The sequence below is a fragment of the Microtus oregoni genome, unplaced genomic scaffold (genome assembly GCF_018167655.1).
Source record: "Microtus oregoni isolate MIOR12 unplaced genomic scaffold, Mior012 000001F_ref0000356, whole genome shotgun sequence".
Taxonomy (NCBI): domain Eukaryota; kingdom Metazoa; phylum Chordata; class Mammalia; order Rodentia; family Cricetidae; genus Microtus; species Microtus oregoni.
In genome coordinates this window covers 91,566,580-91,836,470 of record NW_024543060.1, presented here as the reverse complement: position 1 = coordinate 91,836,470, position 269,891 = coordinate 91,566,580, and the positions used below count along the sequence as shown (strand labels likewise).

Sequence of the window (269,891 nt, the reverse complement as noted above, 5' to 3'; positions counted from 1 at the left end):
TGTCTGCCCTTCCTCTGGATGGAGAGGTAGCTTCTACCTCTCTCCCTTCTCCCCCCAATACCCTTTCTTCTCTTTCCCTCTTTCTCCACCCCCCCCATTAAAGTCAGCCTATACCCAAGCTCTTTCCACATAGCATATCTGTATGCCTCTAACTAGCCAGGAAAACTGCGCGGCCTTGGGTTGCCTGGGTCATGAATAACACTGGTGCATGGCTCTGCCAGTCTCTCCTACGCATTCCGCAAGCCAGCAGCCTGAGCTATGTGAGGATCCTGAACTCGGACCATTTTCCAACTTCCTGTGCCTGCTCCATTGCAGCACCCGTCCAGGTCAGCTTTCATGAACATTCATCTCTACTGATTCCCCGCGGCTGAGGACTGACATCTGGTTACCTGCCCAATCACTGACACTCTGTCCACAGAAGCCTGGAAAAACCCAGTTGGTCTCACCTCGCTCATGTTCTTGACCACATCACCCTCCATAACCCACTAAATAAATATCCAACCTCACTCTGCACGGTGAGCCTATCCACGTCTCTGTCTTGTACCTGCCCATTGCTCCCTGCCCAGAAGCAGCCACTTTCGGAGACCTGTGGCACGGTATCGTGGCGTATCCATTTGTCTGTCTCTCCTCGTGAAACTGGTGGCCCCATTGATGTCTCTCACCCACAACCAGCTCCCTGTCTTATACTTTGGGCCGCTGTAGCCAATCGCGGAACTGCATTGTCCCTCCCTGGACTGGCTGCTCTCCACACCCACTGCAATCTCAACCACAGGAACCCTCCTCTACTCTGGACTGAGATAATGAACACACGATGTAGGTTCGTTCTAACAGCCCAACTCTGGTACCTACTTTCACCTGTCCTGTGACTTGATTCCAGTCCGCTACGGGACCATTTTTGTCTCTTTCTACCAAGTACAACGGAGCCACCATTCTACCTCTGCAAGAGGTCACTGGAGTGGATAGACTGCTTAGACTACTTCCCCTTTTTGTTAGGTGAACAATCTTAAACAGTAAAAGACTGAGATCGTATATAACTACCTCGTCTTCCTTCATTAAAGCACTCCAATATTCAAACCAATCGTACAGCCTCAATATGTATACCTCATACCTATCATTTTACTTCCTGGGTAACACAGGTGAGTTTGCGAGAACTCCAGACCACATGCAGATGAAATCCACAAAAACAACACAGCACCCTGATGGAGGAAGGTCATTGGTTAAATAAAAAGAAACTGCTTGGCCCTCATTGGTTAGAAGATAGGTGGGAGGAGTAAACAGAACAGAACGCTGGGAGGAAGAGGAAGTGAGCTCAGACTCCACAGCTCTCCTCTCGGGAGCAGCCGCCTCAGGGAGACGCCATGCTCCCAGCTCCCAGGCAGACGCGCACGCGATGAAGCTCCGACCCAGGATGGACATAGGCTAGAATCTTCCCGGTAAGCGCACCTAGGGGCGCAACACAGATTAGAAATGAGCTAAATTAATATGTGAGAATTAGCCTAGAAGAGGCTAGATAGAAATGGGCCAAGCAGTGATTTAATGAATATAGTTCGTGTGTTGTTATTTCGGGCATAAGCTAGCCAGGCAGCCGGGGTGCTGGGGATGCAGCCCCGAAAATGGGCCAAGCAGTGATTTAATGAATATAGTTCGTATGTTGTTATTTCGGGCATAAGCTAGCCAGGCAGCCGGGGTGCTGGGGATGCAGCCCCGCCGCCCCTATTTACTACAGCACCCCTGGCCAAGAAGGAAGCAGTCCCTGACTAAATCCGCTTGACCTATAATAAACAAGGAAGAATTCTAGTTAGAAGTCAGTTTACAACCTGCCTCCCAGCAATTGTAGGAAGATGAAGCCCTGAGGCCGAGACGATCCAACCTGGATTCTGTCTGAAGGCCTAACAACAGGTATTGTCAGAGGTCATGATCGTGGCTACACAATGAGTGGTAATCATGCCACATCATCACACTGGTGAGGAAGGCTGGGTGCTGGGAGGCAGGTGTATATGGCTCTCCCCATTGCTGAGAAGCCTGGGTGCTGGGAGGCAGGTATATAAGGCTCTCCCCATTGCTGAGAAGGTTGGGTGCTGGGAGGCAGTTGTATAAGGCTCTCCCCATTGCAGAGGAAGCCTGGGTGCTGGGAGGCAGGTATATAAGGCTCTCCCCGTTGCTGAGAAGGCTGGGTGCTGGGAGGTAGGTATATAAGGCGATCCCCACTGCTGAACTGTAGTGAGCTGGACAGGATCGCCATTACAAGCCGACATCCTGTCTTGTTGGAAATAAACAACTCCATATCTGACTATGCCTTTGAGAGCTGCGCGTCCCCCCGCTTCCCCCATGCGCGGTGGATGAGGATCCTTGAGCCTATCCCGATGCGGTCTGGTGTCAGCTGTTGGTGGCAGCCAATCACGGGGCGACCCATGTGCCATTTCCCTATTTAAGCAGCTGCCTAAGAGCCCTTCCCCCCTTCGCTTCCTGCTGCCTCTCCCCTTCGCTCCCTGCCCCTCTGCTCCCTATTCCTCGTTTTCCCGCCCTCTCGTTCCATGCTCCCCATCAATCAAGGGCACTCCAGTAAAAGCGTGATCTGAGTGGAATCCTGGTGTGGTGGTCATTCTTCGTCGCTGGTCGAGAGGTCCGCCACACTGAACAAGTCTACTATTTGCCTTTCACTTGACTCCCGGTGTCTGCACTGGTAAATCTGAACTTTCTTACCCCTCCCCTGTAGGAGCTAACAGGACTGAGACTTCCGCCCTATGTTTAGAGTTTGGCTGACCAGGGTCCTTTTTATACATTGAGCCTGTAACTTTTGGCGTTTTTATTGATTCTTATCGAGCTCTAAATTTTTCTCTGCTCCCCTCCTTGCCTCCCCCCCTCAAGGTCCCCATGCTCCCAATTTACTCAGGAGCTCTTGTCTTCTTCTACTTCCCATGTAGATGAGATCTATCTAAGTCTCTCTGAATGTCCTCATTGTTGTCTAAGTTCTCTGGGATTATCATTTGTAGGCTGGTTTCCTTTGCTTTTTGTTTAAAAATCACTTATGAGTGAGTACATGTGATAATTGTCTTTCTGTGTCTGGGTTACCTCACACACAGGGGAGGACATCTCCATATTAACAGAAATGGAGGCACTCCAATTACCCCACTGGAAATTTAGGCCTCACCTACCATTGGTGGATGAGGAAGCCAAGAAGATTAAAAGTTCACCACTCACCAGGTCCATTCAAAAGACCTTAAATTGGAAATGAAGCAATTGTACCCTCAGAATTCCAACAATCATGGGGAACGGCTATTGTCATTCACGACCAGGAGAAGAGACACGGATCTCATCAGTGGGGCGGCCCACCTGCCCATCCATCCAGCTGAGATTGATTTTACTACAGAGGGTTGTGGCCATCCGAGCTACCCCTAGACCCAGGCTACCCCACACAGCTGGCTTCAAATAATCTCAGCAGGTCCTAGAAGATGGACCTCAGCTGCTTTGAAGGTGTTATTGAACAGAAGGGGCAAAAATTTTTGAACAGCAAGGAAAAGTAAGACTTAAGATTTCCCAAGATCAAATTCTTGATGAGGGACATTACACTGATCTCTAGGATCAGGCTCTTTATGATGAAAACATCTTGTCCCTATGTATCCCAGCAGCTTTAAATGCTTGAGACAGGATTCAGGAACAACAACAACAACAAAAAATATTAAATCATATATTAGACTTTAACAGGTTAAACCCTACAGGAGCTACGGCCCCATGCCTTACATATACAGGACGACACATTGCCTTAGGCCATCTATACCTGGTGTAAAGACAGCAGCTCCTTCTTAAATGAGGGAACCGAAAAGCAAGCTATACCATAATGCCAGAAACTGGGTGGTTGAGGCATAGCACTCCCCACCCACACCACTAACCAGCAGGCTGAGATAATAGCTCCCCCTGTACCTTAAATTGGCACAAGAAAATCTATGATGATGTTTTATTTCTATATTAATAATTAAAGCTTGACTGAGAAATCAGAGTGCAAAGACAGGCCCTAGATGCTAGGGAGTGGTAACACACACCTTTCACCCCAGGACACAGGAGACAGACAGAGATCAATCTTTCTGAGTTCAGGGTTACCCTAGGGTATGCAGTATCTATCCAGAAATACATCCAGGTGGTGCTGGCTCACACCTGTAATTACCATGTTTCAGAGTCACACACCTTTAATCCCAGCAGCAGGGAGGTGGAGACAGGCACAACACAGCTGAGCAAAGAGAGGAGAATAAAGGAGAAGACACAGGAGTCCGAGGTTTGGAGGAAACACAGAGCAGTCTCAGTCTGAAGACTTGTTAAGGTAGGATTGCCCATTTCAGTCTGAGGTAGAGTTAAGAACTAGTGCCTGGCTGCTTTTCTTTTTATTATTCATGCTACAAAAATCCCTAAGTGTTCACACAAACTCCAATTATGTTTTTTCACAGAAACCGGGTTTCTCTTTAACTTTGCAGCCTGTCCTAGAAACACCTCTAGTTGACCAGGCTGAACTTAAGTTCACAGAGATCCGACTGCAACTGCCTCTGGAGTGCTGGAATTAAACGCATGTACCACCAGCACCATGCCCAAATATGCTTTTCAAAGCCTCCTGTCCCATAATGCCATCAGGAAAGAGTGTGCGCTACCCGCAACAAAAGGAAGAGCCACGCCCAAAACAATTACAGCAGCAATCACCCTGCCCTCTCTTATTCCTTATTCAAACAGGAGCTACGGTCAATACCGTACAAACAGTTCATAGAACATTACCTGCGCCCCTCAGTACAGAACAGTTAGTTAACGCTCACGTTCATTTGTCTGCTATGAATTTAAAACAACAGACTGATTTACTGGATGAAGAAATACAAACCTTGCATTACCTAGTGAGAGCCAACAGTGATCATCATTCCAGTCTGTACCAAACATCCAGTATGTCCTTGTACAGCGTCCATTAAGAGACAGCCAATTGGAACCATGACATAAGAAGTTTATTAGACTGATGTGGCAACCTACAAATGACATCATTCAACTTAACTAGACATCAATTGAGCCACTGGGTTTGTCTACCACGTTCTTTGGCCAAGTGTGCAATCACATAAAATTCCTTAAACTTGTTGCATGGTGCCTTATGAAAGGGGTGGTGGGGGCCCTAATGCTTCTGCTTAAGTGTCTCCTACAACAACAACAAAAAAGGCAACCCTTCAAATACCAATGGCATTAGAGGACACAGGGCCAAAACATCCACAAGCGGTGGTCCATGAGTGGTTAATACAAATACAGGAGTCCACAGAGACCCTAAACCTCATAGTAAGTTGCTGCTTCATTTTGTGAGGACCTCCTGGGGACCTAAGCCTTGGAGTGCTAGAAATCAATGACAGGTAAGACCTGGCCTGGCAGGTCAACCTAAGACAGGCATAATCCAAAATGTTGATGGGCTTCCGAGGCGGAAACACAGCACGGCAAGGTAAGTCTACCAGGCCTCCAGTCAACATCAAAATGGTGAGACAAGGCAGAGCAACAGCCCAAGCACAAGCAAGTGCAGCAAACACGCAGGAATAAGCAGTTTGGGCAGCAGCATCCCATTAGTGAGCGACTTACATAGAAACCAAATGCGCACCAGCGTATTGACAACAGGCCAGCGGCGACGACCAGCTCTGAAAAGGACCAACCAACAATGTCCTCTGACATCCTAACTGGCCTTGCTCAACTGTAATAAGGAGCTTCTGCATTGAGATCTCCCGGAGTCTCTGTCATTGCTTCTCATCTCCGCACTCCCAGGACGGGGAGCAGTAACAGTGGGAAGCAACAAGTCACTATTGAGCTCCTTCTACGAGAGATTTTTCCCTCCAGTCACACAATGGTCCTAAATTCACCTAATTTCTCAAACCTTATGTAAAGTAGCAGCATTCCTTACGATTTTCACATCCCATACCACCCCAGTCTTAAAGAAAGAGAGAATGAACAAACAAAGAGCTGCTTAAAAAAACACCCCTGCTAAAACGTCACAGGAACTGTACCTTGACCGGGTAAAGTTCACACCTCTGGACCTTTTGGGGCATGATATGAGGTACTGTAAGTATAGATGGAAGGTAGATCTTTTAGTTCGATTTGGTTTCAAGCTTCCAGTGCAAACAGAGAACAGCAGATCTGTCCTTACTGGGAGTTTTATTCCCAAATAAACAAACCTTTGACATGCTCCATTGTGGACCGCATTAACACGCCTGTACTTTAGCGCCCACATGGACACAGTCCAGCTACTGCTGCTCCCTGCTGCAGAACCCCATGCCTTTGGCCTGCCCACCACCACAGTCCATGCCCACATGGCTCAGGTAAGCTACCTGCCAACCGCATGGATCCCATCCCCCATACCTTACCACAACCACACAACTTCCCGGAGCAGCACACAATCCCGAGGGTACTCTGGCCCGTATTCCATGAGGTCCATTATCGCCACCCAAGCAAGGATCTGTTGTTGAGGACCAGCTACCACCAGGCATGCTCAGATCAGGCCAAGCTCTAACCCCGGAAGCTCTAAGCCTGCATCTGGAACACAGGCTTGCGTGCCACCCTCTAATCCGCAAGTGATAGGATCTACCGGCCCTAGCTCTGTTAGTAACCTTGCGGCTCACAGGTGCAGGCAAGTTCTCGGTCCCCTGAGCTTTTGCCCAACCAAGCCTGCTCCATGTGAGAAAATACTGTTTTTAATAAAATTTGTTAGCACCTATTCTAGATGGTATAGATAATTCAGGTCTTGATCTGGGACCTCCCTTAGTGCAACAACTGTGACATCTGCTGGCCAACATCCTTATTACACCTTAACTCTCAACAACCACAAGAACCAGCCAGCCAAACTGCCTCCACCTGCTGGCCAATCAACTTTATTACACTGTCACAAATTTTCAGAAAACTACAACTCAAGCGCATTAGTTTAGTAACAAATACTAGATTTATTAAGGAATACATTTGAAATTGTAAACCAACCCCAAGGCAATTGCATAAAGTATCACCATCCAGAAATTTAACCTTTTCATTTCTACCATGGATGGATTTCTGGAAGAGCTGTATGACCTGCGTGGTACATATGCATTCATAGCCATAGTGTAAGCTAAAAGGGACAACAGGAGCAAGAAACCAACCAATCACTGAGCACCCTGACTAGGAACCCAGAGCCAGAAAAAGAAGCACATCCTGAATCTGAGACCTGAGCCAGGGGGGAAAAAAACGTCTTTATCCCTGAACCCAGGGCCAAAGAAACACGTCCTGATCCTAAAACCACTGGCAAATACACTTTATCCCGACAATCAGAGTCAGTGAAAGAAATATGTCCTGGTCCCAAGATTAGAATCAAAAGGCTAAAATGTACCAATGAAAGAAACAATTTGGCCATGAAATCAGAATCATATCTACCACTGACCAATTAAACTGACCAATCCTCAGTGGGGAAAAACTAACCAATCCGTCTTCTCCCTGGGAAAACTCTGCCCCTAAGAAGCCCTATATAAGCCTCTCTGTGTGTATAGCTGAAGGTTTCCTTTTAGAACCTTGACAGAGGCAGACACTCACTTAGATTCTGCCTTCCCAAATTAGCAAGTTTCTCAAGAGTTTCGGGTGATGATCTTCATTTGCCAGTGCAGAGTATCAGAACCTAGCTGGGACATCCCAATGCCCTATGTGCCAGCAACTTGCACACTGGAAATCACAATGACCCTCTGCATGCTTCTCCTCTATGCCATGCCACAGAGGTCCGGCCTCACCAACATCAACAAGTGAAACTGTGCCAGCCTTCGAACTACTCAGCCTTGCAGAGGATTGATGCTGCCCATACTTGGTATATCCCGTAACACTATCTGAGCCTAAGGTAAAGCTGCAGGTAGCGGTAACTCCATTACTTTTCTATTGGACACAGGAGCTACTTATCATGTTCTAGCATTTCACTTGGGCCTTACGTTCCTCTCACCAATTTCAGGTATGGTGGTAGACGGGACCCGTTCCTACCCACTTAAAACTTTGCCATTACCCTGCATTCTTGCAGGACAATTTTTCTCATTCTTTCTTACTGATGCCTGCTTGTCCAGCACCTGCCTTACTGGGTCGAGATATCCTTAGCTAACTCCTAGGTCTCCTGAACCTCAATGGACAGGACCTCACAGGACACCTACCCTCTCACCTCCCGTAAGGAACACGTGCCTTGCGTTGATGTGATGACAGTACCCAGGATTCCTTTCCATACACTCCTCTTGCTGAGTGCAGACCCACTAACACCCAGATCTCCCCTCCCCACGTGCCCCATGCCCAAAGGAAGAAGCCAGACTTGAGACAACGCCCCTTTTCCTAAGAGAGCTGCTGTGGAAGCCCATTCTGCTCCTTCAGCAAATAGCCCCTAAGATACCAGCCCACTTGGGCTTTAAAAAGCTGCAGTATGCTCCTTGCTCCTTCTCTTGCTTCTGACTCCGCTTTGCTAGACCATTCCTGTTCACTCAGAGGACTGCTGTCTAGGACAGTGAACTGGAAGCTTTACCCTTAAACAAACAACCCTTGTTGTTATTCTTTTGGCCCCTGCCCTAGCCACGCCCACTCCTTTTTAACCTCTGACCTCGCCCGCCATTGCTGTTTTCTCTCCCAGTGTACACACAGGGCTTTGCCTCTCTCCTCCTCGCTCTCCCTCCTTCTCTCCCTCTCTTTCTTTTCTCTCTCTCTCCCTTTTTCTCTTTCCCTCTTTCTTAATAAATGTTTATGGCTATTTTCTGTGTTTATATGTCTGTTACCGCCCGCCACCGCCAGCACGGCTCGTGCCCTCCCGCTGGTGGGAAGCTGTAGCCGCTTTTCTCATGGCGGGCTCCGCCAGCCCGCCCAGGTATATTTTTTAAGAATAACACTTGTATTAATCATAATTCCAAAATCGTGTGGGATTGTTTTGTGACTTATGCCTTCAGAGAGCCTAACTGTTAGTCAAGGTATCTCCTCAGTTTCCTGTCATCCCTTATACAATCAGACTGAAATGCAAGTCCTGGTCTCTGGCCTCCATCTTTAGAGCCCCCACCCCTCTGCCTGCCAAACCTTGAGCCTTCACCTGAGAAGGGGAAGGCAGACTTCCAAACCTTGACTACTCCCCCGGTCTATTTAAACTGCTCCCTGGAAAGTCCCTTTGTGGCGTCTTCTCCCCCGCCCCAGTGGTGGTATACGTGGCTTCCCTGTTACCCATTAAACCTGGATATCCTTTCATTGGGCTTGCTTGTGATTCGGCCTGATTGGGATTTTTGAGTCAGCCAAGAGCTGAAGTTATGAAAATTCTTAACAGGAGAACTTCAGTGAGAGACAGATACTTAATGATATTCCTCACAGGTCGAGCTGAGTGAGCGCTGCCCCCCAACAGATACTAGTACTTCTCAAGGGTCACCCTTCTAAATTTTCTTTTTAAACAAATGAATAGAGCATTATTCATGTTGGAAGTAAAAGCAAAAAGCTTTAGAATTTGAGTAAGAAGAGCACAAAGTCAGACTCAGTCACTTGAGACTTGTTCCTTGGTGGTCAAATCACACTACTACCCAGTAGCTGAGCTTCCTTATTCACAGCACTCAATGCTGGGAAAGGCAGTCCCAGTTGCCCCTAGGAATAGTCCCTGGCTTTGCAACACTGTTGAAGGATAGAGAGCAGGCAAGGCATGCTGTCATCTTAGTCTTGGCTCCCGTCTTTTCTTCTGGCTAGCTCAGGGCCGCCTCCTTTTGCTCCACCTAGATGTGAGGGACATGGAACCTGGTCTATTGTGACTCCAGGCAAAGTCCACATATTTGATTGCTCCGTTCTGGCTGCTGCTCGGCAAACCAACTCTACCTAAGTGACTCCATTTGGGGGCTTGGTTGTATTTCACTTTTTGACTCTAGGGTACAAGGGGTGAAATTGGCTTCCATTTCTGGTGACAGGCATCGTTGTTGTTCTTCTTCTGTTGTTGTTCTTCTTGAGAGTCGAAATGAGACACGAGGTGCAACGAACCCACGTGGAGAGGTTTATTGCGGGGAGGGTGGAGCGTGCCCGACAGTGAAGGGAGGAAAGGCGAGGGTGAACTAACGGCCTTTCGGCTTTTAAAGGGGATCCCCACGCACTGCACGCAGGGGCCTTTGTGTCAGACGCTGGGTGCGTGTGCTCCTGGGAAAAGTGGTCTTCTGGGTCTGGCTGGCGATGCCGTACTCTGCGCCTGCGCACAGGAGCTTCCTGGGGAATAGCAGGCATAGCAAAGATCTTCGCTGTCTTTCAAGTGGTGAGAGTCCTCCCTTGGGCTGGGAACGAGTGCTCGGTAACTGGTCTACAATTGGCAACTGGAGCATAGTGATTGCTTAATCTTCACATGAGGATCAAATCCCCCTTCCCCCCCAGTTTCTCTGTAGATCTGGAGCCTTCCTGGAACTCTCGGTAGACTAGGCCCGTCTTCAACTCACAGAAATCCACCTGCCTCTGCCTCCCTCACTGGTGGTACGAAAGGCTTGCCACCACCGCCAGGCCCTTTGGCTAAATTTTACTGTTGTGTAATTTAATGAATTCCAAATATGATCACTGGTCTCTATGACATCAGATGTGATGTCATTACTGACACGCGCTCTTTCCTCAGGTCTGCAGAGCCTCATCCCAGCTGTTTCTTCTGCTCTTCCGCTTCACCTCTTCCCTGGATCTTTCCCTTTTTTCACAGAAGCATTGGTAGATCTGCTTCTCTGTCATGCTAGATCCAAATGACAGTGAAAAACAGCCACGCACTGGGGGGCGTTTTCTTCATTGAAATTTTGCCCACAGAGTGTCCATGAACGGTGTGCTGACCGGCTTCTTGGGACTCAGCTCCTGGTTTTTCCGTTGGGCTTGTTTCTTTGGTTTCCCGTTTTCCTCCTGTCCTTCCCGCACTCTGCTCCTACTGCATCGTTCCCAGTGTTGTTGTAGGAGGTGTGTGACTGGTTTTTATTGATTTTTACTGAGCTCTAAATTTTTCTCTGCTCCCCTCCCTGCCTCTCCTCTCCCCCCACTCCCCTTCAATCCTCCCCCAAGGTCCCCATGCTCCCAATTTACTCAGGAGATCTATGTAAGTCTCTCTTAGTGTCCTCATTGTTGTCCAAGTTCTCTGGGATTGTGGCTTGTAGGCTGGGTTTCTCCATGTTTAAAAACCACCTATGAGTGAATACATGTGATAATTGTCTTTCTGTGTCTGGGTGATGTCACTCAAAATGTTTTCTATCTCCATCCATTTTCCTGCAAAATTCAAGATGTCATTTTTTTCTGCTGTGTAGTACCCCATTATGTAAATGTACCACAATTTCTTCATTCTTCAGCCAAGGGGCATTTAGGTTGTTTCCAGGTTCTGGCTATGTCAAGCAATGCTGCTGTGAACATAGTTGAGCTCATGTCCTTGTGGCATGATTGAGCATCCTTTGGATATATACCCCAAAGTGGCATTACTGGGTCTTGAAGGAGGGTATTTCCTAATTTCCTAAGAAATCGTCACACTGACATCCAAAGGGGTTTTACCAGCTTGCATTCCCACCAGCAATGCAGGAGTGTTCCCTTTTCCCCACAACCTCTCCAGCATAAGCTGTCATCAATGTTTTTGATCTTGGTCATTCTTACAGGTGTAAGACAGAATCTCAGTGTTGTTTTGATTTGTATTTCTCTGATGACTAAGGATGTTGAATATTCCCTTAAGTGTCTTTCAGCCATTTTAGATTATTCTGTTCAGAGTTCTCAGTTTAGGTCGGTACTCCATTTTTTTTATTCGATTATATGTTGTTTTGATGACCAATTTCTTGAGTCCTTTGTATATTTTGGGCCTGAGGAAGCAAGCTCCACGAGAGGAAAAGCCAGGTTGCTTTTTCTTTTTTAAAAAAAACAAGATTCCAATTTTTTGGTTTTGTGACCTTGTTGATGCTCATACTTGAATACACTTTCAGATCAGTCCTTGAATGCTTTTGGAAGTCCAAGGTCAGAAGGCTCCCAAAGATGATGTTCTCTCTGGAGAGTCCCCGAGGCCACATGAAGGTCCCCTTTCTAAACTTCAGCTAGGAACAACTGCAGAGTCTTGCAGACTCCATCATCCATTGGCTTTCAGAGGACACTGCAATCAACTGCTGTGCCCATAATTCCAGAACAATGAGCTTCACCCAAAAGCCATGCTGAACTCTACTGGACTGGGAATCCCATATGAAAGAGAATTATCTTTTTGTAAACTAAAAAACCCTCCTGTTGGGGAGACAACTTAGGTGCACCTGGACGAGGTCAGATGCACTGTCAAGATGCACCCCAGATAAGTACTGGCAATCGACAGACCAACTTTCACACTTCTTCCCCTTCCTCAACTCCTAGAACCTAAGAAAACTTTTCTCCCTTAAGTCAACTTTATCATCTGCTCTCGACATCTTGCCAGGTCCCACAGGGCCTGGACAGCGGAGTGAAAGAAACAGCCAACTATCTCAGCTTTCTCAGGGCCCCTAAGAAGGCAGAAATGGGTGTTCAGGGCTCGACACCCTCATTCCACCTCACCTGCTACTCAAAGTTCCTCACCTAATTATAACCCACAAAAGGGAGGAAGGCTATTGGTTAGAATTACGCTGTCCTGCGTGCTTGCAGATCTAGCAGAATGTCACCAGTCAAAATCACTCCCTACAAACAGATGATTTATAGCGTTTAAGGCACATTAGTGTGCCCAGGGGACACAGCTGAACCCACTGACAACATCTCCGCAGACAGGCGTTGTCAGCATTCAGGCAGCTACCCGGCCAGTCCAAGGTCCTACTGCCACTACGTCACTAACAGTCTGTTCGAATGCACTACATTACAGTGTAGTCTCTGAGTACGCACCTAGCCCTCATTAAAAGTGAGTTCCACCCGTTCCCCTGTACCTTTTCCACCACTCCTCCAAAGAGGCAGGAAGACCTCAGTGCCTCTCCCTTTCAACTCCCTCCCTATAAAAACAAAAAAAAAACAAAAAAAAAAACAAAAAAAAAACACCTTATATGTATACAGGGTTCTTCCTGCACACATGCCTTCAGGCCAGAAGAGGGCACCAGATCTCAATACCGATGGTTGTGAGCCGCCTTGTAGATGCTAGGAATTGAACTCAGGACCTCCGGAAGAGCAGTCAGTGCTTTTAACCTCTAAGTCATCTCTCCAGCCTCCTCCCTTTCCAACAATAAACCTCCAACAAGAGTTTTTTGTACAGTGTAATTTGTCCTCACAACATCTCATGAACAGCAGCAATGCTGAGACGGTCACTGAAGTTAAGTCTTAAATCAAGGGCAGTACACATGAGTTACTCACGAGGACCCACACAGAGAGGTACAGAAAGGGAACAGAAGAAGGCTTGCAGAGATTCACAGCCTTTTCTATCTGGGAAGGTGGAGCAAGGGTTGATGCTCTGTTGCTTCCTTAGCCTATCAGGTTTGTACCCCAGTACCTGATTACCAACCCACTGCCCATCAAAACAGCCCCAAACCATCACTGTAGCTAGCTGCCCCTTCTAAAAGCTCAATGCTGCAGACAGTGCTGTAGACAAACTGGTAAGGCATTCAACAGACAATGTGCTGAAGTTTAGGATGGTGATCTCTAAGTGTTCCCCTTAAATAAATAACCCTTTCATTATCCTAATTCTGAACTGGTTTGAGATTATTTTACAGCATCAAGTGGTGCGCAACGTTTCGTTTTAGAATCCCCCGGCTGTGCTGCCTGCAGCCAGCTTGGAGTGTGCCAAGCTTGGCGGCGAGCCCTTCCTCAGCAGGCCGTGGCCTGTGCATAGAGCCAGCAGTTCAATAGAGAATCTCACACAGCTGCCTTTCTTGCTTCTTGCTAAGAAGCAGCTGCAGATCACTGTATTTTCTCTTTACACACCTTGTATTGGCTTCAAGTCCCCATGCACTGTAATGTTTGCCTCCCGCAAGGACACAGCACAGACATTTGGGTGAGACGGGGCTTCCCTGGTCTGAGGCAGCCATTCAGCTGGTGGGTATCCCACCCACCACTTCCCTGAATTACCCACAGTGTGGCATGCAGCAAGCCTCAGGGAAATGAGCCGTTTAACCGTAACATTCAAGTTCTGTGACTTGACCAGACTGTTACGGTTTTCATCTCTTTAAGAGGCAACCCACGCCCACTCCCGGAGCCAACACCCCCCCCCCCCAGCCACCTTAGCTTCTCTGTGTTCCTTTCAGAGCACAAGTTCCCTGCAATCCCTATCTCTGTCCTCTTCTCTCTTCCCTTTCTCCCCCTGCCCCTCCTCTAAGTAGTAAATATCCAATTCTAGTCTGTATGATGTATCTGTCCATGTGCCTTCTGCCCACCACCTGCTCACACCCCCAGGCTCACTGGGACCACCCCGCCCGGGACCAGCCACCCATAGTCTCTGCCTGGGACTAGCTGCTCTGTGGGCCCGCTGCCTACTGCCGCCGGGGATCTTGCAGCATTTTTAACAGACTCTCACCATGTTCCTTCCCGTGCACAGGCGGGCCAGCTGGGGATACATGGAACCCGGGGGTCACCTGAGCGCCGACCTCGATGCACACCAGCAGCTCCGTTGGTGAGTTTTCCCCTTCCAGTCAGCTAAACCATTTCTCTGAACCCAAGGAACTGACACTGAGCTCCCAGCAATCCTATGGTGTTCCTACAAACGAGGGGGAGGGGATGGGAATCCGCTCCAACCACAGCCTTCACTGCTACAGTAAAGCCCTGTGCTGACATTCATCTCTAGTTGCTTTCCATACCTAAAAGTTTTAGGACAATCAAGGGTAGTGCTCCTGCGTTAGCTCCGCATACATGGAGCAGTGCTTTTTTACTGTGGAGCACTAAATCCTTGGCATTTTTATCTTTTCTATTTGCCCACTCCTAAGTGGTCCCTGCTATGAGAGCATCCAGGACTGACTCAAGCCTCTTGCTTCAAGTCACCCAGATGGGTGACAGTCGGCTTCATCAACACCCCGCCTGCAGAGAGAAGATCTCCTATAGGCCTTGCGGTGTTGCAGTTTTTGCAGGTTTTCGTGTTTTCAGCTATGGAATGAATATAAAGCCTCACACTATCAGCCACTGACCCGTGAGTGCTCTGCCAGTGTCCCACCGGCTCTGCTTTCCCTCAAACTATCGGTCACCAATCTGTAACGTTCTGCTGGTGTCCGCTGGTGCCACTTTCCCTTTTGCTGAGCAGCCCCTTCCCCACGCATGTCAAAATGCTCTTTTCCTCTCACTCCCCCAATCAAGTCCCCCTCCCTCGGCAGCCTAAAGAGCAATCAGGGTTCCTTGCCCTGTGGGAGGTCCAAGGACCACCCATCTCCATCTAGGTCTAGTAATGTGAGCATCCAAACTGTCTAGGCTCCCACAAAGCCAGAACATGTAGTAGGATCAAAAACCCAGTGCCATTGTTCTTGACTTCTCGGTAGTCCTCACTGTCCACGATGTTCAGCGAGTCCGGTTTTATCCCAGGCTTTTTCAGACCCTGCACTTCTGGCTTCTAAAGGCAGGCACAGGTGATTGGACCCTTGGTCACGCCCAGCGTGATCCACGTGTGATTCAACTAAAGCCCTTGTGTGCATGTGCAGGTCGCGTGTGACAGTCATGCCAACCCCCTGTGTGCATGCGCTAGGCGTGGGTCGCTCGTCATCAGTGTGTGACGTAGCCATGCTAACCCCCTGTACGCATGAGCCTGGCGTGGGTCGCCTGTCATCTGTGTCATCAGTGTGTGACAGACATACTAACCCCCTGTGCACATGTGCCAGGCGCGGGTCGTCCGTCATCAGCGCGTGACAGTCACGCCAACCCCAGCATTTAAAAGCTGGACACGCCACCTTTGCTCTCTCTGCACACCGTTTCCCAGGCGTGTGCACGTTCCCTCCTAATAAACTCCTAAGTGGGTTTTGTTCGCGTCCCGTGTTTTCTTCTCACCTGCATCTGATCATTTCACCCCCATCTTTCACCTAGGGCTCGGCACAGTGACGCTGCCTTTATTCCCAGCACTTAGAAAGCTAAGAGTGCGTGTGAGATCACGGCCAGCCCAGTCTACAGCTGACCCGAGATAAGCCTCAGCTACAGTGAAGGACCCTGTGCCCAGAAGTAATTAGGAAAGCAATGCACAGCAGACCGAAGACCTTCATTTAAAACCTGAGGCTGCTCCAGAAAAACACATCTCTTTAAGATGTTTAGTGTAGGGGCTGGAGAGATAGCTCAGTGGTTAAGAGCACTGACTGCTCTTCCAGAGTTCTTGAGTTCAATTCCCAGCAACCACATGGTGGCTCACAGCCATCTATGAGACCTGGCGCCCCCTTCTGGCATGCGGACACACATGGAAGGAATACTGTATAAATAAATAAATCTTAAAAGAAAAAGATGTTTAGTGTATGGAAGAACTTTCTAAACATTATTCCAGAAACACAAAAAACAGCCTTGATAACGGCAGGAACTACATGAAACTAAATTTTCTTTATATCAAAAGACATCAACAGCCCACAAAATGGGAGAAAATCTTTACCAAGTGTGGCGGACCTCTCGACCGGCGAGAAAGAACGACCACCATATCAGGATTCTACTCAGAACACGCTTTACTGGAGTGCCCTTCATTGATGGGGAGCAGGAAACGAGAGGGGGCAGGAAAACAAGGGGCAGTAAGCGAAGGGGCAGGGAGCTAATGGGAGAGACAGCATGAAGCGAAGGGGTGAAGGGCTCTTAGGCAGCTGCTTAAATAGGGAATTGGCACACGGGTCGCCCTGTGATTGGCTGCCACCAACAGTTGACACCAGACCGCATCGGGATAGGCTCAATGATCTTCATCCACCGCGCATGCGGGAAGCGGGTGACACGCAGCTCTCAAAGCCATAGCCAAATATGGAGTTGTTTATAACCAACAAGACAGGATGTTGGCGCCATCTTGTAATGGCGATCCTGTCCGGCTCACTACAACCAAGTATACTCAGAAGGCTAATATCTAGAACTTACAACTAAGACAAATTAAAAGCAATTCTGACAAACGAATGGGCTAATACAATGAGTTCTCTAAAGCGGAAACACACATCCCCCGAGTATTTTTTTGTAAAACGTTCAGGTGGGCAGTGGTGATGCACACCTTTAATCCCACCACCTAGGAGGCAGAGGCTGGTGGATCTGAGTTCCAGACCAGCCTAGTCTACAGAGTTCCAGGATAGTCAGAGCTACATAGAAACCCGTGCATGTGTCTACGGGGGGGGGGGGGGGGGGGGGGAGGATCATTATCCTAGCCACATCCATTATGGAAATCATGGAGGTATTTCAAAAAATTAAAACCAGATCTACCACAACCCAGCTCTACCACTCCTGGGTCTAGACCTAAAGGGCTCCATATACAGGAAACAGACATTTGTACATCGGTGTTTCTGCTTCCAAAGTAGCAAGGACATGTAACCAATCTAGTTGTCTATCAACAGTGAACAGATAACAAAAATGTGATAATATACACACATCAGAACACACTTTAGTTTTGAATAAAAAGAAAATAAAATTTGCAAAAAAATGGGCATAAAAGAAGAAAATCTTCCCATTTTCCCTCATGTAGAGATCCCAACCTATAATGTGTGAAGGGGAAGCCCCAGCCAATCACCTTGTTTGTAGGTCGGGTACCCCTTATGCCAATATTTACCTATAAATCTGGCAGGTCTGCTCCCCACCTTCTCTGTTTGCTGCTCTTCGCTGGAACCCTGGCTTTGTAAGCTCCCCCCCTTTTTTCCCCTTATTAAAGCGGAATATTTTAAATTAAAACTAGTCTGATTAATTCTATTTGCCGGTCGTTTACGCCCCTTCAAATATGACATAAGCAAACCGGTGCGGTCTTAAAAGTCAGTAATAACCAGTGGTGAGGACAGACAGATGGGACAAAAGGACAAGGGAGTGGAAAGGAGTTTGAAGGATAGGGCCACACAAGATCAGGGTACTGAGGGTGGGGAAGGTAAAGGACAGATTTATTCAAATATAGCAAGAACGATGTTAACTTAATACTTGAAAGCCTGTGGGTTTGTTGACAGACATAACTGACCTGACTGTCACTGAGAAGTCCCACAGCCCCTGTAGCAATGGATCACTCTGGAACGGGTCTACCTTCCCCCACTTCACCAGTTTCCAGCTGCCCATCCCTGCACAACCTGATGGGGAGGCGTCGTTAGGACACAAGGGGCCCAGGGTTTGTTTCCGTTTTCAGACAGGGACTTGGTGTGCAACCCAGGCTGACCTCCAATTCTCAGTCTCCTGCCTGAGGGTTAGGACTACAAGAATGTGCCAGCAAATGCTTTGAACAATTTTTAAGAAGTGTAATTTATTCATTTTTTGATAATTTCATACATGTAAACAATCCATCCTGCTCATCAGCACCCCAACGCCCCATCCACTCCCAACATAACCCCTTTCCCTCTGAAGCTTTGCATGAACTTAGACTCTTGTCAGACAGTTTAAATGACTGTGTGCCTAGTGCCCTGATATTTACCTTCGAGAACAGGTCCCTAGGGCCTACCCCTCCTCAACAGTTTTCAGTGGGCTTCATTTCACTGGCAGACAGGGGTATTAAGCCCAATATCCACAATACTGGAGCAACCCCTGGCCAAAGAGGGAAAGCCTGAAGCAGGTGGGTCCAGCAGGGTGCACTGAGAGTAAAATCAGCATATCCAACAGGGGATGTTGGAGGGCCTTTTGCCGAGTCTCTAAGGTGTCACAGAATCAGACTGCAGAAATGGCACGAATGCGTAAATGGCAGCCGACATTTAAATAAACACACCACGTGCACATAAATGGTGCTTCCAGCAACCACAAGGCTGTTGAATAAAAACTCCAATGGCAGGGGTGGTCTACCTTCCTAGCTGTTGCTTGCCAGAGAGATGGATCCCAGAGGTTCCCACACTAGACCTGGTGTGTAGCTAAGTGGTTATCTACCCATTGCTAATGACAACACAGGATATGCCTTCAGGAGACTAGAACACCAACCCAGGACTGAACCAGGATACACCGCATCCCCAGTGGTTAGCTGTCAACATCAGGGGGCACTGTTCAGGCCATACAGCCTCATTTGGCTATGGACCCCAAAAACCCCATTACCTGCTTATTACACAGGTAACAACAGCAGGTTCAGCTGTGGTGCCATCAGCACAAGTACAGTCAACAATCTTCCAGTTATATGTCCAGGCCCCTCCCCGTTAGAACGCTCATTAGGTCACGAACAGAAACGCACATCCAGAGACAGCCACCGCTTTGCTAAACAAAACATATACCCAATTACTGTGGCAGTTCAAGAGAGAACGGTCCTAGTTGGTGGATCTTTGCGGGCGGTGGTGGCGCACGCCTTTAATCCCAGGACTCGGGAGGCAGAGACAGGCGGATATTAGTGAGTTCGAGACCAGCCTGGTCTACAAGAGCTAGTTCCAGGACAGGCTCCAAGGCCAGAGAGAAACCCTGTCTCCAAAAAAAAAAAAAGAAAGATTAGGAGGTGGGGCTTCTTGGAAAAGGTGTGTCACTAGGGGTGAGCTTTTCAAGTTTCAAAAGCTCAGCCAGGCCCAGTCTCATTCTCTGCCTCCGGCTTGGGTAAGAGATGTGCTGCTACAGAGCTCTGCCTGCCACCCCTCCACCCCCCCCCACGAGGATCACAGACTCACCCTCTGAAACTGTCAGGAAGAAACCAACTGAAGTCTCGGTTTTACAAGTTGCCTTGGTCATGGCGCCTCTTCATAGAAATAGGAAAGTAAACTAAGACAATTATCCTCTGAGTATTTGTGCACTGGAGTCAGACTGTAGCTGCCTCTTCTTGCACCGGCGGCAGCCACTATAAACCATGGTGAGGACAAACGGACAACTGCACACATGACGGACTCTCTAGTCAAGTAGGTGTGCCACGGAACACGCTTCTTTCTGGGCATCATGAAACTGGACCGAAATGGGCATTATATGATCCTGATCCACTGTGCCCAGAAGTGGGACACTACTTCCAGTGGGTGCACAGTGGCTGCTTCCTTTAAGTTGAGAAAGGGCACCAGGTAAACAAACAGCAGTCATGTGTGGGGCTTTCTATTCCCATGCGAGGGGACACACCTAGAGCCACTCCTAGGCCCTCTCTGAGCTGTCAGTCACCTCCTATAACCTAGCTATCCCAGGTCAGCCGCTGACCACCCTCCACCTGTCTTTACAACATAGGCAATCCCTAAGGATGTTCCTGCCACCTTTCCTCTCTGAGATACAACTGTAACCAAGTACGCAGAGGGAAATGGATCGGCCTCCAACACGCCTTCCCTCTGTAATTATGCACAAGCTTCCCAAATACGGAGTCCAGCGTTTGTTGGGGAGCATGTCCAGTTTGAAAACTATACAATCTGTTCTGCACATGGTAAAAAAGAACGCTTTACTCTTTTACGCCTGTGCTGTGGCTCTGCAGCTTGGCACTCACCAAGGTGTGACGCCATTATCTGTCACAGGAATACCCAGTCCCTAAGCAAGGGCCCTATGCTGGCAATATAAGCAAAGCCCTGGCTAAGCTTATTACCAAACTCAGAACTACACCCATCAGATGTTTCTTCAGTCTAAAATTCTGGTAAATGGAAAAACACCACACAGCTGTGGTCAGGATGTGTGCAGTCACTGGATAACAGAGAACCCAATTAAGACACAATACTTGGTCATACAGGATGCTTTTGACCACTGGCTCAGGAGTGTGTGCCCTTCTGACAGCCTGGATCGCTTTCGGAGGAAGGCTCCACAATTGTCTGCTCCTGGTTTGGTACGGCAGCCCAATGGCTCAGTTCTCAGGGGAAATAGTATCTCTAAGGCTCAGGGACGAGAAAGGAAGAAGATGCATGAAAGCGCCAAGAGCTGGGGGGGGGGGAGGGAGGACTGGGTTCAGGGCTGATGCCCTAACCTGTCCTTACTGTGGAGGAGCAGCAGCTGCCAGAGGACCAACTAGAGACCCAGGGTCAGAGGAGGCATCAGCACAGAATGTCAAGCCACCTAGGTAGGTGAGAGCTGTAGCTATGCCCTCCAGGTAGCTAGGACCTGGTCCTACACTCAAGTCGCCTGGGGCAGGGGGGAGGGAGGGGGGGGGTAGGTATCTCCTCTTCTCACCTCGGGCACTAGTCCTCATAAATCAGTACCACTGAGTCAGAACAGCTACCCAAGTCACAGGAGAACTGGAGTCATTCTTTAGGCTGCGGCACCATTACAGTTTGAAGACAATGTTTACATGAATTCATACACCAACATATACACAGTGATATAGCAGGTATTTGTAAACACTAAACCTCTTCACGGCAAGAGCAAAGGTCAGTCTACCCTCACGGGATGTCAACCACATGCTGTCCATTACAGAACTTTAAAAGGCAGCTTTAGTTTTTGTGAATAAAATAAAATAAAAACACCTTCAATGGCAGGGGGCCATTATCCTGGGCTGGTCTCCAGTACCCGGTTCCTATATAACAAACTGGAACCTGCCTTGGTACACGAACAAACCAAACTCTAATTTGGAAGTGGGAATTTTGTAACCAATACCCTGATTTTAGCACGAACGAGCGTCAATGAGTCCCAGACCTCACAGTTCAGACCATACCAACGTGGGCAAATATCTGCATGTAGCCAACCCAGTGATTTCTTCCATATTTCCCTTCTCAGTTTCCAAGGGAACGACCCTCCCTGCAGTCTGAACACTTTCTATGTACAACACCCCCAAATTTGTGAATTTTCCTTTTTGACAGTTAAGGCGCCATAGGGACCTTGAAGCCCAGGACCCCGGGGGCCGCCCTCCCCACAGGTCGCAGGTGTGGCTCCTGCCTCTCTCCGTCCCTCTACCTCACTGCTTCTTCTTTTTACTTGCCGGGACTGTCTAGCACTTCAATCTTGCCTCTGCCACCTTCTGCACTCGGAAGCTTTATGTTGTCCACAGTGACTTCGGAGGGGGTGCAGTCTTCATCTTCGGACTCTGAGCTGTCCGCAGAGCTGTCAGGGGAGCTCTCTTCGGAGCTGTCCTCTTCCTTTGAATCTGACCGATTCATCTCGAATAAGGCCACATCCTGCAGAAAGTGTCAGGTTGAGAACTCTACTTCAGGGCAGTTCTGTAACATTCTCTATTAAAGTAGCAGGGTTGGCTCAGTGGATCAGGGTGCTTACTGATCTTCCAGAGGACCCAGTCCAGGTCCCAGCACCCATTACCAAGCTTCAGAAAATCTAACCCTTTCTTCTAGTTCTTCTGACCCTCACAGCCACGCACATTGGTAACAGACACACACACTGACATGCACACAAAAAATAGTAATTCTTAAATAAAAGCAGAAGAAATTACTAATATTTATTATAGATTCTTGAGCACGGATTGGGCTGTGAGCTTAACACCAACAGCTGGTAAACGCTTTCGGTGGCCAGAAGACATCAGAGCAAAGTCAGGGTTGGTTTGAAGGGTTTATTTTACTTATGTTGTTAAAAAGGCTCCTCCTGGCGGGAGAGATGGCTCAGCGCTTGAATGCACGAGCTGCTTTTTCAGAGGACCTGGGTTCAATTCCCAGCAACCATCTGGCTCACAACTGTCTTTAACTCCAGGGGATATCACACCCTCATACAGACATGCCGGGGAGACACCAAGGCACATGGAAAAAGAAGTCCCTCCTGCCTAGTACACACCCAACACCATTCTCAATAAAAACGGACTAGAGCAGTGGACCTCAGCCTTCCTAATGCTGTGACCTTTAATACAGTTCCTCGTGCTGTAGTGACCCCCAGCCATAAAACTATTTCATTTCTACTCCATAACTTTAGTTATGCTATTGTTAGAATCATAATGTAGGGGCTGGAAAAATGACTCAGAGGTTAATGTAACTGGCTGCTTATAGGTTCTGAATTCAAGTCCCAGCAATCACATGGTGGCTCACAATCACCTATAATGGGGAGGGGTCACAATATAAGTGTCTGTGTTTTCTGATGACCTTAAGCAGGTGGAGGCCCACAGATTGAGAACCACCAGGCATCCCATCAAACACCTCAGACTTAACAAGAGATAGGAACATTGGCCATGGTAACACAGCTACAATCCCAACCTCTAACCCCAGCAATGGGGAGACTGACAGAACAGTTTGAGGCCAACCTAGGCCTCAGGTAAGGCCTGGACACCCAACTCCACTCCCTCAAGAACACCCTACAGCTCCTGCATTAATTAATGAGATTTACATTTCTGAGCAAGGACCAGCAAATTATACCCAGCAGGCTGGATCCCACCTGCTCCCTGGTTCTGTCCAGCTCCTGAACTAAAAATGGTTCCAATGCCCCCAGAAAGTGGCTGAAAAGGGGAAAAATTTAAATACTGAATGAAATACAAAACTGTAGCCTACTGCAAGCTTCTGCCACCAGAGAGCCCCAGGCACAACTTCCTACCATGAAAAAAACACTCCCCTTGAACTTCGAGTCAAATGCATAGCCTCTTGCCTTAAAAAGGCTTTAGTGGCCATAACATACAATGTCCCGCTTTCTTGTTAATGTCAACAGCTGTGCCCGGCACTGAACAGCACGTGAAACAGGGCAACAAAGACAGCACAGCCTATGAGAAATGTTCGACAATTTAAAAACCACATTTTACTTTAGAGTAAAATTTCCCATTATCTTCCCCCATTTCGTGGCAAGTACACTAATCCCATCACGTGAGTCAACAGGGCAGTTACCATCTGTACGATGTTCCCGGATGTCCCCTCGGTGTTTTCAATATCGAAGCGATCCGCTGGAGCAACCGCCATTTCCTTCCGAAGCTTTTCATTGGCCTGGGCCAGCTGTGGGAGGAATGCCTGCACTTGGTCTAACACTAGAGAGCAAACACAGAATGCAGCCATGTTAGTCATGTCCAGACTCCACAACTCCTGGTGAACACTTCGGAGGAGAGCAGCAATGAACCCATCAACAATTCAGGCCCAGCTTCTGAGCTGCCTTGGGTGGGAGGGTCAGAGGGGTCAGTTCAGATGGCTGGGGACTGAACCAGGGCCTTGCTTTTGCCAGGCCAAGGGCTCTACCCACCAGTCACAGTCCCAGCCCCTCTTTGGGACTCCCAAAGCAGTAAGCCCGCACGACTCAGCAATTATTATTCAAATGTTCTGTTTCTCTTTCACCCTGAAATTATAAAATTCTAGAAGGTTGGCATTCCAACGAAGGGACTGAGAAAACAGGCAGAATGACCTAATGGATCTAAGAGCGCCTGATCCTCACAGTAAGGCTTACAGGGAGTTCAGGGCCAACCTGAGCAACATAGACCCTGAGTCGGAGAATTCTGCCAGGCGGTGGTGCTGCACACCTGTAATCCCTGCACTCAGGAGGCAGAGGCACAAAGATCTCAAGTTCAAGACGAGCCTGGTCTACAGACTGAGTTCCAGACCAGGCTGGGATTAAAGGTGTGCTCCACCACCGCCCGGTTTACTTATCTTAAGAGCCTTATGTCATTTAAGAAAATATTTTATTTTAGGAGGGAATGCTTCAGTTCTGAGGACACTTCTGTAACACAGGCTACACAAGCTGCATCAAAGCAAAACCGTTAACAATAGTGTTCCCCAGAACCGTATTTAATATGCCAGATCATGTGAACGGTAAGTGCTTTTCCAAACAAGTGAGTCTTGAGTACTGTTCAAGCTGGTCTCCAACATGCTACCATTCTCCTGCCTCAGCCTTCCCACTGCATCGCAGCCATCAACAGTACTTTCAGTTTCAAAAAGGAAAAAGAAATGTATTTTGAAAAAATCTTCAGGCAGATTACGATGAGAAATTTTACTCCTTAGACAAGGATTTACACAATACAAGACTTGCGGTGTCTGACTCTGTGGTCTGATATGAGCCACGACGTCCAATCCCATCAAATGTGAGTTAATTGGCCTAAACTGGGGGAGCGCCCCCTAGAGTGGAAAGGCTGTACTTACAAGGGCTCCTCTGCATCCGAACTGTTTGAACAGTAGAGGTCTTCCTGGGCTGGGGCTTAGAGCTGATGAGCAACTGGTCCCAGATACCTGAAAATACATACAATTGACACCATGAATGCAGCCAAGCCAGGAGTGCCACTCAGCCATGGATGAAGAATGAGAGGGGACCATCAGTAACAGCTCCTGGGACTGTCTTCAACCTGGACCATTCCAAACCCGGGGGTAGAAGGGACAAACACTCTACAACATTGTGATTCTTTACGTACAAACCAATTGTCCATCCCATACACTGACCGCTCAAGCCTTTTCACGCACAGAAAAATCTCTTTACTTTCTAAATCAAAAATCCCGTCACTCTCAATGGAGAGATGACCCGGGAGACTTGGAATGCTCCTTAAAGCTTAGTGCTTTGATTAGTGTTACGTTCGGAGCAAAGCCAGAGCTTGGGGTCAATAGCTTTGCTGTTCCCAGCCAGTGACTACCACCATGCCGGTTTTTTCCTACATAAAGCGGGGTCCTCAGGATACTTCCGCAGGCGTCGGGGATGCGGGGAGGCTTGAGCTGATTAATTTCTGACACTACCACTCTCTACACAAGCTTTGGGGATACTTCCGCAGGCGTCGGGGATGCGGGGAGGCTTGAGCTGGTTAATTTCTGACACTACCACTCTCTACACAAGCTTTGGCAATCAGGAGTGCAACTCCCTCAGATACACTTCGTTCTCAAAAGGTTCCCACGATACTTAATACGCAGACACAAGAACTTTTATGTTTTTATGTGTTCGTTAAAGTTCTATGGGTAGCCCCACCTGTTTGAAACAAAATGTGAAAACGGAGGCCTAAAGAAGGCTACTTTTATAAAAAGTCCCACTGCGGAGTAGGGATTTGAACCTACAATTTCCATTCCGTATCCCTCCGCCCGCTTCTGGATCCCAAATGCTGGATTTAGGTGTGAGCCCCCACGCCTGGCTGAACCCATGCTTTTCTCTTCTGTACCACACTATCTGAAATGCTGAGAGGATTTCACGCACACGCGTCTCCCTCCACCAAGGTGACAATGAGGAGGGCGCGCCTAAGACAAATATTAAAAATGGTACCTACCATCCTGGCCAAGCTATCCCAGGTCCTCCCTGTAGCATTCCCTAAGAACTACCCGGCCTGTATCACCGACAACCCCCAGCGACCCCTAACAGTGTTCCGGTCTCCTCGGAACACCCCCCCCCCCCGCCCCCGGGCCAAGTGTCCCCGCCCCCGGAGCAGCTCTGACTCCTCAGCATCCCCGCCCCCCAACATCCAGGGCTCTACAGTATCCCCGCCTACCGGCTACCCGGGAGCGCCCCGTGCTCCTCAGCATGCCCATCCGCCCCCCCTCAACGCCTCAGGCTTCTCAGTATCCAGGGCTCAGCAACAACTCCGGCCCCATAGCGTCCCGGGCTCCTAGGCATCCCTGGCCGCGGAGCCCCGGGCTCCACAGTACCCCGGCCTCCTAGACATCCCCGCCTCCCCGCGCCACGGAGCATTCCCGGTCCCCCGGAGCACCCCGGTCTCCCAGGCATCCCCGGCCTCCTAGGCACCCCTGGCCCCGGAGCGTCGCGGGCTCCACAATACCACGGCCTCCGGAGCGTCCCAGGCTCCGCAGCATCCCCGCCTCCGGAAACATTCCCGGTCCCCAAGAGCGCCCCGGCCCCACAGCGTCCCGGGCTCCTAGACATCCCCGGGCCCGGAGTGCCCCGGCCTCTTAGGCATCCCTGGCCCCGGAGCCCCGGGCTCCACAGTACCCCGCCCTCCGGAGCGTCCCGGGCCCCGCCAGCCCAGAGGTCCCTCCGCCGCCGCTCACCTCGCGAACCCGAGCTCCCCGCGGTCAACAGCTCCCTGGACACCGTGATCTGCGAGCGATCCCCAGAAGACGAAGAAGCTGCGGGAGCAGATACGCGCTCACCGTGCAGCTCCATGCTTGCAAGACAGCACGAGAGAAATAAACCCGGATGGAGAACGGCACGGGTCGAGGGGCGGGGGCGGGAGGCGGGGCCAAGGCGGCAATTGGCGGAAACCGGGAGTTGGGCGGGGACAGTGGGAGGAGCGGGGCGAGACCTCGTGCAGGAGGCGGGGCTGAAGCGTGGGCAGCTGGGGACCGGAAGCGGGGTGGGGGGAGGCAGCGTGGGCGGAGCGCCGGGGAAGCACGCGTGGGGCCTGATCCGCCCCCGCCGAGGGTCGGGCAAAAACAGTCTTCCTTGTTTTTGTTGGTAAAGACTCAGCCGCGCTCGGTTTAGCCCAACGAGGCCTTTGTCTTTCTATTTTTGTTGTTGTTTGGGGGGAGGTTTCTGTGGTCTTGAGTTTGCAGAAATCCCGCTTTAGTCTCCTAAGGCCAGAATTATGGGTGGGAGACACCACGCCCAGCTTCTCTATCCTGTTCTTAAACTATATATAATTTTGTCATCCTGGCCTAGGTTGATCTCAGACTAACCATTTTCCCGCTTCAGTTCCTGTGTGCTTAAATCTACCAGCGCTAATCATCATACTTGGTTTCAAATATTTGTAAAATGAAATCTTGCCAAGTTACTCAGGTTGGTCTGGTAATCAAGGTCCCCCTATGTCACTCAGCCTCTTAAATAGTTTAGATTACAGACCTGGACTAGCGGACCCAGCTAAATTTACTATAGAACTGCAAACACGAAGTTCAGCATCTCGAGTACAGTTTTTACATTTGCCATGCGACAAGCCTTTCGAGCATTTTCCATCTTGACGTCCTACAAGATTGTTCCAGGTGATAGTTAAATGGTAAAATATGAAGGGGACCCTGAGGTTGGTCTCCAGCTCCAAAACAATTTTTTTTTCTTTTTTCTTTTTTTTTTTTTTTTTGGTTTTTCGAGACAGGGTTTCTCTGTAGCTTTAGAGGTTGTCCTGGAACTAGCTCTTGTAGACCAGGCTGACCTTGAACTCACAGAGATTCACCTACCTCTGCCTCCCGAGCGTGTGGATTAAAGACGTGCGCCACCACCGCCCCGCACCAAAACAATTTTTAAGAAAGCTGAAACTGGTGGCACATACCTTTAATCCCAGCACTCGGGGAGGCAGAAGCAGGTGGATCTCTGAGTTCGAGGCCAGCCTGGTCTAAAGAGCAAGTTCCAGGGCCACACAGAGAAACCCTGTCTCAAAAAATCAAAAGAAAAAAAAGAAACTGAAACTAGACCCATTGAACACCAAACCCCTCATTCCTCCTTTCTTCCTGCCCCTGACACCGAGGCTCTCCTGTCTCTTTTCATAGAAACAGAATCGTAAGCCACTTGTTTTTGTGATTACTTTATTTCACTGAAAATAATACCTTTAAGGTTTACCAGAAAGGATTCCTTTCTATTTTGATGCTGAATAATATGTCATTGGATTACGTACCACATCTGCTTTTGTGGAGGAAGGGATTTGTTTGGGAGGACAGGGTCTCACTATATAGCCCAGGCTCTGTAGTTGAACCCCAGGCTATCCTCAAACATTCCCAAAGTGTTGAGATTACAGACAGGCTTTGTACCAGGACTAGTTCAACAGCACGCTTTCTTTGATCTTAGATACTTGAGTTCCTTCCACCTCATGGCTGCTGTGAACAAGGAGCTGCTGCAAATGTTGCTTCAACCTAAGAATAGTAACACAAACCTTTAGTCCCAGTACTCAGAAGGCTAGGAGGCCAGTGGTTCTTTGTGAGTTCAAGGCCAGCCTGGTCCACAGAGTAAGACATAAACCTGTAAGAACTACACAGTCAATCTATATTTCAAAACAACTTTGAGTGTTTGGGGGTCGGGGACCACATGCTATGACATGGGTGCGGAAGCCTGGACAACTTTAGGGGGTCAGTTCTTTCCTTCCACTTTCCTGATTCTATGAATCAAAAAATTATAACTGCAGACAACTTTACCTGATGAGCTATCAGTCAGCCCAGATAACACAAAATATGGTCCAAGGGCTTGAATACATATTTCTTCTTTTTTGAAAGTGCACGAGTTTTTTTCGTTGGACACGTCTTGCATTCAAAGTACCCTTCAGTGACATCTTTAGCCTGAGGTTATTTGCTACAGTCCTTTGTCACTCCAGAACTGCAACCAGTCGCTTGAACATTCGTCCTTGACCACAACTGAGCTCACACGCACCATACACACAGACACACGCAAGTCCAGGACCGTCTCCAAGCAGACTGAGGGACTGGAGACTATGTTATAGTCCCTGAAAGGAGCACACACAGGACAGGCTTCTAAGTGGGCCGTGGTGGCAGCTGCCTGACTGTGCTGCAGCAGAAGAGGCAGCAAGTGAGGCTGAGCCATCTGCCAAGAACTGCACCAGGAAAGTCGCGGCCATTCCCCTGCACCAGGAAAGTCGCGGCCACTCCCCTGCACAGCGACCTGTGATCCAGCTGGGAAGTGGAAAGGGGCAGGAGGAGCCAGGACTCTAGACCGAGCTGGCCTCAGACTTGTGTCAGCTCCCTGCTTCTGCCTCCTGGTTGCTTGGATTCCGGGCTCTTGCCACCAAGTAACCCAGGCTGGCCTCAAACTCACCCTGTAGCCAAAGATGTCCTGATACTCCTGTCTCTCCTCATCACAGCTGGTTTGTGTAGTTCTGGGGATCAAACAAACGCCTTGTGCGTGCATGCTAGGCACATACTCTGTCAATTAAGCTACATCCCCAAACACTGCATTTTTTTTTTAAGTCAAAACTATTGTAGTTATTTCCATACCTTTAAATTTTTTCTCCTGGGTTAAGTTTCTAGGATCTTGTCCTAGAACAACAATGCATCTAACACTAGCTTTTCAGCCTCTGCTCTAAAGTATTTTAAAAAATACATTCATGGGCTGGAGAGATGGCTCAGTGGTTAAGAGCATTGCCTGCTCTTCCAAAGGTCCTGAGTTCAATTCCCAGCAACCACATGGTGGCTCACAACCATCTGTAAGGAGGTCTGGCGCCCTCTTCTGGCCTTCAGGCATACACACAGACAGAATATTGTATACATAATAAATAAATAAATATTAAAAAAAAATACATTCAGAATTAGGACACTAGCTAGCCTGGCTTTCTGATAGAAATGTTTACTACAATGCAGACGCGTGTAAAGGATGGAACCGACCTCTAGGTGGAGACCCTTGTCTCCTCCTTAAAGGGTTAATCCAGGTGAGGACTAGGCTAGCTGACCCCTAGGAAGGTTGGTTCATCTTTGCTTTTCCTGTTCTGAATTCCCAGCCCCTAACATTGTCCTCACCAGCTGTGCTGCCTCGCGATGCCTGCAAGTCAGCCTGCCTTTCTTAGACCTATTTCTTCTAGTCTTTTTCAGATACTGACCAGAGGATGTTTTTCAGACTCCAGAACTAATTCTTAGGCTTCCTTATCTTTTACAAAGCTCTCCTCCACAGGGCACTTGGCTGCGTGCCTCTGTGTGACAGACCTCCGCAAGGCCTTATCTCAGGCCAACTGGGGTTTGTTCCTTCTCCGTTCTCCTCCTCCCATTGCAGGCTTAGGAGTTTGCCTGGAGTTTGCCTTTTAAACCTAATAAATTGTCCCCACGCTTTTGTTTGTGTCCATCGTTAAATTATTCTACTAACAAAACTAAGAACCCCAAGAAAGGTCCCTGATTTCTCAGGTATTCTATAACAGCTCTGCGGGGTTCCCCAAGGTTTCAGTAATGGTCCTTTCCTGGCCTTTAATTCTTCCACTGACAGAGAAGACGAAGCTGTTCCTGTGACTGTGGACAGCATCAATACAACACAGCAGAGCTCAAGAGGGGGCACAGTCGAGAGCTAAACTGTGGGAGAGGACCAGCTGAAACGCTTGTTCTCCCAGGTTGACAAACCATGTACAGCTTGTACCGTTTCCTCTCCTCGTCCTGCAGCTGCAATCTTCTTCCATCAATTTCCTGTTGAGAATGTTTTACAAGTTTACACATTCTGATTACAAATGGGGATAGGCGCTCCCAGGACCCTATCCAGGACAGAGAGGTCTTTGTTATCATAAAATAAATACGTTCATGTGGTCATAATAGCCGCTATTCCCTTTGAAATGGCCCAAACAGAACACTACACAGTGGGCACGAACTTCAGATGTATTTAGCAGAGAACATGGGAAGGACAAGGCCAGAGATGGCTGCAGGACCTGATGTGGACACAGCACATACACTTTGTACCTCTTTGCTTGCAGAAACTCGGCAGAATGCAGAGTACTGGCTAAGTCCCTGGTCTCCCATTCTTGTTTTTGCTGTTGTATTGCTATAATTTCTCTTATAGATAAGTTGTAAAAGCAATGCTATATACCTGTTATGCAGATTCCAAGACAAGTACATTCTGCCTCTCTCTTTTTTTAATTTTTCTTTTTTGGTTTTTCGAGACAGGGTTTCTCTGTAGCTTTGGAGCCTGTCCTGGCACTAGCTCTTGTAGACCAGGCTGGTCTCGAACTCACAAAGATCCGCCTGCCTCTGCCTCCCAAATGCTGGGATTAAAGGCTTGCGCCACCACCCTCCTGGCTTAATTTTTCTTTCTGGATGAGGCAGGAAGGGTACACTAGGGACTCAACAGGATTTTTTTTTTGTTAGATGGAATCTCACTGGTTGTCCTGGCTAGCCTTGAACTCACTACGTAGAGTTGCAGAATATTTTATAACACTGAGAACCCCAAGACTGAGTTATTTACTGAAAAAACCTGCTTCTAGCTGTGGTATGGCTCAACCCTAGCACATACCTTTAATCCAAGAGCTTTCTACTTGAATATTGTAAACAGGATTAAATGAAGCCAACCCCATAGGTTAAGAGGCAAAATAGCCAATCAGTTGACAGAAAAAAAAAAAAAAAACTATAGAGAGTAAGAAGTGCTGGGCCTGGTCGCACAGGTTTGCAATTCCAGTTACAGAGAAGCAGGGCCATTACCCAAAGTCTGTGTCCCAGCAAAAAACTCCACCAACGCAGCTTAAAGCATACAGTATGCAGTTAAATTCTTTTTTTAAATAAATATCTTTATTTATATTGTATGAATGTTTTGCCTGCAAGTATATCTGCTTGCCATGTGCCTAGTCCCTTAGAAGAGGGAATCAGATCACCTGAAACTGGATGTAAGCGGTTGTGAGCCACTTTGTGGGTGCTGGGAATTAAACCTATGTCCTCTGTGAGAGCAACCAGTGCTCTTAACCATTAGGCCATCTCTCCAGCCTCCTACAGTTAAATTCTACATTAAGTAATATCCAGGATGATGGTGTAAACCTGTAATCCAAAATACTTGAAGGTCAAAAAGACAGATTTTAAGTTTGAGGCCAGCTGGAGCCATCTAGCTCATTTTTTTTAATTAATAAATTATTCTGCTAGGAATAGAACCAGAATCAAAACCCAAATTGCAAATAAAAACAGAAGAATTCGGGCCAGACGGTGGTGGCGCACGCCATTAATCCCAGCACTCGGGAGGCAGAGGCAGGCGGATCTCTGTGAGTTCGAGGCCAGCCTGGTCTACAAGAGCTAGTTCCAGGACAGGAACCAAAAAGCTACGGAGAAACCCTGTCTCGAAAATAAAAAAAAAAAAAAGAATTCTAGATGTGTTCATTCATTCATTTCAAGTGGATAATTATAGAATATGCCCTTAGGGTTGGCAAAGTCAAGTGAGTATGAACTCCGAGAGGTGGACAAGTGGTAAATCTTCACAACTGGGTGGCTTTGGGTGCTATTGAAACATTAAGGAATGGTTACTGTGGAAACAACAAAGAGACACTCAGTCTGTCTGGTGGGTGTAGATCAGGGCAGATTTCTGGTAGAATGGAGTCTTCCTCATTAAAAAGAACAAGGAGCTTAAAGGCCTGGAGGCCAAGAACTCAGCGGTCCAGGTTGATAGAGATCTAACAGGGCAGAGCACCTTCTAAAGACACTGGGGGCAGGGACGGGGCAGGGACAGCTCAGAGACGCTCCCAGCTGCCAAACAGAAATGCCCCTGGCCACTCTGGGTGCTCTGGCAGCACTACAGGAGTTCATTTTGCTTTTCCCTGGATGTGTGTGCATGCATCTGTCTGTTTGCGGATGCAAGCATGGTGATGTGGGAGTCCCCTCCGTATGCTGTGAATACCTTAGTTAATAAAGGAACTGCTTTGGGTCTATAGAAGGGCTATAGGGGAACAGAGCTAGGTGGGTAAAACTAAACTGAATGCTGGGAGAAAGAAGGGTGGAGTCAGAGAGAAACCATGGAGCTGCCGCTGGAGACAGATGTGTTGAAACTTAGCTGGTAGGCCACAACCTTGTGGTGATGCACAGATTAATGGAGATGGATTAAATTGAGATGTAAGAGTTAGCCAATAAGAAGCTAGGGCTAATGAGCCAAGCAGTGATTTAAATAATACAGTTTCTGTGTGGTCATTTCGGGGCTAAGCGGTGGGAACCAACAAGCGGCGTGGGTGCCTCACAACCATGTAGTAGAGGTCAAAGGACAACCTTGGTGTTGGGTACCACCTTCTACCTGATCTGAGAGAGAGTCTCTTGTTCACCATTGTGGATGAAGGACTAGCTGGTCTTCGAGTCTGTGGGAGTTCTTCCTTCTCATCCCCCATCGTGAAGCAGGAGTGTTGGGAATACAAACACAAGCTACCATACCCAGCTTTGTGTGGGTTCTGGGGGAGCAGAACTCAAGTTCTCAGGCATGCAAAGCAACTGCTTTTGCCCCCAGGCCATCTCTCTAGCCCCTTTCCTTCCTTTCTTATGCCCCATTCCTAACATTTATCTTTCCATGAATATCGATGCTTCTTATTTCAATCTAATATTATGTCCTATTATAAGTCTTCATTGACTCCCGCCCCACCCCCAACTTCCAAAGGTTCTGAAGATGCTTCTGCTCCATACACTATGGCCTCTCAAATTTCCCTAGGCTTCATAGCTATAGGCATTGTATTGTGTGTTAAATTGTTTGTCTTCTCTGATATTAAGGCAGTAGTAAACTTGGAGTGTTTTTCATTGTATTTTTTTTCTTTTTTTTTTTTTTGTTTTGTTTTGTTTTTTTTTGGGGGGGGGCTGCTGGGGAAGAAGCCCAGGACCTCAAGCTCACTAAGCACCTGTTCTGTTAGCACTCTACATGCCAGTTCTAAATTCAGGAGGTTATTAATCTGTCCAAGGGATGTGGAGAATGAGAGTAAATACTCAATTTATTGTAGGTTCCAGCCATGACAAGTTCAATAACTTCTCAGTAGTTTTCCCTAAAGCAATACGTGGTTCCAAGAAAGACCACAAACTGGGACCACCCAGGCACCCAGGAACAGACCATCCTAAGGAAATTCCTAAAGTTCCAATCACCCTAGATAGGATCACCTGCCAGCACACACCCGGCGCCTTTCACCAGGACACTCCTGACAAACATCAGCCAATCTGGGGTCCTGCACCTTAGAAATCCCTCACCCCCCACCTTTGCTACTATGAAAACCCAACCCCAATTGAGCACTGGGCTCTCCAATCACTCCAATACGTTGGACACACGAAGAGTCTGAGTTTGCAAACTTGTATAAAAATAAAGACTCTTTGCTTTTTATATACAGGACTCGGTCTCCTACCTGGTTTTGGGGGAACTCCGTGATCTGGGCATAACACTTATAAAGTATGACTCAGAGCAGCACCTCTACTGCAAGACCAACGTGGCTGTCTCATTGGCTCTTATGAATCCCCAGATCCATCCCCCCTCTAGCCACAGAATTCTACTCTTCTAGGTACTCCCTTTATCGCCTTCCCCTCATTTCCATGAGCAAATCCTGTCTTTATGAGCAAATCCTGTCTTTCGCCTCTGCTCCCAGACAGACACATCCAGAGCCCAGCACCTCCTTCCCGTTTCCTGTTTGACCACCCAGGGCTGGGCCATTATCTCTTTCACCTGAGGAACCGTCTTAGGGGTTAGAGGTGGTCTGCCTGTGCTCCCCACAACAATCCCACTGAAACCAAACGGATAGTGGGCTACTTCTCAAATTCTTCCAGGGGCTCTTTCTCACTTCATTCTCGACACAAGATTGCAACCTGGTCTCTGTTTCTACCCCCGCCCCCAGCACCACGGCGTCTGCAGGTGGGACAATCATTCTAGACACAGGATTACACCCCTGTCTCTGTTTCTGCCCTTGCCCCCAGCACCAGCCGTCTGAGTGCTGGGCAATCATTCTAGACACAGGATTGCGCCCCCCGTCTCTGTACCCCCCCAGCACCACGCCCTCTGCAGGTGGGACAATCATTCTAGACACAGGATTGCGCCTCTGTTTCTACCCCTACCCCCAGCACCACGCCGTCTGCAGGCTGGGAAATCATCCTATCCTCCCAGTTACATCCCTAGCCTATTGACATCTCCGGAATACAATACATTCATTTCCGTCTCAGGACTTCTGTGTTTGCTGGATCTCCCCCCCCCCCCCGCCCCATACCATAACTGCTTTCCTAGTTCTTACTGCTCAAACTCTTAATTTTTCTCTGATTATATTATGATTACTATAAACTATGTGTATTCCGAATGAAACAAAGCCCCTCCTCCTATGATCTCCTCATCCCAACTCCAAAACTCTTCTTTTGGGGGTGGGGAGATGACAAGGTCTTACTGTGTAGTCCTGGAACTCACTCTGTAGACCAGGCTGGTCTGGAACTCCCAGAGATCCGCCTGCCTTCTGCACACCTGGTGGACTAATTTCTTTGCCATTATCACTATCCGGCTAGATATAATTAAAATTCATATTTCATCTATTGTGTGTGCATGGGTGTGGATGCGCCATAGAACATGCGTGGAGATCAGAGGACAGCTTGAAGGAGCTCTTTCTCTCTTTCTACCAAGTATGTCCTGCCTGGGGACCGAACTCAGGTTGTCAGACTTGGTGACAAGCATCTTTACTGGCCATCCCACAGGTAAATATTTTTTTATTTATTTGTTTATTATATATACAGTATTCTTCCTGCGGGCCTCATTACAGATGGTTGTGAGCCACCATGTGGTTGCTGGGAATTGAACTCAGGACCTTTGGAAGAGCAGGCAATGCTCTTAACCGCGAGCCATCTCTCCAGCCCCCCAGGTAAATATTTTTTGACTGTTTGCCTTTTCTCACTTGAACGGGAATCCTGGAAGATAGACACTGACTTGTTTTTCCATGAGTGAAGCCAGAGCTGTAGTCCTAGGGCAGAGGATGGAAAATCACATTTAATTAAGTACTTAATAAAGACCTGTAGATGGATGAATGATGGCGTGTGCTTGGCAAACAGGAGTCTTGTAGTACTAACCTGTTGTATACTTGTTGAACACTGTTGGGTCTTAAACCCTGGACAGATGACTAAATGAGATGCCCGTTAACATATCAAAGCAGATGCTGGCCACCAAGTTCATCCAGCATCCCCCAGTCCCTACCTGTGACAGGGTATGGCTGGCATACCCCGCCCCCTACCCTAAATGTATCCAGCCGAGGGGCTGGGCTGCCCTTCCCCCAGCTGCCCTTCACTATATAATCCAGCCATTTTGGTTACCTGGCCCTTTGGTCTACCTTTTACCCTCTTGACCCAGGCCAGCCTCTTGGTCCGCAGCTCCTTTCCACTCTTCTAGCATGGCCTGGGTCAGTGTGGCCATGTCTACTCTGGACTCTCCCAGACGTCCCTGCTTCTGATTATGTCTCCCTTTGTCTACAATAAACCTTCTCCTCTACCGAACCTAGGAGCAGTCATGTCCTTTACTTTTTTATTTCTTCTTCTTTTTTCCCCATTAATCTGGTGCCATAACCTGGGGGAGTATCATAAATGAGTTCCCTCCCAAGGAGCCCAGCCATTCCGAATCAAGCTGTTCATCTGACTCTCTGAGGGTGTGAACAGATCATTTGTTTCTGCTGGCTTCTGCCACCCAAGAGACTGGACTCCAGATTCTAGCGCCCGAAGCTTCTGCTTCCTTCCTCCTGTTTTCTAACCCTTTGTCTCAAGTCTGCTCCTTGAAAGCATCTCTCTGGGCTCTGGCCTGCTGCCCTCCTCGTGGGTACCACTGCCCTCCTCGTGGGTACCGCTGCCCTCCTTGTGGGTACTGCTGCCCTCCTCGTGGGTACCGCTGCCTTCCTCGTGGGTACCGTTACACTCTGTATGTTTCTCTGGCTCCTGCAGCCTGCTGCTCCTCAGATCTACTGTGCCCACGTGAGCATCTCCCTTTTCCCCAGCTCTCACCCCTCTTCTCTTCTGGATAAGTGTCACCCCAAGCCGCCTTGGCTTACTGCTACTACAAAAGCCACTTCAGTGTGCCAGAAAGCTCCTGTGATCCTCACCGGGCTCTGGTTACAAGGACAAGGAACGCTTTTCCTCTGTGATTTGGAACATTTTTCTCTCTGACAAGTTCCCCATTCTGCTTGGGGATGCCCTGAAATTCTTTTTCTTTTATTTCCATTTATTTATTTATTTATTTATTTTTTGGTTTTTCGAGACAGGGTTTCTCTGTGGCTTTGGAGCCTGTCCTGGAACTAGCTCTGTAGACCAGGCTGGCCTCGAAATCACAGAGATTTTTATTTCCCTTTACTTTTATTTTTTTAGATTTATTTATTATGTATTCAGTGTTCTGTCATGTAAGCCTATGCACCAGAAGAGGGCACCAAATGCCATTACAGATGGTTGTGGATCACCTTGTGGTTGCTGGGAATTGAACTCAGGACCTCTGGAAGAGCAGCCAGTGCTCTTAACCTCTGAGCCAACTCTCCAGTCCTACACCCCCCACCCCCCCCCCACCCCATGGAAATCTTGTCACAATAACACTTTATCCACTTCAGCTCTCCTCCAGGAGCTGTGTCAGGCCTACAGTAGCCTGGGACCCTTTTCCTTGCTTCCTCCCATTCTGAGCTCCTTGCTCTTCCTCTCTGGGTGCCTTCCTGCGCCCCATACATTCACGAGTTTCCTTACCTCTTCCCTCTAGAAACTGCAGGCCCACAACTTCTCAACTCTCTCCTAAAGCTTCTGCTGGCCCTTTAGAGCTTTTTTGATTCTCTCCTAACTCACCCCCTCCCACCTTTCCCCCATTCCCCTCCCCCCCAGGCAGCTTCTATTCTTAGCTCCCTCTTGGAGCTTTTAGAAGAATCTCCTCCACATTCTCTCTTCCCCTTCTGACTCAGGTTTTATTACTACATCTTGGCCTCAGTACAGACAGATTAGTGGCCCAAAACTGGCAGACTTGATTTCTGAGTTCTCACAAATCGTAACTCGGCACAAATGATCTCCAAATGTATTATACCTAAACTCACTCTGCTCTACACTCCCAAAGTCTCTTGTCGCTAAGATTCTGCTTCCTGCTGTTTGTTTGCTTCTCTGTGAAGCCCTGACTGTCCTGGAACTCACTCTGTAGACCAGGCTGGCCTCAAACTCAGAGATACACCTGCCTCTGCCTGGAATTAAAGGTGTGTGCCACCACCACCCAACATCAAAAAATCTCTTAAGACTATGTGTAAACTCTATCTCAGCATTTTCAAATTCTTTTGGGATGGTTTAAAATCTACAAAATCTGTAACAAAATTTGGATTTAAACTCATAACAAAAGGTTTATAATTAAAAATCTAAAACTGGGCGATAGTGGTGCACGCCTTTAATCCCAGCACTCAGGAGGCAGAGGCAGGCAGATCTTTGTGAGTTCGAGGCCAGCTTGGTCTACAAGAGCTAGTTCCAGGACAGGCTCCAAAGCTACAGAGAAACCCTCTCTTGAAAAATCAAAATAAATAAATAATAAAAATCTATACTTTTGTATATATGTGATTCAACTCTTGCCTGGAATACACTGTGTATATAACTTAGATTCTACTCCTGTTTAGGAAATCAGATGTTTTTAAATAGCAACCATGTGGCTTGCTGGCATCTTGGCTGACGACCTCATCAGTATGGAAGCAACCATGTGCCTGTCAGCCACCTTTACTAAAGGTTAAAGAGTGAGGGGATTCCGCAGGTGTCGGGCAGGGAAGTGAACTGCTCAAAGAGATGAGGATGAAAACCTTTTGCAGGTTGTCTTTATCAGTCTTGATCAGATTTGGGGGAGCCTAATACCAGGCAGTTTATTGTAGGCATATTTAAATTCAATATAATTTGGAAAAGGGTCTCCATGCAACAAATTTCCCATAATCCCAATTCCAGGTGTACAATAAGGCTTCAGGTACGACTACACAGAAACTCTTTTACAAAGTACATGTGACCATGAGGGTGGGCTCCACAGCTAAAAGACCTAGACTCTACTGTGGTCTCTGACGACAGCACAGAGGTCACAGAGGTCAGCAGGCCATAGAGGGTGGTGACAACTCCTCTAAGGATGGATAAATGTCTAGGGAGGGAAGAGTCTGGGATAATCAACTGGGGAATTAGGGTGAGGTCTGTCCCTTCAGATAGCAAAAAGGTCACCAGGTCCTTAACAATCTCCACTCTAGCTTTCTGGACAGTATACAGCAGGTATTTGATTTTATCTCCTCTATTGACATTAAAATTCCCGGTTCACTCCGTGCTTCGCTGTGAGCACAAGGCCCTCGTGCACTCTACAAAAAATGTGCCGTGTGACATCACCGTCTTTCTTTCTTTTCTTTTTTTTTTTTCAGTTTTTCGAGACAGGGTTTCTCTGTAGCTTTGGAACCTGTCCTGGAACTAGCTCTTGTAGACCAGGCTGGCCTTGAACTCACAGAGATCCGCCTGCCTCTGCCTCCGGAGTGCTGGGATTAAAGGCAGGTGCCACTACCACCCGGCTAGGAATTAAAACTTAAAATGTAAGTTTGTTTATCACATAAACTTCAGGGAGTCAAATTGGGTCCAACTCTCACAGGTCAAATGGACTCCAGATAAGAATTCCTGTTAGCCAAAAGCCTGCATTTCCTTACATACAGCCTATTCCTGAGGGTAGGATGGCTCTTCCTTTCCCTGGTCTTGGGACTCCCCTTCCCCAACTACCAGGCCCATGGGCTGAAACATTTCAAATGTACATGCAAGACAAAAAGTATCGGCTAACCTCCTTAACCACGTCTGTCCGTGGTCATCAGTCCCAGCAGCTTTCAGATCAACCACAGACTGTACCGGCCACATGCCAGTTCTCCGTGTTCCCACGGAATCTGCATCTTGGATGGCTCCAAAGTGTCTAGCCCCAGGAAGCCCAGCCTCACAAACTGCTCCAACACTGCCTGCACTTCCCTAGCCCAGTTAGTCCTGCAGAGCCTGGACAGCAAGCAAAGCAGCCTCCACTCCTCCCTCTCTCTTTCCAGCCTTGGCCAGCATTCTGGCTTTCTTGTACCCCCAACAACAACACCCTGGTGTCGGCAGGAAGCAGTTATAAAAGATGTCATCACCCCATACCCTTTATCATCAACAAGAAGGCTGGGATGTTAGGTCTCAAACTGCGGACAAATGGCTGAGATGGTCATTAACATATCAAAGCAGACACTGGCCACCAAGTTCTCCCAGCATCCCTCAGTCCCTACCTGTGACAGGTATGGCTGGTCCCTACCCTAAACTTCTCCAGCCCAGAGACTGGGCTGCCCTTCCCCATGCTGCCCTTACCTATATAATCCAGCCATTTTGGTTACCTGGCCCTTTCGGTCTACACTCTACTCTCTTGGCCCAGGCCATCCCTCTTGGTCAGGGGTTCCTCTCCCCTCCCCCTTTTCTAGCTATGGCCCAGCTCAGTCTGGCCGAGTCCACTCCAGACTCTCCCAGATGTCCCTGCCTCTGATTAGGCTCTCCTTTTCATCCACAGTAAACCTTCTCCACCTCATCTAGGAGCAATCATGTCCTTCCTTTTCTGATTTCTTTTTCTTAAATTGGGAGCATGGTCCCCAGCCCCTGGCCTGGGAGTTGCTTTGCTCTGGACTTCAAATTCCAGCATGCCCCGCCCCCAGGGAAGGGTCAGGACTACTCCCACAGGGTATTTAAGTGAGCTCCCAGAGGAGAAACACCTGGTTTTAGGGCTGCATGTGCTCCTTGGTGTCCTGTCTCCCCGCCATGTGCTCGGCCACTCGAGAGCATCTTAATAAAACGATGGGCATTTTGATTTTGTTTTATTCGACCTATTTGGGTTTCTTGTGCTGGCAGAACTGCCTTTTTCTTATCACTTTTTTCATTCAAACACCCACGTAAATACTCGAAAGCTCCAGGAACAGTAGTGATAATGGGGGCAGAAAGTTTGGGTCTTTTGCTGCACGAGCTGTGTGACGTTTGAATGATAGTGTTCCCTAATGTTTCTGCTTTGGGGGTATTTTGCATGGTTTGGGGATCACTCTCAAGTGGTTCACCCCAGTTCTTTGTGTGCAAATACATGGCAATGTGTGCACACGGAGGGCAGAGTCCAGCCTCAGGTGACATGTCTTGGACACCTTCCACTTTTTGCATGAGTCAGAGTCTCACGTTGGCTTGGAGCTTTGCCAAGTGAGCTGAACTGCCTGCCTGTTGAGCTTTTGGTGCTCTACCTATCTCTACCTCCCAGCTTACTGGCACTGGAGGCAGAAGTGCATGCTACAGGTATCCAGCTTTCTTTAAAAAAAAGAAAAAAGGAGGTTTACTTAATGTGATTGTATGTGTCTGAATGCTTGACCAACATGTATGTATGTGTACCACTGCCCAGCTTTTCACTTGGGTTCTGGGTATCCTGGCTCAGGTCCTGACACTTGGGTGGGAATCGTCGGGCCAGCTGGGCCGTCCGTTTCCCCTGCTGCACATTATAGTTCTAGACTCGGTGAGCATCAGAGCTATTCACAGACATTTCAGGGGAAGATCAAGAATTTGTCTTTCAACGCTGGGTGGTGCTGGCGCACGCCTTTAATCCCAGCACTCAGGAGGCAGAGGCAGGCGGATCTCTGTGAGTTCGAGGCCAGCCTGGTCTACAAGAGCTAGTTCCAGGATAGGCACCAAAGCTACAGCGAAACCTTGTCTTGAAAAACAAAAAACAAAACAAAACAAAAAAGAATATGTCTTTGAGCAAGCATTTACTCCTAACTCTTCTCTTTATAACATCATCTTCATAGGGTGGACAAAACAGTTTCTTCCCAGTATCTAATTCTGTGAGTCTCAGTGCTCCCTTGCTCAGGCCTTCTCTAAAGTTTAGAAGTCCGTCTTCACAGGCAAGTCCCCGTACCTGCCCTCTTTAAAGATTCTCCATCTCAGGCTGACTCTCTTCTGGGAGTTGAGCTCAGCAGATCACTAGCTAGTGTCATGAAGACTTTGAGTCCCAGGCTCACCATCCAAACACATATTCAACACTTGAACTTTAGTGACATTAAACTCAGCACACCCAAAGCAACTCAAATTGTCCTTCTGACTTCCTAGTGAACAAAAGTTCTCTGAAGAAGCTATCTCCAAAGTAACATTCCTGTAGAGGGCTTGGCCTTGGTTGCTAGAACGTCACAATTCCTGTGATTCCAAAGAGAAGCAACATTGTAAGTCAAAAGTCAAACTTATCTTGAGATGTCTTAGCCTTTTAATAGCCAATTATCTTTTTTTTTATTTTACTTTATGTGAATTGGTGTGAAGGTATCAGATCTCCTAGAACTGGAGTTACAGACAGTTGTAAGCTCCCATGTGGTTGCTGGGAACTGAACCCAGTTCTAGCCAGGGCTCTTAACTGCTGAGCCATCTCTCCAGCCCCAATAGCCACTGATCTTAATTCTGTATCTTATCTAACATTCTGAGTATGAAACTTTTCATGGGCCAGCCATTGTAGTTCTCATCTGTGATCCCTAGTATATGATACATATAGAAACCCTACCCCAAAACGACAAAACAAGGGGCTAAGGAGATGGCTCAGTAGGTCAATCGTGCTAAGCATGTGAAAGCAAAAGGACCCATGTTCAAATCCTCAGCACCCACATAGAAGCCAGCCAGCCATTGCAGCGTGTCCCTGTTGGGGTCCCAGGCTCTGAATCAATACAAGGTTCCCGAAAAGCAAGGTTTAATGCAGGGCAGCACAAAAGGGGGAGTGGGGAGGAGGGACTGATCAATCAGGGTCACAGAACAGACTTGGGAGTTGATCTGTGATCCCAAATGCCAGTTGAAGCAAGTATTTAAGCATAAAAAAAATCATAAATGGGGCTGTAGAGATGGCTCAGAGGTTAAGAGAACTGATTGCTATTCCGGAGGTCCTGAGTTCAATTCCTAGCAACCACATGGTGGCTCACACCCATCTATAATGAGATCTGGTGCCAAGAACATTATATACATAACAAATAAATTTAAAAGAATAGTAAACGTGTGTTGCCAAGTTTCAGTTACAATTTTTCACCCATCAGACTTCAAAGATTAGGGGTTTTCCTAAAGTGTTCCCTCCCTGTCAATCGACATACAATGCAAGCTTTTCAGTTCAACCAATCAGATTCATTTGTTCTTTCTGTTAGGAACAGCTGTAATGTTTCCAGAGAACCAAAGGTACACAATGGCTATTTCTATGGTCTAAGAAGAAGGTGGGTCAGCTACTGGAAAGATCCCGACTCCCCTAGGGCTTGGGAACCTTAACTTTCACCCTCCAGGTAAAATGGAGTCTGAAGTCAAAATGGCAGCAATTTGGACAAGGTGCTTTGGGTCTGTTCCCGACTTCCCAACATCCCAACACTCAGGCAGCATTTAGGACAGACAGATTTCAACCAGATCTCAACATCCCCCATGATTAGCTAGGTGTTTAGTTTACTTTCTGTTGCTATGGGGTGGGGGAACACAAATCAGCTAGGGAGGAACGGGCTTAATAGGCTGACAGATCTCAATCACAGTCCGCCATGGAGGAAATCCAGGGACTCAAACACAGTTGGGACCTGGGGACTGGGCCTGAAGCAGAGGCCATGGAAGAACCCTGCTTTCTCACTTGCTTCCCATCAATCAGGAAAATCCCTCACAGCTTTGTCAAGAGGCAAACCTGATGGAGACATCTTGAGATTCCCTCTCCTCGGATGACCATAGTTTGTGTCAGGGTGACCTAACACCCAACAACTAACAAGCATACCACGGTAGCCAGAACAGCAAGCTTCGGGTTGGTTCAGAGACCCCATCTCAGAAAACAGGCTGTGCCCACCCACACACTCAATCCATAAGAAAAATTAAATCATGGCATTTGTAGAAGGTGAATGCAACTCGAAATCAAGTGTTAACACAAAGTAAAATAGAACAAATCCTGTGTGCTTTAGCTCAAATGAGATCTGTATGGCACAGACGTGTGTGTACAAACATCTCAGACTCTACCACGGGGCTTAGCCGACCTCTACCCCCTGGCAGCTAACTCCACAGCTGGGAATGCTCTGAGATGACATCTGAGAGGGGTTTGCCTGCTGTGCTGGAGCCCAGAGCTCTGATGGTCCACATTTATTGGTAAATGCATTGCTTTGTGCGTTTCAGCTCCTTACTGACTACAGAAATGTATGTAACCCCTTCTAGGGTTGAACGTGTCATTTAGGGAAATGGATCTGTGCTCCCTAGGCCATGGTAACTCATAAAAATGGCCCTGTAGGCCCATAGGGAGTGGCACTATTAGGAGGTGTGGCCCTCTTGGAGCAAGTGTCATTGGGGGCGGGCTTTGGGGTCTCAGATGCTCAAACCATGCCCAATGTGATCTGGATGTAGAAATCTCCTGCACGCCTGCGTCCCGCCACGGCAATAATGGATTTAACCTCTGAAATGTAAGCAGCCTCACTTAAATGTTTTCCTTTATTAGAATTGTGGTGGTCATGGTGTCTCTTCACAGCAATAAAACCCTGACTTAAGACAGTAGTTAAAAAAAGACATCTGGAAATGCCAGAGAATCGCTGACTTTACCAAGGACAGAACGACAACCATTTACTTTGAGGGTTTTAATTGGCTTCTGAGTGTAAAATTGGGTCATGTGTCAGACCACCAAACCGAGTGGCACTCCAGCGGGGCCGGGGCTTAGGAAAGGGGAAACAAGAAGCCCTCCCCCTATAAGGCAGATGGGGAAACGACAGAAGAGTCGGCATTAGGTCGCCTTTGTCTGTGCCTAAGGGGTGAGGCCGAGGCGGCTTCATACAGCTGTTTCTGGGAAAGTGGAACCAACAGCTTCAGTTTGTGGTGAGTGACTCCATTTTGGGGTTTAGCACAGAACCGTAAACCAAAATAATGACTTCCTGTTTATGTCTACTCAGCGCCCATATTCTTCACAGTGATGCTTCCACTCCTGAAGGTATTTTAAATTTTTTCTGAACATTTAAAAATTTCATTTTAAATTATTGTATATGTGTGTGCAGGAGTTGGGTATGCGCTTGTGAGTGCAGATGCCTGTGGAAGCCAGAAGAGGGTTTTGGGTCCAGAGGAACTGCAGTTGCAGGTGTGTGTCGCGGGAGGGGCGGCTGTGGAGGTGGGTGCCCGGAACTGATCTTGCGTCCACTACAAGAGCAGTGTCCACTTTTAACAGCGAATCCATTTTCTAGCCTTAAATCCCGCCACCAACCAGTGCGCTAAAATCCCCAGGAAGCGTTCTAGAGCTGGCACAGCGGCACATACCTGTCATTCTGGAAGAGGAAGGGTTTGAGGCCAGGTTGGAGAATAGTGGTCTCCGCCTTTAATCCCAGTGTGGAGAGGCAGAGGCAGGGGGATCACTCTGAGGCCAGTCTGGGCTGCACAAGACTTTGTCGACTTTGGTTTTGTTTCCTTTTTTTTTTTTGGTTCGTTGAGACAGGGTTTCTCTGTGTAGCTTTGGAGCCTGTCCTGGAACTCTGTACACCAGGCTGGCCTCGAATGTGAGTTCGATTGAGGTCCGGCTGCCTCTGCCTCCCGAGTGCAACCATTTAAGACAAGGTCTCACTCTGTAACCCTGGCTTTCCTGGAACCTGCTAAATAGAGAAGACTGGACTTGAACTCGCTGAGAACCACCTGCTTCTGGGATAAAGGCGGGTGCCACCATACCCAAGCTTGAGTGAGGGAGGGCAGGAGAGGGAGGGAGGGAGGGAGGGAGGGAGGGAGAGAGAGAGAGAGAGAGAGAGAGAGAGAGACTCTGCAGATGGCCAAGAATCATTCAGAAGCCCCCTTAGGGGTCAAAGTTAAGTTCAAGGTCTGAGTTAACTCATTAGAAAAACAAGGATAAATCGGCCAGTGTTCACCGAAAAAGCCGCTAAAGCACCGCTGTCCCAATCCTGTGAAAGCTTCGGTTTGAGGCCATATAGTAGGCTCAGGATCAAACTGAGCAGCTTTCCCCTGTAGTATCCTGGGCTCAACACACCTTTGTGGGGTGGGGTGGGGTGGGGTGGGGTGGGAGTCCCACCAGCTGAGTCGCAATATAATATGTACCTAACAAACCCTCATTGAAACAGCTTCCGGTTTCCCATGGCAAATTCTGGCTCAAGTCTACCTCGACTACCAGACTCGAGCGTGGGCAAACCGAAAGGCTCGGTTGGGCAGCGCCTGTGCACTTGGCTCTGACCCCGCCAGGCGCTAGGAGGGCGTGACGCTGCCCTCACGTCTCCTCCCCGTCCTTTGGCCTCCGAGAATCGCGCAACGACTCCCACGTATTCGGTTGGATTTCGGTCGAATCCTGATCGGCAAGGAACGCGAACCGGACCCCAAGGAGGCCCCGGGGCGGACGAAGCGGTGAGCCGAGGATGCGCGGGTTGGGATGCAGCCCGGAGGATGCGCGGGGAAGCCTGAGCTAACGCTGCCAGAGGGATCCGAAGCGGGCGGACGGGCGGGCGAGCCGGCGGCGGGAGGGTGGCCGCCGGGGCGCGGTCGCGGATCCGGGTAGCCGCCGGGCGGCCACATCAGCGGCGCTCGGAGGGCTCGGCCGGCTGCGCGCGTGCGCAGGGCGGGGCGGGGCGCGCGAGAGGCCGCGGGCGTCGGGCGGCTGTCATCGGTGGCGAGGAGGCGCGGCGGGTCCACGGGGCTGGGCCGGGAGGACTGACTCCGGGGGCGTCGCCGCGCTGAGGCTCGGTGCGGGCGGCCGAGGAGGGAGCCGTAGCTAGGTGTCCGAAGGGCGGCTGTGCTGCCTGCCGGGCGCTAGAGCCCAGGCCGGCGGGACCCGAGGCCGCCCCGATTCTCCCAACCCTGCTCGCCGCTGCCCTCGGGCTCCGCGCCCGGCTCCGCAGGCCGCGGTGACCGGCGGCGCGCGCCCAGGGATGGAGGAAGGTGAGCTCGGATGCAGATGCTGGGAGGCGGCTATGCTCACCCCTGGAGCCTGCGGCGGGGCTCCGCAGCGTCCCACCCCGTTCTTGGTTATACGAAAGTACAATACGTTTCAATTTGAGAAGCCTCGGGGTCCATTTATGGCGAGAGCCTGCATGTTTGTATGTGTTACTTGCATTAGGTATATTACACCTATGTCTTCTTTTTTGTAAATGGGCATTTAGGTTGACCTATACATCAAGTGGCTTTTTCTAGATTTGCAAGTGCCACCACTATCCAGATTTTTTATTTTTATTTTTGTAATCTCCAAAAGAAACCCCGTACCTGTACCTGTTAGTTGCAATCCATACTCTCGCTATACCATTGGCAACCACTAGCCTTTCTGTTCCTATGCATTCACCCTTTGGGGACGCTAATGAAATCATACGGTATTTGTGGTTCCCCATCTCCTCCGTTTAAAGACAAGATTTTGGCTCTTCCCTTAAGGGGAGCAGTCTTGCTGTATAGTTCAGGCTAATCTGAATTTGCGGTCGTCTTGCCTCAACTTCCCAAGTGGTGAGATCACAGGCTTTTGCCACACCCAGCTAATGTGTATGTGTGTTTTGTCTGACTTCCTTCACTTAGCCTCATGTTTTCAAAGCTCGTTCATGTAGCTAGTGTGTGTGTGTCTGTTCTGTACTTTCTTGTAGTTGAATGAATATTTGGATGTGGTCACTACCAGTCCATTCACTAGTTAATGAAATTGCATGTTAAAACTTTTTTAGCCATTAGATATAATGCGGCTACAACATTTGTGGATGTGTGTTTTCAGTACCCCTGGATGCATACCTAGGCGTGGAGTTGCTCAGCGCTTAACTTTTTAAGGAAACTTTTAGGCTTTTATCAAAGCTGTTGCAGTGTTTTATACTCCCACCAAATACTGTGTGAGAGTTGCCATTGCCTTAAATTAACACTTGTCATTTTTGTTTATTTATTTTTTTTAGCCTCTGTAGTTGGTGTAATATCAGATTGTGGTTTTTTGTTTTTTGGGTTTTTTTTTTTCAAGTTAGGCTTTCTCTGTAGCTTTGGAGCCTGTCCTGGAACTAGCTCTTAGAGACTGGGCTGGCCTTGAACTCTGCTTTTAAAGGCGTGCCACGACTGCCTGGATGTACCTCATTGTGGTTTTAATTTGCTTTTCTTACCAGGAATTAAAACTATTTTTACTCCAGACAGTGGTGGTACCCGCCTTTAATCCCAGCACTTGGGAGGCAGAGGCAGGCAGATCTCTGTGAGTTTGAGGCCAGCCTGGTCTATGGAGAGAGTTCCAGGACAGCCAGAGCTGTTACACAGAGAAACCCTGTCTCGAAAAAAAGAAAAAAAGTCTTTCCTATGCTTACTGGCCAAGTGTGTATCTGTTTTGAAGAAATGTTTGATGAGATCCTTTGCCCCTAGTTTTGCTTTTTGTTCTTTTCTTTTTGTTGCCATGGTTGTGGCCAAGCCAGCCGCAATTAAATGTTTATTCATATATAGGAAAAAGTCTAGATTTTAGATTGGTACTGGTCAAACTTGTGTAAAAATCTACTAAGTGGTATGTGAATCTTTCAGAAAACGCTTTACCTGGTAATTCTTGGGCATTTTATTGTCCTTTTTTGTTTTTAGTTTTTGGCTTTCTTGAAAAAAGTCACAGGAGGTGTGGTACTGGGGTTCTGATGAGATTTTAATTGCTGTTTTCCTATATCCTGTGTTAATTTGAGAAAGTTTCACTTACTAACTACAAGTAATTTATGCTGAATAATGATCAAGTTATTCAAACAAAACTTCATGTGTGTCTCAGTCCAGTGAAATGTCTTTTTTCCACGTTCAGTCTGTATAGTTTCTTTTGCAATTATAATACATGTGAATGCTAGATAATTTGTTTGCTTTTCTTTTTTGGTTTTTTTTTTTTTTTTGGTTTTTTTTTGGTTTTTCGAGACAGGGTTTCTCTGTGGTTTTGGAGCCTGTCCTGGAACTAGCTCTGTAGACCAGGCTGGTTTCAAACTCAACAGAGATCCGCCTGCCTCTGTCTCCCGAGTGCTAGGATTAAAGGCGTGTGCCACCACCGCCCGACTTGTTTGCTTTTTTGAGGTAGAGTCTCTCTCATTCTGTTGAACAAGCTGGCCTTGAACATACAGCAATCCTCCTGCCTCTGCTTTCCAAGTGCTGGGATTCCAGGCGTGCACTGTCACACACCAGGTGAAACACACCGTGCCGGCCCGGAGGTTAAGAGCCACCTGGAACTGAAAGACCGTGCCTGTGCTTTCTGCATGGTCGATCCCTGAGTGTACAGATTCAGCCTCAGGTCTTCCTTTAAAAAATTCCTAAAAGAGATGACATTTCTCCAAACTCAAGTTCTTTTGTTTCCCAATTGCCGCTAAAGAAAAAAATTATTGAAACTTTCTGTAGGTGAAGAAGAAGTATATTCAAACCATTGTAGCCATGACAATGGGTTTGGCACTGAGGATTGGGATTAATCCTGAATGGGGTGTGGCTAAGCAGGAATTTGTAGGGAAAGAGCAGGGGCAGGGGCAGTGGATAGATTGGTAAGAGGAAGAGGGCCCAGCGAGGGGGACTCTGGGTAAGTCATCTTAAAGACAAGCCTGGGCTCTGGGACGCTGTGGTGAAGGATACTGTGGAGATGGACCCACCTCCATCTCGTACCTGGGGAGGGCTTTCTAATTAAACTGACTTGGCAAGGTTCTTTGCTAAGGACGAAATTTGTGAGCTGTCTGGGAGACTCAGGAAACTGAATAGTTTGGTTATGCAGGGATTCTGTTACTGCTGAAACAGATGCTACCCCATTTCAGGAACTTTCTAGAAAAGAAGGTTATAGATTTCTAAGGCGGAATAACGGAGAGCCACGGATGAGAAGGGCGTGAGGGACAGCCCGATCCTGTTCCTCAACCTATAACTTAGAGAGCAGATAATCTTTAACTGTTTTATGCTTCACTGCCTTTGGGAGGAACCAGCTGACAATGTCAATATGTAACCTCCATGTTTTCGCTTTGATTGACCTAACGAGCTTAACACTGGACGTATAAGCATCGATCTGTTATTGACTGTTCCCCACACGCCCAGTAGATGCTCCCCCCGCTGCTCCTTGCAGTTCCAATACCACTTGTTGAGAGAGGTTCTCCTTAGGCTGGGCATGGTGGTACATGCCTGTGACTTCAGCATTGGATCTCTGGTGAGTTTAAGGTCAGCCAGAGTTACCTAGTGAAACCTGTTACAAAGAAAACCCCCAAACCAAATTGTCTGGAAGTAGGTGGCAATGAAAACTGACAGGTTTGGGGGAATCGATCCCTGGTTGGTTTTGTTTTTGAGACAGGGTCTCTCTTATGTTACTCTGGCTATCTGGAACTGGGTGTGTAGACCAGGGCTCCTAGAACTCACTTTGTAGACCAGGCTGGCCTTGAACCCCCAAAGATTCACCTGCCTTCTTCCTAATGCTGGGATTAAAGGTACACACCACCACTTATACCTCAGCCCCCGGGAAATGATGGTCTGAGTTCACTTTTTATGTAGTGGACTTCTAGGGACCCTCTCATCTCTGTGAAATTACTGTAGTTAAGTTTATTTACCTTAAATATACATAAAAACGAATATAGATAATCTCTGTATACATGTATAATGTATGGTGTGTGTATAGATATGCATATAGGAATGGGTAGGATGGTCTATTTTGATTTTTAAATGTTTATATTTAAGAGTGTTTTGCTTGCAGGTGTGCATGCATCACACGCATGCCTGGTGCCTGCAGGGATGGATACCCTCGTGGTTGTGAGCAGCCACAAGGGTCCTCGGAAAGCTACTAACCACCAAGCCGTCTCTCTGGCTCCGTCTATTTTAATTTTAATGTGGGTGGATTTAGTCACATTCCTTTCTTCATGACCAGGTACTAAGGAAATAGGAACTTTGAGTTAAGGAGGGACAGAAGACTGTCATAGCCAGGCATGGAAAGCAGAGGCAGGAGGATCGCTCTGAATTTGAGGTCAGCCTGGTCTGTGTAGTGAGTTCAAGGATAGCCGGGCTATGTTAGAGAGATCCTGTCTCAAACAAGAAACAAGAAACAAAGAAAAGAAAATTAAAATTAGAGAAATAATGTTCTAGAGACTTGGATAAAACCTGCTGTATTTCAGGAATCATAGTTTGGAAGACGAAGAGAAAAGCAGGAATGAGTGGAAGATAAGATTGTAGTGACTCCAAAAAATTGTCCAGGTAGAGAAGTGGGAGGCCCTTCTTTCCTAATTCAGTTCTCGTTCTTTCTCCCAAGGGCTAGTCACTATTTTACTCTTTTCAATATATATTCTTTTTTTTTTTTTTTTTTTTTGGTTTTTCGAGACAGGGTTTCTCTGTGGTTTTGGAGCCTGTCCTGGAACTAGCTCTTGTAGACCAGGCTGATCTCGAACTCACAGAGATCCGCCTGCCTCTGCCTCCCAAGTGCTGGGATTAAAGGCGTGCGCCACCACCGCCCAGCTTTTAATATATATTCTTAAAGACTTATTTTTGACTAGGCTCAGAAATAGAAGATCCCAGTGAGACAGCCTATGTCTCCTGGTAATCTGTTCCTGGTGTTCGTTCTTATTCTGTCTCTGTCTCTGTCTCTGTCTCTGTCTCTGTCTCTCTCTCTCTCTTAATATAGGTTTTCTCTATGTAGCCCTGGCTGTCTTAGAACTCACTCTGTAGACCAGGCTGACCTCAAACTCACAGAGATCCACCTGCCTCTGCCCCCTGAGTGTGGTGGTATTAAAGCCGTACGCCGCCACTGCCTGGCTTTCCTTCATTCTCTTGGCCATAGTTTAGTGTATTCTTCAGCCTCCTCCTTGTTTTTCTCAGTGTGTTGTTTCTCCAGAGCAATATGTAAGTGTTTGTGTTGCAGGATACTGGAAGAAACAGAACCCCGAATCTTGGGTGCTGTGATCTAGGCTTCTTACTTTCTTTATTTAAGGGCTTCCTGACAACATATTGGCAGACATCTTCAGAGAGACAAAAAGACTTAGATCTTGCTGGCTCTTCTGAGACCCAACATAGAGGCGAAGTCCAGGAATATTCTTCTCTTCTTGCAATAACCAAGTTGAGAGTACTTACTTAGCTTGTCATCCACAATGCATCCTGGAATCCACTGTGCTTCCTCTCTTCAGTTCTCTTTGGTCTATAACAAGAACGCCCCCACTGAACAGCAGGTGCCCTCTACCATAGGTTGAGACACTTTGCTCAATGGGAAAACCTCATCTGTTGTTCCTGCCGCCGATACGGACCATATACCCCTAACACTCTTCCTAGCTATCCACCGCGACTTCTGTGGGTGCACGCTTCTCTCATAAAATGTACAAAGTTTGCGTTTCCTCACCCAACTCAGTGGGTTTCTAACGATTTTGTGGTTGGGAAGGAGGTAGGCATCTCAGTCAAGACGTGGGTGACTGCCTAGGAGGTGCCACGAGAAAGAGACTTCTTTGTGAGACAGCCTCTGTCTTCCTAGTGCCAGGACTAAGGGTGTGTGTGGCTGCGCAGAGTTTAGGCCTTCTTTCTCTCACTTCACTTCTTCACAGCGAGTTCTCCTAAGACCCGCAGTAAGTCTTGGGTTGCTGTCCTTCACAGTGGGGTTTTTCAGTATGCAACTTAGCCCTCTCTCTCGAGAACCTAGTGAAGTGGAGGTCAGGCCTGAGAGTGTGAAGCAGTGGTAATGTGTTTGCCCAGCTTGGAGGCGCAGGTCCCAGCACCTGGGATTGACCCCAGCTCTCCAGCAGCAGCACAAGCTGAGATCGAGCAGGGTATGGTGGAGATGCCTGCAGGTCCAGCTGCTCTGGAGGCTGAGGCTTAAGGTTCCTCAGTTCACCATCCCATCCAGGGAGAACAACTGAGATTGGGCTCAAGGAGTCAGATGAGACTTAAAATATGATAAAATATTTTAAGATTCATTTCTGGTAAAGCCAGACTAGAGAACTAAGCTTAAATCCACCCTTGGTTTCTTCTTCCTTTTTTTTTTTTTATTTTTGGTGTATATGTGTGTGTGGTTTGAGCATGTGCCGGTGTGGTTGTACAACAGGTGTCTTGCTCTGTTACTCGTTACCTTATATCCCTTGAGAGAGGGTCTCTCATTGAACCCCGGCATCAGCCAACTGAAGTGTTAGTCTAAATAATCTTAATCAATAAAGAATCAGGAGTCAAATATTGGGGGATAAACCTGGAAGGTCAGAGAACCAGAGGGGCAGCCACCAGTTGCTCCCTTCCTCTCTTGTTCCTCGATTCAAAAAAATGGCTGAGATCTTGTTTCCACCCCACCTTCTCACCTGTCTCCACTTCCCAAGTGCTGGGTTTAAGGTGTGCACCACCACCGTCTGGCTTCTGTAGCTAACTAGTGGCAAGCTCTGCCCTCTGATCTGCAGGCAAACTTTATTTGTCAGAACATAAAAAAATATCACACAATAGCCGGCAGGTAGCAAGCCCCGGCCATCATCCTCTCCTGTCTTCCACAGGGCTGGGGTTACAGGGACAGATGCGGCCACATCCGGCTTTTTGATGTGGGTGCCTGGTATTCAAACTCAGGGCCTCACACTTGTGTAAGAAATGAGTCCTCTTGCTCAGGGAGCTATTTCTCCAGCGCTGGGTCACATCTACTTACTCAGATGAAATTGTAGTGCCTGAAAAACTCCAGGAAGGAAAGCCCTGGGCTCTCCTGAGCTGAACTGATGGGTGGGAAGGAGGGGGAGGCAGGCAGACATCCCTCTCTGAGTTTGAGGCCAGCCAGCCAGTACAGGTTCCAGGCCAGTCAGGGCTACACTGACATTCTGTCTCCGTAAGTATGTAAAGCAGAAAACAAGACTAAGGTGTACACAGACACCACCAGACCCTAAGGGTTAAGGGGTGTTATGGGGGTTCAGTTAGCCTTCTGGAGGAATTCGGGTTTATCTTCGAGGAAATAGGATGGCACTGAATCTAATCAGGACCTGGCTGATGAGATTCCTGTCCAAAGATCTCTTTAGGTCCTTTGTCTTCCTCAACTCACCCGTCCACCTCCGATTTCTGGCTGGTGATCCAGGTCTTCCAGAATCCAGTTCCTATTGTTTTTGCCTCTGGAGCCCGTTTCATAAAGTTCCTGGTTTGCCTTCCCCTCTCTGATGCAAGATGGGGGAGGTCTGAGCACAGACTCACTTCTGCCTTCTCAGATGGCATCTGGTAACCAGTATAATGCCTGGCGCACAGTAGGGGCTGAACACTCATTTGTAAGTAGTCAGTGCCTGGCTCACAGTAGGGGCTGAACACATGTTTGTAAGTAGTCAGTGCCTGGCTCACAGTAGGGGCTGAGCACACGTTTGTAAGCAGTCAGTGCCTGGCGCACAGTAGGGACTGAGCACACGTTCAGTGCCTGGTGCACATGCTCACTGGGTTTCGTGTTAGACATTTATTACCCTCTTATGTGAAATATGCACAGTGAGCCTACTATGCTGGCTCATCTCTGTAAGTCCAGCACTTGGAGAGACTGAGGCAGGAGGCTTGTCATGAGTTTGAGGGCAGCCTGGGCTACAGAGCAAGACCTTTTCTCAAAAACAAACAAAACAAAGAGGGCCAGGAGATATCTCAACAACAGGTAAATTCCTTTACCACGATCTGACAACCTGAGTTAGATCCCCAGAACCCAACAGTGGCTAGAGAGAACCAACCCCTTGAAAGTAGCTCCCTGACCGCCACACACGTGATGTGATACACACGCATTCAGAGACATACATGCACATACACAGATATAAATATCAAAAAATAAAAATAAAAAAGCCATGGTACCAAAATGTGGCGTCACAGACCTATAATGCTGGCACAGAAGGCAGAGGAAGTAGAATTGCTCCAAACTCCAGGTTGGCCTTGTGTTCTCAGGAAGTTCCGAGCTAGCCTGGGCTACATGCTAAGATGCTGTCTCAAACAAACAAACAAATGTAAAGCAACAACAACAAAAGACATTTCCTAGTAGCAGGAACGGCTTTACTGTTTCTGGTTAGACTGTCTTGGACAAAATGGTTTTATTAGACTTTTTTTCTCTCAGATGAAATGCTAGGGTTAGAGCTGAATTCACTTCTTTAAAAGAACCAAAGTTTTCTCTTACAGTAAAACACAAGTAGAGAGAATGGGGGAAGGTGCTGGGTATGGCGAGCTCTCAGGCAGGCCCAGCCTTTGGAAGCAGGCAGAGCAGGAGTTCAGGCCAGCCTGGTAGACCCCAGAGCCTGTCTCAACACAACAGCAGCAATAGCAGACAATAATAAAAGCAGTAAGTCTGGATTTTTGCTTAGAGTGGGAAGACTGGAACAGGTTGCTGGCAGGAGCAGGCATTCTGAGTACTAACAAAAGCAGCTTTGTATAGAAGCTGGGGACAGAGAGTGAGGTGGGTTAAAGTGTATCAATCACCACAGTCAACCGAAGGGGTTTCCTTCTCACGGGTAGTGAAATGAGGGCGTTCATATGCCCCGCAGAACGTGTTGGGAAGAATCGGATGACATCAGTTTCTTCCCAGAGAACGTTTCTGCGGTCACAGGACTGTGACATCACAGAACTGGAGCGAGAAACCGTGCGGGAAGGAAGATTCCTTTGCTGTCTGGTCTGGGAACTGGGAAGAAGTTCTGAAGGCTTCATAAGAAGTAGAGAGATTTCAGTTCACACTCGGTATCGGTAGATTTTCGAGGCGTTGAAAGTTGGCCAGTTTTGTAAGTAAGTTTGATGGAGATATATTTCAGACTGTGCAGTCAGAATCAAACTTTCATAATATGCAAATGGCTTTAAAATAGTCATTGAACTAAATTGAAATGGTTAACATGTATGGATTTTGTTTTTGTTTTCTGAGACTGGGTTTCTCTGTAGCTTTGGAGCCTGTCCTGGAACTAACTCTTGTAGACCAGGCTGGCCTCGAACTCACAGAGATCCACCTTACTCTGCCTCCTGAGTGCTGGGATTAAAGGCGTGTGCCACCACCGACTAGCACATGTATAGATTTTTAATTGTGCTTATCTACGTGCGTATGCGCGTGTGTGTGGTGTGTGTAGTGTGTGTCTCCCCTGGGCACAAGTGGAGGAGCTGAGGACAACGTGCAGGAGTTGGTCCTCGCTTTACACCTTGTGGGCCTTGGCAGCCAGACTCAGTTCTTCGGGCACGGTGGCAAACGCCCTTACCCGCCGAGCCATCGCACTGGCCCGTGTAATTATCCTACAGCAATTCCAGACGTTGGAAAGTACTGTGCACAAACTTGCTCATTTTCTCTGCAGTGTAATTTAGTCAGGAGAGTCGGCTCCAGGGAAATGATTCATTCCAACGGGCCGGCCTTTGAAGGGGTTTGGACTGCTCCCCCTCCCCCATGGGTAAATGTTCTGAGCACTTAGATGTCGCCATGTTTTCCTTCTGGCTGGGAATTCCAGGTCATCTCTTGGTGGTGATGACCACTTAATGTTTGGTCCTGGGAACCTGTGACTTAGACCTCTCCATTCCCTGTGAGTGTCTGTCTGTCTGTCTGCCACTGTATCCCCCTTTCTCCTAGTCCTCCTCCTCACCCCCCCCCCCTCCGTTTCTTTGTGTCTTACCTGTTCCTTGAAGCTTTTAGTCTGTTTGGTGGGCACATGTGGTCAAGTCCCGGGGAATACATGGAATCTTGTATCAAAAGCTCATAGACTGGGAAAGAGCTGAGCTAACGGGTGTGGGGAGCAGGTACTGTAGTCTGCTTGCTGTGGCATGCACATCTGGGTTGTCAGGAAACATTCCTTCACTTATTGCTTAGTAGGAGATAATACCAAGGGAGTTCACCTAGGAACCCTTGGCCTATCTATCTGCTGGCTACAGGAGCACCCGGAACACCTGTACCGGCTTCCATGCCACCAGCTGACTGGTCAGAAAGCCCCGAATAGTCCACCGCCCTTATCTTACTAACCTGTTAACTATGGGAATATTACTTAGACCCTTGTGACTCAATTTCCCAAGTGTAAATTATGAATATATAGCAAGAGAATTTTGAGGCCAGCCTGGGAAATTTCCAAGATAGCCTGAGCTACACAGCAGGACCCTGTCTTAAAAGCATTTTTATAGTAATTTTAAAAATTATTCAAAAACTAAGTTAGAGATCTCTGTTGTGTAGCTTTCCTCCATTAGTGATATTTCCTTTCTAGAGCCCTGTGCACGCCGGGCGGTGGTGGTGCACGCCTTTAATCCCAGCACTCGGGAGGCAGAGGCAGGCGGATCTCTGTGAGTTCGAGACCAGCCTGGTCTACAAGAGCTAGTTCCAGGACAGGCTCCAAAACCACAGAGAAACCCTGTCTCGAAAAACCACAAAAAAATAAAATAAAATAAAATAAAATAAAATAAAACAGAGCCCTGTGCAGTGTAACTTCCAACCAGGGTAACTGAGGGGGAGAGCATGTGCTTTGTGTGTTCCTGTGTACACATCTCCAAACACTCAGCCAGTCTAAAAGACCGCTCTGGGTTCCTCAATGGCTCACATTGTTCAGTAGCTCCCCCACCTCCAGGTTTTTTTGTTTGTTTTTTTTAAGGCAGGGTTTGAATCCAGGACATGCTAGGCAAGTACTACATCCCCATTTTGTTTTTAGACACGTCTGGTCATGTTTCACAAGGTGACCGGAACTCGTACCCAGCCTGGGCTACCCACAAATTCGTGACCCTCCTGACTCGAACTGCTGGGTGCTGGGTGGTTCCAGGCTTGGGACTCAGTCCCAGTCAGAGCTGTACCTCCTGTCTCGCTTACAAACATGTTCTGGTAAAGGCTGGTCTGCATTCCCCGGATCTGCTCTCGTTTCTGCAATCTCTGGACCTGAGAGCAGGGTGCCAAGGGTAACGGTTGTCTCCACAGAGTCCACTCCCCCAGGAACAGTTTTCTTTTTCTGTAACTCTTTGTTTGCATCGCAGATAATCCGCGTGACAAACCAGGAAGACAGTGAAGAGTGCTAGGCTGTAGACTCGGGAGTAGATGTTTTAATATGTTCTTTGGCAGTTTCATACATGTATATACTGCTTCACGGTTGTTCTCACTCTCTCTCGGCCCCCTCCTTTCCCTGTCCACCTGGCCTCTTCCTTCCTAATCCTTTTCCTGCATTCATGTCTTTGTGTTTTGTCTGTGTCTCTCAGGGTTTGTCCAGGTGGGTCTGTGTGGCCATGGGACTGGAAATATCCCTTGGAGCTAAGGTGGGGGAGTTTGACAGTGAATGGGTACACAATCTAAGATGGTGGCTCCTCCTCCCAGAGCCTGTCCATCAGTAATAGCCCCTCCCCGCCTTCGACTGACTGTTGAGCCTGTCCTGTGCAGGCCCCGTTGTAAGGGAATGGTCTTACCTTCCATGTAGAGTTATACTGGGAACCCTTCCACTAAGGGTGCCGTATTTTTGTTTTCCTTGGCTTGTTTTGTTTTTATCTGTTTTCAACTGATAGGTAACTAAGAAATACTCAGCCTTGACCAAAGGTAGAGAAGAGATTTGATTGCCAGAGTGAAGATAAGAAACGCCAGGTCATTATTTCAATTTGATGCCAAGATAATTGAGTAACCAGACACCTGCTCCCTGTAATTGGCCTAATCAGCATGTAGACGTTCTAGTGAGTTTGAGCACTTGAGCTGGTGGCGGAGGGAAGGAAGGTATAGCTGCTGGGGTGGTGTGAGGTCTGGTCTCATTTCCCCCCCCCTCGGGGTGCCACTATGAAAGTGTCCCCGCTTGGGAAGGTGATGTTACTTGTCTGAGTTAGACCTGCCTCAGGGTAGGAGCCGTCCCATGTCCCTCACTCCACTACCTAAGGAGGTGAGGTACTTCCGCGCAGGGGGCTTGATCCCGTGGGAATCCTGCTTGTGTAGGATGGAAAATGAGAAGGGGCTCTCGGTGGGCTAGAAGTGCTGAGTAGGTGTTTGAACTACAAAGTGGCAGGCATAGTTGTATTTATTTTTTTCAGCTAGCCTAGATAACACTGGAATTCATCTAGACACTTTCAGACAGGTATATGTGACTCTCTATGGGACATTTTAAATCTTAAAATAGAGGATAAAAGCTTTACATGGAGCAAGTAATTTTTTCATAGACAGCTTCGTTTCTCATTTAAACTTTGTTATGTTGACTTTGTGTTCTCTCTTTCTCTCTCTCTCTTTCTCTCTGTCTCTCTGTCTCTGTCTCTCTTTCTCTCTCTCTCTCCCATTCTGTACTTTGACTTTTTGGCATCTTTTCTGTTCTTGGCCATTCAGGAAGCTTTTATTCTACCTCTCAGTTGAATTATACAATGAGTCAGTGCAGGTTTTAAGTTGGTTTCAGAAGTGGGTTTGCGCTGAATAAATATGAATGTGTGGGAGGGGGTTGGTATGTGATAAAGGCATATTAAGTGTGTGTTGGTATGGGTTACCAGTAACAACCGATTCTTACCGGACACTGGTGAACTGCTGTCTCTTAGTTTCTACCCATGTCTGCTCAGGGCTCTAAGAGCTGGAGAGATGGCGAGGAAATATGAGTCATGTTATTCTTAGGTATGCCATCTTGGCACCTTATAAGAACTATTGATTTTAAGTTTTTTTTTAAGTCAGTTTCACAGATGTATACAATACATACTATTGTTATTTATATTTGAGCCATTATCTGAACTGTAGCTCAGGTTGACTTGGAACTCATTTCTGTGGCCCAGACTGACCTCAAGCTTTTGGGCGATCTACTTGAGTACTGGGATTACAGGTGTAAGCCATCACACTTGGCTAAATGTTAGTTTTCAAAAAGTAGTATAGCTGGCCGAGGGAGCCAGAGGCAAGTGGATCTCTGTGAGTTCCAGGCCAACCAGGGCTAGATAGTGAGATCCCCATCTCAAAAATCAAAACAGGGCTGCAGAAGGCTCGGTTGTTAAGAGTGGGTGCTCCCTCCCAGAAGATCAGCTTTGGTTCCCATAACATACTTTGGGGGCTGGAGAGATGGCTCAGAGGTTAAGAACACTGGCTGCTCTTCCAGAGGTCCTGTGTTCAATTCCCAGCAACCACATGGTGGCTCATAACCATCTATAATGAGATCTGGTCCCTCTACTGGCCTGCAGGCACACATGCAGGCAGAACACTGTGTAAGTAATAAATAAATTGTAAAAAAGAAAGAAACTCTTAAGAACCCACATTGGATGGCTCGCAGGAGCTTATAATTCCTGATATCCTCTTCTGGTCTCTGTGGCACCCACACATCTAAAACACACACTCACACAGACACAAATACACATTTGAAAGGAAAGGAACAAAGGAAGGAAGAAAGAGAAAAAGAAGAAAGAAATCTAAAAGAAGAACAAAATGCAAACCAGCACCCAGCTACCCTAGGTTTCAGTAGCAAAACCTTGTATGTGGTTTCTAAGTAAAGTTTACTGTGTGTTTGTATGAGGTTCTAAGTGTGTAATAGTCTCTGAAACTGCAAGTAATTAGTGAACTTTACATGTCAGTTGCAAGAGTGGTTTTTTGGGGGCAGTTTTACAGAATACATGTAAGATATATCCTTTGGTTGTTTAAAAAGCAGTTCTCCAACTGCAAAACAGTTCTGCGATTCAGCTTCTGTTCTGTTACAAGCCTTGTTCCGGATAGTGTGTGAATCCTCATGACTGCTTGCTCATTTCTCTCTCTTTGGCGTTTTTAAGAGATGATTTGCCTATTTTTAATTTGTGTGCTTTGGTGTTTTGCATGCTTGTCAGAGTGATGGTGTCTGATGCCCTGCGGCTGGTGACAGACAGCTGTGAGCTGCCATGTGGGTGCTGAGAATTGAACCTGGCTCCTCTGGAAGAGCAGACAGTGCTCTTAACTGCTGAGCCACCTCTCCAACCCTCTTCATTTTGAGACAGGGTCTCCCTGTGTCATCCCAGCTGTCCTGGAACTCACTTTGTAGATCATGCTGGTCTTGAATTCACAGAAATCTGTCTCTCCCGCCCTAGTGTGAGGGTTAAAGGCTGTTGTCCACTGCACCCAGTCCTGCTTCTTTTATTAAAAACCCGCTTATATATAATTTAGATGATTCTTCACATTTGAGTTGGTTGTTTTGATGGGGCTAGATATAATCTAGCAGAGGGTGCTTGGTGGAGTGCTAATCACTCAGTCCTTCTCATTCTGGACACAGATGTATTTATCCTGTCAACATTTTCTTAGTAAATATGAGGTGGTTTAAGAGTTGATTGTGGCCGGGCGGTGGTGGCGCACGCCTTTAATCCCAGCACTCGGGAGGCAGAGGCAGGCGGATCTCTGTGAGTTCGAGGCCAGCCTGGTCTACAAGAGCTAGTTCCAGGACAGGAACCAAAAGCTACGGAGAAACCCTGTCTCGAAAAATCAAAAAAAAAAAAAAAGAGTTGATTGTGTTAGTTGATCTGTTGACTTCATTTATTTATTTTTGAGCTAGGGTTTTATAAGAAGCTTGAAGTTTAGGCTTGAAGTTTTAATCCTCTCCCTCCACCCGATACCGGGATTTCAGGCCCACCTGTCATCACCCCTCCCATCCTTTAAGAGGGGGAGTTTGCTATTTTGCCCATGATGGCCTTGAACTCTGGTCTGTCTCCACCAGAGTAACAGACCACAGGTGCACATCCTCAGCTTTCAACATGCTTAGATGTATCCGTGCTCCAAGTTCTAAGTATATGTACTTTTTATATTTTTGGTTGTGAGCCTTGCGTTTAATGGCTGAGCCATCTTTTCTTTTTAAAAAGTCTCTCTCTGTGTGTGTGTGTGTGGGGGGGGGGAGACAGAGAGACAGAGACAGAGAATGAGATTATGATCCTGAGAATCAAATTAGCTTCTCTGAGTCTCTGCATTCGAAAATTTCTATGAGATGTAGTAAAGATTTAGCACAAGAAGACTTTGTTGTCCCCACTGTTATTTCTTTGGACTTCAACACAGTTTTTACAGAGGTTTAGCTTGCCTTCCAGCTATGTCGAGCTTAAGGGCTGCAGACTTTGATGCTGTTTGACGATAGTCTGCCAGCATTGGCTGGCTGTTGAGTAGTGGCTGACTCAGTGCCTGAACCTCGTCAGGCTTCTGTCTGTGCAGTATCCAGAGTGCCAGAGTATTGTATGGTGGCCAGTTGCCCTTTCACTCCAAATTACCTAAGTCAAGCTTGTGAGTTCTTGGATGCAGTTTCGGTGGAAAGGTTCCAATTGACGCTAACGAAGTCAAGATTTTTCTTAGATGCCAGCTCTGTGTACTGTAGTGGCATTTCAATTGTATTTTAATGAATAAAGCTCACCTGGGGATCGAGAAAGTAAAAGAGCCCCACTGGCCAGCTTTTTAGAGTGTGTGTGTGTGTGTGTGTGTGTGTGTGTTTGTGGGTACATGGGTACCCTGTGTGGGCATGTAAGTGCGGATGCCCATGGGGGCTGGAAGCTAGAGGCCATTGTGTTCTCCCGAAGCTGTTATTACAGGCAGTTTGAGCTGCTTGATGTGGGCGTTGAGCAGAACACAGTTTTTATTGCACTCTAGAGGTAAACTTATATAAAGTTTATATTTAAACTTATTATAAAATCAGGCAGGACAGTGTTTGGGGGAATATTAATTCTTATATTTCTGAGTACTTGTAAATCAGCTTAATAAAATAATGATAGGGTAAAGTATATAAATTACTGTAGCTTTGTTTTTCACCTGTATTCATAGGGTAGCTGCTGACTCCGCCCCTCATTCTTTACACTTTTGCCTGGGAATAGATTTTTTTCTTGAGATGCAACAGCAAAAGAAAGTCATATATCTGCCCCATCGTTGTACATTTCTAACATGCCCCATCTGAGACAACAGGAAGAGCACATTTGGAATGGCAGAGAAAGCCTTCACACCGCCATGATGTTTGTTTTCCTACAGTTTCGGGGATCAGACCAAAGACCTTGTGCATGGTAGGCAAGCGCTCTACCACTGAGCTACACTCCACCCATTTCTTAAGACATCTTGCTAAATTGCCCAACCTTAGTCTTGAACCATTAGTACTCTTGTGTTGTATGATGTTTTACTCTTTTTTTTTTAAATTTATTTATTACGTATACAGTGTTCTGCCTGCTGCATGTTTTGCCCGCAGGCCAGAAGAGGGTACGAGATCTCATTGTGAGCCACCATGTGGTTGCTGGGAATAGAACTCAGGACCTCTGGAAGAACAGCCAGTGCTCTTAACCTCTGAGCCATCTCTCCAGCCCGATGTTTTACTCTTTTGGCTTTTGGGGTACCCAGCTCCCAAATAAATCACATACATGGAGGCTTATTCTTAGGAGTGCCCCGCCTTAGATTGGCTTGTTTCTTGCCAGGTTTACTTAAGTTATCCTGTTTACCTTTTCCCTCTGGGTTTTTAATCTTTCTTATTTCTGTATTTCTTACTTTCCTTCTTACTCCATGGCTGATTGAGTGGCTGGTCCCTGATCTTCTTTGTCTCCCCCCTCCTCCTCTCTCCTTTTATCCTCTCTGCCTGCCAGCCCCTCCTAGCCTTGTCCCTGCCTCATTATTGGTCGTTCAGCTCTTTATTAGGACCATCCGGTGTTTTAGACAAGTAAGGAATCACGGCTTCACAGAGATAAACAAAGCCAGCATACACAAAAGTAATACACCTAAAAATAATTTTCCCAACACTCTTGCCTCACCTCTTTAGTGCCTTGGATTACAGGTGTGGACTACCATACCCGTTCACAGGAAGTTCAAGTTGCCTTCTGTCTCATAATTGCCAGTGGGAGACTAAATGGATAGTTTTAACTATTACAAGTTTAAAAAAAATTGTATCCAGGCATAGTGGCATATGTCTTTAATCCTAGCACTCAGAAGGCAGAGGGAATCAGATTTATCTTTGTGAGTTTGAGGCCAGCCTGGTCTACAGAGTGAATTCCAGGACAGCGCAGGACAGCCAAGACACCCTGTCTTGAACCTCTCCCCCCAAAAAGTAAATATAAATGGGGCCCTCTGTGATAATGTTCACCTGTAATCCCAGTTTGGGAGGCAGAGGCAGGACAATTGCTGCAAGTTTAAAGTCAGCCTGGTCTATATGAAGAGTTCCAGGCCAGCCAGGGCTGTATAATGAGATACTGTTTGAAAAAGGAAAAACAAATAAAAATTATAAATAGTAAGTATGATATAATGGCTATTTTTCACTATCAGCTTTGCTTGGATTTGTAATCACCATGGAGACACATCTTGGGGTGTGGCTATGAAGACTTTTCCAGAAATGTTTAACTGAAGAGAGAAGATAAACCCAGCACATGGGGGCAGACTTTTGTGGATTGGGTCAAATTTAGTGAAAAAGGAAATCAGGCTGAGCACTAACTAGCACAATGTCTGCTTCCTGGCTGTGGCTACATGCGAGCACGCGCCTCAACTCCCGCCACTGTAGTGCGAGCACGCGCCTCAACTCCCTCCACTGTAGTGCGAGCACGCGCCTCAACTCCCGCCCCTGTAGTGTGAGCACGCGCCTCAACTCCCGCCACTGTAGTGTGAGCACGCGCCTCAACTCCTGCCACAGTAGTGCGAGCACGCGCCTCAACTCCCGCCCCTGTAGTGTGAGCACGCGCCTCAACTCCCGCCACTGTAGTGTGAGCACGCGCCTCAACTCCCGCCACTGTAGTGTGAGCACGCGCCTCAACTCCTGCCACTGTAGTGCGAGCACGCGCCTCAACTCCCGCCCCTGTAGTGCGAACACGCGCCTCAGCTCCTGCCACAGTAGTGCGAGCACGCGCCTCAACTCCCGCCACTGTAGTGCTAGCACGTGCCTCAACTCCCGCCACTATAGTGCGAGCACGCGCCTCAACTCCCGCCACAGTAGTGCGAGCACGCGCCTCAACTCCCGCCACTGTAGTGCGAGCACGTGCCTCAACTCCCGCCACTGTAGTGCGAGCACGCGCCTCAACTCCCGCCACAGTAGTGCGAGCACGCGCCTCAACTCCCGCCACTGTAGTGCGAGCACGTGCCTCAGCTCCCGCCCCTGTAGTGCGAGCACGCGCCTCAACTCCTGCCACTGTAGTGCTAGCACGTGCCTCAACTCCCGCCACTGTAGTGCGAGCACGCGCCTCAACTCCCGCCACAGTAGTGCGAGCACGCGCCTCAGCTCCCGCCACTGTAGTGCGAGCACGCGCCTCAACTCCCGCCCCTGTAGTGCGAGCACGCGCCTCAGCTCCTGCCACCGCCACCGCGTCGCCCAGACTGTGACAGACAGGCCCTTCCTCGCTTGAGCTGCTTCAGTCACGTGTGGAGGACCATGCTAACTGTTTTTTGGTCACTGTAATGTTTGCTGTTCTCTCCTCCCTGTGCACTAACCCGGGTGGGGGGGGGGGACTTTCTTGAAGCGGCATATTTTAGTAGGGTCTTTGAGGCAAAAGTTCTGGGTGTGGGGGGCTGTATGGTAGAAAGTACAGAAGGAGGGAACTTGTAAAGGGGATTGGATTGCAGGAGTCTGGGAATACAGTTCACCTGATAGATTGCTTACCTAGCATGGCCAAGGACCTGTGTTCGGTTCAGGAGAACACACAGGCACGCACACGCACGCGCGCGCACACACACACAGAGTGAGAGAGAGTGAGAGAGAGTGAGAGCGAGAGAGAGAGAGAGAGAGAGAGAGAGAGCGCTTAGAGTAGAATTTGGTTGGTCTAGGTCATCTAGAAAACCATTGCAGGAAGTCCAGTGGATAAGAATGATGAAATCAAAGGATTAAAAATGATGAATGGACTGGGCTTGGTGGTGTACACCTTTAATCCCAGCATGAATACCAGGCAGATCTCTGCGAGTATTAGGATAGCCTGGTCTACGTAGTGAGTTCCTGGCTAGCCTGGGCTACACAGTGATACTTTGTCTTAAGAAGAGGGGGAGGGGAAGGTTGAGTGAGGGACAGAAAAGGAGACAAAAAAGGAAGGAGGGAGAGAGAGAGAATGATTGATTGGTGTTATTTTGATTTGGGTCTTGAAAGGAAAGGGGGCAGCCAGGGCTCTTTGGGTGCTGCATAAAGGAAACTCCCCAAAACCAGTCCTTTAGACCCCACACAGTTAAGTACTTAGTGGTATTGTTAGAGGGCTAAGCAGGTAGTTGGTGTGCCATCAGGCAAGTTTAGTATGGCAGGACCCCTCTGAAAGCCAAGTTGATAAAGAGAAAATGGAAGGAACAGAATGCATTCCTGCGGAGTGGCCAGGACTGGCAGCCCAGGCCCCAAATACATGTCTTTTCCTTTTTGAAAAGAAACAGTGTTTACATTTGTCTATAATCTTATACAGGTACTAGACTTTTTCCATGATACCTGCTAAATTAAAAAAGATCCCTGATGGAGGAAGGTCATTGGTTAAATAAAAAGAAACTGCTTGGCTCTCATTGGTTAGAAGATAGGTGGGAGGAGTAAACAGAACAGAACGCTGGGAGGAAGAGGAAGTGAGCACAGATGCGTCAGAGAGACGCCATGCCCCGCTCCCGGGCAGACACACGCCATGAAGCTCCGACCCAGGATGGACTAGACTAGGATCTTCCCGGTAAGACCGGTTCTCACAGATTATTAGAGATGGGTTGATCGGGATATCAGAATTAGCCAGTAAGGGCTAGAGCTAAAGGGCCAAGCAGTGTTTAAAAGAATACAGTTTCCGTGTAATTATTTTGGGTAAAGCTAGCCATGGGGGCGGCCGGGTGCCGGGGATGCAGCCCCGCCGCTCATATTACTACAGATCCCCGTTTAACCATGTAGTTTCTAGTAAACAGGCTTTTTTTCTTTCTCTTTTATTTTATCTATTTTTTTGGGGGGGGGGATTCGAGACAGGGTCTGTCTGTGTAACAGCCCTAGCTGTCCTGGAACTCGCTCTTGTAGACCAGACTGGCCTCGAACTCACAGAGATCTGCCTGCCTCTGCCTCCCGAGTGCTGGGATTAAAGGCGTGCACCACCAGTTTCAGCTTTTAAAATATTTGGCGTTAATGCTGCAGTTCTCATGGAGTTTCCTGTAACCCTAACTGATCGATGTTTTTAACTTTCAAAACCTTTCATTTATCGTCATCATCATCATCGTTGCTGTTGTTACTATTGTTGTTGTTGCTTATGTTAGATCAGAGGACAGTTGTGGAGTTGATTCTCCCCTTTAACATCTATGTGGGTCCCGGGGGTTGACTTCAGTCTTCAGGGTTTGCAAGGCCGGGCCGTCACTGTCACCCTCAGCTGCCGAGTCATCTGACTGCCCCAGGAAGTGCTAAATTTCAGAAGAAACTGTTCTGGGCTTTGAGATTCAGATCTTTAGGAAGTGTTATTTTGAAGCTCTTGACGTTTGACTGGAGCCTTTAGTTTCTCAGTATGTGGGAGACGCTCTCCTAAAGGAAAGTAAGCAGCCATTTGGGGTCAGATCCCCTGAATCATTCCTCCTGGTGTGTGTGACCGCTGCCTTTATTCCATCAGCCCAAATGAATCATGGCTAGACCTACTGTCAGCGGAGATGAAGATGTGTCATCCTGACGAATGTCCCGGAAACCATGGCGACAGGTGGAGCTCATCATCCTCTCATAGGAAGGGAGCAATGTCTGGGTTTGTGGTAAGATCTGCCACAGCACCGCTCATACTGGAGATTAAAGAGATTGGAGTTTCACCTTGTGAGTCTGAGCCTTTGTCTACATGCACGTATGCACGCTGCGTGTGTGCCTGGCATCCGAGGATCCTCTGGGGCTGGCGTTCCAGGTGGTTGTGTGAGTAGCCCTGTTGGAACTGGGTTCTCTGCAAGAGCACCAAGTGCTGTCTGTTAACCATTGAGCCAGGTCTCTAGCCCCAAGCACCTTTGTAAGACATGGGCATGATTCAGAGAACTGTAGTAAATGCTCGTTAAGACCGTGAAACTTAAGCTCAGTAAGCAGTACCTGTGAAGGACCCCGGGCTTTATACCATTCCTCACACAGAACCATTCATTCTCTTGTGACTGAGTTGAATCCTCTCATGGATCTATCCATTGCATTCCTCTCCCCCCTTCCCCTTCCACTCCCTCCCTTTCTCCCCTCCTCCCTCCTTCTATTCTTCCCTCCCTCCTTCCCTCCCTCTCTTCTTCCCTCCTTTTCCCTCTCTCCTTCCCTGCCTTCCTCTCTCTCTCTTTCACTTCCTCTCTCCCTCCCTCCCCCCTCTTTTTTGTCATCTTGTCTTACACAGGGTCTCTTCAGGATATATGCTTAGGGTGGGATTCTTAAGTCGTGGGGCTGTAGGGTGTGTGCGCTGTTTCTGTTTTGGTAGATCATACCATGCTGTCTTCCACTGCTACCACCATTTCCACTTTGGCTGGTAGTGTGTGCGTGTTCTCTCTGTTTACACACTAGTTCACATTCATGCGTGGTCTCCAGGGTAGATCAGATTATCGAGTGTCTTAGAGCATCTCACACTTGATTGTGTATGCCAATCACCAGGGATATTAGCAAAAGTGCAGTTTCTGATTTATATCCCTCCCCCACTCCCTCAGCAGGGTTTCACTACCTATCTCCCGGCTGTCCTGGAGCTTACTCTGTAGACCAGCCTGGCCTCAAATTCAAGGAGATCTGCTGCCTTTGCCTCCAGAGTGCTGGGATTAGAGATGTGCGCCACCACATGGGGCTTCTCTCTACTTGAAGTCATCTGTATCTGTGCCTGGTTGTGCAGGCTCATGATCCCAGCCACTCTGGAGAATGAGGCAGGAGGATTACAAATTCAAGGTCTGCCCAGGCAACTGCGACTCTGCCTCAAAATGAAAAAGTAAAACCATGTGGGATGGAATCTCAGAGGGCGAGTGCTTACACAGCATGTACGAAGCCCTATGCTCAGCCCGCAGTGCCACAGAAACAAAAGCATTCAAATTGCCTGTAGTAGCTGAAATAGCATAAATGGCATACAGCCTAGTCACTGTTCTGTTGCTGTGAAGGACACCATGACCAAGGCAGCTCTATAAGAAAAGCATTTAATGGCGGGCTTGCTCACATTCCAGAGGGTTAGTCTGTTATTATCAGGGCAGGGCAGCATGGCAGCCCTCAGGCAGGCGTGGTGCTGGAGCAGCTGATCAGGCAAAGAGACACACTGGCCTGACATGGGCCTTTGAAATCTCAAAATTCATCCCACCAGTGACACACCTCCTCCAACAAGGCCAGTCCTACCCGCTGACAGCTCATCAGCTGGGGACTCAGCATCTAGATCTAGGCGCCTATACGGGCATTCTCATTCAGACAACCAGCGCATATATACTTTCTATGTCTTTTATATTGTTACGTTTAAGTGGCTAAGAGAATTTATTTATTTTGGTGCCGAAACTCGGAGACAAGCACAGTTTAATTCTGAGTCCTTGCCATAGCGATGGGAGCCATGGCTTCTCTTCTCTGGTTTGGATAGAAAGAGGTCTCGCTGTAACCTAGACTGCTGTCTGTCTTTGGTAATCCTCTGCTGTGGCCTGGCCTCCTTCATGCTGCGACCGCGGGACTGTACCGCTGTGTCCCACAGATGCCATCACTTCATTCCTTCACTGTATCTATTCACTGTAGAACTTCAGAGGCCGCCGAAGACCTCACACGGGCTTCCGTTACACGGAGCATAAAAAATAAAAACGCTTTTATCCAAGATAGCTTGCAAAATGTTTCTACATCTTGCTTGTTTTGTTTTTGATGCAGGATCTCACCTTGTAGTCCTGGCACACTTGGAACTCACTGTGTAGACCAGGCTGGCTTTAACCTCACAGAGACCGCCCTGCCTCTGCCTCCTGAGTGCTGTGGTTAAAGGTGTGCACCACCACATCTGGATTCTGCACTGTATTTTTATTTAAAAAAACAAAAAAAAAAACGCTTGTATGTCACAAAACCGATCTGTGTCCAACTCAGAGTATGGCTCCTGTGAGTGTATGAAAATCAGTATACGTGTAGTTAATCTAAGTTTTTAAATTTTATTTTTTTCATTGCAGATTGAATCCCTCTCTAGAACTTCTGAATGTTTCTTACCAGTGGGAGCGTTCCCTGTACAGCAAAGCCAATGGCTTAACTTCGGGGAGCGCTGGGACACCGTAGGCTCTGCTATGCTTGGTGGAACTTGAGTTTGGAGGACACAGGGCTTTCTGTGATGACAACATGACTCACAGCAAAGGAAGATCTGTCACCTGCAAGACAAGTGGCAGCCCCGACAGTGGAGGAGGTTTTGTCAATTGGACTTTAAATCTAAACACCATTCAGTCTGACAAGTTTTTGAACTTACTTCTAAGCATGGTGCCGGTCATCTACCAGAAGAACCAGGACGACAGGCATAAGAAAGCGAACGGCCTTTGGCAGGACGGGCTGTCGGGCGGAGCACAGACCTTCAGCAAGAGGTCAGAGCCACATCTGGACTACCACGAGTTCTCGGAGCAGGCCTTCCACGGCGGCGGCGGTGGGCATGCGCCAGCCAGCTGCAGCCCCAAGTACGACGACTACGCCAGCTATAGCTACTGCGACGGAAGGGAGGCTTCGGAAACCACCGCCATGCTGCAGGACGAAGATCTGTCCAGTGAGGGCGATGATGTTATTGTGGAAACAAACCGGAAGCTCCCGAAGGAGTCCAGCGGCGTCATGGCTCTGCAGATTCTCGTGCCGTTCTTGCTGGCCGGGTTTGGAACAGTTTCTGCCGGCATGGTTTTGGACATAGTACAGGTGAGTTTTCATCTTCAGTTCCTCACACTGTGTGTGTGCCCGCGCTCGTGTGTGCCAGAGGCCAACCGTGGGTGTCTTCCTGTGGCGGGGTCTCTCAGTTCTCTCTGGAACTGATGGACTCAGCTGGCAGCCAGTGACGCTCTAGGGGTCCTGCCTCCCTCTGCCTCCTCATCATTGGGGTCATGTGCGTGCCACCGTGCTTGGCTCTCCGGGTTTTTAATTGATTGATTGATTCGTTACTTTGAAACAGGAATTTCCACATCACCTTGGCTCTTCTGGAATTCACTGTGTGGACCAGGCTGGCCTTGAACTCACAGAGATCCAGCTGCCTTTGACTCTGCCTCCCAAGTGCTGGGGTTAAAGGCTTGTGACATCATGTTCTTTTTTTAAAACATAGGTTCTGAGTGTTGAATCTGGGTCCTTATGCTTACTCACCCAAACCCTTCCTCTCCTCCCTTCTCCCCTCCCCTTCTTTCTCTTTTCCTTTCCTCCTCCATTTTCCCCTCTTTCAATAGAGTTTCACTCTACACCTTTGAGCTTGCAGTCTTTCCTGCCTTAGAGCCTCACCCGAGTGCTGGGATCACAGGTGTGCACACATCTGGCTTGACTTCACGTTTTCTCATTCAGATGCTTTGCATAGGATAACATCTTTGCAGTGCTGAGAGTGGACCATCACGTGTGGCAGGAGCCTGAGCTGTATCCCCAGCGGTCAAGCATTATCTTAGATTTGACGTATTCCTTGCAAATAAAGTAACTCTTTTACAAACCCCAAAATAAGCCAAGTAAAAGAAAAGCCCAGTCAGCAAGCAGTCTTTTGAAATAGTTTATTTTAAAAGAAAATTTCCATGTGCTCATTGAAATGTGTTCAAACAAGGTAGCACTAAAATAAGGACTAACTTCTGTTCCTCATCTCCACACCCACTGCTGCTCCTCTTTGTCATCACCCTCCCTCCTTCACCTCCTCCTCCTCTTCCACCTCTGCCCCTGCCTCCATTTGTGTGTGGTTCTGGAGATGGTGCCCACGGCCTCCTGTATGTCAGGCAGGTTCTCAGTCCCCCAGCTTACGTCCCCAGTCTGTTCCCAGTGCCCAAAACATTTTTTTTTTTTTGCGTTTGTATTATTGTATTTAAGACAGGGAAGCAAAGCCAGGCAGGGTGGTGCACGCCCTAATCCCTGTACTCAGGAGCCCAGCCTGGTCTACTTACTGAGTTTTAGGCCAACCAGGGCACAGGGTGAGACCCTGTCTCAGTGACAGAAAAGGAGAAGCAACGTTAGAAGCAGAAGCCCGGGGTCTTTAGAGATGTCCTCATTCTAAAGAGCGGCTGTTCCTCTTGTCCCCAGCACTGGGAGGTGTTCAGGAACGTGACAGAAGTGTTCATTCTAGTCCCTGCGCTGCTCGGCCTCAAAGGGAACCTGGAAATGACGTTGGCATCCCGACTATCCACCGCAGTAAGTTTTCCCCTGCGTCCCAGAGTGTGTGCCGCCTAGTCCTCCCTTAGGAGAGTCTGTGTGACAGGCGGGTTGCTTTCCTCCATCTGGTGAGTTTCTGGACCTCGGAGTTGTGGGAAATAGTTTTGACTGACACGGTGCCCTGAAAATTCTTGGGGTTCTCTCATGTGGGAATGCAGACCTGCCTTCCCTTATCAGCAAATGCTTGCCTCCGTCGGTGCCAGACCACACTGGCCGTGTTTATCAGTGTGTGATGCATTGTATGTGGGTGTGGTTGGTAGAGTCGAAATTAGAATCCTGTGTATGCTCTTCTCCAATCTGACCCATTAAAATATATACTGCTGACCTTTTCGTATCAGTTGATCAACATTAGATACTTTATTGGCTCTATTATTTTTAAAGATAGGTTCTCAGATTTGCTATGTAGACCAGGTTGGCCCTGAACTCACAAGAGATCCTCCTAGCTCTGCCTCCTAAGTGCTGGAATTAAAGGCGTGTGCCAACACACAGGGCTACATCTTTTTATAGTATATAACCCCACAATTTGATTTATCATCCACCGTTGAATCTATAAACATAGGGACCAGGGGAATGGCTAAGACGTTGAGAGCACTTCCTTGGGGGGACTAGGTTTCCGTTTCTACCGTAACTCCAGTTCCAGGAGATCCGATGCCCTCTTCTGGCCTCCAGGCACCAACCATGTGGTTTGCATACATGAGGCAAACACTTGAAAATAAAAAAGTATTTTTTTTTTTTTTTTTTAGATAAGTGTCACTCTGTAGCCCTGGCTGGCCTGGGATTCTTTATGTAGCCCAAACTGGTCTTAAGCTCAGAGATCTTCCTGCCTCTGGCTCCCAAGAGCTGGGATTGAAGATATGCACCAGCATTCCCGGCATGACAGTTAATATAAGTGAATGAGAGTGGACAGTCATCTGAAGTCAGAAGAAAGGTAGAGCAGACCAAGGTGTTAAACTGCTTTATCTAGTGGTCCACTTAAAGCTCAGCTGAGACTACCTGTTTGCCAAGCATGGCTTCACTTGGTACCTGAAGCGGGACGACCTGGACAAATCCCCGAAACAAGGGGTCATTGCTCTTAGCAACCTGCTGACCGCCATTGTGTTCTTCTGTAAAATCTCACTTGCTTGCCCGCCCCGCCTTGTGGTTTTAGTGTGTAAAATTGGGGGCCGGAGAGATGGCTCAGCTGTTAAAGGCTAGCTAGGCTCACAACCGAAAATACAAGAGATTACAGACTGGACCTGGGACCGGAGCCTTTCAGGAACTGTTCTGGCTTATTCCAGAGATTCCCCGTAGCAGATCATTTCAGCTACCAACGGGGGAGGGGAGAATTAGTGCAGGTCATGTGGTGAAGGCTGACTTGGGAGGGCGGCTTCAGATCACATCTGTGGAGATCACTGATCCCTACACGGAGCTCATCCTCCTGAGCAGGCGCTGTGTAAACTGGAAGCTAAACAAGGGCAGTGAGTCACACCAGGATCTGAGAGGAGGAGACCATTCTGCAAATGTCATTTAATCAGATCGATAATGGTTCCTTTTATTAAAAAATTTATGTATATGAATATTTTGCTTGACTGTACACGTGTGTGCCTAGTGCCCCCAGAGGTCTGAAGAGGGCCTCAGATTCCTTGGAACTGCCGTTGTAAATGATTGTGAGCAGCCGCATGGGTGCTGGGAATTTAACTGCTTTCTCTGCAAGCGCAGCAAGTGCTCCCAGTTGCTGAGACATCAGTCCCAATATCAGCTCTCCACACGACGCTGAGACATCCCTCCAGTCCCAATATCAGCTCTCCACACGACGCTGAGACATCCCTCCAGCCCCAATATCAGCTCTCCACACGACGCTGAGACATCCCTCCAGCCCCAATATCAGCTCTCCACACGACGCTGAGACATCCCTCCAGTCCCAATATCAGCTCTCCACACGACGCTGAGACATCCCTCCAGTCCCAATATCAGCTCTCCACACGACGCTGAGACATCCCTCCAGTCCCAATATCAGCTCTCCACACGACGCTGAGACATCCCTCCAGTCCCAATGCTCCCAGTTGCTGAGACATCCCTCCAGTCCCAATATCAGCTCTCCACACGACGCTGAGACATCCCTCCAGTCCCAATATCAGCTCTCCACACGACGCTGAGACATCCCTCCAGTCCCAATATCAGCTCTCCACACGACGCTGAGACATCCCTCCAGCCCCAATATCAGCTCTCCACACGACGCTGAGACATCCCTCCAGTCCCAATATCAGCTCTCCATATGACGCTGAGACATCCCTCCAGCCCCAATATCAGCTCTCCACACGACGCTGAGACATCCCTCCAGTCCCAATATCAGCTCTCCACACGACGCTGAGACATCCCTCCAGTCCCAATATCAGCTCTCCATACGACGCATTCTAATTAGGGATTTGCTGTTGTTTTGATTAGTTTTTCAGACAGGGTCTCTACTGCCTGACTGTCCTAGAACTCACTATGTAGAACTCGGAGAGATCGGCCTGCTTCTGGCCCCCGATTGCTGGGAGCAAAGGCTCTTGTCACCACCGCCTGGCAATTATTTTTCTCTTAAGATCTGAAAGTTCAACCTAACATTTAGAATTCATGATTTTCCTCTGGCGAGGCCACACCTCCTAATCTTCTAACCTTTTCAAATAGTGCCATTCCCTGGTGACTACGCATTCAAATATGAGTCTAAAAGCAAGACAAAAGAAACAAACAAACAGCAACAACAAAACCCCAGAGAGGTAGAGCTAGGCGTGGGGGTGGGTGGCTGCAAGCACTTAGGAGGCTGAAGCAGAAAGGACACGGATTTAAAGGTAGCCGGTGGCACATGACAAGTTCTAGTCCAGCTTGGGTGGCATCATCGGATCCTGTCTCGTGGTAACCAACCAGTCATGGTGGCACATGCCTTTAATACCAGCCCTTGGGCGACAGCTGCAGGTGGATTTTATGAGTTCAAAGCTAGCCTGGTCTACATAGATGTTCCAGGACAGCCATAGTGAGACCCTATCTCAAAAAAAGGAAGAAAAGAAGGAAAACCAGCCAACCTCTCCACACACCTCCTCACCACAATGATGATAGAAAACCAATATGTAAGAGGAACTGTACATTTATGTAAAAGGATTACTTGGACAGAAGGTCCTTAATCTTGTACTCTGTAAAACAGTGCTGGCATCGTAGAACTTGCTAATAGCCAGTCGCTGTTTGCAGAGATAGCAGTTATTTTTCTGGAAACTTCTGGAATAAAAAGTGTGCTTGGAAGAGGAGGAAAGAAGTGTGCTTCTTTCACGGTGTGAGATGATTAAAATCTGTTATTCCAGTTTTGAAAAGATTCTGACCTGGTACTGATACATGAGTATGAATTCATGCTTTTCCTTCCTCTTCTTTTACTCTGTGTTTGTATTTTCAAACCCAAGGTTTAAGGATCCGTTCTTTTCTCAAGTCATGATATGATATAATAAATACATTTAAAACTCTTAAGGTCAAAAAAAAAAATAAGTTACAGGGGCTGGGAAGATAGCCCAGCGGACAGAGTGGCTGCCTTGCAAGTGTGGGGATCTGTTGTGGTCCAGAACCTGATGCTTACAAAAGCCAGAGGTGGCGCTACATGGTTGTCATCCCAGTATTGGGGAGGCAGAGACAGGTGCAGGCCTGTGAGACAGCTGGGCTGGAAAACTAAGGGGAGGACCCCTGGGGTGCCCTCTGCACGAGCTTGTATGCACAATACAGATGTGCACCCGCACACACAAAAATCATGCATACACCGCACAACACTATTTTTAAAAACAATCGAATAATGAAATTCTGATAAATGGTTAAATTTTAAATTTACTACTTATTCATTACTCCAGTACCTTATTATTTAATCGTGACCTTGACTGACATGCTGAATTTCGGTGCAGCTGCTGGGTCACCTGGCACCCAGCTGGAATGTGTGTTTGTTGTATCCCCAGCCTTTGCTTTTAAGAAGGAAAAGCAAAAAGCATATGTGGGTTGTTTTCATTTTTAACTGTGGTTTTGAGGAAGACCATGAGGATTGCCTAGACCTGAGTCCAGGAGGCGTCTTCCAGGAGAAACTGAGGGAGAGGTCTTGGAAGCGTTGGAGGAGGAAGACTGTGTTACTGGAAGGGAGCAGAGAGGCGGCTCCTGTTTCACTTGAGCAAAGCGGACTTTGTTCTGATAAATACGGCTACGACCACAGGCATTGAAGCAACTTGGTCCCTTTGCCAGGAGTGACGTTTTGGTTCAGTTACCTCAGAGAAATTGATCGAGAAGTATTTGTTGTTCTTGAGCCTTGTCCAGCATTGTTTAGACTCATAATGGATTAGCTGTGCTGTTCTGTTTTAAATAGGCCCTGCTGTAGGGAATCCAGTTAAAAAAAGAATATATTTTAAATAAGATTTTCTGTCTTTAATCCACATGTTAATATTGTCTCATAAAGGTGAATCTAGTAGTCTCTTTGCGGGGTGGGTATCAAGGCAGTGTGCTGGCTAGTTTTATGTCGATTTGACATAAGCTAGAGTTATCTGAAAGAAGGGAACCTCTGTATGTGTGTGTGAGTGTCTGTGTGGAGGCGTGCCGTGTGTATGAGGCATGAGTATGTATTTGTATGTGTGTCTTTGTGGAGGCGTGCCGTGTGTATGTGGCATGTGTGTGTATGTGTCTGTGTGGAGGCATGCTGAGTGTATGTGGGTGTCCTTGGAAGCCAGAAGAGTGTGTCTTATTTGCCTGATGTGCGTGCTGGGAACTGAACTCTGATCTTCTATATCATGTGCTCCTAACTGCTGAGCCATCATCTCTCAGCCCAAGATGGGTGTTCCTTGTCTCTCTCTTTCTTTCCTTCTTTCTTTTTTTTCTTTTCTTTTTGAAACAGGTTTTCTCTGTGTAGGACTGGCTGTCCTGCAATTCTCTCTGTAAACCAATCAATCCTTGAACTCAGAGATCTGCCTTGGCCTCCCAAGTGCTAGGATTAAAGGCACGTGCCACCGCCACAGCCAGGCTAAAGTGGGTGTTTCTTAAAATAGGGTCTTTTAATGTCAGCACCAGCAGCCTGTTAGAAACATAAATTTTGGACCATTCCACAACCACTGAACCAATATAAACTAGTAATTTGTTTTAAAATAGACACTCTAGGGGGCTGGAGAGATGGCTCAGAGTTTAAGAGCACTGATTGTTCTTCCAGAGGTCCTGAGTTCAATTCCCAGCAACCACATGGTGGCTAACAACCACCTGCAATGAGATCTGCTGCCCTCTTCTGGTGTGCAGACGTACATGCAGACAGAATACTGTATACAAAATAAATAAATAAATAAATCTTTTTTAAAAATAGACTCTGGGGACTGGAGAGATGGAGCAGCTCTCACAAGCATTTGCTGTTCTTGCAGAGGACCTGAGTTAGATTCCCAGGGCCCTTATGGTGCTTTACAACTATATGGAACTCCAATTTCAGGGGAATATGACACCCTCCTCTGACTTCTTTGAGGGCTCATCTATGTGTGGACAGCAAAACCTTCACACATATAAAATAAATCTAACAAGTAAACTCCCCAGAGGTTTGTACGATGTACTGTTAAGGTCTGAGAAGCCTTGTGTTAAACGACACTGGAGTCCCTAGGGTTGGGGCCAGGTGAGAGAGGGGAAATCCTAGAAGACAAGGTTGGGGAGCTAGCTGTCCAGGGCCAGCCGACAGAAGGTCTTGTGGCCTGCTGTAAGGACTTTGGCTACACTGTAAGTTGGGGCCCACTGGAAGGAGTAATGTGACCTAACAGGTGCTGAGAGAGGGAAAGTTAGTCTTTCCCAGGGAGGAGGCTCCTAACTGGTTATTCAGTACCAAGTGGTCAGCCCTAGAAACACAGGCATCCAGGCAACACTGAAGGGATTTAGGGAGCTGTGTTTCCGTGTTTGTTTATTGAACCTTGTGTGCGCTGTATCACCTTTACTCACCCTTGTGCAGATTTTTAAAAAGCTTTAAAAATTTATTTATTTAGTGTATTGTTTGAGTGTAAGCATGCGCATACTGTGTGTGGGGGGGTTTGGGGGTGTGGGTATGTGTGCGTGTGTGTGTGGGGGGGTGGGTGGTGAGGACAACTTGCAGGAGTCGTCCCCCCTCCTCTTGTCTTCCACTGTGTGGCTTCTAGGAACTAGGCTTTGCCTGCCGTGTTGGACAGTGAGCGCCTTCACTGCTGAGCCATCCCACTGGCTCCAGATGTTTTTATAACATTTGAAAATCTTCCACGGCAGATGATGGATAATTAAAACCTAACTCAGTGTGATGTATTTACAAGTGTGTGTTTATGTATTGCTAATCATTTTTCCATTGCTTTCCAAACTACTACCTGACAAAACTTGGAAAATTTGGATGTATATATTTTTTTAAATCCTGAGTAGTTGAGAAAATTGTGTAGATTACACAGCAGTAGACTATGTGAAGACTAGCCTTATTTAGGACAGTGTTCTTCCATTTGCCAGAAAAAAATATATATGTGGAGGTATACCATCAAAATCTATGAACTGAATGCTAATAGTTATTGCTAATATTGTCATGATTCAAATATAGATTATGTACACTTGAACGATTTGTTTATATCCTCTTCTTTGGCAAGTGACTCTTTGAATTATATTTGTTTTGTGCTATGGAATTATGCACAAACAGCTCAAAATTATAGCATTATTTCTATTGGGCCTCAATTCAAATTTGGCATGGGAGGATGATAATTGATATAGTCATAACATCTGCCAGTAGATGGGTGACTGTAACTTGTTGTCTAAAACAGTTTTCCCATCTTGGCCAAGCCAGATAGCATGTTGGTGTAAGTTTGGAATTGTTCTGAACACAGGCTGTACACAGTAGATTTTTGTTTTGTTTTGTTTTATTTTGTTTTTTGACTTGACAAGACAAGGTTTTGCTGTAGCTTTGGGGCCTGTCCTGAAACTAGCTCTTTAGCTCTTGTAGACCCAGCAGGTCTCAAACTCACAGAGATTCGCCTGCCTCTGTTTCCTGAATGCTGGGATGAAAGGCGTGTGCCACCACTACCTCGCCTTGTTTTTGTTTTTTGAGACAGGGTTTCTCTCTGTAGCCCTGGCTGTCCTGGAACTCACTCTGTAGACTGGACTGACTTCAAACTCACAGAGATCCTCCATCTTCTTTCTCATGAGTACTGGGATCAAAACCATGTGCCATCAGCTCCTGGCACACATAGTAGGTTTGCTAAAGGTGTGTTTGTGCTTCAAGATTCGGGTTTAGCTTAAATAGAACCAATAACAGAGCGATGCTGATATTCCCCTCACCAGGTAAATGTTGGGAAGATGGACTCGCCCATTGAGAAGTGGAATCTGATCATTGGCAACCTGGCTTTAAAGCAGGTATGTGGCACATTTATTTATAGATCTTGGGGGTGAAATTCACTGTTTGTTTCATGATGCAAGAAAGCAATAACTTAGTACCCCAAAAAGTGATGGAATCAGTTGATGCCCATGGCCTTTGAAAGTCTTCTGTTTCTAGAAACTGGTCAACTTCTTCCAAGTTGTAAAAAAAGTTTACAAGTACACCATAGCTTAGTAGAAATATTTATATAAATATTTTAAGAATTCATTGTTTAAGTACTGTCTTAGTTACTGTCCTAATTGCTATGAAGAGGCATCATGACCACAACAACTCTTATAAAGTAAGCATTTAACTGGGGCTGCTTACAGTTTTAGAAGGTTAGTCCATGATCATCGTGGCTGGAGGCAGACAGGGATGGCACTTTAGCAGTAGCTGAGAACTTTGCATCCTGATCCAAAGGCAGAGACAGAGACTGGAACAGGCAAGGGCTTCTGAAACCTCAGTGTCCTTTCCCAGCTGACTCCCATCTCTAGCCCCGTCTTTATTATTTTCGAGACAGACTTCTGGTGTTGCTGAGGCTGGCCTTAAACTCAGAATCCTCCCGCTTCAGTTTCTGAGGCATGCCATCATGCCCTGCTCTTTGTGTTCCATTTGTATTAGTTTTAGTTTTTTGTTTTTGTGAGACAATGTCACTCTGTTTCTCAGTCTGATCTCAAACTCCCGGCTCTACAGGACACGGCATCTGCCTTCTCCAGGATTTCTAAGTATATTAGTTGCTTAATTATACTGAGCTTTTTTCTGGATATTGTGGTCACCCAGTTGTTTATGTTGATTTTCCCTAGTTAATGTTGCCATTGTTAATATTAGTAAATCCATTCCCTTACCAGTAACATATGGAATGAACCAGGAATTATAGAGCTATAGCTCTTGGTACTCTAAGGTGTGTCTTCTATAAGAGAAGTCCTAACTCTTCAGTAATGACTCCAGCCCCCACGAGTAACTCTTTAGCTCCTGTGAGCAGCCGGAGGATATACTAGTTTTAATGTTAGCTCAGCTAGGCTGTAAGAGTGAACACATGGTTGTGGAATGTAATTTCCTGCATTGTCTTTCAAGGATAAAAGAGTTCCTGAGATAGAGGCCTTTTCATGTCTGTGCAGTTGCCTCTAAGTTTGTAGGACTGGAACAAGAAAATCTGAGCCCTGACCTTGCCGCTAACATAAACCAGCTGTAGAGCCCTCGCTGATTTACACAACTGTTGTTGGCTTCAGTCTGTTTCTTCAGTGCTAGTATTTTGTTAGAAATGTCTAAGAACCTTTCAGCGTGACCATGTAGGAACCCAGGCAGGGTGGTAAAGACACTGGAAAATGGCTAGGGAGGGATGTCAGTCAATGGCAGACTACCTGCCTAACATGCAAGAAGTTTGTCCTACCCAGTAACAACAAGACAAAACCAAGACCTTCCAAATATTTATAAATCAATAGAGTGCTATAACAAATCAAGAAACTGAGAATCGTTGATTTAAACACTGAACACTCTGAAGCCGTGGCTGCCGTGAGTGGTCTGTTCAAGTCACCGTAACTGTCCCCACCTCAGCCTGCAGCACACTGTCCTCCCGTCATCTCTACCCTCCCTCGCCATCCTCTTTCCTGAAACTGTTGGTTAGTTAGGATGGTTGCCAGAGGTCCCCAGGAATTTGCCAATCCTAGTTGCTAAAATTCAATGCCTCTTTGGCTTCCTCCTCCAAGGATACATGATAAATGGGGGACTTGGGCAGAGCCATCATGATACCACAGGTGATCACCGGTGAGGTGGTGGTTGTTGGGACTGGTTGCCACAGACAGAAGGAAGAGGAGAAGATGGCGGCTGTGGGTTGGGTTTGGGGAATGGCGATTTTCTCCCTGAGCTCCACCAGCATTGCTTGTGACGGAGAAGATGAACATGGAGGTGCTGGTTAAGGGCAGACTAGAGGGCCTGAAGATGGCTCAGCAGTTAAGCGCTCAAGCCATTCTTCCAGAGAACTGGAGTGTGGGTCCCGGCACCCACATAGGGTGGCTCACAGCCATCTCTAACGTCAGCTCCAGGGGTTCTCTCAGCATCTGTGAAATTGAGGTCAGTCTGGTCTACAAAGTGAGTTCCAGGGCCACATTGTGAAACTGTCTCAACAACAACAACACAAACAAAAACAGTGTGGTCCTGAAGGCCACACGTGTTGACGCAGGTCAGGGCAATTTGAAAGCCCACTGTCTGAAGTGGTCTGAAGTGGAATTTACACCCTGGCAATGCTGCAGCAGGCACGGGCAGCCCGTATACGGCGGCTCTGTTGAACTTGTCCACATTGGGTTTCATGGTCTGAGTTGATGAAGCCGACTCACCAGGTCTCTTCCTCAAGAGGGCACCGGATATTAAAACTAAAATCCAGTAGCCTCTTTAAAATGAAGGTGGTTCAGTTGCCATACACGGCACTTCTTCGGACTATTTTGTATGCAGCGATTGACTAATGAAAATTTAATGTTTTAAAAATTACCCACCTGGATTTTACAAAAACCGCCTGTAGGTCCAGGCCACAGTGGTTGGATTCTTAGCAGCCGTGGCAGCGATCGTTCTGGGCTGGATTCCAGAAGGGAAGTATTACCTCAGCCATTCCATACTTCTGTGCTCCAGCAGCGTGGCTACCGCCTTCATTGCATCTCTTCTGCAGGGTGAGTGCAGCTCTAAGTGTCCGCTTGGCAGCTTTTGTCTTTTAATAAAAGGATCGACTTCCCAGGATACTGACTTTTTCTTTTAAATTCTATTTCTTTTACATCCTGTGTGCAGCCTCTCCGCATCATACTCCTCTCCTGTCCCTCTCCCCCATACCCCCACCCCCAGCCCCCAATCCCCTCCTTTTCTATCTCCATCCAGGAAAGGGCAGGTCTCCTATGGATATCAACAATACATGGCATATCAGGTTGCGGTAGGACTAAGTACCTCCCAGGTATGAAGGCTGGGCAAGGCGACCCAGTATGAGAAGTAGGGTCCCAAAAGCCAGTAAAAGCCCCTGTTCCATAAGAGGACCAAGCTACACAACTGTCACATATAAGCAGTGTGCATAGGTCAGTCCCATGCGGTCTTCCCCCTTGTTGGCTCACTACGAAGCCCTCTGAGCCCAGGTTAGCTGATTGTGTGAGCCTTCCCTTGGAGTCCTTGACCCCTCTGGCTCCTATGCTCCTCTCTCCTCCTCCTCTTCTGCAGGATTCCCAGACTCAGCCTGATGTTTGGCTGTGGGTCTCTACGTCCGCCTCCAGGATGTGTGACTGTTAAATATTTGTTCATGATGAAAATGACAGAAAATATCCACATAAGCTTTAAATAATCTTAGTTCAGATGTATTTTTATGTTACTACTTATTTATATTTATTTATTTATTTATTTATTTGGTTTTTCAAGACAGGGTTTCTTTGTGTAGCCCTGGCTCTGTAGACCAGGCTGGTCTCAAACTCACTGAGATCTACTTGCCTCTGCCTCCCAAGTGCTGGGATTAAAGCCGCGTGCCACCACCGCCCTATTTATTTAAATATTTATAAACACTGTAGAAAGCAGGCTTTTTGAGGTTGTTCCCTTTGCCAGACACCCTGGCTCAGTCTTCAGTCAGGCAGTCCAGTGTTCCCGTTTTCCCAAAGACTTAAGAAAGACCTTCCTGGAAACCACACAGGGGACTTTCCGGCCTGTCGCAAGAATTCCAGAAATTCTGTTTCAAAAGCAATCCCTCATCTAAATTCTTGGTGGAGAGTACTTCCTGCACTCCCAGAGGACCTGAGTTCAGTTCCCAGGAACCCCCTGAGGCAGCTCACAATTCCCTGTGACTACAGCCCAGGGTGAAGGGTGAACCCAACACCAGTGCCCGTGGGGGCAGCAGTGCTCACCCCTGTGTGTCCTCTCTCACCAGCGCACAAGTATAACCTAAGAAACACCAACCCAACAAAAACCCCAAAGGTTAAGTTTCTGTGACAATATAAATATAACCTTGTGCTGATGCTTAATGTAGCATATTTTGACTATATGTTAAAAAACAGAAGTTAAAAAACTTAACTGAGCTAAGTGCTAATGGTGCACACCTTTGAATCCAGCACTCGGGAAGCAGAGGCAGGCAGACCTCTGTGAGTTTGAGGCCAGCCTGGTCTACAGAATGAATTCCAGGACAACCAGGGCCATACAGGGAAATTCTGCCTCAATAGTCCCCCCCCAATAAAAAAATAACCTTTGAATTTGCAGGATTAGCTTCTTTATATTTATTGATATGATATGAGCACTATACTAGGCACCTCGTACGTTGTAGAATGTCGTCACTGAAGTTCAGTTGGTCTCTCTGTGTAGCCCTGGAACACTCTTTGTAGACCAGAATGGCTTCAAACTCACAGAGATCCCCGCCTTTGCCTCCCAAATGCTGTTTGTGATCAAAGGCATGAACCATCACGTCCAGATAACTCTCACTGCTGGCTTGTTTGATTTATTGATTTAGTTTGGTTTTTTTAAGACAGGGTTTCTCTGTGTAGCCCTGGATGCCCTAGAACACACTCTGTAGACCAGGCTGGCCTTGAACTCAGGGATCCGCCTGTCTCTGCCTCCTGAGTGCTGCAGTAAAGGTGTGAGCCACCACTGCCTGGCCATAACCCTTCTTTATTCTTCTCAATATTTAGTTATTTTTATTTTATGTGTATGAATGTCCTGCCTTCATGTATGTACGTGCAATACGAGCATGCCTGTGCTCGCGGAGGCTGTAAAAAGGAGTATCCCCAGAAACTTGAGATTCACAGGGCTGTACGTTACCATGTGGAGCAAGAACAGCCCAGTCTGCACTTAATAGTTGAGCAATCCAGCCATCAAAGAGCGTCAGTTTTTAGACCCATTCTTGCCATTTCCCCTTTTCTCTTAATGTTTTTGGTTTTTCTTTTATTTGATATATATGAGTGTATATTCTGCTTGCATGTATGTCTGGGTACCAGAGTGTCAGATGAGTGTTGAATTGAGCCCAGGTCCCCTCTGGGAACAAGTAAGTGCTCTTAACCCCTGCACACGCCATCTTCTTTTATACGTGGTTCCTGCTCTAAACTCTGGGGTTCAACACTTCACTGTAGACACCGTATATGGGTGTGTTTTGTTGGGGTGCATATAAGTAGGATTCTACGCTAGTGTTTTCATTCTTCACGGGTTAAAATAAAAACCTGCGGATATATATATGTATATATATATATATATATATGTTACATTTAAAGCATATGCCTCATTAAATTCAGAATTTTAGTTTTTTTCTGTAATTTTACAGTAAATGCCAAATGAGCCGATGATGTCTTCCGGGATCTCTTGCAGTTTGCTGAAGGTTTTGCCAAAGGGGATTTTGTTTTCTCTGTCAGTTATCTGAGCATTCCAGCCAGAACCGGTGTGCTGCTTCTCTGTCTGTGCGGGGTGTTTCAGTGTTTGGGGGATGGATTTCCTGAGTCAGCCTCCAGAGTAACGGGTGCTCTTTCTTCTAGGAATAATAATGGTCGGGGTTATCGTTGGCTCGAAGAAGACAGGCATAAACCCTGACAACGTGGCCACACCCATCGCTGCTAGTTTTGGTGATCTGATAACTCTCGCCATATTAGCGTGGATCAGTCAGGGTTTGTACTCCTGCCTGGGTGAGTTGACTTGAAGCTAAATGTGGAACTATTCGGTCATTAGAAAGTGATGCTAGGGCTGGAGAGATGGCTCAGTGGTTAAGAGCATTGCCTGCTCTTCCAAAGGTCCTGAGTTCAATTCCCAGCAACCACATGGTGACTCACAACCATCTGTAAGGAGGTCTGGCACCCTCTTCTGGCCTTCAGGCATACAGACAGAATATTGTATACATAATAAATAAATAAATATTTTTTAAAAAAGAAAGTGATGTTAGAATTAGTGATGAAGTTGACTAGAACACTGTAGCTTGTATATTTATTATGTGCTGTGGCTCTCGTGTGCTTTCTTCTCTTACTGAGTTCAGAACTCTTAAGAAAATGTTTATCCTCTGTAAATTCTTTCTTCCCCTTTCTGCCCCACTCCCACCCTTCCTTCTTGAGGCTGCTAATTCCTGTGCTCCCAGGATATCCTCAGATTTGCTATGTGGACAAATTTGCTCACCTTCAACTCCTCATCCTATTTCTGCCTCCTAATTCCACCTCCCAAGTATTTGGCTACAGGTGTGTGCTATACAACACCTAGGTATTCTTTGGAATTTCAGACAGGAAGTTGGAGGGTCATAGAAGTTATATATGCCCCCAGCTTTACACATTGCTACTATCGTAGTTTAATACAATCCTGCCATACTGCATGGGTTCTGTGCTTTCTTCTCATTGGATAGCCAGTTAGGAATCACACTGCACTGTTCAGTGTTTTGAATATGAGAATACAGAGTTATCATGGTCTTTGTGTGTCTGTATTTCCTTCCTTCCTTCCTATTTACCAATGAGTTATTTTTCCCACATCAAAACCCCATGCTAATAAATAGCTTCCAGACATTTAGAGACAAAACAAAAGACACATCTGAAAATTAGCTGACTGCTAGTGAAGTTTGAGTCATCTTGTGCGTGTTCCTGATGAGTCATGACGGGAAATGTGCAGAGTCCAGTGAGCTGTCCTAGCGGGAATAATGTGTTCTGGGCCCACAGCCAGTGGGCGTGAGCCTCACCTGTGGGCATGGGTTAAAGGCAGAACGTTGTGTTTTCATTTACATGTCAAGTGTGTGTGTGTGTGTTGTGTGTGTGTACATGTGTCAGATTTCCAGTTTAACAAAAACACAACTTTACTATAATAAAATTATTTACAAGGCCATCCCAAGGCAAATATTTATTCACAGATTGCTATGGGTTTTATTCAGCTTTATAGTCCGATTCTGAAGTTTGGAGAGGAACTTCAGATGTACTTTTGAACCAAATAGGCTTTAACCCATCAAATGCAGTAGCTCCGTGTGACTCCGGCAGCGGCATGAAAGGCCTCGTGTAGTACGGGACACTGCCTTGACTTTGGTTTGATGGGTGGCACAGACCGTGTGTGCTCAGATACATCTTTCCTCACTTGAAGACAGAGATTCATCGCCTGAACCAGTGCATGAGACAGTAGATGGGCTGGTGCCATAAACTGTCATTGAGCTCTCATTGGCTGTGGCTCTGTCACTCTTGGGGGTGCAGTGACGGTTGCTCGGGAGTGCTCAGTTCCCTCTCCTCTCACAGGAAGTGCAGAAAAGGGGAGTTCTTATTAAAGAAATGACCCTAAGTCTTGTCTAATTTTTGCTGCTGGGATAATACATTGATTCCTCTTTTTCCTTCTCTGAGTTATGCAGTTTAGACCCAGACACTAGAGTCGAGGAGTAAATGTTAGCTTATATCTGGTCTCGGAGAATGTGGTGTTTTCATTCTCTCACCCCGTTAAACTCACCACCCAAGCCACAGACAGACTTGTGAACAACTTGTCCTCCTTACCCCGAGGGCCAGGCTGTTCACTGTACTGGAGAAGGGAGGTAGTCTGGCCAGGTGTGGGAATGTGCACTCATCATCCCAGCGAGGAAGCTGAGGAAGGAGTACTGAGGATCTGGGGCCTGGATGTGAGACCCTGTCTCAAGACCGTCATCAATAGGAGGCCAGTAAGAACCCGAGCAAGGCTCCTGGTGCCCCTTTGACTAACTCTTGAAGTTCAAGTTTCTCCTGCTTTGAGGAGGCGATCAGAGAGAAGGGACACACACACACACACACACACACACACACACACACACGTCTACAAGAGGATGATTTCTTCTCAGCAGTATTAAGAGAACAGAAATGCTACAGATTAACTGGGTGGGTGTGGCGGTGCATGCCTGGAGTCCCAGCACCCACATGGCAGCTGTAACGTGATATGTGACAGCACAAGCGCCTGCGATTCCAGTCACGGGTGATCTGACGGCCTCGACTGGTCTCCCTGTGTCCCAGGGACGCACCTGGTGCACACACACTCGCAGATAAAGCCCCTATGCAGACAGAGCAACAACGGCTATGGTCCTCGTGTACTCTCCTCCAAAGCTTGCAATATTGGGAGTGTTCCGTGGTGCCGGGTTAAGGCTGGGTCTCGGGAGGGCCTCTGTATCTGAGACTGGCCCTCCAGCTCATGCTGCCTCCACTCCCTGAGTATTGGGATTATAGGCATGGACCCGCAATCTGACATTACCTGATTTGTTTTTTTGTTTGTTTGTTTGTTTGTTTTGTTGTTCTGTGGAGCCGAGGGTTGACCCCGAGACCTTGCACTGTGCCGCACTGGTACTGGGGTGAGGAGTAAGAGAAAACGCAGTCCCCTTAGCGTAGAACACAGTATTATTAAGTATTGTTTAGGATATTCCAGGCCTTCATTTGTCGTCTGAAAGTTGACTTTGCAAAGTTGGCTTTGCAATGCTTCAGACCCTTCTCATTTCATCTGTGTAATTGATGCCCCCAAGGGATTTTCTTTTTAAACGGGCTACCAGTTAATTCTGCAGTTAATTTAACAGCTTGCAGGTGTTCTGAAATGTCATTGTGTTTCTCTTGCCAAAGTGTCTGCATCCTGAGCACTAGGGGGCCTCAGAAGATCGGCAGTTAGGCACCTGGCCTTTTCATTCTGAATACAGAGATTAGAAGCAGGCACATTTCAGTTCTAAGATCCCGTTCATCTTGCTGAGAAGCCCGGTCCTTGGAAACACCGTTAATCCCTGTACTACCCTGGAAACACTAAGCAGCGTTTAGAGAAGAAAGGAGGATCTTTTTGGTAGCTGTAAACTTTGGCTAGAGAGGCCACGAACTCCGTGGCTCCAAGAAGCCGACACAGGGGAAAATTCCACGGGGTCAGTCCATGAAGAGGACACAGCAGTGGTAAATATGTACGTATCCAACGTCAGAGCTCCCAAATGTAGGAGAGTTATTAATGGGTTGGACAATGTACACAGTGGGGATTTCAGGACCTCACTTTGACAATGGGTAGCTCATCTGGACGGAAGTGCAGTAAAGAAATGCCGGACTTGAAGTGGACACTTGTTCACACCAGCCTGACAGTCTACAAAATGGTCCCCTCAACAGTCACGTGGTGTGCATTCTTCTCCTGCACATAGGTCATTTCCTAGAATAGACCCCACATTAAGCCATGTAACACATCCTAACAAGTTTAGGAATCGTGTCATGTTTATCGACGCCGTGATGGAGTAAAACTAGAAAGCAGTGGCAGAGGAAAAGTGGAAACTATGTAAATGTATAGAAGTTCAGTGGGACACCTCAAACTAGCGGTGGCTCAAAGAACTCAAATGGAAACATCTTAAGCCAGGTGAGAATGGAGGAACCATGTTCCAAAACCTACGGGATACTGCACAGGTAGTTCTAAGAAACCTCAGGGATGCCACACACGCAACTCTAAGGAGGACGCTCCCAGCTTATAGCTGTAACCACCTGTGTTATAGAAGATGTAAGCATCCTAAGGCTACACGGCAGGAAACTGGGGAAAGAACACACTAAACCCAAGCTCTGCAGGAGAGAAGTAAGGACGAGCATGGTTAAACCAAGCAGGAAAGCTATGGGACAAACCAGCAAGACGAAGGGTTGGTTTTTCTTAAATGAAAAAGACTGACAGCCGTCTTAGTTTTGACTAAGAAGAGAAAAGACTCTAAGTAAGACCAGAAAGGAAAGCACAGACATTGTAGTCGGTACCCCAGAATGGAAAGGATCCCGGGGGCTGTTAGGAAGAATTAGATGCTGAAAGCCTAGCCTCTGGGGAGTGGATACACTTTTATAAGCATCCACCCATGAAGCTGAGTCAGGAAGAAATAGAAGTCTTGGTGAGACAGGTAGACTGGAGTAGTAACTAAAAAGAAAACAGGTTTGCATGAGTGTGAAGCCAGCCTGGGCTAAAGTAGACCTTATTTCAACAACCCAAATACACACACAAATAAATGCTGAAAAAAATTAACCCCAGAAAGCAAATCCTTCCAGGAAGCATCCGGCAGAACACATCCAACCCTGTTTCATGAGGTTGGCATCTCAGCCTGATAGCAAAGCTGGAGACCTGGAAGAAATTATCGGCCAGGAACTCTGCTGGACAGAGCTGATGCCACCTCGGAAAACCAAGAGCAAACAGTGAAAAGTACATGAGAGAAACACGGCCTCTGTGGTGACGCAGGGCGAGAGCGCCCACTCTCAGTTCTGCTCAGCATCACACTAGAGGAACTAACGAGCAATAGAAACAAAAGGGGATCAAGGGAGTCCAAGGAAGGGTAGTTATCCCTGTCTGTAGATGACATGGTCCTATGTATGCTTCAGAAAAATGGGGATTCCACCAAAAGGGTTTTAAAACTACTAGAAAGGTTTCAGGATGTGGATCAACAGTGCAGAGCTCAGTTGTGCTTCTTTATATCAGTAAAGATTTGTGTGAGCTAGAGATATGCCTGTAATCCAAACACGGGGAAAGCTGAGGCAAGAGGACCTTGGGTTCAAATCCAGCCTGGGCTACATGCAAGCTCTAGGCCAACCGTGTTTCATTATGAGACCCTGTCAGTCAATCTGCCTGCTTATCCGTCCGTCCTTCCATCCATCCTTCATACATACATGCATGCATGTGCTTATCTAGCTGTGCTTATCCGAATTGCTATAGCACTTTATTGAGGTGGCCTTCATGACTTTGTGTTTGGTCAGTGATTACAGCTCTTTGTCTAAATACAATACTCCTCTCCCCCAGTTTTTAAAGCCTATTTAGTTCACTGCAGGACATCAGTGGATTAGGCAATAATTAGAGTACCTGTGACTGTACCTTTCTGTTTGAAATACAGAATTCTTGACAATACCGTGGTTTTTTATTTACTTATTTTTTGTAGTACTCTTGGTGCTATATACATAATAGATATTGAGTAAATACTGTCTTACAAAGTGCATTATTCCTTTTGAAAATGATGTAGCTAATGCGATTAGAATTTATTCAAGTGGCCCTCTAATGACTTTGGCATGGTGACTGCCTGAGAATATGATTGATTGTAGCAAAAGCATCCTCCCCACGAGGACTCAGGATTAGTGAAATAGCACAGGATCTTGGCTCAGTACAGAGTTCTGGGGATTAGTAACACTTCAGAAAAGTAAGAACGGAAAGATGGGGCAAGAAAGATCCGACGGAAAGAGAAGGCCGACTGTGGTTGTGAGCTCTGGTTTATGTGGTTGTGATGCGCTTTTGTGTGGTTTGCCTGTTAGAGAGCTAAGAGAAGTTGTACATGTTATATAGATATTTATTTAAAAACTGTCATCTTTCACATTTGACAGTTTTATTGTTATGTGTTCCGCCTGTATGCATAGAAAAACTTCCAGGGATTGGAAGTTTGGAGGGTCTGGTCTCAGAGGGTCCCAACATGGAGATGGGAGGATCTTCCCTGGTTGGTGATCTGGAACAGAGGCTGTCTTTCCTCAGGTTGCAGCTACATAAAGACTAAACACACTGCATCAGAATTGATCACCTAACTCTAAAAAAAAAACAAAACAAAACAAAAAAACAAAAAACAAAAAACAAAAAAAAACAAAATATGACCTTAAAAATTATACATCTGAGAACCCCCAATGATAAGTCATTGAAACTCGAGGTGAAATTTGACATTGTGTTGAATAGGAGGGCTGAGGACCCCGTGTGTGAGATGCCTGTGTTGAATAGGAGGACTGAGGACCCGTGTGTGACATCCTGTGTTGAATAGGAGGGCTGAGGACCGCATGTGTGAGATGCCTGTGTTGACTAGGAGGGCTGAGGACCCGTGTGTGGTATCCTGTGTTGAATAGGAGGGCTGAGGACCCCGTGTGTGACATCCTGTGTTGAATAGGAGGACTGAGGACTGCGTGTATGACATCCTGTGTTGAATAGGAGGGCTGAGGACCCGGGTGACATCCTGTGTTGAATAGGAGGGCTGAGGATCCGGGTGACATGCCTATGGAGACTGGCTGGAAGAGGGAATCGATCCCCTAGATCTGGAGTTCCAGATGGTTGTGAGCCACCATGTGGGTGCTGGGAATTAAACCTCAGTCCTCTGGAAGAGGAGCCAGTGCTCTTAAACCCTGAGCCATTTCTCCAGCCCTTTCATTTTCCTTTTTAAAGAAGTGAGTGTGTGTGTGTCTGTGTGTGTGTGTGTGTGTCTATGTGTGTGTGTGTGTGTCTATGTGTGTGTGTGTCTGTGTGTGTGTCTTTGTGTGTATGTGTCTATGTGTGTGTGTGTCTATGTGTGTGTGTGTCTATGTGTGTGTGTGTGTGTGTCTATGTGTGTGTGTCTATGTGTGTGTGTGTCTATGTGTGTGTGTCTGTGTGTGTGTGTGTCTATGTGTGTGTGTGTGTCTATGTGTGTGTGTGTCTGTGTGTGTGTGTGTGTCTATGTGTGTGTGTGTCTACGTGTGCCACAGTGCTCATGTGGAGCTTTCCTCCCAGTTGGCTCAGGATCCAGCTTATGTGTCAGGCTTGGCTGCAAGCCCTTTGTTCTGAACATTCCTGCCAGCCTGCTTTCTTTGGTGATGTCCTTTTGTGGCCTAGGCTGGCCTTGAACTTGTGATTATATGTGCACTACTACACCAAGAAAATCACCTTATTTATACATTTAGTTTGCTAGACTCGTAAAAAGTACTTTAGGTACTTGAAAAAAAATGATGAGAAAAGTGCCCTAATGTAAGATGTTGCAGAGATTGTCATGCCATCACACATTCCAAGCTTGGTTGGCTGCTGAGCACCGGGGGGCACAGGGCTGTTCCATGTCCAGGTCTGTTTTCCGTATGCTGCGCTGGACTTCATTATGTCGGCTGCTGACTGTGGCTTAGCTTGCGATCCGTGAGCCTGCTTCAGAGTTATGCTGGGGAAGAGTAGAGCAGACCTCGTTGCAAGGCCAGTGTCGTCCTCCTCAGATGGCCCTTTCTCCGCTCTCTGCTTGTGGCTCTCAGTGTTCAAGGGGCTTCTCCTCTGCTGTTGGGTTCTTCACGGCCCTGTGTCTGCAGGCTTTGTTAGGGTTTTTGCCTTAGTGGCCCATGTTCACGGAGTTCACTCTGCGCACACATGCTCGGCATTCACTTCCCAAGCTCCTCCTCTGCTTGTTTCCTCCCCTGCTCTGTCCTGTGGACTGGTGTCTCCCCAGCCTCCCTCTCTGGGCCTTTAGGAAGAAAGCTGAGGCAACTTGTCTCTGATCTTGCAGCGTCTTTTGTCTGGTGTTGGGAGATAGTTCACACAAAAGCACACGCACACACACACACCTTTCAGTCATTTCTGAAAACTCACGTAAAATTTTGTTTACAAATGGCGTGAATCATGCCTGTGACATGCTGGGCAGCCAAGCCTGCCGTCAGTAAGGAGGCGGAAAATGGAGGCCGGATGAACAGTTGTGACCCAGACGTGTGCCACAGAGAAGCACAGCAAGGCCTGGGCAGCTATCAAGTTGGCAACTGATGTTGGTTGTCCATCCTGGTGTCCTTGCTCTTCTGTGTAGGCTGTGTTGATATCTCATAATGAATGTTTGGGACATTAATGTTGTTCTTTAGGTTATATGAGCTGATAGTTTAAAAGAGTATCTGTGTAGCACAGGCTGGCCCTAACTGTGTGGTTCCCCATCTCCAGCCTCCTGATTGCTGGCTTAGGGGAAATGAGCCGCCATTCTTGGCATTGGGTTTTATTTACTGTTCTAAATCTTGGGTATATATAAAATGTTAGACACTTAATATGTTTAATAATAAACTTGATAAAAATGCTTCTTTTGTTATTCAGATTTTCTGTTGGAAAGAGGAAGGGCTGAAATGTCTTCTTTTCTTTATTCTAGAGACATATTATTACATTTCTCCATTAGTTTGTGCCTTTTTCTTGGCTCTGACACCTATCTGGGTTATAATAGCTGCCAAACACCCAGCTACCAGGACTGTGCTCCACTCTGGCTGGGAGCCCGTCATAACAGCCATGGTCATAAGCAGGTGAGTGCTGGCGGTGGGGGGCGGGAGCGCGACCATGGGTTAGCAGTGAGGCATCACTCACAGGAATCCCAGCAGGGTTACAGAATGGGGTATCCGTGACCCAGAATATCACTGTTACATTTCTGCTGCTGTGGAAAGATGTTCAGTCTGCACTGGATAACAAAGTCATCTGGGAAAGAGTAGGAACGTTTTGCAAAATGTGGTGAACTAAGAATCGTGTGCGAGCTTTGGATCTGGATAACACAGAGATCAGAATTCAGCACGGGAGACCCTTGCGAGGAGGTGGGGGGTGACAGCAGTGCCTCTGCTCGCGACACCAGCTTTCCCGAGCGTGGGAGGAAGATGTCTCTAAGAATTAGAAACCAGCTTTGTGGAGGTGATTGATGGCGACCTCGCGGGTTGGCTGTATCAGGAAGGGCTCCCCGTGGGCTGGCATTTGTGGAAGCTGTGAGATTTACATCTCATCTACCGCAGAAGTCAGAGCTAAGCCTGAAAATGAGAACTAGTGTCTCTGTGTGCCACTCACCAGCGAAGAAGTTACGGCGGGAACTGAACGGATCCCTAGGGCACAGAGGGTCTGGGCACGGGGCTAAGAACCACCGTCAGAGGGTGCCAGGACTTTCGGTCATCCTACGACAGCGTGTGGATCGTTTTGCTGTAGGGAGATTGCAATCCCTGGAAGATTTAGGCAGCAGGTGACCGTGGGTGACGGGACTGGCTGTGTCTTACGGTACATGAACCACAGACTGAAGGTGAACAATTAATAAAGGCTTAAACAAGCCTCCACGCTCCACCAAGATACTGAACGCGTGTGGTTTGCCACTTATTCTCTTAAAACCCCATCTCATTTCCCAGACTTCTCAAGCTCAGCTCTTTTCATCACTACAGCTCTCTGGTCATACGATTGTAATCCACCTAGTTTTAGAACCGCCCCTCCGATGCCTGCTTGCCTTAAAGATGGAAAGACGCTGTTTACGAACTAGCTCTTAAATTGCAAGAGTAGTAGATGACATGATGAAAAAATATGATGATGATCCAGCACTTAGGGGCTGACGACAGTGGGTTTCTAGGGGTTTGAGGCTAGCCTGGTCTACTAGCAAGCTCCAGGCCAGCCTAGGCCTATATAGTGAGACCCAGTCTCAAACAAAACAAAACAAAAGATACTCTGTGCAGAAGAATATGAAGGGACCATTCATCCCATTGTTTGAAGCGTTGAAGTAGTTGACAACGCCTTATAGGGCGTTCTTGTAGGTTAGTGAAGTTAACAAACTGTAACCTGGGAATTGTGACACATGCCTATTATCCCCGCTCTTGGGAGGCTGAGACAGGGGGATTGCTATAAGTTCAGGGCCATCTGGACTACATAGCAAGACCCTGTTCCCCAGACGGGGTGGGGGCAAGATATGTAAAACAAACAAACAAAAACTAATGCACTCACATTTTACCTGTTGGTTATGGTATTTATTATTGCTTTAGTGTGTAGACTGGGTGTGTACTGTATGTGCCCAGGTGTGCATCTGTGGAGGCCAGAAGTCAACACCGGGTTCAGGGGGTCTTCATCTGTCACACCCTATATTTGCTGTCTATCTTAGTTTTGAGACAGGCACTCACTGTACCTGGTGATTGCTGATTGATTGGTTGGCATGGCTAGTGAGCCCCTGAGATCCTTCTGTGTCTGCCTCCCACTGCAGAGATTTTACATAGGCTTTAAACTCAGGACTTTGTGTTTAAATAGCCAGTTCTCACCCACTGAGCGCCTCTCCTGCCTTCATGGCCATGTTTTATTTCCAGTTTTTTACTGATAACATTGATTTCTACTTTGAATATTCTTCTTTTTGCCTGATTTTTATATTGCATTAACATTGTACTGTACAAGGTGGGAGTGTCTGAATGTCAGAGCAACTGGAGACTCTTTTTCCATTTCTCTTCCCTGATCCATGGTTTTCTTTCTTTCAGCATTGGGGGCCTTATTCTGGACACAACTGTATCTGACCCGAACTTGGTTGGGATTGTCGTTTACACGCCAGTTATCAACGGTAAGCCCGGAAAGTACTGCCTCACGGTGACATCACCCTCAGGAGCCCACATGTCTTCCTACTCCTTCCATTTCTTCCTTCAAACTCAGATGTACCTCAGAGTGGAAACCTCTTCCCTGGTCTCAGTACATACAACCCTGTTTGGAAAAGAGCCGTTTCTCAGTCGTGTTTGTTCCGTGTTGGTTAGACAGGCGCTCCTGACGTGTGAGGCCAGTGCGACAGAATGCAGAATTCCGGTTCTAAGTTGGTATTATATTTGCTTTTGCTGGTTATCTTAGAAGAAGCAGAATTAGCCAGATTTGGCTCTCGGCTAAGTTCAGGCCACTCACTAAGAGCAGCCGCTCCACTGACACCTGGAAACCTGACCTCATCATTTTCTTGCCTTCACAATGGAAATTATAATCCTTATATTAAATATGTATAATACATACATTAAAGAATCATGTTAAAATAGTATGATTTTGTATGAAGCTCACTTAATAAGACAATTTAATTCACCTCTTCTGGTGAGCATGAAGTTGAGCTTTAGTATAGACTAGATCGACATAATTTAAAAAGTAATTCTACTTGGCATAATTAACTTCTTATTTCTGGGCATGGTAGCATACTCTTTTAATCCCTTGGGAGGCAGAGGCAGGTGGATATCTGTGAGTTCAGGGCCAGTTTGGTCTACAAAGTCAGTTCCAGGACAGCCAGGGCTTTTTACAGAGAAACCCTGTCTCTAAACGCCCCACCCCTACACACAAAGAATTGACTTTCTATATTTACATAAAAATTTATATAATGACATGTTCCGCAGAAGTCTAATTTTAGATCTAAAATTTCTACTGAATGTTGTAATTTTCGTCTACCTTTAGAATGTCAAAGACTTTTCCCATACAGATCTCTCTCCCAGCTGTCTGGTGCCACCATTTCCCTCCTGGCATCCGTCCTTAAAACCATGGAACCGTCTGATTCTTTCTACCTGGTTCTCCTCTTTGACTTAACATCACCAAACTGTCCACTGTCCCCTCATTCACTTGCGTGTACAGCGGCCTGTCTGTCCACGCAGGCTGAGGTTGTCGCGCTGAGGCCGTCCATCTGGATAAGGGAATACCTTTCCTGAGTTACTGCCTGCCCAGTGCAGCTGCCACGAATTTGCTAGCATTAAACTTACTGTTTGCAAGGAGAAAAAACAAGCCCACAATTTTCCAAATAACACAAGCTGTGTTTTGGGGTGCACCCAGACCTGGCCAGTTGGCTGCCTCCTTGAGTTGGGATTTGAGAGTCCCTCTTATGGGGGAGATAAAGTGTTTCAGGGGTGGGAGGGTTGGCGGTTGTACATTATTAGATGGATACAATGAGGAGGGAAGGGACAAGGACAAGATGTCCATCCAGTGGATAGGCTTGCAAACAGTGTGCTCCAGACCTGAGAAACGGAGCCTACTCTTGATCACACGTAGACACACAGGATGTCGGGGACTTACCCCTTAGCTAGGACTGAGCACAGTACAAACAGAGACTTCTTTTCAACTGTCTTAGCTGCAGGTATATTTTCTGCTTGGTCTCCCATTAACCTGCGAGGCATTTGCTCCTAGTTTGGTCACATTGTTCTTCCATAAGCATCGTCTGTGTCCTGTCAATCAGAAGGTGAGCTTCTCGGTGGCTTTCTCCTGTGTGTCACATCAAATCCAAATCCCAGTGTCTTTCAAGACTCTTAGATTACTGGACTCAGTGATCCGATCAGAGGTGCCAAGCTCTTACCATGCTTACTCTGATCCTCCCCACCAGAATAGCGACACTTTTCCTCGCACCTGCTCCTGCTCTCTTGAGTCCTTAGCTGGAAGTGTGGTCAGATTGACCCGGATTGGATAGGTAACATCACAGGGAAAGTAAATGACAAGGCTTCTGTGTGAGATGTTAGGAAGTGTGATTTGAGAAGTGAGTTCTGTGGTCAGTTAAATTCGGTCAACATTAAGTTAACAGAATTCTTGATGGCAGGATATTGTAGGCCGTCCTTGTGTTACCATCTTCTGCTGGAAGCATTGGAATGTCTGGATCTGACCTTCTTCCCAAGATCATGCATGATGAACCACAGAACTGGGGATTACATATTGTTTACTTACTTATTAATGGAGTTGAGGGATGAGCCTAGGACCTGGCATGGCTGTGGCACTCTGTCTCTGAGTTTACCCATATCTATTTCCTTTTTAAATATTGGATTAATTCTTTGAGAACATCACACAATTTTGATCATATCCTGTCCCTACTCCTGCCCCTGACTACTCCCAGGTCCCCTCTACGTCCCCCCACCCCCGCAACCTTCATGTTCTTTTTTTTTTTTTTAACAACTTATCACTTCTAGTTTGTGTTAGAGTGTAGGGCATCCACGGGAACACAGTCAGTTTACCAGGTTTAGTATTGTGGGCTAGCATCCATGAGTCTGCAGCAACCCGTCCAGGACCTTCCAGCTGGAAGTCGGTGTGATTCTTGTGGGTCTGCCTTGTGTTACTCGGCTTTTTCCCCTTGCAGCTTCGAATATTCTTTGTTCTTTATGTTTAGTGTTTTGATGATTATGTGGTAAAGGGACTTCCTTTTCTTTCCCATTTTCCTTTTGGAGCTCTGTCACCTTCTTGTACTTTGATAGTTAGGGAAATTTCCTTCTATGATTTTTGTTGAAAATATTTTCTGTGCCTGGATTTCTTATTCTGTTCCTTCATATTTATTCTTAAATTTGGTCTTTTCATGGTGTCCCAGATTTTCTGGATCTTTTATCTCTGGATTTTTTTAAAATTTAACATTTTCCTTAACTGAGATACCCATCTTTATCTTGTCTTCAGTGCCTGAGATTCTCTTCTGGCTCTTGCGTTCAGTTGGTGAGGCTTTAAGGCCTCTGAGGATCCTATTTGACTTCCTAAATTTTCCAGTTCCAGTTTCCCCTCAGTTTTGGCTTTCCTAAGAGATTCTATTTCTACTCCCACATCTTAAAACTATTTCCATCTCTATTTTGTTTGCATTTTCACAGACTTCACTAATGTATTTATTCACATCTCCTTTAAGGTCCTTGAACTTAAATGGCTATTTTTAAGTGCTTGGTTTTTGCTCCAGCTGTATGATTGTAATTCTTGGTGTTGATACCTGGTCTTGTCTTTTTGGTGTGGTTTTCTGTTCCTCAGTTTCTGTTGCCTTTTTGTGATCTTAGGACCATGTGGAGGCTGTGAATGGCCTGGTAGGGATGCTTCTGAGTCCCTGCCAGGTGTGGCTACTGGGGGACCCAGTTAGAACTCGTTGCTAGGTATTGGGGAGCTCAAAGGAAGGTATGGTGATGGGCTAGAAGGGCAGAGGAGGGAAGAAAGCTGGGTCTGTCCTGAGGATCTGCAGAGGGAATGGAGGAAGAGAGGGAAGACGGGCCCTGCAGGAGTTCTGCTATAGGACTGGGTGCAGGTGATCATCCCCGACCGGTGGACGGGTGAGGAGCTGGTCAGGGAAGGACGTGAGCCAGGCCATGGTGGTCTGGAGAACCGTGCAGCCTGACTGACTGGCAGCCAGGGAGCTTCTCTATTTGTACAGAATTCAGTAAGCAGGGATACGTTCATGTTGTTCTAAAACAGAGAACATGTCATTTTTGTCTTTGGACATGTGTTTCATTTCCTCTTGGTCATCAAGTAATAAACTGTGACAGAACAGAGTCATCATTTCCAATTGTTTCCCTTCAAGTTTTGACATCATTGATAAACAGAGTTATCATTTTTACCCATTAACCCCATAACCCGATTTTTAAGAATCTAGAGGCATATACAAGTCGTTCTCAGGCCGGTTGATTCTGTAGCTACAAGGACATTTGACCAAACCATCTTCAAGCCATCCTGGGCACGCTGCCATGTCCTAAGCAGTTTATTATTAACTCTTAATAGTCAGAGTGCCCAAGAAATATCCTCAGGCCAAAGCTGCTGCAGTTATAATCAAATTCTGGCATAATACAATGTTTATATTTTATACCTTTATAGAACACTTTTATTGTCTTTCTACATCATTCTTTGCCCATCAGTATAAGTCTCTGTGTCGGACAGAAGTAACTTCAGCTAATCTAACTTCCTTGCTGTGTAAGCCCTGTGATTGCCTGGGTGTACAGTGGGGAGGGGCGTGCCCTCTGATCTGTGGCCAGTTCCTCCAGTCCACCGAGTCTGGTTGACCTTTTCAAGTTCCCTTTGTTTTGGTTATCTCGTTCCTGAGTAAGTACAGGGACAGATGTTTCAAAAATGTCTCACGGCCCTGTAAAGAGAACTCTGGCGTAAGGAAGACCTTCAAGTAGATAAGGATAATTTCCCTAAAGTAGGGAGGGGGAGGAATAGTTTGCTCAGGACTGCCCTGGGAGAAGACATAAATGATTCAGAAGAAAATTTCTGCCAGTTCAACATTCCTAACTGGTACCAATATTGAAAGTCTCTCAAGAATGCCAGAGGTGGAGATGGAGACCACGGGTGGCACGGCGGCCATGTGGCTCAGCTTTGCTAGATCGTTGCCAAACAGCTGTGCTGGCTCTATGACATCCGCCATCCCCATCACATACGGCTGTGCCTACTGGACATGAGACAGAGAATTGGAACTGAAGGACGGGAAGGGGAGTGAAGATCGCCCCCGATTCCCAGAATGGCATGGCCAGCTGCCTTCCAGGCCGAGGGGGCTTCAGTGGGGCCAGGAGGGTTGTAGAAGAAGGGTGCACTTTGCCTTTTTATCCCGACATTTGGTCAGTAGTTTTCCTGAGGAGATCTCCATAAATTACTTCTCTGGCTGGTCCTTCACTCATTCCATTTATCCTGCCATCATGTAAACCTTTTTTAAAAAAGATTTATTTGTTATGTATACAGTGTTCTGCCTGCATGATTGCCTGCACACCAGAAGAGGCCACCAGATCGGATGGTGTGAGCCACCATGTGGTTGCTGGGAATTGAACTCAGGACCTCAGGAAGAGCAGCCAGTGCTATTAAGGGCTGAGCCATCTCTCCAGCCCTATCCTGTGATTATTTGCTATCAAAAATAATCTTGGCTGGTGAGATGGTTAGTGGAGGTAAGGCACTCGCCACCAAGACAGAGTACAATCCCCCAGGATCCACAAGGTAGGAGAGAACCACCTCCTATAAGTGGTCCCCTGACTCTTTCAGGCATGTCATAGCATGTACCTGTCACACACAGACAAAGTTAATAATAAGATATAATCATCATCATCTTCACAAACCAGATTGTGCCCATCACTCTAAGAACAGAGTTCCCTTTCTGTTTCCTGGAGAATGAAGCATCAGTTACTTAGCCCAACACACTGGCCACTGGGCCTGGTCTACCCAACACTCTGCCTCTCGGGGTCACCCCACCTCCCCGCCCACAATGAATGAAGTCCCCCTTGTTGAGTGGCTTGTGATCTCTCAGCCATGCGCCCCACTTTCACACCATGCTCTGGTTCTCCTTCGCGCATCTACAGTGCACTGACTGTTCCTCCAGACCCCCCCTCCGGACCCGCCCCCATCCAGATGCAATCGCAGCGGTGCACCTGCAAGGCGAGGGCCAGAGTTGTTCATCCCCTTTGTGTGCTCCCCCACGCCTTTAGCGATTGCGCAGCACCCCGTGTTTATTCTGAATGATGAGTTCTGTTTCCTCCAACCCTGAGTAATGGCCACAGTGTCGAGATCTGGCGATGGGTGAGTGAATAAATGTATGCGTTAAGGGGTAAATTTTCATTTTGCTGTAAACTACATGCCACTGAATCAGAGGAAATTATCATGTTAAATAACACAGCTTAGATCATAAAACAAATCCGTAGATGGTAGAGGGAACTGTTAAGGTATATTTAAGGAGAAAAATGGTTCCTTCAATTTATATAAAATTTTAGCAATGGTAGCAACACTTATTTCTGTCCTTAATAAGGCTCTTGTTTATAACTAGAGAAATGGCTTAGTATTAACTTCTCAGCTCTTCTGTGTGTTCTGCTCCCCGAACTCTTTATGTAGGAATCTCTAGGCAAAGCATCTTTAGATGTTAAGTGAGAGAGGTGAGGATTCAAGAGCGAATTATTTGCAGGCAGGAGAAAGAGCTGAGGGCCTGTGGCATGGCTCAGTGGGGAAAGGTACTTGCCACCGAGCCCGAAAACCTGAGTTCAATAAATCCTTTCCACGTAGCCTTGGAAAGACAGGCCAGCCATGCCGTGCTAGAACAAGTGAGAAAGATCCCTGAGGAGAGTCTGGTGGAGACAGGGCTAAGGGGTGTGGAGGGAGATGAAGGAGAAGGGACTTTCAGCTGACAGCCTCACTCGTCCTGAGCCGAATAGGTTTTCCCCAGGAGTGTTTCTCAACCTTTTCATGCCGTGGTGCATAAAGAAGAAAGCCATAATGCCGGGCAGATGCCTTGGGGTGAAGGAGCCACTTGTGGCCATAGTTCTAAGGATTTAGTGGGTTGTCTCAATGGTAGGTAACTCATTTCTACATGCTGGGTGGGATGTTCTCACTACGACAGTGTTCTTTAAGCTGGTTTGGTTTTTTCATTATCACTTTCTGAAGGAGCCATTTAAAATAATCTCCCCTAAAGATGGCTATATAAATAAACATTATGTGTATCTTCTTATATCTATTATATACATATTGCATAGTATAAAGTTATACATATTTACCACATGGTTATATTACATATATGTATAGAGAATATTTATACTGTATACATTAAGGAAATACAGTATTTCTCCCCTGCACTTGAACCTATTTCTGCCCTCATTAAAACATCATGAGCTAGGGTGGAAAATACAGAGAGAGACTCGGTCAGTTATTAGCCAGCTTCTGCACAGTGTACTCGTAAGAAGCAGTAAATAAAGGGGGGTGGGGAGTAGGAGTTAAATGTGCCTGCCCTTATCCAAATGAAAGGGGCTTTGCCTGCCCTTGAAGCAGATGAAAACGAGGGCGTGTCTCTCCATCCCTGTGCGTTTCTAGAAACTGAGGATGATCGCCTCTGAGCGCTGATGGGGGAGCCCTGGAGGGTGATCATGCGGACCCATGTGGAAGGTGCCGGATCACTGACCAGGCTAGGATTAGGAGCGTAGTTTGCTTTTTAAGGAAATGAACTTTTGTATTGGGTTCCTTTGAAAATGTACAAAAAAAAATCTTGATAGAATCTGAAATACAGCCCATGATGTGAGTGTGAAACATTTACTGGAAACAGCAAGAGCTGCAGAGGAGACCCTAGGCGAGCTGCTGATCATCCCATCTTAGCATCGGGTGTTTTACCATTCACGAGCTTCTCCTAGCGCTACACCTCACATCAGTCCCGCGGACACCGAGGAGTCTCACTGCTTAGTGTATTGACAGCCTGGTTCTCCTGATGTTTTTAATTTATACAAGACTATCTTTAGATGCTCTCTGCTAGCTTTAATAATGCAGTTAGTGTCGGTAGAACTTAAATAATTCAGAAGCTGCGTTAATAACAAGATCTTAAAAGCAACAGTGTCTAAAACAGTACCAAGGAAGCATTCTTTGACATCAAAGAAGCTATTCCAAGGTAATAACTTTGCCGGAATTAAAAACTATAATGGGCAACCCTGACAAGACCATGAAAAGCTGCTACTTTCCTAGTCTCTTCCCTAACAACATTGTATCCACTTCTGGAGAAGCAGCGCCAGTGCTTTCTAAAGTGACTGAGGAAGATGACGTCATTGCCATCCCTATGGTAACACGGAAGTGATAACGGTGCTTCTGTAGATTTCTACCCAGTCATCCGTGGCTCTAGAGAGAGCTACAAGTGATCATTAATAGGTCAGTCTCAGGAAAATCACCATGATGGTAATCGGCTGAAGCCCAATAGTGTATGCCGTCTATATCTGCACTGAAGCGTTCCATGTTTAATAAAACACTAGATGGAACATTACCCCAGAGAGTCCCCAGAGTGAAGGGGAGGAAACAGTTCCTGCGGTGTGTGCATTCTGTGGAAATAGCCGCTGTTTAAAAATGTTACCTGCAGTCTTCTGCACTGTATCAAATACGTTCTTACTGTTAGATTCTGCTGCATTTTGAGAGTGTGAGCAGAGGTCCATGAACGATCACAAGGCCCCCTGTTAATCAGTTTCTTCCTTTCTGCTCCCCAGAATCTCGGCGGCAGTGCTTCAGTTCTATAGGACAAATGCACCCCCACTTTCAGTTGCTGGGATGCATTAATTCGGTATCAGGGGAGTGAGTCACTGTCCTTGTGTTCGTGATATGTAGCACGTGTACAGTTCATGCTAGGTACGGGGTGCTCCACTTCCGCTGCTCGCTGTCAAAGGTGAGCTCTGACTAGGAAATTCCAGGCTTAAAAGCATAGTTGTTATAAGCTCCTGACAGACAAGTCCTTAGGCAGGGGCCGGGGCCAGAGCTCAGTGGGTGTCCTGTCGAACACCTGGATTCGACTTGCCCCTGAACCCATGTAAAAGCTGGGTGCCATAGAGTGTACCTTTGTTCTTGGCTCTCCTATAGCAGAGACAAGAGAATTCTTGGAAGATTGTAGCCAGCTAGCCTACAATGTGTTGAATACCATGATTTCACTAGATGCCAGACAGTCTCTCAACCTGTATTTTAGTTTTTGAGACAACATCTTTTTTGTTTGTTTGAGACAGAGTTTCTCTGTGTAGCCCAGGTTATCCTGGAACTTGCTTTGTATATCAGGCTAGCCTCAGACTCACAGAGATCCCCCTGCCTCTGCCTCCCAAGTGCTGGGATTAAAGGCTTGTGCCACCACAGCTCGGCGTGAATGTAATCTTATATATTCCCAGGCCCGCTGCTTAGCTGGAAGCTGCTAATATTAGCTTTCCCCACGCGCATTAACTCACCTGTTGCTGGTTCCTCCAAGTCATCTCCTCAACTGTCCAGAAGAGAGTCCATCTTCCAGCAGCAGCCCCAGCCATATCAGAAAGCAAGGAGCCCTGCTGTCCTGAGACACTGGGATTCCAGTGGGTGCAGATCTTAGCAGCCCTGCTGTCCTGAGACACTGGGGTTCCTGTGGGTGCAGATCTCAGCAGCCCTGCCATCCTGAGACACTGGGGTTCCAGTGGGTGCAGATCTTAGCAGCCCTGCCGTCCTGAGACACTGGGGTTCCATGGGTGCAGATCTTAGTTACTTCTGCCACTGTGACTAAGCACCATGACCAGGACAACTCATAAAAAAAAGTGTTTAACTTGGGACTTGCCTACAGTCTCAGAGGATGGGTCTGTGATCATTCAAACATTGATCCTTCTGTGGGGGGCCATTCCCCATTCAAACCCCCATAGTGACAGATCAGCAGAGGACTTCATCAAAGCTGCTGGCCCTTAGCACCTGGTTCGGAAACCCTCTGGGTGTCGCACACCGCGCCCCAGTGTCTGCGCTCTGTGCGCTATTACCCAGTCCGTGAGTTTCGGGCAAGGTTTAGAATACACAGACACACACAGCCAGAGAGACAGCAACATGGGTCATCCTTGAATTCCCCAAGAATGCCTCCCTTATTGTGTTCAGGGGCAGATTATATAGAGATAGCCATGCCCCAGCCAAACCCACCAGAAACCACTCTCCTGCCATCAGGAACTCCTGAAGGTCTCGTGCTCAGAGGAGCTGTAGGCACTCAGGTCAGGGGAAAACAAGTTGTTTACAAGAAATTCAGGATCTGGGGTCTCACTACTCCCAACATCTGGGAATGTTTTTTACTCCTTGTACCCAGAAGTCTCCCTCTCTAATACTCACATACTGCAGAATGACATTCCGGCCAAGGACTGACCTCCTGTGGTGACAGGACCAGTGTGAACGGCAGCCTTAGCCTGTGTAGTTGTTCACTTGCTGTGTAAGGAGAAGAAATGTAACGAGTTCAGCGGAGTGTGATCCCATCATATACCAGTGTAAGACTGTTCCGGTGGAGTCCCGATGAATTCATGTTATCATCCCAGTTCCAGCCCGGGAACTAGATAGACATTTCTTCAGAGAGGTTCACGTGGCCAGCAGCACCAGTCAGAGATACATAAAGCCACAGTGGCCCAGGATGTCCATCCAGAAAGAGTGGCTGTTGTCGGAGAGACGAAAGAAAATAGCAGTGAAGCTGTGGGAAGAGCCTTGTATTCTGTCGGTGTGAGCGTGAAGTAGTTCACACTCCGGAAAACAGTGTGAAGGGTTCTCAAAGCGGTAACGTGACCAAACGCTACAACAGTCCCGCTTCTGGGGACATTTCCAAAGGGAGTGAAATCAATACGTCGGAGACATTCGCACTTCCCTGTTTATTGAAACACTCCTCACAACAGCTGAGGAACGGAAGCAGTCTAAGCGTGTCAGTGGGTGAACGGATAAAGAAAATGCGTTAGAAACAAACAATGGGGCACTGTTGAGGGTCCGAGGAGAACAGAGTGGGGTCACTTGTGACGAAGTAAATGAAATGAGATTATTGTGTTGAAGGAAACAAGCAAACTACAGAAAGACAGGGCTTGTGGAATGCCAGTCAGAAGAATCCGAGACAGTTAACATCCTAGAATCTGACCGGAGTAGAATCGTGGTCCCCAGAAGCCGGGGAGAGCGGCAGTAGCGGGTGGGGAAGGCGCCAAGTCCCGCTAGAGTGGGAGGAAGCCCTGTGCGCTGTTGTACAGAGATGGCTGCACACAACATGTATTTCACAAAGCTAGGATAAGTCATCTCTAATGTTTCTGATTTTGTATTTGGTGTCAATATGATAAACATTTAAGATAAATACAGTTAAACGTTACAGCATGTATCACAGCGTCACGTGGTAACACCCTGGTGTCAGCAACCTTTCCCGTCTTATTATTGGTTGAAATGGGTCCGGCGTGTGCTTCCCAGGCTGATTTCGGCTCCAGTAGCCCTGCACCCCAGTCTCCAGACTGCAGCACTCGGCTCCAGCATGCACATGTTTCAGTCCTTCCAAACTCAGACGTGCTCTGTAGCCTGTGTTCTGTGTTCATGGGCAGCCAGCTTGCCGGTGCTTTGGAAGGTGGGTCAGGTGGTGCTGAGCATCACAGTGTTTTTAGGAATATTCCAGCTGCAGTGCTTCCCTGATGGAGGAAGGTCATTGGCTAATAAAGGCACTGCCCTGGCCCATTTTATTGGTTAGAGGATAGGTGGGAGGAGTAAACAGAACAAAATGCTGGGAGGAAGAGGAAGTGAGCAGAGAGTCTCGACAGCTCTGCTCTCCGGAGCAGACGCCTCAGCAGAGACGCCATGCCCTGCTCCCTGGCAGACACACGTGATGAAGCTCGGACCCCGGATGGACTAGGCTAGAATCTCCCCGGTAAGCGCACCTTGGGGTGCTACACACAGATGATTAGGAATGGGCTAAATTAATATGTGAGAATTAGCCTAGAAGAGAATGGGCCAGGCAGTGTTTGGAGGAATACAGTGTCCGTGTAATTATTTCGGGGCATAAGCTAGCCGAGCGGGCGGCTGGGGTGCTGGGGACGAGGCCCCGCCGCCCCTAATACTACACTTCCCTTGGACACTGAGCCTGCCTCTTCAGTTTTCTTTAGTATTATGTGTGTCCGGTATATATTTTTCATATTTTAATTCATCTGTGTTTCATCTTTTGTTGTGTGATATACACGTTCCCCCATGGATTCGTTAATGCGCCAACCACAGCTGTTTTAGAATCACTGTCAAAAGGTTTCAGTCCCTGGATCTGGGCGTGGCGACCTGTGCTCAGCGGCCCAGCGTTTGGGCGGTGTAGCAGGAGTTCAAGGCCATGGCAGGCTCAAAGCCAGTCTGAACTGCCAGAGACCCTGCCTCCTCCCACGGCAAATGATAATTATTATCCCAACACCCATAGCATCTCTGGGTCTGGTGTTGCTGACGTCCTAACTCCCACGATGTGCTGTTTTCTTTGTTGCCTTTTATTCCTAACTTGTAAAATTTTATTAAATGCTTGACACTGTATATAAAAGACCACTGGAAACAGGTAAATATTATTTGTGTCCAGACATGAGCAGATCTTTGTTTGTTTGAGGTTAGGGCAGTGCTTGCACTGTGCGTCCTCAGTATTCTTGTGTCGCTTTTCTTCATCAGCGGGCTCTTGGTGTGGCTGAGTGTGGATGGCGTGAAGTGGGCCTTGCCCTTCTCTTGTGGCAGCACGCTACTGGTCCCCCTCCTGCTGGTGTAGGCTAGGGTTCTCTTCCCTCATCTCCTCAGCACGCTACTGGTCCCCCTCCTGCTGGTGTAGGCTTGGGTTCTCTTCCCTCATTTCCTCAGCACGCTGCTGGTCTCCCTCCTGCTGGTGTAGGCTAGGGTTCTCTTCCCTCATCTCCTCAGCACGCTGCTGGTCCCCCTCCTGCTGGTGTAGGCTAGGGTTCTCTTCCCTCATCTCCTCAGCACACTACTGGTCCCCCTCCTGCTGGTGTAGGCTAGGGTTCTCTTCCCTCATTTCCTCAGCACGCTGCTGGTCTCCCTCCTGCTGGTGTAGGCTAGGGTTCTCTTCCCTCATCTCCTCAGCACGCTGCTGGTCCCCCTCCTGCTGGTGTAGGCTAGGGTTCTCTTCCCTCATTTCCTCAGCACGCTGCTGGTCTCCCTCCTGCTGGTGTAGGCTAGGGTTCTCTTCCCTCATCTCCTCAGCACGCTGCTGGTCCCCCTCCTGCTGGTGTAGGCTTGGGTTCTCTTCCCTCATCTCCTCCTTCGCTGTGCCTATGAAACACCTTTTGAAAACCTTTGAGGGTCACTAGCTCGCGAACCTGGAGCCCCTGTGTCTAGGACATCAGCTTCTATGGCTGTGCCGGCCCACGTGCAGGGTGTTTTCTCTTCCTCACTGACTGTGAGTGAAGAAAGGATTTGAGGGTCCCATCTCACCTCAACTCTACCGCCTCTGAGTCGCGGGGAGGCCGCTTCTAGGTTGAATGTGGGGCTTCCCCGAGTTATCTTATTCAGCTCCTCATTTGTTTTCTTTAGTGAGCTGAGAAAGTAGCAAGCCTGCCAATTTGAATAAATCCAGCTTATTTCTTCTCTCATTAAGGTGACAAACATGAATATTTTGTTACCTAGTTCTGTGAAGTGATTGCAAGAATGATTTTTATAAATTACCCATTCGGCTGTTCTTCCACCTCCGACAGCTAATCAGATTTGAAAATAATGAGGGTGATTTTTTTTTTATTATGATTTTCGGTTTATCTATCTGAAAAGAAACCAACACCTCAGGAAAAGTTTTGTTTCATCGGCAAGAACATGACTGGAGAAGGCTTGCTATGGTGGGACTGATGAGGAGGAAGGTCACCTGGTTGTTTTTCTCAATGTCTCAGGTATCGGTGGCAATTTGGTGGCCATTCAGGCCAGCAGGATTTCTACCTACCTCCATTTACACAGCATCCCCGGAGAGCTGCCCGAAGAGCCCACAGGGTGTTCCTACCCATTTAGGACGTTCTTTGGCTCAGGTAAGTGTCGGGTGGTTTGTGTGGGCTTTTGTCAGGAACTGCTTCCGGCTGAGATCTGGGGGCAGCATTTGCTGAGTTGATGGCTCTGTGAATGTTGTGCTGAGCTAACTCAGGAGACAGAGGCCTTCTGCCTCCCCAAGCCTGTGCATGCGTGCGTGCTTGCGTGTAGCTGGGGCCTTTGCACGCTTTATTCCTGTCTCTGTTGGTTAAGAAAAAGGAACCGTACTCTTCTATTTTTGGTTGGGCCCAACCTTTAACAGCTGAGCCGTCTCTCCAGCACTCGGGAGGCAGAGACAGGCTGATCCCTGATTTGAGGCCAGCCTGGTCTACAGAGCGAGTTCCAGGACAGCCAGAGATAGACAGAGAAACCCTGTCTCGTAAAAACAAAACAAAACAGAAAACAAAAAGGAAGGAAAGGAGAGAGAGAGAGAGAGAGAGAGAGAGAGAGAGGAGAACCATACAACTTGTGACTTAGGACAGACAGATCGACTTTCCTTTCTGTGTTGTTGCTTTTTGACCCTTTAAAATGTGGGTATTTGCTCTGAAACAGGACATTAGGAGGCAACCCAATGACGGGGAACAATACACAGTTTATATGAACAGATGTGACTGCCAGAAAGCTGCGGTCATTCTCTCACGTGTGTGGGTGCCCCACTGGTGTGCCCGGTGCTCTCAGAGGCCGCAGAGGACATCAGGTCCTCTGGAAGAGCAGCTGTGCCCCTAACCACTGAGCATCTCGGGCTCGGCCTTGCGTTATCAGTGATGGGACAGTTAAAGACGGCCTGCCTTTAGCGTCCCATTCTCCTTCTGTTTCCATGGTAGACACAAGCAAGGTTTGTTTTGTTTCTCTGTGTAGCCCTGGTTGTCCTGGAACTCACTCTGTAGTCCAGGCTGGCCCCAAACTCAGAGGTCCGCCTGCCTCTACCTCGCCAAGTGCTGGGATTAAAGGTATGCGCCACCATGCCTGGCTCAAAATAAGTTTTTAAACAGCTGCTTTTTTATTTGATTTTATAATTGCATCTAATAGTGGAATTCCCAAGAATTATGTGAATTGTAAATGAGATTTATTCTTAGCAGTTGAATTGCTGTAATATACTGTGAGCTATAGTAATGAGAACGTAACTTTCAATTTGTTGTTTTGGCTTTCTGAAATAGGGTCTCACAGTCTGGCGGGGGCCCGGGTGTGGGGGGCTTGAACTCAAGGTGCGGGTGCCTCAGCTTCCGTAGGTATTTGGGTCACAGACACCCAGGCTTGTCCTCTGACTTGGATTACCAGGCACAGTTTCTAGAATCACTTTATTTTTCCACCAGCACTGGGGCTTGAACCTTGTGAGTGCTAGACCAGCAACCTGCTGAGCCGCATCCCAGCAGTGACCTTCAGTGCAATCTTTAATGCTGTCTGCGATTCTCATGTAGGTGTGAACAATAAGTCTGCCCAAGTTCTTCTGCTCCTGGTGGTTCCTGGCCACTTGATTTTCCTGTACACGATTCACCTGATGAAGAGCGGCCACACCTCTCTGACTGTCGTCTTCGTTGTTGTGTATCTCCTTGCTGCTGTGCTACAGGTAAGAGGGACAAACCTCCTCAAATCTTAGGCTCGGATGGCTGGGAACCTGTGGTGATGGACTTCTACAGTGCATGGCGTAGTTAAAATCTCAGAACTTCTACAGCGCAGAGCGTAGTTAGAATCTCAGAACTTCTACAGCACACAGTGTAGTTAGAATCTCAGAACTTCTACAGCACACAGTGTAGTTAGAATCTCAGAACTTCTACAGCACACGGCATAGTTAGAATGGCCTCAAACAGTGATCCGCTGAGCTCTGCCTGTGCATACGGGGTCATGGTGGTGTTCAGCATGTTTGTGCATACGGGGTCACGGTGGTGTTCACTAAGTCTTTGTGTACAGGGTCATGTAATGTTCACTACATTATGTCTGTGCGTATGGGGTCACATAGTTTTCACTATGTCTGACACTTCATGGTCTTCATGGTTACCCGGCTTCCTTCAAACTTAAAAATTCTGTTTTGTTACCTATTTCCTTTTTAGATTTCTACTCCTCTTTCTGTGTTGTGTAGAAGACTTAATTTTAGAAATTTTCTTTTATGTAAACAAACCCCTTACTCATGCTTTTGTAAACAACTCTGATGAAGCACGTTAGTTCTCGCAGAAACATTGACACACACGCACACACACAAATACACACACGCTCTCGTGCAAACACATGCTTGCGCACTCTTGCACATGCGCACATTCACACTCACACCTGCACTCACGCTATCATGCACTCATATACACACCTGCACTCACGCTATCATGCACACATATACACACCTGCACTCATGCTATCATGCAGATACACACCTGCACTCATGCTATCATGCACGCACACAGATACACACCTGCACTCATGCTATCATGCAGATACACACCTGCACTCACGCTATCATGCACACAGATACACACCTGCACTCATGCTATCATGCAGATACACACCTGCACTCATGCTATTATGCAGATATACACCTGCACTCATGCTATCATGCACACAGATACACACCTGCACTCATGCTATCATGCACGCACACAGATACACACCTGCACTCATGCTATCATGCACACAGATACACACCTGCACTCACGCAATCATGCACGCACACAGATACACACCTGCACTCATGCTATCATGCACGCACACAGATACACACCTGCACTCAAGCAATCATGCACACAGATACACACCTGCACTCACGCTATCATGCACACATATACACACCTGCACTCACGCTATCATGCACACAGATACACACCTGCACTCATGCTATCATGCACGCACACAGATACACACCTGCACTCACGCTATCATGCACACAGATACACACCTGCACTCACGCTATCATGCACACAGATACACACCTGCACTCAAGCAATCATGCACACAGATACACACCTGCACTCACGCTATCATGCACGCACACAGATACACACCTGCACTCACGCTATCATGCACTCATATACACACCTGCACTCACGCTATCATGCACACATATACACACCTGCACTCATGCTATCATGCACACACACATATACACACTGCACTCACGCTATCATGAATGCACACATATACACACTTGCATATGCACACATTCACACTCACACTCACACATACACAGAAGGGGTGCTGACTGAAAATGGAAGGAGATTGGAGAAGTGGGACAGGGCGAGAGAGGAAGTGGATGGGATGTCTGTGACTATGAAAACACATTATGTCTATGTATGAAAATATAATGTAACCCATTAGTATGTATAATTAATATATGCCAATGAACAACATTTAAAGGTATGCTGCTATAATAAATATACACATTTTAAAAATTAAATAGCATCGAAAGGTTCTACTTCCTTAGATCTACTTCTCAGACCATCACTTTGAAATATTTTAGCTACTTTTTCTGCCATTATTTGTATGTTTTAAAGTAACATGCCTAAACTTCAAGTTTATAAGTCAGGGCTTTAGGGCCATTATAATCATATTTCATATATAGATTTTTCGAGACAGGGTTTCTCCGTAGCTTTTGATTCCTGTCCTGGAACTAGCTCTTGTAGACCAGGCTGGCCTTGAACTCACAGAGATCCGCCTGCCTCTGCCTCCCGAGTGCTGGGATTAAAGGCGTGTGCCACCAAGCCCGGCATATTTCCTATATATTTTAAGAATATGAATTTTCAGTAAATAACTAAGACTATTTTAATGTTTTTATTGTAAGGCAGATGGCTTTGCTCTGGCTGTATTTCCTTGGCATTAATAATTCTTTTTTTAACTTGGGTCTCTCCCCATAATCCCAGCCTTAGTGTTTCCTGCTGCCCAACCTCTCCCCCTCTGGCTTCTGGTTTAACTTCACAGACTTGGTGCCTCCTTCAGGAGTAGATTAAAATAAGGCCTGGGGTGGAGTTTGAGTTTGGCCTTCAGGGAACTGGAGGGGTGGGGCTGGGGAAGGTGGATGGGGAGTGAAGGCAGAAGAAGCCTCTGGCCTCTGGAGAGTCTGCTGTGTGCTACCCTGCTTTCCCAGGACTGCCCGTGTTCTGGGAGATCCGGTCTGTGCTGGGAAGCAGTGGCTTTCAAAGTGCAGATCCATCAGTGTTTATAGAAATAAAAATTAAAGCTTCTGTCTGCTGGATGTGTTTAAAGTATATTTTATTATCTTTATAATTGCTTGATAATAAACATTAGCACCGTATTTAGTAAGTGTGCTCAGATATTCTCTACAAGAGAGTAGCACAATGTGGGATCCTAGATTGCTGAGTTCATACACATAGTGAGAGAGGACGGAACCGTGCCAGGAGAGGAAAGGCGTGTATACACGCAATCCGAGGTGGTGGGCTGAGGGGAAGCCCAGGAAGGGCGGCTGGGTCATGGTCTCAAACAGTCACCACAATGCTTTCTCATCCTCCAATTTTACCACGCCACTATCAAGTTCTTATTTTTTATTTATTCAGTAAATCTTCATTTGAATCGATGAAGGGATGTCTCTTAAGTCCCGAGAGCAATGAATCCACGCACAGTTGAAGGGCTTGTGGCCTGACACTAACTGCTTGTGTGTGGCGTTCTCAGGCTGTTGGCCTGGGGACTCAGGTTTCCCCGTTAGTAGATGCGGCATTTATTCCCAGTGCTTTCGCTGTTGTGCGCGTGTATTGCTCAAGAGCTGGTCATCGTAGCGTTGACTGCTCTCCTCAGCCCTGAGGGAAGCACAGAAATCTGGCCTGACCTGCGGTTTCTAGAGCAGCTCCTGGGTATGGCTCTCCCCTGCTCTCAGGGATCATGGCTGCTTGTGTCCGCGTCTGTGCGCTGTGCTAGCCTGTGAGCAGAAGTCATTTTTCTGAGATAATTTACTAAACATTTTATTTAAAAAAGATTTTTATTTTATGTGCTTTGATGTTTTGCCTCCATGTCTGGGTGAGGGTGCCAGGTCCCCTAGAAGTGGATTTACACACAGTTGTGAGCTGCCGTGTGGGTGCAGGGAATTGAACCTGGGTCCTCTGGAAGAGCAGCCAGTGTTCTTAACTGCTGAGCCATCACTCCAGCCCCCCTTTACTATCTTTAATTATTATTTATTTGCTGTAATTATTTGAGGTAAGGAAATGAAATCATGACCTCGGGGGCCCAGGGCTGTCTTATTAACTATGTTTGCAAAAGTAGGGGGCCATTTGTGTTGTTGTTGACATCTTCAAAGTGTTGAGCTGTTCCTGAGGCTAGATGGCTTCGTGTCTCGGCACTGCCTGCCATTACCCAATGGGGCACGTCCGTCAAGCCGCTGGGGAGTGTTAGCCTGGGTCAGCGCAGTAGGCTTGCCTCTTCTTAGAAGCTAAGGACTGTAGCATAGCAGGGTCAGGGTCGCCTGCAGATACCAGAAGTCACGATCCAGCCCAGCTTCGATCTTTCACCGTTTATTCTACATATGCCTTTTAAAATTTTATAAATTATACTTATTTGCATGTGTGTGTGTGTCTGTGTATGTGTGTGTAGATCAAAGGAGTACTTACTTGCAAGAGTCCTCTCCTTCCTTCGAGAGCGAACTCAGTATGGAAGGCCCATGGCTGTATGTGTGTGAACACAGATGCACGTGTACCGTGTTGCACATGGGGGTCAGAAGGTCCTCTCGTGTTTGCCACAGCATATGCCGAAGTAGCGCTCCAGGGACCGCCCTGTCCCTGTCTCCTGGCTGTCTGTAGGAGCAAAGGGTTTGTAGCTGGCTTTGCGAGGGTTCTGGGGATCTGAACTCAGGTCCTCACACCTGCGTGGCAAGTGCTTTAACAAACGCTGAGGTCATCTCTCCAGACCTTCAGAAAAGATTTGTTTTTTTTCCAGTAGCCTTAGGGCACTGTCAATCTGAGGCCCTGTTAAAATATCCAGCCCAGATGTTCAGGGCACGTGGCTCATTCAGTTCCTTGAACGACCGTTTGTGGTTATGGATTTTTTTCTTAGGGATGATTTTTTTTTCTCTCCATGTAGTCAGACAAATGTCCGTCTTTGAGGACAGGTTTACTTCTTATGGAGGGAGTGAGTTTTAGTCTTCGAATCTTCTGTTAGATGACCCACCTGGGAAAGACTTTACCTTTACCTTCTGTTCCCTGTGCCCCGTGCTGCTCAAAAAATTAAATAAAGAGAAGACCGAGCATAAGTGATAAGCCATGGGGAGCAAGCCAGTGAGAGCCTCCCCCCCATGGCCTCTGCATCAGCTCCTGCCCCCAGTTCCTGCCCTTTGAGTTCCTGTCCTGACTTCAGTCAGCCATGAACACTGATATGGAAGTGTGCGCTGAAAAGACCCTTCCCTCCACAGAAACCAAAAACAAAAACCTAGAAGGCTCCTCAGGCTGCTGGAGAGGCCGAGAGCACCGATGCCTAGGTGTGGTTTGTGCCCAGTGAAGCATCCTGCTCAAGGCTGCTTAAGGCCAGGCACCTCAGCATGCCTGTGGCCCTCTCCCTCTGAGGCCTCTGAGGATTTTTGCCTGCTCAGTGATGCCTTTAAAAAGACACCGCCTTCCAAAATTTGCTGAGCATCTGCAGTTGGTCTTCATGGTTGAGGTGTTTGCAGTGTGGCTAAAATGTTAAGCTCCCGTCCCTTGTTTGGGAGGGGACATCTCTCTGAGGCTTGGGTCCGGTTGTGTCGTGTACTAATCCACAGAGAGAAACTTCTCTTTTCCCAGTCACCCCCAGGCTCTGTTCAGCAGAGCCGGGGTGGGATGGGAGAACAGTGTAGCCTTTGGAGTCTCACGGCCTCAGCTGGACCTCATTCTCAATCGGTGTCTGACCAGACAAGCCCCTTCAACCTTTTCTCCATTCAGGTTTCCCCTCTAGAGAAGTCTCTGATAACAGTTCTCACTGTCGTCCTTAGGAGCAAAGGATGCCGAATGTTAGCACTGCTCACCCCCAAACCCCACAAAAACAGCCAGATCAGAATGACGTTTTATCTGAAGATCAGAAGTAGACCGAATTCCCGCTGACCGATAACCTTGAATTACCCCAGACATTTAAATACTAGATCTCAGCAGCGTTTTCCATCCTGGAGACCGGACTAGAGGAGGCTGTCTTATACGGACATGGATTCAACCTTTGCAGAGCCTGGTTAGGAAGGACTGTGCTCATTTCTATTCCTGAGGTTTATTTGTGTCATGTTCCTAAACGTCCCTCCGCCAATGCAGTCATCCTTCCTCACACAACACACAAGGCTGCTCTTGGCAGGCACAGCACTAAAGAGACGCTAATGCATGCGAATGTTGGTCTGGCCCAGAGGAGCAGCCCGCCTAGAAAGTCAATAGCACCCAAAGCAAATAGATATTCTTGTGCTTGCGTATTTCTTTAAATTCCAGACAGTACGTTTATAACTTGCATAATTAACCAGGGCTACAAAGTTGCCTTCTGAGGAGGCATATTTACCCAGAGAAGTTATGCATATTTCATAGAGAGCCGATGATGTTAGGACACAGTGAACCCTTGCTTTGGCGTCTGGTGTGGAAAGCGTCTGTGTCTTGATCAGTAATTTAACTTTGAGGCAAAACACGTTGCAATAAGAAGACTCTGATACCATGATCCTCATAATTTACACCCAGAGGTCCAAGAAAACACTAATATGTCTTGATAACCTTAAGAAAAGAATTTTAAAAACGGAAACCTGTTTGAACATTGTGAGAACGCTTTTAAAAAGACACCATGCTAGAAGCTGGTTTGATTCTGTGGCCTGTGGTGCAGAGGAAATGGAAGGAGAATGTGGGGGAGAGAGCAAAGAGGGGGCGCAAAGACTGCTGTGCGTGACCACGTGGGACAGCAGGCTCCTTCCTCTGTGGTTCACAGCTGGGACACACAGCAAAGGCAAGACCACGCATTTTAGAGAGGCTTGGAGGTGAAATGTCACAGCGGTCACTGGTGTTAGGAGCCAGTGTGTGGGGGTGCTCACACGTGTGTTCCAAATTACCTTTACAATAAAAGCCACAGATTCTGAACTGACAGCGCTAGCGTTCATGGAAGACTTGAGGAGTCAGGCAGAGCTGTAGCTCTCTATAGCATCTCGTTCTGTGCTGCAGTGTATTTTCTGGGTTTGGAGGAGGTGCAAGGTGAGTGCCTTTTTGGAGCAGAGGCGTTGCTTCAAGACCAACCAGATCCTGCTACTGGGTCTAAAGCTTGTAGCACTCTGAGGCAGGACTGCAAACCGCTGGCTCTGGCAACTGGCCTGGGATCCTTGTACCTTTCTGCTTTGAGGCTTGTTTTGTTTTCTCAAATCAATAGAGACTCAGATTAATAAGGAATCGGCCAGAAGAATAAATTGAGATTCAAATCCAATGGTTTTCAGAGAGTTTCGTTATGTACCATAAATCAGGCCTTGAACTCACTCTGTGACCTGTGAACTCACAGCAATCCTTCTTTGTCTCTCAAGGGCTGAAATTACAAACCAAATTCCAAATCTTACAGTACATTAAGTTCAAGACTCTAATATTCTCTGCTCCCTACACACTCAAAACAGTGTCTGAATTAGCTTTATGTGGTTGCCAGGCAACCTTGGCCAGTGGAGCAGTAAGGAAAGTAAGCCTCACGCAGGGGTGCCAGGGCCCGGAGGTGCCATCTCTGGCACTTACCCCTGGGGATCTTACCTTTGGCACCTGTCTCTCAGATTTGGACAAGCCACGCTCCGTCCTGGTAAAGGGGCCAGAGCTAGAATGGCCGTCCTTGGCCATTTGAAACCCAAGGCAGAGAAGAAAACACCACGGACCACAGCTGGATGGAGGCGAGACGTTGCCTGTGACAAGTGGGCTGCTCCAGCATCTGGAGTCTAGGCTTCTCTTGTTAGGAAAGGATTACAGTCCTGTTAACTAGCTGCCTCTTCTCAAGCGTGCTTCTTGACCCGGACATATGCTGCTCCTCCCAGAAACAAGCAGCTCAGACCCTTGGCCGTGTTCAGGGCAGGGAGATGCAGCTGACAGTGGTCATGCCTGGTTCTCTCTTACAGGTGTTCACCCTGCTGTGGATCGCAGACTGGATGGTCCATCGCTTCTGGAGGAAAGGGAAGGACCCAGACAGTTTCTCCATCCCCTACCTGACGGCGCTGGGTGACCTGCTCGGGACAGCTCTGCTGGCCTTAAGTTTCCATTTTCTCTGGCTTATTGGAGACCGCGATGGCGACGTGGGGGACTAACGGGTCCTCGAAGCTGATGCAGGGCCACCCAGGAGGAGAACACAAGGCAGCCACTGCTGCCCCTCCCGTCCCCAAAGCTCTTCATCAGTCGTGTGACTTACGCCAGGGTCGTCTGCGGTTCACCCTGACTCCATACATGGCCTTAATGTACTTTTTAAGGAATTTGTGCTGGAACCACAGTGAACGGTATTTGTGCTGCTTTTTGTAGAATAAATAATTTGACACAGACATAGATACAAGCTCACACTCTAAAATTACTTAGGAAAGAATATAGGATGTTTACAATGAATCGTGTTGAAACCACAGACCTAGCAGACACGTACTTGACTCTTAAGTTACAGTGCAAGGTTAGAGGCCAGGGAGCTTTAGCCTTCTTTGTCCTAGAGCTGTGTCCCGCTACAAAGATACCGTGACCTGAAGGCACCAGCCCAGCTTCCCTGAGTGTTAACTGTGCCCTCCTCCGTGGGAGCTGAGGTTGCCAATCACCGAGTCCTAAGCTGATTGCATCCGTCCTGCGGAGCTAGCAACAGACTGACTTCTACTCTTGTTTAAAACTGCCCAGTGCCAATGTTCGTTTAATTTCCGTTCTCAGCAGGTAACCCCTGAGGTCGGGGAGAAGGGGCTCACCACGTTACCCCAGCAGGCCTTGGACTTGCAGTTCTCCTGCTTCGGTTCCGTCCGTCCTCCCGATTCTAAAGCACTGGGCCTTTGCTCTTTCGTGGGTTAAAAAGCTTTGATCTGATTTTTCAAAGGCAGTTTTTCAAAGGCAGGTCGTGGGGAATCAGCAGGCAGTAGTCATTGACTTCTCAGGCTTACAGAGTACTTTACTTTGTGTCTCATTAGAATCCAGTCGGCAGTATAGACATAGAGAGGCTCATAGGATCTGACACATGAGACATTTCCAAAGCAGAGACCAGAAATGTCAAGCACTTGCTGTATTGGTCCAGCACAGGCCTGTTTTCTAAATGGGCAATTTTTGTATTCATTTATCCTGTTTCCTTTTTTAAGACTTGGATGAGCAGGCTTTCACTGTGCAACTTGCATAACTGGAAGCTTGCTAGGTAGACCAGGCTGCCCTCAAACTCAAGAGATCTTCCTGCTTCTGAGTCCAAAATGCTGGGATTAAAGACACACACCACCACAACTAGATGAGATTTATTTGCAACTGTGTGTGCGTGTGCATGCGTGCACCCTGTAGGTCAGAGGTGGTTGTGAACACCTGATGTAAATACTAAAAACCAAACAAGTCTTTTGAAAAGACAATATGCATTCCTATCCTCTGATCCATCTCTCCAGCCCCTCAACAGCTAAGTGCTGAGCACCCAGCAATGTCATTTGCTGGGCATTGACAATACAGAACAGGCAGGCAGCCAGGGTCACCATCTTCTGGGCGTTGACAATACAGAACAGGCAGGCAGCCAGGGTCATCATCATGCAGAGTATCTCTCCAGCACAGGGTTTGCAAGACACCAAGAGATCAGTAGCAGATCTATATTCAAACTGATGGGGCCACGGGGGCTTCCGTCCTTTCTCCTCATTGAGCTGGAGTTACAGCCAGAAAACGACACAGAGGACGACCAGGATGAGAAGCAGCACACACAGGTGTGCCAGGGAGTAGTGTGACACTTCTCACCAGAACATTCCATCCCGGTTACGGGTCAGGTCGGCCCTGGTTACACAGGGGATTCTAAGACAGCCTGGGCTACATGGGGTCTGTCTCAAAAAAACAAAACACAAAAACAAAACAAAACAAAAAAACCCAAAACAACAACAAAAAAATTCCAGCAATTATTCCAACCTGGCAATCTCATGAGAATCTCACAAGGGCGCTCTACCACACTTAAAGAAGAAACAACACTAGAAATTTTTTTCCCATCAAGAGTCTAAGACGTTGGGGCTGGAGAGATGGCTCAGCGGTTAAGAGCATTGCCTGCTCTTCCAAAGGTCCTGAGTTCAATTCCCAGCAACCACGTTGTGGCTCACAACCTTCTGTAATAAGGTCTGGTGCCCTCTTCTGACCTGCAGGCATATACGCAGACAGAATATTGTATACATAATAAATAAAAAAAATAAATATTTTTTTTTAAAAAAGAGTCTAAGACGTTAAGGAAAACTCCAGAATGTCACTTTGCTCTTCATGAGTTAACCTTCAGGACTTGGATACACAGCACCGGGCTTGTATTGTGAGAATATAGTACTTGGGGACTTGACCTTTAAAGTCACAGTGAAAAGTGTCTGTGTGTGAGAGGACAAACCCATTTAACCCCTTCGGGGCCTCGGTTTCTCCTTCTGTAACATGGAAACATTGAAGACTTGCTTCCAGTGCAGCTGGAAAGAGCCAACCACACATCTGTCAATCGCTCATGACACCACGACACAAATATACACATAGAACACGTTACTGATAACACTGCTACTACTAATGGCGATGGTGTTTTGTGGATTGGGTAAAATACAGGTGGAAGAGATCAAGAAGATGAAGATTGGTGATCCGCTGGACAGATCTACAGACCACGGGCCCCAAAACCACAAAGCCCATCTAGAAAAGCTGCTGCAGTACTGTGAAACTGGGGTGAAGGAAGGGGCCACCCTGGTATACGGAGGACGACAGGTGCAGCGGTCAGGTAAGAATGTCTCTGGGGAAGTGCCTGGTGCCTGCCCCACCCCCAAAACCCAGAATGGATGGTAATGAACTATGCTTCAGTGCCTCCCCTGCAGAAGAGTGGTGTGTCTGTGTGCACACACACGTGTGCATGTGTGCTTATATGTGTATATGTGCAGTGTGTGCATGTGTGTGTGCGCGCACACGTGTGTGCATGTATGCTTATATGTGTATATGTGCAGTGTGTGCATGTGTGTGTGCGCGCACACGTGTGTGCGCGCACACGTGTGTGCATGTGTGCTTATATGTGTATATGTGCAGTGTGTGCATGTGTGTGTGTGCACACACGTGTGTGCATGTATGCTTATGGATACAGGTGTGGCATATGCGCCAGTGTGTGTATGTATGTGTGTGTATGTGCAGTGTGTGTATGTGTGTGTGCACATCCATGTGTGCCTATATGGGTGAATATGTATATGTGCAGTGTATGTATATACATGTGTATGTGTGTGTGCATATGGGTGCATATGCGTGTAGGTGCGGCATGTGTGTGCCTATGTGTGTGTATATGTGCAGCGTATGGATATACATGTGTGTGTGTACATGTGTTTGTGCACATGGGTGCATATGCGTGTAGGTGCAGTGTGTGTGTGTGTGCTTATGTGTGTGAATATGTTTCTGTGCAGCGTATGTATTTACATGTGTGTGTGTACGTGTTTGTGCACATGGGTGCATATGCGTGTAGGTGCAGTGTGTGCATGCAGGTTTCACCTGCTGTCAAGACGGGGCTTGATATGTTGATCTTCAAAACCAGACAAGTACTGTTTGGACGGTTACTGTACACAGGCTCTTTATTTTAAATAATGGCGAAAGCAAGGAAAATCAAAGTATTTATCCTGTGTTCCCTGGATGAGCTGAGTTTCCAGGAGCCTGAATAGGTGGTACAGGGACATTTCCAGAAAAGAACTGATGTAAATCAAAAGAATAAAAAAGCCGGGTGGTGGTGGCACATGCCTTTAATCCTAGCACTAGGCAGGCAGAGGCAGTCAGATCTCTGAGTGGTAGGCCAGCCTGGTCAACAGAGTGAGTTCTAGGACAGTCAGGGCTACATAGAAAAAAACCTCGTCTTGGGAGAAGGAAAAAAAAGACAGAGTAGAAAAATCACTGCTCTGCAATTCTCTAGATGAAAATCACTGATTCAGGGAGAAAATGGTGGTCCATGGAGACTGGAGTCCTTAGACCAAGGAACTGGGAGCTGGAGAGGGATAAGGCATCTACATCACTGCTGCTCCTGCAGAAGACCTGGGTTGATTCCCAGCACCTACATGGGAGCTCACAGCTGTGACTCCAGTTCCAGAGGACTTCTTGTCTCCGTGGGCACCGAGCGAGAGCACAGTGGGCACGCATGCAGGCGAACATATAATTATTTTTTAAAAAACTTACTGTTTTTATATGTATGTGTGTTGAACCTGTATGTGGGTCTGTGTATCACATGCTCGCTTGGTTATGTGTGTGTTGAGCCTGTATGTGGACCTGTGTATCACATGCTTGGTTATGTGTACGTGTGTTGATCCTGTATGTGGTTCTGTGTATCACATGCTTGCTTGGGGTCTGTGACAGTCAAGAGAGGGTCTCGATCTCCAGGGACTGCAGTTCCAGGTGCCTGTGAGTTGCCACGTGGGGCTGGGAATCAAACCCGGGTCTTCTGGAAGAGCAAGTGCTCTTCACCACTGAGCCATCTCACCAGGCCCCAGTTTTTTTTTTTTTTTAAAGGAATATACGATATAGAAAAACAAATATCACCTAACAAAGCAATGGCAAATTAAAAATTCTAAGATATTCAATGGTACAGCCAGGTAGGGCGGCATACACATTAACTCCAGCACTTGAGAACCTGAGGCAGGATGGAGGTTCAAAACACGCCAGTGGGGAAAAACAACTCAAAGGTGCTGAACTATGAATATATATTAAATACATACTCTTTTACATCCTTAAGCTTTCCACAATAGTCATGTAAAAAAATGAGCATCCAGAAAGGCCCCTGCTACACAGAAGACGGTTCTCTTCTCCTTTAGATAAGCCTGGGGTGGGGGCTGGACTACCTCAGTAAACTGGGGATGAAAACAACATCGTCTGTGGCTGATGCTTCTATTCTTCCTCCCAGGCTTCTTCATGGAACCAACTGTGTTCACAGACGTCGAGGACCACATGTACCTGGCCAAAGAGGAATCCTTCGGGCCTATCATGGTCATTTCTAAGTTTCCAAACGGGTGTGTTCCCTACGCATACTGTGTAACATGGGTTTCAGCGAGATGACTCCTCTGCCTGGTGCTGTCCCTAGAGCATGCAATCAATGGACGTGCAATTCTCCACCCTAAGAGTAAACCAACGGGTTAATAAGTTAGAAGCACCTAAGGGCTGGGAAATAGCTCACTGGATGAAGGGCTTCCTGGGCAAAGGGGAGGGCCGGAGTGCAGATCCTAGCACCCACTTACGAGGGAGGTGTGGCACCATGGCAGATGCAAACTCAGAACTGAGCAGAGAGAGGAACGTCATCCCACAAGCCAATCCAGCCTGACTGGTGAGCTACAGGTTTAATGAGAGACCCTGTCTCAAAAGCTAAGGAGACAGAGTAGCTGCGTTTGGGGAAGACAGGAGAGCTTTGAGGCTGGACAGTTCTGAAGAGGGGTGAACACAAGAAAAAAGGCTCCGAAAAATGGCAGAGGAAGCACACACATGATCCCTGCAGACTAAAAAAGATGATGCTAGTGAAATGGGAAGAGATACTCCCTGACCTGTGTGGAGAGTGGAATACTCTCCCTGCACATTTAATGGTGTTTTCTGCTTCTGGAAACATCTCACAGGGACATCGATGGAGTTCTGCGCCGAGCAAATAACACCGAATATGGTTTGGCCTCTGGGGTTTTCACCAGAGACATCAACAAGGCCATGTACGTGAGTGACAAGCTAGAGGCGGGAACGGTTTTCATCAACACCTACAACAAGACAGACGTGGCCGCCCCTTTCGGCGGAGTGAAGCAGTCCGGCTTTGGGAAGGACTTAGGTGAGTGTGGCTTATTTTGCTCCTGGACATTCACACTGCATCACACAGAAACATTATTTCCAGGCCACCGCACTCCCTTATTATTTTAAAGGGGATCTCCTACACAGCAGTTTACAAAGGACACTGGAATTCTAAAAACCATTAAGTACATTGTAAGACAACGACAACTGTTTGTTTCCGTGCATGGGTACGTGTGTCACGTCGCACATGTGCTCAGAGGAAAACTGTCCATGTTGGTTTCCTTTCACCCCATGGATCCTGGAGATTTAACACAGGCCATGGGGCTTGCTTGAGAAGGGCCTTTCCCTACTCAGAAATCTCTTGGGTCAATTGTTTTAGCTAAAACATGTTTTTAAATCTGACTTTCAGTATGAAGTTGGTTTTGTGGAACTCAGTGGAACCAAGACGACAGTCTGGGGGATCAAAGGAGCTCTGGGGTTGGTCCTCTCTGTGAGTCTTGCAGAGTCACGGAGATAAGCAGGGTCTCCTGGGCACGTAGGGCTTCTAGGCACAGAGAACACACGATGCTGGACTCAGTTCACGGTGAGCGATTGTCCTGCCATCTCTCAAGCCACAGCTCACTCTGGATGCTGAGGTAGTGCTGGGCCCTCGTGGAAGACTTTACCTGATGAGCACAACTGAGGAAACCCAGCAGGAAGCTGCTAGGATGCCATTGTTCCGATCAGGGGAACCAGGCCCAGAACAGGGGGATGAGGTGCCCAGTTCCACACAGACAGGCCAAGACAGAGAAGTAAAAGTCAGCCAGTCTGCCTGCAGATCTCACCTCCTACTCTGTAGTCCTCCATGGCTTAAAAATATCAAGTGTAAAAATACACCTTAGGAAGGGAGAGCATGGTATGGTGGTTCGTGCCGACAATCCAGCACTTAGGAGCACAGGAGACAAAAGGACCAGTTCAAGAGCATCGTTGGCCAAATAGCAAATTTGAAAGCAGCCTACGCTATGTGAATCTCAAAACACTCTGAAATAAAAATACTTGATTTGCTGAAACTTCCCTGCAAATTTGGCTCATTTAAGGCATTAGATTCTGTTTCCTAGAGATTTTTGACAATGTATTTATAGGAATAAAAAGTGGTTTGGGTCTAAGACACAGTTGCAGGTTTTCTTGGAAAGTTTTTGTCACAGAAGAAGCCAATTCTGTTTGTTCTCTGACAGTGTAACCTACAGCTAAAGGCTTGTTTGACTATAAAACAAAACAAAATTCCTCACGGTACCAACACGACTGAAGGCTCCTTGGCTCAATGTAGTCTCAATCTCGGCAATTGTGGGTTATACTTACCTAGGGGCTGTAAAATATCTGATCTGATTGCTCTGGAGAAGGCTGGGAACAAGTTTGCTCTAATGAGGGAACAAGTTTGGCAGCTCTCTCTCCAACAAGCAAAGGAAGCTGCACTTCCATTCCCCTCTCAGTGACTGCCCCCAAGCTTCCGTCCCTGTACTCAACTCTGCTTTATTTAATGCACCTGAACAAACAGCACCCTGGTCACAGGACCGCAAAACGAAGAAACAGTTCATAAAGCAGGGAACAGGAGGAAGGTTAGGGCTGAAGCTCACCAACCAACGCGCCAATCCCTGAAGGGCCTGGTAGGCTACTCTAGCCCTCACTACTCATAACAGTCTATGATCTGCTAGCATCCACACTGTGAGGACTGTTAGCCATGCCTAAGGTCAGGGTCTTGCCCTAACTTACTTCAAGGCTCTCGAACATCTCGTGTGAACCTGAGGAGCACAGGTCTAGGCCACAAGTTCTTACCCATCCTTGTGTGTGTTCTACTGCCTAATCTTCTCTTCCCCCAGGTGAGGAAGCCCTGAATGAATACCTCAAAACCAAAACAGTGACACTGGAGTATTAGAGCAACGCTAGCATCAGGAAGCCATTGACCAACAGTCGCTGATGAACAAGGAACGATCTGGGAGCCACAAAAATATACAGAAGGACCAAAGAAGACCAAAAAGAAGATTGCGCCACTTGTGCGGCCATTTGCCCGAGTATTGGGTCTCTTGGGGAGCATTTGCACAAGGACCTCAGTAAATTCCAGTACGCATCTTTCCTATCACAGAGTGTCTTACCTCCGTCAGGTTTTAACAACGTTGGTTATTGTTGGTATTTCTAAGTGTGGGAGTCTGCTATCTCTCGGGAAGAACTATTCTCTTCAAGGCCTTCCTTCCTCACTCAGCTATAATATATAGGACTTCTGGGTCTCTAATCCCTGAGCCATACATACAGGATACCAACAATTATTTCTTTACTTTTGCTATCAAAGAACAGGCTATCCCCATAGAATGTGATGGCTGTCCTTTTCATTCCCATAGTAAAGTGATCTTGGTGCCTTTGACTATTCTGTTGCCCATCATGACATGACAAATGAGCACCCAGGAAAACTTCCTCCAGAACTACCAGCCTGGTACAAAGTTAAGTTCTGAGGACACCAAAATTACTGACATTGTCTTTGGTTCTATAATTTAAACCCCAGTAAACATCTTTCTAAGCGAATTTTGGGAGGTAAACAGCGTGAGACAGCCAATCTTAGTCATAATAGACTGCCTTACTGTCTGGCTTGGAAAAAATGACCCACCTTCTCTGAGCTTTCTATGTCTTACTTGTAAAGAGGGGATCGCAGTGCCTTCTCACAGCTCTGCCTACAAGGACTCCGTGCAATAAGCAACGCCCCACCACGGTGCTTCACTTGAAATACTCAATTGAAGTCTTTCTTTCTGTCACTATTTTAGAAGTAGTAAGTTAACTGGCTGCACGAGGGAACTTCTTAGAAGGCTCACTAATCAGTGAAGCTAACTGGTGGGTAAATGAACTACCTACACTTCTCAGTCATCAGTGCTTGGATCCTCTTCCCGCCCATTCTCCTCACCTATGGCATGCGACAGTACATGCCAACACGTCACATACAGCACAATGCGACAACTGTCGTGCCGTAAAAAACGGTGCTCATTTGCAATAGTTCACGTCTGTAACGCCAGACTCAGGAGGCCAGGACAGGATGACCGCTGTCACTTGAGGTCATCTGGACTATGCAGAAAGCTCGAGGCCAGTCTGGGTATCAGAAACAGTAACAAAAGCCAGTCTTTAAAATGTCAATGGCATCAGGGAAAGCATCACCCTCTCCGTGGCTTTCCTCCTAGCTGCCTACTCACCTCCTCATGGGACACTCTTGAGTCCCACTCTTTTACCTGTTGGCTCTGCTGCTCGCTGGCTGTGGGATGTCAGGCAGGTTGGCGACCTCAAGTCTCTATGGCTTCATTTGGTGTATGAAAGACGGTGATGAACGAACGCCATGACTTACTTGGATAGTGATGGCCTGCATTTGCCCAGCATCTGCATGACATCATTGAAGAGCTGGCCGCTGCTCCTGTGTGGTGCTCACGTTGTATCCCGCTGTGACACGGGTTAAACTACTGCTTCTGACATGTAACCAGATGATGGGAGACTTCCTGGTCACAGAAGGTGGCCACATCAGTTAGCTTCACTTACATCTTTCTTTTGAAGTGCAACTTCAATGAACACTCCTTCTCCGGCATGGCAGACACTCCTGAGAAGTGCTCGCTCCTTAGAAGACTATACAGGGGTGTGTACGAATAACAGGAGAGGCAGAAAACGTTCCCAAGGAAAGACCCTAGCTTGACCAACGCAGCAAATACTGCCTTCCAGCACGTTTTATTACACTACATTCCATTATAGCAGTTAACCCATTCAATCTTGCCAGATGATGGTGAACGAAGCTGTTCTTTACCTGTGCCCATACACGACATCATCTTACAGAATATTGTGTCTCTGCTTCCTCCCCAGTTGTGGTCCTTTTCAAAGTCTGTCAGCCTTGAATCTCTCCTCAGAACCTAAAGGTTTGTTTAAAATAAAACTCAGTGTACTTACTACATCCCATGCACCTCAGTCCTCTGACTTCACCTCTGTTGACTTCTCTATGTTCTGTCTGTCCTGGATGCTCTGATGTTCCTGACACACCAAACCTGCCCACCTCGGGGCTGCTGAAGACATTGCTTCCTTATGCTACCACGGTGATGGTAATAGTTTTTTTTTTTAATATTTATTTATTATGCATACAATATTCTGTCTGTGTGTATGTTTAAAGGCCAGAAGAGGGCACCAGACCTCATTACAGATGGTTGTGAGCCACCATTTGCTGGGAATTGAACTCAGGACCTTTGGAAGAGCAGGCAGTGCTCTTAACCGCTGAGCCATCTCTCCAGCCCTGATGGTAATAGTTTTTGTTGGGGGGTGAGCACATGGCCCTCGACGTATAAATATCCTCTTAGAGCTGACTTTGACTTACCAGGTTGCTTCAATGAACGTGGAGCTGGGTAGAAAAGCAATTGAAAAGTCAGGCCTACAGCTGCACACCTCTGCCTCCTGCAGAACTCTTCTGGCTGGTCATAGCTCCCTGCCGCCGCAGACTGAGGTTTGGACAAGAATCGTGTTCCATGACAGCTCTTACCGCTCTGTCATCCTGTGCTTCCCTCTGTGTTCCTTCTAAAGTGCTCGGCACAACCCGGTCTGTACCAACCAGCTCAGTGCAGACAACCTCCGAGAAGAAGTGCCGGCTTTGTTCAGTGCTGTATCTCCTGTGCCTAAGATGTTGGAGAGCTCAAGAAACATCGGCTTTCCAGCTGAGGGGTCAGGTGACCTGCCTAAAACACACAGCTGTTGAGTATTTGTGCAGTGACCTCATGGTCTTAACCATGGGATTTTTACTCCTAATGCCTGCAATAGGGCATGGAGACTGGGGAGAGGAATACAAATAATGACTTCACAAACTAAAAATAAAAAACCACAAGAGCTTTTCCAGAAGTGGTTAGGATGAGGGGGAATGAGCCGAACCTGCTGCTCCATACTAACATCCCATGAGAGTGGGAGACAGGGGAAGCCAAGGGTTCACGGAGCAGCGGAAGGCAGGTGAGAATGGCTCATGGGAAGGGCACTATTACTGCTCTTGCGAGGACACTCTTAAAAATTCACTTCCGTATCAAATGATGTTTTTTTAGAAAAGACGCAATTTTCTTCCCAATCAGGTTCCAAAAACACAAAAGGAGCTAAGAGCGACTGAGAAGATAGGTAAGGTGGCTCATGCCTTTAATCCCAGCCCTTTAGGAGGCAGGGGTAGGCCTGGGCTAGTAGGGGCCGCAAGGTCAGCCAAGACTACACAGTGGGACCCTGACTCAAAGACAAAGAAAATTAAAAAAAAAGGGGGAGCATAGTGATTGTGAGGGATTTTCATCCTGACATACTCAAGTGAACCTTCAATAGTAATATAATCATGTGAAAACCACATGAAGCTCACTCAGCATCAGTTCCTTTTCACAGAAATGAACACACACCTGAGACTGCTGTGTTCACTGATACACTGGTCAATTGAACGTTAACTGATCACGTCCATTTTCAATCAGCGAGGCCATAATCACTCATGTCAATAAACACGTCTTTGTACGGTTTGGTGACTGTAATCCAAGGTGTCGACTCATTGTAAAATTGCTTGTGTGATGGATGTCACAACACATCCTACTGAGTAACTTGCTTTAGGAGCCAATGATATGGCTCTAGAGACAAAAGCTCTTGGTGTCAAACTTAACATCCTAAGTTCCAGCCCTGGAGTCCACATGACTGAGAAAGAGAACTGACTCCTACATGTTGACCTTCCTTTGACCTCTGCCCTGCACTTTGTATCTATACGCACAATGAAGAAATAATATTGTTTTATTTTCTGTTTTGTTTTTCGAGAAGGGTTTCTAGCTGTCCTGGAACTCACTCTGTAGACAAGGCTGGTCTTGAACTCTCAGAGATCCTCCTGCCTCCGCCTCCTGAATGCTGGGACTAAAGGTATGCGCCACCACAACCTGGCTAAGAAATATGATTTTTTAAAGAATTTGTGTCCTTAGGACTGGAGAGACAGAGGGACAAAGGTCTTGAGTTCAAGGCCACTAAAAAACACGTAATGCCACAAATACACAAATAAAAACTCGTGGCCAAAGTTACACTGACGAGGAAATTTCCTCAGAAGGCAAGTCTTGGGTCAAATACACAATGACCGTGTTTCCCAAGACGTCTGCTGCCGTTCACACAGGACCCAACAACTCGGCTTTTCCCGAGCGCTGCTCTATGCACCATGCCTAGAGACCCTAAGTTCTTACAGTACCTCTACAGGGGAACAGATCCCAGCTGACCGCTGGTAACAGTGGAGCGGCTGGGCTGGAATTGGGTCAGAGTTTGTGTTCATGGCATAGTGATGCCAAGGCCTGATGGCTCACGTTAAATGTGGAAACACTGCCGGCAGGGACAGTGAGGAAACGCAACCCACTGCCAGGCCGGGAGTCAGAGCAGCAGGTTGTCCTGTGCATGGCCACTCGAGGCAGCAACGTTTGACTTGCCCTCCTCTCCCTCCCTCCCTCTGTCACCTGCTGGGTCTCCCTGCCACCTCTTAGACAGTTCCAGGAAAGACCCTAAGACACTACAGTATCCCTGCACTTCCTGCTTGGAAGGTTCATCTCACACACCCTGTTCTGACACTAATGGACATGAAGGCTCTGTGACAAGATGGAGGGGAATCCACAGATGAGAGTCTCCTAGCAATGCGTTCTGTTTTCTTCAGAACTGTGAGTCAGGAAATGAACCAATGTTTAAGCTCAAGTAATTTATTGACACAAAATAGAAAGAAGAGTTTATTGACACGATATATTCCAAATAAAGGCTCTGTACCAGACACTGGGAGACACAGAGAGGGCCTCATAACAGCAGTGGACACACAGGGTACACTCCAATACAGCAATACACACAATATGCGGTCTGGTTACACAATTAAATTAACAATTGAACATGACAATTCGGTACAAAAGTCATTGACATGCTGTTTTCTAACTCCCTTTCCACAGACCACAGAACAGTTCAAAAAGCACTTTTAAAAAAACAGTGCAACCTTCCTTTATCCCAATCCTCCTGGAACCACAATTCTTAGTTAAGGGAGCCACTTTAGGGTGGGCAAGAGACTTGACCCTAGAGGGGCTCCCAGGTGCCCAAGCTGAGGTCCCCAGTTAGTTCCTTGGGCAGCTGAGGATAGGGAACCTGAAATGACGCTATCCTAGAGCAATACTAATGAATATTTTGCATATCATCATAGAACCTTCATCTGGTGATGGATGGAGATAGAGACAGAGACCCACACTGGAGCACTGGACTGAGCTCCCAAGGTCCCAATGAGGAGCAGAAGGAGGGAGAACATGAGCAAAGAAGTCGGGACCACAAGGGGTGCACCCACCGAGACAGTGGAGCTGATCTATTGGGAGCTCACCAAGGCCAGCTGGACTGTGACTGAAAAAGCATGGGTTAAAACTGGACTCTCTGAACATGGCGAACAATGAGGGCTGATGAGAAGCCAAGGACAATGACACTGAGTTTTGACCCTACTGCGTGTACTGGCTTTGTGGGAGCCCAGCCGGTTTGGATACTCACCTTCCTAGACCTGGATGGAGGGGGGAGGACCTAGGACTTACCACAGGGCAGGGAACCCTGATTGCTCTTTGGACTGGAGAGGGAGGAGGAGAGGAGTGGGAGGAGGGAGAGAAGGGTGGGAGGAGGGGGAGGGAAATGGGAGGCTGGGAGGAGGTGGAAACTTGTTTTTTTTTTTTTCTTCTCCTTTTCTCAATAAAAAAAAATCAAACATATAAAAAAATAAAAAAAAACAAAAAAACAGTGCAACAACCACCACACAGTAATATACACAAATATGAAATTAATAACTGAAGAAGGGTTTGTACACATGCGCACTGAAAGCACTTTGGGCAGTAACTAATACAGGATGGACTGGGGGAGAATGAGCCAGTCTCTTCTACCAAGTCCGTAAGAAATGCAAACAGCTTTTGAGCTGATGACACAGAAACTCACTGCAAACTAATGCTCCCCGATCTCCAAGACGCAGGATCTGGCTTTCATGTCCAAGTTCCTGTTTCCACTGATGTCTGATACATCATCGAGTAATGTGGACTTTCACATTTTCAAGTTTCGAACGTGTACCCTGGGTTTTCTAGACTTTTGAAGTCTCCTTCTGTGAAGTTTTACTTTTTTTCCTTTCTGATTTCAGACTTATATGGGGGGGGGGAGGTGATCTCAATTGTTATTTAAACCTGATAACAATTTAGTACTATGCCCTTATAATTTTATTCTTGTGCATTGAAAATCTTCAAGGTGTATATACACATCAAAAATTAAATACATACACATACATATATAAACATACATACATACGACTATGACCTTTGTATAACAGGATGTTAAATATAACGTTTTGGAAACAGCCTGTCCTGAAGAGTCCACTCACATTCACACTGACTTGGGGTAACATAGCCATCATAGCGAGTTTTCACTTTCCCTGACCCATGCACATGTGGGCAGCACTAACTGGACTCAACAGGCTACATATACACAAATACAAATGAAATGTTAGAGAAGGGAGGACGATCTGGGGTTGGATATAATCTAAATAATTTGTATACATGAAATTGTCAATGAATGAAAAATATTCTAAAGTTTCTTTATTGTTTCCCCCCTCATCTCTTACAAGACAGTACATTTAACTGGTGGACACCATTATTATGGAGGAAGCAGCCCAGGCAGGGTAACGGAACAGTGACAACCTAAGACACAAGCCCAGGCATACCTCGGCTAACAGGACAACAGAAGATCCTCTGCTGGACATACCACAGGCAAAGACCTGCAAATACGAACTGGAGAAACAATAGCAAATGTAGTAAGAGGAAAACATTAGCTCACACACAAAGGCAGGAAAAATCAGAGGAAGAAGCACCTCCACCTTCCTTCTTCCCTGGTTTGGACCCGGTGTCTGTGTTCTTCTACTGTTTAGAATGGGGGGTGTTTGTGGTTATTTCTTCTGAAACACTGGCTGCGACCGTGTATGCCCAGGGTAAGGGAGAGGACCACTGGAAAAAACCCACAAAACTACAAATCGAGCGATCAGAAGGGCACTTTTTAGTACAAGAGCTCCTAAGCAATTTTTCTCTACTCCAACCACCAAACCGCATTTTATCTTCATTAATAGAAGGCTACCATCTAGTGGTTTCTGGGCATGCAGAATGACCTTGGTAACTCTGAATGTCCGTGTCTTAGGTTTTCTATTGCTGTGAAGAGAAACCATGACCACGGTGACTTACACAGGAAAACTAAGTGGGACTGTCTTACAGTCTGGAGGTTCAGTCCATTACGAAGCATGGTAAGTGTGCAGGCATGAGATGCTGGAGAAAGAGCAGAGATCCACAGACACTGGAAGAGGAGAAAAACTGGACCGAGTGTGAGCATGTAAGACCTCAAAGCCCACACCCACAGAGACACACTTCCTCCAACAAGGGCACATGTCCTGATCGTACCACACCCTATGAGCCAGCTGTACAATATTTTCTGGTGGTTAACATTGTTTTAAGTCCTTGAATTACTGAATGACAGCAAAAACCATCTTTTGCTTGTGAGCCTCCAGTTTATGGAAATATACCGTCAGCTAATTTGACTAACATGGAATGAATGTTCCTTCCTGGAACATTGGGGCTATTCTTCAAAGTGTCTACTGTTGCAAAAAATTTTATTTGCCTCTGCTGATCATGAAAAAACAAGGTCACGAGACAAAGAGCTGATGCACTACTGTACAAACATCCTTCCATGCTCAGGATAACCAAGTTACCTTCAAGACATCTATTGCAAATGTTAAGCTCTTCTTAAAGACCTCCAAAACGTAATTTTACTTGGCTCATCCCAACATTCACCTGATCTACTGATGGGGAATCTTTGTCAACCAATTATCTCTAACAGGTGGGACCAAGCCAGGTGGCGGTGGTGCACGCCTTTAATCCCAGCACTCGGTAGGCAGATGTAGTCAAATCTCTGTGAATTCGAGGCCAACTTGGCCTACAGCAGCTGGCCGTAGGACAGGCTCTAAAGCTACAGAGAAACCTTGTGTTGAAAAACCACATACACAAAAAAAGAGGTGGGACTAAGGGTGTGGCTTTCTGAAACGCGGAGAAAAAAAACCAGCACTATGTACCATCTCTCTGTGTGGTCCCCTCGCCACACAGCTGAGCTTGGACTTCTCGCTCCTGTTTCATGAGTTTCCCCCTCATAATGAATAAAAATACAATTGTTTTATCTTTTAGCTAGCCTGGTTATTGCAAGGACCAAGATAATTCAACAGTTGGTGAGCAATGTGGGGCTTGGGTCTCCAGCTGACGTGAGGCTCTGCATGGTGCATTTAAAGACAGAATTGCTGTGTGGCGGCCCTGAATAGCGCTAGACGCGGACACATCTACAATCTATGCCACCAGCAACTGAGCGGCTGGCTTCTGGGTCCAGGTTTCCCGGCCCACCAGCTTCCCTGTCAGCATTGCTGCCTTGCTGTCCTTGTATGCCTGCTGACCAGTCAGGGACCTCCGCAGAGCGCATTCTCAGTGACTAACACTGAATAACTGTTTTTAGTCTGAGCATCTTTCAGTATTTACTGCTAAAACCAGGTTTGAGCCAGCCACGCGGCTTCAGCTGTGTCGTGACACCTACTGGCTGGTAACTGGTACTGGTTCGGGGGATAAGAGCACTAACTTCTCTGTCAGAAAGCCCGGCACAGACACTGCCCAACAGGTACCAGCCACAGTGGCCAGGGGGTGAGTCTCAGAGACGGCCATGGTGATGGTCTCAGGGAAGCGAGCCAGGCTCTGCAGAATCTCTGGACACGGGCGGGGAGTAGCGCCACACAGGCGCCGATGTCCTGGAAGGCCAGGTAGAAGCCCTTCCAGGTGAGCGGCCTCGCCGATGCGCTCCACCACGTTCAGCTTGACATTGCGAGCCTCAAAGTCGCTGCTGACTGTGATCTCATCTGGGGCTATGGTGTCGATCTTGGTGAACTGGTGCTTCTGGAAATTGGTGCCATAGTCCACATCCGACTCGGCGTAGTAGAGGTTGAAGGTCTCTTTACAGGAGCTGGCGCCTCCCGGGAAGCTGTTGCAGTCTCGCACAGTGAACTTGAGCTCAATGATTTGCCATAAGGGTGTGTGAGCCAGCCGAGTTCTCCTTCCATTGCTGTGAAGTCCAACAAAACAATTTCCTTTCCCTGTGTCGCTGTGACTGCCATCGCGCTACCCCACAGCAGCGCAAGGCAGAAGCCGGTTGCCCGGAGCTCCATGCCGCGCCTCTCGTTTCCCGCAATCTCTGCTCTACCGCTGGTCCGTTATGTGCCTCCTGGAAAAGACGTTTCTTCATCTTTCGATCTTGAGGGATTTTCTGGAGGCAAGAATCTACAAAGTTGTGATTATTTAATCAGACCAGTGATGCCGTTGGTATGGTTGCGTGATGGGACACTTGAGGTGGAGACGGTGGATCCGATGCTCTTGTTCTAGGATAACAGAACTATTAGACATCATTGTATGGTCTCCCTCCATCGTGTCAAGCTCACTCTTGTCATCCGAGGTATCTGGAAGACTGTTAACACTGCTGCTTTGGCTGCAGGCACTGATACACATACTGGGAATAGACTGATTACTTCCAACACTATTCACTGTTCCTGTTCTCCACAATGCTGCGGTTTTTCTCCGTTTATTGAAGCAGCTTCTTTGACCCTGGCCCGACTGCTGAGTCCTTCACGGGGACGTTGCTGCTGTGTTCTGCTCGGTGCCCACTTCAGTTTCGCAGGCCCCAGCTGAACCTGTTTGACACTTGGCGTGTAGTGTTTTCGCCATCTGGCACTTTTGAACTTTGCTCAGAGGGTAACACACTGGTGGATTCCTTTGGGGCAACAAGCTCAGTTTGGCTCTTGCAGGCCTCCTCAGTCCCTACTTTGAGGGGGGCTATTCCTTCCCCCTCAGAGCTGTGTGCTCAGCCTCTCCTTCGTCTTGACTTTCCGGGGAGACGACCTTTTGGTGGTGGGCTTGACTTGAGGGGGCGGTTCCATGACAGTGAGAAGCTCCCCCCTTTTTTGTTTTTTTGTTTGGGATGTATAATCTGCCCTAGACTAAAATGCCGCCCCGAGCTCACATTTCAAGAGAAGGTTGCGGTTTTACAAGCATTAGCCGCTTTGGAGAATGGCGATTCACCCCAAGTATAGTTATCTGTCCTAAAAGGCCAGTAGGTTTGTTCCTTGCATAGCCTTTGCACTCTCAGGGAGAAATTCTCCATTGCACTGAGGAAGGTATGCATTTTTTACTCTGAGTACTGCCTTTGCACCTCCCAGGAGTTTATTCCATTGCACGGGAGAAGGAGTACCAGGAGTTTTGGGCCTCCTTTGATCGGTCCTCGCATCATGAGGTGAGGAACTGAACGGGAGTAAGACCTTCTCACTGGCCTACAGAGAAAAACAGAAAGGGGGAACTGCTGGGAGCCGATTTGAATAGCTGCCATTACAAGATGGCATTTGGCCCCAGCCTTGCTTGATAGATAACTCCATATTAGGGTTGCAGTTCTTCCACCGGAAAACAGGGTGAGTTGTTGTGATCTAGCTGCCCACACTTCCCCTGACCGGCAGGGGAACATCCTGGTCTGTAATTGACAGGGATGTTCCCCTGCTTTCTTTCCTGCCAGTGGGTCTCCAGAAAAATAGTTAAAGTATCAAAGTATCAAAAGTTGCTAGGCAGACTCCCTATATAAGCAGCTATAGTTCAGAGCCCCTTGCCCCTTGCTTTCTGCTCTCCCTACAACCAAGAGGCTCCAATAAAGCGTGATTTGAGAAGAATCCTCGTCTGGTGGCTGTTCCTTCCTGCTGGTCAGGGAGCTCGCCGCAGTAACAGAAAGCAGAAAATTCCAGGGTCGCCTGGAAAAGGAAGCTGGTATTTCTGTTGTACCCCGAAGATTTTGGGTTGAGGCTTGGCCTGTTCATGAATCTAGCATAGCTCTCCAAGGTGTAGGCACTGAGCACGCTCCATTGCCAAGTTTGTATCTGCTCCCCTGGAAGGATGAGGGAGACATTCCAGCCTCTTTCAGCCGTACTTATTGCCTCACATCCTATTACCCCATGGAAGAGGAATGTGCTGGAAGGCATGGGGGCGATGCTCACCGCTCAGCTAGTGAGAAGTTGCTAGAAAAACCCAGTGATTTTTGCCACAACGAAGGCCTAGGGAGGAGATTACAGGGTATTCTCAACCTGTGACAGAAAAGACTCATGTGGCTCGCCAGTCAGGAAATCACGTGTGACTGGGGCATTTTTAGCAGGGGCCACTGCTAAGCAGCCTTCGACCAGTGCACCCACTCCTATCTCATGGCGGGGTGGTGGACCCGTCTAGGTTGAGCAGGGACTCTTCCTGAAGCTCGTCGCCAGTGCACTAACTGAACAATCCTTGCAGAAAACACCTGTCAACTACGTAGACTGCTCTCAGCCTTTAAGGCTACTCACCTTCCCCACGGACCCACAGGGCATTCTGGCGAGTGGGGCCCATACTCTGGGTACACTCGCAGGCTTCACCCTCCAACAGTAGTGGCTTCCCTAAGGCTCTCATTGTCCTTCTGTTTACAGCGGCCAAACTCAGTGTCCAGCAGTTTGGCAAGGAGCCTGATTTAATAGTGACAACTTTTAACAGCTCAACGACTATCCTGGCTTCAGCATAATGGTGATGATTAAACCACATCCCTCAGTGCTGCGATGAGTCATCTGACAACCATCCCCCCCGCCCCCCCCACCCCCAACCCCCGCCAACAAATACATTGACTCTTTCAGAATGCACCCTGTGATTGATACTAAAATTGTTAAGGCTCAACCTACACCAGGAGGACGGGTCGTTTTTATAGATGGGTCCTCCTCCAGGCCAAGCAGCCGTAGTGTCCCTTCCCACAGTACAAAAGGCTATAGTGGAGAGCAAATCTGCTCAGGTCACTGGTAGTAACATTAGAGTCAAAAAGTTAAGAAGTTCAGCAAAATAAAATACACTTTCCCAAGAAGTCAGAGTCATCTGGGCCCCTGACCAGATAAAGACCAATCCCTGAGCAGAATAAAACTAACAAGTCCTCCTCCCCCTGGGAAATCTCCACCCCTAAGAAGCCCTATAAATAAAGGCCTCTCTGGCCCTTCAGGTAAAGGCTGCCCTAAGGTCAACAGGGTACTGCAGTTCATCCATCTCTGGCAGAGGCAGCCACACTTCTGGACTCTTCCTTTCCAAATACATCTTTCTCCAAAGAGTCTTTGGTGATGGCCTTGATTCACCTGCCCAGCCCAGACTACAAGAACCTGGCTGGGACGTCCCTTAGGGGACTGAGCTAGGAAACCTTGCTGTGAAGCTCCTCAGGTGGCTTCAGAAAGGTGGAGCAGAACAGGAGAACTTGATAGGATGCTGGCGGGGGGTGGGGTGGGGGGGTGGGGGGTGAGGGTGTTTGAGCAAGGTGCAGAGTACAGCGTTGCCCGCTGGACCCAGAACTCCACTTTTCCCAGGAGCACACGCATCCAACGTCCAACGCAAAGGCCCCTGCAAGCAGGTGCAGGATGCATCGTTTGACTCACGTGCGTGGGGATCCCCTTTAAAAGCCGAAAAGCCGTTCATTCACTCTCTTTCCCCTTTCCTCCCTTCACTGTCGGACACGCTCCACCCACCCCGCAATAAAACCTCTCCATTTGGGTCCGTTGTACCTCGTGTCTCATTTCGACTCCGAAGAAGAACAACAACGGTAGAAGAAGAACACTTTGAACTTTTTATAGATGAAAAACAAGGGTTTGCAAAGGGGGCCCTCACTAAAAAATTGGGGCCCTGGAGGAGGCCTATAGAATACCGTTCTAAGAAACTGGATCCGGCGGCCTCAGGATGGCCCCCTTGTTTGAGGATGATAGCTGCCATAGCTATGCTCCTAAAGGACGCTGGAAAACCGACTCTGGGTCAGCCCCTCACCATTTTAGCCCCTCATTCGCCAGCCACCGAGACGCTGGCTCTCCAATGCCAGAATGACTCATTATCAGTCACTCCTGCTGGGTAAGGACAGGGTCCGCTTCAGCCCAGCAGTCATCTTGAATCCTGCCATGCTGCGCCCCACTCCGGATTGCCAACAAACCCTTGAGGAAATGCATGGAACCCGGCCAGACCTGACGGACCAACCCCTGAAAGGGGCTGACCTGACCTGGTACACCAACGAAAGCAGTTACCTGCTCAACGGAGAAAGGAAGGCCGGAGCAGCAATAGTGGACGGAAAGCAGTTAATCTGGGCCAGCGCCCTGCCACCCGGAACTTCAGGCTCAGCGGACAGAGCTCATAGCGCTCACCCAAGCCCTATAGCGGTCAGAAGGTAACGCACTCAATGTCTATACTGACAGCTGCTATGCTTTTGCCACCGCTCACGTTCATGGGGAAATATATCAGAGGAGGGAAGAGCCCTCTAACCTCAGAAGGACATTAAAAACAAGGCTGAGTTTTGTGGATGGAGGTGGGTGGTCCTTGGACGTCCCACAGGGCAGGGAACCCTGATTGCTCTTTGGGCTGATGAGGGAGGGGGCTTGATTGGGGGAGGGGGGTGGAAATGGCAGTCGGTGGCAGGGAAGAGATAGAAATCTTTAATAAATAAATAAATTAAAAAAAAACAAGGCTGAAATCTTGGCCCTGCTTAAAGCCTTGTTTCTCCCTAAGAGACTAAGTATTATACATTGCCCTGGACATCTGAAAGGGGAGACTGAGATAATGTTAAGAAGTTCTAGGAAGAAATCCTCCCACGGTATGGACTACCCAAGGTGCTTGGGACTGATAATTGTCCTGAGTTTATCTCCCAGATAAGTCAGTCAGTGGCCAAGTTACTGGGGATTGATTAGAAATTGCATTGTGCCTATAGACAGCAGAGCTCAGGGCAGGTAGAAAGAATGAAGAGAACAATCAAGGAGGTTTTAACTAAATTAATGCTCGAGACTGGCGCTAGGGACTGGGCACAGCTCCTACCCCTGGCACTGTATCGAGCCAGGAACACCCCCGGCACACATTAACTCCTTTTGAAATCTTATATAGATTTCAGCTATAGCCTTTTTTGATTCTGATATTGCTAATTATGCAACCTCCGCCACTTTGCAGGCTCACTTGCAAGCCCTCCAGCTGGTACAACAGGAGATCTGGAAGCCCTTAGCAGCAGCCTACAAAGACTCAGACCAGTCTCCTGCCCTCATGGTCTGTCTCCATTAGGGGCTATAGGAACCGCTGCTCATGCGGATGTGACTGCGGATGTGATGGGATAATTCCCTTTCCACTTCCTTAAAGACTTTCTACGTGGCATTCTGTAAGGAAATAAATCTGTTCCTACTTGACTTAGCTCCCCACTGTGTCCGAAACCTGGGGGCTGCATGGTGATACTTCCCCTCCTCAGTCAAAGTCAGTTGCGGGTGGCTGGCTCAATTTAATTTGTTTACAGACGGGCCCCTGCACCATTTCTCTAGGGCTGAGCTGTTCTCCTTAGGCTCTAGCCTCCAGAGCGGTCCTATCACAGTCCTAGCCTGCATAGCTGTGCTACTGCAGATTTAGGCTGCTGGGGGAAGCTATGTCAACCAATCACCTCTAAGTGGAACCTAGTTAAGGCATGGCTACCTGAGACCCATGAAGAAAATTGGGGTGGACCAGGTGCTCGTGTGCTCTAGGTGATTCCCACGGGACACGGCAGAACTCGGACTTCCCATTCTTGTGGTGTGAGTTTTCCCTTATAACAATCAAAAATATAATTGTTTATGTTTAAGTTGGCCTGGTTATTTCCCAAATTGAGGAAACAGTTAAGGTTGGCGCCCAGTTCTTGGGGCCACTTGAGTCTCTGGCAGCTCTGGCCAATGGCGGCTATGCCACGCTCATTCAGGCATAGAAATCTGGCATAGCGGTCATGACAGCTACCAGCCGACTTTAGGTCCATCCAGCCTTTTCTGCGCTCGCAAAAGCTCAGGCAATGCGGGTGGAGAGACGCGGAAAGCCGAGGCGGAAGAAGATGAGGAACTCACCAGCCGCTGCTGGCAGTGGTGGCTGAGGAGCATGCACTCAGCCCAGCTCCATCACTGTAGCTGCAGACAACCCCTCCCCCCGTCCTGAATGGGAAGCCTGTCTTCGTCTGCTGACTGTCCCGTGGGGCTGTTGAACATCGAACGACCCTCATGAAGCATAAAATATGTGATTTATACTAAACAAATTCTTGATTTAAGCATTTTTCAATGAAAGAAATGATTTCTGGAAGAACACTCTGACCCGAGCCCAATCCCAAGCCCAGTTCCTAGTCCCCTCCACCCACACAGGGAGCGTGTTTGCGTGCCAGGTATGGTTCGTGGCCTGAGAAAGAACATCTTGTCGTTTTTCCGAGACCTAACTGAAACAAACACCTGTGTCCCTCGCCTGATCCTAATGCCAATACGGTTTGAAATGTTGTGTCCAATCATTTTATAACCAGTACCCGATATGCTCAAGTTGTGGGGTTTTGCCCATTAAGACCTTACTGGAATTGCTGTTCGGGGTGCTCTGCCTCCTCAGAGATCAAAGACACCTGGTTTCACGATCGGTAATAAGCCCTCTTGCTTATTGCATCTGCTGACTGGTTAATCGAGTCGCTGGGCTTCTCTTCTCTGGAACTAAGACCTAGGAATTAGGGTCTTACATTTGAGGGCTCATCTGGGATTTCACAATCCCCCAGACTCAATACCAGACCCCAACAGGAGGAAAGTCCAGGGAGCAACAGGTTCATGCTGTCTATGGTCTAAAATTTGGTACAGGCTCTTTAGAAATTCGTGAAGCAGACTGACCAGTCCACAGGTTCTCCGAATTTCGATCTGGAGGGCACTCCGGTGGCTGGGGACAAGGAGACCATCCTCATCCCCGGACGCAGGGGTTTTGGCCTCCGCTCCCGTCTGGAACTTTACTTTTGGTTTGTCGCTGATTCCATGACGCAAGGCTTCTGGTCTGCATTCTGTGTCTGTTTTGTTAGTCTATTTGTGTTTGTTTGTTTCCCTCCGCTTTCTGTCACAGGGCAGGGACTAACTGGTAGGAAGTCGTGGGCCGAGGCAACAACCAGCGGTGGAGGTCAAAAACAAATATCAGACTCTTTGAAAGACCCCAACCCTAGTCTCTAGTCTCCATCGTAAGATGTTTTTGTGAACAACTAGGCCAGGGAAAAACAGGATATCTGTGGGCAGAACCTGTCTTGAGAATCCGGGACCTTCAAGGCAGTAGACCAAGGCCAACACCCCGGTGGGTCTGGGCAAGAATCTAGGACCTCCCAAGAACTAGGCCTGAGCCAGGACCTCTGCCAGCCTTGGCGTAAGTAAACCTGGGTCCTCCGAGGGAAAAGGCAGGTACCAGAGATCTCGGGGGGGGGGGGGGGGGGGCTGGCACAAGTCTGGGACCTCAGAGAGAGTAGTCCTGAGCCAGGACCTCTGTGGGTTTGGGCATTGGTCTGGGACCTGCAGGTCACAGTGTGAGTCTGGGACCTCTGAGGGAGTAAGCAGGTCCTCTGCCAGTCCGGATGCACCTGAGCCTGAGACCTTTGAGGCAGCAGACTGGAACCAGAAACCCTCCCAGGTCCAACTCCAACCCAGGGATTTCTGCAGGAGGGAATCCAGACCAGGATTTACATATACAGGTCAAAGCCGGTAACCATGAGGAATAACCATCTGAGCTTCAGATTTACTGGCACCTAGGAGATTATTCAACAGAATCTCAGCCATTATTTTGAGTGGGAAGAAGAAAGTAAAAAAAAAAAAGAAAAGAAAAGAAAAAAGGATCTCCTTAGTAAATTGGGAGCATGGGGACCTTGGGGAAGGCTTAAAGGGGGGAGGGAAGAGTCAGGGAGGGGAGGAGAGAAAAATTTAGAACTCAATAAATATCAATAAAAAAGTAAACGTTGAGCCATCTCTCCAAACCCATTTTTTTTTTAAATTAAACTGAGAGTGGCAGAGAGGCGCTGCAATCAGGAATAGGCTTTGGGGGACCGGCGCGGCGGCAGACGCATGAGACAGGGACGGGCGCGCAATAACAAGAGCAGATCGCCCCACTACAATTAAATCAAAGAGGTAGGCCTTTTGTAGGCGAGGTCACTGGCAAACGGGGAGCCTGGCCCTGATCCTGAAGACCCTACGGAGGGGTGAGAGGGTTCTTAGTCTGCAGCAGGAACCAGGAAACAGCGAGGGCAGTTGGTAAGCGGAACCCTTGGCCAGCAGGGAAACCTGATCCGGTTTTAAAAGACCCATTAGATAGAATCAATAGGAAGAGATGGGCAGGCGCCAAGGCAAGAATTCACCCAATAATCTAAATTAAACTGAGAGTTGCTGAGAAGCTTTCTGGCACTGAAGCTCCAATTTTATAGGACAAAGTGATATGGCTCAAAGGTAAAAAAAAATGTTTAATTGATTATGTCAAATATTATTTATAACAAAATATATATTATAATTGAAAAAATAAACAAGGCAATCCCATGCCATCGGGAATCGCTATGGGAAGCCTCTCGCAGGCCCCATGACAAATGTGGTCCAGTCATTGCCAGTTACTGTGGAGAATGTGTCTCGACAGGAAAATTAAAAACTCCAACGCCTGCTGTCAAAAGCACTAATGGTCTGAATGATGGGATAAATGTGGAGGATGAGTCAAGAACTCTGGTGAAGCCGGGCGATGGCACACGCCTTTAATCCCAGCACTCGGGAGGCAGAGGCAGGCGGATCTCTGTGAGTTCGAGACCAGCCTGGTCTACAGAGCTAGTTCCAGGACAGGCTCCAAAGCCACAGAGAAACCCTGTTTTTAAAAACAAAACAAAAAAAAAAAAACCTCTGGTGAGACAGAGGAAACATATATTCTGGCAGACTTCTATAAATGAAATTTTAATTGAAGGCTTATTAGACACAGGTGAGTATGTAAGTATCATTACTCCAGAATCTTGGCATCCAAATTGGGCTCTTCAGGAGGTAGATGTTCAGTTCCTGGGAATTGAAACCCTATCTCGTGTAAAACAAAGCACGAGATGGGCTGAATGCAAAGGGCCAGAAGGGCAATAGGAAAACTAAGGCCTTACATAGCCAATGTTACAGTGAATTTATGGGGTCGTGACCTATTGCAGCAATGGAATAGCCAGATTAACATTCTTGCAGCCCCCAAAACTTATGTTTCTGAGGAAAATATTAGAAGATATTACAGGCGACAGACACCAGCCATTTGGGCTGTATAAGAATACAGAGCAATTAATAACCCTTCAGATGTACCAACAGTCCTACCTTTAAAGTGGTTGACTGAGGAACCAAGACGGGTTAAGCAATGGCCCCTAGCTGAGGAAAACGTTGCAGGCTTGAAAGCAGCTGGTACAGAAGCGATTAGATGCTCGACATATAAAAAAATCTACGAGCCCTTGAAATTCTCCTATATTTGTTGTTAAGCAAACATCTAAAATACAATTCGTAAGCAATTTGATAAGTCTATAATTTACCATTATATGAATAACATTTTGTTACCTGATTCAAATACAGATACTTTACAAAGCATGCTTCAGCAGACTTATTTAACCATGGGAAAAGTTATTGACCCTCCCAGCACCAAGGTATTCCCATCTGTTCACAGTGGCATCTCATGCTCATCTCTGATTGGCTAGGTACAATCAGGAACTCGGAGAGCACAGTCACTACATCATAGACTCTGTGTGCCTGCAGTCATTGGCCACGTGTTACTGTGCTACCAGCAGGTGTCAAGCTGCTGTGCTGTCAATAGCCACCTTGCTGTTGAGCCCCTCGTGGTCTTTGGAAAATGTGACTCTGAGCATGTGGCCCAATGCACAGCCTCAAAAGTGCACAAGGCGGCTTCGGTGAAGGCTACAGGTGAGGGGACAAGGCGGTATGAATGCTCCTACAGAGGCTTCAGGGAAGAAGCATAGACACTATTGGGGGACGGAGCACTGCAGACTCAATGTGACCACCACTGTCAGCCCTAGCTGGACTGGACCAATACAATGCAGGAATCCTAAGAGCTTGACTAATCTGCCTTTGTAATAAGGCATGGACCAAATACCCCTTAGATAATCAGTCAAAATGTTATACAGAACCATTGCAACTCCTGCCAGCAGTCAGGTAATTAGCTTGATTCAAGAAATAATCCAAGATGCGGCACAGACGCATACTTATATTTTTTGATGGTCCAAGCTTGAAACAGTGAAGCCCACACTGAGAGCATATCGTTTCACTACAACTAATTCAAGTAGGTGTTTTGGTGGCTGGCCTGCAGAGTGGTAGGCCTTTTGTTGGCGAGATCCCTGGTGAACGGGGAGCTTGGTCCTGTTACTGTAGACCCTGCTGAGTGGTGAGAGGGATCTTGGCTCGTGGCAGGAGCCAGGAAACGGATCGGGGGCATTTTCTAAGCGGGGGCCCCTGTCCAGCAGGGAAATCTGATCCTGTTTTAGAAGACCCAATAGATAGCATCGGTAGGAGGAGATGGGCAGGCACCAAGGCAAGAACTCACCCAACAATCTGAAAAACAACATGAAAACACCAGAACTCAATGATCTTATAACAGAAGGACTTGAACACCCTAGCACAGAAGTGGAAAAAATTGACTTTATGAAAGCAATAGAGTCCCTCAAACAATATGTAAAAAAATGCCATTATAAAAATGGATGAGAAGTATAACAAGAAATAATCCAGCTAGCTAAATGATAAAACAATTGTATTTTTATTTATTATGAGGGGAAAACTCATGAAACAGGAACAAGCTCACCTGTGCCAAACGGTAATCACACAAAAAGAGCCCACCTAGACCTTGCACCCATTTTCTCTGGGTCCCAGAAAGCCGTAAGTTAAGCAATACCTTAACCTGGACCAACTTCTTAAAGATAATTGGCTAGCAAGGCATCCCCATGAAGGCACTATGTAAAGGTAAATCTGCTAGCCTGGCCTGGCACCTGGATACCCTGTTCCTCTAAAGACAAGGCATGCCTACTCCCAATCTCCAGCTTCAAGGAAAGGTAAGTGGATCTCCTGCCTCCTAGTCAGCCTACTTACTTTCTGTCTGCCCTTCCTCTGGATGGAGAGGTAGCTTCTACCTCTCTCCCTTCTCCCCCCAATACCCTTTCTTCTCTTTCCCTCTTTCTCCACCCCCCCCATTAAAGTCAGCCTATACCCAAGCTCTTTCCACATAGCATATCTGTATGCCTCTAACTAGCCAGGAAAACTGCGCGGCCTTGGGTTGCCTGGGTCATGAATAACACTGGTGCATGGCTCTGCCAGTCTCTCCTACGCATTCCGCAAGCCAGCAGCCTGAGCTATGTGAGGATCCTGAACTCGGACCATTTTCCAACTTCCTGTGCCTGCTCCATTGCAGCACCCGTCCAGGTCAGCTTTCATGAACATTCATCTCTACTGATTCCCCGCGGCTGAGGACTGACATCTGGTTACCTGCCCAATCACTGACACTCTGTCCACAGAAGCCTGGAAAAACCCAGTTGGTCTCACCTCGCTCATGTTCTTGACCACATCACCCTCCATAACCCACTAAATAAATATCCAACCTCACTCTGCACGGTGAGCCTATCCACGTCTCTGTCTTGTACCTGCCCATTGCTCCCTGCCCAGAAGCAGCCACTTTCGGAGACCTGTGGCACGGTATCGTGGCGTATCCATTTGTCTGTCTCTCCTCGTGAAACTGGTGGCCCCATTGATGTCTCTCACCCACAACCAGCTCCCTGTCTTATACTTTGGGCCGCTGTAGCCAATCGCGGAACTGCATTGTCCCTCCCTGGACTGGCTGCTCTCCACACCCACTGCAATCTCAACCACAGGAACCCTCCTCTACTCTGGACTGAGATAATGAACACACGATGTAGGTTCGTTCTAACAGCCCAACTCTGGTACCTACTTTCACCTGTCCTGTGACTTGATTCCAGTCCGCTACGGGACCATTTTTGTCTCTTTCTACCAAGTACAACGGAGCCACCATTCTACCTCTGCAAGAGGTCACTGGAGTGGATAGACTGCTTAGACTACTTCCCCTTTTTGTTAGGTGAACAATCTTAAACAGTAAAAGACTGAGATCGTATATAACTACCTCGTCTTCCTTCATTAAAGCACTCCAATATTCAAACCAATCGTACAGCCTCAATATGTATACCTCATACCTATCATTTTACTTCCTGGGTAACACAGGTGAGTTTGCGAGAACTCCAGACCACATGCAGATGAAATCCACAAAAACAACACAGCACCCTGATGGAGGAAGGTCATTGGTTAAATAAAAAGAAACTGCTTGGCCCTCATTGGTTAGAAGATAGGTGGGAGGAGTAAACAGAACAGAACGCTGGGAGGAAGAGGAAGTGAGCTCAGACTCCACAGCTCTCCTCTCGGGAGCAGCCGCCTCAGGGAGACGCCATGCTCCCAGCTCCCAGGCAGACGCGCACGCGATGAAGCTCCGACCCAGGATGGACATAGGCTAGAATCTTCCCGGTAAGCGCACCTAGGGGCGCAACACAGATTAGAAATGAGCTAAATTAATATGTGAGAATTAGCCTAGAAGAGGCTAGATAGAAATGGGCCAAGCAGTGATTTAATGAATATAGTTCGTGTGTTGTTATTTCGGGCATAAGCTAGCCAGGCAGCCGGGGTGCTGGGGATGCAGCCCCGAAAATGGGCCAAGCAGTGATTTAATGAATATAGTTCGTATGTTGTTATTTCGGGCATAAGCTAGCCAGGCAGCCGGGGTGCTGGGGATGCAGCCCCGCCGCCCCTATTTACTACAGCACCCCTGGCCAAGAAGGAAGCAGTCCCTGACTAAATCCGCTTGACCTATAATAAACAAGGAAGAATTCTAGTTAGAAGTCAGTTTACAACCTGCCTCCCAGCAATTGTAGGAAGATGAAGCCCTGAGGCCGAGACGATCCAACCTGGATTCTGTCTGAAGGCCTAACAACAGGTATTGTCAGAGGTCATGATCGTGGCTACACAATGAGTGGTAATCATGCCACATCATCACACTGGTGAGGAAGGCTGGGTGCTGGGAGGCAGGTGTATATGGCTCTCCCCATTGCTGAGAAGCCTGGGTGCTGGGAGGCAGGTATATAAGGCTCTCCCCATTGCTGAGAAGGTTGGGTGCTGGGAGGCAGTTGTATAAGGCTCTCCCCATTGCAGAGGAAGCCTGGGTGCTGGGAGGCAGGTATATAAGGCTCTCCCCGTTGCTGAGAAGGCTGGGTGCTGGGAGGTAGGTATATAAGGCGATCCCCACTGCTGAACTGTAGTGAGCTGGACAGGATCGCCATTACAAGCCGACATCCTGTCTTGTTGGAAATAAACAACTCCATATCTGACTATGCCTTTGAGAGCTGCGCGTCCCCCCGCTTCCCCCATGCGCGGTGGATGAGGATCCTTGAGCCTATCCCGATGCGGTCTGGTGTCAGCTGTTGGTGGCAGCCAATCACGGGGCGACCCATGTGCCATTTCCCTATTTAAGCAGCTGCCTAAGAGCCCTTCCCCCCTTCGCTTCCTGCTGCCTCTCCCCTTCGCTCCCTGCCCCTCTGCTCCCTATTCCTCGTTTTCCCGCCCTCTCGTTCCATGCTCCCCATCAATCAAGGGCACTCCAGTAAAAGCGTGATCTGAGTGGAATCCTGGTGTGGTGGTCATTCTTCGTCGCTGGTCGAGAGGTCCGCCACACTGAACAAGTCTACTATTTGCCTTTCACTTGACTCCCGGTGTCTGCACTGGTAAATCTGAACTTTCTTACCCCTCCCCTGTAGGAGCTAACAGGACTGAGACTTCCGCCCTATGTTTAGAGTTTGGCTGACCAGGGTCCTTTTTATACATTGAGCCTGTAACTTTTGGCGTTTTTATTGATTCTTATCGAGCTCTAAATTTTTCTCTGCTCCCCTCCTTGCCTCCCCCCCTCAAGGTCCCCATGCTCCCAATTTACTCAGGAGCTCTTGTCTTCTTCTACTTCCCATGTAGATGAGATCTATCTAAGTCTCTCTGAATGTCCTCATTGTTGTCTAAGTTCTCTGGGATTATCATTTGTAGGCTGGTTTCCTTTGCTTTTTGTTTAAAAATCACTTATGAGTGAGTACATGTGATAATTGTCTTTCTGTGTCTGGGTTACCTCACACACAGGGGAGGACATCTCCATATTAACAGAAATGGAGGCACTCCAATTACCCCACTGGAAATTTAGGCCTCACCTACCATTGGTGGATGAGGAAGCCAAGAAGATTAAAAGTTCACCACTCACCAGGTCCATTCAAAAGACCTTAAATTGGAAATGAAGCAATTGTACCCTCAGAATTCCAACAATCATGGGGAACGGCTATTGTCATTCACGACCAGGAGAAGAGACACGGATCTCATCAGTGGGGCGGCCCACCTGCCCATCCATCCAGCTGAGATTGATTTTACTACAGAGGGTTGTGGCCATCCGAGCTACCCCTAGACCCAGGCTACCCCACACAGCTGGCTTCAAATAATCTCAGCAGGTCCTAGAAGATGGACCTCAGCTGCTTTGAAGGTGTTATTGAACAGAAGGGGCAAAAATTTTTGAACAGCAAGGAAAAGTAAGACTTAAGATTTCCCAAGATCAAATTCTTGATGAGGGACATTACACTGATCTCTAGGATCAGGCTCTTTATGATGAAAACATCTTGTCCCTATGTATCCCAGCAGCTTTAAATGCTTGAGACAGGATTCAGGAACAACAACAACAACAAAAAATATTAAATCATATATTAGACTTTAACAGGTTAAACCCTACAGGAGCTACGGCCCCATGCCTTACATATACAGGACGACACATTGCCTTAGGCCATCTATACCTGGTGTAAAGACAGCAGCTCCTTCTTAAATGAGGGAACCGAAAAGCAAGCTATACCATAATGCCAGAAACTGGGTGGTTGAGGCATAGCACTCCCCACCCACACCACTAACCAGCAGGCTGAGATAATAGCTCCCCCTGTACCTTAAATTGGCACAAGAAAATCTATGATGATGTTTTATTTCTATATTAATAATTAAAGCTTGACTGAGAAATCAGAGTGCAAAGACAGGCCCTAGATGCTAGGGAGTGGTAACACACACCTTTCACCCCAGGACACAGGAGACAGACAGAGATCAATCTTTCTGAGTTCAGGGTTACCCTAGGGTATGCAGTATCTATCCAGAAATACATCCAGGTGGTGCTGGCTCACACCTGTAATTACCATGTTTCAGAGTCACACACCTTTAATCCCAGCAGCAGGGAGGTGGAGACAGGCACAACACAGCTGAGCAAAGAGAGGAGAATAAAGGAGAAGACACAGGAGTCCGAGGTTTGGAGGAAACACAGAGCAGTCTCAGTCTGAAGACTTGTTAAGGTAGGATTGCCCATTTCAGTCTGAGGTAGAGTTAAGAACTAGTGCCTGGCTGCTTTTCTTTTTATTATTCATGCTACAAAAATCCCTAAGTGTTCACACAAACTCCAATTATGTTTTTTCACAGAAACCGGGTTTCTCTTTAACTTTGCAGCCTGTCCTAGAAACACCTCTAGTTGACCAGGCTGAACTTAAGTTCACAGAGATCCGACTGCAACTGCCTCTGGAGTGCTGGAATTAAACGCATGTACCACCAGCACCATGCCCAAATATGCTTTTCAAAGCCTCCTGTCCCATAATGCCATCAGGAAAGAGTGTGCGCTACCCGCAACAAAAGGAAGAGCCACGCCCAAAACAATTACAGCAGCAATCACCCTGCCCTCTCTTATTCCTTATTCAAACAGGAGCTACGGTCAATACCGTACAAACAGTTCATAGAACATTACCTGCGCCCCTCAGTACAGAACAGTTAGTTAACGCTCACGTTCATTTGTCTGCTATGAATTTAAAACAACAGACTGATTTACTGGATGAAGAAATACAAACCTTGCATTACCTAGTGAGAGCCAACAGTGATCATCATTCCAGTCTGTACCAAACATCCAGTATGTCCTTGTACAGCGTCCATTAAGAGACAGCCAATTGGAACCATGACATAAGAAGTTTATTAGACTGATGTGGCAACCTACAAATGACATCATGCAACTTAACTAGACATCAATTGAGCCACTGGGTTTGTCTACCACGTTCTTTGGCCAAGTGTGCAATCACATAAAATTCCTTAAACTTGTTGCATGGTGCCTTATGAAAGGGGTGGTGGGGGCCCTAATGCTTCTGCTTAAGTGTCTCCTACAACAACAACAAAAAAGGCAACCCTTCAAATACCAATGGCATTAGAGGACACAGGGCCAAAACATCCACAAGAGGTGGTCCATGAGTGGTTAATACAAATACAGGAGTCCACAGAGACCCTAAACCTCATAGTAAGTTGCTGCTTCATTTTGTGAGGACCTCCTGGGGACCTAAGCCTTGGAGTGCTAGAAATCAATGACAGGTAAGACCTGGCTTGGCAGGTCAACCTAAGACAGGCATAATCCAAAATGTTGATGGGCTTCCGAGGCGGAAACACAGCACGGCAAGGTAAGTCTACCAGGCCTCCAGTCAACATCAAAATGGTGAGACAAGGCAGAGCAACAGCCCAAGCAGAAGCAAGTGCAGCAAACACGCAGGAATAAGCAGTTTGGGCAGCAGCATCCCGTTAGTGAGCGACTTACATAGAAACCAAATGCGCACCAGCGTATTGACAACAGGCCAGCGGCGACGACCAGCTCTGAAAAGGACCAACCAACAATGTCCTCTGACATCCTAACTGGCCTTGCTCAACTGTAATAAGGAGCTTCTGCATTGAGATCTCCCGGAGTCTCTGTCATTGCTTCTCATCTCCGCACTCCCAGGACGGGGAGCAGTAACAGTGGGAAGCAACAAATCACTATTGAGCTCCTTCTACGAGAGATTTTTCCCTCCAGTCAGACAACGGTCCTAAATTCACCTAATTTCTCAAACCTTATGTAAAGTAGCAGCATTCCTTACGATTTTCACATCCCATACCACCCCAGTCTTAAAGAAAGAGAGAATGAACAAACAAAGAGCTGCTTAAAAAACACCCCTGCTAAAACGTCACAGGAACTGTACCTTGACCGGGTAAAGTTCACACCTCTGGACCTTTTGGGGCATGATATGAGGTACTGTAAGTATAGATGGAAGGTAGATCTTTTAGTTCGATTTGGTTTCAAGCTTCCAGTGCAAACAGAGAACAGCAGATCTGTCCTTACTGGGAGTTTTATTCCCAAATAAACAAACCTTTGACATGCTCCATTGTGGACCGCATTAACACGTCTGTACTTTAGCGCCCACATGGACACAGTCCAGCTACTGCTGCTCCCTGCTGCAGAACCCCATGCCTTTGGCCTGCCCACCACCACAGTCCATGCCCACATGGCTCAGGTAAGCTACCTGCCAACCGCATGGATCCCATCCCCCATCATACCTTACCACAACCACACAACTTTCCGGAGCAGCACACAATCCCGAGGGTACTCTGGCCCGTATTCCATGAGGTCCATTATCGCCACCCAAGCAAGGATCTGTTGTTGAGGACCAGCTACCACCAGGCATGCTCAGATCAGGCCAAGCTCTAACCCCGGAAGCTCTAAGCCTGCATCTGGAACACAGGCTTGCGTGCCACCCTCTAATCCGCAAGTGATAGGATCTACCGGCCCTAGCTCTGTTAGTAACCTTGCGGCTCACAGGTGCAGGCAAGTTCTCGGTCCCCTGAGCTTTTGCCCAACCAAGCCTGCTCCATGTGAGAAAATACTGTTTTTAATAAAATTTGTTAGCACCTATTCTAGATGGTATAGATAATTCAGGTCTTGATCTGGGACCTCCCTTAGTGCAACAACTGTGACATCTGCTGGCCAACATCCTTATTACACCTTAACTCTCAACAACCACAAGAACCAGCCAGCCAAACTGCCTCCACCTGCTGGCCAATCAACTTTATTACACTGTCACAAATTTTCAGAAAACTACAACTCAAGCGCATTAGTTTAGTAACAAATACTAGATTTATTAAGGAATATATTTGAAATTGTAAACCAACCCCAAGGCAATTGCATAAAGTATCACCATCCAGAAATTTAACCTTTTCATTTCTACCATGGATGGATTTCTGGAAGAGCTGTATGACCTGCGTGGTACATATGCATTCATAGCCATAGTGTAAGCTAAAAGGGACAACAGGAGCAAGAAACCAACCAATCACTGAGCACCCTGACTAGGAACCCAGAGCCAGAAAAAGAAGCACATCCTGAATCTGAGACCTGAGCCAGGGGGGAAAAAAACGTCTTTATCCCTGAACCCAGGGCCAAAGAAACACGTCCTGATCCTAAAACCACTGGCAAATACACTTTATCCCGACAATCAGAGTCAGTGAAAGAAATATGTCCTGGTCCCAAGATTAGAATCAAAAGGCTAAAATGTACCAATGAAAGAAACAATTTGGCCATGAAATCAGAATCATATCTACCACTGACCAATTAAACTGACCAATCCTCAGTGGGGAAAAACTAACCAATCCGTCTTCTCCCTGGGAAAACTCTGCCCCTAAGAAGCCCTATATAAGCCTCTCTGTGTGTATAGCTGAAGGTTTCCTTTTAGAACCTTGACAGAGGCAGACACTCACTTAGATTCTGCCTTCCCAAATTAGCAAGTTTCTCAAGAGTTTCGGGTGATGATCTTCATTTGCCAGTGCAGAGTATCAGAACCTAGCTGGGACATCCCAATGCCCTATGTGCCAGCAACTTGCACACTGGAAATCACAATGACCCTCTGCATGCTTCTCCTCTATGCCATGCCACAGAGGTCCGGCCTCACCAACATCAACAAGTGAAACTGTGCCAGCCTTCGAACTACTCAGCCTTGCAGAGGATTGATGCTGCCCATACTTGGTATATCCCGTAACACTATCTGAGCCTAAGGTAAAGCTGCAGGTAGCGGTAACTCCATTACTTTTCTATTGGACACAGGAGCTACTTATCATGTTCTAGCATTTCACTTGGGCCTTACGTTCCTCTCACCAATTTCAGGTATGGTGGTAGACGGGACCCGTTCCTACCCACTTAAAACTTTGCCATTACCCTGCATTCTTGCAGGACAATTTTTCTCATTCTTTCTTACTGATGCCTGCTTGTCCAGCACCTGCCTTACTGGGTCGAGATATCCTTAGCTAACTCCTAGGTCTCCTGAACCTCAATGGACAGGACCTCACAGGACACCTACCCTCTCACCTCCCGTAAGGAACACGTGCCTTGCGTTGATGTGATGACAGTACCCAGGATTCCTTTCCATACACTCCTCTTGCTGAGTGCAGACCCACTAACACCCAGATCTCCCCTCCCCACGTGCCCCATGCCCAAAGGAAGAAGCCAGACTTGAGACAACGCCCCTTTTCCTAAGAGAGCTGCTGTGGAAGCCCATTCTGCTCCTTCAGCAAATAGCCCCTAAGATACCAGCCCACTTGGGCTTTAAAAAGCTGCAGTATGCTCCTTGCTCCTTCTCTTGCTTCTGACTCCGCTTTGCTAGACCATTCCTGTTCACTCAGAGGACTGCTGTCTAGGACAGTGAACTGGAAGCTTTACCCTTAAACAAACAACCCTTGTTGTTATTCTTTTGGCCCCTGCCCTAGCCACGCCCACTCCTTTTTAACCTCTGACCTCGCCCGCCATTGCTGTTTTCTCTCCCAGTGTACACACAGGGCTTTGCCTCTCTCCTCCTCGCTCTCCCTCCTTCTCTCCCTCTCTTTCTTTTCTCTCTCTCTCCCTTTTTCTCTTTCCCTCTTTCTTAATAAATGTTTATGGCTATTTTCTGTGTTTATATGTCTGTTACCGCCCGCCACCGCCAGCACGGCTCGTGCCCTCCCGCTGGTGGGAAGCTGTAGCCGCTTTTCTCATGGCGGGCTCCGCCAGCCCGCCCAGGTATATTTTTTAAGAATAACACTTGTATTAATCATAATTCCAAAATCGTGTGGGATTGTTTTGTGACTTATGCCTTCAGAGAGCCTAACTGTTAGTCAAGGTATCTCCTCAGTTTCCTGTCATCCCTTATACAATCAGACTGAAATGCAAGTCCTGGTCTCTGGCCTCCATCTTTAGAGCCCCCACCCCTCTGCCTGCCAAACCTTGAGCCTTCACCTGAGAAGGGGAAGGCAGACTTCCAAACCTTGACTACTCCCCCGGTCTATTTAAACTGCTCCCTGGAAAGTCCCTTTGTGGCGTCTTCTCCCCCGCCCCAGTGGTGGTATACGTGGCTTCCCTGTTACCCATTAAACCTGGATATCCTTTCATTGGGCTTGCTTGTGATTCGGCCTGATTGGGATTTTTGAGTCAGCCAAGAGCTGAAGTTATGAAAATTCTTAACAGGAGAACTTCAGTGAGAGACAGATACTTAATGATATTCCTCACAGGTCGAGCTGAGTGAGCGCTGCCCCCCAACAGATACTAGTACTTCTCAAGGGTCACCCTTCTAAATTTTCTTTTTAAACAAATGAATAGAGCATTATTCATGTTGGAAGTAAAAGCAAAAAGCTTTAGAATTTGAGTAAGAAGAGCACAAAGTCAGACTCAGTCACTTGAGACTTGTTCCTTGGTGGTCAAATCACACTACTACCCAGTAGCTGAGCTTCCTTATTCACAGCACTCAATGCTGGGAAAGACAGTCCCAGTTGCCCCTAGGAATAGTCCCTGGCTTTGCAACACTGTTGAAGGATAGAGAGCAGGCAAGGCATGCTGTCATCTTAGTCTTGGCTCCGGTCTTTTCTTCTGGCTAGCTCAGGGCCGCCTCCTTTTGCTCCACCTAGATGTGAGGGACATGGAACCTGGTCTATTGTGACTCCAGGCAAAGTCCACATATTTGATTGCTCCGTTCTGGCTGCTGCTCGGCAAACCAACTCTACCTAAGTGACTCCATTTGGGGGCTTGGTTGTATTTCACTTTTTGACTCTAGGGTACAAGGGGTGAAATTGGCTTCCATTTCTGGTTACAGGCATCGTTGTTGTTCTTCTTCTGTTGTTGTTCTTCTTGAGAGTCGAAATGAGACACGAGGTGCAACGAACCCACGTGGAGAGGTTTATTGCGGGGAGGGTGGAGCGTGCCCGACAGTGAAGGGAGGAAAGGCGAGGGTGAACTAACGGCCTTTCGGCTTTTAAAGGAGATCCCTGCGCACTGCACGCAGGGGCCTTTGTGTCAGACGCTGGGTGCGTGTGCTCCTGGGAAAAGTGATCTTCTGGGTCTGGCTGGCGATGCCGTACTCTGCGCCTGCGCACAGGAGCTTCCTGGGGAATAGCAGGCATAGCAAAGATCTTCGCTGTCTTTCAGGTGGTGAGAGTCCTCCCTTGGGCTGGGAACGAGTGCTCGGTAACTGGTCTACAATTGGCAACTGGAGCATAGTGATTGCTTAATCTTCACGTGAGGATCAAATCCCCCCCCCCCCCCAGTTTCTCTGTAGATCTGCAGCCTTCCTGGAACTCTCGGTAGACTAGGTCCGTCTTCAACTCACAGAAATCCACCTGCCTCTGCCTCCCTCACTGGTGGTACGAAAGGCTTGCCACCACCGCCAGGCCCTTTGGCTAAATTTTACTGTTGTGTAATTTAATGAATTCCAAATATGATCACTGGTCTCTATGACATCAGATGTGATGTCATTACTGACACGCGCTCTTTCCTCAGGTCTGCAGAGCCTCATCCCAGCTGTTTCTTCTGCTCTTCCGCTTCACCTCTTCCCTGGATCTTTCCCTTTTTTCACAGAAGCATTGGTAGATCTGCTTCTCTGTCATGCTAGATCCAAATGACAGTGAAAAACAGCCAAGCACTGGGGGGCGTTTTCTTCATTGAAATTTTGCCCACAGAGTGTCCATGAACGGTGTGCTGACCGGCTTCTTGGGACTCAGCTCCTGGTTTTTCCGTTGGGCTTGTTTCTTTGGTTTCCCGTTTTCCTCCTGTCCTTCCCGCACTCTGCTCCTACTGCATCGTTCCCAGTGTTGTTGTAGGAGGTGTGTGACTGGTTTTTATTGATTTTTACTGAGCTCTAAATTTTTCTCTGCTCCCCTCCCTGCCTCTCCTCTCCCCCCACTCCCCTTCAATCCTCCCCCAAGGTCCCCATGCTCCCAATTTACTCAGGAGATCTATGTAAGTCTCTCTTAGTGTCCTCATTGTTGTCCAAGTTCTCTGGGATTGTGGCTTGTAGGCTGGGTTTCTCCATGTTTAAAAACCACCTATGAGTGAATACATGTGATAATTGTCTTTCTGTGTCTGGGTGATGTCACTCAAAATGTTTTCTATCTCCATCCATTTTCCTGCAAAATTCAAGATGTCATTTTTTTCTGCTGTGTAGTACCCCATTATGTAAATGTACCACAATTTCTTCATTCTTCAGCCAAGGGGCATTTAGGTTGTTTCCAGGTTCTGGCTATGTCAAGCAATGCTGCTATGAACATAGTTGAGCACATGTCCTTGTGGCATGATTGAGCATCCTTTGGGTATATACCCAAAAGTGGCATTACTGGGTCTTGAAGGAGGGTATTTCCTAATTTCCTAAGAAATCGTCACACTGATATCCAAAGGGGTTTTACCAGCTTGCATTCCCACCAGCAATGCAGGAGTGTTCCCTTTTCCCCACAACCTCTCCAGCATAAGCTGTCATCAATGTTTTTGATCTTGGTCATTCTTACAGGTGTAAGACAGAATCTCAGTGTTGTTTTGATTTGTATTTCTCTGATGACTAAGGATGTTGAATATTCCCTTAAGTGTCTTTCAGCCATTTTAGATTATTCTGTTCAGAGTTCTCAGTTTAGGTCGGTACTCCATTTTTTTTATTCGATTATATGTTGTTTTGATGACCAATTTCTTGAGTCCTTTGTATATTTTGGGCCTGAGGAAGCAAGCTCCACGAGAGGAAAAGCCAGGTTGCTTTTTCTTTTTTAAAAAAAACAAGATTCCAATTTTTTGGTTTTGTGACCTTGTTGATGCTCATACTTGAATACACTTTCAGATCAGTCCTTGAATGCTTTTGGAAGTCCAAGGTCAGAAGGCTCCCAAAGATGATGTTCTCTCTGGAGAGTCCCCGAGGCCACATGAAGGTCCCCTTTCTAAACTTCAGCTAGGAACAACTGCAGAGTCTTGCAGACTCCATCATCCATTGGCTTTCAGAGGACACTGCAATCAACTGCTGTGCCCATAATTCCAGAACAATGAGCTTCACCCAAAAGCCATGCTGAACTCTACTGGACTGGGAATCCCATATGAAAGAGAATTATCTTTTTGTAAACTAAAAAACCCTCCTGTTGGGGAGACAACTTAGGTGCACCTGGACGAGGTCAGATGCACTGTCAAGATGCACCCCAGATAAGTACTGGCAATCGACAGACCAACTTTCACACTTCTTCCCCTTCCTCAACTCCTAGAACCTAAGAAAACTTTTCTCCCTTAAGTCAACTTTATCATCTGCTCTCGACATCTTGCCAGGTCCCACAGGGCCTGGACAGCGGAGTGAAAGAAACAGCCAACTATCTCAGCTTTCTCAGGGCCCCTAAGAAGGCAGAAATGGGTGTTCAGGGCTCGACACCCTCATTCCACCTCACCTGCTACTCAAAGTTCCTCACCTAATTATAACCCACAAAAGGGAGGAAGGCTATTGGTTAGAATTACGCTGTCCTGCGTGCTTGCAGATCTAGCAGAATGTCACCAGTCAAAATCACTCCCTACAAACAGATGATTTATAGCGTTTAAGGCACATTAGTGTGCTCAGGGGACACAGCTGAACCCACTGACAACATCTCCGCAGACAGGCGTTGTCAGCATTCAGGCAGCTACCCGGCCAGTCCAAGGTCCTACTGCCACTACGTCACTAACAGTCTGTTCGAATGCACTACATTACAGTGTAGTCTCTGAGTACGCACCTAGCCCTCATTAAAAGTGAGTTCCACCCGTTCCCCTGTACCTTTTCCACCACTCCTCCAAAGAGGCAGGAAGACCTCAGTGCCTCTCCCTTTCAACTCCCTCCCTATAAAAAAAAACAAAAACAAAAAAAAAAACAAAAAAAAAAACACCTTATATGTATACAGGGTTCTTCCTGCACACATGCCTTCAGGCCAGAAGAGGGCACCAGATCTCATTACTGATGGTTGTGAGCCGCCTTGTAGATGCTAGGAATTGAACTCAGGACCTCCGGAAGAGCAGTCAGTGATTTTAACCTCTAAGTCATCTCTCCAGCCTCCTCCCTTTCCAACAATAAACCTCCAACAAGAGTTTTTTGTACAGTGTAATTTGTCCTCACAACATCTCATGAACAGCAGCAATGCTGAGACGGTCACTGAAGTTAAGTCTTAAATCAAGGGCAGTACACATGAGTTACTCACGAGGACCCACACAGAGAGGTACAGAAAGGGAACAGAAGAAGGCTTGCAGAGATTCACAGCCTTTTCTATCTGGGAAGGTGGAGCAAGGGTTGATGCTCTGTTGCTTCCTTAGCCTATCAGGTTTGTACCCCAGTACCTGATTACCAACCCACTGCCCATCAAAACAGCCCCCAAACCATCACTGTAGCTAGCTGCCCCTTCTAAAAGCTCAATGCTGCAGACAGTGCTGTAGACAAACTGGTAAGGCATTCAACAGACAATGTGCTGAAGTTTAGGATGGTGATCTCTAAGTGTTCCCCTTAAATAAATAACCCTTTCATTATCCTAATTCTGAACTGGTTTGAGATTATTTTACAGCATCAAGTGGTGCCCAACGTTTCGTTTTAGAATCCCCCGGCTGTGCTGCCTGCAGCCAGCTTGGAGTGTGCCAAGCTTGGCGGCGAGCCCGCCCTTCCTCAGCAGGCCGTGGCCTGTGCATAGAGCCAGCAGTTCAATAGAGAATCTCACACAGCTGCCTTTCTTGCTAAGTAGCAGCTGCAGATCACTGTATTTTCTCTTTACACACCTTGTATTGGCTTCAAGTCCCCATGCACTGTAATGTTTGCCTCCCGCAAGGACACAGCACAGACATTTGGGTGAGACGGGGCTTCCCTGGTCTGAGGCAGCCATTCCGCTGGTGGGTATCCCACCCACCACTTCCCTGAATTACCCACAGTGTGGCCTGCAGCAAGCCTCAGGGAAATGAGCCGTTTAACCGTAACATTCAAGTTCTGTGACTTGACCAGACTGTTACTGTTTTCATCTCTTTAAGAGACAACCCCCTCCCCCCCCCCACCTTAGCTTCTCTGTGTTCCTTTCAGAGCACACGTTCCCTGCAATCCCTATCTCTGTCCTCTTCTCTCTTCCCTTTCTCCCCCTGCCCCTCCTCTAAGTAGTAAATATCCAATTCTAGTCTGTATGATGTATCTGTCCATGTGCCTTCTACCCACCACCTGCTCACACCCCCAGGCTCACTGGGACCACCCCGCCCGGGACCAGCCACCCATAGTCTCTGCCTGGGACTAGCTGCTCTGTGGGCCCGCTGCCTACTGCCGCCGGGGATCTTGCAGCATTTTTAACAGACTCTCTCCATGTTCCTTCCCGTGCACAGGCGGGCCAGCTGGGGACACATGGAACCCGGGGGTCACCTGAGCGCCGACCTCTATGCACACCAGCAGCTTCGTTGGTGAGTTTTCCCCTTCCAGTCAGCTAAACCATTTCTCTGAACCCAAGGAACTGACACTGAGCTCCCAGCAATCCTATGGTGTTCCTACAAACGAGGGGGAGGGGATGGGAATCCGCTCCAACCACAGCCTTCACTGCTACAGTAAAGCCCTGTGCTGACATTCATCTCTAGTTGCTTTCCATAGCAGGGTAGTGCTCCCACGTTAGCTTTCCATACCTAAAAGTTTTAGGACAATCAAGGGTAGTGCTCCTGCGTTAGCTCCGCAGACATGGAGCAGTGCTTTTTTACTGTGGGGCATGGAATCCTTGGCATTTTTATCTTTTCTATTTGCCCACTCCTAAGTGGTCCCCGCTATGAGAGCATCCAGGACTGACTCAAGCCTCTTGCTTCAAGTCACCCAGATGGGTGACAGTCGGCTTCATCAACACCCCGCCTGCAGAGAGAAGATCTCCTATAGGCCTTGCGGTGTTGCAGTTTTTGCAGGTTTTCGTGTTTTCAGCTATGGAATGAATATAAAGCCTCACACTATCAGCCACTGACCCGTGAGTGCTCTGCCAGTGTCCCACCGGCTCTGCTTTCCCTCAAACTATCGGTCACCAATCTGTAATGTTCTGCTGGTGTCCGCTGGTGCCACTTTCCCTTTTGCTGAGCAGCCCCTTCCCCACGCACGTCAAAATGCTCTTTTCCTCTCACTCCCCCAATCAAGTCCCCCTCCCTCGGCAGCCTAAAGAGCAATCAGGGTTCCTTGCCCTGTGGGAAGTCCAAGGACCACCCATCTCCATCTAGGTCTAGTAATGTGAGCATCCAAACTGTCTAGGCTCCCACAAAGCCAGTACGTGCAGTAGGATCAATAACCCATTGCCATTGTTCTTGACTTCAGTAGTCCTCACTGTCCACGATGTTCAGCGAGTCCGGTTTTATCCCAGGCTTTTTCAAACCCTGCACTTCTGGCTTCTAAAGGCAGGCACAGGTGATTGGACCCTTGGTCACGCCCAGCGTGATCCACGTGTGACTCAACTAAAGCCCTTGTGTGCATGTGCAGGTCGCGTGTGACAGTCATGCCAACCCCCTGTGTGCATGCGCTAGGCGTGGGTCGCTCGTCATCAGTGTCATCAGCGTGTGACAGACATGCTAACCCCCTGTGCACATGTGCCAGGCGTGGGTCGCTCGTCATCAGTGTGACGTAGCCATGCTAACCCCCTGTACGCATGAGCCTGGCGTGGGTCGCCTGTCATCTGTGTCATCAGTGTGTGACAGACATACTAACCCCCTGTGCACATGTGCCAGGCGCGGGTCGTCCATCATCAGCGCGTGACAGTCACGCCAACCCCAGCATTTAAAAGCTGGACACGCCACCTTTGCTCTCTCTGCACACCGTTTCCCAGGCGTGTGCACGTTCCCTCCTAATAAACTCCTAAGTGGGTTTTGTTCGCGTCCCGTGTTTTCTTCTCACCTGCATCTGATCATTTCACCCCCATCTTTCACCCAGGGCTCGGCACAGTGACGCTGCCTTTATTCCCAGCACTTAGAAAGCTAAGAGTGCGTGTGAGATCACGGCCAGCCCAGTCTACAGCTGACTCGAGATAAGCCTCAGCTACAGTGAAGGACCCTGTGCCCAGAAGTAATTAGGAAAGCAATGCACAGCAGACCGAAGACCTTCATTTAAAACCTGAGGCTGCTCCAGAAAAACACATCTCTTTAAGATGTTTAGTGTAGGGGCTGGAGAGATAGCTCAGTGGTTAAGAGCACTGACTGCTCTTCCAGAGTTCTTGAGTTCAATTCCCAGCAACCACATGGTGGCTCACAGCCATCTATGAGACCTGGCGCCCCCTTCTGGCATGCGGACACACATGGAAGGAATACTGTATAAATAAATAAATCTTAAAAGAAAAAGATGTTTAGTGTATGGAAGAACTTTCTAAACATTATTCCAGAAACACAAAAAACAGCCTTGATAACGGCAGGAACTACATGAAACTAAATTTTCTTTATATCAAAAGACATCAACAGCCCACAAAATGGGAGAAAATCTTTACCAAGTGTGGCGGACCTCTCGACTGGCGAGAAAGAACGACCACCATATCAGGATTCTACTCAGAACACGCTTTACTGGAGTGCCCTTCATTGATGGGGAGCAGGAAACGAGAGGGGGCAGGAAAACAAGGGGCAGTAAGCGAAGGGGCAGGGAGCTAAGGGGAGAGACAGCATGAAGCGAAGGGGTGAAGGGCTCTTAGGCAGCTGCTTAAATAGGGAAATGGCACATGGGTCGCCCCGTGATTGGCTGCCACCAACAGTTGACACCAGACTGCATCGGGATAGGCTCAATGATCTTCATCCACCGCGCATGCGGGAAGCGGGTGACACGCAGCTCTCAAAGCCATAGCCAAATATGGAGTTGTTTATAACCAACAAGACAGGATGTTGGCGCCATCTTGTAATGGCGATCCTGTCCGGCTCACTACAACCAAGTATACTCAGAAGGCTAATATCTAGAACTTACAACTAAGACAAATTAAAAGCAATTCTGACAAACGAATGGGCTAATACAATGAGTTCTCTAAAGCGGAAACACACGTCCCCCGAGTATTTTTTTGTAAAACGTTCAGGTGGGCAGTGGTGATGCACACCTTTAATCCCACCACCTAGGAGGCAGAGGCTGGTGGATCTGAGTTCCAGGATAGTCAGAGCTACATAGAAACCCGTGCATGTGTCTACGGGGGGGGGGGGGGGGGGGGGGATCATTATCCTAGCCACATCCATTATGGAAATCATGGAGGTATTTCAAAAAATTAAAACCAGATCTACCACGACCCAGCTCTACCACTCCTGGGTCTAGACCTAAAGGGCTCCATATACAGGAAACAGACATTTGTACATCGGTGTTTCTGCTTCCAAAGTAGCAAGGACATGTAACCAATCTAGTTGTCTATCAACAGTGAACAGATAACAAAAATGTGATAATATACACACATCAGAACACACTTTAGTTTTGAATAAAAAGAAAATAAAATTTGCAAAAAAATGGGCATAAAAGAAGAAAATCTTCCCATTTTCCCTCATGTAGAGATCCCAACCTATAATGTGTGAAGGGGAAGCCCCAGCCAATCACCTTGTTTGGAGGTCGAGTACCCCTTATGCCAATATTTACCTATAAATCTGGCAGGTCTGCTCCCCACCTTCTCTGTTTGCTGCTCTTCGCTGGAACCCTGGCTTTGTAAGCTCCCCCCCTTTTTTCCCCTTATTAAAGCGGAATATTTTAAATTAAAACTAGTCTGATTAATTCTATTTGCCGGTCGTTTACGCCCCTTCAAATACGACATAAGCAAACCGGTGCGGTCTTAAAAGTCAGTAATAACCAGTGGTGAGGACAGACAGATGGGACAAAAGGACAAGGGAGCGGAAAGGAGTTTGAAGGATAGGGCCACACAAGATCAGGGTACTGAGGGTGGGGAAGGTAGAGGACAGATTTATTCAAATATAGCAAGAACGATGTTAACTTAATACTTGAAAGCCTGTGGGTTTGTTGACAGACATAACTGACCTGACTGTCACTGAGAAGTCCCACAGCCCCTGTAGCAATGGATCACTCTGGAACGGGTCTACCTTCCCCCACTTCACCAGTTTCCAGCTGCCCATCCCTGCACAACCTGATGGGGAGGCGTCGTTAGGACACAAGGGGCCCAGGGTTTGTTTCCGTTTTCAGACAGGGACTTGGTGTGCAACCCAGGCTGACCTCCAATTCTCAGTCTCCTGCCTGAGGGTTAGGACTACAAGAATGTGCCAGCAAATGCTTTGAACAATTTTTAAGAAGTGTAATTTATTCATTTTTTGATAATTTCATACATGTAAACAATCCATCCTGCTCATCAGCACCCCAACGCCCCATCCACTCCCAACATAACCCCTTTCCCTCTGAAGCTTTGCATGAACTTAGACTCTTGTCAGACAGTTTAAATGACTGTGTGCCTAGTGCCCTGATATTTACCTTCGAGAACAGGTCCCTAGGGCCTACCCCTCCTCAACAGTTTTCAGTGGGCTTCATTTCACTGGCAGACAGGGGTATTAAGCCCAATATCCACAATACTGGAGCAACCCCTGGCCAAAGAGGGAAAGCCTGAAGCAGGTGGGTCCAGCAGGGTGCACTGAGAGTAAAATCAGCATATCCAACAGGGGATGTTGGAGGGCCTTTTGCCGAGTCTCTAAGGTGTCACAGAATCAGACTGCAGAAATGGCACGAATGCGTAAATGGCAGCCGACATTTAAATAAACACACCACGTGCACATAAATGGTGCTTCCAGCAACCACAAGGCTGTTGAATAAAAACTCCAATGGCAGGGGTGGTCTACCTTCCTAGCTGTTGCTTGCCAGAGAGATGGATCCCAGAGGTTCCCACACTAGACCTGGTGTGTAGCTAAGTGGTTATCTACCCATTGCTAATGACAACACAGGATATGCCTTCAGGAGACTAGAACACCAACCCAGGACTGAACCAGGATACACCGCATCCCCAGTGGTTAGCTGTCAACATCAGGGGGCACTGTTCAGGCCATACAGCCTCATTTGGCTATGGACCCCAAAAACCCCATTACCTGCTTATTACACAGGTAACAACAGCAGGTTCAGCTGTGGTGCCATCAGCACAAGTACAGTCAACAATCTTCCAGTTATATGTCCAGGCCCCTCCCCGTTAGAACGCTCATTAGGTCACGAACAGAAACGTACATCCAGAGACAGCCACCGCTTTGCTAAACAAAACATATACCCAATTACTGTGGCAGTTCAAGAGAGAACGGTCCTAGTTGGTGGATCTTTGCGGGCGGTGGTGGCGCACGCCTTTAATCCCAGGACTCGGGAGGCAGAGACAGGCGGATATTAGTGAGTTTGAGACCAGCCTGGTCTACAAGAGCTAGTTCCAGGACAGGCTCCAAGGCCAGAGAGAAACCCTGTCTCCAAAAAAAAAAAAAGAAAGATTAGGAGGTGGGGCTTCTTGGAAAAGGTGTGTCACTAGGGGTGCGCTTTTCAAGTTTCAAAAGCTCAGCCAGGCCCAGTCTCATTCTCTGCCTCCGGCTTGGGTAAGAGATGTGCTGCTACAGAGCTCTGCCTGCCACCCCTCCACCCCCCCCACGAGGATCACAGACTCACCCTCTGAAACTGTCAGGAAGAAACCAACTGAAGTCTCGGTTTTACAAGTTGCCTTGGTCATGGCGCCTCTTCATAGAAATAGGAAAGTAAACTAAGACAATTATCCTCTGAGTATTTGTGCACTGGAGTCAGACTGTAGCTGCCTCTTCTTGCACCGGCGGCAGCCACTATAAACCATGGTGAGGACAAATGGACAACTGCACACATGATGGACTCTCTAGTCAAGTAGGTGTGCCACGGAACACGCTTCTTTCTGGGCATCATGAAACTGGACCGAAATGGGCATTATATGATCCTGATCCACTGTGCCCAGAAGTGGGACACTACTTCCAGTGGGTGCAGTGGCTGCCTCCTTTAAGTTGAGAAAGGGCACCAGGTAAACAAACAGCAGTCATGTGTGGGGCTTTCTATTCCCATGCGAGGGGACACACCTAGAGCCACTCCTAGGCCCTCTCTGAGCTGTCAGTCACCTCCTATAACCTAGCTATCCCAGGCCAGCCGCTGACCACCGCCGAGTTCTAGAGAACCTTCCCCACCTGTCTTTACAACATAGGCAATCCCTAAGGATGTTCCTGCCACCTTTCCTCTGAGATACAACTGTAACCAAGTACGCAGAGGGAAATGGATCGGCCTCCAACACGCCTTCCCTCTGTAATTATGCACAAGCTTCCCAAATACCGAGTCCAGCGTTTGTTGGGGAGCATGTCCAGTTTGAAAACTATACAATCTGTTCTGCACATGGTAAAAAAGAACGCTTTACTCTTTTACGCCTGTGCTGTGGCTCTGCAGCTTGGCACTCACCAAGGTGTGACGCCATTATCTGTCACAGGAATACCCAGTCCCTAAGCAAGGGCCCTATGCTGGCAATATAAGCAAAGCCCTGGCTAAGCTTATTACCAAACTCAGAACTACACCCATCAGATGTTTCTTCAGTCTAAAATTCTGGTAAATGGAAAAACACCACACAGCTGTGGTCAGGATGTGTGCAGTCACTGGATAACAGAGAACCCAATTAAGACACAATACTTGGTCATACAGGATGCTTTTGACCACTGGCTCAGGAGTGTGTGCCCTTCTGACAGCCTGGATCGCTTTCGGAGGAAGGCTCCACAATTGTCTGCTCCTGGTTTGGTACGGCAGCCCAATGGCTCAGTTCTCAGGGGAAATAGTATCTCTAAGGCTCAGGGACGAGAAAGGAAGAAGATGCATGAAAGCGCCAAGAGCTGGGGGGGGGGGGGGGGGGGAGGACTGGGTTCAGGGCTGATGCCCTAACCTGTCCTTACTGTGGAGGAGCAGCAGCTGCCAGAGGACCAACTAGAGACCCAGGGTCAGAGGAGGCATCAGCACAGAATGTCAAGCCACCTAGGTAGGTGAGAGCTGTAGCTATGCCCTCCAGGTAGCTAGGACCTGGTCCTACACTCAAGTCGCCTGGGGCAGGGGGGAGGGAGGGGGGGGTAGGTATCTCCTCTTCTCACCTCGGGCACTAGTCCTCATAAATCAGTACCACTGAGTCAGAACAGCTACCCAAGTCACAGGAGAACTGGAGTCATTCTTTAGGCTGCGGCACCATTACAGTTTGAAGACAATGTTTACATGAATTCATACACCAACATATACACAGTGATATAGCAGGTATTTGTAAACACTAAACCTCTTCACGGCAAGAGCAAAGGTCAGTCTACCCTCACGGGATGTCAACCACATGCTGTCCATTACAGAACTTTAAAAGGCAGCTTTGGTTTTTGTGAATAAAATAAAATAAAAACACCTTCAATGGCAGGGGGCCATTATCCTGGGCTGGTCTCCAGTACCCGGTTCCTATATAACAAACTGGAACCTGCCTTGGTACACGAACAAACCAAACTCTAATTTGGAAGTGGGAATTTTGTAACCAATACCCTGATTTTAGCACGAACGAGCGTCAATGAGTCCCAGACCTCACAGTTCAGACCATACCAACGTGGGCAAATATCTGCATGTAGCCAACCCAGTGATTTCTTCCATATTTCCCTTCTCAGTTTCCAAGGGAACGACCCTCCCTGCAGTCTGAACACTTTCTATGTACAACACCCCCAAATTTGTGAATTTTCCTTTTTGACAGTTAAGGCGCCATAGGGACCTTGAAGCCCAGGACCCCGGGGGCCGCCCTCCCCACAGGTCGCAGGTGTGGCTCCTGCCTCTCTCGGTCCCTCTACCTCACTGCTTCTTCTTTTTACTTGCCGGACTGTCTAGCACTTCAATCTTGCCTCTGCCACCTTCTGCACTCGGAAGCTTTATGTTGTCCACAGTGACTTCGGAGGGGGTGCAGTCTTCATCTTCGGACTCTGAGCTGTCCGCAGAGCTGTCAGGGGAGCTCTCTTCGGAGCTGTCCTCTTCCTTTGAATCTGACCGATTCATCTCGAATAAGGCCACATCCTGCAGAAAGTGTCAGGTTGAGAACTCTACTTCAGGGCAGTTCTGTAACATTCTCTATTAAAGTAGCAGGGTTGGCTCAGTGGATCAGGGTGCTTACTGATCTTCCAGAGGACCCAGTCCAGGTCCCAGCACCCATTACCAAGCTTCAGAAAATCTAACCCTTTCTTCTAGTTCTTCTGACCCTCACAGCCACGCACATTGGTAACAGACACACACACTGACATGCACACAAAAAATAGTAATTCTTAAATAAAAGCAGAAGAAATTACTAATATTTATTATAGATTCTTGAGCACGGATTGGGCTGTGAGCTTAACACCAACAGCTGGTAAACGCTTTCGGTGGCCAGAAGACATCAGAGCAAAGTCAGGGTTGGTTTGAAGGGTTTATTTTACTTATGTTGTTAAAAAGGCTCCTCCTGGCGGGAGAGATGGCTCAGCGCTTGAATGCACGAGCTGCTTTTTCAGAGGACCTGGGTTCAATTCCCAGCAACCATCTGGCTCACAACTGTCTTTAACTCCAGGGGATATCACACCCTCATACAGACATGCCGGGGAGACACCAAGGCACATGGAAAAAGAAGTCCCTCCTGCCTAGTACACACCCAACACCATTCTCAATAAAAACGGACTAGAGCAGTGGACCTCAGCCTTCCTAATGCTGTGACCTTTAATACAGTTCCTCGTGCTGTAGTGACCCCCAGCCATAAAACTATTTCATTTCTACTCCATAACTTTAGTTATGCTATTGTTAGAATCATAATGTAGGGGCTGGAAAAATGACTCAGAGGTTAATGTAACTGGCTGCTTATAGGTTCTGAATTCAAGTCCCAGCAATCACATGGTGGCTCACAATCACCTATAATGGGGAGGGGTCACAATATAAGTGTCTGTGTTTTCTGATGACCTTAAGCAGGTGGAGGCCCACAGATTGAGAACCACCAGGCATCCCATCAAACACCTCAGACTTAACAAGAGATAGGAACATTGGCCATGGTAACACAGCTACAATCCCAACCTCTAACCCCAGCAATGGGGAGACTGACAGAACAGTTTGAGGCCAACCTAGGCCTCAGGTAAGGCCTGGACACCCAACTCCACTCCCTCAAGAACACCCTACAGCTCCTGCATTAATTAATGAGATTTACATTTCTGAGCAAGGACCAGCAAATTATACCCAGCAGGCTGGATCCCACCTGCTCCCTGGTTCTGTCCAGCTCCTGAACTAAAAATGGTTCCAATGCCCCCAGAAAGTGGCTGAAAAGGGGAAAAATTTAAATACTGAATGAAATACAAAATTGTAGCCTACTGCAAGCTTCTGCCACCAGAGAGCCCCAGGCACAACTTCCTACCATGAAAAAAACACTCCCCTTGAACTTCGAGTCAAATGCATAGCCTCTTGCCTTAAAAAGGCTTTAGTGGCCATAACATACAATGTCCCGCTTTCTTGTTAATGTCAACAGCTGTGCCCGGCACTGAACAGCACGTGAAACAGGGCAACAAAGACAGCACAGCCTATGAGAAATGTTCGACAATTTAAAAACCACATTTTACTTTAGAGTAAAATTTCCCATTATCTTCCCCCATTTCGTGGCAAGTACACTAATCCCATCACGTGAGTCAACAGGGCAGTTACCATCTGTACGATGTTCCCGGATGTCCCCTCGGTGTTTTCAATATCGAAGCGATCCGCTGGAGCAACCGCCATTTCCTTCCGAAGCTTTTCATTGGCCTGGGCCAGCTGTGGGAGGAATGCCTGCACTTGGTCTAACACTAGAGAGCAAACACAGAATGCAGCCATGTTAGTCCTGTCCAGACTCCACAACTCCTGGTGAACACTTCGGAGGAGAGCAGCAATGAACCCATCAACAATTCAGGCCCAGCTTCTGAGCTGCCTTGGGTGGGAGGGTCAGAGGGGTCAGTTCAGATGGCTGGGGACTGAACCAGGGCCTTGCTTTTGCCAGGCCAAGGGCTCTACCCACCAGTCACAGTCCCAGCCCCTCTTTGGGACTCCCAAAGCAGTAAGCCCGCACGACTCAGCAATTATTATTCAAATGTTCTGTTTCTCTTTCACCCTGAAATTATAAAATTCTAGAAGGTTGGCATTCCAACGAAGGGACTGAGAAAACAGGCAGAATGACCTAATGGATCTAAGAGCGCCTGATCCTCACAGTAAGGCTTACAGGGAGTTCAGGGCCAACCTGAGCAACATAGACCCTGAGTCGGAGAATTCTGCCAGGCGGTGGTGCTGCACACCTGTAATCCCTGCACTCAGGAGGCAGAGGCACAAAGATCTCAAATTCAAGACGAGTCTGGTCTACAGACTGAGTTCCAGACCAGGCTGGGATTAAAGGTGTGCTCCACCACCGCCCGGTTTACTTATCTTAAGAGCCTTATGTCATTTAAGAAAATATTTTATTTTAGGAGGGAATGCTTCAGTTCTGAGGACACTTCTGTAACACAGGCTACACAAGCTGCATCAAAGCAAAGCCGTTAACAATAGTGTTCCCCAGAACCGTATTTAATATGCCAGATCATGTGAACGGTAAGTGCTTTTCCAAACAAGTGAGTCTTGAGTACTGTTCAAGCTGGTCTCCAACATGCTACCATTCTCCTGCCTCAGCCTTCCCACTGCATCACAGCCATCAACAGTACTTTCAGTTTCAAAAAGGAAAAAGAAATGTATTTTGAAAAAATCTTCAGGCAGATTACAATGAGAAATTTTACTCCTTAGACAAGGATTTACACAATACAAGACTTGCGGTGTCTGACTCTGTGGTCTGATATGAGCCACGACGTCCAATCCCATCAAATGTGAGTTAATTGGCCTAAACTGGGGGAGCGCCCCCTAGAGTGGAAAGGCTGTACTTACAAGGGCTCCTCTGCATCCGAACTGTTTGAACAGTAGAGGTCTTCCTGGGCTGGGGCTTAGAGCTGATGAGCAACTGGTCCCAGATACCTGAAAATACATACAATTGACACCATGAATGCAGCCAAGCCAGGAGTGCCACTCAGCCACGGATGAAGAATGAGAGGGGACCATCAGTAACAGCTCCTGGGACTGTCTTCAACCTGGACCATTCCAAACCCGGGGGTAGAAGGGACAAACACTCTACAACATTGTGATTCTTTATGTACAAACCAATTGTCCATCCCATACACAGACCGCTCAAGCCTTTTCACGCACAGAAAAATCTCTTTACTTTCTAAATCAAAAATCCCGTCACTCTCAATGGAGAGATGACCCGGGAGACTTGGAATGCTCCTTAAAGCTTAGTGCTTTGATTAGTGTTACGTTCGGAGCAAAGCCAGAGCTTGGGGTCAATAGCTTTGCTGTTCCCAGCCAGTGACTACCACCATGCCGGTTTTTTCCTACATAAAGCGGGGTCCTCAGGATACTTCCGCAGGCGTCGGGGATGCGGGGAGGCTTGAGCTGATTAATTTCTGACACTACCACTCTCTACACAAGCTTTGGGGATACTTCCGCAGGCGTCGGGGATGCGGGGAGGCTTGAGCTGGTTAATTTCTGACACTACCACTCTCTACACAAGCTTTGGCAATCAGGAGTGCAACTCCCTCAGATACACTTCGTTCTCAAAAGGTTCCCACGATACTTAATACGCAGACACAAGAACTTTTATGTTTTTATGTGTTCGTTAAAGTTCTATGGGTAGCCCCACCTGTTTGAAACAAAATGTGAAAACGGAGGCCTAAAGAAGGCTACTTTTATAAAAAGTCCCACTGCGGAGTAGGGATTTGAACCTACAATTTCCATTCCGTATCCCTCCGCCCGCTTCTGGATCCCAAATGCTGGATTTAGGTGTGAGCCCCCACGCCTGGCTGAACCCATGCTTTTCTCTTCTGTACCACACTATCTGAAATGCTGAGAGGATTTCACGCACACGCGTCTCCCTCCACCAAGGTGACAATGAGGAGGGCGCGCCTAAGACAAATATTAAAAATGGTACCTACCATCCTGGCCAAGCTATCCCAGGTCCTCCCTGTAGCATTCCCTAAGAACTACCCGGCCTGTATCACCGACAACCCCCAGCGACCCCTAACAGTGTTCCGGTCTCCTCGGAACACCCCCCCCCCGCCCCCGGGCCAAGTGTCCCCGCCCCCGGAGCAGCTCTGACTCCTCAGCATCCCCGCCCCCCAACATCCAGGGCTCTACAGTATCCCCGCCTACCGGCTACCCGGGAGCGCCCCGTGCTCCTCAGCATGCCCATCCGCCCCCCCTCAACGCCTCAGGCTTCTCAGTATCCAGGGCTCAGCAACAACTCCGGCCCCATAGCGTCCCGGGCTCCTAGGCATCCCTGGCCGCGGAGCCCCGGGCTCCACAGTACCCCGGCCTCCTAGACATCCCCGCCTCCCCGCGCCACGGAGCATTCCCGGTCCCCCGGAGCACCCCGGTCTCCCAGGCATCCCCGGCCTCCTAGGCACCCCTGGCCCCGGAGCGTCGCGGGCTCCACAATACCACGGCCTCCGGAGCGTCCCAGGCTCCGCAGCATCCCCGCCTCCGGAAACATTCCCGGTCCCCAAGAGCGCCCCGGCCCCACAGCGTCCCGGGCTCCTAGGCATCCCCGGGCCCGGAGTGCCCCGGCCTCTTAGGCATCCCTGGCCCCGTAGCCCCGGGCTCCACAGTACCCCGCCCTCCGGAGCGTCCCGGGCCCCGCCAGCCCAGAGGTCCCTCCGCCGCCGCTCACCTCGCGAACCCGAGCTCTCCGCGGTCAACAGCTCCCTGGACACCGTGATCTGCGAACGATCCCCAGAAGACGACGAAGCTGCGGGAGCAGATACGCGCTCACCGTGCAGCTCCATGCTTGCAAGACAGCACGAGAGAAATAAACCCGGATGGAGAACGGCACGGGTCGAGGGGCGGGAGGCGGGGCCAAGGCGGCAATTGGCGGAAACCGGGAGTTGGGCGGGGACAGTGAGAGGAGCGGGGCGAGACCTCGTGCAGGAGGCGGGGCTGAAGCGTGGACGCTGGGGACCGGAAGCGGGGTGGGGGGAGGCAGCGTGGGCGGAGCGCCGGGGAAGCACGCGTGGGGCCTGATCCGCCCCCGCCGAGGGTCGGGCAAAAACAGTCTTCCTTGTTTTTGTTGGTAAAGACTCAGCCGCGCTCGGTTTAGCCCAACGAGGCCTTTGTCTTTCTATTTTTGTTGTTGTTTGGGGGGAGGTTTCTGTGGTCTTGAGTTTGCAGAAATCCCGCTTTAGTCTCCTAAGGCCAGAATTATGGGTGGGAGACACCACGCCCAGCTTCTCTATCCTGTTCTTAAACTATATATAATTTTGTCATCCTGGCCTAGGTTGATCTCAGACTAACCATTTTCCCGCTTCAGTTCCTGTGTGCTTAAATCTACCAGCGCTAATCATCATACTTGGTTTCAAATATTTGTAAAATGAAATCTTGCCAAGTTACTCAGGTTGGTCTGGTAATCAAGGTCCCCCTATGTCACTCAGCCTCTTAAATAGTTTAGATTACAGACCTGGACTAGCGGACCCAGCTAAATTTACTATAGAACTGCAAACACGAAGTTCAGCATCTCGAGTACAGTTTTTACATTTGCCATGCGACAAGCCTTTCGAGCATTTTCCATCTTGACGTCCTACAAGATTGTTCCAGGTGATAGTTAAATGGTAAAATATGAAGGGGACCCTGAGGTTGGTCTCCAGCTCCAAAACAATTTTTTTTTCTTTTTTCTTTTTTTTTTTTTTTGGTTTTTCGAGACAGGGTTTCTCTGTAGCTTTAGAGGTTGTCCTGGAACTAGCTCTTGTAGACCAGGCTGACCTTGAACTCACAGAGATTCACCTACCTCTGCCTCCCGAGCGTGTGGATTAAAGACGTGCGCCACCACCGCCCCGCACCAAAACAATTTTTAAGAAAGCTGAAACTGGTGGCACATACCTTTAATCCCAGCACTCGGGGAGGCAGAAGCAGGTGGATCTCTGAGTTCGAGGCCAGCCTGGTCTAAAGAGCAAGTTCCAGGGCCACACAGAGAAACCCTGTCTCAAAAAATCAAAAGAAAAAAAAGAAACTGAAACTAGACCCATTGAACACCAAACCCCTCATTCCTCCTTTCTTCCTGCCCCTGACACCGAGGCTCTCCTGTCTCTTTTCATAGAAACAGAATCGTAAGCCACTTGTTTTTGTGATTACTTTATTTCACTGAAAATAATACCTTTAAGGTTTACCAGAAAGGATTCCTTTCTATTTTGATGCTGAATAATATGTCATTGGATTACGTACCACATCTGCTTTTGTGGAGGAAGGGATTTGTTTGGGAGGACAGGGTCTCACTATATAGCCCAGGCTCTGTAGTTGAACCCCAGGCTATCCTCAAACATTCCCAAAGTGTTGAGATTACAGACAGGCTTTGTACCAGGACTAGTTCAACAGCACGCTTTCTTTGATCTTAGATACTTGAGTTCCTTCCACCTCATGGCTGCTGTGAACAAGGAGCTGCTGCAAATGTTGCTTCAACCTAAGAATAGTAACACAAACCTTTAGTCCCAGTACTCAGAAGGCTAGGAGGCCAGTGGTTCTTTGTGAGTTCAAGGCCAGCCTGGTCCACAGAGTAAGACATAAACCTGTAAGAACTACACAGTCAATCTATATTTCAAAACAACTTTGAGTGTTTGGGGGTCGGGGACCACATGCTATGACATGGGTGCGGAAGCCTGGACAACTTTAGGGGGTCAGTTCTTTCCTTCCACTTTCCTGATTCTATGAATCAAAAAATTATAACTGCAGACAACTTTACCTGATGAGCTATCAGTCAGCCCAGATAACACAAAATATGGTCCAAGGGCTTGAATACATATTTCTTCTTTTTTGAAAGTGCACGAGTTTTTTTCGTTGGACACGTCTTGCATTCAAAGTACCCTTCAGTGACATCTTTAGCCTGAGGTTATTTGCTACAGTCCTTTGTCACTCCAGAACTGCAACCAGTCGCTTGAACATTCGTCCTTGACCACAACTGAGCTCACACGCACCATACACACAGACACACGCAAGTCCAGGACCGTCTCCAAGCAGACTGAGGGACTGGAGACTATGTTATAGTCCCTGAAAGGAGCACACACAGGACAGGCTTCTAAGTGGGCCGTGGTGGCAGCTGCCTGACTGTGCTGCAGCAGAAGAGGCAGCAAGTGAGGCTGAGCCATCTGCCAAGAACTGCACCAGGAAAGTCGCGGCCATTCCCCTGCACCAGGAAAGTCGCGGCCACTCCCCTGCACAGCGACCTGTGATCCAGCTGGGAAGTGGAAAGGGGCAGGAGGAGCCAGGACTCTAGACCGAGCTGGCCTCAGACTTGTGTCAGCTCCCTGCTTCTGCCTCCTGGTTGCTTGGATTCCGGGCTCTTGCCACCAAGTAACCCAGGCTGGCCTCAAACTCACCCTGTAGCCAAAGATGTCCTGATACTCCTGTCTCTCCTCATCACAGCTGGTTTGTGTAGTTCTGGGGATCAAACAAACGCCTTGTGCGTGCATGCTAGGCACGTACTCTGTCAATTAAGCTACATCCCCAAACACTGCATTTTTTTTTTAAGTCAAAACTATTGTAGTTATTTCCATACCTTTAAATTTTTTTCTCCTGGGTTAAGTTTCTAGGATCTTGTCCTAGAACAACAATGCATCTAACACTAGCTTTTCAGCCTCTGCTCTAAAGTATTTTAAAAAATACATTCATGGGCTGGAGAGATGGCTCAGTGGTTAAGAGCATTGCCTGCTCTTCCAAAGGTCCTGAGTTCAATTCCCAGCAACCACATGGTGGCTCACAACCATCTGTAAGGAGGTCTGGCGCCCTCTTCTGGCCTTCAGGCATACACACAGACAGAATATTGTATACATAATAAATAAATAAATATTAAAAAAATACATTCAGAATTAGGACACTAGCTAGCCTGGCTTTCTGATAGAAATGTTTACTACAATGCAGACGCGTGTAAAGGATGGAACCGACCTCTAGGTGGAGACCCTTGTCTCCTCCTTAAAGGGTTAATCCAGGTGAGGAGTAGGCTAGCTGACCCCTAGGAAGGTTGGTTCATCTTTGCTTTTCCTGTTCTGAATTCCCAGCCCCTAACATTGTCCTCACCAGCTGTGCTGCCTCGCGATGCCTGCAAGTCAGCCTGCCTTTCTTAGACCTATTTCTTCTAGTCTTTTTCAGATACTGACCAGAGGATGTTTTTCAGACTCCAGAACTAATTCTTAGGCTTCCTTATCTTTTACAAAGCTCTCCTCCACAGGGCACTTGGCTGCGTGCCTCTGTGTGACAGACCTCCGCAAGGCCTTATCTCAGGCCAACTGGGGTTTGTTCCTTCTCCGTTCTCCTCCTCCCATTGCAGGCTTAGGAGTTTGCCTGGAGTTTGCCTTTTAAACCTAATAAATTGTCCCCACGCTTTTGTTTGTGTCCATCCTTAAATTATTCTACTAACAAAACTAAGAACCCCAAGAAAGGTCCCTGATTTCTCAGGTATTCTATAACAGCTCTGCGGGGTTCCCCAAGGTTTCAGTAATGGTCCTTTCCTGGCCTTTAATTCTTCCACTGACAGAGAAGACGAAGCTGTTCCTGTGACTGTGGACAGCATCAATACAACACAGCAGAGCTCAAGAGGGGGCACAGTCGAGAGCTAAACTGTGGGAGAGGACCAGCTGAAACGCTTGTTCTCCCAGGTTGACAAACCATGTACAGCTTGTACCGTTTCCTCTCCTCGTCCTGCAGCTGCAATCTTCTTCCATCAATTTCCTGTTGAGAATGTTTTACAAGTTTACACATTCTGATTACAAATGGGGATAGGCGCTCCCAGGACCCTATCCAGGACAGAGAGGTCTTTGTTATCATAAAATAAATACGTTCATGTGGTCATAATAGCCGCTATTCCCTTTGAAATGGCCCAAACAGAACACTACACAGTGGGCACGAACTTCAGATGTATTTAGCAGAGAACATGGGAAGGACAAGGCCAGAGATGGCTGCAGGACCTGATGTGGACACAGCACATACACTTTGTACCTCTTTGCTTGCAGAAACTCGGCAGAATGCAGAGTACTGGCTAAGTCCCTGGTCTCCCATTCTTGTTTTTGCTGTTGTATTGCTATAATTTCTCTTATAGATAAGTTGTAAAAGCAATGCTATATACCTGTTATGCAGATTCCAAGACAAGTACATTCTGCCTCTCTCTTTTTTTAATTTTTCTTTTTTGGTTTTTCGAGACAGGGTTTCTCTGTAGCTTTGGAGCCTGTCCTGGCACTAGCTCTTGTAGACCAGGCTGGTCTCGAACTCACAAAGATCCGCCTGCCTCTGCCTCCCAAATGCTGGGATTAAAGGCTTGCGCCACCACCCTCCTGGCTTAATTTTTCTTTCTGGATGAGGCAGGAAGGGTACACTAGGGACTCAACAGGATTTTTTTTTTGTTAGATGGAATCTCACTGGTTGTCCTGGCTAGCCTTGAACTCACTACGTAGAGTTGCAGAATATTTTATAACACTGAGAACCCCAAGACTGAGTTATTTACTGAAAAAACCTGCTTCTAGCTGTGGTATGGCTCAACCCTAGCACATACCTTTAATCCAAGAGCTTTCTACTTGAATATTGTAAACAGGATTAAATGAAGCCAACCCCATAGGTTAAGAGGCAAAATAGCCAATCAGTTGACAGAAAAAAAAAAAAAAAACTATAGAGAGTAAGAAGTGCTGGGCCTGGTCGCACAGGTTTGCAATTCCAGTTACAGAGAAGCAGGGCCATTACCCAAAGTCTGTGTCCCAGCAAAAAACTCCACCAACGCAGCTTAAAGCATACAGTATGCAGTTAAATTCTTTTTTTAAATAAATATCTTTATTTATATTGTATGAATGTTTTGCCTGCAAGTATATCTGCTTGCCATGTGCCTAGTCCCTTAGAAGAGGGAATCAGATCACCTGAAACTGGATGTAAGCGGTTGTGAGCCACTTTGTGGGTGCTGGGAATTAAACCTATGTCCTCTGTGAGAGCAACCAGTGCTCTTAACCATTAGGCCATCTCTCCAGCCTCCTACAGTTAAATTCTACATTAAGTAATATCCAGGATGATGGTGTAAACCTGTAATCCAAAATACTTGAAGGTCAAAAAGACAGATTTTAAGTTTGAGGCCAGCTGGAGCCATCTAGCTCATTTTTTTTAATTAATAAATTATTCTGCTAGGAATAGAACCAGAATCAAAACCCAAATTGCAAATAAAAACAGAAGAATTCGGGCCAGACGGTGGTGGCGCACGCCATTAATCCCAGCACTCGGGAGGCAGAGGCAGGCGGATCTCTGTGAGTTCGAGGCCAGCCTGGTCTACAAGAGCTAGTTCCAGGACAGGAACCAAAAAGCTACAGAGAAACCCTGTCTCGAAAATAAAAAAAAAAAAAAAAAAAAAAAAAAAAAGAATTCTAGATGTGTTCATTCATTCATTTCAAGTGGATAATTATAGAATATGCCCTTAGGGTTGGCAAAGTCAAGTGAGTATGAACTCCGAGAGGTGGACAAGTGGTAAATCTTCACAACTGGGTGGCTTTGGGTGCTATTGAAACATTAAGGAATGGTTACTGTGGAAACAACAAAGAGACACTCAGTCTGTCTGGTGGGTGTAGATCAGGGCAGATTTCTGGTAGAATGGAGTCTTCCTCATTAAAAAGAACAAGGAGCTTAAAGGCCTGGAGGCCAAGAACTCAGCGGTCCAGGTTGATAGAGATCTAACAGGGCAGAGCACCTTCTAAAGACACTGGGGGCAGGGACGGGGCAGGGACAGCTCAGAGACGCTCCCAGCTGCCAAACAGAAATGCCCCTGGCCACTCTGGGTGCTCTGGCAGCACTACAGGAGTTCATTTTGCTTTTCCCTGGATGTGTGTGCATGCATCTGTCTGTTTGCGGATGCAAGCATGGTGATGTGGGAGTCCCCTCCGTATGCTGTGAATACCTTAGTTAATAAAGGAACTGCTTTGGGTCTATAGAAGGGCTATAGGGGAACAGAGCTAGGTGGGTAAAACTAAACTGAATGCTGGGAGAAAGAAGGGTGGAGTCAGAGAGAAACCATGGAGCTGCCGCTGGAGACAGATGTGTTGAAACTTAGCTGGTAGGCCACAACCTTGTGGTGATGCACAGATTAATGGAGATGGATTAAATTGAGATGTAAGAGTTAGCCAATAAGAAGCTAGGGCTAATGAGCCAAGCAGTGATTTAAATAATACAGTTTCTGTGTGGTCATTTCGGGGCTAAGCGGTGGGAACCAACAAGCGGCGTGGGTGCCTCACAACCATGTAGTAGAGGTCAAAGGACAACCTTGGTGTTGGGTACCACCTTCTACCTGATCTGAGAGAGAGTCTCTTGTTCACCATTGTGGATGAAGGACTAGCTGGTCTTCGAGTCTGTGGGAGTTCTTCCTTCTCATCCCCCATCGTGAAGCAGGAGTGTTGGGAATACAAACACAAGCTACCATACCCAGCTTTGTGTGGGTTCTGGGGGAGCAGAACTCAAGTTCTCAGGCATGCAAAGCAACTGCTTTTGCCCCCAGGCCATCTCTCTAGCCCCTTTCCTTCCTTTCTTATGCCCCATTCCTAACATTTATCTTTCCATGAATATCGATGCTTCTTATTTCAATCTAATATTATGTCCTATTATAAGTCTTCATTGACTCCCGCCCCACCCCCAACTTCCAAAGGTTCTGAAGATGCTTCTGCTCCATACACTATGGCCTCTCAAATTTCCCTAGGCTTCATAGCTATAGGCATTGTATTGTGTGTTAAATTGTTTGTCTTCTCTGATATTAAGGCAGTAGTAAACTTGGAGTGTTTTTCATTGTATTTTTTTTCTTTTTTTTTTGTTTGTTTTGTTTTGTTTTTTTTGGGGGGGGGCTGCTGGGGAAGAAGCCCAGGACCTCAAGCTCACTAAGCACCTGTTCTGTTAGCACTCTACATGCCAGTTCTAAATTCAGGAGGTTATTAATCTGTCCAAGGGATGTGGAGAATGAGAGTAAATACTCAATTTATTGTAGGTTCCAGCCATGACAAGTTCAATAACTTCTCAGTAGTTTTCCCTAAAGCAATACGTGGTTCCAAGAAAGACCACAAACTGGGACCACCCAGGCACCCAGGAACAGACCATCCTAAGGAAATTCCTAAAGTTCCAATCACCCTAGATAGGATCACCTGCCAGCACACACCCGGCGCCTTTCACCAGGACACTCCTGACAAACATCAGCCAATCTGGGGTCCTGCACCTTAGAAATCCCTCACCCCCCACCTTTGCTACTATGAAAACCCAACCCCAATTGAGCACTGGGCTCTCCAATCACTCCAATACGTTGGACACACGAAGAGTCTGAGTTTGCAAACTTGTATAAAAATAAAGACTCTTTGCTTTTTATATACAGGACTCGGTCTCCTACCTGGTTTTGGGGGAACTCCGTGATCTGGGCATAACACTTATAAAGTATGACTCAGAGCAGCACCTCTACTGCAAGACCAACGTGGCTGTCTCATTGGCTCTTATGAATCCCCAGATCCATCCCCCCTCCAGCCACAGAATTCTACTCTTCTAGGTACTCCCTTTATCGCCTTCCCCTCATTTCCATGAGCAAATCCTGTCTTTATGAGCAAATCCTGTCTTTCGCCTCTGCTCCCAGACAGACACATCCAGAGCCCAGCACCTCCTTCCCGTTTCCTGTTTGACCACCCAGGGCTGGGCCATTATCTCTTTCACCTGAGGAACCGTCTTAGGGGTTAGAGGTGGTCTGCCTGTGCTCCCCACAACAATCCCACTGAAACCAAACGGATAGTGGGCTACTTCTCAAATTCTTCCAGGGGCTCTTTCTCACTTCATTCTCGACACAAGATTGCAACCTGGTCTCTGTTTCTACCCCCGCCCCCAGCACCACGGCGTCTGCAGGTGGGACAATCATTCTAGACACAGGATTACACCCCTGTCTCTGTTTCTGCCCTTGCCCCCAGCACCAGCCGTCTGAGTGCTGGGCAATCATTCTAGACACAGGATTGCGCCCCCCGTCTCTGTACCCCCCCAGCACCACGCCCTCTGCAGGTGGGACAATCATTCTAGACACAGGATTGCGCCTCTGTTTCTACCCCTACCCCCAGCACCACGCCGTCTGCAGGCTGGGAAATCATCCTATCCTCCCAGTTACATCCCTAGCCTATTGACATCTCCGGAATACAATACATTCATTTCCGTCTCAGGACTTCTGTGTTTGCTGGATCTCCCCCCCCCCCCCGCCCCATACCATAACTGCTTTCCTAGTTCTTACTGCTCAAACTCTTAATTTTTCTCTGATTATATTATGATTACTATAAACTATGTGTATTCCGAATGAAACAAAGCCCCTCCTCCTATGATCTCCTCATCCCAACTCCAAAACTCTTCTTTTGGGGGTGGGGAGATGACAAGGTCTTACTGTGTAGTCCTGGAACTCACTCTGTAGACCAGGCTGGTCTGGAACTCCCAGAGATCCGCCTGCCTTCTGCACACCTGGTGGACTAATTTCTTTGCCATTATCACTATCCGGCTAGATATAATTAAAATTCATATTTCATCTATTGTGTGTGCATGGGTGTGGATGCGCCATAGAACATGCGTGGAGATCAGAGGACAGCTTGAAGGAGCTCTTTCTCTCTTTCTACCAAGTATGTCCTGCCTGGGGACCGAACTCAGGTTGTCAGACTTGGTGACAAGCATCTTTACTGGCCATCCCACAGGTAAATATTTTTTTATTTATTTGTTTATTATATATACAGTATTCTTCCTGCGGGCCTCATTACAGATGGTTGTGAGCCACCATGTGGTTGCTGGGAATTGAACTCAGGACCTTTGGAAGAGCAGGCAATGCTCTTAACCGCGAGCCATCTCTCCAGCCCCCCAGGTAAATATTTTTTGACTGTTTGCCTTTTCTCACTTGAACGGGAATCCTGGAAGATAGACACTGACTTGTTTTTCCATGAGTGAAGCCAGAGCTGTAGTCCTAGGGCAGAGGATGGAAAATCACATTTAATTAAGTACTTAATAAAGACCTGTAGATGGATGAATGATGGCGTGTGCTTGGCAAACAGGAGTCTTGTAGTACTAACCTGTTGTATACTTGTTGAACACTGTTGGGTCTTAAACCCTGGACAGATGACTAAATGAGATGCCCGTTAACATATCAAAGCAGATGCTGGCCACCAAGTTCATCCAGCATCCCCCAGTCCCTACCTGTGACAGGGTATGGCTGGCATACCCCGCCCCCTACCCTAAATGTATCCAGCCGAGGGGCTGGGCTGCCCTTCCCCCAGCTGCCCTTCACTATATAATCCAGCCATTTTGGTTACCTGGCCCTTTGGTCTACCTTTTACCCTCTTGACCCAGGCCAGCCTCTTGGTCCGCAGCTCCTTTCCACTCTTCTAGCATGGCCTGGGTCAGTGTGGCCATGTCTACTCTGGACTCTCCCAGACGTCCCTGCTTCTGATTATGTCTCCCTTTGTCTACAATAAACCTTCTCCTCTACCGAACCTAGGAGCAGTCATGTCCTTTACTTTTTTATTTCTTCTTCTTTTTTCCCCATTAATCTGGTGCCATAACCTGGGGGAGTATCATAAATGAGTTCCCTCCCAAGGAGCCCAGCCATTCCGAATCAAGCTGTTCATCTGACTCTCTGAGGGTGTGAACAGATCATTTGTTTCTGCTGGCTTCTGCCACCCAAGAGACTGGACTCCAGATTCTAGCGCCCGAAGCTTCTGCTTCCTTCCTCCTGTTTTCTAACCCTTTGTCTCAAGTCTGCTCCTTGAAAGCATCTCTCTGGGCTCTGGCCTGCTGCCCTCCTCGTGGGTACCACTGCCCTCCTCGTGGGTACCGCTGCCCTCCTTGTGGGTACTGCTGCCCTCCTCGTGGGTACCGCTGCCTTCCTCGTGGGTACCGTTACACTCTGTATGTTTCTCTGGCTCCTGCAGCCTGCTGCTCCTCAGATCTACTGTGCCCACGTGAGCATCTCCCTTTTCCCCAGCTCTCACCCCTCTTCTCTTCTGGATAAGTGTCACCCCAAGCCGCCTTGGCTTACTGCTACTACAAAAGCCACTTCAGTGTGCCAGAAAGCTCCTGTGATCCTCACCGGGCTCTGGTTACAAGGACAAGGAACGCTTTTCCTCTGTGATTTGGAACATTTTTCTCTCTGACAAGTTCCCCATTCTGCTTGGGGATGCCCTGAAATTCTTTTTCTTTTATTTCCATTTATTTATTTATTTATTTATTTTTTGGTTTTTCGAGACAGGGTTTCTCTGTGGCTTTGGAGCCTGTCCTGGAACTAGCTCTGTAGACCAGGCTGGCCTCGAAATCACAGAGATTTTTATTTCCCTTTACTTTTATTTTTTTAGATTTATTTATTATGTATTCAGTGTTCTGTCATGTAAGCCTATGCACCAGAAGAGGGCACCAAATGCCATTACAGATGGTTGTGGATCACCTTGTGGTTGCTGGGAATTGAACTCAGGACCTCTGGAAGAGCAGCCAGTGCTCTTAACCTCTGAGCCAACTCTCCAGTCCTACACCCCCCACCCCCCCCCCCACCCCATGGAAATCTTGTCACAATAACACTTTATCCACTTCAGCTCTCCTCCAGGAGCTGTGTCAGGCCTACAGTAGCCTGGGACCCTTTTCCTTGCTTCCTCCCATTCTGAGCTCCTTGCTCTTCCTCTCTGGGTGCCTTCCTGCGCCCCATACATTCACGAGTTTCCTTACCTCTTCCCTCTAGAAACTGCAGGCCCACAACTTCTCAACTCTCTCCTAAAGCTTCTGCTGGCCCTTTAGAGCTTTTTTGATTCTCTCCTAACTCACCCCCTCCCACCTTTCCCCCATTCCCCTCCCCCCCAGGCAGCTTCTATTCTTAGCTCCCTCTTGGAGCTTTTAGAAGAATCTCCTCCACATTCTCTCTTCCCCTTCTGACTCAGGTTTTATTACTACATCTTGGCCTCAGTACAGACAGATTAGTGGCCCAAAACTGGCAGACTTGATTTCTGAGTTCTCACAAATCGTAACTCGGCACAAATGATCTCCAAATGTATTATACCTAAACTCACTCTGCTCTACACTCCCAAAGTCTCTTGTCGCTAAGATTCTGCTTCCTGCTGTTTGTTTGCTTCTCTGTGAAGCCCTGACTGTCCTGGAACTCACTCTGTAGACCAGGCTGGCCTCAAACTCAGAGATACACCTGCCTCTGCCTGGAATTAAAGGTGTGTGCCACCACCACCCAACATCAAAAAATCTCTTAAGACTATGTGTAAACTCTATCTCAGCATTTTCAAATTCTTTTGGGATGGTTTAAAATCTACAAAATCTGTAACAAAATTTGGATTTAAACTCATAACAAAAGGTTTATAATTAAAAATCTAAAACTGGGCGATAGTGGTGCACGCCTTTAATCCCAGCACTCAGGAGGCAGAGGCAGGCAGATCTTTGTGAGTTCGAGGCCAGCTTGGTCTACAAGAGCTAGTTCCAGGACAGGCTCCAAAGCTACAGAGAAACCCTCTCTTGAAAAATCAAAATAAATAAATAATAAAAATCTATACTTTTGTATATATGTGATTCAACTCTTGCCTGGAATACACTGTGTATATAACTTAGATTCTACTCCTGTTTAGGAAATCAGATGTTTTTAAATAGCAACCATGTGGCTTGCTGGCATCTTGGCTGACGACCTCATCAGTATGGAAGCAACCATGTGCCTGTCAGCCACCTTTACTAAAGGTTAAAGAGTGAGGGGATTCCGCAGGTGTCGGGCAGGGAAGTGAACTGCTCAAAGAGATGAGGATGAAAACCTTTTGCAGGTTGTCTTTATCAGTCTTGATCAGATTTGGGGGAGCCTAATACCAGGCAGTTTATTGTAGGCATATTTAAATTCAATATAATTTGGAAAAGGGTCTCCATGCAACAAATTTCCCATAATCCCAATTCCAGGTGTACAATAAGGCTTCAGGTACGACTACACAGAAACTCTTTTACAAAGTACATGTGACCATGAGGGTGGGCTCCACAGCTAAAAGACCTAGACTCTACTGTGGTCTCTGACGACAGCACAGAGGTCACAGAGGTCAGCAGGCCATAGAGGGTGGTGACAACTCCTCTAAGGATGGATAAATGTCTAGGGAGGGAAGAGTCTGGGATAATCAACTGGGGAATTAGGGTGAGGTCTGTCCCTTCAGATAGCAAAAAGGTCACCAGGTCCTTAACAATCTCCACTCTAGCTTTCTGGACAGTATACAGCAGGTATTTGATTTTATCTCCTCTATTGACATTAAAATTCCCGGTTCACTCCGTGCTTCTCTGTGAGCACAAGGCCCTCGTGCACTCTACAAAAAATGTGCCGTGTGACATCACCGTCTTTCTTTCTTTTCTTTTTTTTTTTTTTCGGTTTTTCGAGACAGGGTTTCTCTGTAGCTTTGGAACCTGTCCTGGAACTAGCTCTTGTAGACCAGGCTGGCCTTGAACTCACAGAGATCCGCCTGCCTCTGCCTCCGGAGTGCTGGGATTAAAGGCAGGTGCCACTACCACCCGGCTAGGAATTAAAACTTAAAATGTAAGTTTGTTTATCACATAAACTTCAGGGAGTCAAATTGGGTCCAACTCTCACAGGTCAAATGGACTCCAGATAAGAATTCCTGTTAGCCAAAAGCCTGCATTTCCTTACATACAGCCTATTCCTGAGGGTAGGATGGCTCTTCCTTTCCCTGGTCTTGGGACTCCCCTTCCCCAACTACCAGGCCCATGGGCTGAAACATTTCAAATGTACATGCAAGACAAAAAGTATCAGCTAACCTCCTTAACCACGTCTGTCCGTGGTCATCAGTCCCAGCAGCTTTCAGATCAACCACAGACTGTACCGGCCACATGCCAGTTCTCCGTGTTCCCACGGAATCTGCATCTTGGATGGCTCCAAAGTGTCTAGCCCCAGGAAGCCCAGCCTCACAAACTGCTCCAACACTGCCTGCACTTCCCTAGCCCAGTTAGTCCTGCAGAGCCTGGACAGCAAGCAAAGCAGCCTCCACTCCTCCCTCTTTCCAGCCTTGGCCAGCATTCTGGCTTTCTTGTACCCCCAACAACAACACCCTGGTGTCGGCAGGAAGCAGTTATAAAAGATGTCATCACCCCATACCCTTTATCATCAACAAGAAGGCTGGGATGTTAGGTCTCAAACTGCGGACAAATGGCTGAGATGGTCATTAACATATCAAAGCAGACACTGGCCACCAAGTTCTCCCAGCATCCCTCAGTCCCTACCTGTGACAGGTATGGCTGGTCCCTACCCTAAACTTCTCCAGCCCAGAGACTGGGCTGCCCTTCCCCATGCTGCCCTTACCTATATAATCCAGCCATTTTGGTTACCTGGCCCTTTCGGTCTACACTCTACTCTCTTGGCCCAGGCCATCCCTCTTGGTCAGGGGTTCCTCTCCCCTCCCCCTTTTCTAGCTATGGCCCAGCTCAGTCTGGCCGAGTCCACTCCAGACTCTCCCAGATGTCCCTGCCTCTGATTAGGCTCTCCTTTTCATCCACAGTAAACCTTCTCCACCTCATCTAGGAGCAATCATGTCCTTCCTTTTCTGATTTCTTTTTCTTAAATTGGGAGCATGGTCCCCAGCCCCTGGCCTGGGAGTTGCTTTGCTCTGGACTTCAAATTCCAGCATGCCCCGCCCCCAGGGAAGGGTCAGGACTACTCCCACAGGGTATTTAAGTGAGCTCCCAGAGGAGAAACACCTGGTTTTAGGGCTGCATGTGCTCCTTGGTGTCCTGTCTCCCCGCCATGTGCTCGGCCACTCGAGAGCATCTTAATAAAACGATGGGCATTTTGATTTTGTTTTATTCGACCTATTTGGGTTTCTTGTGCTGGCAGAACTGCCTTTTTCTTATCACTTTTTTCATTCAAACACCCACGTAAATACTCGAAAGCTCCAGGAACAGTAGTGATAATGGGGGCAGAAAGTTTGGGTCTTTTGCTGCACGAGCTGTGTGACGTTTGAATGATAGTGTTCCCTAATGTTTCTGCTTTGGGGGTATTTTGCATGGTTTGGGGATCACTCTCAAGTGGTTCACCCCAGTTCTTTGTGTGCAAATACATGGCAATGTGTGCACACGGAGGGCAGAGTCCAGCCTCAGGTGACATGTCTTGGACACCTTCCACTTTTTGCATGAGTCAGAGTCTCACGTTGGCTTGGAGCTTTGCCAAGTGAGCTGAACTGCCTGCCTGTTGAGCTTTTGGTGCTCTACCTATCTCTACCTCCCAGCTTACTGGCACTGGAGGCAGAAGTGCATGCTACAGGTATCCAGCTTTCTTTAAAAAAAAGAAAAAAGGAGGTTTACTTAATGTGATTGTATGTGTCTGAATGCTTGACCAACATGTATGTATGTGTACCACTGCCCAGCTTTTCACTTGGGTTCTGGGTATCCTGGCTCAGGTCCTGACACTTGGGTGGGAATCGTCGGGCCAGCTGGGCCGTCCGTTTCCCCTGCTGCACATTATAGTTCTAGACTCGGTGAGCATCAGAGCTATTCACAGACATTTCAGGGGAAGATCAAGAATTTGTCTTTCAACGCTGGGTGGTGCTGGCGCACGCCTTTAATCCCAGCACTCAGGAGGCAGAGGCAGGCGGATCTCTGTGAGTTCGAGGCCAGCCTGGTCTACAAGAGCTAGTTCCAGGATAGGCACCAAAGCTACAGCGAAACCTTGTCTTGAAAAACAAAAAACAAAACAAAACAAAACAAAAAAGAATATGTCTTTGAGCAAGCATTTACTCCTAACTCTTCTCTTTATAACATCATCTTCATAGGGTGGACAAAACAGTTTCTTCCCAGTATCTAATTCTGTGAGTCTCAGTGCTCCCTTGCTCAGGCCTTCTCTAAAGTTTAGAAGTCCGTCTTCACAGGCAAGTCCCCGTACCTGCCCTCTTTAAAGATTCTCCATCTCAGGCTGACTCTCTTCTGGGAGTTGAGCTCAGCAGATCACTAGCTAGTGTCATGAAGACTTTGAGTCCCAGGCTCACCATCCAAACACATATTCAACACTTGAACTTTAGTGACATTAAACTCAGCACACCCAAAGCAACTCAAATTGTCCTTCCGACTTCCTAGTGAACAAAAGTTCTCTGAAGAAGCTATCTCCAAAGTAACATTCCTGTAGAGGGCTTGGCCTTGGTTGCTAGAACGTCACAATTCCTGTGATTCCAAAGAGAAGCAACATTGTAAGTCAAAAGTCAAACTTATCTTGAGATGTCTTAGCCTTTTAATAGCCAATTATCTTTTTTTTTATTTTACTTTATGTGAATTGGTGTGAAGGTATCAGATCTCCTAGAACTGGAGTTACAGACAGTTGTAAGCTCCCATGTGGTTGCTGGGAACTGAACCCAGTTCTAGCCAGGGCTCTTAACTGCTGAGCCGTCTCTCCAGCCCCAATAGCCACTGATCTTAATTCTGTATCTTATCTAACATTCTGAGTATGAAACTTTTCATGGGCCAGCCATTGTAGTTCTCATCTGTGATCCCTAGTATATGATACATATAGAAACCCTACCCCAAAATGACAAAACAAGGGGCTAAGGAGATGGCTCAGTAGGTCAATCGTGCTAAGCATGTGAAAGCAAAAGGACCCATGTTCAAATCCTCAGCACCCACATAGAAGCCAGCCAGCCATTGCAGCGTGTCCCTGTTGGGGTCCCAGGCTCTGAATCAATACAAGGTTCCCGAAAAGCAAGGTTTAATGCAGGGCAGCACAAAAGGGGGAGTGGGGAGGAGGGACTGATCAATCAGGGTCACAGAACAGACTTGGGAGTTGATCTGTGATCCCAAATGCCAGTTGAAGCAAGTATTTAAGCATAAAAAAAATCATAAATGGGGCTGTAGAGATGGCTCAGAGGTTAAGAGAACTGATTGCTATTCCGGAGGTCCTGAGTTCAATTCCTAGCAACCACATGGTGGCTCACACCCATCTATAATGAGATCTGGTGCCAAGAACATTATATACATAACAAATAAATTTAAAAGAATAGTAAACGTGTGTTGCCAAGTTTCAGTTACAATTTTTCACCCATCAGACTTCAAAGATTAGGGGTTTTCCTAAAGTGTTCCCTCCCTGTCAATCGACATACAATGCAAGCTTTTCAGTTCAACCAATCAGATTCATTTGTTCTTTCTGTTAGGAACAGCTGTAATGTTTCCAGAGAACCAAAGGTACACAATGGCTATTTCTATGGTCTAAGAAGAAGGTGGGTCAGCTACTGGAAAGATCCCGACTCCCCTAGGGCTTGGGAACCTTAACTTTCACCCTCCAGGTAAAATGGAGTCTGAAGTCAAAATGGCAGCAATTTGGACAAGGTGCTTTGTGTCTGTTCCCGACTTCCCAACATCCCAACACTCAGGCAGCATTTAGGACAGACAGATTTCAACCAGATCTCAACATCCCCCATGATTAGCTAGGTGTTTAGTTTACTTTCTGTTGCTATGGGGTGGGGGAACACAAATCAGCTAGGGAGGAACGGGCTTAATAGGCTGACAGATCTCAATCACAGTCCGCCATGGAGGAAATCCAGGGACTCAAACACAGTTGGGACCTGGGGACTGGGCCTGAAGCAGAGGCCATGGAAGAACCCTGCTTTCTCACTTGCTTCCCATCAATCAGGAAAATCCCTCACAGCTTTGTCAAGAGGCAAACCTGATGGAGACATCTTGAGATTCCCTCTCCTCGGATGACCATAGTTTGTGTCAGGGTGACCTAACACCCAACAACTAACAAGCATACCACGGTAGCCAGAACAGCAAGCTTCGGGTTGGTTCAGAGACCCCATCTCAGAAAACAGGCTGTGCCCACCCACACACTCAATCCATAAGAAAAATTAAATCATGGCATTTGTAGAAGGTGAATGCAACTCGAAATCAAGTGTTAACACAAAGTAAAATAGAACAAATCCTGTGTGCTTTAGCTCAAATGAGATCTGTATGGCACAGACGTGTGTGTACAAACATCTCAGACTCTACCACGGGGCTTAGCCGACCTCTACCCCCTGGACAGCTAACTCCACAGCTGGGAATGCTCTGAGATGACATCTGAGAGGGGTTTGCCTGCTGTGCTGGAGCCCAGAGCTCTGATGGTCCACATTTATTGGTAAATGCATTGCTTTGTGCGTTTCAGCTCCTTACTGACTACAGAAATGTATGTAACCCCTTCTAGGGTTGAACGTGTCATTTAGGGAAATGGATCTGTGCTCCCTAGGCCATGGTAACTCATAAAAATGGCCCTGTAGGCCCATAGGGAGTGGCACTATTAGGAGGTGTGGCCCTCTTGGAGCAAGTGTCATTGGGGGCGGGCTTTGGGGTCTCAGATGCTCAAACCATGCCCAATGTGATCTGGATGTAGAAATCTCCTGCACGCCTGCGTCCCGCCACGGCAATAATGGATTTAACCTCTGAAATGTAAGCAGCCTCACTTAAATGTTTTCCTTTATTAGAATTGTGGTGGTCATGGTGTCTCTTCACAGCAATAAAACCCTGACTTAAGACAGTAGTTAAAAAAAGACATCTGGAAATGCCAGAGAATCGCTGACTTTACCAAGGACAGAACGACAACCATTTACTTTGAGGGTTTTAATTGGCTTCTGAGTGTAAAATTGGGTCATGTGTCAGACCACCAAACCGAGTGGCACTCCAGCGGGGCCGGGGCTTAGGAAAGGGGAAACAAGAAGCCCTCCCCCTATAAGGCAGATGGGGAAACGACAGAAGAGTCGGCATTAGGTCGCCTTTGTCTGTGCCTAAGGGGTGAGGCCGAGGCGGCTTCATACAGCTGTTTCTGGGAAAGTGGAACCAACAGCTTCAGTTTGTGGTGAGTGACTCCATTTTGGGGTTTAGCACAGAACCGTAAACCAAAATAATGACTTCCTGTTTATGTCTACTCAGCGCCCATATTCTTCACAGTGATGCTTCCACTCCTGAAGGTATTTTAAATTTTTTCTGAACATTTAAAAATTTCATTTTAAATTATTGTATATGTGTGTGCAGGAGTTGGGTATGCGCTTGTGAGTGCAGATGCCTGTGGAAGCCAGAAGAGGGTTTTGGGTCCAGAGGAACTGCAGTTGCAGGTGTGTGTCGCGGGAGGGGCGGCTGTGGAGGTGGGTGCCCGGAACTGATCTTGCGTCCACTACAAGAGCAGTGTCCACTTTTAACAGCGAATCCATTTTCTAGCCTTAAATCCCGCCACCAACCAGTGCGCTAAAATCCCCAGGAAGCGTTCTAGAGCTGGCACAGCGGCACATACCTGTCATTCTGGAAGAGGAAGGGTTTGAGGCCAGGTTGGAGAATAGTGGTCTCCGCCTTTAATCCCAGTGTGGAGAGGCAGAGGCAGGGGGATCACTCTGAGGCCAGTCTGGGCTGCACAAGACTTTGTCGACTTTGGTTTTGTTTCCTTTTTTTTTTTTGGTTCGTTGAGACAGGGTTTCTCTGTGTAGCTTTGGAGCCTGTCCTGGAACTCTGTACACCAGGCTGGCCTCGAATGTGAGTTCGATTGAGGTCCGGCTGCCTCTGCCTCCCGAGTGCAACCATTTAAGACAAGGTCTCACTCTGTAACCCTGGCTTTCCTGGAACCTGCTAAATAGAGAAGACTGGACTTGAACTCGCTGAGAACCACCTGCTTCTGGGATAAAGGCGGGTGCCACCATACCCAAGCTTGAGTGAGGGAGGGCAGGAGAGGGAGGGAGGGAGGGAGGGAGAGAGAGAGAGAGAGAGAGAGAGACTCTGCAGATGGCCAAGAATCATTCAGAAGCCCCCTTAGGGGTCAAAGTTAAGTTCAAGGTCTGAGTTAACTCATTAGAAAAACAAGGATAAATCGGCCAGTGTTCACCGAAAAAGCCGCTAAAGCACCGCTGTCCCAATCCTGTGAAAGCTTCGGTTTGAGGCCATATAGTAGGCTCAGGATCAAACTGAGCAGCTTTCCCCTGTAGTATCCTGGGCTCAACACACCTTTGTGGGGTGGGGTGGGGTGGGGTGGGGTGGGAGTCCCACCAGCTGAGTCGCAATATAATATGTACCTAACAAACCCTCATTGAAACAGCTTCCGGTTTCCCATGGCAAATTCTGGCTCAAGTCTACCTCGACTACCAGACTCGAGCGTGGGCAAACCGAAAGGCTCGGTTGGGCAGCGCCTGTGCACTTGGCTCTGACCCCGCCAGGCGCTAGGAGGGCGTGACGCTGCCCTCACGTCTCCTCCCCGTCCTTTGGCCTCCGAGAATCGCGCAACGACTCCCACGTATTCGGTTGGATTTCGGTCGAATCCTGATCGGCAAGGAACGCGAACCGGACCCCAAGGAGGCCCCGGGGCGGACGAAGCGGTGAGCCGAGGATGCGCGGGTTGGGATGCAGCCCGGAGGATGCGCGGGGAAGCCTGAGCTAACGCTGCCAGAGGGATCCGAAGCGGGCGGACGGGCGGGCGAGCCGGCGGCGGGAGGGTGGCCGCCGGGGCGCGGTCGCGGATCCGGGTAGCCGCCGGGCGGCCACATCAGCGGCGCTCGGAGGGCTCGGCCGGCTGCGCGCGTGCGCAGGGCGGGGCGGGGCGCGCGAGTGGCCGCGGGCGTCGGGCGGCTGTCATCGGTGGCGAGGAGGCGCGGCGGGTCCACGGGGCTGGGCCGGGAGGACTGACTCCGGGGGCGTCGCCGCGCTGAGGCTCGGTGCGGGCGGCCGAGGAGGGAGCCGTAGCTAGGTGTCCGAAGGGCGGCTGTGCTGCCTGCCGGGCGCTAGAGCCCAGGCCGGCGGGACCCGAGGCCGCCCCGATTCTCCCAACCCTGCTCGCCGCTGCCCTCGGGCTCCGCGCCCGGCTCCGCAGGCCGCGGTGACCGGTGGCGCGCGCCCAGGGATGGAGGAAGGTGAGCTCGGATGCAGATGCTGGGAGGCGGCTATGCTCACCCCTGGAGCCTGCGGCGGGGCTCCGCAGCGTCCCACCCCGTTCTTGGTTATACGAAAGTACAATACGTTTCAATTTGAGAAGCCTCGGGGTCCATTTATGGCGAGAGCCTGCATGTGTTACTTGCATTAGGTATATTACACCTATGTCTTCTTTTTTGTAAATGGGCATTTAGGTTGACCTATACATCAAGTGGCTTTTTCTAGATTTGCAAGTGCCACCACTATCCAGATTTTTTATTTTTATTTTTGTAATCTCCAAAAGAAACCCCGTACCTGTACCTGTTAGTTGCAATCCATACTCTCGCTATACCATTGGCAACCACTAGCCTTTCTGTTCCTATGCATTCACCCTTTGGGGACGCTAATGAAATCATACGGTATTTGTGGTTCCCCATCTCCTCCGTTTAAAGACAAGATTTTGGCTCTTCCCTTAAGGGGAGCAGTCTTGCTGTATAGTTCAGGCTAATCTGAATTTGCGGTCGTCTTGCCTCAACTTCCCAAGTGGTGAGATCACAGGCTTTTGCCACACCCAGCTAATGTGTATGTGTGTTTTGTCTGACTTCCTTCACTTAGCCTCATGTTTTCAAAGCTCGTTCATGTAGCTAGTGTGTGTGTGTCTGTTCTGTACTTTCTTGTAGTTGAATGAATATTTGGATGTGGTCACTACCAGTCCATTCACTAGTTAATGAAATTGCATGTTAAAACTTTTTTAGCCATTAGATATAATGCGGCTACAACATTTGTGGATGTGTGTTTTCAGTACCCCTGGATGCATACCTAGGCGTGGAGTTGCTCAGCGCTTAACTTTTTAAGGAAACTTTTAGGCTTTTATCAAAGCTGTTGCAGTGTTTTATACTCCCACCAAATACTGTGTGAGAGTTGCCATTGCCTTAAATTAACACTTGTCATTTTTGTTTATTTATTTTTTTTAGCCTCTGTAGTTGGTGTAATATCAGATTGTGGTTTTTTGGGTTTTTTTTTTTTTCAAGTTAGGCTTTCTCTGTAGCTTTGGAGCCTGTCCTGGAACTAGCTCTTAGAGACTGGGCTGGCCTTGAACTCTGCTTTTAAAGGCGTGCCACGACTGCCTGGATGTACCTCATTGTGGTTTTAATTTGCTTTTCTTACCAGGAATTAAAACTATTTTTACTCCAGACAGTGGTGGTACCCGCCTTTAATCCCAGCACTTGGGAGGCAGAGGCAGGCAGATCTCTGTGAGTTTGAGGCCAGCCTGGTCTATGGAGAGAGTTCCAGGACAGCCAGAGCTGTTACACAGAGAAACCCTGTCTCGAAAAAACGAAAAAAAGTCTTTCCTATGCTTACTGGCCAAGTGTGTATCTGTTTTGAAGAAATGTTTGATGAGATCCTTTGCCCCTAGTTTTGCTTTTTGTTCTTTTCTTTTTGTTGCCATGGTTGTGGCCAAGCCAGCCGCAATTAAATGTTTATTCATATATAGGAAAAAGTCTAGATTTTAGATTGGTACTGGTCAAACTTGTGTAAAAATCTACTAAGTGGTATGTGAATCTTTCAGAAAACGCTTTACCTGGTAATTCTTGGGCATTTTATTGTCCTTTTTTGTTTTTAGTTTTTGGCTTTCTTGAAAAAAGCCACAGGAGGTGTGGTACTGGGGTTCTGATGAGATTTTAATTGCTGTTTTCCTATATCCTGTGTTAATTTGAGAAAGTTTCACTTACTAACTACAAGTAATTTATGCTGAATAATGATCAAGTTATTCAAACAAAACTTCATGTGTGTCTCAGTCCAGTGAAATGTCTTTTTTCCACGTTCAGTCTGTATAGTTTCTTTTGCAATTATAATACATGTGAATGCTAGATAATTTGTTTGCTTTTCTTTTTTGGTTTTTTTTTTTTTTGGTTTTTTTTTGGTTTTTCGAGACAGGGTTTCTCTGTGGTTTTGGAGCCTGTCCTGGAACTAGCTCTGTAGACCAGGCTGGTTTCAAACTCAACAGAGATCCGCCTGCCTCTGTCTCCCGAGTGCTAGGATTAAAGGCGTGTGCCACCACCGCCCGACTTGTTTGCTTTTTTGAGGTAGAGTCTCTCTCATTCTGTTGAACAAGCTGGCCTTGAACATACAGCAATCCTCCTGCCTCTGCTTTCCAAGTGCTGGGATTCCAGGCGTGCACTGTCACACACCAGGTGAAACACACCGTGCCGGCCCGGAGGTTAAGAGCCACCTGGAACTGAAAGACCGTGCCTGTGCTTTCTGCATGGTCGATCCCTGAGTGTACAGATTCAGCCTCAGGTCTTCCTTTAAAAAATTCCTAAAAGAGATGACATTTCTCCAAACTCAAGTTCTTTTGTTTCCCAATTGCCGCTAAAGAAAAAAATTATTGAAACTTTCTGTAGGTGAAGAAGAAGTATATTCAAACCATTGTAGCCATGACAATGGGTTTGGCACTGAGGATTGGGATTAATCCTGAATGGGGTGTGGCTAAGCAGGAATTTGTAGGGAAAGAGCAGGGGCAGGGGCAGTGGATAGATTGGTAAGAGGAAGAGGGCCCAGCGAGGGGGACTCTGGGTAAGTCATCTTAAAGACAAGCCTGGGCTCTGGGACGCTGTGGTGAAGGATACTGTGGAGATGGACCCACCTCCATCTCGTACCTGGGGAGGGCTTTCTAATTAAACTGACTTGGCAAGGTTCTTTGCTAAGGACGAAATTTGTGAGCTGTCTGGGAGACTCAGGAAACTGAATAGTTTGGTTATGCAGGGATTCTGTTACTGCTGAAACAGATGCTACCCCATTTCAGGAACTTTCTAGAAAAGAAGGTTATAGATTTCTAAGGCGGAATAACGGAGAGCCACGGATGAGAAGGGCGTGAGGGACAGCCCGATCCTGTTCCTCAACCTATAACTTAGAGAGCAGATAATCTTTAACTGTTTTATGCTTCACTGCCTTTGGGAGGAACCAGCTGACAATGTCAATATGTAACCTCCATGTTTTCGCTTTGATTGACCTAACGAGCTTAACACTGGACGTATAAGCATCGATCTGTTATTGACTGTTCCCCACACGCCCAGTAGATGCTCCCCCCGCTGCTCCTTGCAGTTCCAATACCACTTGTTGAGAGAGGTTCTCCTTAGGCTGGGCATGGTGGTACATGCCTGTGACTTCAGCATTGGATCTCTGGTGAGTTTAAGGTCAGCCAGAGTTACCTAGTGAAACCTGTTACAAAGAAAACCCCCAAACCAAATTGTCTGGAAGTAGGTGGCAATGAAAACTGACAGGTTTGGGGGAATCGATCCCTGGTTGGTTTTGTTTTTGAGACAGGGTCTCTCTTATGTTACTCTGGCTATCTGGAACTGGGTGTGTAGACCAGGGCTCCTAGAACTCACTTTGTAGACCAGGCTGGCCTTGAACCCCCAAAGATTCACCTGCCTTCTTCCTAATGCTGGGATTAAAGGTACACACCACCACTTATACCTCAGCCCCCGGGAAATGATGGTCTGAGTTCACTTTTTATGTAGTGGACTTCTAGGGACCCTCTCATCTCTGTGAAATTACTGTAGTTAAGTTTATTTACCTTAAATATACATAAAAACGAATATAGATAATCTCTGTATACATGTATAATGTATGGTGTGTGTATAGATATGCATATAGGAATGGGTAGGATGGTCTATTTTGATTTTTAAATGTTTATATTTAAGAGTGTCTTGCTTGCAGGTGTGCATGCATCACACGCATGCCTGGTGCCTGCAGGGATGGATACCCTCGTGGTTGTGAGCAGCCACAAGGGTCCTCGGAAAGCTACTAACCACCAAGCCGTCTCTCTGGCTCCGTCTATTTTAATTTTAATGTGGGTGGATTTAGTCACATTCCTTTCTTCATGACCAGGTACTAAGGAAATAGGAACTTTGAGTTAAGGAGGGACAGAAGACTGTCATAGCCAGGCATGGAAAGCAGAGGCAGGAGGATCGCTCTGAATTTGAGGTCAGCCTGGTCTGTGTAGTGAGTTCAAGGATAGCCGGGCTATGTTAGAGAGATCCTGTCTCAAACAAGAAACAAGAAACAAAGAAAAGAAAATTAAAATTAGAGAAATAATGTTCTAGAGACTTGGATAAAACCTGCTGTATTTCAGGAATCATAGTTTGGAAGACGAAGAGAAAAGCAGGAATGAGTGGAAGATAAGATTGTAGTGACTCCAAAAAATTGTCCAGGTAGAGAAGTGGGAGGCCCTTCTTTCCTAATTCAGTTCTCGTTCTTTCTCCCAAGGGCTAGTCACTATTTTACTCTTTTCAATATATATTCTTTTTTTTTTTTTTTTTTTGGTTTTTCGAGACAGGGTTTCTCTGTGGTTTTGGAGCCTGTCCTGGAACTAGCTCTTGTAGACCAGGCTGATCTCGAACTCACAGAGATCCGCCTGCCTCTGCCTCCCAAGTGCTGGGATTAAAGGCGTGCGCCACCACCGCCCAGCTTTTAATATATATTCTTAAAGACTTATTTTTGACTAGGCTCAGAAATAGAAGATCCCAGTGAGACAGCCTATGTCTCCTGGTAATCTGTTCCTGGTGTTCGTTCTTATTCTGTCTCTGTCTCTGTCTCTGTCTCTGTCTCTGTCTCTCTCTTAATATAGGTTTTCTCTATGTAGCCCTGGCTGTCTTAGAACTCACTCTGTAGACCAGGCTGACCTCAAACTCACAGAGATCCACCTGCCTCTGCCCCCTGAGTGTGGTGGTATTAAAGCCGTACGCCGCCACTGCCTGGCTTTCCTTCATTCTCTTGGCCATAGTTTAGTGTATTCTTCAGCCTCCTCCTTGTTTTTCTCAGTGTGTTGTTTCTCCAGAGCAATATGTAAGTGTTTGTGTTGCAGGATACTGGAAGAAACAGAACCCCGAATCTTGGGTGCTGTGATCTAGGCTTCTTACTTTCTTTATTTAAGGGCTTCCTGACAACATATTGGCAGACATCTTCAGAGAGACAAAAAGACTTAGATCTTGCTGGCTCTTCTGAGACCCAACATAGAGGCGAAGTCCAGGAATATTCTTCTCTTCTTGCAATAACCAAGTTGAGAGTACTTACTTAGCTTGTCATCCACAATGCATCCTGGAATCCACTGTGCTTCCTCTCTTCAGTTCTCTTTGGTCTATAACAAGAACGCCCCCACTGAACAGCAGGTGCCCTCTACCATAGGTTGAGACACTTTGCTCAATGGGAAAACCTCATCTGTCGTTCCTGCCGCCGATACGGACCATATACCCCTAACACTCTTCCTAGCTATCCACCGCGACTTCTGTGGGTGCACGCTTCTCTCATAAAATGTACAAAGTTTGCGTTTCCTCACCCAACTCAGTGGGTTTCTAACGATTTTGTGGTTGGGAAGGAGGTAGGCATCTCAGTCAAGACGTGGGTGACTGCCTAGGAGGTGCCACGAGAAAGAGACTTCTTTGTGAGACAGCCTCTGTCTTCCTAGTGCCAGGACTAAGGGTGTGTGTGGCTGCGCAGAGTTTAGGCCTTCTTTCTCTCACTTCACTTCTTCACAGCGAGTTCTCCTAAGACCCGCAGTAAGTCTTGGGTTGCTGTCCTTCACAGTGGGGTTTTTCAGTATGCAACTTAGCCCTCTCTCTCGAGAACCTAGTGAAGTGGAGGTCAGGCCTGAGAGTGTGAAGCAGTGGTAATGTGTTTGCCCAGCTTGGAGGCGCAGGTCCCAGCACCTGGGATTGACCCCAGCTCTCCAGCAGCAGCACAAGCTGAGATCGAGCAGGGTATGGTGGAGATGCCTGCAGGTCCAGCTGCTCTGGAGGCTGAGGCTTAAGGTTCCTCAGTTCACCATCCCATCCAGGGAGAACAACTGAGATTGGGCTCAAGGAGTCAGATGAGACTTAAAATATGATAAAATATTTTAAGATTCATTTCTGGTAAAGCCAGACTAGAGAACTAAGCTTAAATCCACCCTTGGTTTCTTCTTCCTTTTTTTTTTTTTATTTTTGGTGTATATGTGTGTGTGGTTTGAGCATGTGCCGGTGTGGTTGTACAACAGGTGTCTTGCTCTGTTACTCGTTACCTTATATCCCTTGAGAGAGGGTCTCTCATTGAACCCCGGCATCAGCCAACTGAAGTGTTAGTCTAAATAATCTTAATCAATAAAGAATCAGGAGTCAAATATTGGGGGATAAACCTGGAAGGTCAGAGAACCAGAGGGGCAGCCACCAGTTGCTCCCTTCCTCTCTTGTTCCTCGATTCAAAAAAATGGCTGAGATCTTGTTTCCACCCCACCTTCTCACCTGTCTCCACTTCCCAAGTGCTGGGTTTAAGGTGTGCACCACCACCGTCTGGCTTCTGTAGCTAACTAGTGGCAAGCTCTGCCCTCTGATCTGCAGGCAAACTTTATTTGTCAGAACATAAAAAAATATCACACAATAGCCGGCAGGTAGCAAGCCCCGGCCATCATCCTCTCCTGTCTTCCACAGGGCTGGGGTTACAGGGACAGATGCGGCCACATCCGGCTTTTTGATGTGGGTGCCTGGTATTCAAACTCAGGGCCTCACACTTGTGTAAGAAATGAGTCCTCTTGCTCAGGGAGCTATTTCTCCAGCGCTGGGTCACATCTACTTACTCAGATGAAATTGTAGTGCCTGAAAAACTCCAGGAAGGAAAGCCCTGGGCTCTCCTGAGCTGAACTGATGGGTGGGAAGGAGGGGGAGGCAGGCAGACATCCCTCTCTGAGTTTGAGGCCAGCCAGCCAGTACAGGTTCCAGGCCAGTCAGGGCTACACTGACATTCTGTCTCCGTAAGTATGTAAAGCAGAAAACAAGACTAAGGTGTACACAGACACCACCAGACCCTAAGGGTTAAGGGGTGTTATGGGGGTTCAGTTAGCCTTCTGGAGGAATTCGGGTTTATCTTCGAGGAAATAGGATGGCACTGAATCTAATCAGGACCTGGCTGATGAGATTCCTGTCCAAAGATCTCTTTAGGTCCTTTGTCTTCCTCAACTCACCCGTCCACCTCCGATTTCTGGCTGGTGATCCAGGTCTTCCAGAATCCAGTTCCTATTGTTTTTGCCTCTGGAGCCCGTTTCATAAAGTTCCTGGTTTGCCTTCCCCTCTCTGATGCAAGATGGGGGAGGTCTGAGCACAGACTCACTTCTGCCTTCTCAGATGGCATCTGGTAACCAGTATAATGCCTGGCGCACAGTAGGGGCTGAACACTCATTTGTAAGTAGTCAGTGCCTGGCTCACAGTAGGGGCTGAACACATGTTTGTAAGTAGTCAGTGCCTGGCTCACAGTAGGGGCTGAGCACACGTTTGTAAGCAGTCAGTGCCTGGCGCACAGTAGGGACTGAGCACACGTTCAGTGCCTGGTGCACATGCTCACTGGGTTTCGTGTTAGACATTTATTACCCTCTTATGTGAAATATGCACAGTGAGCCTACTATGCTGGCTCATCTCTGTAAGTCCAGCACTTGGAGAGACTGAGGCAGGAGGCTTGTCATGAGTTTGAGGGCAGCCTGGGCTACAGAGCAAGACCTTTTCTCAAAAACAAACAAAACAAAGAGGGCCAGGAGATATCTCAACAACAGGTAAATTCCTTTACCACGATCTGACAACCTGAGTTAGATCCCCAGAACCCAACAGTGGCTAGAGAGAACCAACCCCTTGAAAGTAGCTCCCTGACCGCCACACACGTGATGTGATACACACGCATTCAGAGACATACATGCACATACACAGATATAAATATCAAAAAATAAAAATAAAAAAGCCATGGTACCAAAATGTGGCGTCACAGACCTATAATGCTGGCACAGAAGGCAGAGGAAGTAGAATTGCTCCAAACTCCAGGTTGGCCTTGTGTTCTCAGGAAGTTCCGAGCTAGCCTGGGCTACATGCTAAGATGCTGTCTCAAACAAACAAACAAATGTAAAGCAACAACAACAAAAGACATTTCCTAGTAGCAGGAACGGCTTTACTGTTTCTGGTTAGACTGTCTTGGACAAAATGGTTTTATTAGACTTTTTTTCTCTCAGATGAAATGCTAGGGTTAGAGCTGAATTCACTTCTTTAAAAGAACCAAAGTTTTCTCTTACAGTAAAACACAAGTAGAGAGAATGGGGGAAGGTGCTGGGTATGGCGAGCTCTCAGGCAGGCCCAGCCTTTGGAAGCAGGCAGAGCAGGAGTTCAGGCCAGCCTGGTAGACCCCAGAGCCTGTCTCAACACAACAGCAGCAATAGCAGACAATAATAAAAGCAGTAAGTCTGGATTTTTGCTTAGAGTGGGAAGACTGGAACAGGTTGCTGGCAGGAGCAGGCATTCTGAGTACTAACAAAAGCAGCTTTGTATAGAAGCTGGGGACAGAGAGTGAGGTGGGTTAAAGTGTATCAATCACCACAGTCAACCGAAGGGGTTTCCTTCTCACGGGTAGTGAAATGAGGGCGTTCATATGCCCCGCAGAACGTGTTGGGAAGAATCGGATGACATCAGTTTCTTCCCAGAGAACGTTTCTGCGGTCACAGGACTGTGACATCACAGAACTGGAGCGAGAAACCGTGCGGGAAGGAAGATTCCTTTGCTGTCTGGTCTGGGAACTGGGAAGAAGTTCTGAAGGCTTCATAAGAAGTAGAGAGATTTCAGTTCACACTCGGTATCGGTAGATTTTCGAGGCGTTGAAAGTTGGCCAGTTTTGTAAGTAAGTTTGATGGAGATATATTTCAGACTGTGCAGTCAGAATCAAACTTTCATAATATGCAAATGGCTTTAAAATAGTCATTGAACTAAATTGAAATGGTTAACATGTATGGATTTTGTTTTTGTTTTCTGAGACTGGGTTTCTCTGTAGCTTTGGAGCCTGTCCTGGAACTAACTCTTGTAGACCAGGCTGGCCTCGAACTCACAGAGATCCACCTTACTCTGCCTCCTGAGTGCTGGGATTAAAGGCGTGTGCCACCACCGACTAGCACATGTATAGATTTTTAATTGTGCTTATCTACGTGCGTATGCGCGTGTGTGTGGTGTGTGTAGTGTGTGTCTCCCCTGGGCACAAGTGGAGGAGCTGAGGACAACGTGCAGGAGTTGGTCCTCGCTTTACACCTTGTGGGCCTTGGCAGCCAGACTCAGTTCTTCGGGCACGGTGGCAAACGCCCTTACCCGCCGAGCCATCGCACTGGCCCGTGTAATTATCCTACAGCAATTCCAGACGTTGGAAAGTACTGTGCACAAACTTGCTCATTTTCTCTGCAGTGTAATTTAGTCAGGAGAGTCGGCTCCAGGGAAATGATTCATTCCAACGGGCCGGCCTTTGAAGGGGTTTGGACTGCTCCCCCTCCCCCATGGGTAAATGTTCTGAGCACTTAGATGTCGCCATGTTTTCCTTCTGGCTGGGAATTCCAGGTCATCTCTTGGTGGTGATGACCACTTAATGTTTGGTCCTGGGAACCTGTGACTTAGACCTCTCCATTCCCTGTGAGTGTCTGTCTGTCTGTCTGCCACTGTATCCCCCTTTCTCCTAGTCCTCCTCCTCACCCCCCCCCCCCCCCCCGTTTCTTTGTGTCTTACCTGTTCCTTGAAGCTTTTAGTCTGTTTGGTGGGCACATGTGGTCAAGTCCCGGGGAATACATGGAATCTTGTATCCAAAGCTCATAGACTGGGAAAGAGCTGAGCTAACGGGTGTGGGGAGCAGGTACTGTAGTCTGCCTGCTGTGGCATGCACATCTGGGTTGTCAGGAAACATTCCTTCACTTATTGCTTAGTAGGAGATAATACCAAGGGAGTTCACCTAGGAACCCTTGGCCTATCTATCTGCTGGCTACAGGACCCGGAACACCTGTACCGGCTTCCATGCCACCAGCTGACTGGTCAGAAAGCCCCAAATAGTCCACCGCCCTTACCTTACTAACCTGTTAACTATGGGAATATTACTTCGACCCTTGTGACTCAATTTCCCAAGTGTAAATTATGAATATATAGCAAGAGAATTTTGAGGCCAGCCTGGGAAATTTCCAAGATAGCCTGAGCTACACAGCAGGACCCTGTCTTAAAAGCATTTTTATAGTAATTTTAAAAATTATTCAAAAACTAAGTTAGAGATCTCTGTTGTGTAGCTTTCCTCCATTAGTGATATTTCCTTTCTAGAGCCCTGTGCACGCCGGGCGGTGGTGGTGCACGCCTTTAATCCCAGCACTCGGGAGGCAGAGGCAGGCGGATCTCTGTGAGTTCGAGACCAGCCTGGTCTACAAGAGCTAGTTCCAGGACAGGCTCCAAAACCACAGAGAAACCCTGTCTCGAAAAACCACAAAAAAATAAAATAAAATAAAATAAAATAAAATAAAATAAAATAAAATAAAACAGAGCCCTGTGCAGTGTAACTTCCAACCAGGGTAACTGAGGGGGAGAGCATGTGCTTTGTGTGTTCCTGTGTACACATCTCCAAACACTCAGCCAGTCTAAAAGACCGTTCTGGGTTCCTCAATGGCTCACATTGTTCAGTAGCTCCCCCACCTCCAGGTTTTTTTGTTTGTTTTTTTTAAGGCAGGGTTTGAATCCAGGACATGCTAGGCAAGTACTACATCCCCATTTTGTTTTTAGACACGTCTGGTCGGTCATGTTTCACAAGGTGACCGGAACTCGTACCCAGCCTGGGCTACCCACAAATTCGTGACCCTCCTGACTCGAACTGCTGGGTGCTGGGTGGTTCCAGGCTTGGGACTCAGTCCCAGTCAGAGCTGTACCTCCTGTCTCGCTTACAAACATGTTCTGGTAAAGGATGGTCTGCATTCCCCGGATCTGCTCTCGTTTCTGCAATCTCTGGGCCTGAGAGCAGGGTGCCAAGGGTAACGGTTGTCTCCGCAGAGTCCACTCCCCCAGGAACAGTTTTCTTTTTCTGTAACTCTTTGCATCGCAGATAATCCGCGTGACAAAACGGGAAGACAGTGAAGAGTGCTAGGCTGTAGACTCGGGAGTAGATGTTTTAATATGTTCTTTGGCAGTTTCATACATGTATATACTGCTTCACGGTTGTTCTCACTCTCTCTCGGCCCCCTCCTTTCCCTGTCCACCTGGCCTCTTCCTTCCTAATCCTTTTCCTGCATTCATGTCTTTGTGTTTTGTCTGTGTCTCTCAGGGTTTGTCCAGGTGGGTCTGTGTGGCCATGGGACTGGAAATATCCCTTGGAGCTAAGGTGGGGGAGTTTGACAGTGAATGGGTACACAATCTAAGATGGTGGCTCCTCCTCCCAGAGCCTGTCCATCAGTAATAGCCCCTCCCCCGCCTTCGACTGACTGTTGAGCCTGTCCTGTGCAGGCCCCGTTGTAAGGGAATGGTCTTACCTTCCATGTAGAGTTATACTGGGAACCCTTCCACCAAGGGTGCCGTATTTTTGTTTTCCTTGGCTTGTTTTGTTTTTATCTGTTTTCAACTGATAGGTAACTAAGAAATACTCAGCCTTGACCAAAGGTAGAGAAGAGATTTGATTGCCAGAGTGAAGATAAGAAACGCCAGGTCATTATTTCAATTTGATGCCAAGATAATTGAGTAACCAGACACCGGCTCCCTGTAATTGGCCTAATCAGCATGTAGATGTTCTAGTGAGTTTGAGCACTTGAGCTGGTGGCGGAGGGAAGGAAGGCATAGCTGCTGGGGTGGTGTGAGGTCTGGTCTCATTTCCCCCCCTCGGGGTGCCACTATGAAAGTGTCCCCGCTTGGGAAGGTGATGTTACTTGTCTGAGTTAGACCTGCCTCAGGGTAGGAGCCGTCCCATGTCCCTCACTCCACTACCTAAGGAGGTGAGGTACTTCCGCACAGGGGGCTTGATCCCGTGGGAATCCTGCTTGTGTAGGATGGAAAATGAGAAGGGGCTCTCGGTGGGCTAGAAGTGCTGAGTAGGTGTTTGAACTACAAAGTGGCAGGCATGATTGTATTTATTTTTTTCAGCTAGCCTAGATAACACTGGAATTCATCTAGACACTTTCAGACAGGTATCTGTGACTCTCTATGGAACATTTTAAATCTTAAAATAGAGGATAAAAGCTTTACATGGAGCAAGTAATTTTTTCATAGACAGCTTCGTTTCTCATTTAAACTTTGTTATGTTGACTTTGTGTTCTCTCTCTCTCTTTCTCTCTCTCTTTCTCTCTGTCTCTCTGTCTCTGTCTCTCTTTCTCTCTCTCCCCCATTCTGTACTTTGACTTTTTGGCATCTTTTCTGTTCTTGGCCATTCAGGAAGCTTTTATTCTACCTCTCAGTTGAATTATACAATGAGTCAGTGCAGGTTTTAAGTTGGTTTCAGAAGTGGGTTTGCGCTGAATAAATATGAATGTGTGGGAGGGGGTTGGTATGTGATAAAGGCATATTAAGTGTGTGTTGGTATGGGTTACCAGTAACAACCGATTCTTACCGGACACTGGTGAACTGCTGTCTCTTAGTTTCTACCCATGTCTGCTCAGGGCTCTAAGAGCTGGAGAGATGGCGAGGAAATATGAGTCATGTTATTCTTAGGTATGCCATCTTGGCACCTTATAAGAACTATTGATTTTAAGTTTTTTTTAAGTCAGTTTCACAGATGTATACAATACATACTATTGTTATTTATATTTGAGCCATTATCTGAACTGTAGCTCAGGTTGACTTGGAACTCATTTCTGTGGCCCAGACTGACCTCAAGCTTTTGGGCGATCTACTTGAGTACTGGGATTACAGGTGTAAGCCATCACACTTGGCTAAATGTTAGTTTTCAAAAAGTAGTATAGCTGGCCGAGGGAGCCAGAGGCAAGTGGATCTCTGTGAGTTCCAGGCCAACCAGGGCTAGATAGTGAGATCCCCATCTCAAAAATCAAAACAGGGCTGCAGAAGACTCGGTTGTTAAGAGTGGGTGCTCCCTCCCAGAAGATCAGCTTTGGTTCCCATAACATACTTTGGGGGCTGGAGAGATGGCTCAGAGGTTAAGAACACTGGCTGCTCTTCCAGAGGTCCTGTGTTCAATTCCCAGCAACCACATGGTGGCTCATAACCATCTATAATGAGATCTGGTCCCTCTACTGGCCTGCAGGCATACATGCAGGCAGAACACTGTGTAAGTAATAAATAAATTGTAAAAAAGAAAGAAACTCTTAAGAACCCACATTGGATGGCTCGCAGGAGCTTATAATTCCTGATATCCTCTTCTGGTCTCTGTGGCACCCACACATCTAAAACACACACTCACACAGACACAAATACACATTTGAAAGGAAAGGAACAAAGGAAGGAAGAAAGAGAAAAAGAAGAAAGAAATCTAAAAGAAGAACAAAATGCAAACCAGCACCCAGCTACCCTAGGTTTCAGTAGCAAAACCTTGTATGTGGTTTCTAAGTAAAGTTTACTGTGTGTTTGTATGAGGTTCTAAGTGTGTAATAGTCTCTGAAACTGCAAGTAATTAGTGAACTTTACATGTCAGTTGCAAGAGTGGTTTTTTGGGGGCAGTTTTACAGAATACATGTAAGATATATCCTATGGTTGTTTAAAAAGCAGTTCTCCAACTGCAAAACAGTTCTGCGATTCAGCTTCTGTTCTGTTACAAGCCTTGTTCCGGATAGTGTGTGAATCCTCATGACTGCTTGCTCATTTCTCTCTCTTTGGCGTTTTTAAGAGATGATTTGCCTATTTTTAATTTGTGTGCTTTGGTGTTTTGCATGCTTGTCAGAGTGATGGTGTCTGATGCCCTGCGGCTGGTGACAGACAGCTGTGAGCTGCCATGTGGGTGCTGAGAATTGAACCTGGCTCCTCTGGAAGAGCAGACAGTGCTCTTAACTGCTGAGCCACCTCTCCAACCCTCTTCATTTTGAGACAGGGTCTCCCTGTGTCATCCCAGCTGTCCTGGAACTCACTTTGTAGATCATGCTGGTCTTGAATTCACAGAAATCTGTCTCTCCCGCCCTAGTGCGAGGGTTAAAGGCTGTTGTCCACTACACCCAGTCCTGCTTCTTTTATTAAAAACCCGCTTATATATAATTTAGATGATTCTTCACATTTGAGTTGGTTGTTTTGATGGGGCTAGATATAATCTAGCAGAGGGTGCTTGGTGGAGTGCTAATCACTCAGTCCTTCTCATTCTGGACACAGATGTATTTATCCTGTCAACATTTTCTTAGTAAATATGAGGTGGTTTAAGAGTTGATTGTGGGGGGCTGGAGAGATGGCTCAGTGGTTAAGAGCATTGCCTGCTCTTCCAAAGGTCCTGAGTTCAATTCCCGGCAACCACATGGTGGCTCACGGCCATCTGTGGTGGGGTCTGGTGCCCTCTTCTGGCCTGCAGGCATATACACAGACAGAATATTGTATACATAATAAATAAATATTAAAAAAAAAGATCCTGTCTCCAAAACAAAACAAAGCTCTCTAAATTTAATAATTCAAAATTAAAAAAAAAGAGTTGATTGTGTTAGTTGATCTGTTGACTTCATTTATTTATTTTTGAGCTAGGGTTTTATAAGAAGCTTGAAGTTTAGGCTTGAAGTTTTAATCCTCTCCCTCCACCCGATACCGGGATTTCAGGCCCACCTGTCATCACCCCTCCCATCCTTTAAGAGGGGGAGTTTGCTATTTTGCCCATGATGGCCTTGAACTCTGGTCTGTCTCCACCAGAGTAACAGACCACAGGTGCACATCCTCAGCTTTCAACATGCTTCGATGTATCCGTGCTCCAAGTTCTAAGTATATGTACTTTTTATATTTTTGGTTTTGAGCCTTGCGTTTAATGGCTGAGCCATCTTTTCTTTTTAAAAAGTCTCTCTCTCTCTCTCTCTCTGTGTGTGTGTGTGAGGGGGAGAGAGACAGAGAGACAGAGACAGAGAATGAGATTATGATCCTGAGAATCAAATTAGCTTCTCTGAGTCTCTGCATTCGAAAATTTCTATGAGATGTAGTAAAGATTTAGCAGAAGAAGACTTTGTTGTCCCCACTGTTATTTCTTTGGACTTCAACACAGTTTTTACAAAGGTTTAGCTTGCCTTCCAGCTATGTCGAGCTTAAGGGCTGCAGACTTTGATGCTGTTTGACGATAGTCTGCCAGCATTGGCTGGCTGTTGAGTAGTGGCTGACTCAGTGCCTGAACCTCGTCAGGCTTCTGTCTGTGCAGTATCCAGAGTGCCAGAGTATTGTATGGTGGCCAGTTGCCCTTTCACTCCAAATTACCTAAGTCAAGCTTGTCAGTTCTTGGATGCAGTTTCGGTGGAAAGGTTCCAATTGACGCTAACGAAGTCAAGATTTTTCTTAGATGCCAGCTCTGTGTACTGTAGTGGCATTTCAATTGTATTTTAATGAATAAAGCTCACCTGGGGATCGAGAAAGTAAAACAGCCCCACTGGCCAGCTTTTTAGAGTGTGTGTGTGTGTGTGTGTGTGTGTGTGTGTTTGTGTGTTTGTGGGTACATGGGTACCCTGTGTGGGCATGTAAGTGCGGATGCCCATGGGGGCTGGAAGCTAGAGGCCATTGTGTTCTCCCGAAGCTGTTATTACAGGCGGTTTGAGCTGCTTGATGTGGGCGTTGAGCAGAACACAGTTTTTATTGCACTCTAGAGGTAAACTTATATAAAGTTTATATATAAACTTACTATAAAATCAGGCAGGACAGTGTTTGGGGGAATATTAATTCTTATATTTCTGAGTACTTGTAAATCAGCTTAATAAAATAATGATAGGGTAAAGTATATAAATTACTGTAGCTTTGTTTTTCACCTGTATTCATAGGGTAGCTGCTGACTCCGCCCCTCATTCTTTACACTTTTGCCTGGGAATAGATTTTTTTCTTGAGATGCAACAGCAAAAGAAAGTCATATATCTGCCCCATCGTTGTACATTTCTAACATGCCCCATCTGAGACAACAGGAATAGCACATTTGGAATGGCAGAGAAAGCCTTCACGCTGCCATGATGTTTGTTTTCCTACAGTTTCGGGGATCAGACCAAAGACCTTGTGCATGGTAGGCAAGCGCTCTACCACTGAGCTACACTCCACCCATTTCTTAAGACATCTTGCTAAATTGCCCAACCTTAGTCTTGAACCATTAGTACTCTTGTGTTGTATGATGTTTTACTCTTTTTTTTTTAAATTTATTTATTACGTATACAGTGTTCTGCCTGCTGCATGTTTTGCCCGCAGGCCAGAAGAGGGCACGAGATCTCATTGTGAGCCACCATGTGGTTGCTGCGAATAGAACTCAGGACCTCTGGAAGAACAGCCAGTGCTCTTAACCTCTGAGCCATCTCTCCAGCCCGATGTTTTACTCTTTTGGCTTTTGGGGTACCCAGCTCCCAAATAAATCACATACACGGAGGCTTATTCTTAGGAGTGCCCCGCCTTAGATTGGCTTGTTTCTTGCCAGGTTTACTTAAGTTATCCTGTTTACCTTTTCCCTCTGGGTTTTTAATCTTTCTTATTTCTGTATTTCTTACTTTCCTTCTTACTCCATGGCTGATTGAGTGGCTAGTCCCTGATCTTCTTTGTCTCCCCCCTCCTCCTCTCTCCTTTTATCCTCTCTGCCTGCCAGCCCCTCCTAGCCTTGTCCCTGCCTCATTATTGGTCGTTCAGCTCTTTATTAGGACCATCCGGTGTTTTAGACAAGTAAGGAATCACGGCTTCACAGAGATAAACAAAGCCAGCTTACACAAAAGTAATACACCTAAAAATAATTTTCCCAACACTCTTGCCTCACCTCTTTAGTGCCTTGGATTACAGGTGTGGACTACCATACCCGTTCACAGGAAGTTCAAGTTGCCTTCTGTCTCATAATTGCCAGTGGGAGACTAAATGGATAGTTTTAACTATTACAAGTTTAAAAAAAATTGTATCCAGGCATAGTGGCATATGTCTTTAATCCTAGCACTCAGAAGGCAGAGGGAATCAGATTTATCTTTGTGAGTTTGAGGCCAGCCTGGTCTACAGAGTGAATTCCAGGACAGCCCAGGACAGCCAAGACACCCTGTCTTGAACCTCTCCCCCCAAAAAGTAAATATAAATGGGGCCCTCTGTGATAATGTTCACCTGTAATCCCAGTTTGGGAGGCAGAGGCAGGACAATTGCTGCAAGTTTAAAGTCAGCCTGGTCTATATGAAGAGTTCCAGGCCTGCCAGGGCTGTATAATGAGATACTGTTTGAAAAAGGAAAAACAAATAAAAATTATAAATAGTAAGTATGATATGGCTATTTTTCACTATCAGCTTTGCTTGGATTTGTAATCACCATGGAGACACATCTTGGGGTGTGGCTATGAAGACTTTTCCAGAAATGTTTAACTGAAGAGAGAAGATAAACCCAGCACATGGGGGCAGACTTTTGTGGATTGGGTCAAATTTAGTGAAAAAGGAAATCAGGCTGAGCACTAACTAGCACAATGTCTGCTTCCTGGCTGTGGCTCCATGCGAGCACGCACCTCAACTCCCGCCACTGTAGTGTGAGCACGTGCCTCAGCTCCCGCCACTGTAGTGCGAGCACGCGCCTCAGCTCCTGCCACTGCCACCGCGTCGCCCCCAGACTGTGACAGACAAGCCCTTCCTCGCTTGAGCTGCTTCAGTCACGTGTGGAGGACCATGCTAACTGTTTTTTGGTCACTGTAATGTTTGCTGTTCTCTCCTCCCTGTGCACTAACCCGGGGGGGGGGGACTTTCTTGAAGCGGCATATTTTAGTAGGGTCTTTGAGGCAAAAGTTCTGGGTGTGGGGGGCTGTATGGTAGAAAGTACAGAAGGAGGGAACTTGTAAAGGGGATTGGATTGCAGGAGTCTGGGAATACAGTTCACCTGATAGATTGCTTACCAAGCATGGACAAGGACCTGTGTTCGGTTCAGGAGAACACACAGGCACGCACACACACACACAGAGCGAGAGAGAGAGAGAGAGAGAGAGAGAGAGAGAGAGAGAGAAGAGAGCGCGCTTAGAGTAGAATTTGGTTGGTCTAGGTCATCTAGAAAAACCATTGCAGGAAGTCCAGTGGATAAGAATGATGAAATCAAAGGATTAAAAATGATGAATGGGCCAGCATGAATACCAGGCAGATCTCTGCGAGTATTAGGATAGCCTGGTCTACGTAGTGAGTTCCTGGCTAGCCTGGGCTATACAGTGATACTTTGTCTTAAGAAGAGGGGGAGGGGAAGGTTGATTGAGGGACAGAAAAGGAGACAAAAAAGGAAGGAGGGAGAGAGAGAGAGAATGATTGATTGGTGTTATTTTGATTTGGGTTTTGAAAGGAAAGGGGGCAGCCAGGGCTCTTTGGGTGCTGCATAAAGGAAACTCCCCAAAACCAGTCCTTTAGACCCCACACAGTTAAGTACTTAGTGGTATTGTTAGAGGGCTAAGCAGGTAGTTGGTGTGCCATCAGGCAAGTTTAGTATGGCAGGACCCCTCTGAAAGCCAAGTTGATAAAGAGAAAATGGAAGGAACAGAATGCATTCCTGCGGAGTGGCCAGGACTGGCAGCCCAGGCCCCAAATACACGTCTTTTCCTTTTTGAAAAGAAACAATGTTTACATTTGTCTATAATCTTATACAGGTACTAGACTTTTTCCATGATACCTGCTAAATTAAAAAAGATCCCTGATGGAGGAAGGTCATTGGTTAAATAAAAAGAAACTGCTTGGCTCTCATTGGTTAGAAGATAGGTGGGAGGAGTAAACAGAACAGAACGCTGGGAGGAAGAGGAAGTGAGCACAGACGCCTCAGAGAGAGAGACACCATGCCCCGCTCCCGGGCAGACACAGCCATGAAGCTCCGACCCAGGATGGACTAGACTAGGATCTTCCCGGTAAGACCGGTTCTCACAGATTATTAGAGATGGGTTGATCGGGATATCAGAATTAACCAGTAAGGGCTAGAGCTAAAGGGCCAAGCAGTGTTTAAAAGAATACAGTTTCCGTGTAATTATTTTGGGTAAAGCTAGCCGTGGGGGCAGCCGGGTGCCGGGGACGCAGCCCCGCCGCTCATATTACTACAGATCCCCGTTTAACCATGTAGTTTCTAGTAAACAGGTTTTTTTTCTTTCTCTTTTATTTTATCTATTTTTGGGGGGGGGGGATTCGAGACAGGGTCTGTCTGTGTAACAGCCCTAGCTGTCCTGGAACTCGCTCTTGTAGTCCAGGCTGGCCTAGAACTCACAGAGATCCGCCTGCCTCTGCCTCCCGAGTGCTGGGATTAAAGGCGTGCGCCACCAGTTTCAGCTTTTTAAAAATTTGGCGTTAATGCTACAGTTCTCATGGAGTTTCCTATAACCCTAACTGCTCGATGTTTTTAACTTTCAAAACCTTTCATTTATCGTCATCATCATCATCGTTGCTGTTGTTACTATTGTTGTTGTTGCTTATGTTAGATCAGAGGACAGTTGTGGAGTTGATTCTCCCCTTTAACATCTATGTGGGTCCCGGGGGTTGACTTCAGTCTTCAGGGTTTGCAAGGCCGGGCGGTCACTGTCACCCTCAGCTGCTGAGTCATCTGACTGCCCCAGGAAGTGCTAAATTTCAGAAGAAACTGTTCTGGGCTTTGAGATTCAGATCTTTAGGAAGTGTTATTTTGAAGCTCTTGACGTTTGACTGGAACCTTTAGCTTCTCAGTATGTGGGAGACGCTCTACTAAAGGAAAGTAAGTAGCCATTTGGGGTCAGATCCCCTGAATCATTCCTCCTGGTGTGTGTGGCCGCTGCCTTTATTCCATCAGCCTAAATGAATCATGGCTAGACCTACTGTCAGCGGAGATGAAGATGTGTCATCCTGACGAATGTCCCGGAAACCATGGCGACAGGTGGAGCTCATCATCCTCTCATAGGAAGGGAGCAATGTCTGGGTTTGTGGTAAGATCTGCCACAGCACCGCTCATACTGGAGATTAAAGAGATTGGAGTTTCACCTTGTGAGTCTGAGCCTTTGTCTACATGCACGTATGCACGCTGCGTGTGTGCCTGGCATCCGAGGATCCTCTGGGGCTGGCGTTCCAGGTGGTTGTGTGAGCAGCCCTGTTGGAACTGGGTTCTCTGCAAGAGCACCAAGTGCTGTCTGTTAACCATTGAGCCAGGTCTCTAGCCCCAAGCACCTTTGTAAGACATGGGCATGATTCAGAGAACTGTAGTAAATGCTCGTTAAGACCGTGAAACTTAAGCTCAGTAAGCAGTACCTGTGAAGGACCCCGGGCTTTATACCATTCCTCACACAGAACCATTCATTCTCTTGTGACTGAGTTGAATCCTCTCATGGATCTATCCATTGCATTCCTCTCCCCCCTCCCCTTCCACTCCCTCCCTTTCTCCCCTCCTCCCTCCTTCTATTCTTCCCTCCCTCCTTCCCTCCCTCTCTTCTTCCCTCCTTTTCCCTTCCTCCTTCCCTGCCTTCCTCTCTCTCTCTTTCACTTCCTCTCTCCCTCCCTCCCCCCTCTTTTTTGTCATCTTGTCTTACACAGGGTCTCTTCAGGATATGTGCTTAGGGTGGGATTCTTAAGTCATGGGGCTGTAGGGTGTGTGTGCTGTTTCTGTTTTAGTAGATCACGCCATGCTGTCTTCCACTGCTACCACCATTTCTACTTTGGCTGGTAGTGTGTGCGTGTTCACTCTGTTTACACACCAGTTCACATTCATGCGTGGTCTCCAGGGTAGATCAGATTATCGAGTGTCTTAGAGCATCTCACACTTGATTGTGTATGCCAATCACCAGGGATATTAGCAAAAGTGCAGTTTCTGATTTCTATCCCTCCCCCACTCCCTCAGCAGGGTTTCACTACCTATCCCCCGACTGTCCTGGAGCTTACTCTGTAGACCAGCCTGGCCTCAAATTCAAGGAGATCTGCTGCCTTTGCCTCCAGAGTGCTGGGATTAGAGATGTGCGCCACCACATGGGGCTTCTCTCTACTTGAAGTCATCTGTATCTGTGCCTGGTTGTGCAGGCTCATGATCCCAGCTACTCTGGAGAATGAGGCAGGAGGATTACAAATTCAAGGTCTGCCCAGGCAACTGCGACTCTGCCTCAAAATGAAAAAGTAAAACCATGTGGGATGGAATCTCAGAGGGCGAGTGCTTACACAGCATGTACGAAGCCCTATGCTCAGCCCACAGTGCCACAGAAATAAAAGCATTCAAATTGCCTGTAGTAGCTGAAATAGCATAAATGGCATACAGCCTAGTCACTGTTCTGTTGCTGTGAAGGACACCATGACCAAGGCAGCTCTATAAGAAAAGCATTTAATGGCGGGCTTGCTCACATTCCAGAGGGTTAGTCTGTTATTATCAGGGCAGGGCAGCATGGCAGCCCTCAGGCAGGCGTGGTGCTGGAGCAGCTGATCAGGCAAAGAGACACACTGGCCTGACACGGGCCTTTGAAATCTCAAAATTCATCCCACCAGTGACACACCTCCTCCAACAAGGCCAGTCCTACCCGCTGACAGCTCATCAGCTGGGGACTCAGCATCCAGATCTAGGCGCCTATACGGGCATTCTCATTCAGACAACCAGCACATATATACTTTCTATGTCTTTTATATTGTTACGTTTAAGTGACTAAGAGAATTTATTTATTTTGGTGCCGAAACTCGGAGACAAGCACAGTTTAATTCTGAGTCCTTGCCATAGCGATGGGAGCCATGGCTTCTCTTCTCTGGTTTGGATAGAAAGAGGTCTCGCTGTAACCTAGACTGCTGTCTGTCTTTGGTAATCCTCTGCTGTGGCCTGGCCTCCTTCGTGCTGCAACCGCGGGACTGTACCGCTGTGTCCCACAGATGCCATCACTTCATTCCTTCACTGTATCTATTCACTGTAGAACTTCAGAGGCAGCCGAAGACCTCACACGGGCTTCCGTTACACGGAGCATAAAAAATAAAAATGCTTTTATCCAAGATAGCTTGCAAAACGTTTCTACATCTTGCTTGTTTTGTTTTTGATGCAGGATCTCACCCTGTAGTCCTGGCACACTTGGAACTCACTGTGTAGACCAGGCTGGCTTTAACCTCACAGAGACCGCCCTGCCTCTGCCTCCTGAGTGCTGTGGTTAAAGGTGTGCACCACCACATCTGGATTCTGCACTGTATTTTTATTTAAAAAAACAAAAAAAAACGCTTGTATGTCACAAAACCGATCTGTGTCCAACTCAGAGTATGGCTCCTGTGAGTGTATGAAAATCAGTATACGTGTAGTTAATCTAAGTTTTTAAATTTTATTTTTTTCATTGCAGATTGAATCCCTCTCTAGAACTTCTGAATGTTTCTTACCAGTGGGAGTGTTCCCTGTACAGCAAAGCCAATGGCTTAACTTCGGGGAGCGCTGGGACAGCGTAGGCTCTGCTATGCTTGGTGGAACTTGAGTTTGGAGGACACAGGGCTTTCTGTGATGACAACATGACTCACAGCAAAGGAAGATCTGTCACCTGCAAGACAAGTGGCAGCCCCGACAGTGGAGGAGGTTTTGTCAATTGGACTTTAAATCTAAACACCATTCAGTCTGACAAGTTTTTGAACTTACTTCTAAGCATGGTGCCGGTCATCTACCAGAAGAACCAGGACGACAGGCATAAGAAAGCGAACGGCCTTTGGCAGGACGGGCTGTCGGGCGGAGCACAGACCTTCAGCAAGAGGTCAGAGCCACATCTGGACTACCACGAGTTCTCGGAGCAGGCCTTCCACGGCGGCGGCGGTGGGCACGCGCCAGCCAGCTGCAGCCCCAAGTACGACGACTACGCCAGCTATAGCTACTGCGACGGAAGGGAGGCTTCGGAAACCACCGCCATGCTGCAGGACGAAGATCTGTCCAGTGAGGGCGATGATGTTATTGTGGAAACAAACCGGAAGCTCCCGAAGGAGTCCAGCGGCGTCATGGCTCTGCAGATTCTCGTGCCGTTCTTGCTGGCCGGGTTTGGAACAGTTTCTGCCGGCATGGTTTTGGACATAGTACAGGTGAGTTTTCATCTTCAGTTCCGCACACTGTGTGTGTGCCCGCGCTCGCGTGTGCCAGAGGCCAACCGTGGGTGTCTTCCTGTGGCGGGGTCTCTCAGTTCTCTCTGGAACTGACGGACTCAGCTGGCAGCCAGTGACGCTCTAGGGGTCTTGCCTGCTTCTGCCTCCTCAGCATTGGGGTCATGTGCGTGCCACCGTGCTTGGCTCTCCGGGTTTTTAATTGATTGATTGATTCGTTACTTTGAAACAGGAATTTCCACATCATTTTGGCTCTTCTGGAACTCACTGTGTGGACCAGGCTGGCCTTGAACTCACAGAGATCCAGCTGCCTTTGACTCTGCCTCCCAAGTGCTGGGGTTAAAGGCATGTGACATCACATTCTTTTTTTTAAAACATAGGTTCTGAGTATTGAATCTGGGTCCTTATGCGTACTCACCCAAACCCTTCCTCTCCTCCCTTCTCCCCTCCCCTTCTTTCTCTTTTCCTTTCCTCCTCCATTTTCCCCTCTTTCAATAGAGTCTCACTCTACACCTTTGAGCTTGCAGTCTTTCCTGCCTTAGCGCCTCCCCCGAGTGCTGGGATCACAGGTGTGCACACATCTGGCTTGACTTCACGTTTTCTCATTCAGTTGCTTTGCATAGGATAACATCTTTGCAGTGCTGAGAGTGGACCATCACGTGTGGCAGGAGCCTGAGCTGTATCCCCAGCGGTCAAGCATTATCTTCGATTTGACGTATTCCTTGCAAATAAAGTAACTCTTTTACAAACCCCAAAATAAGCCAAGTAAAAGAAAAGCCCAGTCAGCAAGCAGTCTTTTGAAATAGTTTATTTTAAAAGAAAATTTCCATGTGCTCATTGAAATGTGTTCAAACAATGTAGCACTAAAATAAGGACTAACTTCTGATCCTCATCTCCACACCCAAACTGCTGCTCCTCTTTGTCTTCACTCCCTCCTTCACCTCCCCCTCCTCTTCCACCTCTGCCCCTGCCTCCATTTGTGTGTGGTTCTGGAGATGGTGCCCACGGCCTCCTGTATGTCAGGCAGGTTCTCAGTCCCCCAGCTTACGTCCCCAGTCTGTTCCCAGTGCCCAAAACATTTTTTTTTTTTGCGTTTGTATTATTGTATTTAAGACAGGGAAGCAAAGCCAGGCAGGGTGGTGCACGCCCTAATCCCTGTACTCAGGAGCCCAGCCTGGTCTACTTACTGAGTTTTAGGCCAACCAGGGCACAGGGTGAGACCCTGTCTCAGTGACAGAAAAGGAGAAGCAATGTTAGAAGCAGAAGCCCGGGGTCTTTAGAGATGTCCTCGTTCTAAAGAGCGGCTGTTCCTCTTGTCCCCAGCACTGGGAGGTGTTCAGGAACGTGACAGAAGTGTTCATTCTAGTCCCTGCGCTGCTCGGCCTCAAAGGGAACCTGGAAATGACGTTGGCATCCCGACTATCCACCGCAGTAAGTTTTCCCCTGCGTCCCAGAGTGTGTGCCGCTTAGTCCTCCCTTCGGAGAGTCTGTGTGACAGGCGGGTTGCTTTCCTCCATCTGGTGAGTTTCTGGACCTCGGAGTTGTGGGAAATAGTTTTGACTGACACGGTGCCCTGAAAATTCTTGGGGTTCTCTCATGTGGGAATGCAGACCTGCCTTCCCTTATCAGCAAATGCTTGCCCCCGTCGGTGCCAGGCCACACTGGCCATGTTTATCAGTGTGCGATGCATTGTATGTGGGGGTGGTTGGTAGAGTCGAAATTAGAATCCTGTGTATGCTCTTCTCCAATCTGACCCATTAAAATATATACTGCTGACCTTTTCATATCAGTTGATCAACATTAGATACTTTATTGGCTCTATTATTTTGAAAGATAGGGTCTCAGATTTGCTATGTAGACCAGGTTGGCCCTGAACTCACAAGAGATCCTCCTAGCTCTGCCTCCTAAGTGCTGGAATTAAAGGCGTATGCCAACACACAGGGCTACATCTTTTTATAGTATATAACCCCACAATTTGATTTATCATCCACCGTTGAATCTATAAACATAGGGACCAGGGGAATGGCTAAGACGTTGAGAGCTTTTCCTTGGGGGGGACTAGGTTTCCGTTTCTACCGTAACTCCAGTTCCAGGAGATCCGATGCCCTCTTCTGGCCTCCAGGCACCAACCATGTGGTGTGCATTCATGAGGCAAACACTTGGAAATAAAAAAGTGTTTTTTTTTTTTTTTTTTTTTTTAGATAAGTGTCACTCTGTAGCCCTGGCTGGCCTGGGATTCTTTATGTAGCCCAAACTGGTCTTAAGCTCAGAGATCTTCCTGCCTCTGGCTCCCAAGAGCTGGGATTGAAGATATGCACCAGCATTCCCGGCATGACAGTTAATATAAGTGAATGAGAGTGGACAGTCATCTGAAGTCAGAAGAAAGGTAGAGCAGACCAAGGTGTTAAACTGCTTTATCTAGTGGTCCACTTAAAGCTCAGCTGAGACTGCCTGTTTGCCAAGCATGGCTTCACTTGGTACCTGAAGCGGGACGACCTGGACAAATCCCCGAAACAAGGGGTCATTGCTCTGACCGCCATTGTGTGCTTCTGTAAAATCTCACTTGCTTGCCCGCCCCGCCTTGTGGTTTTAGTGTGTAAAATTGCGGGCCGGAGAGATGGCTCAGCTGTTAAAGGCTAGCTAGGCTCACAACCGAAAATACAAGAGATTACAGACTGGACCTGGGACCGGAGCCTTTCAGGAACTGTTCTGGCTTATTCCAGAGATTCCCCGTAGCAGATCATTTCAGCTACCAACGGGGGAGGGGAGAATTAGTGCAGGTCATGTGGTGAAGGCTGACTTGGGAGGGCTGCTTCAGATCACATCTGTGGAGATCACTGATCCCTACACGGAGCTCATCCTTCTGAGCAGGCGCTGTGTAAACTGGAAGCTAAACAAGGGCAGTGAGTCACACCAGGATCTGAGAGGAGGAGACCATTCTGCAAATGTCATTTAATCAGATCGATAATGGTTCCTTTTATTAAAAAAATTTATGTATATGAATATTCTGCTTGACTGTACACGTGTGTGCCTAGTGCCCCCAGAGGCCTGAAGAGGGCCTCGGATTCCTTGGAACTGCAGTTGTAAATGATTGTGAGCAGCCGCATGGGTGCTGGGAATTTAACTGCTTTCTCTGCGAGTGCTGAGACATCCCTCCAGTCCCAATATCAGCTCTCCACACGACGCTGAGACATCCCTCCAGCCCCAATGTCAGCTCTCCACACGACGCTGAGACATCCCTCCAGCCCCAATGTCAGCTCTCCACACGACGCTGAGACATCCCTCCAGTCCCAATATCAGCTCTCCACACGACGCTGAGACATCCCTCCAGTCCCAATGTCAGCTCTCCACACGACGCTGAGACATCCCTCCAGTCCCAATGTCAGCTCTCCACACGACGCTGAGACATCCCTCCAGTCCCAATGTCAGCTCTCCACACGACGCTGAGACATCCCTCCAGTCCCAATGTCAGCTCTCCACACGACGCTGAGACATCCCTCCAGTCCCAATATCAGCTCTCCACACGACGCTGAGACATCCCTCCAGTCCCAATATCAGCTCTCCACACGACGCTGAGACATCCCTCCAGTCCCAATATCAGCTCTCCACACGACGCTGAGACATCCCTCCAGTCCCAATATCAGCTCTCCACACGACGCTGAGACATCCCTCCAGTCCCAATATCAGCTCTCCACACGACGCTGAGACATCCCTCCAGTCCCAATATCAGCTCTGCACACGACGCTGAGACATCCCTCCAGTCCCAATATCAGCTCTCCACACGACGCTGAGACATCCCTCCAGTCCCAATATCAGCTCTGCACACGACGCTGAGACATCCCTCCAGTCCCAATATCAGCTCTCCACACGACGCTGAGACATCCCTCCAGTCCCAATATCAGCTCTCCACACGACGCTGAGACATCCCTCCAGTCCCAATGTCAGCTCTCCACACGACGCTGAGACATCCCTCCAGTCCCAATGTCAGCTCTCCACACGACGCTGAGACATCCCTCCAGTCCCAATGTCAGCTCTCCACACGACGCTGAGACATCCCTCCAGTCCCAATATCAGCTCTGCACACGACGCTGAGACATCCCTCCAGTCCCAATATCAGCTCTCCACACGACGCTGAGACATCCCTCCAGTCCCAATGCTCATCAGCTCTCCACACGACGCTGAGACATCCCTCCAGTCCCAATGCTCATCAGCTCTCCACACGACGCTGAGACATCCCTCCAGTCCCAATATCAGCTCTCCACACGACGCTGAGACATCCCTCCAGTCCCAATATCAGCTCTCCACACGACGCTGAGACATCCCTCCAGTCCCAATATCAGCTCTCCACACGACACTGAGACATCCCTCCAGTCCCAATGCTCCCAGTTGCTGAGACATCCCTCCAGTCCCAATGCTCCCAGTTGCTGAGACATCCCTCCAGTCCCAATATCAGCTCTCCACACGACGCTGAGACATCCCTCCAGTCCCAATATCAGCTCTCCACACGACGCTGAGACATCCCTCCAGTCCCAATATCAGCTCTCCACACGGCGCTGAGACATCCCTCCAGTCCCAATATCAGCTCTCCACACGACGCTGAGACATCCCTCCAGTCCCAATGCTCCCAGTTGCTGAGACATCCCTCCAGTCCCAATATCAGCTCTTCACACGACGCTGAGACATCCCTCCAGTCCCAATATCAGCTCTCCACACGACGCTGAGACATCCCTCCAGTCCCAATATCAGCTCTCCACACGACGCTGAGACATCCCTCCAGTCCCAATATCAGCTCTCCATATGACGCTGAGACATCCCTCCAGTCCCAATATCAGCTCTCCACACGACGCTGAGACATCCCTCCAGTCCCAATATCAGCTCTCCACACGACGCTGAGACATCCCTCCAGTCCCAATATCAGCTCTCCACACGACGCTGAGACATCCCTCCAGTCCCAATATCAGCTCTCCACACGACGCTGAGACATCCCTCCAGTCCCAATATCAGCTCTCCACACGACGCTGAGACATCCCTCCAGTCCCAATGCTCCCAGTTGCTGAGACATCCCTCCAGTCCCAATGCTCCCAGTTGCTGAGACATCCCTCCAGTCCCAATGCTCCCAGTTGCTGAGACATCCCTCCAGTCCCAATGCTCCCAGTTGCTGAGACATCCCTCCAGTCCTAATGCTCCCAGTTGCTGAGACATCCCTCCAGTCCCAATATCAGCTCTCCACACGACGCTGAGACATCCCTCCAGTCCCAATATCAGCTCTCCATACGACGCTGAGACATCCCTCCAGTCCCAATATCAGCTCTCCATACGACGCTGAGACATCCCTCCAGTCCCAATATCAGCTCTCCAGTCCCAATGCTCCCAGTTGCTGAGACATCCCTCCAGTCCCAATGCTCCCAGTTGCTGAGACATCCCTCCAGTCCCAATGCTCCCAGTTGCTGAGACATCCCTCCAGTCCCAATATCAGCTCTCCACACGACGCTGAGACATCCCTCCAGTCCCAATATCAGCTCTCCACACGACGCTGAGACATCCCTCCAGTCCCAATATCAGCTCTCCATACGACGCTGAGACATCCCTCCAGTCCCAATGCTCCCCGTTGCTGAGACATCCCTCCAGTCCCAATATCAGCTCTCCACACGACGCATTCTAATTAGGGATTTGCTGTTGTTTAGATTAGTTTTTCAGACAGGGTCTCTACTGCCTGACTGTCCTAGAACTCACTATGTAGAACTCGGAGAGATCGGCCTGCTTCTGGCCCCCGATTGCTGGGAGCAAAGGCTCTTGTCACCACCGCCTGGCAATTATTTTTCTCTTAAGATCTGAAAGTTCAACCTAACATTTAGAATTCATGATTTTCCTCTGGCGAGGCCACACCTCCTAATCTTCTAACCTTTTCAAATAGTGCCATTCCCTGGTGACTAGGCATTCAAATATGAGTCTAAAAGCAAGACAAAAGAAACAAACAAACAGCAACAACAAAACCCCAGAGAGGTAGAGCTAGGCGTGGGGGTGGGTGGCTGCAAGCACTTAGGAGGCTGAAGCAGAAAGGACACGGATTTAAACGTAGCCGGTGGCACATGACAAGTTCTAGTCCAGCTTGGGTGGCATCATCGGATCCTGTCTCGTGGTAACCAACCAGTCATGGTGGCACATGCCTTTAATACCAGTCCTTGGGCGACAGCTGCAGGTGGATTTTATGAGTTCAAAGCTAGCCTGGTCTACATAGATGTTCCAGGACAGCCATAGTGAGACCCTATCTCAAAAAAAGGAAGAAAAGAAGGAAAACCAGCCAACCTCTCCACACACCTCCTCACCACAATGATGATAGAAAACCAATATGTAAGAGGAACTGTACATTTATTTAAAAGGATTACATGGACAGAAGGTCCTTATTCTTGTACTCTGTAAAACAGTGCTGGCATTGTAGAACTTGCTAATAGCCAGTCGCTGTTTGCAGAGATAGCAGTTATTTTTCTGGAAACTTCTGGAATAAAAAGTGTGCTTGGAAGAGGAGGAAAGAAGTGTGCTTCTTTCACGGTGTGAGATGATTAAAATCTGTTATTCCAGTTTTGAAAAGATTCTGACCTGGTACTGATACATGAGTATGAATTCATGCTTTTCCTTCCTCTTCTTTTACTCTGTGTTTGTATTTTCAAACCCAAGGTTTAAGGATCCGTTCTTTTCTCAAGTCATGATATGATATAATAAATACATTTAAAACTCTTAAGGTCAAAAAAAAAAATAAGTTACAGGGGCTGGGAAGATAGCCCAGCGGACAGAGTGGCTGCCTTGCAAGTGTGGGGATCTGTTGTGGTCCAGAACCTGATGCTTACAAAAGCCAGAGGTGGCGCTACATGGTTGTCATCCCAGTATTGGGGAGGCAGAGACAGGTGCAGGCCTGTGAGACAGCTGGGCTGGAAAACTAAGGGGAGGACCCCTGGGGTGCCCTCTGCACGAGCTTGTATGCACAATACAGATGTGCACCCGCACACACAAAAATCATGCATACACCGCACAACACTATTTTTAAAAACAATCGAATAATGAAATTCTGATAAATGGTTAAATTTTAAATTTACTACTTATTCATTACTCCAGTACCTTATTATTTAATCGTGACCTTGACTGACATGCTGAATTTCGGTGCAGCTGCTGGGTCACCTGGCACCCAGCTGGAATGTGTGTTTGTTGTATCCCCAGCCTTTGCTTTTAAGAAGGAAAAGCAAAAAGCATATGTGGGTTGTTTTCATTTTTAACTGTGGTTTTGAGGAAGACCATGAGGATTGCCTAGACCTGAGTCCAGGAGGCGTCTTCCAGGAGAAACTGAGGGAGAGGTCTTGGAAGCGTTGGAGGAGGAAGACTGTGTTACTGGAAGGGAGCAGAGAGGCGGCTCCTGTTTCACTTGAGCAAAGCGGACTTTGTTCTGATAAATACGGCTACGACCACAGGCATTGAAGCAACTTGGTCCCTTTGCCAGGAGTGACGTTTTGGTTCAGTTACCTCAGAGAAATTGATCGAGAAGTATTTGTTGTTCTTGAGCCTTGTCCAGCATTGTTTAGACTCATAATGGATTAGCTGTGCTGTTCTGTTTTAAATAGGCCCTGCTGTAGGGAATCCAGTTAAAAAAAGAATATATTTTAAATAAGATTTTCTGTCTTTAATCCACATGTTAATATTGTCTCATAAAGGTGAATCTAGTAGTCTCTTTGCGGGGTGGGTATCAAGGCAGTGTGCTGGCTAGTTTTATGTCGATTTGACATAAGCTAGAGTTATCTGAAAGAAGGGAACCTCTGTATGTGTGTGTGAGTGTCTGTGTGGAGGCGTGCCGTGTGTATGAGGCATGAGTATGTATTTGTATGTGTGTCTTTGTGGAGGCGTGCCGTGTGTATGTGGCATGTGTGTGTATGTGTCTGTGTGGAGGCATGCTGAGTGTATGTGGGTGTCCTTGGAAGCCAGAAGAGTGTGTCTTATTTGCCTGATGTGCGTGCTGGGAACTGAACTCTGATCTTCTATATCATGTGCTCCTAACTGCTGAGCCATCATCTCTCAGCCCAAGATGGGTGTTCCTTGTCTCTCTCTTTCTTTCCTTCTTTCTTTTTTTTCTTTTCTTTTTGAAACAGGTTTTCTCTGTGTAGGACTGGCTGTCCTGCAATTCTCTCTGTAAACCAATCAATCCTTGAACTCAGAGATCTGCCTTGGCCTCCCAAGTGCTAGGATTAAAGGCACGTGCCACCGCCACAGCCAGGCTAAAGTGGGTGTTTCTTAAAATAGGGTCTTTTAATGTCAGCACCAGCAGCCTGTTAGAAACATAAATTTTGGACCATTCCACAACCACTGAACCAATATAAACTAGTAATTTGTTTTAAAATAGACACTCTAGGGGGCTGGAGAGATGGCTCAGAGTTTAAGAGCACTGATTGTTCTTCCAGAGGTCCTGAGTTCAATTCCCAGCAACCACATGGTGGCTAACAACCACCTGCAATGAGATCTGCTGCCCTCTTCTGGTGTGCAGACGTACATGCAGACAGAATACTGTATACAAAATAAATAAATAAATAAATCTTTTTTAAAAATAGACTCTGGGGACTGGAGAGATGGAGCAGCTCTCACAAGCATTTGCTGTTCTTGCAGAGGACCTGAGTTAGATTCCCAGGGCCCTTATGGTGCTTTACAACTATATGGAACTCCAATTTCAGGGGAATATGACACCCTCCTCTGACTTCTTTGAGGGCTCATCTATGTGTGGACAGCAAAACCTTCACACATATAAAATAAATCTAACAAGTAAACTCCCCAGAGGTTTGTACGATGTACTGTTAAGGTCTGAGAAGCCTTGTGTTAAACGACACTGGAGTCCCTAGGGTTGGGGCCAGGTGAGAGAGGGGAAATCCTAGAAGACAAGGTTGGGGAGCTAGCTGTCCAGGGCCAGCCGACAGAAGGTCTTGTGGCCTGCTGTAAGGACTTTGGCTACACTGTAAGTTGGGGCCCACTGGAAGGAGTAATGTGACCTAACAGGTGCTGAGAGAGGGAAAGTTAGTCTTTCCCAGGGAGGAGGCTCCTAACTGGTTATTCAGTACCAAGTGGTCAGCCCTAGAAACACAGGCATCCAGGCAACACTGAAGGGATTTAGGGAGCTGTGTTTCCGTGTTTGTTTATTGAACCTTGTGTGCGCTGTATCACCTTTACTCACCCTTGTGCAGATTTTTAAAAAGCTTTAAAAATTTATTTATTTAGTGTATTGTTTGAGTGTAAGCAGGCGCATACTGTGTGTGGGGGGTTTGGGGGTGTGGGTATGTGTGCGTGTGTGTGTGGGGGGGTGGGTGGTGAGGACAACTTGCAGGAGTCGTCCCCCCTCCTCTTGTCTTCCACTGTGTGGCTTCTAGGAACTAGGCTTTGCCTGCCGTGTTGGACAGTGAGCGCCTTCACTGCTGAGCCATCCCACTGGCTCCAGATGTTTTTATAACATTTGAAAATCTTCCACGGCAGATGATGGATAATTAAAACCTAACTCAGTGTGATGTATTTACAAGTGTGTGTTTATGTATTGCTAATGATTTTTCCATTGCTTTCCAAACTACTACATGACAAAACTTGGAAAATTTGGATGTATATATTTTTTTAAATCCTGAGTAGTTGAGAAAATTGTGTAGATTACACAGCAGTAGACTATGTGAAGACTAGCCTTATTTAGGACAGTGTTCTTCCATTTGCCAGAAAAAAATATATATGTGGAGGTATACCATCAAAAATCTATGAACTGAATGCTAATAGTTATTGCTAATATTGTCATGATTCAAATATAGATTATGTACACTTGAACGATTTGTTTATATCCTCTTCTTTGGCAAGTGACTCTTTGAATTATATTTGTTTTGTGCTATGGAATTATGCACAAACAGCTCAAAATTATAGCATTATTTCTATTGGGCTTCAATTCAAATTTGGCATGGGAGGATGATAATTGATGTAGTCATAACATCTGCCAGTAGATGGGTGACTGTAACTTGTTGTCTAAAACAGTTTTCCCATCTTGGCCAAGCCAGATAGCATGTTGGTGTAAGTTTGGAATTGTTCTGAACACAGGCTGTACACAGTAGATTTTTGTTTTGTTTTGTTTTGTTTTGTTTTTTGACTTGACAAGACAAGGTTTTGCTGTAGCTTTGGGGCCTGTCCTGAAACTAGCTCTTTAGCTCTTGTAGACCCAGCAGGTCTCAAACTCACAGAGATTCGCCTGCCTCTGTTTCCTGAATGCTGGGATGAAAGGCGTGTGCCACCACCACCTCGCCTTGTTTTTGTTTTTTGAGACAGGGTTTCTCTCTGTAGCCCTGGCTGTCCTGGAACTCACTCTGTAGACTGGACTGACTTCAAACTCACAGAGATCCTCCATCTTCTTTCTCATGAGTACTGGGATCAAAACCATGTGCCATCAGCTCCTGGCACACATAGTAGGTTTGCTAAAGGTGTGTTTGTGCTTAAAGATTCGGGTTTAGCTTAAATAGAACCAATAACAGAGCGATGCTGATATTCCCCTCACCAGGTAAATGTTGGGAAGATGGACTCGCCCATTGAGAAGTGGAATCTGATCATTGGCAACCTGGCTTTAAAGCAGGTATGTGGCACATTTATTTATAGATCTTGGGGGTGAAATTCACTGTTTGTTTCATGATGCAAGAAAGCAATAACTTAGTACCCCAAAAGGTGATGGAATCAGTTGATGCCCATGGCCTTTGAAAGTCTTCTGTTTCTAGAAACTGGTCAACTTCTTCCAAGTTGTAAAAAAAGTTTACAAGTACACCATAGCTTAGTAGAAATATTTATATAAATATTTTAAGAATTCATTGTTTAAGTACTGTCTTAGTTACTGTCCTAATTGCTATGAAGAGGCATCATGACCACAACAACTCTTATAAAGTAAGCATTTAACTGGGGCTGCTTACAGTTTTAGAAGGTTAGTCCATGATCATCGTGGCTGGAGGCAGACAGGGATGGCACTTTAGCAGTAGCTGAGAACTTTGCATCCTGATCCAAAGGCAGAGACAGAGACTGGAACAGGCAAGGGCTTCTGAAACCTCAGTGTCCTTTCCCAGCTGACTCCCATCTCTAGCCCCGTCTTTATTATTTTCGAGACAGACTTCTGGTGTTGCTGAGGCTGGCCTTAAACTCAGAATCCTCCCGCTTCAGTTTCTGAGGCGTGCCATCATGCCCTGCTCTTTGTGTTCCGTTTGTATTAGTTTTAGTTTTTTGTTTTTGTGAGACAATGTCACTCTGTTTCTCAGTCTGATCTCAAACTCCCGGCTCTACAGGACACGGCATCTGCCTTCTCCAGGATTTCTAAGTATATTAGTTGCTTAATTATACTGAGCTTTTTTCTGGATATTGTGGTCACCCAGTTGTTTATGTTGATTTTCCCTAGTTAATGTTGCCATTGTTAATATTAGTAAATCCATTCCCTTACCAGTAACATATGGAATGAACCAGGAATTATAGAGCTATAGCTCTTGGTACTCTAAGGTGTGTCTTCTGTAAGAGAAGTCCTAACTCTTCAGTAATGACTCCAGCCGCCACGAGTAACTCTTTAGCTCCTGTGAGCAGCCGGAGGATATACTAGTTTTAATGTTAGCTCAGCTAGGCTGTAAGAGTGAACACATGGTTGTGGAATGTAATTTCCTGCATTGTCTTTCAAGGATAAAAGAGTTCCTGAGATAGAGGCCTTTTCATGTCTGTGCAGTTGCCTCTAAGTTTGTAGGACTGGAACAAGAAAATCTGAGCCCTGACCTTGCCGCTAACATAAACCAGCTGTAGAGCCCTCGCTGATTTACACAACTGTTGTTGGCTTCAGTCTGTTTCTTCAGTGCTAGTATTTTGTTAGAAATGTCTAAGAACCTTTCAGCGTGACCATGTAGGAACCCAGGCAGGGTGGTAAAGACACTGGCAAATGGCTAGGGAGGGATGTCAGTCAGTGGCAGACTACCTGCCTAACATGCAAGAAGTTTGTCCTACCCAGTAACAACAAGACAAAACCAAGACCTTCCAAATATTTATAAATCAATAGAGTGCTATAACAAATCAAGAAACTGAGAATCGTTGATTTAAACACTGAACACTCTGAAGCCGTGGCTGCCGTGAGTGGTCTGTTCAAGTCCCCATAACTGTCCCCACCTCAGCCTGCAGCACACTGTCCTCCCGTCATCTCTACCCTCCCTCGCCGTCCTCTTTCCTGAAACTGTTGGTTAGGATGGTTGCCAGAGGTCCCCAGGAATTTGCCAATCCTAGTTGCTAAAATTCAATGCCTCTTTGGCTTCCTCCTCCAAGGATACATGATAAATGGGGGACTTGGGCAGAGCCATCATGATACCACAGGTGATCACCGGTGAGGTGGTGGTTGTTGGGACTGGTTGCCACAGACAGAAGGAAGAGGAGAAGATGGCGGCTGTGTGTTGGGTTTGGGGAATGGCGATTTTCTCCCTGAGCTCCACCAGCATTGCTTGTGACGGAGAAGATGAACGTGGAGGTGCTGGTTAAGGTCAGACTGGAGGGCCTGAAGATGGCTCAGCAGTTAAGCGCTCAAGCCATTCTTCCAGAGAACTGGAGTGTGGGTCCCGGCACCCACATAGGGTGGCTCACAGCCATCTCTAACGTCAGCTCCAGGGGTTCTCTCAGCATCTGTGAGTTTGAGGTCAGTCTGGTCTACAAAGTGAGTTCCAGGGCCACATTGTGAAACTGTCTCAACAACAACAACACAAACAAAAACAGTGTGGTCCTGAAGGCCACACGTGTTGACGCAGGTCAGGGCAATTTGAAAGCCCACTGTCTGAAGTGGTCTGAAGTGGAATTTACGCCCTGGCAATGCTGCAGTAGGCACGGGCAGCCCGTATACGGCGGCTCTGTTGAACTTGTCCACATTGGGTTTCATGGTCTGAGTTGATGAAGCCGACTGACCAGGTCTCTTCCTCAAGAGGGCACCGGATATTAAAACTAAAATCCAGTAGCCTCTTTAAAATGAAGGTGGTTCAGTTGCCATACACGGCACTTCTTCGGACTATTTTGTATGCAGCGATTGACTAATGAAAATTTAATGTTTTAAAAATTACCCACCTGGATTTTACAAAAACCGCCGGTAGGTCCAGGCCACAGTGGTTGGATTCTTAGCAGCCGTGGCAGCGATCGTTCTGGGCTGGATTCCAGAAGGGAAGTATTACCTCAGCCATTCCATACTTCTGTGCTCCAGCAGCGTGGCCACCGCCTTCATTGCATCTCTTCTGCAGGGTGAGTGCAGCTCTAAGTCTCCCCTTGGCAGCTTTTGTCTTTTAATAAAAGGATCGACTTCCCAGGATACTGACTTTTTCTTTTAAATTCTATTTCTTTTACATCCTGTGTGCAGCCTCTCCGCATCATACTCCTCTCCTGTCCCTCTCCCCCATACCCCCACCCCCAGCCCCCAATCCCCTCCTTTTCTATCTCCATCCAGGAAAGGGCAGGTCTCCTATGGATATCAACAATACATGGCATATCAGGTTGCGGTAGGACTAAGTATCTCCCAGGTATGAAGGCTGGGCAAGGCGACCCAGTATGAGAAGTAGGGTCCCAAAAGCCAGTAAAAGCCCCTGTTCCATAAGAGGACCAAGCTACACAACTGTCACATATAAGCAGTGTGCATAGGTCAGTCCCATGCGGTCTTCCCCGTTGTCGGCTCACTACGAAGCCCTCTGAGCCCAGGTTAGCTGATTGTGTGAGCCTTCCCTTGGAGTCCTTGACCCCTCTGGCTCCTATGCTCCTCTCTCCTCCTCCTCTTCTGCAGGATTCCCAGACTCAGCCTGATGTTTGTCTGTGGGTCTCTACGTCCGCCTCCAGGATGTGTGACTGTTAAATATTTGTTCATGATGAAAATGACAGAAAATATCCACATAAGCTTTAAATAATCTTAGTTCAGATGTATTTTTATGTTACTACTTATTTATATTTATTTATTTATTTGGTTTTTCAAGACAGGGTTTCTTTGTGTAGCCCTGGCTCTGTAGACCAGGCTGGTCTCAAACTCACTGAGATCTACTTGCCTCTGCCTCCCAAGTGCTGGGATTAAAGCCATGTGCCACCACCGCCCTATTTATTTAAATATTTATAAACACTGTAGAAAGCAGGCTTTTTGAGGTTGTTCCCTTTGCCAGGCACCCTGGCTCAGTCTTCAGTCAGGCAGTCCAGTGTTCCCGTTTTCCCAAAGACTTAAGAAAGACCTTCCTGGAAACCACACAGGGGACTTTCCGGCCTGTCGCAAGAATTCCAGAAATTCTGTTTCAAAAGCAATCCCTCATCTAAATTCTTGGTGGAGAGTACTTCCTGCACTCCCAGAGGACCTGAGTTCAGTTCCCAGGAACCCCCTGAGGCAGCTCACAATTCCCTGTGACTACAGCCCAGGGTGAAGGGTGAACCCAACACCAGTGCCCGTGGGGGCAGCAGTGCTCACCCCTGTGTGTCCTCTCTCACCAGCGCACAAGTATAACCTAAGAAACACCAACCCAACAAAAACCCCAAAGGTTAAGTTTCTGTGACAATATAAATATAACCTTGTGCTGATGCTTAATGTAGCATATTTTGACTATATGTTAAAAAATAGAAGTTAAAAAACTTAACTGAGCTAAGTGCTAATGGTGCACACCTTTGAATCCAGCACTCGGGAAGCAGAGGCAGGCAGACCTCTGTGAGTTTGAGGCCAGCCTGGTCTACAGAATGAATTCCAGGACAACCAGGGCCATACAGGGAAATTCTGCCTCAATAGTTCCCCCCCCCCCCAATAAAAAAATAACCTTAGAATTTTCAGGATTAGCTTCTTTATATTTATTGATATGAGCACTATACTAGGCACCTCGTACGTTGTAGAATGTCGTCACTGAAGTTCAGTTGGTCTCTCTGTGTAGCCCTGGAACACTCTTTGTAGACCAGAATGGCTTCAAACTCACAGAGATCCCCGCCTTTGCCTCCCAAATGCTGTTTGTGACCAAAGGCATGAACCATCACGTCCAGATAACTCTCACTGCTGGCTTGTTTGATTTATTGATTTAGTTTGGTTTTTTTAAGACAGGGTTTCTCTGTGTAGCCCTGGATGCCCTAGAACACACTCTGTAGACCAGGCTGGCCTTGAACTCAGGGATCCGCCTGTCTCTGCCTCCTGAGTGCTGTCAGTAAAGGTGTGAGCCACCACTGCCTGGCCATAACCCTTCTTTATTCTTCTCAATATTTAGTTATTTTTATTTTATGTGTATGAATGTCCTGCCTTCATGTATGTACGTGCAATACGAGCATGCCTGTGCTCGCGGAGGCTGTAAAAAGGAGTATCCCCAGAAACTTGAGATCCACAGGGCTGTACGTTACCATGTGGAGCAAGAACAGCCAGTCTGCACTTAATAGTTGAGCAATCCAGCCATCAAAGAGCGTCAGTTTTTAGACCTATTCTTGCCATTTCCCCTTTTTTCTTAATGTTTTTGGTTTTTCTTTTATTTGGTATATATGAGTGTATATTCTGCTTGCATGTATGTCTGGGTACCAGAGTGTCAGATGAGTGTTGAATTGAGCCCAGGTCCCCTCTGGGAACAAGTAAGTGCTCTTAACCCCTGCACACGCCATCTTCTCTTATACGTGGTTCCTGCTCTAAACTCTGGGGTTCAACACTTCACTGTAGACACCGTATATGGGTGTGTGTTTTGTTGGGGTGCATATAAGCAGGATTCTACGCTAGTGTTTTCATTCTTCACAGGTTAAAATAAAAATCTGCGGATATATATATATGTATTACATTTAAAGCATATGCCTCATTAAATTCAGAATTTTAGTTTTTTTCTGTAATTTTACAGTAAATGCCACAATGAGCCGATGATGTCTTCCGGGATCTCTTGCAGTTTGCTGAAGGTTTTGCCAAAGGGGATTTTGTTTTCTCTGTCAGTTATCTGAGCATTCCAGCCAGAACCGGTGTGCTGCTTCTCTGTCTGTGCGGGGTGTTTCAGTGTTTGGGGGATGGATTTCCTGAGTCAGCCTCAAGAGTAACGGGCACTCTTTCTTCTAGGAATAATAATGGTCGGGGTTATCGTTGGCTCAAAGAAGACAGGCATAAACCCTGACAACGTGGCCACACCCATCGCTGCTAGTTTTGGTGATCTGATAACTCTCGCCATATTAGCGTGGATCAGTCAGGGTTTGTACTCCTGCCTGGGTGAGTTGACTTGAAGCTAAATGTGGAACTATTCGGTCATTAGAAAGTGATGTTAGGGCTGGAGAGATGGTTCAGTGGTTAAGAGCATTGCCTGCTCTTCCAAAGGTCCTGAGTTCAGTTCCCAGCAACCACATGGTGGCTCACAACCATCTGTAAAGAGGTCTGGCACCCTCTTCTGGCCTTCAGGCATACAGACAGAATATTGTATACATAATAAGTAAATAAATATTTAAAAAAAAAGAAAGTGATGTTAGAACTAGTGATGAAGTTGACTAGAACACTGTAGCTTGTGTATTTATTATGTGCTGTGGCTCTCGTGTGCTTTCTTCTCTTACTGAGTTCAGAACTCTTAAGAAAATGTTTATCCTCTGTAAATTCTTTCTTCCCCTTTCTGCCCCACTCCCACCCTTCCTTCTTGAGGCTGCTAATTTCTGTGCTCCCAGGATATCCTCAGATTTGCTATGTGGACAAATTTGCTCACCTTCAACTCCTCATCCTATTTCTGCCTCCTAATTCCACCTCCCAAGTATTTGGTTACAGGTGTGTGCTATACAACACCTAGGTATTCTTTGGAATTTCAGACCAGAAGCTGGAGGGTCATAGAAGTTATATATGCCCCCAGCTTTACACATTGCTACTATAGTAGTTTAATACAATCCTGCCGTACTGCATGGGTTCTGTGCTTTCTTCTCATTGGATAGCCAGTTAGGAATCACACTGCACTGTTCAGTGTTTTGAATATGAGAATACAGAGTTATCATGGTCTTTGTGTGTCTGTATTTCCTTCCTTCCTTCCTATTTACCAATGAGTTATTTTTCCCACATCAAAACCCCATGCTAATAAATAGCTTCCAGACATTTAGAGACAAAACAAAAGACACATCTGAAAATTAGCTGACTGCTAGTGAAGTTTGAGTCATCTTGTGCGTGTTCCTGATGAGTCATGACGGGAAATGTGCAGAGTCCAGTGAGCTGTCCTAGCGGGAATAATGTGTTCTGGGCCCACAGCCAGTGGGCGTGAGCCTCACCTGTGGGCATGGGTTAAAGGCAGAACGTTGTGTTTTCATTTACATGTCAAGTGTGTGTGTGTGTGTTGTGTGTGTGTACATGTGTCAGATTTCCAGTTTAAAAAAAGCACAACTTTACTATAATAAAATTATTTACAAGGCCATCCCAAGGCAAATATTTATTCACAGATTGCTATGGGTTTTATTCAGCTTTATAGTCCGATTCTGAAGTTTGGAGAGGAACTTCAGATGTACTTTTGAACCAAATAGGCTTTAACCCATCAAATGCAGTAGCTCCGTGTGACTCCGGCAGCGGCATGAAAGGCCTCGTGTAGTACGGGACACTGCCTTGACTTTGGTTTGATGGGTGGCACAGACCGTGTGTGCTCAGATACATCTTTCCTCACTTGAAGACAGAGATGCATCGCCTGAACCAGTGCATGAGACAGTAGATGGGCTGGTGCCATAAACTGTCATTGAGCTCTCATTGGCTGTGGCTCTGTCACTCTTGGGGGTGCAGTGACGGTTGCTCGGGAGTGCTCAGTTCCCTCTCCTCTCACAGGAAGTGCAGAAAAGGGGAGTTCTTATTAAAGAAATGACCCTAAGTCTTGTCTAATTTTTGCTGCTGGGATAATACATTGATTCCTCTTTTTCCTTCTCTGAGTTATGCAGTTTAGACCCAGACACTAGAGTCGAGGAGTAAATGTTAGCTTATATCTGGTCTCGGAGAATGTGGTGTTTTCATTCTCTCACCCCGTTAAACTCACCACCCAAGCCACAGACAGACTTGTGAACAACTTGTCCTCCTTACCCCGAGGGCCAGGCTGTTCACTGTACTGGAGAAGGGAGGTAGTCTGGCCAGGTGTGGGAATGTGCACTCATCATCCCAGCGAGGAAGCTGAGGAAGGAGTACTGAGGATCTGGGGCCTGGATGTGAGACCCTGTCTCAAGACCGTCATCAATAGGAGGCCAGTAAGAACCCGAGCAAGGCTCCTGGTGCCCCTTTGACTAACTCTTGAAGTTCAAGTTTCTCCTGCTCTGAGGAGGCGATCAGAGAGAACGGACACACACACACACACACACACGTCTACAAGAGGATGATTTCTTCTCAGCAGTATTAAGAGAACAGAAATGCTACAGATTAACTGGGTGGGTGTGGCGGTGCATGCCTGGAGTCCCAGCACCCACATGGCAGCTGTAACGTGATATGTGACAGCACAAGCGCCTGCGATTCCAGTCACGGGTGATCTGACGGCCTCGACTGGTCTCCCTGTGTCCCAGGGACGCACCTGGTGCACACACACTCGCAGATAAAGCCCCTATGCAGACAGAGCAACAACGGCTATGGTCCTCGTGTACTCTCCTCCAAAGCTTGCAATATTGGGAGTGTTCCGTGGTGCCGGGTTAAGGCTGGGTCTCGGGAGGGCCTCTGTATCTGAGACTGGCCCTCCAGCTCATGCTGCCTCCACTCCCTGAGTATTGGGATTATAGGCATGGACCCGCAATCTGACATTACCTGATTTGTTTTTTTGTTTGTTTGTTTGTTTGTTTTGTTGTTCTGTGGAGCCGAGGGTTGACCCCGAGACCTTGCACTGTGCCGCACTGGTACTGGGGTGAGGAGTAAGAGAAAACGCAGTCCCCTTAGCGTAGAACACAGTATTATTAAGTATTGTTTAGGATATTCCAGGCCTTCATTTGTCGTCTGAAAGTTGACTTTGCAAAGTTGGCTTTGCAATGCTTCAGACCCTTCTCATTTCATCTGTGTAATTGATGCCCCCAAGGGATTTTCTTTTTAAACGGGCTACCAGTTAATTCTGCAGTTAATTTAACAGCTTGCAGGTGTTCTGAAATGTCATTGTGTTTCTCTTGCCAAAGTGTCTGCATCCTGAGCACTAGGGGGCCTCAGAAGATCGGCAGTTAGGCACCTGGCCTTTTCATTCTGAATACAGAGATTAGAAGCAGGCACATTTCAGTTCTAAGATCCCGTTCATCTTGCTGAGAAGCCCGGTCCTTGGAAACACCGTTAATCCCTGTACTACCCTGGAAACACTAAGCAGCGTTTAGAGAAGAAAGGAGGATCTTTTTGGTAGCTGTAAACTTTGGCTAGAGAGGCCACGAACTCCGTGGCTCCAAGAAGCCGACACAGGGGAAAATTCCACGGGGTCAGTCCATGAAGAGGACACAGCAGTGGTAAATATGTACGTATCCAACGTCAGAGCTCCCAAATGTAGGAGAGTTATTAATGGGTTGGACAATGTACACAGTGGGGATTTCAGGACCTCACTTTGACAATGGGTAGCTCATCTGGACGGAAGTGCAGTAAAGAAATGCCGGACTTGAAGTGGACACTTGTTCACACCAGCCTGACAGTCTACAAAATGGTCCCCTCAACAGTCACGTGGTGTGCATTCTTCTCCTGCACATAGGTCATTTCCTAGAATAGACCCCACATTAAGCCATGTAACACATCCTAACAAGTTTAGGAATCGTGTCATGTTTATCGACGCCGTGATGGAGTAAAACTAGAAAGCAGTGGCAGAGGAAAAGTGGAAACTATGTAAATGTATAGAAGTTCAGTGGGACACCTCAAACTAGCGGTGGCTCAAAGAACTCAAATGGAAACATCTTAAGCCAGGTGAGAATGGAGGAACCATGTTCCAAAACCTACGGGATACTGCACAGGTAGTTCTAAGAAACCTCAGGGATGCCACACACGTAACTCTAAGGAGGACGCTCCCAGCTTATAGCTGTAACCACCTGTGTTATAGAAGATGTAAGCATCCTAAGGCTACACGGCAGGAAACTGGGGAAAGAACACACTAAACCCAAGCTCTGCAGGAGAGAAGTAAGGACGAGCATGGTTAAACCAAGCAGGAAAGCTATGGGACAAACCAGCAAGACGAAGGGTTGGTTTTTCTTAAATGAAAAAGACTGACAGCCGTCTTAGTTTTGACTAAGAAGAGAAAAGACTCTAAGTAAGACCAGAAAGGAAAGCACAGACATTGTAGTCGGTACCCCAGAATGGAAAGGATCCCGGGGGCTGTTAGGAAGAATTAGATGCTGAAAGCCTAGCCTCTGGGGAGTGGATACACTTTTATAAGCATCCACCCATGAAGCTGAGTCAGGAAGAAATAGAAGTCTTGGTGAGACAGGTAGACTGGAGTAGTAACTAAAAAGAAAACAGGTTTGCATGAGTGTGAAGCCAGCCTGGGCTAAAGTAGACCTTATTTCAACAACCCAAATACACACACAAATAAATGCTGAAAAAAATTAACCCCAGAAAGCAAATCCTTCCAGGAAGCATCCGGCAGAACACATCCAACCCTGTTTCATGAGGTTGGCATCTCAGCCTGATAGCAAAGCTGGAGACCTGGAAGAAATTATCGGCCAGGAACTCTGCTGGACAGAGCTGATGCCACCTCGGAAAACCAAGAGCAAACAGTGAAAAGTACATGAGAGAAACACGGCCTCTGTGGTGACGCAGGGCGAGAGCGCCCACTCTCAGTTCTGCTCAGCATCACACTAGAGGAACTAACGAGCAATAGAAACAAAAGGGGATCAAGGGAGTCCAAGGAAGGGTAGTTATCCCTGTCTGTAGATGACATGGTCCTATGTATGCTTCAGAAAAATGGGGATTCCACCAAAAGGGTTTTAAAACTACTAGAAAGGTTTCAGGATGTGGATCAACAGTGCAGAGCTCAGTTGTGCTTCTTTATATCAGTAAAGATTTGTGTGAGCTAGAGATATGCCTGTAATCCAAACACGGGGAAAGCTGAGGCAAGAGGACCTTGGGTTCAAATCCAGCCTGGGCTACATGCAAGCTCTAGGCCAACCGTGTTTCATTATGAGACCCTGTCAGTCAATCTGCCTGCTTATCCGTCCGTCCTTCCATCCATCCTTCATACATACATGCATGCATGTGCTTATCTAGCTGTGCTTATCCGAATTGCTATAGCACTTTATTGAGGTGGCCTTCATGACTTTGTGTTTGGTCAGTGATTACAGCTCTTTGTCTAAATACAATACTCCTCTCCCCCAGTTTTTAAAGCCTATTTAGTTCACTGCAGGACATCAGTGGATTAGGCAATAATTAGAGTACCTGTGACTGTACCTTTCTGTTTGAAATACAGAATTCTTGACAATACCGTGGTTTTTTATTTACTTATTTTTTGTAGTACTCTTGGTGCTATATACATAATAGATATTGAGTAAATACTGTCTTACAAAGTGCATTATTCCTTTTGAAAATGATGTAGCTAATGCGATTAGAATTTATTCAAGTGGCCCTCTAATGACTTTGGCATGGTGACTGCCTGAGAATATGATTGATTGTAGCAAAAGCATCCTCCCCACGAGGACTCAGGATTAGTGAAATAGCACAGGATCTTGGCTCAGTACAGAGTTCTGGGGATTAGTAACACTTCAGAAAAGTAAGAACGGAAAGATGGGGCAAGAAAGATCCGACGGAAAGAGAAGGCCGACTGTGGTTGTGAGCTCTGGTTTATGTGGTTGTGATGCGCTTTTGTGTGGTTTGCCTGTTAGAGAGCTAAGAGAAGTTGTACATGTTATATAGATATTTATTTAAAAACTGTCATCTTTCACATTTGACAGTTTTATTGTTATGTGTTCCGCCTGTATGCATAGAAAAACTTCCAGGGATTGGAAGTTTGGAGGGTCTGGTCTCAGAGGGTCCCAACATGGAGATGGGAGGATCTTCCCTGGTTGGTGATCTGGAACAGAGGCTGTCTTTCCTCAGGTTGCAGCTACATAAAGACTAAACACACTGCATCAGAATTGATCACCTAACTCTAAAAAAAAAAAACAAAACAAAAAAACAAAAAACAAAAACAAAAAAAAACAAAATATGACCTTAAAAATTATACATCTGAGAACCCCCAATGATAAGTCATTGAAACTCGAGGTGAAATTTGACATTGTGTTGAATAGGAGGGCTGAGGACCCCGTGTGTGAGATGCCTGTGTTGAATAGGAGGACTGAGGACCCGTGTGTGACATCCTGTGTTGAATAGGAGGGCTGAGGACCGCATGTGTGAGATGCCTGTGTTGACTAGGAGGGCTGAGGACCCGTGTGTGGTATCCTGTGTTGAATAGGAGGGCTGAGGACCCCGTGTGTGACATCCTGTGTTGAATAGGAGGACTGAGGACTGCGTGTATGACATCCTGTGTTGAATAGGAGGGCTGAGGACCCCATGTGTGGCATCCTGTGTTGAATAGGAGGGCTGAGGACCGCGTGTGTGACATGCCTGTGTTGACTAGGAGGACTGAGGACCGCGTGTGTGACATCCTGTGTTGAATAGGAGGGCTGAGGACCGCGTGTGTGAGATGCCTGTGTTGACTAGGAGGACTGAGGACCGCGTGTGTGACATCCTGTGTTGACTAGGAGGGCTGAGGACCGCGTGTGTGGCATCCTGTGTTGAATAGGAGGACTAAGGACCGTGTGTGTGAGATGCCTGTGTTGACTAGGAGGGCTGAGGACCCCATGTGTGACATCCTGTGTTGAATAGGAGGGCTGAGGACCCGTGTGACATCCTGTGTTGAATAGGAGGGCTGAGGACCTGGGTGACATGCCTATGGAGACTGGCTGGAAGAGGGAATCGATCCCCTAGATCTGGAGTTCCAGATGGTTGTGAGCCACCATGTGGGTGCTGGGAATTAAACCTCAGTCCTCTGGAAGAGGAGCCAGTGCTCTTAAACCCTGAGCCATTTCTCCAGCCCTTTCATTTTCCTTTTTAAAGAAGTGAGTGTGTGTGTGTCTGTGTGTGTGTGTGTCTATGTGTGTGTGTGTGTCTATGTGTGTGTGTGTCTGTGTGTGTGTCTTTGTGTGTATGTGTCTATGTGTGTGTGTGTCTATGTGTGTGTGTGTCTATGTGTGTGTGTGTGTGTGTCTATGTGTGTGTGTCTATGTGTGTGTGTGTCTATGTGTGTGTGTCTGTGTGTGTGTGTGTCTATGTGTGTGTGTGTGTCTATGTGTGTGTGTGTCTGTGTGTGTGTGTGTGTCTATGTGTGTGTGTGTCTACGTGTGCCACAGTGCTCATGTGGAGCTTTCCTCCCAGTTGGCTCAGGATCCAGCTTATGTGTCAGGCTTGGCTGCAAGCCCTTTGTTCTGAACATTCCTGCCAGCCTGCTTTCTTTGGTGATGTCCTTTTGTGGCCTAGGCTGGCCTTGAACTTGTGATTATATGTGCACTACTACACCAAGAAAATCACCTTATTTATACATTTAGTTTGCTAGACTCGTAAAAAGTACTTTAGGTACTTGAAAAAAAATGATGAGAAAAGTGCCCTAATGTAAGATGTTGCAGAGATTGTCATGCCATCACACATTCCAAGCTTGGTTGGCTGCTGAGCACCGGGGGGCACAGGGCTGTTCCATGTCCAGGTCTGTTTTCCGTATGCTGCGCTGGACTTCATTATGTCGGCTGCTGACTGTGGCTTAGCTTGCGATCCGTGAGCCTGCTTCAGAGTTATGCTGGGGAAGAGTAGAGCAGACCTCGTTGCAAGGCCAGTGTCGTCCTCCTCAGATGGCCCTTTCTCCGCTCTCTGCTTGTGGCTCTCAGTGTTCAAGGGGCTTCTCCTCTGCTGTTGGGTTCTTCACGGCCCTGTGTCTGCAGGCTTTGTTAGGGTTTTTGCCTTAGTGGCCCATGTTCACGGAGTTCACTCTGCGCACACATGCTCGGCATTCACTTCCCAAGCTCCTCCTCTGCTTGTTTCCTCCCCTGCTCTGTCCTGTGGACTGGTGTCTCCCCAGCCTCCCTCTCTGGGCCTTTAGGAAGAAAGCTGAGGCAACTTGTCTCTGATCTTGCAGCGTCTTTTGTCTGGTGTTGGGAGATAGTTCACACAAAAGCACACGCACACACACACACCTTTCAGTCATTTCTGAAAACTCACGTAAAATTTTGTTTACAAATGGCGTGAATCATGCCTGTGACATGCTGGGCAGCCAAGCCTGCCGTCAGTAAGGAGGCGGAAAATGGAGGCCGGATGAACAGTTGTGACCCAGACGTGTGCCACAGAGAAGCACAGCAAGGCCTGGGCAGCTATCAAGTTGGCAACTGATGTTGGTTGTCCATCCTGGTGTCCTTGCTCTTCTGTGTAGGCTGTGTTGATATCTCATAATGAATGTTTGGGACATTAATGTTGTTCTTTAGGTTATATGAGCTGATAGTTTAAAAGAGTATCTGTGTAGCACAGGCTGGCCCTAACTGTGTGGTTCCCCATCTCCAGCCTCCTGATTGCTGGCTTAGGGGAAATGAGCCGCCATTCTTGGCATTGGGTTTTATTTACTGTTCTAAATCTTGGGTATATATAAAATGTTAGACACTTAATATGTTTAATAATAAACTTGATAAAAATGCTTCTTTTGTTATTCAGATTTTCTGTTGGAAAGAGGAAGGGCTGAAATGTCTTCTTTTCTTTATTCTAGAGACATATTATTACATTTCTCCATTAGTTTGTGCCTTTTTCTTGGCTCTGACACCTATCTGGGTTATAATAGCTGCCAAACACCCAGCTACCAGGACTGTGCTCCACTCTGGCTGGGAGCCCGTCATAACAGCCATGGTCATAAGCAGGTGAGTGCTGGCGGTGGGGGGCGGGAGCGCGACCATGGGTTAGCAGTGAGGCATCACTCACAGGAATCCCAGCAGGGTTACAGAATGGGGTATCCGTGACCCAGAATATCACTGTTACATTTCTGCTGCTGTGGAAAGATGTTCAGTCTGCACTGGATAACAAAGTCATCTGGGAAAGAGTAGGAACGTTTTGCAAAATGTGGTGAACTAAGAATCGTGTGCGAGCTTTGGATCTGGATAACACAGAGATCAGAATTCAGCACGGGAGACCCTTGCGAGGAGGTGGGGGGTGACAGCAGTGCCTCTGCTCGCGACACCAGCTTTCCCGAGCGTGGGAGGAAGATGTCTCTAAGAATTAGAAACCAGCTTTGTGGAGGTGATTGATGGCGACCTCGCGGGTTGGCTGTATCAGGAAGGGCTCCCCGTGGGCTGGCATTTGTGGAAGCTGTGAGATTTACATCTCATCTACCGCAGAAGTCAGAGCTAAGCCTGAAAATGAGAACTAGTGTCTCTGTGTGCCACTCACCAGCGAAGAAGTTACGGCGGGAACTGAACGGATCCCTAGGGCACAGAGGGTCTGGGCACGGGGCTAAGAACCACCGTCAGAGGGTGCCAGGACTTTCGGTCATCCTACGACAGCGTGTGGATCGTTTTGCTGTAGGGAGATTGCAATCCCTGGAAGATTTAGGCAGCAGGTGACCGTGGGTGACGGGACTGGCTGTGTCTTACGGTACATGAACCACAGACTGAAGGTGAACAATTAATAAAGGCTTAAACAAGCCTCCACGCTCCACCAAGATACTGAACGCGTGTGGTTTGCCACTTATTCTCTTAAAACCCCATCTCATTTCCCAGACTTCTCAAGCTCAGCTCTTTTCATCACTACAGCTCTCTGGTCATACGATTGTAATCCACCTAGTTTTAGAACCGCCCCTCCGATGCCTGCTTGCCTTAAAGATGGAAAGACGCTGTTTACGAACTAGCTCTTAAATTGCAAGAGTAGTAGATGACATGATGAAAAAATATGATGATGATCCAGCACTTAGGGGCTGACGACAGTGGGTTTCTAGGGGTTTGAGGCTAGCCTGGTCTACTAGCAAGCTCCAGGCCAGCCTAGGCCTATATAGTGAGACCCAGTCTCAAACAAAACAAAACAAAAGATACTCTGTGCAGAAGAATATGAAGGGACCATTCATCCCATTGTTTGAAGCGTTGAAGTAGTTGACAACGCCTTATAGGGCGTTCTTGTAGGTTAGTGAAGTTAACAAACTGTAACCTGGGAATTGTGACACATGCCTATTATCCCCGCTCTTGGGAGGCTGAGACAGGGGGATTGCTATAAGTTCAGGGCCATCTGGACTACATAGCAAGACCCTGTTCCCCAGACGGGGTGGGGGCAAGATATGTAAAACAAACAAACAAAAACTAATGCACTCACATTTTACCTGTTGGTTATGGTATTTATTATTGCTTTAGTGTGTAGACTGGGTGTGTACTGTATGTGCCCAGGTGTGCATCTGTGGAGGCCAGAAGTCAACACCGGGTTCAGGGGGTCTTCATCTGTCACACCCTATATTTGCTGTCTATCTTAGTTTTGAGACAGGCACTCACTGTACCTGGTGATTGCTGATTGATTGGTTGGCATGGCTAGTGAGCCCCTGAGATCCTTCTGTGTCTGCCTCCCACTGCAGAGATTTTACATAGGCTTTAAACTCAGGACTTTGTGTTTAAATAGCCAGTTCTCACCCACTGAGCGCCTCTCCTGCCTTCATGGCCATGTTTTATTTCCAGTTTTTTACTGATAACATTGATTTCTACTTTGAATATTCTTCTTTTTGCCTGATTTTTATATTGCATTAACATTGTACTGTACAAGGTGGGAGTGTCTGAATGTCAGAGCAACTGGAGACTCTTTTCCATTTCTCTTCCCTGATCCATGGTTTTCTTTCTTTCAGCATTGGGGGCCTTATTCTGGACACAACTGTATCTGACCCGAACTTGGTTGGGATTGTCGTTTACACGCCAGTTATCAACGGTAAGCCCGGAAAGTACTGCCTCACGGTGACATCACCCTCAGGAGCCCACATGTCTTCCTACTCCTTCCATTTCTTCCTTCAAACTCAGATGTACCTCAGAGTGGAAACCTCTTCCCTGGTCTCAGTACATACAACCCTGTTTGGAAAAGAGCCGTTTCTCAGTCGTGTTTGTTCCGTGTTGGTTAGACAGGCGCTCCTGACGTGTAAGGCCAGTGCGACAGAATGCAGAATTCCGGTTCTAAGTTGGTATTATATTTGCTTTTGCTGGTTATCTTAGAAGAAGCAGAATTAGCCAGATTTGGCTCTCGGCTAAGTTCAGGCCACTCACTAAGAGCAGCCGCTCCACTGACACCTGGAAACCTGACCTCATCATTTTCTTGCCTTCACAATGGAAATTATAATCCTTATATTAAATATGTATAATACATACATTAAAGAATCATGTTAAAATAGTATGATTTTGTATGAAGCTCACTTAATAAGACAATTTAATTCACCTCTTCTGGTGAGCATGAAGTTGAGCTTTAGTATAGACTAGATCGACGTAATTTAAAAAGTAATTCTACTTGGCATAATTAACTTCTTATTTCTGGGCATGGTAGCATACTCTTTTAATCCCTTGGGAGGCAGAGGCAGGTGGATATCTGTGAGTTCAGGGCCAGTTTGGTCTACAAAGTCAGTTCCAGGACAGCCAGGGCTTTTTACAGAGAAACCCTGTCTCTAAACGCCCCACCCCTACACACAAAGAATTGACTTTCTATATTTACATAAAAATTTATATAATGACATGTTCTGCAGAAGTCTAATTTTAGATCTAAAATTTCTACTGAATGTTGTAATTTTCGTCTACCTTTAGAATGTCAAAGACTTTTCCCATACAGATCTCTCTCCCAGCTGTCTGGTGCCACCATTTCCCTCCTGGCATCCGTCCTTAAAACCATGGAACCGTCTGATTCTTTCTACCTGGTTCTCCTCTTTGACTTAACATCACCAAACTGTCCACTGTCCCCTCATTCACTTGCGTGTACAGCGGCCTGTCTGTCCACGCAGGCTGAGGTTGTCGCGCTGAGGCCGTCCATCTGGATAAGGGAATACCTTTCCTGAGTTACTGCCTGCCCAGTGCAGCTGCCACGAATTTGCTAGCATTAAACTTACTGTTTGCAAGGAGAAAAAACAAGCCCACAATTTTCCAAATAACACAAGCTGTGTTTTGGGGTGCACCCAGACCTGGCCAGTTGGCTGCCTCCCTGAGTTGGGATTTGAGAGTCCCTCTTATGGGGGAGATAAAGTGTTTCAGGGGTGGGAGGGTTGGCGGTTGTACATTATTAGATGGATACAATGAGGAGGGAAGGGACAAGGACAAGATGTCCATCCAGTGGATAGGCTTGCAAACAGTGTGCTCCAGACCTGAGAAACGGAGCCTACTCTTGATCACACGTAGACACACAGGATGTCGGGGACTTACCCCTTAGCTAGGACTGAGCACAGTACAAACAGAGACTTCTTTTCAACTGTCTTAGCTGCAGGTATATTTTCTGCTTGGTCTCCCATTAACCTGCGAGGCATTTGTTCCTAGTTTGGTCACATTGTTCTTCCATAAGCCTCGTCTGTGTCCTGTCAATCAGAAGGTGAGCTTCTCGGTGGCTTTCTCCTGTGTGTCACATCAAATCCAAATCCCAGTGTCTTTCAAGACTCTTAGATTACTGGACTCAGTGATCCGATCAGAGGTGCCAAGCTCTTACCATGCTTACTCTGATCCTCCCCACCAGAATAGCGACACTTTTCCTCGCACCTGCTCCTGCTCTCTTGAGTCCTTAGCTGGAAGTGTGGTCGGATTGACCCGGATTGGATAGGTAACATCACAGGGAAAGTAAATGACAAGGCTTCTGTGTGAGATGTTAGGAAGTGTGATTTGAGAAGTGAGTTCTGTGGTCAGTTAAATTCGGTCAACATTAAGTTAACAGAATTCTTGATGGCAGGATATTGTAGGCCGTCCTTGTGTTACCATCTTCTGCTGGAAGCATTGGAATGTCTGGATCTGACCTTCTTCCCAAGATCATGCATGATGAACCACAGAACTGGGGATTACATATTGTTTACTTACTTATTAATGGAGTTGAGGGATGAGCCTAGGACCTGGCATGGCTGTGGGCAGTCACTCTGTCTCTGAGTTTACCCATATCTATTTCCTTTTTAAATATTGGATTAATTCTTTGAGAACATCACACAATTTTGATCATATCCTGTCCCTACTCCTGCCCCTGACTACTCCCAGGTCCCCTCTACGTCCCCCCACCCCCGCAACCTTCATGTTCTTTTTTTTTTTTTTTAACAACTTATCACTTCTAGTTTGTGTTAGAGTGTAGGGCATCCACGGGAACACAGTCAGTTTACCAGGTTTAGTATTGTGGGCTAGCATCCATGAGTCTGCAGCAACCCGTCCAGGACCTTCCAGCTGGAAGTCGGTGTGATTCTTGTGGGTCTGCCTTGTGTTACTCGGCTTTTTCCCCTTGCAGCTTCGAATATTCTTTGTTCTTTATGTTTAGTGTTTTGATGATTATGTGGTAAAGGGACTTCCTTTTCTTTCCCATTTTCCTTTTGGAGCTCTGTCACCTTCTTGTACTTTGATAGTTAGGGAAATTTCCTTCTATGATTTTTGTTGAAAATATTTTCTGTGCCTGGATTTCTTATTCTGTTCCTTCATATTTATTCTTAAATTTGGTCTTTTCATGGTGTCCCAGATTTTCTGGATCTTTTATGTCTGGATTTTTTTAAAATTTAACATTTTCCTTAACTGAGATACCCATCTTTATCTTGTCTTCAGTGCCTGAGATTCTCTTCTGGCTCTTGCGTTCAGTTGGTGAGGCTTTAAGGCCTCTGAGGATCCTATTTGACTTCCTAAATTTTCCAGTTCCAGTTTCCCCTCAGTTTTGGCTTTCCTAAGAGATTCTATTTCTACTCCCACATCTTAAAACTATTTCCATCTCTATTTTGTTTGCATTTTCACAGACTTCACTAATGTATTTATTCATATCTCCTTTAAGGTCCTTGAACTTAAATGGCTATTTTTAAGTGCTTGGTTTTTGCTCCAGCTGTATGATTGTAATTCTTGGTGTTGATACCTGGTCTTGTCTTTTTGGTGTGGTTTTCTGTTCCTCAGTTTCTGTTGCCTTTTTGTGATCTTAGGACCATGTGGAGGCTGTGAATGGCCTGGTAGGGATGCTTCTGAGTCCCTGCCAGGTGTGGCTACTGGGGGACCCAGTTAGAACTCGTTGCTAGGTATAGGGGAGCTCAAAGGAAGGTATGGTGATGGGCTAGAAGGGCACAGGGCTGAGAGGGTCCACAGGAGGGAAGAAAGCTGGGTCTGTCCTGAGGATCTGCAGAGGGAATGGAGGAAGAGAGGGAAGACGGGCCCTGCAGGAGTTCTGCTATAGGACTGGGTGCAGGTGATCATCCCCGACCGGTGGACGGGTCCCCGCAGGGGATGTGAGGAGCTGGTCAGGGAAGGACGTGAGCCAGGCCATGGTGGTCTGGAGAACCGTGCAGCCTGACTGACTGGCAGCCAGGGAGCTTCTCTATTTGTACAGAATTCAGTAAGCAGGGATACGTTCATGTTGTTCTAAAACAGAGAACATGTCATTTTTGTCTTTGGACATGTGTTTCATTTCCTCTTGGTCATCAAGTAATAAACTGTGACAGAACAGAGTCATCATTTCCAATTGTTTCCCTTCAAGTTTTGACATCATTGATAAACAGAGTTATCATTTTTACCCATTAACCCCATAACCCGATTTTTAAGAATCTAGAGGCATATACAAGTCGTTCTCAGGCCGGTTGATTCTGTAGCTACAAGGACATTTGACCAAACCATCTTCAAGCCATCCTGGGCACGCTGCCATGTCCTAAGCAGTTTATTATTAACTCTTAATAGTCAGAGTGCCCAAGAAATATCCTCAGGCCAAAGCTGCTGCAGTTATAATCAAATTCTGGCATAATACAATGTTTATATTTTATACCTTTATAGAACACTTTTATTGTCTTTCTACATCATTCTTTGCCCATCAGTATAAGTCTCTGTGTCGGACAGAAGTAATTTCAGCTAATCTAACTTCCTTGCTGTGTAAGCCCTGTGATTGCCTGGGTGTACAGTGGGGAGGGGCACGCCGTCTGATCTGTGGCCAGTTCCTCCAGCCCACTGAGTCTGGTTGACCTTTTCAAGTTCCCTTTGTTTTGGTTATCTCGTTCCTGAGTAAGTACAGGGACAGATGTTTCAAAAATGTCTCACGGCCCTGTAAAGAGAACTCTGGCGTAAGGAAGACCTTCAAGTAGATAAGGATAATTTCCCTAAAGTAGGGAGGGGGAGGAATAGTTTGCTCAGGACTGCCCTGGGAGAAGACATAAATGATTCAGAAGAAAATTTCTGCCAGTTCAACATTCCTAACTGGTACCAATATTGAAAGTCTCTCAAGAATGCCAGAGGTGGAGATGGAGACCACGGGTGGCACGGCGGCCATGTGGCTCAGCTTTGCTAGATCGTTGCCAAACAGCTGTGCTGGCTCTATGACATCCGCCATCCCCATCACATACGGCTGTGCCTACTGGACATGAGACAGAGAATTGGAACTGAAGGACGGGAAGGGGAGTGAAGATCGCCCCCGATTCCCAGAATGGCATGGCCAGCTGCCTTCCAGGGCGAGGGGGCTTCAGTGGGGCCAGGAGGGTTGTAGAAGAAGGGTGCACTTTGCCTTTTTATCCCGACATTTGGTCAGTAGTTTTCCTGAGGAGATCTCCATAAATTACTTCTCTGGCTGGTCCTTCACTCATTCCATTTATCCTGCCATCATGTAAACCTTTTTTAAAAAAGATTTATTTGTTATGTATACAGTGTTCTGCCTGCATGATTGCCTGCACACCAGAAGAGGCCACCAGATCAGATGGTGTGAGCCACCATGTGGTTGCTGGGAATTGAACTCAGGACCTCAGGAAGAGCAGCCAGTGCTATTAAGGGCTGAGCCATCTCTCCAGCCCTATCCTGTGATTATTTGCTATCAAAAATAATCTTGGCTGGTGAGATGGTCAGTGGAGGTAAGGTACTCGCCACCAAGACAGAGTACAATCCCCCAGGATCCACAAGGTAGGAGAGAACCACCTCCTATAAGTGGTCCCCTGACTCTTTCAGGCATGTCATAGCATGTACCTGTCACACACAGACAAAGTTAATAATAAGATATAATCATCATCATCTTCACAAACCAGATTGTGCCCATCACTCTAAGAACAGAGTTCCCTTTCTGTTTCCTGGAGAATGAAGCATCAGTTACTTAGCCCAACACACTGGCCACTGGGCCTGGTCTACCCAACACTCTGCCTCTCGGGGTCACCCCACCTCCCCGCCCACAATGAATGAAGTCCCCCTTGTTGAGTGGCTTGTGATCTCTCAGCCAGGCGCCCCACTTTCACACCATGCTCTGGTTCTCCTTCGCGCATCTACAGTGCACTGACTGTTCCTCCAGACCCCCCCTCCGGACCCGCCCCCATCCAGATGCAATCGCAGCGGTGCACCTGCAAGGCGAGGGCCAGAGTTGTTCATCCCCTTTGTGTGCTCCCCCACGCCTTTAGCGATTGCGCAGCACCCCGTGTTTATTGTGAATGATGAGTTCTGTTTCCTCCAACCCTGAGTAATGGCCACAGTGTCGAGATCTGGCGATGGGTGAGTGAATAAATGTATGCGTTAAGGGGTAAATTTTCATTTTGCTGTAAACTACATGCCACTGAATCAGAGGAAATTATCATGTTAAATAACACAGCTTAGATCATAAAACAAATCTGTAGATGGTAGAGGGAACTGTTAAGGTATATTTAAGGAGAAAAATGGTTCCTTCAATTTATATAAAATTTTAGCAATGGTAGCAACACTTATTTCTGTCCTTAATAAGGCTCTTGTTTATAACTAGAGAAATGGCTTAGTATTAACTTCTCAGCTCTTCTGTGTGTTCTGCTCCCCGAACTCTTTATGTAGGAATCTCTAGGCAAAGCATCTTTAGATGTTAAGTGAGAGAGGTGAGGATTCAAGAGCGAATTATTTGCAGGCAGGAGAAAGAGCTGAGGGCCTGTGGCATGGCTCAGTGGGGAAAGGTACTTGCCACCGAGCCCGAAAACCTGAGTTCAATAAATCCTTTCCACGTAGCCTTGGAAAGACAGGCCAGCCATGCCGTGCTAGAACAAGTGAGAAAGATCCCTGAGGAGAGTCTGGTGGAGACAGGGCTAAGGGGTGTGGAGGGAGATGAAGGAGAAGGGACTTTCAGCTGACAGCCTCACTCGTCCTGAGCCGAATAGGTTTTCCCCAGGAGTGTTTCTCAACCTTTTCATGCCGTGGTGCATAAAGAAGAAAGCCATAATGCCGGGCAGATGCCTTGGGGTGAAGGAGCCACTTGTGGCCATAGTTCTAAGGATTTAGTGGGTTGTCTCAATGGTAGGTAACTCATTTCTACATGCTGGGTGGGATGTTCTCACTACGACAGTGTTCTTTAAGCTGGTTTGGTTTTTTCATTATCACTTTCTGAAGGAGCCATTTAAAATAATCTCCCCTAAAGATGGCTATATAAATAAACATTATGTGTATCTTCTTATATCTATTATATACATATTGCATAGTATAAAGTTATACATATTTACCACATGGTTATATTACATATATGTATAGAGAATATTTATACTGTATACATTAAGGAAATACAGTATTTCTCCCCTGCACTTGAACCTATTTCTGCCCTCATTAAAACATCATGAGCTAGGGTGGAAAATACAGAGAGAGACTCGGTCAGTTATTAGCCAGCTTCTGCACAGTGTACTCGTAAGAAGCAGTAAATAAAGGGGGGTGGGGAGTAGGAGTTAAATGTGCCTGCCCTTATCCAAATGAAAGGGGCTTTGCCTGCCCTTGAAGCAGATGAAAACGGAGGGCGTGTCTCTCCATCCCTGTGCGTTTCTAGAAACTGAGGATGATCGCCTCTGAGCGCTGATGGGGGAGCCCTGGAGGGTGATCATGCGGACCCATGTGGAAGGTGCCAGATCACTGACCAGGCTAGGATTAGGAGCGTAGTTTGCTTTTTAAGGAAATGAACTTTTGTATTGGGTTCCTTTGAAAATGTACAAAAAAAAATCTTGATAGAATCTGAAATACAGCCCATGATATGAGTGTGAAACATTTACTGGAAACAGCAAGAGCTGCAGAGGAGACCCTAGGCGAGCTGCTGATCATCCCATCTTAGCATCGGGTGTTTTACCATTCACGAGCTTCTCCTAGCGCTACACCTCACATCAGTCCCGCGGACACCGAGGAGTCTCACTGCTTAGTGTATTGACAGCCTGGTTCTCCTGATGTTTTTAATTTATACAAGACTATCTTTAGATGCTCTCTGGTAGCTTTAATAATGCAGTTAGTGTCTGTAGAACTTAAATAATTCAGAAGCTGCGTTAATAACAAGATCTTAAAAGCAACAGTGTCTAAAACAGTACCAAGGAAGCATTCTTTGACATCAAAGAAGCTATTCCAAGGTAATAACTTTGCCGGAATTAAAAACTATAATGGGCAACCCTGACAAGACCATGAAAAGCTGCTACTTTCCTAGTCTCTTCCCTAGCAACATTGTATCCACTTCTGGAGAAGCAGCACCAGTGCTTTCTAAAGTGACTGAGGAAGATGACGTCATTGCCATCCCTATGGTAACACGGAAGTGATAACGGTGCTTCTGTAGATTTCTACCCAGTCATCCGTGGCTCTCAGAGCTACAAGTGATCATTAATAGGTCAGTCTCAGGAAAATCACCATGATGGTAATCGGCTGAAGCCCAATAGTGTATGCCGTCTATATCTGCACTGAAGCATTCCATGTTTAATAGAACACCAGATGGAACATTACCCCAGAGAGTCCCCAGAGTGAAGGGGAGGAAACAGTTCCTGCGGTGTGTGCATTCTGTGGAAATAGCCGCTGTTTAAAAATGTTACCTGCAGTCTTCTGCACTGTATCAAATACGTTCTTACTGTTAGATTCTGCTGCATTTTGAGAGTGTGAGCAGAGGTCCATGAACGATCACAAGGCCCCCTGTTAATCAGTTTCTTCCTTTCTGCTCCCCAGAATCTCGGCGGCAGTGCTTCAGTTCTATAGGACAAATGCACCCCCACTTTCAGTTGCTGGGATGCATTAATTCGGTATCAGGGGAGTGAGTCACTGTCCTTGTGTTCGTGATATGTAGCACGTGTACAGTTCATGCTAGGTACGGGGTGCTCCACTTCCGCTGCTCGCTGTCAAAGGTGAGCTCTGACTAGGAAATTCCAGGCTTAAAAGCATAGTTGTTATAAGCTCCTGACAGACAAGTCCTTAGGCAGGGGCCGGGGCCAGAGCTCAGTGGGTGTCGTGTCGAACACCTGGATTCGACTTGCCCCTGAACCCATGTAAAAGCTGGGTGCCATAGAGTGTACCTGTGTTCTTGGCTCTCCTATAGCAGAGACAAGAGAATTCTTGGAAGATTGTAGCCAGCTAGCCTACAATGTGTTGAATACCATGATTTCACTAGATGCGAGACAGTCTCTCAACCTGTATTTTAGTTTTTGAGACAACATCTTTTTTGTTTGTTTGAGACAGAGTTTCTCTGTGTAGCCCAGGTTATCCTGGAACTTGCTTTGTATATCAGGCTAGCCTCAGACTCACAGAGATCCCCCTGCCTCTGCCTCCCAAGTGCTGGGATTAAAGGCTTGTGCCACCACAGCTCGGCGTGAATGTAATCTTATATATTCCCAGGCCCGCTGCTTAGCTGGAAGCTGCTAATATTAGCTTTCCCCGCGCATTAACTCACCTGTTGCTGGTTCCTCCAAGTCATCTCCTCAACTGTCCAGAAGAGAGTCCATCTTCCAGCAGCAACCCCAGCCATATCAGAAAGCAAGGAGCCCTGCTGACCTGAGACACTGGGGTTTCCGTGGGTGCAGATCTCAGCAGCCCTGCCGTCCTGAGACACTGGGGTTCCAGTGGGTGCAGATCTTAGCAGCCCTGCCATCCTGAGACACTGGGGTTCCAGTGGGTGCAGATCTTAGCAGCCCTGCCGTCCTGAGACACTGGGGTTCCAGTGGGTGCAGATCTTAGTTACTTCTGCCACTGTGACTAAGCACCATGACCAGGACAACTCATAAAAAAAAGTGTTTAACTTGGGACTTGCCTACAGTCTCAGAGGATGGGTCTGTGATCATTCAAACATTGATCCTTCTGTGGGGGGCCATTCCCCGTTCAAACCCCCATAGTGACAGTCCACAGCAGAGGACTTCATCAAAGCTGCTGGCCCTTAGCACCTGGTTCGGAAACCCTCTGGGTGTCGCACACCGCGCCCCAGTGTCTGCGCTCTGTGCGCTATTACCCAGTCCGTGAGTTTCGGGCAAGGTTTAGAATACACAGACACACACAGCCAGAGAGACAGCAACATGGATCATCCTTGAATTCCCCAAGAATGCCTCCCTTATTGTGTTCAGGGGCAGATTATATAGAGATAGCCACGCCCCAGCCAAACCCACCAGAAACCACTCTCCTGCCATCAGGAACTCCTGAAGGTCTCGTGCTCAGAGCAGCTGTAGGCACTCAGATCAGGGGAAAACAAGTTGTTTACAAGAAATTCAGGATCTGGGGTCTCACTACTCCCAACATCTGGGAATGTTTTTTACTCCTTGTACCCAGAAGTCTCCCTCTCTAATACTCACATACTGCAGAATGACATTCCGGCCAAGGACTGACCTCCTGTGGTGACAGGACCAGTGTGAACGGCAGCCTTAGCCTGTGTAGTTGTTCACTTGCTGTGTAAGGAGAAGAAATGTAACGAGTTCAGCGGAGTGTGATCCCATCATATACCAGTGTAAGACTGTTCCGGTGGAGTCCCGATGAATTCATGTTATCATCCCAGTTCCAGCCCGGGAACTAGGTAGACATTTCTTCAGAGAGGTTCACGTGGCCAGCAGCACCAGTCAGAGATACATAAAGCCACAGTGGCCCAGGATGTCCATCCAGAAAGAGTGGCTGTTGTCGGAGAGACGAAAGAAAATAGCAGTGAAGCTGTGGGAAGAGCCTTGTATTCTGTCGGTGTGAGCGTGAAGTAGTTCACACTCCGGAAAACAGTGTGAAGGGTTCTCAAAGCGGTAACGTGACCAAACGCTACAACAGTCCCGCTTCTGGGGACATTTCCAAAGGGAGTGAAATCAATACGTCGGAGACGTTCGCACTTCCCTGTTTATTGAAACACTCCTCACAACAGCTGAGGAACGGAAGCAGTCTAAGCGTGTCAGTGGGTGAACGGATAAAGAAAATGCATTAGAAATAAACAATGGGGCACTGTTGAGGGTCCGAGGAGAACAGAGTGGGGTCACTTGTGACGAAGTAAATGAAATGAGATTATTGTGTTGAAGGAAACAAGCAAACTACAGAAAGACAGGGCTTGTGGAATGCCAGTCAGAAGAATCCGAGACAGTTAACATCCTAGAATCTGACCGGAGTAGAATCGTGGTCCCCAGAAGCCGGGGAGAGCGGCAGTAGCGGGTGGGGAAGGCGCCAAGTCCCGCTAGAGTGGGAGGAAGCCCTGTGCGCTGTTGTACAGAGATGGCTGCACACAACATGTATTTCACAAAGCTAGGATAAGTCATTTCTAATGTTTCTGATTTTGTATTTGGTGTCAATATGATAAACATTTAAGATAAATACAGTTAAACGTTACAGCATGTATCACAGCGTCACGTGGTAACCCCCTGGTGTCAGCAACCTTTCCCGTCTTATTATTGGTTGAAATGGGTCCGGCGTGTGCTTCCCAGGCTGATTTCGGCTCCAGTAGCCCTGCACCCCAGTCTCCAGACTGCAGCACTCGGCTCCAGCATGCACATGTTTCAGTCCTTCCAAACTCAGACGTGCTCTGTAGCCTGTGTTCTGTGTTCATGGGCAGCCAGCTCACCGGTGCTTTGGAAGGTGGGTCAGGTGGTGCTGAGCATCACAGTGTTTTTAGGAATATTCCAGCTGCAGTGCTTCCCTTGGACACTGAGCCTGCCTCTTCAGTTTTCTTTAGTATTATGTGTGTCCGGTATATATTTTTCATATTTTAATTCATCTGTGTTCATCTTTTGTTGTGTGATATACACGTTCCCCCATGGATTCGTTAATGCGCCAACCACAGCTGTTTTAGAATCACTGTCAGAAGGTTTCAGTCCCTGGATCTGGGCGTGGCGGCCTGTGCTCAGCGGCCCAGCATTTGGGCGGTGTAGCAGGAGTTCAAGGCCATGGCAGGCTCAAAGCCAGTCTGAACTGCCAGAGACCCTGCCTCCTCCCACGGCAAATGATAATTATTATCTCAACACCCGTAGCATCTCTGGGTCTGGTGTTGCTGACGTCCTAACTCCCACGAAGTGCTGTTTTCTTTGTTGCCTTTTATTCCTAACTTGTAAAATTTTATTAAATGCTTGACACTGTATATAAAAGACCACTGGAAACAGGTAAATATTATTTATGCCCAGACATGAGAAGATCTATGTTTGAGGTTAGGGCAGTGCTTGCACTGTGCGTCCTCAGTATTCTTGTGTCGCTTTTCTTCATCAGCGGGCTCTTGGTGTGGCTGAGTGTGGATGGCGTGAAGTGGGCCTTGCCCTTCTCTTGTGGCAGCACGCTGCTGGTCCCCCTCCTGCTGGTGTAGGCTAGGGTTCTCTTCCCTCATCTCCTCAGCACGCTGCTGGTCCCCCTCCTGCTGGTGTAGGCTAGGGTTCTCTTCCCTCATCTCCTCAGCACGCTGCTGGTCCCCCTCCTGCTGGTGTAGGCTAGGGTTCTCTTCCCTCATCTCCTCCTTCGCTGTGCCTATGTAACACCTTTTGAAAACCTTTGAGGGTCACTAGCTCGCGAACCTGGAGCCCCTGTGTCTAGGACATCAGCTTCTATGGCTGTGCTGGCCCACGTGCAGGGTGTTTTCTCTTCCTCACTGACTGTGAGTGAAAAAGGATTTGAGGGTCCCATCTCACCTCAACTCTACCGCCTCTGAGTCGCGGGGAGGCCGCTTCTAGGTTGAATGTGGGGCTTCCCCAAGTTATCTTATTCAGCTCCTCATTTGTTTTCTTTAGTGAGCTGAGAAAGTAGCAAGCCTGCCAATTTGAATAAATCCAGCTTATTTCTTCTCTCATTAAGGTGACAAACATGAATATTTTGTTACCTAGTTCTGTGAAGTGATTGCAAGAATGATTTTTATAAATTACCCATTCCGCTGTTCTTCCACCTCCGACAGCTAATCAGATTTGAAAATAATGAGGGTGATTTTTTTTATTATGATTTTTGGTTTATCTATCTGAAAAGAAACCAACACCTCAGGAAAAGTTTTGTTTCATCGGCAAGAACATGACTGGAGAAGGCTTGCTATGGTGGGACTGATGAGGAGGAAGGTCACCTGGTTGTTTTTCTCAATGTCTCAGGTATCGGTGGCAATTTGGTGGCCATTCAGGCCAGCAGGATTTCTACCTACCTCCATTTACACAGCATCCCCGGAGAGCTGCCCGAAGAGCCCACAGGGTGTTCCTACCCATTTAGGACGTTCTTTGGCTCAGGTAAGTGTCGGGTGGGTTTTGTGGGCTTTTGTCAGGAACTGCTTCCGGCTGAGATCTGGGGGCAGCATTTGCTGAGTTGATGGCTCTGTGAATGTTGTGCTGAGCTAATCTCAGGAGACAGAGGCCTTCTGCCTCCCCAAGCCTGTGCGTGCGTGCGTGTAGCTGGGGCCTTTGCACGCTTTATTCCTGTCTCTGTTGGTTAAGAAAGAGGAACCGTACTCTTCTATTTTTGGTTGGGCCCAACCTTTAACAGCTGAGCCGTCTCTCCAGCACTCGGGAGGCAGAGACAGGCTGATCCCTGATTTGAGGCCAGCCTGGTCTACAGAGCAAGTTCCAGGACAGCCAGAGATAGACAGAGAAACCCCGTCTCATAAAAACAAAACAAAACAAAAAACAAAAAGGAAGAAAAGAAGGGGGGAAGGAGGAAAGGAGAGACCCTTTAAAATGTGGGTATTTGCTCTGAAACAGGACATTAGGAGGCAACCCAATGACGGGGAACAATACACAGTTTATATGAACAGATGTGACTGCCAGAAAGCTGCGGTCATTCTCTCACGTGTGTGGGTGCCCCACTGGTGTGCCCGGTTGCCCGGTGCTCTCAGAGGCCGCAGAGGACAACGGGTCCTAGAGAGAGCCCCGACACGGGTCCTCTGGAAGAGCAGCTGTGCCCCTAACCACTGAGCATCTCGGGCTCGGCCTTGCGTTATCAGTGATGGGACAGTTAAAGACGGCCTGCCGTTAGCGTCCCGTTCTCCTTCTGTTTCCATGGTAGACACAAGCAAGGTTTGTTTTGTTTCTCTGTGTAGCCCTGGTTGTCCTGGAACTCACTCTGTAGTCCAGGCTGGCCCCAAACTCAGAGGTCTGCCTGCCTCTACCTCGCCAAGTACTGAGATTAAAGGTATGCGCCACCATGCCTGGCTCAAAATAAGTTTTTAAACAGCTGCTTTTTTATTTGATTTTATAATTGCATCTAATAGTGGAATTCCCAAGAATTATGTGAATTGTAAATGAGATTTATTCTTAGCAGTTGAATTGCTGTAATACTGTGAGCCATAGTAATGAGAACGTAACTTTCAATTTGTTGTTTTGGCTTTCTGAAATAGGGTCTCACAGTCTGGCTGGGGCCGGGGTGTGGGGGGCTTGAACTCAAGGTGCGGGTGCCTCAGCTTCCGTAGGTATTTGGGTCACAGACACCCAGGCTTGTCCTCTGACTTGGATTACCAGGCACAGTTTCTAGAATCACTTTATTTTTCCACCAGCACTGGGGCTTGAACCTTGTGAGTGCTAGACCAGCAACCTGCTGAGCCGCATCCCAGCAGTGACCTTCAGTGCAATCTTTAATGCTGTCTGCCATTCTCATGTAGGTGTGAACAATAAGTCTGCCCAAGTTCTTCTGCTCCTGGTGGTTCCTGGCCACTTGATTTTCCTGTACACGATTCACCTGATGAAGAGCGGCCACACCTCTCTGACTGTTGTCTTCGTTGTCGTGTATCTCCTTGCTGCTGTGCTACAGGTAAGAGGGACAAACCTCCTCAAATCTTAGGCTCGGATGGCTGGGAACCTGTCGTGATGGACTTCTACAGTGCATGGCGTAGTTAGAATCTCAGAACTTCTACAGCACACAGTGTAGTTAGAATCTCAGAACTTCTACAGTGCATGGTGTAGTTAGAATCTCAGAACTTCTACAGTGCATGGTGTAGTTAGAATCTCAGAACTTTCTACAGCACACAGTGTAGTTAGAATCTCAGAACTTCTACAGCACACGGCGTAGTTAGAATCTCAGAACTTTCTACAGCACACAGTGTAGTTAGAATCTCAGAACTTCTACAGCACACGGCATAGTTAGAATGGCCTCAAACAGTGATCCACTGAGCTCTGCCTGTGCATACGGGGTCATGGTGGTGTTCAGCATGTTTGTGCATACGGGGTCACGGTGGTGTTCACTAAGTCTTTGTGTACAGGGTCATGTAATGTTCACTACATTATGTCTGTGCATACGGGGTCACATAGTTTTCACTATGTCTGACACTTCATGGTCTTCATGGTTACCCAGCTTCCTTCAAACTTAAAAATTCTGTTTTGTTACCTATTTCCTTTTTAGATTTCTACTCCTCTTTCTGTGTTGTGTAGAAGACTTAATTTTAGAAATTTTCTTTTATGTAAACAAACCCCTTACTCATGCTTTTGTAAACAACTCTGATGAAGCACGTTAGTTCTCGCAGAAACATTGACACACACGCACACACACAAATACACACACGCTCTCGTGCAAACACATGCTTGCGCACTCTTGCACATGCGCACATTCACACTCACACCTGCACTCACGCTATCATGCACTCATATACACACCTGCACTCATGCTATCATGCACACATATACACACCTGCACTCACGCTATCATGCAGATACACACCTGCACTCATGCTATTATGCACACATATATACACCTGCACTCATGCTATCATGCACACACATACACACCTGCACTCACGCTATCATGCACACAGATACACACCTGCACTCATGCTATCATGCAGATACACACCTGCACTCATGCTATCATGCACACAGATACACACCTGCACTCACGCAATCATGCACACAGATACACACCTGCACTCATGCTATCATGCACACAGATACACACCTGCACTCATGCTATCATGCACACAGATACACACCTGCACTCATGCTATCATGCACACAGATACACACCTGCACTCATGCTATCATGCACACAGATACACACCTGCACTCACACTATCATGCACGCACACAGATACACACCTGCACTCACGCAATCATGCACGCATACAGATACACACCTGCACTCACGCTATCATGCACACAGATACACACCTGCACTCATGCTATCATGCACGCACACAGATACACACCTGCACTCATGCTATCATGCACACACATACACACCTGCACTCACGCTATCATGCAGATACACACCTGCACTCACGCTATCATGCAGATACACACCTGCACTCATGCTATCATGCACTCATATACACACCTGCACTCACGCTATCATGCAGATACACACCTGCACTCATGCTATCATGCACTCATATACACACCTGCACTCACGCTATCATGCACGCACACAGATACACACCTGCACTCACGCTATCATGCATGCACTCATATACACACCTGCACTTACGCTATCATGCACACAGATACACACCTGCACTAACACTATCATGCATGCACACAGATACACACTTGCACTCATGCTATCATGCACACAGATACATACCTGCACTCACGCAATCATGCACACACACAGATACACACCTGCACTCACGCTATCATGCACACAGATACACACCTGCACTCATGCTATCATGCACACAGATACACACTTGCACTCATGCTATCATGCACACAGATACATACCTGCACTCACGCAATCATGCACACACACAGATACACACCTGCACTCACGCTATCATGCACACAGATACACACCTGCACTCATGCTATCATGCACACATATACACACCTGCACTCACGCTATCATGCACACAGATACACACCTGCACTCATGCTATCATGCACGCACTCATATACACACCTGCACTCACGCTATCATGCACGCACACAGATACACACCTGCACTCATGCTATCATGCAGATACACACCTGCACTCATGCTATCATGCACACATATACACACCTGCACTCACGCTATCATGCACACAGATACACACCTGCACTCATGCTATCATGCACGCACTCATATACACACCTGCACTCACGCTATCATGCACACAGATACACACTGCACTCACGCTATCATGAATGCACACATATACACACTTGCATATGCACACATTCACACTCACACACACTCACACATACACAGAAGGGGTGCTGACTGAAAATGGAAGGAGATTTAGAAGTAGGACAGGGCGAGAGAGGAAGTGGATGGGATGTCTGTGACTATGAAAACACATTATGTCTGTGTATGAAAATATAATGTAACCCATTAGTATGTATAATTAATATATGCCAATGAACAACATTTAAAGGTATGCTGCTATAATAAATATACACATATTAAAAATTAAATAGCATCGAAAGGTTCTACTTCCTTAGATCTATTTCTCAGACCATCACTTTGAAATATTTTAGCTACTTTTTCTGTCATTATTTGTATGTTTTAAAGTAACATGCCTAAACTTCAAGTTTATAAGTCAGGGCTTTAGGGCCATTATAATCATATTTTATATATATATATATATATATATATATATATATATATATATATTGATTTTTCGAGACAGGGTTTCTCCGTAGCTTTTGATTCCTGTCCTGGAACTAGCTCTTGTAGACCAGGCTGGCCTCGAACTCACAGAAATCCGCCTGCCTCTGCCTCCCGAGTGCTGGGATTAAAGGCGTGTGCCACCACCGCCCGGCATATTTCCTATATATTTTAAGAATATGAATTTTCAGTATACAACTAAGACTATTTTAATGTTTTTATTGTAAGGCAGATGGCTTTGCTCTGGCTGTATTTCCTTGGCATTAATAATTCTTTTTTTAACTTGGGTCTCTCCCCATAATCCCAGCCTTAGTGTTTCCTGCTGCCCAACCTCTCCCCCTCTGGCTTCTGGTTTAACTTCACAGACTTGGTGCCTCCTTCAGGAGCAGATTAAAATAAGGCCTGGGGTGGAGTTTGAGTTTGGCCTTCAGGGAACTGGAGGGGTGGGGCTGGGGAAGGTGGATGGGGAGTGAAGGCAGAAGAAGCCTCTGGCCTCTGGAGAGTCTGCTGTGTGCTACCCTGCTTTCCCAGGACTGCCCGTGTTCTGGGAGATCCGGTCTGTGCTGGGAAGCAGTGGCTTTCAAAGTGCAGATCCATCAGTGTTTATAGAAATAAAAATTAAAGCTTCTGTCTGCCGGATGTGTTTAAAGTATATTTTATTATCTTTAAAATTGTTTGATAATAAACATTAGCACCGTATTTAGTAAGTGTGCTCAGATATTCTCTACAAGAGAGCAGCACAATGTGGGATCCTAGATTGCTGAGTTCATACACAGAGTGAGAGAGGACAGAACCGTGCCAGGAGAGGAAAGGCGTGTATACACGCAATCCGAGGTGGTGGGCTGAGGGGAAGCCCAGGAAGGGCGGCTGGGTCATGGTCTCAAGCAGTCACCACAATGCTTTCTCATCCTCCGATTTTACCACGCCACTATCAAGTTCTTATTTTTTATTTATTCAGTAAATCTTCATTTGAATCGATGAAGGGGTGTCTCTTAAGTCCCGAGAGCAATGAATTCACGCACAGTTGAAGGGCTTGTGGCCTGACACTAACTGCTTGTGTGTGGCGTTCTCAGGCTGTTGGCCTGGGGACTCAGGTTTCCCCGTTAGTAGACGCGGCATTTATTCCCAGTGCTTTCGCTGTTGTGCGCGTGTATTGCTCAAGAGCTGGTCATCGTAGCGTTGACTGCTCTCCTCAGCCCTGAGGGAAGCACAGAAATCTGGCCTGACCTGCGGTTTCTAGAGCAGCTCCTGGGTATGGCTCTCCCCTGCTCTCAGGGATCATGGCTGCTTGTGTCCGCGTCTGTGCGCTGTGCTAGCCTGTGAGCAGAAGTCATTTTTCTGAGATAATTTACTAAACATTTTATTTAAAAAAGATTTTTATTTTATGTGCTTTGATGTTTTGCCTCCATGTCTGGGTGAGGGTGCCAGGTCCCCTAGAAGTGGATTTACACACAGTTGTGAGCTGCCGTGTGGGTGCAGGGAATTGAACCTGGGTCCTCTGGAAGAGCAGCCAGTATTCTTAACTGCTGAGCCATCACTCCAGCCCCCCTTTACTATCTTTAATTATTATTTATTTGCTGTAATTATTTGAGGTAAGGAAATGAAATCATGACCTCGGGGGCCCAGGGCTGTCTTATTAACTATGTTTGCAAAAGTAAGGGGCCATTTGTGTTGTTGTTGACATCTTCAAAGTGTTGAGCTGTTCCTGAGGCTGGATGGCTTCGTGTCTCGGCACTGCCTGCCATTACCCAATGGGGCACGTCCGTCAAGCCGCTGGGGAGTGTTAGCCTGGGTCAGCGCAGTAGGCTTGCCTCTTCTTAGAAGCTAAGGACTGTAGCATAGCAGGGTCAGGGTCGCCTGCAGATACCAGAAGTCACGATCCAGCCCAGCTTCGATCTTTCTACATATGCCTTTTAAAATTTTATAAATTATACTTATTTGCATGTGTGTGTGTCTGTGTATGTGTGTGTAGAACAAAGGAGTACTTACTTACAAGAGTCCTCTCCTTCCTTCGAGAGCGAACTCAGTATGGAAGGCCCATGGCTGTATGTGTGTGAACACAGATGCACGTGTGCCGTGTTGCACATGGGGGTCAGAAGGTCCTCTCGTGTTTGCCACAGCATATGCCGAAGTAGCGCTCCAGGGACCGCCCTGTCCCTGTCTCCTGGCTGTCTGTAGGAGCAAAGGGTTTGTAGCTGGCTTTGCGAGGGTTCTGGGGATCTGAACTCAGGTCCTCACACCTGCGTGGCAAGTGCTTTAACAAACGCTGAGGTCATCTCTCCAGACCTTCAGAAAAGATTTGTTTTTTTCCAGTAGCCTTAGGGCACTGCCAATCTGAGGCCCTGTTAAAATATCCAGCCCAGATGTTCAGGGCACGTGGCTCATTCAGTTCCTTGAACGACCGTTTTGTGGTTATGGATTTTTTTCTTAGGGATGATTTTTTTTTTCCTCTCCATGTAGTCAGACAAATGTCCGTCTTTGAGGACAGGTTTACTTCTTATGGAGGGAGTGAGTTTTAGTCTTCGAATCTTCTGTTAGATGACCCACCTGGGAAAGACTTTACCTTTACCTTCTGTTCCCTATGCCCCGTGCTGCTCAAAAAATTAAATAAAGAGAAGACCGAGCACTTAAGCCATGGGGAGCAAGCCAGTGAGAGCCTCCCCCCCATGGCCTCTGCATCAGCTCCTGCCCCCAGTTCCTGCCCTTTGAGTTCCTGTCCTGACTTCAGTCAGCCATGAACACTGATATGGAAGTGTGCGCTGAAAAGACCCTTCCCTCCACAGAAAACAAAAACAAAAACCTAGAAGGCTCCTCAGGCTGCTGGAGAGGCCGAGAGCACCGATGCCTGGGTGTGGTTTGTGCCCAGTGAAGCATCCTGCTCAAGGCTGCTTAAGGCCAGGCACCTCAGCATGCCTGTGGCCCTCTCCCTCTGAGGCCTCTGAGGATTTTTGCCTGCTCAGTGATGCCTTTAAAAAGACACCGCCTTCCAAAATTTGCTGAGCATCTGCAGTTGGTCTTCATGGTTGAGGTGTTTGCAGTGTGGCTAAAATGTTAAGCTCCCGTCCCTTGTTTGGGAGGGGACATCTCTCTGAGGCTTGGGTCCGGTTGTGTCGTGTACTAATCCACAGAGAGAAACTTCTCTTTTCCCAGTCACCCCCAGGCTCTGTTCGGCAGAGCCGGGGTGGGATGGGAGAACAGTGTAGCCTTTGGAGTCTCACGGCCTCAGCTGGACCTCATTCTCAATCGGTGTCTGACCAGACAAGCCCCTTCAACCTTTTCTCCATTCAGGTTTCCCCTCTAGAGAAGTCTCTGATAACAGTTCTCACTGTCGTCCTTAGGAGCAAAGGATGCCGAATGTCAGCACTGCTCACCCCCAAACCCCACAAAAACAGCCAGATCAGAATGACGTTTTATCTGAAGATCAGAAGTAGACCGAATTCCCGCTGACCGATAACCTTGAATTACCCCAGACATTTAAATACTAGATCTCAGCAGCGTTTTCCATCCTGGAGACCGGACTAGAGGAGGCTGTCTTATACGGACATGGATTCAACCTTTGCAGAGCCCAGTTAGGAAGGACTGTGCTCATTTCTATTCCTGAGGTTTATTTGTGTCATGTTCCTAAACGTCCCTCCGCCAATGCAGTCATCCTTCCTCACACAACACACAAGGCTGCTGTTGGCAGGCACAGCACTTAAGAGACGCTAATGCATGCGAGTGTTGGTCTGGCCCAGAGGAGCAGCCCGCCTAGAAAGTCAATAGCACCCAAAGCAAATAGATATTCTTGTGCTTGCGTATTTCTTTAAATTCCAGACAGTACGTTTATAACTTGCATAATTAACCAGGGCTACAAAGTTGCCTTCTGAGGAGGCATATTTACCCAGAGAAGTTATGCATATTTCATAGAGAGCCGATGATGTTAGGACACAGTGCACCCTTGCTTTGGCGTCTGGTGTGGAAAGCGTCTGTGTCTTGATCAGTAATTTAACTTTGAGGCAAAACACGTTGCAATAAGAAGACTCTGATACCATGATCCTCATAATTTACACCCAGAGGTCCAAGAAAACACTAATATGTCTTGATAACCTTAAGAAAAGAATTTTAAAAACGGAAACCTGTTTGAACATTGTGAGAACGCTTTTAAAAAGACACCATGCTAGAAGCTGGTTTGATTCTGTGGCCTGTGGTGCAGAGGAAATGGAAGGAGAATGTGGGGGAGAGAGCAAAGAGGGGGCGCAAAGACTGCTGTGCGTGACCACGTGGGACAGCAGGCTCCTTCCTCTGTGGTTCACAGCTGGGACACACAGCAAAGGCAAGACCACGCATTTTAGAGAGGCTTGGAGGTGAAATGTCACAGCGGTCACTGGTGTTAGGAGCCAGTGTGTGGGGGTGCTCACACGTGTGTTCCAAATTACCTTTACAATAAAAGCCACGGATTCTGAACTGACAGCGCTATCGTTCATGGAAGACTTGAGGAGTCAGGCAGAGCTGTAGCTCTCTATAGCATCTCGTTCTGTGCTGCAGTGTATTTTCTGGGTTTGGAGGAGGTGCAAGGTGAGTGCCTTTTTGGAGCTGAGGCGTTGTTTCAAGACCAACCAGATCCTGCTACTGGGTCTAAAGCTTGTAGCACTCTGAGGCAGGACTGCAAACCGCTGGCTCTGGCAACTGGCCTGGGATCCTTGTACCTTTCTGCTTTGAGGCTTGTTTTGTTTTCTCAAATCAATAGAGACTCAGATTAATAAGGAATCGGCCAGAAGAATAAATTGAGATTCAAATCCAATGGTTTTCAGAGAGTTTCGTTATGTACCATAAATCAGGCCTTGAACTCACTCTGTGACCTGTGAACTCACAGCAATCCTTCTTTGTCTCTCAAGGGCTGAAATTACAAACCAAATTCCAAATCTTACAGTACATTAAGTTCAAGACTCTAATATTCTCTGCTCCCTACACACTCAAAACAGTGTCTGAATTAGCTTTATGTGGTTGCCAGGCAACCTTGGCCAGTGGAGCAGTAAGGAAAGTAAGCCTCACGCAGGGGTGCCAGGGCCCGGAGGTGCCATCTCTGGCACTTACCCCTGGGGATCTTACCTTTGGCACCTGTCTCTCAGATTTGGACAAGCCACGCTCCGTCCTGGTAAAGGGGCCAGAGCTAGAATGGCCGTCCTTGGCCATTTGAAACCCAAGGCAGAGAAGAAAACACCACGGACCACAGCTGGATGGAGGCGAGACGTTGCCTGTGACAAGTGGGCTGCTCCAGCATCTGGAGTCTAGGCTTCTCTTGTTAGGAAAGGATTACAGTCCTGTTAACTAGCTGCCTCTTCTCAAGCGTGCTTCTTGACCCGGACATATGCTGCTCCTCCCAGAAACAAGCAGCTCAGACCCTTGGCCGTGTTCAGGGCAGGGAGATGCAGCTGACAGTGGTCATGCCTGGTTCTCTCTTACAGGTGTTCACCCTGCTGTGGATCGCAGACTGGATGGTCCATCGCTTCTGGAGGAAAGGGAAGGACCCAGACAGTTTCTCCATCCCCTACCTGACGGCGCTGGGTGACCTGCTCGGGACAGCTCTGCTGGCCTTAAGTTTCCATTTTCTCTGGCTTATTGGAGACCGCGATGGCGACGTGGGGGACTAACGGGTCCTCGAAGCTGATGCAGGAGGAGAACACAAGCTGACCCAGGAGGAGAACACAAGGCAGCCACTGCTGCCCCTCCCGTCCCCAAAGCTCTTCATCAGTCGTGTGACTTACGCCAGGGTCGTCTGCGGTTCACCCTGACTCCATACATGGCCTTAATGTACTTTTTAAGGAATTTGTGCTGGAACCACAGTGAACGGTATTTGTGCTGCTTTTTGTAGAATAAATAATTTGACACAGACATAGATACAAGCTCACACTCTAAAATTACTTAGGAAAGAATATAGGATGTTTACAATGAATCGTGTTGAAACCACAGACCTAGCAGACACGTACTTGACTCTTAAGTTACAGTGCAAGGTTAGAGGCCAGGGAGCTTTAGCCTTCTTTGTCCTAGAGCTGTGTCCCGCTACAAAGATACCGTGACCTGAAGGCACCAGCCCAGCTTCCCTGAGTGTTAACTGTGCCCTCCTCCGTGGGAGCTGAGGTTGCCAATCACCGAGTCCTAAGCTGATTGCATCCGTCCTGCGGAGCTAGCGACAGACTGACTTCTACTCTTGTTTAAAACTGCCCAGTGCCAATGTTCGTTTAATTTCCGTTCTCAGCAGGTAACCCCTGAGGTCGGGGAGAAGGGGATCACCACGTTACCCCAGCAGGCCTTGGACTTGCAGTTCTCCTGCTTCGGTTCCGTCCGTCCTCCCGATTCTAAAGCACTGGGCCTTTGCTCTTTCGTGGGTTAAAAAGCTTTGATCTGATTTAGAAAACAGTCCTCAAAGCAGAAGATGAGTTGAGCTGTGTTTGTGGGCACAAGATAGTGTGTGTGCGTGTGCACTTGCGTGTGAACATATGCGTGCCCACGAGTGCATGTGTGTGTATGCGTATAAGCGAACGTGTGTGAGCGTGTAGGTAGGCCTGTGTTCCAGAATGTGTAAAACATGTGTTTGACCTTGTGTGAGCGTGTGTGTGCGTATGTGAAAAGAGACAGACAGATAGCAAGCAGAGAGAACACAGACACAGAGAGACAACGTGATTTCTTTTTCTACAATAAGTACCATTTGATGTAACACAGACCTAAGAATTGGGAAGAGCAGGTGGCCCTGTGGCTCTGTAAGGCACCCTGTCAGTTGTCCCTCCAAAGGAGAAGTTGTGGCCGACCTCATTAGCATCCCATCACGGGCTTCATCGGCAGAGACCATCTCAAACATTTTTCTGAAACTCCGGCCAGTATTCTGTGCACCGGACTGGCACCTGGCTAGTCAGTAGGAAGCCCTTTCAGATCACTAGCACTTAGAAAACTGCAGTGCAATCTTTAAGACCATTGACTATTTAATAATTTAAGCTGCTGAGGGAACAAAGTTCACATGGCGTTGATCGTCATGGTGAGTTTGTGTTGTGCATCTAGCAGGTGGATTGCTGTATATGGAGGAAGGATTTTTACTCAGTCTTTACGGAGGCTCTGCTTTAGAGTTATATATTTTTGCTCATTTTTAAACTTCATTCAATTCTTCTGCCTTATAATCAAACTTTGAAGGCATAGTTTGAACTAATTTTGGGACCTCTCCTTTAGAGAGTCATGTCACAGTGAACACTGATAAAATAAGCTTAAAGTTTATGTTGATGAATATGTAGTTGCAATGATTATTTTATGTTTTAAGAAATTGATACTACCTTTCATATTATTATAAAGTATTTGTGAATTTGGGTTTTGCATTTGGGCTGTACGTTCTTTTGTTTTGAGACAGTCTTGCTCGGTATCCCAGGTGAGGCTTAGACTGGAGATCCACCTGCCTTAGCCTACTGGGAATCTTTAACTCACAAAAAGTGCAGAGTAAGCCCCAGTGTTAGCGCTGGCCAGCAGTCTTAGGCTGCTGTGCCATGCATTCCAAAGCACACGCAAATGCTGTGGATTAAATGGAGTCCGGAGTCCCCATCTGTATTTTATAGTGGGGCAGGGGGATGGGGGGGTGCAGAGTGACATTTTAAGGCTGCACAGCTGCAGAGCGACCAGATTGTTCTAGACCAGTAGACTTCGTTATGCACAGCTCTGCCCCACCCCCAATGCACCAAGAATATCCACCTAGGTACCCGAGAGGAAGACGACTGGAGAAAGTCCAGTCCAGTGTTACTAGTCTTTCAGACTGCTTGAAGGGACGCCTCCACCTCATGTGTCTTGGTGGTCAGCACAGCCAACTCTGAGCTATTCATGCTCCTAAGGTCACTGAGACCTAAATGAAATAATAAATGCTTTACCTTATAAAATCTTTTCCATCTTATAATGAAGACTTTAAAGAACAGTGCCTCATTTCTCTTCTTTTTGTCGTTGTTTTGTTTTTGTTTTTCAAGACAGGGTCCTCTCTATGTAGCCCTGGCTGTCCTGGTACTCGCTTTGAATCCCAGGCTGCCTCAGACTCACAGAGATCCCCCTGCCTCTGCCTCCTGAGTGCTGGGGTTAAAGGCGTGCGCCGCCACCTGGTGGTGCCTCATTTCTTCTAAGCACCAACCCTCTTCCTCCACCTGCGGTGCCACAGGACAGCGGGCGGCTGATGCTCAGCCTTTGTCAGACACCGCAATGGGCAAATGAATTGAAAAGGGATACACATTGCTTTAGAAAACAATTGCAGATCTTTGAAAGTCTTACAAGTTTTATTTACCCATAAAATTTATTATCAGTCTTAGGTAAACTAACAGTATTTTTATACCACACAAAATCCTACCTTTCCAAAACTCCCTTTCCACTAATTTACCAGGCACATTATACACACAGCTTTAAAAAATCATATTTTTTTAGTCTTGACCATACACCTTTTCCTGAAATTTCCAGAGTTTCTTAGAATCTAATAAAATAGAAACACAGGATGTTCCTTTGTGGAGACATCAGACAACCTCACACCATAAACTGTTCATGATGTGGCCAAATGAGTCCTTTCAAAGTCTCTCAGTGGTGGGGCGTCCCTTCCTTCCCTGTATCTAGGTATAATTTACCCACTGATAATGGTCTCTGGCACCCTGGAATTATTGTAAACGCAAGTCAGAATAAAATGGGAGAAGCCTGTCCTTGTGCTGTGGTGGTTTCTTTGTGGATTACCCTGTCAGCTGCGGAACAGGAAACATGTCTGGAAATCCCCCAGAGGGGTCCAGCTGGTCTGCCGCCCCCTCCCCTGTGTTTATGGGGCATGGGAACTGGGCCCCGATGACAGCCGCACCTCCAGCCCACTGCCCACCTGTCCTCTGTCATCCCTCAGAGCCCCGGGGCCATCAGTCTCTGTCCCTGTCTCTGCCTGGCCCTGAGCCCTGGCGTACGGCTGTCAGAGGCACATGCCCACTCTGCCCAGTTGCCCACTCTGCCCAGTTGCCCACCCTGCCCCGGTTTACATGTCTAGCCGCGTTCAGGAAGCTGAGTGTGCTGTTGTCACCGCTTGCCCTCGGGACATTGACACGGCCCAACCAGTCCACTGAAAGTACATTCATCCAGGTCACCAACAGGATTGTGTTAACTCTAGTGATTAATTCCCACCAAAATAACAAGCAGGGGGAGGCAGAGGCAGGCAGATCTCTGAGTTCAAGGCCAGCCTGGTCTACAAAGCCATTTCCAGGACAGCCAGGGCTACACAGAGAAACCTTGTCTCAAAAAACAACAACAACAAAATACAAAGCAGGGGGCTAAATGTGACCTGATTATACGGGAAGAGCAGGTGGCTATCTCTAACTCTACCTCCGGGGTCTGCCCACGCCCACATGGCCTTCCTACAGTACTGTCTGAAGCTCGTCTTCCACTGCCCCCCCCCCCGTTTCTCTCAGTTTCTCAGTGTTGGGGTGCTCACCTGTGTCCCCCCCAGACCCCTCCTCATTGTTACGTCATCTACACTAATTCCTTCTTTACTTTCACATTCCAAGCCTCTCCATCGAGTTCCCCATCTATACTTCCCAATGCAGGTGGGCAGCGCCATCCTTAAAGGACAGACAGCTAGGCAGTGCAGCCACAGCTGTTTTCAAGGTCACTCCCACTTCCCTCACCTCTGCAGAACTCTTGTTAAGTCAGGAAGAAAAGACCAACAACCCAAGAGTGAGGCAGCCCGTGGAGGGAGGGGGACTGGTCCCCGGACACTGACTCTCACTTGTGCTCATTGGCCAAAACTCCAGTGCCAAAATGTCTCTTCTTAGGTCCAGAGTGGGCCCCTCTCCAGCCCCCGATACAGCAGTGCCCCTGAAAGGGTCCTGGGTTCGGGCTGGGCCGACAGGTAAAGCGGACGGCTACTCAAAATCAGCATTCTCGGAAACCTTGTCAAGAGGGCGTCTGTTTGCCAGGAAAGGCGTTACTTTCTTACCTGCCACCTACAGCCCCCCAGCTCCGGAAGGAAGACTACTTCTCTCTAACTCAAACAAGACTCCCGGCGGATCAAAGCCTCGCACTGCTTTTCAGGCTGCCCCAGATAACTCGCCCACGGCCTGCCCACACACACCTCTCCGAACTGGCCCGACTCCCGCGTTGCTCTTCCCGCTGACTCTGGGGAGGTAGCCTCCACAGTCTGAATCTGCCCACGGAGCGGTGTAGTCCTGTGGGTTCATGGCTCCCTCCCTAAGACCTCCGTTCTCCCCGTGGCGTCACAGCTTCAGGGATAAAGCGCTCCGCTCCGTGTGAGCTCAAGGAATCTGTAAAACAGCTTAAAATCATGAGGGCGGGGCCTTGCAAAGGATATTTACCCAGAAGCCTCCAAGTCCTAGAGACCCCCCCCCCCCACCTCGAACACACCTGACTATATTTCCAAACACACAGCGACCTACATCACGGCTCGTTAAGGGCAAAGAAAAGCAGCTGGAGGCAAACTGCCCTGCCGGTTTACGGAGCCATGTCGATTTACCGAGGGTTAAAAACTTGGACAGACAGAAAATGGTCTCCCATGGTGCAGGACCTAGGGAAAGCCAGTAGCCTAATAAGTCACCACAGGGGGCCTAAGAGTGAGTGAGAAAACTGGCAAAGTACACGCTTAGGAGCCTCGCAAAGTACACACTTACAAAGTACACGCTTAGGAGCCACGCAACCAAGTCACAAAAAAAGAAAAACCAAAGGAAAAAAAACTTAAAATTTTAAGGAAGCATCGGAACTCGTGTGGGACAGCATCCTTGGCTGTCCTCGCCACACGGAGCCCATGGGTCACATGGCTGAACATGTCTGCACAGCACAGACAACTGCAGAAGGCAGTTTGAACTAAGGACTGCCTTTAGTTTGCTACACAGTTCCTCTTGGAGTTAATTGCGTTTA

At 47.4% G+C, this 269,891-nt stretch overlaps 5 protein-coding genes across 10 annotated transcripts; 3 read left to right on the top strand and 2 right to left on the bottom strand.

Annotated features, from left to right (window-relative positions):
- Positions 1–21,039: 21,039 nt before the first annotated feature.
- LOC121455455 (uncharacterized protein C12orf45 homolog) lies at positions 21,040–26,824 on the bottom strand. Its single transcript, XM_041663145.1, has 4 exons — positions 26,709–26,824; positions 24,873–24,959; positions 23,637–23,773; positions 21,040–22,001 (listed from the first exon to the last, which is right to left on the bottom strand). Exons 1-4 carry the CDS (start codon positions 26,821–26,823, stop codon positions 21,798–21,800), a joined length of 543 nt encoding a protein of 180 aa, XP_041519079.1. The 5' UTR covers position 26,824; the 3' UTR covers positions 21,040–21,797.
- A 19,274-nt stretch (positions 26,825–46,098) lies between these two features.
- Positions 46,099–118,009, top strand: LOC121457671 (solute carrier family 41 member 2). 3 transcript variants are annotated; one of them, XM_041666600.1, is made up of 11 exons: positions 46,099–46,367; positions 69,739–70,456; positions 71,798–71,905; positions 79,211–79,282; positions 81,799–81,943; positions 84,755–84,901; positions 93,046–93,193; positions 95,150–95,229; positions 108,467–108,598; positions 110,015–110,163; positions 117,592–118,009. In XM_041666600.1, exons 2-11 carry the CDS (start codon positions 69,902–69,904, stop codon positions 117,775–117,777), a joined length of 1,722 nt encoding a protein of 573 aa, XP_041522534.1. In that variant the 5' UTR covers positions 46,099–46,367; positions 69,739–69,901; the 3' UTR covers positions 117,778–118,009. The 3 variants fall into 3 exon arrangements, with proteins under 3 accessions (XP_041522534.1, XP_041522528.1, XP_041522540.1); XM_041666594.1 differs by lacking the exon at positions 46,099–46,367 and adding an exon at positions 46,610–46,898; XM_041666606.1 differs by lacking the exon at positions 46,099–46,367 and adding an exon at positions 66,133–66,143.
- On the top strand, positions 117,827–127,484 carry LOC121457692 (mitochondrial 10-formyltetrahydrofolate dehydrogenase-like). The gene is made up of 5 exons (XM_041666616.1): positions 117,827–117,963; positions 120,236–120,401; positions 122,544–122,649; positions 123,244–123,443; positions 125,260–127,484. The coding sequence occupies exons 2-5, from the start codon at positions 120,254–120,256 to the stop codon at positions 125,313–125,315; spliced, it is 510 nt and encodes a 169-aa protein (XP_041522550.1). The 5' UTR covers positions 117,827–117,963; positions 120,236–120,253; the 3' UTR covers positions 125,316–127,484.
- An 8,813-nt stretch (positions 127,485–136,297) lies between these two features.
- Positions 136,298–172,315, bottom strand: LOC121455764 (uncharacterized protein C12orf45 homolog). Of its 2 annotated transcripts, none has more exons than XM_041663443.1 (5): positions 172,191–172,315; positions 170,357–170,443; positions 169,121–169,257; positions 167,266–167,485; positions 136,298–136,411 (listed from the first exon to the last, which is right to left on the bottom strand). In XM_041663443.1, exons 1-4 carry the CDS (start codon positions 172,303–172,305, stop codon positions 167,267–167,269), a joined length of 558 nt encoding a protein of 185 aa, XP_041519377.1. In that variant the 5' UTR covers positions 172,306–172,315; the 3' UTR covers positions 136,298–136,411; position 167,266. The 2 variants fall into 2 exon arrangements, with proteins under 2 accessions (XP_041519377.1, XP_041519384.1); XM_041663450.1 differs by lacking the exon at positions 136,298–136,411 and adding an exon at positions 143,301–144,887 and having other exon boundaries at positions 167,291–167,485.
- A 19,260-nt stretch (positions 172,316–191,575) lies between these two features.
- On the top strand, positions 191,576–267,685 carry Slc41a2 (solute carrier family 41 member 2). Of its 3 annotated transcripts, none has more exons than XM_041665105.1 (11): positions 191,576–191,844; positions 214,535–215,252; positions 216,594–216,701; positions 225,820–225,891; positions 228,404–228,548; positions 231,337–231,483; positions 239,933–240,080; positions 242,036–242,115; positions 254,588–254,719; positions 256,084–256,232; positions 264,446–267,685. In XM_041665105.1, exons 2-11 carry the CDS (start codon positions 214,698–214,700, stop codon positions 264,629–264,631), a joined length of 1,722 nt encoding a protein of 573 aa, XP_041521039.1. In that variant the 5' UTR covers positions 191,576–191,844; positions 214,535–214,697; the 3' UTR covers positions 264,632–267,685. The 3 variants fall into 3 exon arrangements, with proteins under 3 accessions (XP_041521039.1, XP_041521047.1, XP_041521055.1); XM_041665113.1 differs by lacking the exon at positions 191,576–191,844 and adding an exon at positions 191,948–192,375; XM_041665121.1 differs by lacking the exon at positions 191,576–191,844 and adding an exon at positions 210,930–210,940.
- The last annotated feature ends 2,206 nt before the right edge of the window (positions 267,686–269,891 follow it).

Bases quoted from the DNA above. Each gene is read 5' to 3' on its own strand.
- LOC121457671 (XM_041666600.1), top strand. From the start codon at position 69,902: ATGACTCACAGCAAAGGAAGATCTGTCACCTGCAAGACAAGTGGCAGC. The intron at 71,906-79,210 runs GTAAGTTTTCCC...TCCCCTCACCAG, and splicing joins CATCCCGACTATCCACCGCA to GTAAATGTTGGGAAGATGGA. The intron at 79,283-81,798 runs GTATGTGGCACA...AACCGCCTGTAG, and splicing joins GCAACCTGGCTTTAAAGCAG to GTCCAGGCCACAGTGGTTGG.
- Slc41a2 (XM_041665105.1), top strand. From the start codon at position 214,698: ATGACTCACAGCAAAGGAAGATCTGTCACCTGCAAGACAAGTGGCAGC. The intron at 225,892-228,403 runs GTATGTGGCACA...AACCGCCGGTAG, and splicing joins GCAACCTGGCTTTAAAGCAG to GTCCAGGCCACAGTGGTTGG. The intron at 231,484-239,932 runs GTGAGTTGACTT...TCTTTATTCTAG, and splicing joins GGGTTTGTACTCCTGCCTGG to AGACATATTATTACATTTCT.
- LOC121455455 (XM_041663145.1), bottom strand. From the start codon at position 26,823: ATGGAGCTGCACGGTGAGCGCGTATCTGCTCCCGCAGCTTCTTCGTCT. The intron at 24,960-26,708 runs GTGAGCGGCGGC...ATGTATTTTCAG, and splicing joins GGGGAGCTCGGGTTCGCGAG to GTATCTGGGACCAGTTGCTC. The intron at 23,774-24,872 runs GTAAGTACAGCC...TTTGCTCTCTAG, and splicing joins TCGGATGCAGAGGAGCCCTT to TGTTAGACCAAGTGCAGGCA.
- LOC121455764 (XM_041663443.1), bottom strand. From the start codon at position 172,305: ATGGAGCTGCACGGTGAGCGCGTATCTGCTCCCGCAGCTTCGTCGTCT. The intron at 170,444-172,190 runs GTGAGCGGCGGC...ATGTATTTTCAG, and splicing joins GGAGAGCTCGGGTTCGCGAG to GTATCTGGGACCAGTTGCTC. The intron at 169,258-170,356 runs GTAAGTACAGCC...TTTGCTCTCTAG, and splicing joins TCGGATGCAGAGGAGCCCTT to TGTTAGACCAAGTGCAGGCA.
- LOC121457692 (XM_041666616.1), top strand. From the start codon at position 120,254: ATGAAGATTGGTGATCCGCTGGACAGATCTACAGACCACGGGCCCCAA. The intron at 122,650-123,243 runs GTGTGTTCCCTA...AACATCTCACAG, and splicing joins ATTTCTAAGTTTCCAAACGG to GGACATCGATGGAGTTCTGC. The intron at 123,444-125,259 runs GTGAGTGTGGCT...CTCTTCCCCCAG, and splicing joins CGGCTTTGGGAAGGACTTAG to GTGAGGAAGCCCTGAATGAA.